This window comes from Trichosurus vulpecula, chromosome 9, assembly GCF_011100635.1.
Source record: "Trichosurus vulpecula isolate mTriVul1 chromosome 9, mTriVul1.pri, whole genome shotgun sequence".
NCBI lineage: Eukaryota > Metazoa > Chordata > Mammalia > Diprotodontia > Phalangeridae > Trichosurus > Trichosurus vulpecula.
The window spans coordinates 63,600,516-63,888,873 of NC_050581.1; the positions used below are offsets into that span (position 1 = coordinate 63,600,516).

General features: G+C 38.8%; 1 protein-coding gene and 1 pseudogene across 1 annotated transcript; one reads left to right on the forward strand and one right to left on the reverse strand.

Annotated features, from left to right (window-relative positions):
• Nucleotides 1-9,396: 9,396 nt before the first annotated feature.
• Nucleotides 9,397-123,849, reverse strand: NTRK2 (neurotrophic receptor tyrosine kinase 2). The gene is made up of 11 exons (XM_036739562.1): nucleotides 123,241-123,849; nucleotides 71,760-71,834; nucleotides 71,591-71,662; nucleotides 64,114-64,182; nucleotides 57,443-57,597; nucleotides 38,800-38,936; nucleotides 38,125-38,257; nucleotides 34,624-34,929; nucleotides 19,123-19,164; nucleotides 16,125-16,225; nucleotides 9,397-9,579 (listed from the first exon to the last, which is right to left on the reverse strand). The coding sequence occupies exons 1-11, from the start codon at nucleotides 123,450-123,452 to the stop codon at nucleotides 9,397-9,399; spliced, it is 1,485 nt and encodes a 494-aa protein (XP_036595457.1). The 5' UTR covers nucleotides 123,453-123,849.
• Nucleotides 38,986-41,216, forward strand: LOC118831057 (annotated as a pseudogene).
• Nucleotides 123,850-288,358: the final 164,509 nt, after the last annotated feature.

A 288,358-nucleotide genomic window follows, 5' to 3' on the forward strand; every position in this document is an offset into this window, starting at 1 on the left:
CTCCAGCTCATTTTAAATGTGAGGAAAATGAGGCAAATAGGGTTAAATGACTTGCCTGGGGTCACACAGTTAGTAAATGTCTGAGGGTGCATTTGAACTCAGGATGAGGAGTCTTCCTGACGCCAGGCCCCATACCCTATCCGTTGTGCCACCCAGCTGTCAATGTGTTTCTCCTTTTATCTGATTTCCTTGAGTGGAAAAGGTATTTTAACTCCACTGCAGATCTAATCTTTGACTTCTTTCACAGACTATACACCTTGTCTGGTTGAGGCTAAGCTAGGGAAGACACCCTACTGCCTGAGGAACAGCTTACAGTATCATTTTCTCTGGAAACCTTCACCTCCTCCCTCATAAGTTATAAACATCCCCTAACAAAGCCCAGTTCTACTAGGAATAAAGGACTTCCACAATTGTAAACTTCAGCATAGAAAGGGAAACACATTAGCATGGGAGACCTGGTGAGCATTACAACAACCTCTAGGCTCAAGCTAATATGGAAACAAGGAACCTCCTTTTTCCTTTAATAAAGCCTTCTTCCAAAGGAAATTAGTAAAGCTCTTGTGTATAGTTGCCAAATAACTAAGTGAATAGAGCAGGTCTTTCAGAAGTCCCAATCTGACCTGAACAGCCTCACTGTTTCATAAATGATAAAACATAACCAAGGCACCAAAATTCAGAATTTGCAAAAAAAAAAAAACCCTAAGACTTAGTGATAGTGTCTCTGCCTAAAAAGCTTAAATTCAGGGTTGTGCATCAAGGTTTTCTTGTATTTTTCAGACCTATCATGAGTTGTATCATGAGTCTAGCCCAAATGCTCCAGTGGTTTGGTGATCTCGTTTTTGCTGGAGTTCCATCCAACTATGCAGACCATAGCTCATCCATTACTGCCCATCCTGCGGGACTCTTGTCTGGGTTCTCCCACAAAGCATCCCCAGGAGGTCCACCCAGCAAGGTGAGGGGCTTCTTTTCTTTCTCCTGACGTTGGGGTAAGACCTGACTAACCCATTGTGAATTTTCATTTTTCATTAGCTAATTTGTACCCAATTGTATCTTAGTTTATAAATCAGAGTACCTTAAAATATTTGTCATATTTAACATTTATGTAGCTACTCTGAGGCTTCTATTTTGAGGCTTACAAAGCAGTCTACACATGATAACTCAGTAGACCCTCACTATCTCATTGAGAAATAGATACTATTTTACTGATAAGGAAACTGAAGCTGAGAGAAAGAGCCTTTAGATACTGCTTCAAGGTTTGCACAGTGCCATCTCTTTTGTTTCTCACAACAACTCTGTGAGGTAGGTGCTAGCATTATCCTCATTTTATGGATGGGAAAACTGAGGCCAAGAGAGGTTAAATGACTTGCCTAGGGTCACACAGCACATAGGTGACTGCACCAGGATGTGAATTCTGGCTTTCCTGACTTCAAGTTAGCATTATATCCACTGAACCACTTAGCTGCCTAAAATTTGGCAGCCATTGAATGTCAGAGGGAGAATTTCAACTCAGGTCTTCCTGACACCAGGTCTAAGACTCTATCGACTAAGCTAAATTTCTTTTATCTATCTATCCGTCTATCTATCTATCTATCTCTCTTTTTAGTTTTCCACATTCATATAGGATTTTGATTTCTAAATTTTCCCCTTCCTTTCCTTCCCCTTCTTCAAGACACATGCAACCTGATACAGGTTATACATGTACAATTATATTAAACATATTTCCACATTAGTCATGCTGTGAAAGAAGAATCAGAATAAAAGGGAAAAAACAAAAGAAAGAAAAAAAGAAGAGAGAGAGAAAACAGCATGGTTCAATCTGCATTTAGACTCCACAGTTATTTCTCTGGATGTGGATGGCATCTTCATGATGAGTCTTTTGGGATTGTCCTAGATCACCGCATTGCAGAGAAGAACGAAGTCTATCAAAGTTGGTCATTGCATAATGGACTAAACTAAATTTCTTGGCAAATATTCCTCATTTCAGACTTTTCAGTGATCCATATATATATATGTATATATAATTTCAGATTAATAATAATAGTAATAGCTAATATTTATAAAGTGCTTACTATGTGCCAAGCTAAGCACTTTAAAATTCTTTTCTTAACTCATTTGCTCCTCACAACAACCCTATCATTCACCCCAATTTATGGATGAGTAAACTGAAGCAAATAGAGGTTAAGTGATTTGCCCAAGGGTTCCACAGCTCATAAGTATCTGAACTCAGGTCTTTCTGACTCCAGACCAGGAGCTCTATCCACTGTACCACCTGGTTTACTGCAGTATACATTTGAGTGATTCAGCAGACAGGGGTTAAGAGCTTATCCATTTTTGAATGATGCAAGTTATTTAAACAGGCCAAAGGATGATATTTCTAATTTACAGTTACAATTATTCCCATATTTGTTGTCCAAAATAAAGTGAGATAAAACCAAGGCATATGTTAGAGTTTAAGCTAACTTCTTATGTTCTCCATTTTCTGCTTTTCAGAACAAAGTACAAAACATTTTAAAAGTTCATCCAAAAAGAAAAAAAAAGACACTAGGGATAAGTGGGAAGGAAAAATGAAGGAAGAGAAAGAAAAGATTATAAAATTAGAGGGCACAAGAAAAGTAGAAAAACAAATCCAGAGAACGAAAATGATGATGAAAAAGAGGTTTGCAAGAGACAAATAAGAATAGGGTGTGGTTTCTTAATTAGAAAATTATTTTAAGAAATGCCCATGGTCTGTGGAGGAAAGTCAGAACAAGTATTCATTGCAAAGGTTACCAAAGAAGAAAAAACACACCTCACTGACATTTTTAAAAATAAAATTCATTCCTTTGTAGGCTCTTCTGTGCCTTGATCAGTTTCTAGAAAAAGCAGCATGGTTTGAGTAAAAGGACTCCTGTAGGTGGAGTTTGAAGACTTTGGTTGGATAGGCTCTCAGACTTCCTATGAGACTTACTCTGTCATACTTATTCCAGATCAGGATCTACCTAGGACAACCTGGACCTTCTCTTCTCCCCACTGCTTACCACCCCACCCCAAATTCCTCCCAGCCTCAGAGCTTTTCAGCTTATCTGATGCTTTGTCTTCTTACATTACAGTATATGCAGGCAGGACACGTTATGCCTTTTTGTTCATATTTATATTCCCAAGGCTTTGCACAGTGCTAGCCACAGAATATGTAAGAACTTGGTAAATGCTCTATCTATCCTCTATCTACCATCTCTATCAAACTATCTACCTATCTACCTAACAGTCTATTTCTATCACCTCTATATGTCAATCTATCTACATATCTGTCATCTCTATTAATTTGCCTACATATCTATCAATCCATCTATCTACATATATTTCATCTCTAACAATCTGTCTACATATCCATCTATTTACCTGTGTCTATCATCTCTAACTTCTCCCTATCTTAATCAATCTACATAGTTATCTACTTATCTACCTCTCATCTCTATAGATCTATCTACACATCTATTATTTCTATCAATCTGTCTACCTCTCTCTCTTTCTCTCTCTCTCCCTCCCTCCCCCTTCTCCCCTGCTCTCTCCCTCTCGTTCTCCTTTTGCCTCTCTCCCTCCCTCTTTCTTTCCCTTTCTGTCTCTCTCTGTGTTTCTGTCTCTCTGTCTCTGACTCTCTCTGTCTATCTCTTTCTCTCTCTCCCTTTCTCTCTGTCTCTCCCTCCCTCTCTCTCTTCCTCCCTTTCTGTCTCTCTCTCCCTCCCTCCTTCTCTCCCCCTTTCTCACTCCCTCTCTCCCAACCATAGGCAAGCTTCCACATGTATAAAATGGAGAATAAGAAGCATCTGATACCCTTCCCAGCTGCAAATGCGATGACTAAGACCTGTGACTGTGACTGAAGCAGCTCAGGTGAACACCATTGAGCTAAAAGCCTGAATCTAAGATCTTATACATAAACACCAAAGCTTTTCACCATTTCTCAACAGGCTTGTGGGGAAATGCAGTGAGGCATTTTCTAAAACATTGATGTTAAAACAGTTTAAAGGCTTAGAAAAAAATCCTGAATATGTTCCTGTCTCTTTGATTTAGGTAATTTAGTTTGTTTTCAAAGGTTAGATACATATTTACAATGTTCTGCAATGAAATAAATCAACCCAAATTATACTCCCATTTCTTCCTAGGACAGCCCAAATACTGTTACCAATGGAAACATGCATTTGCTCTGTAAAGCATACCTGTACGATTCATGAATACAAAAAGAGGAGTTCTTACCATATCTTCAGATATAAGGGAGAAAACTTACTTGATTTTATCCTTACATTTTCCATTTCTACCACCTGCCTGTGTTTAAAATATTCACTGGCCAAACTGTGATTTCTCTCTATCAACTGAATTCTTAACGTTCCACCTTGGTCAAGGCAATTCAAGTCAATGAACATTTATTAAATCCCTACTATGTGCCAGGCACTGTGCTATCACTTTGTCTCATTTGACCCATCATGACTTTCAAGAAATTGATTCAACAAACATTTACTAAGTGCCTACTGTGTGTCAGACATTGTGAAGTTAACTGTTGATCTAATCTATTATACTATGAGAGGATACCAAGATACACTTTAAGCTAAATTTTTGGGTCATTTTACTGTCTAGAGACAGTGGCAGACATCAGGGAAGCTCAAGGCACAAGCCCAGAAGAAAAGAAGGCTCCAAAGCCTTTTTACAGACAAAGCCTCAGAGATTAATATGGCTTGGGCAAAAATTCGACTAGAATTCCCAGAAGAGGTTAGAAAGAGTTTAAAAAGATGTTTTAAATTGTTTTAATAAATGAAATGACAGTGCTTGAAGAAAAATGGGAAAAGAAATGAGAGCAGGGGAAGGAAGAATTGGAAAGACAATCAACAGTTTGGCCTAAGAGGTACAAAGCCTTGTCCAAGCAACAAACTCCTACAAACAAAGGCAGAAAAATAAGTTTTTAATGAGACATCTTCCATGATTGCATAATTGCAAGACTCAAAAACCACACTGTTGCATGATAGTTTGTATCTACATAAAACTTAAATGTAACATGTACTTCCATGGACATTATCTTATTTTTTATTCAATGTTAATCTTCATTTATGTTTTATCACCTGTATCCTCCACTGAAGTTTTGACTACAGTGCCTCACTGTGGAAGAGAAGTGACCCAGAGTTCTAAAAGGCTATCACTCACTCGGCCGGCATTAATAAAGTGCCTACTATGTACCAGGCACTGGCCTAGATGCTGGCTGTCAGCTGAGGTAAAACTCCGGCAATTTCTACCAAGCTACAGAGACTTTAAGTGCAAGCCCAGTCTTCCGTCTGAGGGCCAGCCAAAAGGTTGACCCTAGGTGATTGCTTTTTTTTGGCCCTAGGAACTCATGAAACTGTCTACTCAGGCATGGAAAGATGGTGAACTATGTTGGTAGCAGAGAGCACCCACACTAATTAAATCATGCATCTTTTTAAGTCCTGAAATTGGAAAAAAAACAACTCTATGAGGCAGATAAAGGCAGGTGTAACTACCCACATTTTACTGATGACAAAACGGAGGTTAGAAGAAATGGAAAATCTTACAGCAACACAGCTAAAAAATGCAGACGCAAAAGTCAAACCCAGGTTTTATTCCAAATCTAATGTTTAGGGATTTTTCCCCCATTACTCCATACTTATTCTTTAAGTAAGAGCTACCATGGTTTTGTTTCCACCAACAAAACTCATGAAAAGTTAACAAAATGAACTAATCATCACATCTGTCTGAAAGTTCACTCAATTTTGTTTTTTAACTTTCTGAATAGTAAATCATCTTGTCAGCCTCTCAAAATATGCTATGTTCACATTGCTCCATAAATCATTGTTTCACAGGTCCCTTAAAAAAGATTATAGAAATAATTTCGTTACTTACAGATGTTAAGACAACTGTGTTTTCTGACTTTCTGGCACATACTTCTTCCTTTCCAAAGTTGATCCAAATGTCTTTTCAACCCAGACCCTGAAACTGCTTCCAGCTCACACTTAACCCAATTGGAACTTAAACCTCCTAAGTTTTGTTCCCATTAAGCTTATGACTTTTAGAATAATGAATTCTTTGCTGAAAATTACCTCCAAATATTTATAAAATTATTTTAAAGATACATTTACAAGAGAAATCTTTTCCCCTCTGGGCCTAAACTGTAGAATTAGCCGAATGGGAACATGAACCATAATCAAGTTGTAATTTTTGTCCCTTCTATAATTCATAGTTTTAGAAAAATGCCTGAGGTACAGAAAGTAAGTGCATTGTCCATGATCACACAGCTAACAATGTGACTTGAACTTAGATATTTGTGACTCCAGATCTAGCTATACTTTTCATTACAGTCCCTAATCCAGTATTAACATTTGACAAGGTTTACAAGTTCTGATGGAATGGATAAATATATCAAGACTGGCTTTCGTGTTTAAAAAGTCATAAAGGAAATCTAGTTCTTCCTGAAAATCATCACTGAATTATTCTAAAAAATAAAAAGCAAATTCTAATCTGTTATACTTCTAGCCATTACCAAGCATGATCTATTGACAGCAGCAGTTTTGGACTCTTCTAACAGGTATGCAGCTTTAATGGACCCTTAAGGCACAGTTATAGCGGACCATTCTGAAAATGTGTCTGTTGAGTGAGGCCAGAACCTATGCTAGCACACTGGTTCAACCACAGACACGTGAGATCTGCTGAATGGGAAATACACACACACACACACACACACACACACACACACACACACACCCCACAACTACCACCACCACCACAACCACTACCACCACCACCCACTATGTTGGCTGCCTTCCCATAAGGGTCAGAGCACCAGCAAATCCCAGCCATGGCACACAGAGAGGGGCAGACTGACACCCAGGACCCAAAAGCAACTGCAGTTGTATTGCCTCACTAGAACCAGAATCCTATTCAACTTCCCTCTCTCCATGGGCTTTTAGTCCTCTGGATCAGCAGAACTGCAAGGGTCTAGTTTCACATCCACAGCCAAGGACTGACCATACTGACCCTCCCATTTAATATATTGGGCTGCAGTAGGCTTGGGGTGAGAAGGAGTAGTATAAAAATCCCAGAGCCATCTCCCAGCCTCCAAAGCTATCACCACTTCTTTCCTCTGCATTTCCACTGTGCTGCCTTCCTTGCTGGGCTGACAGCATTCATTCACTAGGAATTTTGTAGGGTCACTTATTCCTTGTGTTCTCCCAACTCTGGGAATTTTCATTGGTTGTCTCCCTGACCCGGACCTCTCTCTCCATCTTCATCACTGCTTCCTGGTCTCGCTCAAGTACCAGCTAAAATACCACTGTCCACAGGAAGAATTAAGATCCTTTTAATGCTAGTACTTCTCCTCGGTTCCAAAGCCCTTGGTTGGTAAACTCAGGGAATAAGACCAACTCATACACAAAGGGGGAACCAGAATAGATACCTAAGATGACCAAGCTGGTCATCTTGGTTCTTCAATCCAGTCTTGTTCTATACCATCAATACCCCTTCAATAGCTGTCACATGACTCTGGATTCTCTAGAATCCACATAACTATCCTTAAGATCACAAATGTCAAAAAGAGGCATTTCGTAAAAACCGGTTTACTGGGAAGCAGGTGGGAACAGTTCCTTTTCCTTCCCCTGATATAATGAGCTATTGTCCTATCTGAGCAGTAACTTCCCTCTTTTGCCATTCTCCATACTACCTCTTCTCACAATAAGGTCACATTCATTCTCACCTCCACTAATTGTCTCATAGTCAATAAAGAGAGAGCTGCATCTCAGATCAACTGAAGCTGGCCAGCTGGAGTTTGGCCCTAAGCACAATCCCTTACGCTTTGGGGTAGCCACTCAGAGCACTACATTTAAGGAAATGAAGTGCTACTACACCGGATCAATGTATAAGAAGCAAAACATATTCTTAGGTTAAAACTGAAAATACCAAAGTGAACATATTACAGAGATCTAATCCTGAAATGTGATCTAACCCTCACGTGACAGGTCCCAAACAGTTTAACCCAAGGGAAAACTGTGTTTCTCCCCCTAGCCTCCCTCCCCATCCCTCACCCCTATATTCCACATTTTAGGAAGGCAAGTGTCTTTTTCCTTATCAAAATTTACTCACTTGAAAGGATGATACCAGTCAAGTAGTGTAAATTATTCCCTCTCTCAAGATTATTAGCACTTTAAGCCTTGGGCCCAATGAAAGAATAAAATCCACCACCACCACCACCAAGGGAGTATCATGCATTGGTAAGCAGGTAGAAGAGATCTGGGGTGGGGTGGGAGGCCTTCCCTAGGCCCTACCTCACACACCACTGGTGAGATTTCAGGAGCTTGGTAAAGAACACAGAACTGTAAAGCCGAGAACATGAAAGATATTTTTTCTGTTTCACAGGCTTTATAAGGTATTTCAATGTTATTTTGAAATTCCCTTCCAAGTTCTCAAAAGACATGAATGATTAAGAAAAATAGTAGTAATTACATTAATACATCATGCCAGTCACTGTAGATACATATAAATAATTGCTCAGGCCTATATTCAAGCACAGGTAAGAGAATAAATAAATCGAACCCTTTTTTAAACCAGTCAGAATAAATTATCCATTTGCCCCTCATAAATGGCTACCTATAAGAATACACAGAATGCAAAAAAATCCCATGTATATGATATATAAATATGAGATTGAAAACCTGAATCACAATTCCCCAAATGGTCAAAATTCTCTGCTATTTACGTGACAGTAGCACTTTGACCCAGCTTTTGCTAAAATATACAATGTCCCAAGAGTCTTAGGATGCCACTTGGAAATCTCTGCACAGGCCAACCATCATTCTCAGATAACAGTGCCTAGCACATAGTTGGTGCTTAATAAATGTTTTTTGAATTGAATTGCAAATAAAACAGTTCTTTTCCTAACCACTCTGGCATCAAAAATTTTTTCTCACTAAAAATATCATTCTTATCCAAGAAGTTCCAAAAGAATTACAAAGGTGTTTTTTTCTTTTTCTTTCCACCTCTACTATCCATAAAGCAAGAACTGGGAACTTGGCTGAAACAACAGGGACAACAGTATCATCATGCAAGGACTGCAGAATCCAATTCAGAGAAAAACACCCTTCTTTGTGCATAAACTCTCCCTCTATGTCTGTCTTCATCCCTCTGACCTATGTTCTGAAACAAAGGAAGACTTAAGTAGCAATCTGCCTACTTGGTCATTTATGACCATATCACGAAAACTAACTATTCAGGTGACAAGATTTCTGTCTTGTAAACCAGTCCTCATTTGAAAAGATGTTGATGCCAAGGAGTCCAGAGGATCTGAGAATGGCTATAGTCTGTTCTATCATGGATGGCCTCTAGATTCCCACTATAGTTTCAGGACCCAGTCATCTTAATTCCAGCACTCTAGCAATCCTGAGCCTTGAATGACAAGTTAGCATCACTCATATTAGCCATACAGAAAGGGAAATACATGCAATTCTTCTTACCTTTCATGCCAAACTTGGAGTGTCTTCCAAACTTAAGAATAATCAGCATTATCACCAAACCAGTGCACACCAATGCTGCAATTCCCACTACGACATACACCTAAAAGAAAAACCCCAGAGAGAGTTAAGAGTTTAGTTGAACAATAAAAATCAGCAACATTAGTACACATTGCTGTAACACTCTATGGTTACAATGACCTTATAAGGTAGGCCAAATAATCTGATTGGTTCTCGAGTAAGCTAAAGCCTGTAAAAAAAAAAGGCCAACTACATGATTTAGGGATAGGGACTGGACCTATGATAACACTGGTATAGGGAACTCCCAGGTGAAGATGCTTCCACTACCAATGCTAATTGGCCCCTTATCTTCAATCTGTGGTCTTACAGATTGTCTAGAGTTGCCTACAACACTGAGAGATTAAATTATCTGTCCTGAAGCCACACAGATATTACGCATCAGAAGTGGGACCTGAACCTAGGCTTTCTTGGCTTTGAGGACAGCATTCTATCCATTACACCAGTATGAACAGACTGAACTCTCAAAGAGGACATACTTAAAGAAGATGGTGGGAGAAAAGCTGGAACCTTAAACATTCCAATCCTATCCCAACCATGGGCTGTTGGAGGCAATCAAACAAGCAAAAGCCATGAATTATCATTAATAAAAGATCAGTTATGTCAGAATCACAAAACCCAGGATTGGAAACGATTTCAAAGACCATGTAGTCCAACACCTACATGAATTAGAATCCCCTCCACTTAGTTAATCACTCAGTCAATAAACATTTATTAAGCACCTATTATGTCCCAGACACTGTTCTGAAAGAAAGGCAAAAAACAAGTCTCTGTTCTCAAGGAGCTGTCTCCAAAAAGTGGTCATCCAATCTCTGTTTTAAAATCTCCAGTGAGTTATCCCTATGCCCCCAAAAGATCAAATAAATAAGAAAAGGAACCAAATGTATAAAAATATTTGTAGCATTTCTTTTTTGTATTGGCAAAGAATTGAAACCTAAGGGATATCCATCAACTGGGAAATAGCTGAACAAATTATGGTGTATGCATGCAATAGAATATTAGTGTGCCATAAGAAATAATGAAAAGGATGGTTGCAGAGTCACCTGAGAACACTTGCATGAGGAGAACAGAACCAGGAGAACAATTTCTACAATAAAAACATCCCAGATACAAAGTAAAGTCAACAGAGCCAAGAAAATAATATATACAAGGACAACAACCTGATTTGAAGGACCAACCACAAAGCAATCAAAAGAGATTGGTGCAAAATTACAAAGACCAAACATGGCCTCAAAGAAGAACTGTGAAAAGACACCTTTACCCCACTCTTTTGCAGAAGTGGGAGGTTCACGGGTGTGGTACGTGGCATATATTTTCAAATTTTTTCAATGTATTAATTGGCTGATTTTTTCTCTTCTTCCTCTTTTTTCTTTATTTTCCTTAAAAAATATTATTTGTAATATGAGATGGCTCTCTGTGAATGGAGGTGGGGAGGGGTTCTGGGAGAAATTCTACTGATGTAAAAAACAAAGTAAATCAATGAAAATTTATTTTTAAATTTTACTTAAAAAAAGCAAACAACTTGGAAATACTTAAGAACTCTGGCAACACAGTGATTAACCATGATTCTGTAGGAAAAAGCATGCTACCCACTTCCTTACAGTGTGGTGATAGATTTAAGGTGCAAAATGAGACATGTATTTTGGGGACATGACCAATGTGGGAATTCCTTTTGCTTGACTCTGCTTATTTGTTAACAAGAGCTTTGTTTTTCTTTTTACAATGAAGGAGGGGAGGTAAGAGGAAGAGAAGATAGATTTTTGTTCATTGAAAAAATATAAATTAATTTTTTTAAATGAAAATGCTTAGCAAGGGGGATCCCACCTTCTTCTGCCAAAGCAGCTCATTCTGTTCTTGGATAGCTCTCATTGTGAGAAAGCTTTTCCTTTCTTTGACTGAAATCTTCACCACCACAGCTCCCCCCACCCAGCCCAGCTCAGCCCAGTGTTCCTAGCTATGACCTCTGAGATGAAGCAGAATAAGTTTAATCTCTTTTCCATGGGACAGCTCTTCAAATGCTAGAATTTTCTTCTCTAGGCTAAATATACCTAAGTCCTTTCAAGTGAATTCCTCCACAGCATGGCCTTAAGGCCCCCATATTAGTACATAATCTTTGTCATTGTGGCCCCAAATTTCAATAACCTGCAGCCACTCCACTGATGAGACTCATCTGAATTAGCTGAATTGGTGGTGGTCCATGGATGTAAATTTCATCACCAGGCCCATTAATTATTAGCATCATTTATTATCACATGGAACTATCTAAGATCCAGTCATAGCTATTACTAGGAATTCCGTTTTGTTTTGGAAACAGAATGCCCTTTGGCAGTGTGTTTCCATTCTAACTGTCCAGATACCTGTACCCCAAGAGGCTCAGTCTGATTATTGCCGGGCAGATGGGAGCATGACAGTCTAAGGACATAAAAACCTCTTTGGGAGCTTCAGTGTGAAGGAGAAAGAGAACCATCTTCCCTGATCATAACTGGAACACTAAAAATGAGTGTCTACGTGCCACAGTGACCAGAAAAGGGTAAAAGAGAAAGTAAGAATGAATAGAATGGACCTGAAATAATGTTCTATGACTGTAGTGAATGGAGAGGAAGTCTATGAAAACCACAGTATGAACACAGATTTATCTGAGCAATGTGGACTGCAAATGACATCCTACAGCTGTACAATGTACCAAAAAATGCACTTGGGAAAAGCTGATTACTAATCATTTATTTAATCAAATAACATTTGCCCATGGTCTTTGTATTTCAATGATTATGTTTTTCAGATTATCTGTGACAGGCTGTCCCCTTCCTGGCCTTAACACTGACCTAGAAGATACCCTTGAAGTCAAACAATCCTGCCTCTTTATTGACTTCTGAGGAAGCTAAGGCCCAGGGACTGGGACCTGCCAGAGGCCAGCTGATTTACCCAAGATTACTGGGGCTCTTGTCAAGCAGTTAATAATCTACACGCCAATGTTTAACTGCCTAAGAGAAATCAGAAACTTAGAGGAAGCTCACAACAGACAACATTTCTAAAGCAAAGCACATTCTCTCAATTAGAACAACTACTCTCTGGTTTAACTGTTTGATTTGGAAATGCAGATTTCTTTATGTCAGGCTCCAATGGAGCATGCTTGTATTTTCTACTAGGCACAGTTTGATCCCAAGACAAGGTTTAAAGTAGCTTACTCCTCCTGTATATTCAACCTACGTGGCACCTTCCTATATATGAGAGGGGACTAGAATTTCCAGCATTCAAAACATTCTAGGTGACTGAGGGACTATACAGAGAACTCAGGAGGAATTTGTAAAGTGCTTTACATACATTACTACACTTTATCTTCACAACAACCCTGTGAGGTGGTGCTCTTGTTATCACCATCTTACAGATGGGGAAACTAAGCTGAGAGAAATTAAGTGGCCTTCCTTCCCATGAACACACAGTTAATAAGTATATAAGGCAGGTTTTGAACTCAGGCTCTGCTGATTCCAAGTCCCACACTTGATGAGAGAGAGAGAGAGAGAGAGAGAGAGAGAGAGAGAGAGAGAGAGAGAGAGAGAGAGAGAGAGAAGAAGAAGAAGAAGAAGAAGAAGAAGAAGAAGAAGAAGAAGAGAAGGAGGAGGAGGAAAGAAACAAAGAAAGGAAGAAAGAAAGAAAGGAAAGAAGGAAGAAAGAAAGAAAGAAAGAAAGAAAGGAAAGAAGGAAGGAAGAAAAGAAGGAAGGAAGAGAGAGAAAGGAAGGAAGGAAGAAAGAAAGAAAGAGAAAGAAAGAAAGGAAGGAAGGAAGGAGGGAGGGTGGGAGAGAGGAAGGAAGAAGAGGGAAAGAAAGAGGAAAGGAAGAATTATATTTGTGTTTCCCACTTTGTTTTGGGCTTTCTAGCTCAGAAACTAACTGTAAACCCAGATAATTTGCACTGTGAGGTATTATTTACACAGCAGTAATGTGGAGTATATCTCATTACTAAAAATTTTGTAAAACATTGGCTTTGCACCTCCCATGTGTATCTCTAATAGTCTCAAGGAGAGTTACAAGTAGCCAGAATTTCCGTAATCAGTGTAGTCTAGATTACAATACTTTCTAGTAGAGAATAGTTCCAGAACAATTGGAGCCAGAAAAGGAGTAGCTCAAAGATAGATATCAAACTGGAGAAACATTTCTAGTAGGAAGCCCTTGAGGACCTTTGGCCCTCGTCCATGATTCTGAAGAAGGCAAAGATGTCTTCCTCCCCTTGTTGGAATGGATATATGATTCCATTGGTGTAGAGAATCTCCAATGATTAAACTCCCTTTCCCCATGCTTATCAGCACTTGCTCTGAAACTTAGAGAGAGCTGCCTTTGAGAACTGAAATGACTCACCCAGGATCATGCAATTAGTGTGCATCCCAAGAGAGTCATGAATCCAGGTTTTCCTGACTCCAAAGCCAGGTCTCTCTCGACTGTGGTTTACTGTCTATGTGACAAACAACATCATTTTACAGTGATAAGTGGGAGTTCTGCCTCTGTCAGACCACATCTGAAGTACTGTGTTCAGTCCTGGCTGGGGGCCACATTTCAGTCAAGTCAAATGAGGTCAAAAAGCATTTATTAAGTGCCAGGTTCTGTGCTAAGTGTTGAAAGGACATGGACAATCCCATCAAGTGGAGGGGACAAGGAGAGTGAAAGAACTCAAGGAACTAAATGTGTTTAGCCTGTAGATGAGAAGTCATATGGAGGGATATAACTTTCTTCAAATATTTCAAAACAGGGCTGGACTTGTTCAGCTTGGCCCAGTAGGAGCAATGAGTGGAAGTTACAGAAAGGCAGGTTTCAAATTTGGAAGCTCCTTAAGGGCAGGAGTCATGACAGATTTTAATCTTGATATACCCAGCCTTGCAAAGAGTAGCTTCCAGTTTTCAGAGAAAGAAAATAAAGCTATCTCTAGTCATATGAAAAAAATGCTCTAAATCACTATTGATTAGAGAAATGCAAATCAAAACAACTCTGAGGTACCACCTAAGATTGGCTAACATGACAAAACAGACAGATCTGATGAAGGCAAAGATGTCTTCTTATCAAACTCTAATCAAGTTGATAGATTACATGAAATTGAGAGGAATTAACAGAATCTGGATCAAAAAGGTCTCAGCAATTATTTTCACATGTAATTGGAAAAAATATTTAAAAAAGAAAAAAAATATCTCAGTAGACTCAGAATGACAGTCCTAATCTAATAAAATGTCTTCCTCCCCTTTTTGGAATGTATCTATGATTCCATTGCTGTAGAGAATCTCCAATGATTAAACTCCCTATCAGATTGGCTAACATGACAGAACAGGAAAATCATTAATGCTGGAGAAGATGTGGGAAAACTGGAACAATAGTGCATTGTGCATGGAGTTGTGAACTGATCGAACCATTCTGGAGAGTAATTTGGAACTATGCCCAAAGGGCTATAAAAATGTGCATAGTCTCTGACCCAGCAATACTTCTCCTAGGGCTGTATCCCAAAGAGATCATAAAAATGGGAAAACCCACATGTACAAAAATATTTATAGCAGCTCTTTTTGTGGTGGCCAAGAACTGAAAATTGAGGGGATGCCCATCAATTGGGGAATGGCTGAACAAGTTGTGGTATATGAATGTAATGGAATACCATTGTGCTATAAGAAATGATGAGCAAGCAGACTTCAGGAAAACCTGGGAAGACTTATATGAACTGATGTTGAGTGAGGTAAGCAGAACCAGGAGAACATTGTACACGGGAATAGCCACATTGTGCAATGACTAACTTTGATGAAATTAGCTCTTCTCACCAATGCAAGGACCTAAAGCAAATCCAAAAGAGTCATGATGGAAAATTCCATCCACATGTAGAGAAAACAAATATGGAGTCTGAGTACAGATTAAAGCATACTCTCTGCTCTCTTTTTTGTTTTTTCTTTCTCATGGTTCCTCCCATTCGTTCTAATTCTTCTATACAATATGACTAATGTGAAAGTATGTTTAATAAGAACACATATGTACAGCCTATATCAGATTGCACACCATCTTGGGGAGGGGAGTGGAGAGGGGCAGAAAAAAAAATGTAAAACTTATGGAAGGGAATGTGGAAAACTAAAAATAAATAAATAAAATTTAAAAAAAGAGTAGCTGCTATTATATGTTTGTTGAGTTTTCATAAGAAGTTGCTTCCTCATTGTCAGAGTGATCCAAAAGGAAATGTGTGCCATAAAAGGAAGAGTGTTCTCTGGGACCAGAGGTCTTGAGGCACAGTCTGATGAACACTTACCAAGGATGTGGTAGAGATGATTCCTATTCAGGTATGAGTTGGCCAAAAGGACACCAGGAATAAGCACATGGAGTCTTTCATTTTATAAATTGGCAAACTTTGAAATCAGTTGTTTCCCCTTCAATCATTACAGGAGTTGAGTATATGTGTCACATGTATCACATGTTCTCACACATGCATCAGAAGAAAAAAAAACCAAACCTTTCCTATCCTGGTAGGGATGCAATAATCAAAAATGCATCACTATCCTATTCAGCCAATAAATCTGCACACTCCCAAATCAGGAAACTTCTATGTATACTCACCGTGATGCTATCTTCATTATCTTTGTTGGAAACATCTGTTGAAGTGATTGGATTACTTTTATTTGTAGTTTCTCCAATATCATTAGGTGTGGTCTCATAATCTTAAAATAGAAAGAAAAGGAGAGTGAGAGGGAGGGAGAAGCAAAAATGATCTTTACTCTACCAATAACTACAAAGCATTAAGCCTTCAGTAAAACAAAAAGCACAGCTAAAATACATGACAGTTTTCTGAGAATATTCTCTTTGTTGCAGAGGCATTGTTAAGCTTACTAAATAAATCCAGTGTAATGTTGGGCTCACACAAAGCCAAAAATTTTATTCATCCCAGGCCTTTTCTTATCAATTTTTTTATGGGTCAAGTTCAAGCTATTTTTTACCTCATGCATAATAAGATAACCTTGGCTATTAACTCATTACACAAAATGAAAGCTAAAGAGGAGACTACACTGAACAACAGAATCACTGAACGTTCCTACTTTCGTAGATCTTAAGGACCATCTAATCTAGTGGCCTCGTTTTATAGATGAGGAAACTTGAGTCTCAGGGAGTGATCTGACTAATGTGCCACAAGAAGTAACTAGGCAGCTTGAACTATAAAACCCATCTCCTGACTCTAAGCTTTAGGAGGAAGAAGCTTGGGAAGGTTAGGGGGAGGGGTAGTGAGGAGGTGAGAATTAGAAAACTCCAAATGAAATCATTAAGTTTTGTTATTAGCTTAAAGATAGATTCCTACTTTTCAAAGTTCTAAATCGTCAATGTTTGGGTTTGTGAATTACTTGAGGGAAAGATAATTGTTCCAATATATTAATACATTTTGAGAAAATATTTGTTGAATACCTCGAATGCATCTATAACTTAAATTTTAAGTCTATTAATTCATTTTCAAGACAAGACATCATCTTGTCCTTGGTCTTCTAGCAGCTGCTTCCTTCTTCAGTAATATAAATAACAAGGAAAATATTTAGGAACTCTGTCATGGTTTTAAAAAAAGGGTTTTTTTTGAGATTTGTTTTGTTTTAGCCAGTATCCTTTTATCAGCACATAGGTCAAGCACCTTTGATCAAGACTGAACAAACTACAAAGGGAGCTGGTCTGGCAAAATCCTAAGGAAAATATTCCTAGATTTTATTGTTTGAATTGTCCCTATAAGATCCAGGACAATGGAATATAATTTGGTCTTAGCATAGTTTTCTCTGGAATTTAAATATAATTCATAAGGGAAAAAGCTTACTGATTTCTAGATGTCAAAATTATATAGAATATTCTAGAACTATCATATGCTGAGACCTTTGAGAAGATCTTATCCAAGCCCCTACCCACCTCTTAATTTTGCAGACAAGAAAACTGAGGCCTTGAGGGGTCAGGCAGTCTGCCTAAAATCACCTAAATGGTGTCAGAGACAGGACAAGAACCCGGTGTTCCTTCTAGGGCTTTCTCCACTGGACTACCCTATCTCTTTGCCTTAGTCCAGTCAGTTCATATTTAATTATTAAAAGAATTTAATCTCATTTAAGGCACCTTTATGGTCTTAAGACTCAATAATTTTCCTCATCAAATCTGAGCCAATATTGTTGTACTCTGCCCCACTATTCCCAACAGCTCACTGGATTCAGAGCATGGGAGGCTAAAGCGTGCCAATAGTGAAACAACAGCTTCCAGAGCATGGCATTCTGACCCAAAGAGTGACTGAAAAAAATACAGTCTGGGGCCAAGATGATGGTTTTTTAAAAAAAAGTTTTAAGTTCCTGGAAAAGAGACAGCAACATGATTCAGAAATATAAAAGACACATATAGGTCACAATTTGCACATTTTTCCCAGTCCCCCAACTCCCTTAATTTTTTTCCCCAGAGATTCCAACTATAAATTATTCCAGGACCTTAAAAAGTATATATACATATATACACACACGTATATATACAAATATATAAATGTACATGTATATGTACAAATATGTACACGCAATTCACATCACAAAGCAATACGTGCAGGAAATTCATCCAAAACACCCCTCTAATAATTTGGATCCCTTTTTAAAAGGAAAAGAGGGAGGGAAAAATGACTGCCTGAATAAATTCAAAACAGGTGAAGGCAACATGATTCCCAAGTGAAAAAAGCTTCAGTTGGGTAACATACACAGAAATGGCACAAAACAGCAATGTTCTGAGCACCTTTGGCCACTGCAAAATCAGGAACCAACTTCCCCCAGCAAGCCATTCCATTCGGCTAGATCCCATCCCAGAATACAGGGGTGGTTTGGAAACCTATTAAAGAGGAGCTTTCACACTCAGGAAAAATACAACCCTTTTCTTCAATTACGCTATCAAAATACAGTCGAGTTCTTCCCTATTTTGTCCTAAACTTATTTTCTGCCATGGATTGTTCTCTGTCTTTTTAAAAAAAAATAACGACATAAAAAATAGGATCTGGAATTTTCTGGAACTTAATTATTAATGTTCTATGGTGGCCCCAAATGGCCAAAAGAGGTCACAGAATTTTGGAGCCGGAAAGAAGCTTAAAGGTCATTTAGCTCAAACCCTTCATTTCACTGATTCTTTGTACTTGCATTCCCAGTGCCTAGCACAGTGCTTGGCACGTAGCGGGGCACTTAATAAATACTTGTTCATTGACTGATTGATAAGGACCCAAGAAGGATAATGACTTATTCAAGATCATACAATTGTAGTTAGGAGTTAGAATGAAGAGCTAGAACACAGGATTTCTAACTCCTCATCTAGTGTTTTTTCTACTATACAACACTAATTTACAATTTCTATGTCAGAGGGGAAAAGCACCATTTGCATGCTTTTAAACTTGAAATAAAATAGCATTAAAAAGGGTCATCAATAGTAAATACTATTAAAGCATTACTTTAAAATCATATTGCAATTGGGATGTGTATTTAACTGAGTGTAATAGTTCATCTTTTAATTTGACAGATTTCATTTTAATCATACATGTTCTGCAAAAAAAAAAAAAAAAATTCAGAAAAGAAAATACCATAGCCACCATAAAGGTCAATATCGTAATTTGGGTCTGTACCTAAACAGCAAAACAAAACAAAAAGAAAAGAAAAGTTTATAAATACACATTTTGGAGTAACAGAGTTGATAGTCTTTACTGGCCCCTAACATTCAAAACAGGCTAATTATGCTTCTAAGCCTATATTCAATGATATTATTTCGCAAGAGATGCCGACATTAGCCATCTTGCTTCACATTAAAGTTCTACCAAAAAGAACAAAGATATCATTTAATACTAGGGAGAAACTGGAGAAAATGGCAAATTAAAGCATAAGCAATAAATAATCTGTTCTTTCTATACCATAATCATTCTAATTGTAATTTTATTGTTATTTTAGCCCTCCTGTTCCAAATACAAGCAGCAATTGTCTTGTTACCTTTACTTATCCCCATGGAGGGGTTTTGTTGCTGTTCTTATTAACCAAATTTTATTTGGTTACATACATAGATACCTGATTAATACCTACTGATGCAGCCTTGAACACTGTAACCATAATAAAAGTATACATTTATTCTATGCTTTAGCTTCATTGTGGTTCCCTAAACTAAATACATTCCATTTCTCAAACCTTGAGACTAAAAGCATTAAAGCACAGGAAATTAACACAGATTTAGTGAAAATATTTACATAGAAAAAGTGATTGTAAATAAGTATTTTCTGGGAAGGAATTCCTCTAAGTGATCCTCTGATGTTCTAGCTTGGCATTAAAGAGACCCTGGGTGTTCCAAGTCTATGCCAAAGATGGCACCTTCTCTGATAGGTCCTACCAAACTTGGACTACAGACCCTGTGATGGATGTGTCCATTGTCTGAGAACTGGGTGAACTTAAGCACAGATAGGTGATCCCCGGGAAATGAATATCTTCAGGCATAACAACTCCTATATACTGCCAACTAAAGGGTAGAAGGGTTGCAAGCTGTATCATGGATGGAGGATCCACACCCCTGAAATCATGAAAACTTAAAGAACTAAAGTAAAAGACAAGGAATTTCAAAATACTAACACAATGGTAAGAGATCATCAGCTTGATTTGTGGTTTTAAAATTCACTTGATTTTGTTTCTCCTTTGCAGATATCACAGGATTTGGAGAATTCCATTTTAAGCTGTTCTCACAGGAAGTTATTAATTTTTTTTTGCAAATTAAGAACAGGTTATTGGAGGATTTGTGATTTATTCTCCAGCTAGATCTATATGGAAACCTTTGTAAAAATGTTTAACATAGGAAAGACTAGAAAAAATGCTTTTGAAGCAAACTGAAAAGGCAAAGCTTATAAATCAATTCTTACAAATCTGAAATTCTCAGAAATCAATTGTACTCTCTTCAAATAGGACAAACAGATACTATAACTATTTTTTTCAATCAAAGTATGACCAAGGTTTCATTCCTATATATTTATTCTCTAGGAGGGGGGAAACCAAATGGAGGAGTTAAAAACCTTAGAATGTTTATCCAATCTTTCAACAACATTATAAGTTCTGTTAGGGAACTACTTGAGGAACTAATTGTGTACCTAAATTCTTAATAAATCTCTGCCTCACACATTCAATTAATCAGTCAACAAAGTCCTTACTATCTACCAACTACTATGCTAAGTGCTGGTGATACAAATATAAAAGTGAGACAGTCCTGACCTTCAAGAAGCTTAGATATCAGAGAATGGTAGCCATAAAGGGGAGTCTTGGCTTTGCATTCACAGATTCAGGAAGCAAAGTTTAAATGTACTTTGGTACCACATGTGATTAAGGAAAATTTTATCATCAATGGAGCTAGGAAAGGGAGTGGTATTTTTGCAATCTTACAAAGAGTATCTGGGCTTTAGTTCACAGGTATTGCTACTGAGAATCAGTCAGCATTGATGGTCATAGGAAATGTTCCAAAATCCTCTCTCCCCACCATCCCCACTTTAGCAGCACGAAGAAACAAGGATCTATGGAATGGACCCATGGAATGTTTCCCCTTGGCCCCACCTCTATTTATGCCAATTTCTGACACTGCCAGTGCTTATAAGACATCCCTCAGAAAAGTCCCTATTTCTCTGTCAATGGTCTAGCATCGTAGGAACTGATCAACTTACTGAGAAAAAAAATCATCCAACCCTGATGTAATCAGTTTTTACTCTAGTCAGAAACCAGTCAATTTCTACTACTTAAATGGTTTCTGACAAACCTTCCATTTTTAGATAATAATACTATGGAGATGCAGGAATAGCTTTATTTCTCATATTTTAATCTATCTTACTAAATACCAGATAGGTTTATTTTAGACTTGTCAAATTAAGACAGAACCCAAAATAAACAGCACCCAGAAGAATCTCAGGAGTGGCAAATCTGCTCTAGCAACGGTCATTTAAGGAAAGTAAGAGGGGATTTTGAGATATAGACTTAAAAACAGACAGATCAGCCTATAGTTTTGCAATATAATTCAGTTTCTGCATTTTTGTTATCAATTTTTCTTTCAAAATGTGTCCTTTCCTAGCGCTATGAATCATCTCTAAATGCAAGTTTTGCCTACCCTGAACAGTCAAGATAACGAAGCCATATCTATACTTTCTGAGAGCCACTCTATTTTCAAACTCAGTTTTTCTAGCTCCATGAAAACTATTGTCACTTCACTTTCTTGGCAATGGCATCTAAATTTAGCATGAAATTATGAAACTAGAAGAAAGTGGCTAGAACATGGTACTTTCCCCCTCTCCCTAGCACACTCACTGTGCTGAGTCTGGCAAAGACAGACTCACCCTTCATAAAGGAAACCCCTGTCACTATTCTCAGGTCCTAGGCTAGGGCATCTGCCACACTGGCGGAAGACCTTCGAGACAGAGCTTATGGGAACAATGTTACCATGACTAGAGCAGGTCATCAGTTTTATCAAACCCAGTAGTCGGCCTCCAGCAAGAGCTAAATCAAATGAAACCTTCAGTTGTGTTTACTCTGTAAGGCTCACCATGTCATCACTATCATTCTCTTTGAGGCTCATATAGATAAAAAGTCTATTAGCGTCTCACAGTAATTCTGTTTGTTTTAAAAATCCAGCTGCAGTGTCCATCCAAATGACATCCAGGACAACTACATGCATCATCACCTCTTTACTTTATTCATATTGACTGATCCTTAACTTAAGGTGCAATAAAATTAATATTTTACTGTCTTAGTCAATTTGACAGTCAGGACAGCAACATCTCAAAGGACTACAAAAACTGAGTTTGCTAAGTTTCTTCAGGAAACCCACAAGGATTCGTAGAAGCCCCATAAATAGTAATGAAGAAGCACTGGGAACATCTAAATGAGTATAGGGATGAGGGAAGAGAATCCTATAAAGAGAGAGGAGAGAAGAGGATTAGGACTGGGGAATAGACTTCTATTATTCTCATCTGAATAAAATATGCTGCTCTGAAAAAGTAGGTTGGCTGCTCACCCCAAGTGTGAAAGTTCAGTTTCTGGCAGCTGAAGGTAACACACAGTAGTTCTGATCAATCCACTTCTAAAGATTTATGTAAGAGTAAGATGGCAGGCTTAGAGCTGGAAAGGACCTCAGAGTTTGTCTAGATCAGCCCTCACATTTGACAGGTAACAGAGCTGAGGCACAGAGATCAAGTGACTTGACTAAGGTCCTACTGCTGGCAAGTGGCAGATTTGAATGATTGTCCTCTGGAAGGAAATATGGAAATTTTGTAGGTCCACTACCCCACTGAAGGGACACCGAAAATCATCCAAAAAATTCAAGAAAGAGGTAACAGGACCAGATTGGTTCCAATGCCCACTTACACTGTAGGTGTAGAAGCTACACCACTATTAAGCAATTATTCTTATTGCCAAAGTATGATTACATAAAATAACATAAAATACTATAAATATTTTTATTTATTTTTATATTTATATAAATTTGTATATATTTATGAAATATTTTTACTTATTATAAATGTATTTTATTTATATATTTATATACTTTTATTTTATGTTTATTAAATATATTTATATATATATACATAATATAAATAGGTAATATTAATATAATATAAAATGTACCTTTTCTGATGGCCAAATTCTATTTTCTGAAAAGAATGATTCAGTTCAGGATGTTACAGGATGTTCCTGACCTTCCAATGGAAGAACCAATATTTCATATTGGCAAAGGGGTGGAAGAGGAAGGTGGGGCTCAGGCATATGTTGCTACCTGAGAACCTCCATGTGAAAGAAGAAATGACTTCCACTAACACCTTTAATTACAGTATTCCCCTCCTCCAAGGGGCCTCTTGGACATTTAGGTCACTGACATGCTTATGACACATAGGCTGCCTGACCCTAGGCAAATCACTTAACACCTCTGTGCTCCAGGCATTTTTCTAATATTATAACTTGTAGAGAAGATGCCAACATGTATTGGCAGAGAATCTTCCTCAACGGGAGCTTCTGACACCCATGAAAACATAGGTGCAAGTCTGATCCCTATCCCTAAAACCAAGGCACCCACAGTTCAGTCCTGAATTCAATTTGATTTAATTTAACAAACCATGAATTAAGCACCACTGTGTGTAAGGTATGAGACAAACCTAGGGTGCTGGGGATGAGGCAAATCCAGCCATCATCATCTTAATTCCAAACTAAATAACTGATATAGGAAAATTTTTAAAAATCCACAGAACTATTTACTTTAGCTCTTTTTATTACCCTAGCCAAGGCCTTTTAATTTCTTCTATATCTTATTTTAAAGAAAACCTTATGCCTGGAAAACTCCTGGATTTAAAAGGAAAACATACTTGTGTGATGAAAAAATAGTATTTTTGGAAGAGATGGCATGACAGAGAGATGTATTTTCCATTCTATTGCCAAGGTATAAATAGCAGCCCAAACAAGAAAGCCAAACAATATATAACTAAAAGAAACATCTGTTTTTGTCTTTATACTTTTAGTCTACTGCAAATGCCCTAAAAAATCTCTTTCATTTCAATTCAAAACTTTTCAAAAATCCATATGATAAAACAACAGAACAATAAAACCACAATGAATTGTTCTTTTCAACTACCCCTTCATTGCTCTATGAAAAATATTCCTTAAAGTATAAATCTGAAGTTTTCTATCTCTGACACAACGGGGAGTTGAACTATATGACCTCTACAAACCTTTCCCATCTCTAAATCCATAATCCTATAATCTAGCTTTTAGCCTTTCCTCTTCCTCCTCCTCTTCCTTCTCCTCCTCCTTCTTCTTCCTCTTTCTCTTCTTCCTCCTCCTCCTCCCCTTCCTCCTCCTCTTCCCCTTCCTTCTCCTCCTCCCCTTCCTCCTCCTCCTCCCCTTCCTCCTCCTCTTCTTCTTCTTCCTCTTTCTCTTCTTCCTCCTCCTCCTCCCTTTCCTCCTCCTCTTCCCCTTCCTTCTCCTCCTCCCCTTCCTCCTCCCCCTCCTCTTCCTCTTCTTCTTCTTCTCTCTCTTTTTATCTCTGTTTCTGTCTCTGTATGCCTCTCTCTCTCTCTCTCTCTCTCTCTCTCTCTCTCTCTCTCTCTCAACACAAATGTGATTTCACTGACACAGGGCATTCTCTCCACCAACCTAAGGACTGCCTAGGATAGTGAGATGCTAAGAGTCTTGCTCAGTGTTCGAAAACCATTATCCCTCCAAGGTAGAACTTCCCGACTTAGAGGCTGGCCCTCACTTTCACTATGCTGCTCTCCTTCCTTCCTCAGTAGAAGCTTCTCTTGGTAGAAGATTAAACACCAGAGCTAGAGGTTCAGGCCACCTGGGTTTCATGCACACCTCTACCACTTGCTTGCTCTGTAGCACTGGGAGAGTCAATTAACTTCCTACATTAAATGATTCTTCCAAAAGACAGATAAAATAATAGCATTCTCTTTGCCAACTTCACAGGAGCTTTCTGAAGCATAATTAATTAACATTAGCGCTCCTGGGACACAAAAAGCTATTTAAGTATAAATCTTAATTATCATAATTATTATAAATGTAAGTCCTAACCATACTCTTTAGGACATACTCAGGTATTTAAAGCAGAGATGCAGACTGAACTGGCTGCTTCTCCTGTGACACACATCTTGCTCTGGTGTCATGAAACAAGAGTTGGCAAAAAGCCTGAGACATTAGGTGAGCTTTACATTTTCCCAATCCCCATAACTGGGGAAACGTTAACATTTGGGAGAACTGAAAAGGAGTACTCCTTTCTGATATCACATACCATTTTCTTCTGTAAATCTTTAAGGCAATCATCATGCTAAATTCTATATCCTACTTGTCCATTTATATCTGATGTGTTAACTGTTAACTCTATGAAGGCAAGGACTGTGTTTAATCTAACTTTGGTATTTCATAGGATCATAGATTTCGATCTAGGAGGGTCCTTAAAGGCAAATGAATCCAGTCCTTCATTTTATGGATGAGGAATTGGCAGCACAGAGAATCTAATACTTGTCCAGGGTCATAGAGCTACTAAGTTTCTGGGTGAACTGGGATCTTCTTGACGCCAAGTCCAGCGCTCTACCCACTACTACCTGTTACACTCAGAAGAGCCTTCAGCACCTCGCACAGTGACTTGATCATGTCTGGAACAGGCTTGTCATTTCTTTTGTCTAAGAAACTGGGAATGAGGCAGCTTCCTCTAGCAATGCACTCTGGATAAATGGCTCAGGACACGGAGAGGTTACCCAGGGTGTGACAGCCAGTAGATATCAGTCTTCTGACTTGAGTCAGGATCATCTGACTCCAAGGCTGCTTCTCTGTCCAGGATGCCATACATTCTTGACAATAACAAGCCCATCACCAATTACAACTAAACTGAACGGAAATAGTGAATCTCTGTGGATAGGAATAACAATCATAACTAATTCTGTATTGTGCTTTGAGGCTTGCAAAGTGCTTTACATATCTTACTGAATCAATTAGCTTCTTTAAAAATGTTTGTTGAATGAATAAACAGCTTCTTGGAACCACATGCACTGATTTTGCTCTTCAGGGTCAAATATAAATGATACGGTTAGCACTGGTCTATCTAAAAGGCTACATTATTACTTTAATAAAATATCTTCTAACATAATCCAATTCAAGAAACATTGATTAAGTACCTGCAAAGTGTTGGGCACCTTACTAGGCTCTAGGGATACAAAGACAAACTGAAAGACAGTCCCTGCCCTCAAGACATCTGTACCCTACATCTTGGGGGTAGAGAAGGGGAAGTACAGAGGTAAATGTTTCCTGACATTTGTAGGGTTTTTTTCTTTTTTGGATTTTTTTTTGAGTGGGGAAAGCAGGGCAATTAGGGTTAAGTGATTTGCCCAAGGTCACACAGCTAGTAAGTGTGTCAAGTGTCTGAGGCCAGATTTGAACTCAGGTCCTCCTGACTCCAGGGCCAGTGCTCTACTCTCTGCACCACTTAGCTGCCCCCGGGTTTTTTTTCTTGATATACCTCTCTTGGCCTTAGTTCCTCATCTGTAAAATGGTGGGGTTGGACTAGATCACTTCTAGGGTCCCTTACAGCTCTGAGCCTACAAGAGGTAAACTATGAAAGGAGATGATAAAGAATGCTACCCACCTCCTGACAGAGAGGCAATGAACTCAACATGTAGAACAAGGCATACATTCTTGTACATCAACAACATGGGAATTTGTTTTGCTTAACTATGCATATTTGCTACAAGGGTTTGGGTTTGAAAGGGGGGATGCAGAGGTAGTCAGGTAAGAAAATAAATACTCATTGATTGAAAAAATTTAATTAAAAAAGAAAGTGGGTATAAAATGCTACAAATAATTCCAGACATGGTTGATATATTGGCTAGTTTAATAAACTGAGGATTTTTTTTTCCTTTTTAAAAGTTCTGTGTTATAAGGAATTGAAAAACTTTGGGAGGGAAAGAAAGGCATACATTGGGAACCATAGGTGCAATCAACAAAAATTAAAGTAAAAAGAAATAAATTAGAAAGTAGGAATGCTTTGCAATGATAATATCTAGAGGGCTCAGACTCAAAAAATTTTAACTACTGTTTTTGTAGTATCAACTGTGCCCCGAGCAAGAGCATGTCTATATGTCTCATCTCTCCTGTTTGTCCTTTGTTTCTGAGAATTGGATTTAGATTAATCAAAACTACTGATGTTATCTTCAGAAAACCAAGGACCTCCTCTTCTACTGTTTAACAGGCCACTATAGCTCCTCCTAACCTGTCAACAGCTGGAATGCTTTGATGTCCTCAAACAGGAGAGAAATCTACCACAGCACCACCCCAGCCACCATTAAACTGGAACCAGGTCTACCTTAAGTAACCACTTATTCTCACCGCTGAAGTGGAATTGCTCATAACTCAGTATCATGATACCAATCAAGGACATTACTACCAGCTTACAGATCCGGGAACAGGGGAAAAAATCAGGCCAGCTTAAAAACAAAGAAACAAAACAGAACAAAACAAAACATACCAAATTTTGAAAATAGGACCCACAGCACTAATGCTGAACTCGTTCAGGCTACAGACTTTATTCATATCGAATACATCCTGGTCAAGATACTGATGTGTAGAAAACGCTGGGTGAAAATTTCTTGACCAGGTAAACATTTGAAAGGGGTGGGGAAGACTGAAATTTTATTAATATATTCATTTGATTTATATTACAGTCCCAAGCTTAAAACATCAACCTACCCGCAACCCACCCACCCCTCACTGCAGAGAAGATTGAATAATAGTAGCTCCCATTTCTATAGCACTTAAAGTTTGCAAAGCGTTTTCCTTGTGAGGTTGGTAGGGTAGGTATGATCATTCCCATTTTATAGATGAGAAAACTGAGGCACATATTGGTTAAAGTGACTTGTGCAGTCATATAAGTAGGATGTGGTAGAGCTGGGATTCAAAACCAGATCCCCAGGGCTCTTTCCACCACACATCTTGAAAGAACATGAAACTTTCTTAACATTTGCTCCTTGCTATACATACTCTAGTGTCTCATTTTATTATTAAGATTAGAACTAATGAGTAATTCTTCGCCTGTTTCTCCAGCTTTTCACCCATTTCTATTTGGCCACTCCCTACAGTTTTTTAGCTTCATTGTTTATTATGGCACAAACTCCAGGATGGGTGATGGGTATGGATAGCAGATCACTCAAGGGAGAGATTTTAACTTGTCTTTCAAAATCCCAGAATGCCAAGAGTTCTCTCCAGCTTTCATTTGAGACAGAAAGTTGTGTTCTATTGTTATAAACAGAACAGAAAGCCCACAAGAGCAGAGTTCAGAATCTAAACTTAGAATCTGCTATGTTCAATTGAGGAGCTAAGAAAAAGCTTTTCTTTCCCATTACTGGTTGATAACCCAGACTTGCAACAAAGGCCAGACAAGGAAGAAAGTGGCTTGATCTCTGGGGTCCTGCTAATGCCACAGAATCTTAAGTTCCTTCAGTAGAGCTCCAAATGGCAGAATTAAGTCCTTCAGAATTAGAACTGTGGTTAAGACATGTGACATGGCCTAAAACACTCAGGACTTTGCATTAAAAAGCTCCAAAATGGGAGTTTTTAATCTGGGGGCCATGCATTTGATTTTTATATTTTCAATGTAATTGGTTTCCTTGATAATCCTGTATATTTTATTTTATGAATTTAAAAACATTATTCTGAGAAGTCTAAGTTTCAACAGACAGCCAAAGGGGTATATGACACCAAAAAAGGGTAAGAACTCTAGCTCTGAAAAGGACCTACCCGAATGCCAAGCCCTTTGTCTTTATTGGTCTTGAACCAAGACATAAATTCTGCCTTTGTTTTATGAACAACATGCTGTAGGCCAACAGGTCATTGGCTAGAATTCTCTTCCTACAATCTGAGATAGAGCATTGGCTATCTTTTCTGGTGATCTTATACTGTAAGTTTATAGAATTATATTTGCCCTAACATCATTAGTTATAAGCTCCATGAGGGTAGGGCTTCTGCCTTTCTTTGTATCCCCAGCACTTCCAGCACATAATAAACATTTGTTGTTTACTAATACAAGAAACTCACTTTCATTTGGTACCAGTTTGGGGTTTGGGGGGCTTTTGTTGTTGTTTCTTCTTTGTTTCTATCTCTGGTGCATGAGCAGAAGGAGGGAGGGAGTTTTGAAGATTCCATTTGAACATGGAGACCCCATCCCAGTGAATGTGAGAGCTGGTGTTTAATTCTACCAACTACGTACAGAAAGAAATATAAGCCTGGATGTGGGCTTAGGTGAAATGTGTCCTCATTCAGTACTTGGGATTTAGAATGATATCCCAGTTTATAAGAACTACTGAATTAAATGCAAGGATAAATATTTGATTTTAATTTTCAAACATCAGGAAAATATTTCATAGGAGAAGAAAAAAAGGAAGGAAGGAAGAGGGAGGGAGGGAGAGAAGGAGGGAGAAAGGGAGAAAAGTATGGAGGGAAAGAGTGGGAGGGAAGGAAGGAAGGAAAGAGTAAAGGAAGGAAGGAGGGAAAAAGGAAGAAAGGAAGTAGAATGAATGAATGAATGGAGAGAAGAGAAATAAGTTAGGGAGATAATATCACTTGTATATATGGGCCTTAAATAACTTGTAGAGAGATTTTATCAATCAGTCAACAACCTCTGCACAAAAGCAGCTTACATCATACCAGGCCATTCTAAGTGGACTGGGTTCAGTCCCTAATTCACCTCTAGGCTATATCTGTAGCATAGTACTAGTTTATGTATTTAAGCAAACAGTAACCTTGGGCTTATTTTTAGTTTCTGTTTTGGTATATCTATTATACTGAGCTCACAGATGGGTGAGGCCCTATAAAACCTCCACAAATTTTCTCTATTTCAAAGACTTGATGTAGTAGAGGTGGCAATTTCTACTGCCTTCAATGAATGCTCTCCCTCACAGCTTCCTTTTGCCCACAGTTCCAACACCGGCAGAGCTGCTGCTTACTGTATAATGCTCTGGAAAGCAAAACCCCTGGACTGCTTAGTAGAGACTGTATAAGACAGGTGATACAGACCTGAAGAGCAACAACATAGCAGATCTATGCAGAGTAAACAGGAGAAACAGCAAATGGGCGGGGGGAGGGTGGAAAAGGACAAAGATAAGCTTAGGGTTCTGGTGGTCTTTTGGACGCTGCGCCTAGAACCCAGTGCCAGAACCCAGAGCTTCCAATTCTACCTCTGTGCTAAAATGTAAATGAGGAAACGAATCTGACACCTGGAAGTAAGTGAATGAACCTGGCCCTACCCTACTATGGAAAGGAGACAGGAGGGTCTCTAGGGAGTCAATTGGAAATGGCAGCCATTTGGGAATGGGTCTTTTATAGTATTTAAAACTCAATCCAATTTGCTATTACCTTGCCACTTTTTTATTAAAAATATTTGCTTTTAATCCATGTGTCATATCTTGGGAATGTGCATGTATAACTACCCAAATAGTACCATGACCTGAGAGTTGGGCTATAGCAACCTTAAGTAAATAAATGCTAGTTGTTATCATCCTCATTCTCATCCTTTCCTCCTCCTCCTCCTCCTCTGCCCATATATACAAGTGATATTATCTCCCCAACTTATTTCTCTTCTCTCCATTCATTCATTCATTCCACTTCCTTTCTTCCTTTTTCCCTCCTTCCTTCCTTTACTCTTTCCTTCCTTCCCTCCCACTCTCTTTCCCTCCATACTTTTCTCCCTTTCTCCCTCCTTCTCTCCCTCCCTCTCCTCCTGCCAATGTAACAAGAAAAAAAAGAACAAAAGAAGAAAAGAATAAAGAGAAGAGGACGAGGCTGATTTAAACCGTTTTTTTTTAAAAGAAAAGTTTGAGAGATTAATAGTCATTTTCTAGAAGTAAGAGCAATTTCTATTATTAGACGGATTGGGATTAGATAGATTACCAATGAACTTTGGATACAAATATGGGAGCATTACAAATATGACAAATTCTGTAAAGAAACTTCAAAAAGTCATACTTGTAAAATTTCTATTTCATTGTATATTGGACGGTGTACTGATGGCTTAAATTATATTCTGAAGAGGACTATAAGATCTTTATCTTAATCATGGGCTCACCCCTTAGAAAATCATACAAAAAAAACCTCACTGGCGTTTTGGGATTTTTAACCCCAATACCATAACCTTCACGTAAGTCTCACTCCCCAAATCTGCAAACAGAATTGGCTATAAATAAAAACTTTGGGATTTAGTTGTAAATGTGTTCCCTCAAACACAGAAGAAAAAACAGTCAGCAGGAGATTTACTATTGTAAAAGCAGTTATCCAGCCAAACTCACTTAAGAAGAAGATTTAATGGAAAAGACAACTGCCTATAGTATCTGAGGAATAAATACAGATATACCTTGCTTTGTGCAAAAAATGTGTTCCTGAGAAGTGATGTAAAAAATAAATGAATGGATGAATCAATAAAGTTATGTGTAAAGAGAATTGCTGCAAATCAAGACATTTTAAATGACTCTACTGAGGCATTCCTCTTACTTGTGATATATGCTCTCAAATAAGATAGGATCTGCAAAGCACTTTGCAAACCTTACAAATGCTAGCCATGAGGAGGAAGAGGAAAATGAGAAGGGGGAGGAGAAGGATCATTCTCATCATCCCAAACCTTTAAACCCCCCATACCTTTAGAATTCCACTATGACCTTATTCCATCAATTACTCCTCCTCTCTTTAGACCTCTGATTTTACCCCTCCACTGGTTCTTTATTCTCTATTCAAAAATATGCTATATCCTCTTAATGGGGGGTGGGGTGGGAACAAACTCTTCTCTCAAGATTTTCCTCAAGTCCTACGATCCACTCAAATTCTCCTTCCCCTTACCACCCTTCTAGTTAGAGAAATCCCCATTTTCCTCTTATAACCCCTTGCAACTCGGTTTTTGCCTCTTCACCATTTTATTGAAACAAGTCTCTCAAAACTCACTAAATTCAATAGAGTTCACCCTGTTCTCATCCTCCTTGACTTCTCTACACTCTGGCAGGCTAAACAGACCTGCCTTCATGAAAATCTCTTCTCCCACAACTCCCACTGTAGATATGCTTCTGCAGTTGCTACAGTCCCACTGAAGACCCAAAAGAGAAAGTTCTTGCCACCAAAGTGCTTGACATTATCAAATGGTTTAACAACAGAAAGAGAAATAGTTTGCATTAGAAATGACAGATGATGCATTAGCATGGTACCTTTCCATCTGATTTGAAACTAAAACTTCCTATACACGTCACCTCCCACATTTAGAATGGGAACTCTCTGTGAGTAGTCTCTGCTTCTCCATCTGAATCCTTAGTGCCTAGCTCTGTGCTCTGTCATACGTTCATTCCATGACTGTGCATTTTCCTGTTTCTCTTCCTACCTCTCTGACAGTTCTCTTCTCGTTCTCCATCTCTAGTTTCCCTTCTTCTTTCCACCCCTTAAATCTAATAAGGTTTTTTTTTCTCTTAGCTTATTCTTTGGCTACACTCTTTCCCCTGAGATCATATCCGCTCCTTTAGTTTCAATTGTAATATCTAGAAGGACCTGTGTCTCCAGCTCTGGCCTCTCTCCTGAACTCCAGATGCACAATTCCAATTTGCAGCTAAATATTTCCATCTCAAGGACATCTCAAATACAACACGTACAAAATCAAATTCATCTTCCCTCAAAAAATGGTTCATCATACTGACATTCCTATAAGCAATTAATGGCACCGACACCTTTCAAAGCACTCAAGCTCAAAACCTCAGAAACACCTTTGACTCCTCCCTCTTCCTACTTCCCAACATATCCATTATGTCTATATCCTATTGATTCCAACTCAGCAGAATCTTTTGCATCTGTGTCCTGATCCAGATTCTCACCATCGTGCCTTAGGTCTGGGTCCCATTATTTCTCCTATGAATGATATATTAGTAACTTCATTCATCTTTGACTCTCTGAGCTCCAATCCATCCTATGCGTGACTGCCAGACTGAACTCCCTAAAGTACGGTTCTGTTCATGTCGCCATTTCCTCTCCTATACCTTCAATGAGAACCCATGGCTTATAGAATAAAATCCCAGCCATAAACTTCATGAAATCAGGAATCATGTCCTCTCTAAACTTTGTATCTATCTAACTTTGGAGCACAGTGTTCTGCATGTCAACAGCAGCTTCATAAATATTTATTGAACTGAATTGAACTGACATTCAAGACCCTCCATGATCTGGCTCCAAATTACCTTTCTCATCTTGTATTCTACCATATACCCATCCACATCTCCCATCCACCAGTTACACTTGAGTACATACTTACCCTGAATGTGGCCCCATGCTTTTCATGCCTTGGTTGCATTCTTCTACAAACCTCCTTCCTCCTATACCATCTCTACCTGTCTAAATCTTGTTTATCCATTGAGTTCCAGTTCAAATGCCCCCTCCTCAAAAAAAACCTTGCCTAATACCTCTGGCCAGAAGGAACCTCTCTTTTCTCTGAACCATCAGAGCATTCTGAATTTCTCTTATTTATGTGTCATAACATTCTGCTCTGTATTATAGTTATTTGTTTTCAGGTATTATTTGTCCTACTGGACTGTGAGCTCCATGAGGGTAATGATCATATCTTATTTGTCTTTGTGTTCACCATGGGACCTAGAACAGTGTCCTGCACATAGCAGGTATTCGTTAAGGGTTTGATGAAAAAATGAATTTGTGTAGAAAAGAAGCTTATGATTTAAAAGAACACTATGTTATATTTTTCAGTGATGCAAAAAATCCTTTTGTAATAAGAATGATAACCCTCTGATTTATCTGTTTTATACTTATATTTTCATATTTACATTTATTAATAGCAAACCACACCTGTACATATAGCATTATGTGCATATACCACCCCATTTGTCTCTGCCTCATATCATCCAAGTTTCCCATTGGCTTCTGCCCTACTTTGCCTAAATAGATACTTCTCAGATGGCTGTTAAATGATCCACTTGGTTGAGCTCCTTACCTACATCCTTATGCTTCTGCATTGTTACAAATGCCTCCATACTTCACTTTGGAGACTTAATTCCCTCTTTCTATGATAGCACACAAAGTAGAAGGGAACGAAGACAATGCATTATTGCTAATAGGAAAACACCACTGCCAAACATAGATTATGCCCTGAAAATTTGCCAGATGTTCCATGATATCATCTGTATCACTCCCTCACAAGCTACTCAATTTCATGTCCTACACCTGATGGTATAATGACCTACCCAGCAAATCCCTCTGGAATAGGGTAGTCAGGCCAGTCCTTATTTGCTAATGAAACAGCTGCAGCCTAGGTATCTGCTCAACCATTTTTTAAGGAATGAACTGCTCCCCCAGAGTACATAAGAGGCTTGATAATGCCCCCATCTATTTTTTAATTCACCTAAAGAAGGTTTATCTGATTGATATATTTCATGAAGTTTCCCCTGGAGTTGCAAAAAACTCACAAATTACTTAATCCAACTATCCTTAAATCCTTGCAACAACCGAATGCACTCACTATTAGGAACCTGAATCTGTCCAGAGTCACCAAGGTGTCTCGTACTCACCATCATCAATTCCAGGACGGCCCATGAAGTGAGCCTGGACCCACTTCTCGTCTTTGCCATACTCATTCCTGGCCATTAAGGTGTAGACACCATTGTTCATGTGAGTAGGATTATCCAGCTGAAGGCAGCCATGGTATTCGGTGTGATTGGTAACATGTATTTTAGTACAGATGTACTTAGACTCATTCAGAATGGCCCCTTGATAGAACCACTGCAGCGTTGGTTTGGGGTTTCCTTTCACAGTGAATGGAATGCACCAGTGGTGGTCTGAGGTTGGAGATTCGAGAAATGTGATAGTTGGTGCAACTAAATTGAAAGAGAGAGAGTTAATAGCACCCAAAGCCCTGGAAATATCCTCCCCCTTTTGTGCTCATGCTGGGGGAGTTTTGTCATTAATTATTAGATTAGAGTGTGTAGTTTACCAACAACTTTGGAAACCACCCCATTTTATTGCATCACCATCAAATTTGGGTTAGGTTTCCTCAAAGAAGTCACAGAAAGAATCCTTTTTACTCCACTTGCAAACCCACACATTGTCTCCATCAGTCTTCTCCCATCCCCCCTCAACGGACTCATATTAAAAGAAAACTAAGCCTGGATAAATCACAAAGGGAATTTAGAACCTGGGAGAGGTTTGACTGACATTTCTTTTTATTTATAACTTATATTCCCCTCAGCATTACCTGGATTTAGTCAAGATAGTGAGCACCAAAATACTGAAAGAAATTATTTCTTGGAAGTTCTGCCATTAACAGAAGTAAGAAGGAAAGCACTGGAAATTATACACAAAGACTAAGAAGACTTACACATATACCCAAACACACACATATATACACAAACACACACACTCTGTAAGCAAGGCATCATGGAATACACACAATGGACTGCAAAGTTCTTGACTTCAGGGACTATTTCTTTTTTGTCTTTGTATATTCAGATTCAAGCTAAGTGCCTGGCACAAAGTAGGTGCTTAATAAGCGTTTACTGAATTGAACTGAACACTAGAAAGGACAATGGTATTCATTTACTTCTTTAACAGATGGTTACTGAGCACCTACTATGCGCAAGGCACTATTCTAGGCATCATGGGAGATAACGTGATAAATGAAACATAGTTCTAGCTCTTAAGAAGTTTTGAGGCGATAAGACTACATTTATGAATAATTATATGGGGGAAGTGGCTGCTAATGCTTACTCTGATTATGAGCTATAATCAATTGATATTTCACACTAGCGAAAATGGTTGATCATTTAAAGCCAGCTTGTCATTTGCATAAGTCGTGGCTTTGTGTTGGACTCCCAGAGCTAAAAGGACAATAATCTTACTTTCTAAATGTCTATATTCATCTCCAGATCCTGGCAAAGTGATCACAGGTTACTTCAAATCTGAGAATAAACTAGTCTATCTATGCTTTAGAAAAAAACCCACAAGCATTCTCAGATGACTCCCACAAATCCAAGTTTCTTGCCCTGATTTAACAGCAAGGCCCATAAAACCTTAATGACTCACCCAAGGTCACACAACTAGTGGCAGAGCCACGGACTGGAACTCAGACCATCTGCCTTCCAGTCCAGTGGTCCTTTCACTCATCATTCTGTCTCCTGTCACTATATCTATATACACATACACACAGATATGCATATGTAGATGCATACAGCTGTCAACACACATACATATTTACACACATATATACATATACTTATACCTACACACATTAAGTTTCAAAAAGAAGTCATAACCAGAAGTCCAAAGTTGGATATACTAACTGACCTCTAAAGTGGAGGTGCTGGGATGGTGGAGGTATTATCTGTAATTAGTCCTCATGTTCCTCTTACTCTACTTAAATCCTAAGCCAGGAGTTCTTAACCTGGAATTTCTTGATCCATGGTGAGATTTCAGGTGGTCCATACACTTGGATGGGAAAACAATTACCTCTTCATTTCAATATAATTAGTTTCCTTGATAATCCTATGTGTTTTATTCATTTAAAAACATTATTTTGAGAAGGGGTCCATAGGCTTCACCAGACTGCCAAAGGGTCCCATGGCTAATAACTGCTTTTATTCCAGGACAAACCACTTCTACCACTATGCCCAGAGAGTGCTGAATAATACAGGCAACCTGATTAACAGAACTGAAGGTGAAGAGTTCTCTTCCCATGGTCATGGGTAAGACTGGCTTCAGATTCAATTCAATTGAACAAATGTTAGTGAATGCTCCCAAAGAGACAAACAATGAATTAATTCATTACTGGCTGAGCATGGTAGCAATACTGGTTGTCAGAGAACCAAAGCTTGGTATTTCTTATTCAGCATGGAAATGCCAACTATGGCTAAAAGTCTACACAAACAGGATAATATCCATACACATCTGTACATATGCATAATTAACGTGTACGTGTATGAATAGACAATATCCAAATGTAGCCAAAAACATTATTATCACCCCTACTAACTCAGAACTTGAAATAATTTGAACAAAGCAGACAATTTTGAACAAAAAAGTAATATTTTCACAAAGGATGCATAACTTGGGACTTTCATCTTTATGATACATCATGTAGGACATAAAAATGTTATTTTTAAATGTCTTACCTTATTTTATCTATTAAGACAAACGATACCCTTATTCACAAAACACATAATACCTTAATAAAGTTGCATTACTTTATTATTAAAAATATTCCATAGGAAAAAAACCTTTCTTCTTATTGGGTAAGAGGGGTGTGCTGGTAAGTGTTTTAACAAAAAGCTTTATGATACATTATGGATACATTTTTAAGCTGAGTCTCCATTATCAACATTTTCTCTATCACTTTCTTAAGTGTAGACAATTAACAAAACAACAAATCAAGCCTTGATATGTAGCATTTGCAAATTTCCAAGGTGCAAATGCTCAAACTGAACATTTAATAATAATAGCCTCTCATGAGCCAATTGTAGGTGGCTCCAGCACACCCCTGGGACTGATACCTTCATTCTAACAAATCCAATTCCAATTTAATGGATGTTTACTGTATCATAAACATATATACACATGCACACACAATTGCCTAAAAATATTCCCAGATATTAGTCCTTTTATTAATGTCATGAAAACCTTGATTTTTTTAAAAGCAATTTGATTATCTGGATTCAAATCATAAATTATATCAACAAAATAAGGCCAACAGACACTAAAATATATACTAAAAGGAAAAGAAAAAAACCAATAGGACAAGTCCAAGAGTGTAAAAGAGTCTGAGAGAAAGAAAAAAAGGAATCAAAAGATGCTTTAAAGAGGATTCAACCAAGTAACCAAAACCAATAAAAGAGAGACATCAAAAAGGAATGGAAATAAAGGAAACTAATAATCTTAGTTATGTACACACTACACATTTTGTAGGTTTTGCTAACATACTGGACAACATCATTGATTAACAACCTGAAAGCCAAAACAGTAAAGCGAGTTTTGGTCAAGATTATCTGTTATTGAAAATATATGCTCATCTATTTACGTACAATGCACCGTGAGGTTGACAGTATCTTGCGCTTCTCCTACTATGTTTTCTGCCACACAAGAGATTTGTTTTCCACTGTCATCAGATGAAATGTTAGTTATCTTTAAGGAGGCCGATGCCTTGCTTGTTTCATTCTACAAATGAATAAACAGAACAATAAGAAAAATCAATTGTTACGAACCCCAGAGTGAAATGATTTTGTGTTTCCTCACGTTTTTGCAAAAGTAAGAAAAAAAAGTCACAAAAGCTTCCCTGCCTGTACCTAGCTCAGAGTCATAAAACAAGGCATAAAAGAGTTACTTTCACCTTTCCAGATGTCACATTCGCAGGTGGTACAGCTAAAACGCTCCTTTTTGCCACTTACCTTTCTCCAAGGAAAAAGACTACAAGGAGTTTGACTCACCTGGCTTATGTTGTCACCGAGACCTCACTGTGGATATATAGACTTTGCCATCTATGGGGTGTACATAAACTAAAATGCAAATTTGCTTGTATCACACAATCTGCACTGGTCTTTCTTGATTAAAAACAGATGGAAAATAAATGTAAGTCAAAACTCACTTTCCATTTCTATTTGTATTCTGGAAAATATTAAATGATGATCACCGGATTTAATACTATCTCAAGTAGAAATATCATGTGTCTGAATTATTACACAGCTGAACATAAACCTTACCATATGTTTGGAAACCAGATTACCGACTTCCCAGGATACATCAGGAGTTGGATGTCCTGATGTGTTACAAAACAACGTGATGGACTTCCCTTCCTCAACTGTGAGATTGGGCGTGATCAGATTTGCTGATGGCATGACTATAGAATAAAAAGGAAAAACAGTCACATACTTAAATAGTGGAATGCTATGGGGAACAAAAAGCAACAGAATAAACACTCCAATGAATTATCCAGCCCTGTGAAACCAATCACTGATATTTATGTTGAAATACAAAAGGGAGTCGAGTCCAAGAGTGTTACAGATTTAATATGGACAAAAATGCTCTGCCATAATTTTGAAATTTCCCGTTTTTGTTATCATGAATTTGACCAAAAAATACTGTTTCCCAAGACAAAGTATAGGAAAAAAAGCACAACTGAAGCCATGAATCTCCATTACAAACAACTTCTTTTGTACATTTCAAATTTAGTATGGTAGTTCCAATACTGCCCTGCCCATCTGTGTTCCTTTCTAAATTTCATTCTCCTCTATTTCTTAAATTGATGCTTTTTTCATTTCTTCCCTTCATTTTTTTAAGAATCACTATCCCTATCCCCTCACTGTCCTTCTAAAACTTTCCGCCTCCAAAAAGAAATAGGTCTCCCCTGTAACAAGTAAGTATAATCAGACAAATACCACCACATGCTGGCCACATTTGAAAATATGTCTTATTCTGCACCTAATCAATCCATTGCCTCTCTACCAGAAGATGAGAAGCATCATTCATCATAAGTCTTCTGAATTCACAATTGGATGTTGTTTTCCTTTTACACTGTTTTCTTTTACAATGTTCTGGTCATTGTATATAAATTGCTTTCTGGGTTCTGCTCATTTCACTGTACATCAGTTCATAAAAGTCCTCCCATGTTTCTCAGAATCTGTCCCTTTCATCACTTCTTAATGTGCAATGATATTTCATTATATCATATACCATAATTCAGTCAGCCATTCCCCAATTGACATCTGCCTCAGTTTCTGAATATACCTTTTGGCCACAACACTTTACAAAGTGATTATAAAGATAGTTACAGAATAATACATTTTGCTTATCTGTGCCTAATACCAACATTCACTCATTAAAAAAAACATGTTGATTAAATTACACATCCCTTCCCTTCTCCTTTCTCCTGTATTTTTTTAAGAACATTAAAATCCTGAGGTTCTTTGGAATAAACCTATGGGGGTTTAATTTCTTTCTCTGAAAAGGGAGGGCATTTGACTACATCTCTTCCAGCTTTGATATTTCATGATTCTATGGTTCTAAAATAAAATATTTAATAACAATTCTCTTCTTTTAAAAAACAACCCTGGGAAAGGTGGGGATAGGATCAGGAAGGAGTTCACTTTTTTTGATTGGTTCATTGTCAGGGATGAAAGGTCAGGGAGGGAGGAAGTGAGGGTGTCATTGGACTTCTGGTAGGAAGAGCTCGATTCCCTGAAATAGGAGAGCCCAGTCCCAGTGACAGTCACATGGGTGTGCTGGTCCCAGGAGGAAGGTGGCCTAGAGAACATTCTCTAGTCACTGGCCATATACATTGTGGACTCGGATCCCAAGTTGGACAGCAAGGCTGGAGTAGAAGTGGCTGGGAATGCCCCAGCAGCTGATGAAAAAGGTGACTTAGTGTCTAAAGCCTGTGGAGATGATGATTTTTCTTGACTTAAGGGACATGAATATAGTTATGAGGAAGATGAAAAAAACTTCAGACAATTGGAAGATGACAATCCAGAGACCGAAAAATCTGAGGCTGATGACCTAAAGGAGTTGTCAGAACTGGAAAAGAGAGATCCCCAGGACCTGGTTGCCTCCTTCTCTTAGAGTCAGGAACATGTCTCCTAATGAGCTTAACCACCCCCACCCCCAGCCTCCTGGCAGATGCTCAAATTATCTCCAGTAAAAGATACAGAAATTGTATGAGCAGAAGATAAAGAAAGAACTGAATGTGAATTACATTATCCAGAGGAAGAAGGAATTTCAGAAGCCCAACATCTATGAGAAGCTTATCCAGTACTGTTCAATTGATGAGCTTGGCACCAATTATCCCAAGGATATGTTTGACCCCCACGGATGGTCTAAGGACTCCTATTATGAGGTACTAGCCAAAGCAAAGAAAATAGGAATGGACAAGTTGGAAAAACCCAAAACAAGAGAGAACAAAAATTGAGTTTGTGACAGGCACCAAGAACGGCACCATAACCAATACCACCACAGAAAGAGTAAGTGGGATTCTGCTAAGCCAGTGATAACAGTAGCCCAGCCTACTAACTTTACCACCATAGCTACCCTGCCAGCCATTGTCACCATGACAATCATTGCTAGTGGCTCCAAGACCATAGTCATCTCAGCTATAGGCATCATTGTGAAGAAAGCCAAGCAATGATAATCCTGGCACAGTGTTAGACATACTACTTGTTTAGGGACAGGAAACGCTACCCCAGGACCATGCCAAGACTATGACTCCAAGATGAGGAATGCCCCCTGGACATGGTATCCCATGTATCCATTGGACTAAAACTTTCCAAAGAGCCTCTCATCAACAAGGGATGGGTTTCTGTCTTGCCATCCCTGACAAAATATTCTCTTTCTAGTCCTAGTAAGAGAATCTGTAGCCTAGTCATCCAGAAGGACCCTTGTTATCAATTGGAGGAACTACAGTCTGCTTACAGCCACGTTAATTTGGCATCCATTGCTCTATTAAAAGTGCTATATCAATATTTAAAAAGTAACCGTTCCACATCTAAAGAGTTTCTGAATCTTGAATTACTGGAGATTACTAATACTGAATAAGCTTTTAGTTCCAAGATATTTTTCAGATATATTAATCATATGCCATCTTTTCTTTTGTATTTCCATATCAGATTCTACTAAAAGAGAAAGATTTGATGTGACACATGTCTAATTCAATCCAACAAGCATTTATTAAACATCTATCATGCACAAGACACCAGGGCCACAATGATAAAATAGCCCCTGGCTTCAAGGGGCTTACATTTTATTGGGTAAACAGGTCATTCTATACATGATAATTTGAAGAGGGAGATTACCCTAACAAACAAGAAAATCACAAATGGATTCCCCTATGAGGTGGCAGGTGAGCTGAGCCTTACAAGAAACTAGAAAATGTTCTGCAGAAGAGATTGGGGAGCAGCAGGGGAGGTGGGGGGGGAAGCTATCTGTGTAAAGGAACAGAGATGGGAAATAGAATACCAAGTTCAAAGAACAGCAAGAAAGCCAGTTTGCTTGGAATGGAGAATGCATGAAAGAGAGTAATTTTTATTTCACTTGAAAGGTACTGGAGTCAGATTATGAAGAGATTCAAAAGCCCATTGAGGGAGTTTGCATTTTACCTTTCGGGTAAAAGGGAGCCACTGGGGTTCTCAAACAGGGAAATGACATGGTCAGGGTTGTGCTTTAGGAAGAGTATTTTGGCAGCTTGAGGAGGATAGTTGGGAAGGGAAATACTGAGGACTAGGAGTCTGATCAGGTGGCTATTAGAGTAGTCCAGGTAAGATGCGATAAGGACCTGAGCTAACGAAGGTAGTAGTTATGTGAGTACTTCGAAGTCATATCTGAGAGATGCAATAGAGGTAAAATAAGATTTAGTAACCTATTTCAGGACATGTTAGGTGAGAGAAAGTGAGGGGTCAAGGACAACACCAAGGTTGTACATCTGGAAGCCTGGAAGAATGGTGCTGCCTTTAATCAGGATGACAGCTGGATCCATGGGAGATGATGAGATCACTAAGAAAGAAGGAACAGAGAGAAAAGAAGAGGGCTCAGGGCAAAACTTTAGGGGAACTCCATGACTGGGAGTGGGGGTGGGGCAGACAGTAATCCAAGAAAAGAAACCGGAGAGTGGTCAGATAAGAAGGAGGATGAAATGTCACGAAAACCCCAGAGAAGAGATTCTTTCAGAAGATCAGGAATGTCAAATACTAGAAAAAGATCAAAAGGGATGAGGACAGATATGACAAGGAAGAGGCCTAATTTTAACTATTAAATATACCCCATCCAGCACCTAGAAGGAGCAGATACACAGGGATCCTTATCTACTCCTCAACATTCCTGCCAATGCCCTTATGTGCCTCTTGGCTGAAATCAGACCTTTCCATTCCCATCCCTATGGAAGGAAACCTAAAGTCTTTGCGCTACTCCTATCCTGGGCCCACTCCACCTTCCTAATAGTAGCAAGCCAGAAAAGGTCATTCACACTCCTTGGATGGGCAGGGAATCACCTGCCCTAAGGCTTCTGGTAGGAAGAACTACCAGGCCTTTCCATTTGCCAGGCCACATAGTCATCTGCCTCTAAGACCTAAGGACCCCTGAGCCTTGTGATCTGCCCTACAGCTATAACCTTTGTACTTCCATCTGCCCTACAATAAGAACCCCATACTGTATTTTCTCCCCCAGTTAGAATGTGAGCATCTTGAGACCAGGGATTATCTCTCATTTTTCTATTTGTATCTCAAGAACTCTGCATGGTTTTGGCATACAGTAAGCACTTAAGGAATGCTTTTTTCATTCAGACTTCATCAGCACCCAAAAGGAAAGTTATTTTTAGGGTGCTTGTACCCCAAGCAAACAAGTTCACTTGTAAAAGAAAGCAAGCTATTTTCTACAACTAGAGAAAATGAAATAAACATTCACTTTTTTACATTTCAAACCTTGTTTTTCCTTGTTAATAGCACTATTCACTCTAGCAAGCTAGCATGAACACATCTTTCTATGAACAGATTGAGTTTCTATATTATTCAAAATTACAAAAGAGTTACAGGTTATTTAAATGAAACTTAAGTCAAAACAAATTTAATGTATAGCAAGTTACAGCAGTCAAGTAAACTACAATTTGAGAACAGAATAGAAACAAATCTGAAGTGGATTCACTCAGGCTGCCCGGTCTCACAAAATGCTTTGATATAACAGTTAAGGAAGGCATGACCCAAAGGCCAGAAAAAAATAATACAGGCCCAAGGACAATTAATTTATTGTCACTAACATTCATTTGACTTTATCGGATCCTTCATCTGCACATTATTTTATACTGAAAGCCTTCTGTAAAGTAGCTCGCAGGGAATAGTTGAGAAGATGTTGGGGGTCAAGCCATCATACTCCAATACTCCAAAGGATTACATCTGGGCATTCCCTCTAAACATACATATTGCCATTCATGCATGCTGACTCATCCTGTGTGCCCTCCCATAATTCCACCTTAGGTGATCCAGCCAAAGTTCTAGGAGCTTTCCCTGCATTCTCTTCTCATTAGATGAATGACAATGTAGCCAGGCAGCTTTGTTGATGATGAGCAGACAGAGTTCAGGGCTTAGAGCTGGGAAGACTGGAGTTCAAATCTAACACTGTTTGACCTTGGACAAGTCATTTCACTTGTCTGCCTTGGTTTCCTCGACTGGGGACAGTAAGAGCACCTAGCTCCCAGGGCTGTTGCGAGGATTAAACGAGGTAATACTTGTAAAGTACTTAGCACAGTAGCTAGCACTTAGTAGGCACTTTAATAAACACTTGTTTCCTTCCTGTCCAGCAGCTATCCCTCACTCTTCCTATGTGACCATCTCGTCTTTATTTTTGCAGTCATTTAATTCTTTAACATCATCCTTTTTACAGCAGCTTTCCTGGATAATTCCTTAACTGTAATATGTTTTAGCTTACTCACTTGCTATGCATCATAACTTAAATAGCCTTCTAAAAGACTCCATGCTATATAATATGACTAATTGGCAACAGTTCTAAACTAGCTAGGCTATGCCTACAGATAACAGTTGCTTCCCATCACATAGGGTGAATTTTGCTGGATTCCTCCATTCTTCCTCCCTCTAGGTAGAAGAAAGGCCCATTTAATAGACTATATAGACTAACACTATACTGGGTTCTGTGCCATAGCAGAACATATTCCAGCAGGGGTGGGTTCTGTCTATTGGCATACGGATTCCAAAGCAAGAAGAAGAAAGGTCCGTACCAGGCTACTGTTCACAAAGTGAACAATTCACTTGTCTGCAAAATGAGATCTACTGAAAACGATATAGCAGTTTAGGAAAACCCAGGGAGAAAAAGGTCATAAACACAACATCCTTATTAAGGAATGCTAAAGCATAAACTTTAGTTTTGTCTTCGATCTTGAGCTTATCCTTTTAAAAGCCTTAGGCAAGATTTGTTTTTTTTCTTTCCAGGCCAAGTCTCAAGCTTGCCATAGCAATGGTATGGCATGCCCACAATCTAGGAATTTGTTTTCTTTTTCTGCAACTTCCTTTGGTGGGAGGAGGGGCTGGGAGAGAGGAAATGGGAAGGGGCCAGGGGAATCTTTGGGCTTGTTTGTTTTATTCTTAATCATGGCAAAATCGTACCATCCTGCCCTTGCAGTTTCTAAAGGAAATTTGATGCAAAGTTGGCAAAGCCTAGATTTTTTAAATGAAAAGTCTTCCACAAATGAGTAAGCATCTGACTCATGCTAAATCTTCAACATTAATGTGCTGGCTTAAGATTCAGTAATGAAAAAAAAATCTGCACTTGAAATATCACTCTAAGTTTAATTAGTTCAATAAAAATGAATTGAGAGGCATTAATAAGAAAAGGCAAGACGAATAATTTGCCAGGCACCACTTCCTTGCCTAATAAGATTTGAAACTGGCGCAAGTACACAGTAAAAGCCCAAGCAATTCTTCCCAAGCTTTCTGCTCTTATCGTAATATGATCCTAACAATAAGCATCATGGATCTCATCCACTGTACTTTATGAAATTTTACTGTGTACTTCTGGAGATAAGGGTGGACTAAGCTCACAAATAGATACTTTGGTGTCTTCCTTCTTGTGCCCTGGATTTTCCTGGCACTTTATACTACTCTTTAAGACCTCATCAAATCCAACAAATATTCACTGAAAGCCTACTATGTGCAAGATACTGTATTCGATACTGGGGATGCAAAGACAGACTGAAAGAGTCCCTACTCTCCAGGAGCTCACTGCTTCAAACAACTGTAACAACCATTTACATTTATACAGCATTCAATAAGTTACAAAGTGATTCCTCACAACTCTCTGAGCTCAGCAGGGCATGTATTACCACCCCCATTTTTACAGATAACTGAGGGTCAAAGGTTTGCCCAATGTCATGGTGCTCCTATGTAGAAGTCAGAACTCAAACCCAGGTATTCTAACTCCAAAGCCAGTTCCCTTCCCATTATACTCCATCTCCAACACAATATAACTTGCATACACAAAATCTATGTCCAAAAATTGTATGCCATTATTTATTATCCCACCATCAAGTTATTATAATAATCTTCATCTGTAAAATGAAGAAAGAGGAAGTAGTTATCTAACATTCCAGGTCTCCCAATGATGAAGTATAATCAGAGACAATATACTGTAGTGGATAGAAAATCAGCTTCAGGACCAGAAGACTTGGATACCAGTCCTGCCTCTGATACATACTAGCTGTGCAACCCTGGGCAAGACACTCAGTTTTGGCCTCAGTTTCCTCATCTGGAAAACAATGCTGTTGAACTCCATGATTACTAAATTCCCTTCCACTCTATTAACTGACAGCTACCATTCCTGATTACTTTTATAAGAATTGGTTTGATGGTACTTCAAGTAAATCTTTGAGAAGTTTTGAACTAGCCCTTCATTGCAAAGAAGAGAAAATATAAAGAAGAAAGGATTCTTTAGAGGAAGAATTCAGATCATGCCTGTGAGAGGCAGCATGGTGTAGGCAGATACAGATTTGTCGAAGTCAAGAAGACTACCACTTAAATCAGGCTTCTGATAATAGGCTACCTAGGTGACCATGAACAAGTCATTTAATCTATTAGTGCTCTAACCAGTGGTATCAAATTCAATTAGAAACAGATGCCCTATAGGCAGCATATTAACTTAGAAAACCACAAATGAACATTATCTATGTTGTATTATATTTTTAGTTATTTTGTTACACATTTACCAATTACATTTTCATCTAGTTAGGGCTGTACCCAGGAGTTTTGTGGCCTATGACCAAGAGTCTGACATCTATCCCCTAAGCAACCGTCTAAGACTAAGTTTCAGAAAAGATACCAACCTGCATTAGTAGGGGGAGTTTCCCCACTATGGAGTCCCCTATTACAGTGAAATAACATGTCTACTCACTGCTTTCTCTGTCCTGGATCATAATCACATAGATAGATAACTGAAGTCAACGGAACATGCATTGCCACATTTTTTACCTGGTGTCTGTTCCTGCATTAAAATTAGGCTACTGGACTAGATATCTATTTGCCACTGCTTGCCATGATATGACAGCAGGCTGCTGTTAAGAAACACAATAGCAGCAGTACTTTGTCCCAAGTCGGGACCATTCCAACATGTGTTGTTAGGATAACACTTAAAAGGATTTTGGAGAACTGAGGGGAAAAAAAGCTTTCCTTACCTAGGGGAAGTTAAGGACTATAGCGTGGGAATAGGAGAGTTCCCAGTGAGCACTAAAAATGGGATGACTCTGCTAGGATAAAAATATTCAGGACATGGACATCTGCAAGGTTGAGGTAAAAAGGAATACCCCAAATTTGTACTCAGCATCCAGAAAAGGTTAAGGGTCCAGTGTTTTTGTCTAATGTCTCAGGGTCGAATGGATCAAATGAGATCACATTTGGAAAGGTGCTTAGCACAGAGAGTCAGCTAGCGCACAGAGAGTTGAAAGGACTTGGCCAGGATCAAGCAGCCACTCTTTATCAGAGGCATGACTTGAACCTGGATGTGACTGGGTTCAAGGCCAGTTCTCTCTCTCTATTGTGCTACGCTACATCATTTTCTATTTATTATGTGGGTTAGTGATTAGTGGCTACTTAGAACACTTACTACTAATTCTTTTGCTAAAAAAAAGGTGGAGGGGAAAAATTCCTGTTTTATATGAAGGGGTTGAGGACAGAGGAGGTCCACAGATATGGAATACTTCATATATTGTCAGATTTTTTTTCAATGTATTCATTGGTTTTGCTGATCATTCCTCTTTTCTTCCTCTTTTTATTATTTCTTTAAAAACAATTCTTTGGTATAAGGGCTGGTCCTCTGGGAGGGGGAGGGAGAATACAGAGGGAAATTGAGGCAATGAGAAAACAAAGGATATCAATTAAAATGTATCTTTTTTAAAAGGGAAGGGCACTTCTGCTTATTCTGGTCTTCTATATCAACCTAAGAAGGAAGTAATTCCCAAAATGTAGTGGAACAGGGTGGGGGTCAGATTGGGGTAGGGTGAATTAAGCAGACTCAAAAATAGGGAGACCAGATGTCTATTCCTTTTGGTTTCTCAGAATGTAGCTTTATTATTTTCTTTGAAGTGAATTGCCAAGTCAGATTATAGAATTGCATTTAAACATTTTACAAAGGCAAATTATTTTATTATAATTATAATATAAAATAATATAATTATTATAAATTATTTTGGACAATTTTTAAATTTTTAAATTATACATCACTCTGTTCTCCTCCACCTCCATTCTTTCAATTATTTGAGAGAAGGTTCTAATTTTCAAATATCTGTAGTTTTTTTAACCAGTAGGAAAGCTGAGGTCTCAATAATCCATATGATTTTAGTTATTCATGTAGCACATTAATTCTCCCCTTAGGATTTAATATCAAGTGAGGCAGTATGGCATGGTAGATACAGATCTGGCCTTGAAACCAGAAAGACCTAGGTTCAAGTACCTACTCTGACCTATACTGCCTGTGTGACCTTGGGCAAACATTTTATCAGTCAGTACTCTCCAGGCAACTCTCTGACCGCACATCTCGAAGAAGGTGCCAACTTGCCTTGGAAGAAGGGGTTTCCTCATCAGGGAGTTCCCTACAGCAATGAAATCACAGGTTCAATGCCTATCTCTATTTACTACCAAATCCAAACTACATTTATTTTTCATTTTGTTGGAACAGTAATGGGACATTGTACTCTTTGTGTTGGCTCCTCATTCCATGTGTGGAAAATTATCAAGAGAAGTTTTGTGTATCTTGGATAATGCCTTTGTTTTTTAATTTCTTAAATAATTTATAAAATGCTATCTACAATATGTCTCATCTCCTGACTCCCTAATGTTGGAGCTGATGTAAAGAACTTAAACACATAAACATTTGGATCTTTTGCTTCATTCTCATTAAGACCCAGCATTAAAAATCCATAACCTCCTTCACCACTCTTCTGACTTCTTGGTATCTCCTCCAGTTTATTTACCTGCAGGAGAGAACTCTATCACTATGGTCCTTCCCACTGCCAGGAATTGAGCCAAAACGTGCTTGATCTATTTTAAATTGGCTGCTGAATACTTGGCTACAGAAAGGATTGGCTAAGTGTTTCCCGGACTAAGTAAAAAAAATAGCAAATTGCCTTTCTGATTCTATTTGTTAACTTTATATAGAGCCTTCTTAGCTTATGTGACTAGTTTGATGACAGAAAAAACAGCCAAGTAACTTCTGAACTGGAAAATTTAGAACGTGAGTGTGCTGATAAAAAGCACTTTATTTGGTATGTGGTCATCAAAAGCAAAATATAGCAGTAATGTCTATGCTCCCGAACTGCTTGCTTTGTCTAATGGGTGGACTGTGGCTTCTGTCTCACATTCGGGATGATCTGCAATAACCTCTGGGAGAGAAAAAACTTTTTTGCCTGCTATGGACATGATCTTTTACTATCAAGTATAAGTGATCCTCAGCCCAAGAATGTAAGAAAGCAGCATTATATACACTGATGAGATTTCCACACAAAGGACTCATCAAAATGATGTTTCTCATTAGTCTACTATAAATACAAGCAGAGTGCCATAGCTCCATTTCCTTGGTACCAGACAAAACAATGACATCTTTTTATGAATGTGCTCAAGAGAAAGAGGCAACATGATACAGGGCAGTGGTTCTCAAAGTGTGATCTGAGTACATCTGAGGTCCCCAAGACCATTTCAGATAGCACACAAGGTCAAAACTATTTTCACAATATTACTAATGTTTTAATTTCTAATATAGTAAATATTGATAATATGACTGATAAAAACAAAAACTCTTTGGCAGAGGTCCTTAACAATTTTGAAGAATATAAAGGAGTTCTGAGACTAAAAATATGGGACCTACTGGTATAGAGGATAGAGGCAGGACAATCATCAGGATGAACTGAGTTCAAGTCCTATCCCTGATATTTATTAGCTGTGTGACCCTGAGGAAGTCACATATAGCATTCAGTGACCCCAGACAAATATCTAAGACCATAAGTTAAAGGTGAGTTAAAGGGCGAACTGAAGGTCCCTTCCATCTCTAAGCCTTATGAACTTATGATGCGATGATCTGCATTAGTGAGGTGAATTTCCATACTGAGAGTTCCTTACAGTGATGAAAATCAGATTGAGAAAGAGATGAGGGGAAGGGAAGATAAAAGAAAACCAGAAAGAGAGAGGGAGAGAGGAATAGAGATGGGGAGAGAGACAGAGAGAGAGAGAGAGAGAGAGAGAAAGAGAGAAAGAGAAAGAAAGAGACAGAGAGAGAGAGAGAGAGAGAGAGAGAGAAGGGGCAGCAAATCAAGTTATCAAGTTGTACTGTCAACCACAGTTTATGGTAAAAGTTAGACTTTAAAACTCAGTTTGAAAAATGCACGTAACCCAAGGGAACCTGTCTCTTCCTTATGCACCTGCAAATAAACTTCTGCTGTCATTAAGGGATGCATGTGTGCATATGGCTTATAGAGGCTCAATCCCTAAACACTATAAAGTTTAAGGAATGTGATGTAAACAATAGGGAGGCTAAATTGAATTTATAGCTCACTTTTCTCGAGAGGTTGTTGGTTGTTTAAAAAATAACTGTTGAAGCTGCACCCACCCACTGAATAACATCCTTATAGTCACTGTGGGGCTATTATAACATAGGGTATAATTCAACTGAGTACAAAATGTATTAGTGATAATGGTTGTTTTGATGCCAAAATGGTTACTCCATGTGGAAGATTAATGGACTTCTTAAAAATATTTGTAAACTTCACTTCAGATAATATCATCTTGTACATTATACTGCCCAATGAAGCCTTCCTCTAGGTGGAAGTTCATGTGGGAATCAGAAAAGAAGGAAGAAAAGAAGGAAGGAAGGAAGGAAGGAAGGAAGGAAGGAAGAAAAGAAGGAAGGAAAGAAGGGAGGAAACAAGCATTTATTAAGTGCCTATCATGTATCAGGCACTGGAGCTAAGCACTTCATAAACATTACCTCATTTGATCCTTACAACAACCCTGGGAAGAGTATGATCCCCATTTTACAATTAAGGAAACTGAGGCAAACAAAAGTTAAGTGACTTGCCCAGGGTCATTCATCTAGTAAGTGTCTGAGGATAGATTTGAACTTAGGTCTTCCTAACTCCAGGCCCAGCACCACCTAGCTGCCCCTCAAAAAGTATAAAGTATAAAGAAAATGAAGTCTTGTTTTTTATATGAAGATTTACTCCTGATACATAATTAAATGAAACCCAGAGTGAACCATTTCACAAATACGCTATCTAATAAACATCTCCATTAAACAAACTGGAAGAAACAGAGAACCACTCTGTTTCAGTATGAATTTGTAATTATTTATTCCCTCATTGTAGCCTTAGGAATAGAAAAAAAAAGCATTTTCATTCTTTAAGGAAAAGAAAAAGAAATCTGTTTGATTCAATGAAAATCCTGGAAACCGGTATTCACAGCTGCCTGTTATTTCAACTGGCGTTGAAATTTTATAGTAATGTGTTTTGTTGCTTTATGATTAATAAAGTTTTTTTAAAGGTTCACCAGTGCCTTGTGGGGAAACATACCACAACATGTTTCTCTGCAGGGATAAATTTACAGCAATTCTCTGTGGGAGACAGATATTTAAAAGTATTCTAGGTGTTTTTGACTGCTACTAATGGGAATGGCACTGCTTAAATCTCCCCTCAGGCTCTAAAGGGCATTTAAAAAAATGAAAGAAGAGACTTGTACTAGACTAACAAAATTCGATGATGACAAATATAGAAAGCTACTTAGCACATAAGGGGAAAACGATAAATTCCTGAACAATCCAGAGGAAAGAATATGTATGTTTGATTCAGAGTCCCTCGTTTCTTTCAAAACTCAACTTAAGTGCCACTTCCCACATAAAGCCTTTCCTGATCCCCTCAACTGCCAACATCTTTTCTCCCCAAGCTACCTTGTACAAGCAGCCAGGAGGCACAGTGAACCGATCATTAAGTGTTGAGTTAGAAAGACTAGAATCCAAATCCAGGCTCAGGTACTTACTAACTATGTGACCCTGGGCAAGTCACTTAACCTCAGTTTGCCTCAGTTTCCTCATCTGTAAAATGGATATAATAGCAGCACCCACCTTTCTAGGGTTCTGTTGTATGAGGATCAACTGAAATAATAATTGTAAAGTGTCTTAACACAGTGCCTGGCACAAAGCACGTGCTACTTAAATGTTAGCTATTATTGTTTTCATATTCCTCTTGTATGGGGATAGAGATAAGGACCTACACTTTCACTGATATTGTGACCTTCCCAATGAGGAAATTCTATCTACCAATGTAAGCCAGCAGCTTCCCCTAACTTTTGGTCATAGAAAGTGGGCTAGAGTGCTGAAAGTTTAAATGACTTGCCCTGGATCAAACAGCCCATCTTCATCAGAAGAGCAAGCTAAAAATTACTTTCCAGATCTCTGGCTAGGAGAAGAGTTTATGATCCAACAAGGGATAGTGAGGATCCCAAAATATAAATGGACAATTCTGATTATACAATGTTTAAAAGTTTTTGAACAAACAAAACCCAAGCAGCAAAAATTAGAAGGGAATCAGGTAATGGAAAAAAATCTTTGCAGTAAGTTTCACTAATAAGGGTCTCATTTCTAAGATGTATAAGGAAATTATTCAATTCTAGAAGAATGAGAGCCATTCCATGACTGATAAATGATCAAATATGAACCAGAAGTTTTCAGAGGAAGAAACCCGAGCTTTCAATAGGCATAAAAATGTTTCAACTCACTAATAATTAGAAAAATGCAAAGTGAAATAACCCTGAATTCTCTCCTTACTCTCATCATTTTGGTAAAGTTCACACACAAAAAGAATGACAAATGAGGGAGGAGCTATGGGAAAACAGGCACATTAATGGACTGTTGGTAGATCTGTGAATTGGTATAGTTGTTCTGTAAAGTAATTTGGAAATATGCACGAAGTGGTTACTAAATTGTGCCTGCCCTTTGAATCAGCAACATCATTACTAAATCTAAACACTAAAGAGATCAAAGGAAGTGGAAAAGGACCAATATGTACAAAAATATTTGTAGCATCTCTTTTTGTGGTAGTAAACAATCGGAAATTAAAGGGGTGTCTATCATTTAGGGAATGACTGAACATCTTGTGGTAGATAAATACTATTGTGCTGTGAGAAATGATAAAGGGGATATTTTCTGAGAAACTTTGGAAGACTTGTATGAATTGATACAGTGAAGTGAGTAGAACCAGTAGAATAATTTATACGATAATAAGAACAGTGTTAAAAAAAAAACAATTACCACTTTGAACTAAGAACTCTGATCAATAAAAGACCACCCGTGATTCCAGATTACTGATGATGAAAGATGTAACCCACCTCCTAATAGAGTAGTGATAGACTTAGGGTGCAGAATGAGAACTATGTTTTTTAGACGAGGCAATTTGTTTTGCTTGACTATGAATATTTGTTACAAAGGATTGTTTTTTTTTCCCTAATGGAGGAAATGAGAGACAAAATTGATTTTTCTTCATTGAAAAATAAAATTAATTTCAACAATAAATATTTAAATTAGAATTTGTTTAAAAATGTACTTGTGGCAAAGAAAGGTGATGGATTCTGGATGTGGAATGAGAGCTATGTTTTTTGGACACTACCAATGAGAAAATCTATTTTGCTTGAATATGTGTATCTGTAACAAGGGCTTCATTTTTCTTTTTCTTTTTTCAACTAGAGGAGTGAGAGAAAATTGATTTTTATTCATCGGAAAATAAAATTAACTTAAAAAATAAATATTTAAATGGGAAATTTTAAAAATATATATCTGTGAAAAACTAGTTGTAAGGACAAACATAAAGAAAGCAAAATGCTTGATTTTGCCATGATGAAAGACTTTAGAGTAAACTTCAGATGAAAGGTTTCCGCTACAAGACAGAAAGAAAGACTAACTGAGAATCTGGGTGACGCACTGTGAAACAGACCCTTGGTGCAGTTTTAAGGGTTTACAATGCACAAAATGCCAAGCTAGACAGAACTGCTCTGGGATCCACCTCTGTAATCTAACTGGAAATTTCCTGCATGTTAGTGTCTGTTTTCCTCAGCATAAAATTTTAGTAAATAAAATTTAAATGCACACACTACAAGTAAGCACTGGCCAATTTGTATGGGTCTCTTTTTATAGTACCAAAGCTGGAACCGATAAAGCTAAATGAAGACTAGAAACACAAAATAAGACCTAGAACACCCAGACACTAGGCAGACAAAAGAGCCTGCCAAATCACACAGTACATTAAGTTTTATAGAGTTTCCCTCTGACAATTGTGAACACTGGCATTACTTCTGTATAAATGTGGATGCTAATAATAAGCTCACATTTCAACAGTTCTTTAAAGCTTGCAAGATGCTTTATCCATTTTGTCTCATTTAAGCCTCACAAAAACTCTTCAAAGTAGGTACTTCAGATGGTAAACAGCCCCTGTTTCACAGGTGAGGAAGTTGAGACTCCATGACTTGCCCCAGGGTCATGTAGTTAATAAGTGTCAGAGGTGGAATTTGAACCCAGGTCTTCCTCCCTTCAAGTCCATCACTCTATCATTCTACCTTTCTATCAAACAGCATCACATTGTCACTGATAACTCAAAATGTATATTTCTACTGAGCCTGGATATGAAGTGGCAAGTGTGCTTATAGGGGATTAAGCATTTCCTTTCCATATACAGAATACCCATGTGGTGTGTGTCATTATTTGCTCATTAATTAAATGGAAATCTTTTCTTTCAAATCTAAGACCCTAAATAAGCAGTTTAGAAACTTTTTAAATCTCAAGATCCCTTTACATTCTTAAAAATTACTAAAGACTCCAAAGAGCTTCTGTTTATCAGCTATATCTATTGTTATTTTCCATTATTTGAAATTGAAATGTCTTCATATTATGATGAAAATAGTTTTGACCTCACAGATCCCCTGAAAGCCTCTTAAGGAGTCCCACATGTCCCCAGATCACATTTTGAGAACAACTACCTCAAATTATTAATTTTTTAGCAGTATCCTGAGATATTCTAGGATTTTACATGCATTCACTGGAATCCTCCCCTGAGCCCATTCTCCTTCCCAAGAGGTTTTTGAAAATAGGAGAGAAAGATTTGTTGGAGGGATTTATCGGTTCCCTTCTCTGTAACAAAATGGCCTCTGAATAATAAACATTAAGGAGAATTACACAAACATTTTCACTAGTTTTGAGGCTAAAATCAAATAGTGTGAACCTGGGGCAAAATGGGCATCACAGTATAGGAGATTTGGGGGGTCAGATAAGGCAGGTGTGAGTATGAACCAGAATTTTTCTCATCTGCCCAACAGGGATACTGCTACTTTTCACTGCCAACCTTGTAAGGTCATTGTGTAGATCAAATGTAAGGACCACATTTGTAAAGTTCTTTGTAACTGTAACTTGCTACATAAATGTAACTCTGTTACCATATAATGTGACATCTCAGGAAACTGAGAAAAGAGTTCAAATTCCCTCCCTCTTTTCCTCTCAGCGGTATGCATAGCAAAAGTGCTCTCCAAATCTGTAGGAATTTGGGCAGCTGATTAAAAAACCAGCTGACACAACACTGAACTTGTCAAACTTTTAGGCAACTTCCCTCCACAGTTCATCATAGTAGAAAGCAACTACCATGGTATGAGTCAGAAAATAAGCTGTTAAAAATTAAGGAAAGCTGAGGCGAATTGCCAGGATAAACAATGCCCACTCTTCCCATTAGGAGGAGGTACCCCTGCCTGTTCGCATGTGTCAACCCTTTGCTTTCAACCTCTGGCAGAAAAGCCTACAGGAAACTCCCAGAGTTCTATTCTCTAAGTCCCTTTAGAGAAAAACCATCCTCTCCTTTGGTTTTGATTACAGCCTCACAGAGTAACTAACCCTGGACATAAACATACAATGCTGGCTTTATTTTAAAATAAAATTTCCCTCCAAACTCTAGGATAGGAGTTCTTAATCTGTGGTCCATGATAGACAGACTTCAGAAGGTCTGAGAACTTAGATGGGAGGGAAAATTATATATTTATTTTCTCTAACTTCTAGCTGAAATTGAACATTTCTTTCAATTATTTAAAAACTCTTATTTTTAGAGGGGTTCACCAGATTTCCAAAGGGGTCCATGACAGAAAGAAGAATGATTAAAAACCCCTGTACTATGACTTGATAAAAACAAAGAATTAAATGTTTGTTATTTACTTCCCCAACATCTTTTATACGCTCCTTATGGGCAAGGCCCACTTCTTAAATTTGTCTCTATTTTCCAAGGCACCTGGTATACTGTCTTGCGCATATTCTACCTTGAACATTTCACAGGAATTTATAAATATACAAGTCCCCTAAGAATATAAAATCCTTGCATGTAAAAATATAACCTATTACACTAAATTGTTGATTTTTTTAAAGTTATGTCTCTAAAATATTCAAAGGTTTTAAATATATTAATGGAATCCTCTCCTGAGATCCTTCTCCTTCCCTAGAGATTTCTGAAGATAGGACAGCATGATTTCTACATAGCATACTATAATGCTCAATAAATATTTGTTCTTCAAGAATGCTCAAATAAAATGACACATATGTGGGTGAGCATGCCTTCTGTATTCAGGTTCTGCATGTTTCATTTAATTAGACCTACTTTAAAGGTTCAAAAACCAGGAGTGGGGAACCTGCAGCCACAAGTGGGTCCTTGGGCATGGCCTTTTGACTAAGTCCAAGTTTTACAGAACAAATCCTTTTATTCATGGGATTTGTTCTGTGAAGTTTGGATTCAGTCAAAGGGCTGCACTTGAGGACCTAGAGGGCCAGATGTGGCCTTGAGGCCGTAAGTTCTTCACCTTGAAAACTACTGGAGTGTGGGGGAAGAGAGACAGCAGGAAGCCATTCTTTTTTGGTTATTTAAATGGAAGCTGAATTCCTGGAATAGAAGATTTAAGGTGAACTAAGTGGAAAAAAACCCAAACAAACCTGGCACTTAGAAGAGGTGATTCATGTAGGCCCAGTATCCTATCTGTCAGACACGAGTCATCAAGCACAACTCTCAAGTCTGAATGCCCAGGCTGGATTGAATTGTCTTTACCCATGCTATTCCTTCTGTCACCCAGTGTTACCTTGGCATGAACTTACAGCAACCTCGGTATTGTCTTTGGTCCATGTTAAATGCCTGATGCCAGATAGTTTCTCTATGATACCAGTAATGCTTAATTTCCTAAAGACATCGACAACACACTCCATGCATTTTTTAATTGCAGTAATCAAATCTGTTTCCCTTCCTTCTCCTATCCAAGGCAGCTAAGCCCAAATGAAAGGCAACTTGAACAAGCATTGGACAGAAAGTTTAGTTACCGCATTTGGGTATCTTCAGGTCTTTTAGAGCAATCTTCTGGTTGTTCTCATTTGTGCAGTATAAATCCTGAGTCTCTGAAATGGATTTCGTCTCTTGGAATGTCTTGATCCAGAGGATGTCACAAGAGCACGTCAGTGGATTGCCCACTAGAGTACTAAATGAAGGAAAAGGAAATGATACCAAGTTTTGTTTTAACTGCACCAGCATTCACAAAACACTGTGAGCTTTATTAAGTTGTATTGCTTTTCCTTGACCGTAATTTTTTGAATAAAAGAAGTCTGGATATCATAGAAAGAATTAAATCTAGATGTTCAGGAAAATCTTAAAAGTACAAATTATTCTACCCAATAATTATCAAACTTCAGTGTGTGTTAAGCATTTCATCTCATTGGAAATTAATATGTAACATATAGTGAAAATATCTATCCCACTTTTGTCTGCTAAAAAGTATAGCAAACAACATAAAAAATTCATGTGAAAACAGAAGTCAAAGAGAAAACTATAAAACTTAAGGAAGGCTCACTAACTTAAATATTACTGTTGCATTTTTGATCATACATGTCTTTTGAATGTTGCTTAATTTACAATGTAACATAATTTGCAGACTGTATTATATTTATATATGTTAATCTAAGTTTCTATCACTCAATTAGCCTGTTTTTCAAAACACATAGTCCTGATATCACCTAATGTCAGGGAGGGAGAGAAAAATGTGACATGGAAAAAACTGAAGGCAATCACTAGAGTTTATTCAATCAATTGATACATACCTACCATAAAAAATGTTCAAGTAGGTATGCTCTTGTCTGTCTTAGAGTATTTTACAAATGTACATTCCTATTAGAATATAATCCCCATGAAGGCAGGTACTGTTTATGCCTCTCTTTGTGTACCTGGTACTAAGCATAACACCTAGCATGTAATAAGTAATTAATAAATGTTGGCTGATTAGTTGATTGGTTGATTACATGAGGAAACAAATGTAAGAGAAAATAGAGACTATGGAAACTAAGTTACAGATAAAATGTTATAATCTATACAGAAGGAAGGGAAACCAAGGTTCTAGTCCTAGCCTGGCCACTACCCCACCTGTGTGAAAGTGGGAAAGTCACTTCCTCCCCATGCTTCAGTTTCTTTATCGATAAAAGAAGAGGTCAAAGTGATCTCTAAATTCTTTCTTACCACAAACAATGACTGTAAGTGCTACAGACCCTAAAAACAGAGGGGGGAGTGTTCAATGTGTGTTACGATTAATCAAGGAAGTTTTCTTGAGACAGATGAGTCTTAAGATGGATCTTTTAAAAAAAATGGGAAGAGCAACAGAAAGAAATTAGAAGGAATGCCAGGAAGAAAGGGCAGCATGACCCAATGAGCAAGATCACTGGGTCACAGATTTAGAGCAGGAAGGGATTTTCAAAGTTAACCAGTTGAACCTCCCCATTTACAGATTGGGAGACTGTGGTACAGACAGGTTGAGTAACTTACCAAAGGTCACACAGGTGGAAAGCAGAAGAGCCAGGATTCAAACCTAGAGGCACTGAAGCCAAATCCAGGTCAGAAGGACTCTAATGGAGATTTGCAGAATATGCAGTTGGGAGAAAGAGCAGGGCCACTTGATGTAGAACTGTATATCTAGAGTTCATTTGTAAATGCAGCATAAAAATAAGTTCCAGAGAACCCTCTCTAAAGGTGTATCCACATTCACAAAAAGAAAAGGAAGGGAATGAACCTTTCTACAGCTCTTACTGTGTGCCAGGCAGTGTGTTAAATGCTTTTATAAATACCACTTAATTTGATCTTCACCCCAACCCTGCAAGGTAGGTGTTATTACTATTCCCTTGTTAGAGGCAGGAAGTTAAGTGAGTTGCCATGGTTCACACAGTTAGTGTCTGAGGCTGGATTTGAACTCAGGTCTTGTTGACTCCAGACCCAACACTCTATCCACTGCACTACCAGCTACCTTCTTCTGTGGCAAAAACAGTCATGATGGTATAGAGGGTGTCGCCAGTAAGGAAGAGAAATAAAGACGACGTATCTAGGGAGTCAGGATAACAATACATTAAGAACTCAGAGGATATTCTTAGAAGAAAGGAGGAAGGATTGGCAATGACTTAAGAAAAGATGAAAAGGGTAAAGGGGGATCAACTGGTGATAAAGTGAACAGACAGAATCATGGGGGACACTTAAGAACAAAAAAAAACTGAACGAGGATAAATAAAAGCTTTGTTAAAGGGCTTGGTTAAAATTTGGGGGAATCCCATTAGGGCGAATACTACCCAAATGATAGTGTTTACAAAGTCTACTGACATTTAACTGTGATAATTCCAAGGGCCCCAAGAAGGGTGGGGTTAACCCTGATGACAAGATGAATTTGTTCTATTCTGTTGTACAAATAACATCTATGTAGTTTATATGGTACTTGTATAGATCTGGACCAAGTGGTCTATGGAGGTTGAGATGACTATAGTTACAGAAAATAGTTTTTGAAATTAAAAGGCAATTTTAATATGAACATTTTAATATGAAAAAATTGGGGGGAATTACTATTTCAAGGGCAGTTCAATAGCAGAACAATTTGGGGGGATGGGAAATTTTTTTTCCACTATATATTTCTTCCACTACTTCATGCAGTGCACACTTCAGGGCATTTTTTATCCTAGTTTATCTTAGCCCCTTTAACTGTGTTCACTATTTTTTCTTTTATTTCTCCAGAATTTTGATTATAATCATAATGCAAAGGAATCCTTTGCATTGCTTTGCCAAGTAGGTGACAATTAAAAACTTGTTGAAGTTATAAGAGGTTTCTCCACTGGCTCCAGTAGGAAGCTCACTCCCTCCGATCAGGGGGTATTTAATTTGAATCTTCGCATCCTCATAGCCCAAAAGCCATGCACATAGCTCCTAGAAGGTATTCCATCAATACTAGCCAAATAGAATTGAATTCATCTTCATACCAGAAACCTGGATCCATAGCCATCTGAATATTGGAGAGACTAGAAGGGGATTTAGCAAATGCAAATGAAATATCACCACCAGGACCACACTTTCTTGAAAAGCAAAACTTTGAAGATGCCTCTAGGGAGCCCTGAGCTTCTTATTACCCAACCTAAAAGCCACTGTTGTGAATGAAGAGTCGCAGGCCAAGCCCTACTCTCTCCCCAAATCTGTAGCCCTGTGGTTAATGTCAGACAGCTCCAAAGTAACTGTTTAAAAATGGCCTCATTTAAAGTCACATTACCATAAATGGGATTCATTTTAAATAGACCACTGAGGATTGTAAACAAGCAGTTAAAGATTTTCTTGTGGTTTTGTGTTGTTATTTTTTTTCCCTTGGCTACTTCTCTTTTCCCCCAATAGCAATGTAAAAGGAGTAAATAAAACACCATTGTGGCCTGAAAGGTTATACACTCCACACAGCCTATCACATAATATTCTAAACAACTAAATATGAGGAATAGTTATTTGATTTGGGGAGATGTCCTGTCCCCTCCCTCCCCAAAACCTTCAAAAGAGGAGCATATCTACACTAAGAGGGGGAGGGGCAGCAGGGCAGGAGTGCTGGCTATGGAGGCAGGATGATCTGGTTTCAAATCCTGTCTTAACCTCTTACTTGCTCTGTGACCAGGGCAAATCACTTAAGCTCTCCAAGCCTGTTTCCTCAACTATAAAAATGGAGCATCTACCTGATAGGGGTGTTACAAGGATCAAATGACAGACTGCATTTGAAAGGTTTTACGAGCTTGAAGGCAATATAAGCCAGCCATTTTTCTTATTATTTGTATGACATTGGACAAGTCAGTTCACCCCTCTGAGTCTCAGTTTTCTAGTCTGTAAAATGAGAAGGCTGGACTAGACGGCCTCTAAAGTCCCTTCCAACTCATTAAAAAATCTATGATCCTATGATCTTTGGGGTACACCACAAGTAATAATGATGATACTTTGTATTTGCTTCCTATCTCTCTTTCAAAGAATTCAGAGTCCTTCAAATTTTATCTCATTAGTCAATACCATATTTCTATCTTTTTACTACCATTTACAGCGGATTCATTTTATATAGAAAAGCCATTCAGGTATTCGATGGCAAAAATGAGGAAACAATCCAGTCTCCCTCAACCCTAGCATGGAATCATCAATAGGCTGAGATTATTATTAGGTAGCTTTAAAAAGCCCGAAGGATTATAGACTGTTCTCTCTTTTTCTTCCTTGATTGGATTCACCATATATTATGGCCTAGATAAAACATTACGTGCTTTTAAGTACACAGTCACCAATTCTTATATGGAAAATAAGTTCGTATAAATAGATAACTCATTATGGAGTCTTCAATTTTTATTTACATGTTGAAATTCTTCACTGGAAAGAGGAAACAAATAATTTTCAGAATAAGAAGACTGACATAGGAATGTCTTTCAAGGACTATTTTTGAATGGATGTCAGAAGAACAACAATTATGAACAACCCAAAGAGCAAAGAAAAAACATACAAGAGGCAGAAGCAGACTGTGTTTTGTCACCATCAATAACTCGCATACAAGATGTGACATAAAAAATAATATTGAGGATATGCAGGACAGGAAAGGAAGGTGAATCAGTTGACTGATGACTACCTGCCAACAAACTAGCCCACTTACTCCACTATATCTTTTGGCTGGCCTTGGACAGCAGATCCCACTTCAACTTCCCAGCCTATCAACCATCCAGCCATCTGACTATCTGTCTGCTGTGCCACCCTGCTCCCTCCAAGCTGGACCAGAACCTTCCACACCAGACTTGAGACTTAGACCTCCATAACCAAGATTTTCCTGGGTCCATGCCCCAGTTCCTGGGGAAGTCAATCTATTGATTTTTGGAGTTCCCACCCCTGGGGCTATTCAAGTTATTTGGTGACTATGTGTGATCAAATTAGCCTGTTTAATCCATTCTATCTACTGGCTGACTCACACAACAGCCCATGACTCAGCTTTTTCCCTATCCATCCAGACATCAAGGACATCTGGCTATCTACGTGCCCCTGGTGTCCTGCTCCTTTTCACATAGATCAACACCCTCTATAATGGGCCTAAGACCCAATCCCCTTTCCACTTCTCCAGAACAAAACTCCTTCCCTTGGTCCTTCCCATATACATTGTCTTCCCCCATCAGAATGGAAGCTCCTTGAGGGCAGGAACCATCTGTTTCATAATCTTTGCATACCCAGCACTAGCCCAATGGCTAGCACTTAGTAAGTGCTTAATAAATGCTTTTTCACTCATTCATATAGTAAGAATGGGGAGCAGGTTACAACCCCAAGTGCACATGAGTATATGCCCCTCAGGATACTAAAAGAGAAAGTTCTCTAGTTCATTCAATATGGACAAAATAGCACTGGATGAGGTCTTGCTATTTGCATCATTGGGGGAGCAGTGAGGGGAAGGGAATATCTCCAATGAAATCATATAATCATGGATCCATCAAGTAGTTTAAAAGGAGCTGTGTACCTCTCCCTCCCCAACCCTGTGCAGGTTCGAATACTGCTGACTATGCCATTTGTTTCAACAATCCGGCTAGCAGCTGCTGTGGGGGTGAAAAACCAACACAAGCCCAACAACAAAAATTCTGCCAGCATAGGTTCTTTTGATCTGCTTTACTAAGGAAAACAACGTTAAGGGGTTGACAAGTTTACTTTAATCCAGCATACAAATATCATTCAGGGGAAAAAACCAGCACCCTGAACTTCAGATCAGATACAAACAAATTACAAACATCAACAGACAGACCTTGTCTGATTCAAACACTAATTCATAGTTACCAGAGTTTAACAAAGTCCCAACATCTGGCTTACAAGCTGGAGGGCTCTTACTCTTGGTGGCGTGCTGATGTGTGAGGCTAGGATCTCAGAACATTGTCATCAGAGACATGAATCTAGATACAGACTTGCCTCCAAGCAAACTTGTATCTCTAGCATTCAATTTATAGGTGGCATTATTTATTTGTGGAAACGGGTCGCAAATCTTTCTGGTCCTTGAAAGCATATATAAGCCAAAAGAGCCTGTGAAGAAACTCAACTTTCATAGTACCCACAACATATAACATCCCTACTCTAGGACAGCAGCAATTACTCCCACCCAACAATAAGACACACAAACAACCAATCAAAACACCAAGAATAACCAGCTGAATCCCCAGATACTATGGAGTGAAAGTTCTTCGGATAAATATGCCCAGAGCTTCAAGCTCTGAAAAAGACATCAGCATCCTTTCATGATCCAGGGTAGATACTCAATACTGAGTGGGGCTCCCCAGCCAGGTCTCATGGTATACACTTGTTTGTACCAAGATCCACATAGGTGAAAATGCCCTTAACCAGTTCTTCACTTTAGTAACCCCCAGGAATAATGGGGGGATGAGGGGTATATGGAAATAAAGTTTGCTTCTGTGCAACAAGCAGGTATTAAAGAGCCTGAGATCCTCCAACCGTCTAAATAGATTGTTCGGTGGCATATTCTATGGTTTGCTTAAGAAGATAAAGTCACTTAGGTTCTCAAGCCCTCAGTGCTCGCATATGTCAAATAGTGGTTTCTTAGTTGCCTTGCAGTTCAAGAATTATATGAAGACACTTGTCCCGCCCCCCCCCAAATATAAGCAGAACTCCCTTTTAAAAAGCCCCTCCAAAACAATAAGTCATCACTTACAGTTCAGTTAAGAAGAGATGACGGAACTGCTTCCTAGACAAACTTGTCAATTTGTTCTTGGTGAAATTGCTGAAAGAAATCAAAATAATTTAATGTGAATTTAAAACGTTAAATGTATTTCAGGATTAAAGTGTCAAACTCTTGATATTTCAGAATATTTTATTTAATTGTTTGAAATGGCTTCCTGGTCTCTTATCTTTATTTTATTTGCAAAGAACATTTATAAAGCCTCCCCCACCTTTTATGCCATCTCACTAGTTTGGAAAAGTTGATATCCCCTGTTAGAATTACCTTTTCTTTTATACCAAAATACTTTTCTACTCCTATGTAGACAAAGAAATCATTTAGTTGTTCTCATAAATATCTGCAATGATCCTCAAGGAACAAGGGGAGAATCTTTCTCAACTCAATTTAAATATATTAACAATTAGGAGCATCACTTATATTTAACACATACATAGTACTTCTGTACATAGAATTTTCCAAATTCTTACTTAAATTTGATACATGCCTCTAAGGAAAAAAGGGGATCATAGAAGTTTAGACTGAGATCTGGAAGGAGCCTCAGAGGTCATCTGATCTAATCCCTTCATTTTATAAATGAGAAATTGATGCTAAAGGAGTCCATGATACACACATGCCAAAAAAAAAAAAAAGATTATGAAGGCCTGGCCTGGATCATCTCTAATAGTTCATGAATCTACGAGTTCTTGGCCACAGGTTTGTTGTTCCTAAACTTTCCGACAATGGACCCTAATAGTATTCATCCATTACCAAACGAAAAATTAGGTTTTTGTGATAAATACTAAGCAACTGAAGTCATGGGGTCATTCCCTTCAAAAGTCTTTTTATTCCATTAGATATTATTTCCTATGATTAGGGCATAGGACCCAGAGGGATGAAATTTGAAACACTAGCCTTGGCTGCTGATTCACTATGTGGAATTGAAGTTTTGATTTATATAAAACATATACAAATTTTAGGGCTCTGGGCACGTATATAAGTATTAACTAAAAATAAGCAAATAATGTTTATAAAAAATCAATAGTTACATTGTACTAAAATAGCTTAGAGCCCTAATTTTTTTTGGTGAAGAAAGAGGATCAGAGCTATTATTCATCAGTATAAGGAACTCTCTATGTAGATATTCCTTCAACCGTTGTAGAGGAATGCCAGCGGTGTGCTGGTAAATATTTTAACAACCAGCTCTCTGTATTAATAGGCATTATTAACACTTTCTCTATCACTTTCTTAAGTCTAGGCAATCAGAAAAACAATAAAGCATTCCTTATTTTTTAGCATTGGCTGATTTTCAAGGTGTAAATGCTCACACTGATAATTTAACAATTCCTGACAAATATTTATACTGTAAATATTTACACCTTTTCATCTCAGAAAGTTGTTTGGGACAGTGACTTGCCCAGAGTCACCTGGACAGTATGGATCAGAGTCAGGACCTAAAGCTAGGTCCTGTGAGAACAGCTCTCTATAGCCATACGTCCAATCCAACTATTCATCTTGCCCCCCTACAATTAGGTAAACCACTTGGCTTCTTAGCCTCTGTCTTCTGATCAAAACTTGGTGAATTATGGAAAAGCTGAATACCTTGTTAGATCCTTGGATTGGGAATATACCTTAGAGGACTAGTCCGACTCAGTACAACTTCTCCATGCACCATATTGCAAGGAACAGTATCTACCCCAAGTGGGCCTGAAAGCCTCCAGGGACAAGTAACTTCCTGACTCTGGGTCTTTCACCACTCTGAATTCCATCACTGGCACTGATACTGGTTAAGTATTTTATGGATAAAATTAGATTGTTCTCTAGACAATGGTGGTCTGAATAATGAATTTCCTACAAAGCAATAAAACATAGATGCTAACAGGTGCTTTATGTCTATGAATAGTAAGATTTTACCTATTCAGGTCACTTCTACAGGTAATGCATAAAGAAAATGGCAGCTTCATTAGACAAGAATTTATTAAAAAGTCCAGATGCTACACAGGTAAAATGTGATGGTGTGTCCATTTTTCACTTAAATCTATAATTACACTATTGAAACCACCACCAAGCACACTGGTGTATATCCTTTCTGATGAGTTTGCATCTATCTTCCCCCTCCAAATTGTTCATAAAATATTCACCCTCGTGAAAAAAAGGGTTTTTTTAATTGCGAAATAGGCCCACTTAAGACCTTTCTTTCTTTTTAAAAAATGAATTAAGAATAGCTTTTCTTTGACCAAATTAACTTGAAAAGTGTATCTGTCTTTTTCTTGATCTGTAGGACAGAGACATTTTTATTTTCATCAAAAATTGTTTTTCCTCTGCCAAAAACAGACCCTCCCCAGGGGGAAAATGGTTAAAATGTAAAAGAATGAGTGAAAGGCTGTTTTTTTTTTCTCCTAAAGTTCTCACTATCTGCTGAGAAGCCACCAGGCAATAGGAACTCTGTAAAGTTGCCAAAAGCACAGTGCAGATTAGTGTTATGGGCCAAAGTATGATATGACTTGTATGAAATATACTTATTTTTATGGCTAAAAGCAAAAGAGAAAGGGGGCAGGGGAGACAGAAAGAGAGGCATGCAAAGGGAGAGACAGAAGGAGAGGGAAATACAAAGACAGAGACAGAGAGAGAAGCCAATAAGCTCCTTACTGTTTAGTTATAGAGCCACACTAAGGAGCTAATTAATTAGCACCTTCTGAAAGGTCTCTCTGAAACAAGATCACTAGCTTTATTCACGGCCCCTAAAGTTATCGTGAGCTTTTGGGTTCTGGCATGGATTTCAGTGACCAGAAGAATGTATCAATCTATCTACATGTAGTGTTCCTATCCTGAAAGCGTGCATGACTACAAATGCCCTGGCCAATTACTGTGATATGCCAAACATAAGAGCAGAAAAGAAGGGGCTAGGGGACAGAAAAGAATCCAATTTGTATTCCTTCAAGATATAATTTGGAATGAAATGTCTTAAGTGCATGTTTTTTAGCTCCGGGCATTTTCTCTGGCTGTCCCCATGCCTAGAATGCTATCCCTTCTCAACTCCACCTACTGGCTTCTATGGTTTCCTTTAAGTCTCAACTAAAATATTTTCCAGGAAGCCTTTCCCAACCCTTCTTAATTCTAGTGCCTTCTCTCTGTTAATTATTTCCTATTTAACCTTTACATAATTTACTTTGTACATATCTGTTCGCATGCTTCTTCTGCCATTAGATGGTAAGCTCCCTGAGGGCAAACCTGCTTTTTTTTTTAGTTCTTTTTGTATCCCCAGCCACGAGCATAGTGCTAAATGTTTATTGATTGATTTTCAAGTTGGTAATAAAATCCTCTACTGTCAAGGAAATCATTCCACTAACATTTTCTGCACAAGTTTCTTAATCATACATATCACCTTACAAAGTTATCCAATGGTAGTAGTACAACTTGTGGCATGAAGACTCCAATTCGATCGAACATTCATTTATTAGGCTCCTACTATGTTCATAACACTGTACTAAACATTGTGCCTCAGACAAATTGAGACCTAGGAAAGATCTTAGCTTGAAAAAACCAAGGTCTCCCACTACAGCTGGGGCCATCTCTAGTCACCCTGACCTATGTCTTTCCACTGGGCTCAGATGACTCTGGAGGAGAAAGTGTGGCAGACGATTTTGCACAGCCCTGCCTCACTTGAATCTAATTCACTTGCAAGTCATTGATGTCATTGGTCCTCTTTGATAATGAAGGATAAACAACAATCTGTAAAGGGTGCTCTACCCAAAGGAATATAAATTTTGATTGCTGAAACCTCACAAGATATCTTGGGGTTTGGGGTCTAAGTATTTCCCCTTTTCCCTACTTACTTATTCTATTATTTTTCAAAAAAAAAAACTGGGACGATAAACTCTTTTGTCCCATGCAGTTTCATTTATGATTTCCTGAATTAGAACTCTACAAAACCAGGCTTTGATAAAGCTCACTGGAATCAAATGGAGCTATATGACCATGCTTTAAACCCAAATCACTCTAGCTCTGACTGGCCAATAACACGTCCCAGCCCAAGCCTGACTTGGTCATTGTTTGGGTTTTGATGGCTCCAAGTGAGTGTAAATAGCAATTGTTTCTGTTATGACAAGAAACCCTGAGAATCTTCCCCTCCCAGTCTGATTTTTTTTTTGAGTAAGCAAACTAGGCTATCTTTTGCCTCATTTCTTACCTAGCCTTAAATCTCTGAATGGGTGTTGCCTCAGACAAAATGAGACCTGGGAAAGACCTTAGCCTTAAAAGGCCAAGCTATCCCACTGCATCTGGGGCCATCTCCAGTCATCCTGACCTATATCTTACCACTGGATTCTGAAGACCCTGGATAAAAGTGAGGCTGATGACTTTGCATAGCTCTGCCTCACTTAAATCCAATTCACTTGCAAGTCAAAACAACACCTTCCTGATGTCACTGGTCCTCTTTGAGAATGAAGGACAAACAACAATGATACTAAACACTGGAGATGTACAAAGTGAGAAATGGTCCCTGCTATTCTGAGGAGGCCAACCCATTTGTCTTTACTCTCCCATCTAAGTCAAAGGTTGCTACTGAGATCTGTGCAGTCATGATTAAAATGGATCTTCCTGCTCTCCCAAACTTACAGGCTTCATTTTTATGAAAAACACTGCTTTCCACCATTTGTTTCTTGTTTTACAATCTTGATTCCTCATGGAATTGAAAATAATTACTATTATCAGTGGAATATCTGTAGTTTATTCTGTGATTTTATGGCATGTTCAATCCTCTAGCTGGCCGTGTTGGTGCATGCCTGTAATCCCTGTTACTGGGAGAGGCTGAAGCTAATGAGTAGCTTGAGTCAGTAAATTCTGAGGTGCAGCAGGACTAAAGCTGATGAGGTATCATCACTAAACCACAAGTATAGTGATCCTCTGGGAACAAGGGGCCACCAGACTGCCTGAGAAGAGGCAAATTGGTCCAAGTCAGAGACACAGATCGCACTAAAGCTTCCTCCCCAATTGATATTAGCATTTGGTCTATGAGTGGCCACTGAGTGAGGTAGGAAGATCAAATCTTTAAAAAGAACAGTAATAATCATGATAATTTTTAAAATATTCCATCTCCCACATATTGGCACCTTGGGAAACTTGATATATGTCTGTCTTATCTAAATTTTCCACTTTAAAATTCAAACTCTTTGAAGGACTGTAAGTCTTTAGATTCATCTCAGTCATGTAAAGACAACTACCTAATATATTTTATTGCTCTAATCATTCAGCTATTTCTAAGAAAATAAATATATGTGTGTATATGCATGTATATATGTATGCATGTGTGTATGTACATATATGTATGTATACATGTATGCATATATGTGTGTGTACATATACATATATATGCATATACAACATTATTTCTGTAGGCCTCATTTTCACATCTGTCAAATAGGCAGTTAAGCGCAAAAACCTCCAAAGTCCCTTGCAACAGTCGTGATACTAAGTGAATTGACTGGTCAGCAGAATGTATAAGCTCACTACTGTTAGCTATAGATCTCAGCTTATGAATCACTACTCTAGAAAAAGGTGATGTGTGTGGCAAAACAGCTAGTTAAATGGCGCTGTTGAGTAATTTGGGTCTAAGGTCAGTTGTAATGAAAATGCCAGAACCCAACTATTGAGGCCATTAATTACACTTAAGTGATTGTATTAGAGCATTCTGACTTTTCCTTCTATCCAGCTAATCTGTTGTTTATGTTATCAGGGCCTACGCAGGCATCAGATGTGTACAGGCAAACTGATGGCAGAACAGCTGCCAAAAAGTATTCAGAGGAAATGTGTTAATAAAGTTCCTTGGTCTTATCTTACTGTTTACTTTCAATTTTATATATTAATGCTATAAACTTCATTTTCAAAGAAGCATCGTTTTCTCTGACTCCTACAAAATATGAATGAAGTGGCGGTGTTTTGCTTTGTAAAAATCAGTGTTGCCGCACAATGAACAAATGTCCATAAAACATTTGGTCAACGTAATCTAAAAGAGATTACTCTGCAAATGACCCAGCCTCCAACCTTCCTTTAAGAACACCATGCTAAGCATCACTCCCTAAAGGCAGAACTTAAAGCTGGACTCTGAATCAGGAAGATCCAGGTTCAAGATCCTCCTCTGACAAATATTAGTTGTGTGACCCTGAGCAAGTGACTTAATCTCTCAGGGCTCCAGGTAACTCTCTAAAACTATAAACTATAAAAACATTCACTGCTCTGTTTTGGTAGAAGGGGTTTCTTCACCTGGTGGTTTCCTACACCAGAGCTACCAAATACACGAGCCCAAATACTCCAGAGTGGTCCCAAACCAGATTAAAATGTAATTGGGAAATAATTAGCAAAATAAATAAAAATACGATAAAATGTAGATAACATTAATATGTGGTTTTCTTACTCAATTTGCAACCCTCAGGGATCTTTACATATGATTTATTGGGTCGCATTTCTATTTGGGCTTGACATCACTACTCTACACCAATAAAATCACAGATCTATTTGAAAAAAATAAAGGTAAGAGGCTGGTATGTTAGTTGTCTGCATGACATAAACTTAATTTAGCCTATATTCATTCGCCTTCCAAAAATAATTTGACAAAGGTACAACAGGGAAAATTGGGAATGAGAGAGTCAATAAGCATCATTAGAAGCAACCTTGTATGATAAATACCCTCTTGCTGCCACTGTGAAAACCCAGGATGTGGTAATAAGAAGTTTTCTATAGGGAAAAGACCTGTTCAATCTGGTCATAGGGGGAGAATCTCTGCATCACTAAGGAAACTTCTTGGGGAAAGCCATAACTTATTGACTCTGGGCCATCATCTCACAGAAACAGGCAGTAAACACTCTGCTAATAGCTTCAATTTTCTATATTTCTATTTCACTACAGTCAGCTACACATCAACTTGACTTGGCCAAAGCACTCCATCTTATTAATGAGCCTCTAAGCCTTCTCCTTGCCTGCTGATTGATTCTCCCCTCCTCTTTTACCAATGCACTACAGGTGGTTCTAGGAGAATAAAGGTAGTTGTGAAAAGCCCTGTGCAGAGGAATGACCATTAGTGCTAGGAAATGCTCCAAGTCCATTTCTCCCCCAATGCAAAAAGTCTGATTTCTTCCAAGGAACACATAAAGATTCCAGAGAAAAAGAATCAAGGAGTCTCTATTGGGAAACAGCTTTCACATGAGACTCTGCCAATTGGCTTCAGCTCAGTACAACATGGAAATGACCCAGAAGTTCAAGAAGGAGAATAAACAGACTGCTTCTAATGCCCTTCTAGTATGTTCCCCAAAATATAATGAAATAAGAGCAGTTGCTTGTAGGTCATTATCACAGTTATGCTAATCTTTTCAAAAAAATGTTTTAAGGTCTTGATTGGGAGAAAAGGGAGGAAAAGAGAGACTAGAAAAGAGCTATATCTGTCATATCCCAGAAAGCAACAGAACTAGCTTTTACTCACATGTATTGCAGATTGGGGTTTTTTAGAAAGGCCTGAGGAGCCACCATTTTTAGTCCTGATTCCACCACCGTTCTACAGAAACAAATTGCATGAGTATTAGTATCCAATGAGCATAAATTATAACAAAAACAAAAAATCTGGGACAGAATGTGGCAATTTGAGCACTCACAGATTTTTCAGCCCCACATATCCTTCCAGGTCATCTTCAGTGATGGACTCTAACCTCGGCTGTTTTGCAATATAACTGTAACAAAATACAGAGATAAATTTCTAGATTAGTAGTATTTTTGTCATTTCAAAAAGTTTTTTCAAATTTGTTTAGCTGCAACACAAAAGAAACAAGAAGAAAAAGAAGCAAACTTTCCACTCAAATACTCCAGACCAGGAAGGCCTTCTGCCCTAACACTACCATCGTGTTGCTAGATTGTAAATTCCCTGAGAGCAGGAGCTTGGTCAGATTCATCTTCATCTATCTACCACTGCCACCCAAGCCCATCACACTTACCCAAAGGAGGCACTTTGTGTTTGGTGAATGTTTTTAATTAATTACGAAGGAAATAGTGTGGATGACTGAATAATCAGAATCTGGACAATCGCATAGAAAATTTCAAGGGGGCCCAATTACCAGGAAGTTATTCTTTCTGAGCTCACCCCTCAGACTTAACAAGAGCAGCTTACATTACATTTTAAGGTACCAAGAAACCATAAATGTATGTGTATATCATAAATATATGTAATATATCACATACATATATATACATACACATGTGTATTAGGTATATATAATACATATTTATGTGTCTGTGCACGGATACACACACATATATTGCATATACACAAACACACAGGCATGCAGACACACACACTATATATATAACCACTAGTCATGTCTGAAAGGCACCAAGGTTACCCATTCATTCTCATCACAGCAGCTAAAAGAACACTTCAAACGAGGTAGTACTTGTAAAAGAGCTTTTAACACAGCACCTGGCACCCAGTAGGTCTATATAAATGTTTCTTCCCTTCCCTATTCCCTAATAAAATATCAATCTCACATCAGCATAAATAAATGAATGCATCATTTTCATTTATTTATTTATTTTCATTTATTTGTTTTCCTTTATTGGGTAGAATGCAAATTCATTGCTGTCATTTTCCCCTTTGTTTTCACTGGCCTGGCATAGTGCTGCATACATAAGTATTTAATAAGTGTTTTGTTAAATTGACCTGAACTGCAACTCTAACTTCTGAATACATAGAATTTTGTTAGGTATGAAGGGAAAACTTATGATGATTCCTTTTAATGTGATTCATATTCTTATAAATCATTATTGTTATCCCACTAAATTATTATTAGCACACTATAAAATATTTTTTGAAATGGCATTAGGATACCCAAATATACATTTGGCTCTAAAAAGTTTTAGAGCCAGTGGTAAACTACTTTAACATGAAAAATAATCTTAAATTATATAGAAAAAGCCTGCTCAAGCAATCTGCTAAGAACTGGGATCTGCCTCTGACATTTACTGCCTATCTAATTTTGACTAAATCATTTACCTACCCTGGGCTTCCATTTCCTCAACTATAAAATGAGAGGGCTAGATGCAACGATGAAATAAGTTTCTTCCAACTGTAGTTCTATGACTTATGATGGCACAGAGATTTGGAATTAGAAGACCTGGGGTAAAATTCAGTCTCTTCTGTTTACAATGATCTATGTGATGTGGGACAGGTCTCAATCTCTGTCTCAGTTTCCTCATTTGTAAAATGAAGCAGTTGGATGTGATTCTCTCTAAGGTTTCTACCAACTGTAAATCCCATGATATCCTGAGTTTCTCCATGAAGCTTACCCTGGCCACTGAAGACAAGGGTGATCTTTCAATTCTGCAAAAATTTATTGAGTTCTTGTTGTATACAAAGAATGTACCAGGAGCTAGGTGGTACAAAGATATAAATGAAACAGTCCCTGTCCTCAAGAGGCTTACATTCTACCGAGGGATACAATAGGTACACAGATCTGTCACAATATTGTCCTCTGAGGGTCTGTAGCACTAATATGACACATCACACAAATGTTTTATGTTATAATTGTTTCTGCATGTACTAAGATTGTAAGATACCATATTTTATACCGCTTAGTGATCCCATAGCATCTGGTACATGGCCTTGAATAGATATCTAATAAATATCACTTGCAGCAATCCTGCTAGGAAAAGAGAATGGTTCATTTTCTCACTGTCTCTTCCCTCTCTTGGTATCTCTTCTTTTTCCTCCCGGAAAGTTCAAGCATTTCTCCTTCCCTCCATATCAAAATCTGCCCTCATATTCTTAATTTCTACTAAGGAATAAACAAATGACTAATGAAACCTTAAGTTTTATCCCTCGAGACTTTTTAATGGAGATCAACATTTTTAGTTAACTAGAAGGATTAAGTTTTGGTAACAGAATCTGAAACATCAAATATTACGTAGCTCTGCCCTACCTCACTATGGTCCTCAGAGAGACCCTAATATTCAGTTGAGAAATATCCTAGTCTATAGACAGAGGGAATGCCCACCTACCTCATTAGTAAGCCAACATTTTACTTGACCTATATGGGAAAACAGGTAAGATAATTTTCAGATTGTACCCGTATGGCATATAAGCATCTGGCACAATACCTACAGGATATATTCCTAAGCAGGAGATCTTACCTGAGGCCTACTTCTAGTTAAATCTTTTAGTTAGTTTTTTTTTTTAAATGTAGTCCTGAGAAAGTCCTATTGAGTCCACAGGCTGGACTTCTGAATTACTGTTTAAAACAGAGGTTCCCAAACTTATTTGTCCTACCATGCCCTTTACAAAAAAAATTACTCAGTTCCCCCCCTGGAAATCTACTTGTCTTAACCCTTTAATTTTTTTTAAAAAAAAATTTGCATCATTTCAAATACATATGTATATATATATATGTATTTGAAATGATGCACCTTAAATTTAATAATTTATTGTAAATTTGTGGCGTTTTCCTGCACTTAAATTTTGATGATGCAATATTGTATGATGTAACCATATAAGATCATATTATAAACAAATCATCACACACACACATATTCCTGCTGATGCATGCTGGACTTCCCAACAATGTGTAACACGCTCACCTGCCAACACTTGCTCCTTAAGACCTGTCAGCAGACTTGACCACTGATTGGTTGCATTTTATGTGTTTATTTGGAAAATAATGCAATCTCTATGACCTTAAGTCTGTTCCACAACAGATGAAAGATGTATGAATAGTTTTTCAACATTTTCTTATCTTCTTTCTTTATGCTTCTACTGCCCTCTTATTTTTATTCAATGTCCCCCAATTTCACCAGAGGCAATATCTTTTACTTTCTTTGTATCCTCAGTACTTAGTACAATGCTTGGCACATAACAGGTGCTTAACAAAAGTTCTTTGACTGACAAAAGCTGCATCCATTGGTCCATTAATTTTGTGAAATATTTTTGTTTGTTTACTTATATTCTTTCTCCCTTTCTTCCTCCTACTTAAGTCTTAAATTCCACTGATATCACTGGAACAGTCTTAATTGTTCTTAACCTTAACCCTACCTCCCCCCAACACCTATGTGTATCACATTAGGCCTTTGGGCCACCCTTAAGTGAGTTAAAAGGTACCGAAATAAAGACCTATCATTTTAACTATTTCTGGCCTGTCTCTTTCTTTTGTGAAACCGCCTATGAGTTCTCAAACTTCTTTTATGGCCAGTTGAGTCAGGATAAAGCATTTGTCCACCCTAAACAAGATTCAAAAATATTCCTGTACTCCTCAATCTAAATACATAACTTGATTCTTCACAAAATAGACCCTGAAGGTCATGGAAAACAAAATTTTCTGGCAAACAAAATATGCATACTTGTAAAAAGTAAAGTTAAAAAGCACTCCTCATTCTACCCCATCACACATCTTACACCTTGAGGAGTTGCCTACCTTCTCCATTCTGCCTTTCAACCCCTGCTAATCAATTAAAAATGTGTGCCATTAGAAATAAGAGGGATTAGTCTTTCAGAGTTGGTTATTTTTACAATATTGTTATGGTATAAATTGTCCTCTGTCTTTGCTCACTTCACTCCTCATCAGTTCATAAAAGTCTCCCCAAGTTTTAATGAAACCATCTCCTGCATCCTTTCTTACAGCGCAGCAGTATTCCATTATATTCAATGAAAGACAACTATGTGTTGAATTGATACAAACTGTCCCAGAGGGCAGAAGTTGGAGGACTGAGTAAAAATAGCAAAGAAGTTCATTTAGGCTTGTGGTATAGAAGAATTTTCTAACAATTAGGGCGATCCAAAAGTAGAATGGGTTGCCTCCAGAGGAAGTGGATTCCTCCTCATGGGAGGTCTTTAAGCAAAAAGATGAATAACCACTTGTCTGGCGTATATGGCCTCTGAGGTCCTTTTTCAACTCCGAGATTCTGTGGTTTTGGGCAAATTCATTCTCTATTTACTGCAGATCAACAGGATAATCTTTGTATATTAAGGAATAGCACATTAATTTTATTTAGTTTATTTGTTAAATGAAAGTGTTTACCTTCTTTGTAAATCGGGATTGGAACTAAGCTAGGCTCTCTCTTAAGACCTGTTTATTATTTTGAAAAAGGAAGAAGTTGCTACTAAAGTACAGGAAAGCAGAGGTCAACTCTTTTAACCCCAAGTCTATCCTCTTGCTTTGTGGGGGGTGGTTCACCCAGGGTGGTACTATAAGTCTGGAAAACTATTAAAAAGTCCTGAGGCTGTAGTACTCACTGGAAAGTGGTTTGCTTGACTCTCTACTAAACCTATCTTCTTTCTCCTTTAGAGGGAGAGGAGAATCCAAAGTATTTCTAAAAAAGTCTAAAGGGCTACATTACTCTCTGGGGAAGATGGAGGTCCCTCCATGCCCCACGAGAGAAGTTGTCTTGGCTTATGGGCTCGGGTGTGACTCATGTATGTGATTTTTTTTTTGTGAAGTTAAATAATTTATGTCCGACTCGGCATGATCCCATGTGAGGTTTTCTTGGCAAAGATACTGGAGTGGTTTGCCATTTCCTTCTCCAGCTCATTTTTACAGATGAGGAAACTGAGGCAAACAGAGTTAAGTAACTTGCCCAGCATCACACATCTAGTAGGTGTCTAAAGGTAGATTTGAACTCATGAAGATGAGTCTTCCTGACTCCAAGCCTGGTACCATTTAGCTACCCCCAAGTTAAATAAAGCCTATTCCACATTCAATGTCTCATTAGCTCCTTCTCAATGACTGGGAAGTGAGGATCCTTTTTACTTTTGATGTGACAATCTAGACAGGAGCCAAATTCTGATGTTCCCAGGAGAAATCCCAAAGATAGATAAGAGGTCCCCAAGAGAGAACCCAGTTATGGTAAGTCCAATGTAAGGCAGAGTTTTGAATCATTGGATGGAGAACACTTCTGCTTCCTACCTCACAGGATTGTTATGAGAAACCATTGTACATTTTATGATGCTATATCAATGTGAGATGAACAATTATAATAATGACGAGGTAGAAGGAAATGGGATAGCGTATGCATTCTAGAGTCATATGCTGAATTGCTAACATTGACCTGCTCAAGATCCTTCAGTGACTCCCTATTACCTGTAGGATAAAATACAGAGCCATCAGCTTGGCATTTAAAGTCCTTCCAAATCAAGACCAGCCTATCTTTCCAGGGTAATTACACATTACTCCCTTTCACCTACTTTCAGGTGCAGCCAAACTGGCTTTGTGTTCCATCTCCCATCTCTATGCTCTCCCCCACTGCTCCTCACTTCTTACTCTTAGAATCCCTTCCTTCAGGGCTCAGCTCATGTGTCACCTCCAACACACAGGCTTTCCTGATCCTGCTAGCTATTAGAGTTCCCCTAGTCCTCGATATATATCTATCAGTCTACATGTGATAATCCACTAATAAAAGACATGATCCTTGATGACAGGGATAGTTTTTCATTTTATCATTTTGTCTCTCAAATCTAACAATGCCTGGCATATAGTAGGCACTTAATAAATGCTTGTTGGATAACATTCAATTTGAAAAATTGAATCCCTCTGTGTATCCTTCTAAGTTCTTGAATTAAAATTCTAAAAATGTTAAATATATTAGAAAGTATGGACACAAGAATAGAAAGCTCCTTGGCATTGTTTCATTCTTTGTATTTATATTCTCAGGGCCTAGCACAATATCTAGTACATAGTAGGTGCTTAATAAAGGCTTAATGGTAGACACTATAAGGTTGAACCTTTGCTGTGGTATAGAAAATGATGAGTTGGTGGACTTAGAAAAATATGGAAAGAATTGGAGTTATGAAGAAAGAGAAAATCCAGCCTCAGAAAGACAGAGGATAAACAAGTAGAGTATGGTCTTACATGGATGCATATGAATGCATATATTTATAAATGAGTACAATTATAGATATCTAAGTATACATATGTGTATATGTATGTATATATTATTGTGTATATATGTAAATGTATAAATGTATGTGTATACACACACATACATGCACACACATATATATTATATATATATATACACATACACACACATATGTTTAATTATAGCCTTCTTGGGGGTGGGGGAAGGAAGAGGGGAAAAAAGAACAAAGTAAAAAGTGGACAGCAAGGAACAAAAGAAAACTCACCAGGAAGCAAAGAAAAGATGGACAGCTCTGAACACAAGGTGTAGTATTTATCATATAGGTGTTCTTGAAATGGAAATTTATTGCTGCATATTTTGAATCCTCTCTTACATTCTGCTGTGCACATGGCAATGCTTTTATTTTCTTTTCTCATTTCCTATTTAATTTTAGTATTTAAGTTTAAAATAAATTAATTTTTAGAAATAGTTATTGGCTGCAATCTGCTAAACTAATATGTTTGCAGAGGCAAACTATTAAAGCCTATTCTTCTGTCTCCCCTCCCCTACATGATACTCCCTTCTATTTTCTTATGGGGGACAGCTTGGGAAACACTGGAACTTCCTGCCTTGTGTTAACATAGCAGGGCAATGAAAGAAGAGCACCAAGGCATGAAGGAATTAGGAAGGTTATTACTACCAAAGCAATGCCCCTTACTGGGGTTCCATTTAAGTAGGAAAGCCAGTTGGATGAACTTATAACTTCAGGAAGCTATGTGCTCAATCAGTGTCACTGGGAACTGCTCCCACCCTTAAAAGAATGCCAGAAGAGGGTTATATGTAACAGTTCTACCAGCAATGTTCCCCTTGCTTCTCCTACACAAATAAGCTAAGTGCAGTGGCCCTATAGCGGGCAAGACCACCAGGTTCTCTACTGCTGCAAATATGGCTCTTCCTCCACGTTTCACTGAGTTACCTTTCCTTCTGTGCTAATACCCTGTACTCCAGAACAATCAGCCAGATTTCTGATCCAATTTCCCTCCACTTCTTAGTTCATTAAAGCTTACTATATAGGCCTTCAATTTTCTCGCAGTGCCAAGCTAGATTTAGCTTCTCAGTTTAAGAAACAACGTGGAGAAATAGTAATATCTTCCATGTAGGCTGAACAAAACAATTGTGGGATCCTGCAGTTACCAGCCACTTGTGGAACAATTATGGCATCTGTGACTCCTCATCCAGTCCTCTGATTTTGTGATAAGAGTAAGTAATGTTGGGCAGGAACAGCTCCAAGGGTGTATGGTCAGAACATTTTGGCACTTCTTTGGGGAAAAAAAAAATAATAAACAGAGGAAAGTGATACAGGAAGAAATAAATAACCACAAAGATATCCACATAAACATTGTGGTCTCTAATGAATGAAAATAATACCACCAATACCACCAAGAGGAATAGGCAGTATAGGATTCCAGATCTCTAGGCCTGGTAACAAAGAGAGATACTGAGACATCCTTGGGGCTAGAAACAGGATCACCAGTATGGAACAACAAATTCTAATGATATTACTAAATTGTTATATGTTATACAAGCACAGTAAAAAATTTTCATTGCTTGAGTATGGTCAATATGGACTACCCACATTACTTATAACTGGCATTGATACAATACTTTATGATTGCAAAGCTATATATATATATATATATATATATATATATATATATATGTAATTTCATGTGAACTTCATTAGAATTCTGAATAGTAAATGGGACAGGTATTTTTTTTTTCTTCCCATTTTACAGATATGGAAACAGACTCAGACAAGTGAAGGGATTTGCCTAGGATTACACGGATGATAAAGGCAGGACCCAAACTCATGCCTGTGAGTACAAGACCAGTGTTCTTTGCACTCTAACACATTGCTTCTAAAGTGATTAAAGTAGGGCTGAGCCAATATGGCAGAGTACAGGCTGGGACCCAGCTGAACTCTCCCAACATTCCCCTCCTACAACTTTAAAATAAGATCTTAAATCAAATTTTGGAGCAGTAGAGACAAGAGAAAGTCAGAGAGAGAGAGAGAGAGAGAGAGAGAGAGAGAGAGAGAGAGAGAGAGAAAGAGAGAGAGAGAGAGAGATTTATTCATCTTAAGACAATTTAAGAGGTCCATAGAAGATGCCTGCAACACTAGGGTTGGTGCAAGCCAGGATACCAGCAAGAGCATCAAACACAGACTTTGGAGGCAGCTGAAATAGCAGCAGTAGCTTTGGAATCTCTCAGCCCAGTGACAGTAAGGGGGTCAGATAACTGGTCAGAAAGAGATTAAAGGGGACCTTTTGCTGGCACTGAGTACAGCTGACACTGACTGGCAACTCTGTTGCCCATAAATAGTTCTGGGTCCCAGCTCAAGGGCAGAGAGAGGAGCACCTGTGATGGGGTATAAGGGAGCAGGGGCCCTAGTCATAGTTCCAGGGCCAAGGAGAACACTAGTATTTGTGGCTACAGAACTGGTCACAGTTCCAAGGCCAAGAGGGGCATTAGTAATTGTGGCTGCAGGACAGCAGGGGCCCTTCCTGGGTAAAGACCAGAACACAGACCAGGAGAGCAGGGACCACAGTTCTCCCAGAATAACACCAACCTGGAAGCACTGAAAACTTGAAGACCCTCAGAACTAGCTCTGAAAACAGCAGCACAAAAAAATTTTGACTCTTGGGACAGTGCCTCCCCAACCCCAGATGAGCAGAGCCCAACTGTAACATAAAGTTCAAAGTCAAGAAATAAGCTAGGCAAGTGAGTATGCAACAGAAAAAGAACTTGATCATAAAAAGCTACTACCATGGCAGGAAAGACCAAGATATAAACTTAGAAGAAGACGTTAATGTGAAAACAGCTACAAACAAAACCTCAAAGAAAAATACTGATTGTACCCAAGCCCAACAAGAGTTTTTGGAAGACCTAAAGGAAAAGATAAGAGGGGTAGAGGAAAAATTGGGGAAAAAGATGAGAGCGATGGGAGAAAATTATGAAAAACAAAGAATTTACAGCTTGGTTTAAAAAATACTGAAAAATAATAATACCTTAAAAAACAGAATTGGCCTAATGGTAAAAGAGGCACAAAAATTCACTTATAAGCAGAATAGGTCAAATGGAAAAAGAAAGACACAAAAGCTCATTGAAAAAAATAATTCCTTAAAAATTAGAACAGGGCAAGTGGAAGCTAATGACTCCATGAGACATCAAGAAACAAAAAAGTAAAGTTGAAAGAATGAAAAATTGAAGAAAATGTGGAATATCTTATCAGAAAAACAGCTGACTTGAAAAATAGATCAAGGAGAGATAATTTAAGAATTACTGGACTACATGAAAGCCATGGTCAAAAAAAGAGACTAGATATCATTTTTTCAAGAAATTATCAAGGAAAATTGCCCCCAATATCTTTGATCCAAAAAGTAAAACAGAAATTAAAAGAATCCACTAAACACTTCCTGGAAGAGATCCCAAAATGAAAACTCCCAAGATTATTCCAAATTCCAGAGCTCTTAGGTCAAGGAGAAATATGGCAAGCAGCCAGAAAGAAACAATTCAAATATTGTGGGAGTACAGTCAGAATCACACAAAATTTAGAGCCTTCACATTAAAGGAGTGGAGGGCTTGGAATATGATATTCCAGAAGGCAAAGAAGCTAACATTACAACCAAAAACAATTCAGCAAAACTGAGTATAATCATTCAGGAGAAAGAATGGACATTTAATTAAATAGAGGATTTCCAAGCATTCATGTGAAGAGGCCAGTGGTGAATAGAAAACCTGACATTCAAACAGAAGACACAAAAGAAGCATAAAAAACTGATCATAAAAGAGTAATCATAAGGGACTCAATAAAGTGTACTGTTTACATTCCTATATGGGAAGATGATACACGTAATTCTGAAGAATTTTATCATTATTAGGGAAGTTAGAAGGAATCTACACAGAGAGAGGGCATGAGTGCTTGTCAATTATGGTGGGGTGGGATTATCTGTATTTTAATGTAGGGGTTAAAAAGAGGGATGCACTGGGAGAAGGGGGGAGGGAAAGGTAGAATCTGGATAGTTTTCTCACATAAAAGAGGTATTCAAGGAAGAGCTTTTATAGTAAAGGGAGAAATGGTGGTGGGTGGGCAATGCTTAAACCTCACTCTCATCAAAATTGGTTCAAAAAGGGTTCAAATACACACACACACACACGCACACACTCAGGGATAGAAATCTATCTCATTCAATAAGGAAATAGGGGAAGGAGATAAGAGATATGGGGGTGTTAAAAAGGAGGTTGGATTAAGGGAGGCAGTGGTCAGAAGGAAAATTGACTTTTGAGGAGAGACAAGATAAAAAAAGAGAAAAGGATTAACAGAAGAAAATACAATGGAGGCAAATACACAGTTAGTAATAACTGAATGTGAATGGGATGAGCCTAGCTCATAAAATGGAAGCAGATAGAAGAATAGATTAGAAGCCTCATTCTAACAATATGTTATATACCAGAGACCAACTTGAAACAGAGAGACACACACAGAGTTGAAAATAAAGGGCTGGAACAGAATCTATTATGCTTCAGCTGAAGTAAAAGAAAAGGTAGTGGTAACAATCATGATTTCAGATAAAGCAAAAGCCAAAACAGACATAATTTTAAAAAAGATAATCAGAGAAACCACATTTTGCTAAAAGATGCCATAGACAGTGAAATAATGTAAAAAAAATTTGCAGCAAATTTCTCTGATAAATGTCTCATTTTTTCAAATATTTTGAAAACTAAGTCAAATTTGTAAAAGTAAAAGCCATTCCTCAATTGACAAATGGTCAAGGAACACAAACAGGCCATTTTCCAAAGAAGAAATCAAAGCCATCTATAGTGTCATGAAAAATGTTCTAAATCACTATTGATTAAAGAAAGACAAATTAAATTACCCCCTCACACCTATCCAAAATGACAAATGCTGGTAGGGATGAGGGAAAACAGGTACATAAATGAACGTTATTGATGTTATAAACTTGTCCAACCAAATCTGGAACTATGCCCAAAGGGCTGCAAAATTGTGCATACCCTTTGATCCAGCAATACCACTACTAAATCTGCATCCCAAAGAGATCAAAGAAAAAGGAGAAGAACCTATATGTACAAAAATATTTATAGCAACACTTTTTGCAGCAGCAAAGAATTAGAAATTGTGGGGATGTTCATCAGTTCAGGAATGGCTGGACAGGTTGTGACATATGATTGTGATGGAGAACTATTCTGCCATAAGCAATGCTGGGGGGTGGCCTCAGAAAAAAAATACATGGTGAGACATATATTAAATAATGCAAAAATGAAGTGTGAAGACCTAGGAGATCATTGTACCCAGTAACAGCAATGATGTAATTAATGACTATCAACTACTAACAACTTGGCTATTCTCATCAATACAATGATCCAAGACAACTCCAAAGGACTCATGATGAAAAAATGCTATCTACCTCCAGAGAGAAAACTGAACTCTAAGTGCCAACTGAAGTATAATTTTCCTGCTTTCTTTATTTTTTCTTTGCTTTGTGATATACCTAATATGGAAATATGTTTTGCATGATTTCACGTGCATAATTGATATTATCTTGTTTGCCTTCACAATGAGTGGGAGGTGGTGGGATAGAGGGAAAGACTCTGGAACTCAAAAAAAGGATGTTAAAATAAATAAATGATATTTTTAAAAAATAAAGTAATTATTAGTGAGTTATAAAGTGACTTACTCCTCTTAATATTTTCATTTAAATTACTCTTGTAACAAAATTGAGATTCTAGAACAAAGCACTCCACCCCCACATCACCACTGATTCTCTATAGAAATAGATATCTTCATGCAATCAGCAACATTGGATACAGACAATACTATAGACTAGATTTCCTCTGATTACATGATCAGCATAGTAGCCTTCCCATATCTATCCTATGGCTGAGTCAACAAAGGTGATTCTGAGTGGGTGGCAAATGGCTATGTAGTGGGGAAGTGGGGAGAGAACTCATCAGGACCCCTTTCCCAAAGATTAGCCATGACATAGGTGGCCTTTAAAAAACAATCATGTAGAGTTCCAGTAAAAATGGCTGCATGAGTGGTGTCAAAGGAGAATAGCGCTGACACATGTACTTTAGAAAAAGATACCAAAAAAAAGCACCAAAGATCACAAAATTTAAAGAGAAACTATATTAAGTTCCTTTATCCACTTCAGAACATCATAAAAAGAAAGCCTGAGGATCTCTGCAAAATGGGTCCTGCAAGGAAAGTCAACATAAGCACTTACAAATAAACCGGGGGCTTGTTGGGGTAGACTAGAGATGGTCTACTAAATCAGTCAGTCAGTAAATAAACATTTATTAAGAACTACTATGTATTAAATATGTACTGGTATTAAACACTCTAAGTGCCAGGCACTGTGCTGGAAATATAAAGAAGGGTAAATGATAGTCCTTGCTCTCAAAAAACTCACAATCTAATGGGAAAGGCGATACGCAAACAGCTATGTACAACCAAACTATATATGGGAGAAATGGCAATTAATCAACAAAGGCAGTGCACTAGGATTAAGAGGGATTGGGAAAAACTTCCAATTAAAGATAGGATGGTCCAATTTTGTAGAGTTAGAAGGAACTTTATAAGTCATCCAATCCAATTTCCTCATTTTACGGATGAGGAGACTGAGTCATAGAAAGTGGCTTGCCCACAGTCCCACAAGTAGTAATTGGCAAAGTTGGGATATGAGCCCAGGTCATCTAACTCCAAATCCAGTGTTCTTTGTACTACATCATCCTGCCTCTCCTGAAGCTGACAGCATTCTGTACTTAGAGGCAGCAAGATCACAGTTCTCACGCAAGGAAGTTCCAAGGTGGGCCAAAACCCACAATAATATGACCACAAATCTACAGATACAGGGTGAGATGCCAACAGCACTGAGCCTGGAAAGCCCCAAGGATACTAGAAGGAGGTTCACACCATTCAACCTCAGACACTACAAAAGATACTAGAAAACTCGGGGTACTGAACCCAAAAAATGGTGAGAGGGGAGAAACCGGCCAGAACTCAGAGCAGAGACACAACAAAGAAATGAAAGCCAGCAACAAGGACCCAGGAAACCAAGGTCAGGACATTGAAGTCCAGTGACTCTATCCAAGAGTACAGGACTTGTGGTCTTAACACAAAGTTCCAAATCAGGTACTAGAGAAACGAATAAAGAGAAGACATCAAATAATATAAAGAAATATTATGGATTGTGGATCCAAAGATACCCAAAAGAGGAACTTAGAAGAAAATAGTAACTACCTAACAACTACAAACAAAGCCTCAGAGAAAACTGTGGCTTGGCTACAAGATTATCTGGAAAAAATGAAGAGATTAAACATGTATTTATAAGTGAAAAAAGGACTCTGAAGGGAAGAACTAGAAAGACAATAAATAGCTTAGAACTTAAGGTGTAAAAATTTGTTGGAATAACAGGCTCCCTGAAAATTAGAATGGAACAAATAGAAATATTAGAACAAAATCCAAAAATTGAAAAAGTAGAAGAAAATATAAAATATATACTATTAAAAAGAACTGAGCTGGGAAACAGCCTAAGGAAAGAAAACTTAATCATCAGACACTGAAAGCCATAACCAAAAATAAATAAGTAAATGACTTCTTGAAACCTCCAAAACAAACCAAAAGCTTGTTATTTCAAGAAATAAGAAATGGATATTCCCTAGATCTACTGTAGCAGAAAGTAAAATTGGAGGGGGGGACAGGAGGAAATAATCCATTGGTCAATTTCTTTTTAAAAAAAATTGATGGAAACTCCCATTAAATATTATTGCCAAAATTCAGAACTTCCAGATCAAAGAAAAAATTGCAAGTAACCAGAAAAAAGAGTCTAAGTAGCAAAGAGGCACAGTCAGAATCACATAAGATTTGATAGCTACTACTATAATGATGAGAAGATGCTAGAATACAAAATTTCAAAAAAAGATAAAAGTTTACAACCAAGAATAATTTACCCTACAAGGGTAAGTACAATAATACAGGATAAAAAAGGACCTTTAATGTCATGGAAGACTTTCAAAAATTCAAAACAATGAAAAGAGAAAAGGTGAGTAAAAACTTTAAAATTCAAACATAGGCATCAAGAAAAGCTGCAACAGTAAATACATGTGAGCAATAAGAAGGAATTGTATGCTGATTACGCACTTACATTCAAACTGGATGTGAAGAAACAATTGTCTATGAAGAACCCTAATGTCTTCAAGAACTGGAGAGAGAATTAAGATAGAGGACCTTGTTTTGTTTTGAGGGTCTTAAAAGGGGAAAATTCATAGGGAAAGAGAAATATATGAGAGAAGAAGGAAGGTGATGAAAATTTCTAATTCCCTTAGGGTACTTGAGAAGAATATTATACATAGAGGAACGGTGGAGGAATCAGATATTAAACAAATTTCATTCTTATTTGAACTAGGCAAATGAAGGTTGAACACATATGTTTTCTTTAAGATTTTGGTGTAGAACTACACTAAATTCAATAGGAAGGGGGGAGGAGGATAGAGTTAGGGAGAGAATAGTCACAAGAAAAACAGACTTCAACTTTGGAAAATGAATTGTGAATGAGGATTACAAGGGAAAAGAGAAAGGGTATGAACAAGTAATCAGGGTATGGGCAAGAAGAAGAGGGAAGAAGCAGCAGAGTGGAAGTACATCTCTTCAATTACAGATCACTAGTTATGACACACTACTCTTTCGTCTTTTCCTTTGTAAAGAGTTAGGCATGCAATTCTTTGTAAAAGGGATATGAACAAAAAAAGGGAAAAATATGAGAGAATAAGATGGAGGGCAATACACAATTAAGAATAACTATGAACATGAATAAGATTAACTTATTTGTAAAATGTAAAGGATAAGCAGAATAGAATAGAAAGCAGAATCCAACAACATATTGGTTATAAGAAACACAACTAAAAGAAAAAGGACTGATCCAGAGCTCAACAAAGGAGCTTGATGCATTAGTATAAAGAAGTTATAGACCTGAATTGAATTTTAGAAAAAAATAGAAATGATACATCCTTCGTGATTTTCAAATGGGAATAGAAAGTTTTATATATATATTTCTCAGATGCATGTGGCACATTTGCAAAAATTGACCATGTACTAGGACAAAGAAAGTCAGAAATATCAAACATCTCACACTAATACAAAGCAATCAAATTATAATTATTTTGAAGAAAGTATGAAAATATAAACAAAAATCAAATAGTCCTTAAGAATTGGTAGATCAAAGAACAAATCATAAAAACAAGAGATAATTTCTTCAAAGAAAAGGAACAACAATTAGAAAACAAACCAAAAAATCTGGGACTAGTCACAGTGGTCCTTAGGGGACTATGCAGATAAACACACATATGTGTATGTATACATATATGTATACATAAACATATATGTGTATACTTTTATCAACAAAAGAACAAATCAATGACTTGCCATACGACTAAAAAAAGGAAAAACAAAAAACCAAAAACCCACATTAAAAAATAAATTATGAAAATCAGAGAAAAGATTAACAGAAGCAAAAGCATGGAAACCACTGAATTTACCAAACTAGTGCCTATTTTGAAAAAAATTATACAAACCTATTGCCCAATTATTTGCCAACAAAATGATAACTTAAATGGAATGATTGCAAATTTATAAAAATATTAAATGCTCAGATTAATAAAACCCAGATATTTAAGTAATACAACACCAGAAAAGAAACCAAACAATCCAAAATATGAACTCCCAAAAGAATAAAATCCCAGGGCCAGATGAATTTGCAAGCAAATTCTAACAAACATTCAAAGGATAACTGACTCCAATATTACACAAACTGTTAACAAAATTAAGAAAAGAAGGAACTCTAACAAACACCTATGGTATAAATGTGGTCTTGAGTTCTTGGTGTTAGTGACCTTTCAAAAAGCAAAACAAAGAAGAAAACAAAGAAATTCTGAAGGAAACAGATAACTTTGCAACAAATATGTTGAATATGATTACCTGTTTTGAAAAAAATAAGTGTATATAATAGATTTATTCTTTCATAGACGATATTTTTTCTGTTTTCTTTATATATGGAAATGTTCATGTTTGTTGGTGTTTGTCAAGTTCAGAATAATAATTTTTAAATAAGTTTTTCAGCTCTGGAAACAGTCAAGGCAGGAGAGCTCAGGGTGATGTCTGGTAGTCTAGAGGACAGCCAGTTTATGAGGAAAGACTTCAGCTCTTGAGAGAGGATTACTCTTTGCCTTTTTTCTTGTGCTCTGCCAAAGGGCATCAGGAGGAAAATCATATTTCTCTCTTTCCCCCACTCAATATTAGCCATGGGATTTTGCATCAGAGCTATTTGTCTAATGTAAATACCACATCTAGAAAAAAGCACAGAGAATCAATGAAGCAACTATGAGGAAAGTAGTTTTTGGTAACAAGTCAGCTACGTATTAAAGAGGAGAATTAAGCCCAGCAAGTTAGGAGTCAAAGGTAGTAAATGAATTTGGTGAAGAAATCAAGGCATCTTTCAGTGGAAGCATCTCCAAGGAGAATGGCCCTTGGCAGCAAAGAAGAGAACCAACTATGTATTCAAAAGAGAATGAACCCTGGAAGTTAGAAGTCAAGCTTCATAAAGAAGCAGGACCAGAGAGCCCAGGTGAAAGACCTGCCCAGGAACCTCACTTGAGGTGAGATGGGGAAGCACAAGGAGACAACAAAAAAGGAAAGGACAACAGGACTCTGGAGGTGTCGATTTCATTGACTACCTGTGTTCCTTACAAATATACCCAATTACCAGCATATTCTATGTATGTGCCTACTTTTCCTACCAATGCCAAGTGTATTTGTAGGAGAGTATGCCCCAGGTTAGGGGAAGAGAGGGTTATAGCAACTTATCTTACCATGCCATTTAAGTAAATGCCTTTGTTGTTGTTCCATCGTTTCAGTTACGTCTGACTGTTACCCCATTTGGGGTTTTCTTGGCAAAGATACTGGAGTAGTTTACCAGCTCATTTAACAGATGAGGAAACTGAGGCAAACAGGATTAAATGATTTGACTACAGTCACACAGCTAGTAAGTGTCTAAGGACAAATTTGAACTCAGGTCTTCATGACTCCAAACCCAGTGCTCTAACCACTGCATCACCTAACTGCTCCAATCTTTGCTATAAAGGTAATGTACCAGTGTGACTCATAGGGTATGATCTTAGGGGTTAGGCTCCACATAGCACTTGGAACCCTGGGTAATAGTTACTCCCCTTGGGACCCAACTTGCAACCCACGATTGTAAGTTGTCTAGTAGCACTAGACTGGGTGGCACGTTTCATCTGCAAAATGACAGGGTTGGACTAAATGATCTGAGAGATGATGGAAGTAACTATTTCATTTCTGTATTTTTGTCCCCAATTAGTAGAATGGCACCTTGCAATAAGTAGAGATTATGGAACCACAAAACCAGAGCTGGAAGAGATTTCATGTATCAGCTAATCTAGTTCTCTAGTTTTACAGTCAAGGGAACCAAACTTAAGTAACTCGCCCAAGGTCATAAAAGCAGTGTCAAAGGCAAGTTTGGCACCAAAGTCTTCTGACTCTAGAGCCACTGCTCTTTCTATTGTATGAAGCTACTTAATAAATGTTTATTGGATTAATTAGGGTGCCTGCCTGCCTTCTAGTTCTAAAATCTTATGATTTTAGGTTGTACAGGTATTTTATTGGCCCAGTTGAGCAGAGGGATGTCCCTTAGATCAGACCACTGGTCCACCCCAAAGTGTGGAATTCAAAGGATTAAAAAAGAAGCTTGGGGCAGCTAGAGGGTACAGTAGACAGAGCTAACTTACTAGTTGTGTGGTCCTCTACAAATCACTTAACCCCGTTTGCCTCAATTTCTTCTTTTGTAAAATGAGTTGGAGAAGGAAATGGCAAACCACTTCAGTATCTTTGCCAAGAAAACCTCAAATGGGGTCATGAAGATTTGGACACAGCTGAAATAACTGAACACCAAAAGAAGCCTAGTGAAAATACTGAACCCCTTGGTAAAAGGTGAGGAAGTGAGGCGAGCACAGATCTTGGTACCTAGTTTCCTAGACCACATAAATTCAAACTGTCTGGCTATCCAGTCACCATTGTTTGACCTTGGCTCCACTGCCCCCAGGCCCTGAGAGGAAACAAGAGGACTAAGACAGATGTTGGGCTGCCACCTAATGGTGACTCCCATGTTCCTTGACACATATTGATTTGAAACTGTTGTACCATTACCAACTGCACCTGACTAAAGTCACAACGACTTCAGAGCACTGCCCACTCTTTCCTCCATCAGTCATCTTATAAAAGAAAACACATAGCACCACCACCAACAGTAAAAACACAAAAAAATAAAGAAAGTGGAAAATAGTATGCTTTGATCTGCATTCACTCCCCATCAATTTTTTTCTCTGGAGATGGATTACATTTTTCATCATGAGTACTTTGAATTGTCTTGGATCACTGTCTTGCTGAGAATAGCTATGTCATTCACTGGTGATCATCATACAATATTGCTGTCAGTACGTACAATATTCTCCTGGTTCTGCTCATTTCATTTTGCATCAGTTCATGTAAGTCTTTCCAGGTTTTTCTGAAGTCAGCCTGCTCATCATTTCTTATAGCACAATAGTATTCCATTACAATCATATACCATTGTTCAGCTTTTCCTCAATTACCGGGCATCTCCTCAATTTCTAATTCTTTGATACAACAAAAAGAATTGCTACAAATATTTGTGCACACATATGCCTTTTCCCTATTTTTTTAACTCTTTGGGATACAGACCTGGTAGGAGCATTGCCAGATCAAAGGGTATACACACATTGCCCACTTAAAGAAGATTTTTAAAAGTCTGAGTCAAGCAGTTCATTCTTAAAGCCTCTCCCTCTAGGTTTTCTTATGCAATTCTTTCTGAAAAATACTCCCCACCCCTCACACGCAGTTCTAAAATCACATAACTCTTGAGACTGGACCCCATGTCAAATCATGCTTTCTTGACAAAGCTTGTCTCCAAAAGGGCTTTCCTTCTCTAAGAAAGCAAAAAAAAGAATGGAATTTTCTGTGACAAGCAAGGAAATGTACAGCCTCCCCATAGCTGACTGCCACTAATTCTCTTAACTTTCCAAAGGGATTAGATTGAATGGATGGCAAAATCCCAGACAGAATTTAGTCACTGGGTCCCTGTTACCTCAAAGCTCAACTGTACAACATGTAACTAGAATTATATCCTCCATCTTCCTCTGTTATAGTCTAGGAAGTTAATTTTTGAAAACCTTCCCTCCCTCCATTTCCAGTTCCAGCCAAACTAGACTAGTAGCTATGTCCCAAAGTCAATATTTCATCTCCTGCATATGGGCATAAATATAGTCTTTCTCTCATGCCTGGGATGTACTCCCTCCATCTATTAAAGTCTTATTCTCTCAAGGTTTGTGGATTGATTTAATTCATTTATTTAATTCTAACATTCGAGTACCTACAGTCTACAGCTAGGTGTTAGAGTGGGGGAGGTTTAAAACAAGACTCTTGACCTCAAGGAGCTTATAATTTAGTCAGGGAAACAGGATCAATTCATAAAAATAGTATAATTCAAGTTAGATTATAAGTAGAGAGAAGAGGTTAAAAAAAGGCTATGGAAAAAGACTTTTAATTGAGAAATTCAGAAAAGCCTCCATGAAAAGATGCCTGAGCTGGACCAAAGAGGATAGGCAGGATTTTAATGGCCCAAAGTTCAAGATCATATGGGGACAGCATGAGTAAAATTAGAATAGAGAGAAAGGTACTGGGAAAGAAATCAATATCATTAAAGCAAAGATTCTCCACCTTTTTATGTCATGGAATGTTTTGGCAGTCTGGTTAAGTCTATAGATTGCTTTTCAGAATAATGTTTTAAATGAATAAAATACGAGAGAAAGCAATTATATTAGAATATAGCTACCAAAATATTTTTTAAAAACAAGTTCGCAAACCCCAGGTTGAGAATCTCTGCTTTAAAAAGTAATAAAAATCTTTGCTAAGAGAAATAAGGAAAAAGCAATTTATTTGGAATCAGAGGACCTGGGTGTGAACCCTGGCTCCATTATTAACTGTGTGACTTTGGACAAGTCATTCAACTCTCTGGGTCTCCATTTCTTCGTCTATAAGAGGTTGAACTAAATGTCTAAGGTCACTTCTAATTCCAAATTTATGATTCTATGAGAAAAGTGAAAAGTTGGCACTCCCTACTGGTTCTTATTACCTAGGTCTCTGTTCTCATTTTCCTAACTGGGCTTCCCTTTTGATCTTCATTTACACTTAAGGTCATTCTTAACCCTGTGTCATCCTGTTTTCCTTACAATATATCCCCTATAGCTCAAGAGGACAAAAGGAGTACTGTTTGCCAGATTCCCACGCTGCTATCACACATTTTTCTCACAGTTCAAAGCTTCTATTCTGTCCTGGGAAGTTTGTGGTAATATGTATTCTGAATCTAAGGTCACTCAAATAAATTTGGACAAAAATATTTAATCATCCACCCTGGTTTCTGCAACACTGAAGAAATGCACAGCACAAATGACTTACAGTAAAAAAAAAAAAAAGAAAAAGAATTAGGACTTTCCCTCTTCATCTTTCAGAGAGTAAAACAGGCATTTACCAAGCATTTGTTATGTACAGTGTCTCATGCTGTATTCAGCCTTATTATGTGGGGTGGGGACACAAAGCTACGGTAAGAAATGCAGGACAAAGAAAAAAATATCACTCCTCTATTCAAGGTGTTTACAATCTGGAAAGAACAAATAACACGTCCCATCCTCCCCCCACCAAAAAGCATTTGGTTCATCAAAGTTCCTCAATAAATGTTTGATGATGACTATGATGTGAAATAACAAAACTTCGCAATAACATAGCAAGTAAAAAATATTACAGGATAGGTGCTGATCACTACCAGGAAGGGACACAACGTACGGAAACACAGAAAAAGCAAAGTCCATTTCTAAAACTAGCAAAAGTAATAACCTGATATCTAGAACTGGCTTAAGTAAAAGCCCACAGCATATTCAAACTCCCTATTAACTTCAAGCTGATTAAAAGCAAAATACTATGTTTCTTAATATTTAGTACTTTCTTTTCCCCCATCACATATTAAAATGATTTTTAAAAATTTCTAAAAAAGTTTTCAGTTCCAAATTCTATCCCCCCCCTCCCTCATCCCTGAGAAAGTAAGTAGATATAGGTTATACACATGCAATCACATGAAACATTTCCATACTAGTCATTGCAAAGAACTGCCGAATGAGTATTCATATGCTGGCTCTGTCACCAACGAGCTGAGTGACTTTGGACAAGGCACTGAACAGCCAGGTGGCATGGTGGCTAAAAAGATGGTCTGCAATCAGGAAGTTGTTGTTGCGCCATCATTTCAGTCATGTCCAACTCTTTGGGACCCCATTTGGGGTCTTCTTGGCAGAGATACTGGATTGGTTTGCCATTTCTTTCTCTGGTTCATTTTACAGATGAGGAAACTGAGGCAAAGAGGGTCAAGTGATTTACCCTGGACCACACAGCTTGTAAGTGTCTGAGGCTAGAACTGAACTCAGGAAGGTGAGTCTTCCTGAATCCAAGCCCAGGGCTCTATCCACTACACCACCAGCTGGAGTCAGGAAGACCTGAGTGTAAATGTGGCCTCTCACACTTAACTAGCTGTGTGACCCTGGACAAGCCACTTAACTGCTATCCACCTCACTTTCCTGAACTGTAAAACAAGGATAATAATAACACCTATTTCATAGGGTTGTTGCCAAGATCAAATAAGATGATATTTGCAAAATGCCTGGCACGTTGAGGTGCTGGATAAATACTTATTATTCCCGTCTTTCATTTCCCTCATCTATAATGTGAGGGGATTGGACTAGCTAGCCTGTTTGGACCCTTTCAACTCAAAATGGATAATTCACAGTCCTAATCCTGGGAGGATGCTGAACTTCCTCTGAATCTTCGGTCACAGAAATGTAAGGATAGAAGTGGCCTCCAATGTTCATCTCATCTATTCTGCTCCCACGGGACAAATTTTGTCTAGGTCTGTCTTAGGCTGAATTTCTCATCTGTTCTTTGAAATATCTCTGGAAAGAATTGCCATAAGCTTCTGCTTTCATCTGCTTAGATAATTTCTGCACCAGCTAATCCAAGAGTGCCATATGGGCCAACACCTGCTCCTAGGACGCATGGCTGTGGCCCCATGCTTTGCATCTTTCTAGGTATGCCCATTATACACAGCCCTATGCACAGAGCTAGTGCATAAATATGAAAAAAAAATTCTTACAATCATGGAATATTGGAGCAGGAAGAGACTTTAAAAGGGATCTAGAACAAACCCTTCCCTTTAAATGTGGGGAAACAAGTTTAGCATGGGGAAATGTCACAGAGCTAGACAGAGGCAGAGTCAGGTCTAGGAAGCAAGCCTCCTGACACCCAGGGCAAAGCACTTTCCCCTCCATGCCAGAGGTACCATTTGTTGGACAAATACAATATAATAATGATTGACCTCTGAAATCTCTTCTTTCTCTAAGCCTATGAGCCCATGGTTCTAATGGACTCACTCAGAACCCATTACAGAACTGAGGCAGTATGGTAATGCATATCAAATATATCACAACACTCCCCAAGATTATTATTTTAAAGTACCACTAATGCTTTTCTATTGCAAACTCTCCATGTTAGTACTTTACAAAGAAATTCACACAGGTCAGAACAGAAACTTGCAGGATCATTGGTTTTCTTTTTTGTTTGTTTTGTTTGGGGGGAAAATGAAAATTTAAACAAACCGAAACATTCTAAGATTAGCACATTCATTTAAAAATCAATCAAATAATTCTACAATTCCAAGCCACGTCTGTTTTCCAATGCATCTTTGTCCCATGGGTAACTTAGTTCCTTATATAAACAGCACGAAGCTTTTCTTATAATTTGATTTTATTATCTAAAAAATACTTTGGGAACATCATCAGGGAAAAAGTAACAGTAAAATGAACTCACCTTTACATAACACTTTCCTGTATGAGTGCTTCCCTCATACAAAAAAAAAGTGAGATCTTTAATTAAGGTCTCCCTTTTACAGACAGGGCAGGGAAGTGGCATAGTAGATAGAGCACCTGACCTGAAGTTAGGAACACTTATCTTCCTGAGTTCAAATCTGGCCTCAGACACTCACTAGCTGTGTGACCCTGAGCAAGTCACTTAACCTGTTTGCCTCTCAATAACTCATCTGTAAAAGGAGCTGGAGAAGGAAACAGGAAATCACTCCAATATCTTTGCCAAGAAAACCCCCAAATTAGGGCATGAAGAGTTGTACATGACTGAAACAACTGAAGAACAACATTTTACAGATAAAGAATGGAACTTGAGGAAGCATAAATGATTTGTCATACATCCAGTAAATGTCAGAGCCAGGATTTAAATCCGGGGCTTCTAATCCAGGGCTTTTTCCACCAACAACATTAAAAGTGGGTAATGTGCCCCAAAATGATACCAACACTTTATATTCCTTCTATTAAGTTTGGTTAAGATACTTAGAATGTAATCCCCATGAGAGCAGGAAATATTTTGGTTCTGTCTTTGTTTTCCCTGAGTCGAGCACTGTGCGTAGCATGTAATAGGTACTTAAGTGCACAGTGAATTGAAATGAATTTCAATATAAGGACTCCAAGTTAAGAAAATTGAGTGGGAAGACAAATGTTCCAGGCAATTTCATGTGCCCCTTTCCTAAAAACTTGATTGTAAATAGTTTTGTTTTAAAAAGTCAAGCTGCTGTACCTAACTCTTTACTACAACAGAAATAGGAGCTGCTTTATTCCTTTAATTGATGTCTGTGCTTGTCAGGCAAATGTGCTTCAGACTATATGAACAGATTGAATGCTGGAGGGACATTGTCAACACCCTCAAGGTATCAATATCAGCCACTAGAGAGAAAGAAAACTGTGGAACGAGGCACTTCATCTAGAATAGTGATTGCCACTGCCAAAGCATTCCTATTATGGGGGAGATGGTTTCTATTCCCCCTACAAATGGCAATTTGGTACTCAGGCACATAGCTGCACAGCTTCAGTTTGAGATGCTGGGAAATGTTTTGAAAATTAATAAATGAGTATTCTCTAGTTATATTATTAGCAAAGGCAGTGCTTCAAGTCATTTTCCTACCAAGCTAGATCCAAGTCTATTGTTCAGAAAAAGTATGAATGCTACGAGAATTGAAATTGGATGGCTGACTCTAAGTGCCACAAAATATGTTCAAGAATTGAATATTGGCTCATGTTATTCAGTGTATAGCTATTACGTGTGTATTTTTTCCAACATCTTTTTGTTGCTGTGTTCTATTTACTGAATTACTTTCAATAAATGAATTTTTTTAAATCTCTACATAACCATCTCAGAAAAATCATAAGATCTTTAAAATGGGATGCAGCAAAACAAGAGGGTTAAGTTAATATAATACTCTTATGTATGGATATAGGTGTGAGTGAATTCTTGTTAAATATGGTGGTAGAGCTGCCCTATGTCTTCTCAGAAATATTAAGAAATTTGTTTTTTATTCATAGCATCAGTTCTGTGGTAGTAAAGAACTAGAAACAAAATAGATGCCCGTTGAGTAGGGAATTGCTAAACAAGTTATGGTATATTAATGTATATTGTAATGCAATTAATGTTGTAATGTAATTAATGAATATTATTATAACTCAAGAAATTAAGGGTATAAAGAATTCTGTGAAGCATGGGGAGACATATATGAATATAATATAGAGTAGAGAAAGTAGAGACAGGAAAAGTATATATACAATGACAAAAGATAGGAACAACAACAAAGAAAGTGAACAATTATTTAATTATAATGATCATGTTTGGTCCCAGAAAAGAGTTGATAAGATATACTTCCCTTCTCCAGATTCCCACCCCCTCCCCTCAAAATTAGGAGACTATGGGTATGGAATACTGAATAAATTATCACACAATTGATGTAGTGGTTGGTTTGAATGAACTGTTTTTTACTCTTTATTTTTTAATCTTTGTTATAAAGGATTGCTCTTTGGGTAACAGAAGGAAGAGGGGTATATTCAGAAACGAGAGTGAAACTTTTTAAAGACATGAATAAAAGTAAGTTTTTAAAAAGATTTTGTAAGCTTTGTATATGATAGTATGTACCAAGAATTACATGTTGTAAGAACTGTCCAAATTTCAGCAGACTTCTGTAAATACAAGTGTGTTATATTAGAAAGGATGCTGATAAAGAGTCAAGCGCACGTCTCTAATTAACTATGTTAGCGATCTTTATCCATTCATAAATTTCTCTGGAGCTCAATTTCTTCATCCAGAAAGTGGAAAGAGTGGGGTTAGATGATCCCTTCTGCTATGAAATTCTACAGTAAGTTATTTGGAAGGGGAAAAAATAGTGAGCTCTCCAGAGAGTGTTAGACAATAATTGTCCCATGTTTCTTTGGTATGAATATTCTATTAGAAACACCACAGAAGAAGACAGGCAAGGTGAAACAATCAGTACAAGAGTACTAAGGCTTAGAATTAAGTGGACTTGGGAACGAATCTCAACTCTCACGCTTACTACTGGTCTGATCATACTTTTCACTTAGTAAACATTTATCAAATTATTTCTCTTTCATTCATTCATGCCTACTTTACTTAACCTCTTTGGGTCCCAGTTTCTTTCTCATCAGCAAAAAAGTTATCTATAGTCATATGAAAAAATGCTCTAAATCACTGTTGGTTAAAGAAATGCAAATTAAAACAACTCAGAGATATTACTTCACACCTTTCAGATTAATATAACAGAAAAGGAAAATGATAGATGTTGGAGAAAATGTGGGAAAATTGGGACACTAATGCATTGCTGGTGGAGTTGTGAACTGATCCAACCATTATGGAGAACGATTTGGAGCTATGTCCAAAAGACAATCAAACTGTGCAGACCCTTTGATCCAGCAATACTGCTACTAAGTCTGTATCCCAAAGAGATCACAAAAAAGAGATAAGGACCTACATGTACAAAAATATTTATAGCAGCTCTTTTTGTGGTGGTAAAGAATTTTAAATTGAGGGAATGCCCATCAACTGGGGAATGGCTGAACAAGTTGTGGTATATGAATATAATGGTATACTATTGCACTATAAGAAACGGTGAATAGGAAGATTTCAGAAAAAAGGGGAAAGACTTATCTGAATTGATGCGGAGTGAAGTGAGCAGAACCAGAACATTGTACACAGTAACAGCAACATTGTGTGATTATCAACTTTGATAGATTTAGCTCTTCTCAGCAATATCATAATGATCCAAGACAATTCCAAAAGACCCATGATAGATAATGCTATCCACATCTAGAGAAAGAACTATGGAGTCTGAATGCAGATCAAAGCATACTATTTTCACTTTTTTTGGTTTTGTTTTTTGTGGCTTTTCCTTTTTGTTCTGTTTCTTCTTTCACAAAATGACTAATGTGGAAATATGTTTAATATGATGGAACATTTATTAAAAACTTGGGTATAATCATGTCTATCCCACTGAGTCATTTTGAGGCACATATGAGATATGCAAAGCACTTTACAAACATTAAAGTGATAAATGTCTGCCATTGTTATAACTAGGAAGATCAACCTTGTGTATGTCAGGGAGGAGGGTAGAAAGAAGGAGAAACAATGGAAACTTGCTTTCCAAATAAAGTACACAGTCTCCTTGAGTAAAAATGTCCATGTATTTCCACTCATTAAGATGATCTAGACAGATGAAGCTATTCTCTAGGCTGCTATTAAGAAGTGATATGACTTGAGATGTAAATGAGAAGCACTTTCAACATTTAAATCTTGGTTTTTCTACCCTATGCAGCAATGTAATAACCGTTTCTCCACTTTAGCAGATTATTAGTGATTTTATTAACTTCTGACAAATTCTCCTTGAGTAGAACATTTTAATATAAATAAAGATCAAAGCAGTATTTAAGGCCATCCACAATCTGGTTCCAACTTACCATGCCATCCTTATTTCACATCACTCCTTTTCATGTACTTCCAGGATGTTCCACTCAACTAGCTTATTCCCCCATCTCATCCTTCCCTCTTCTGCCTCAGGGCATATGTACAGGTGGTCCCCTATGCGCAAAACTCCCTCCCCATCTCTGCCAAATGAAAGTCATGTCTTCTTTTGAGGCCTAACTCAGGTACCACCTCTCCCATTTAGCAATTAATTGATGGTGGCCTTAGCTTAAAGGATTCTCCCCTTCCTCCTATTTTCCTACAGCACTCTGACTTGATCTCTCTTTTGCCCTGATCCCATTTTACCTTGACTCATTCTTGATTGTAAGTGTGTTGTTGTATCCTACAAGCTCCTTGTGGGTTAAGGATTGTGAATCCATAGCACCTAACATAGTCATTTCATTTCAATGCATGAATATAGCAAGGGTCTACTATATGTAAGACTCTTCACTAAGCACTGGGGATACAACAAAAAATGAAAAACAGTGCCTGCTTCCACAGAGCTTACAGTCTATTCTGGGATATAACATATAAAAAGGTGAGTGAATACCAGATAATTTGAGGAAAGAAAGAACAGCAATCTTCCTATAGGAGGTAGCACAAGAGCTGAGTCTGGAAGGAAATTAAGGATTGTAAGAGACATGGGTGAGGAAAGAGAATACTCCAGGAAAAAGGAGTAACCTGGGTAAAGGAGTAAAGTCAGGAGGACACAGAATGATGAATTCAGGGAACAAGTTGGTCAATCTGGCTAGAAAGCACAGTATATAAAGAGGAGAAGGAGAAAGGTAGACTATAGACAGTTTGTGAAGGGCTTTAAATGCCGAACTTAGACGTTTATAGTGTGCTGTATACTAGAGGAAATAATCATCTATAGATGATTCTTGAACAGGCAGTGGTAGGATTCAAATGAATTAACAACCGGCTCTCCACAGAGCCGAGCCGAGGTGCCACTTCCCACCACTGACATGGCAGGCACAGGCCTCGCCCCCACTAACAACCAGTTCGCCAAACTCAACCTAAAATTAGATACCAGTTCTACCAAAAGGTGTGAACCAGCTGAATTACACCACTGTGAACAGGGGAACAAAAAGTTCAATTATAATTCAGGAAGATTATTTTGGAAGTTGGAAAAAGGATGAGTTGGAAAATGGAGAATCTGCAAACAGAATGAATACTTATGAGATTACTGTAGTAATCCAAAGAAGAAATAAAGAGTTCAATTATAAGGGGTGGCTGAAGAGAAGGGGATAGACGCCAGCAATGTTATGACAACAGAATCAACAAGACTTGTCAACTGAGCAGATGTAGGATATGATGGAAAGGGGAAAATGAAAGATGACTCTGAGAGTGTGAACTCAAATAATTTGGAAAGATGATGCCATCTTTGATAGAAATAGGGAAATTTGGAGAAGGTACAGGTTTGTGGGTAAAAAAAAAACCATGTTCTACTTTGGACACGTGTTTTGAATTTATTAACAATTGCCTAAGGATCTTTAAAGAAATAACATATCTCTGAGAGACAGACTGGCAAAGCAAAAGAGCACAGTTTGAAGACGAAAGACTTGGGTTCAAACCTTCTTCTGCTAACTACTATCTTTATCATACTGAGGAAGTCACCTTAGCTTTCTGGGCCTGAGTTTCTTCATCTATAAAATGAAGAGGTTGGATTAGGTCACTATAAAGTGCCTTCCATCTCTAATTCTATAATCTTGTGAGTTAGCTATTATTTCTATCTTTAGTATGATGATAAAGTATCTTGCTTACACCAAAAAAAATTTCCCTTAGACCTTTTAAAGAAATTAGAAACAATAGTTTCGTAAAAGGTTAGCTCTTAAAGAAACCTTTGGAATCTAGTTCAATAAACTCATTTTACAGAAGAGGGCAATGAGTGAAGTGAAATTAATTGGCCAAGGTCACACAGCTACTTAACGGCAGACATTAAAGATACAAAGGGCTCACAAAATGAAAGGGATTGATCCAAATTAAAATCTCTTGATATGTTTTCACTTCCTCATCTTCTCAGTCTTTTCAAGGACATCTGAGAGCAATGTCACCCATAGAAAGATTTTGACACTCCAAATGTGATCCTGCTGCTGTGTATCAAAACTTATTTAGCAAATTAATTTCATCGTCTCTGATTTTTTTCCTTTTTAGAGAGAATATTCAAAGAATGACTAGCAAGAGGTTAAGTTCTCAAAAACTCTGATATCCACCATGCAAATTCTCCTTAGAAAATACCTTCTCCTTTCCTTCAGTCCAATTAACTTTTCCATTTATAACTATTGCTTAAGAATTTCCAGTGTTTGAAACCAGATCTGCCTCAGAAAAGTATCTGAAAGAATTCTAATCACCATGGAGGTCAACAGAAATTACTTACAAATAACCTTTTCATTGCCTTTGGCCTCTAGTCGAACAAAATAATTTCACAGGAGATAATGTTATTCATGTTTTAGCATTTCTGCTTCAGGGCTCAGGATACATACAAAGGCACAAAGAAAATGATCGGCAACAACAACCTTCAAACAGACAGCTTTTGGGGAAAGTTTTTTTTTTTAATTTTGATACTAGTTTGGGGTCATCATTTACAGATTGTGGGGCTAAGGAGACAAAGAAGAAAACCATGGGGCTAAAGACTATCTTTAGCCAAACTTATTTGGCCTCATAAATTAACCTTTAATAATTTGCATTTCAGATTACAGGTTTGTTTTCCTCTAGAGTGACAGCTATCAGGGAGGTGCATAACTATAAGCAAAAGACTCAGTCACTAAAGAGAAGCAATTCTGCAGAAAGAGAAAGTCAGAAAATCGTAAAAAAAAAAAAACCCTACACATTGCAAAATCTTTAACATCCAGGGTTACCTCACCATGTTTAAAATAGATATAGATATAGATACAGACAAATATATATATATGTATATATACATGTATATAGTGTACATGTGCATATATGTATAAATATGTGTATGTGTGTATGTGCATATATGTATAAATGTATGTTTGTTCACTAAGGATAAAGCCAAGAAAATGTGTATGCTAATGGTGAGGAGTTTAATTGCAGGGCCAGTTTCTCTATTAAAACATTCAACTTTTTATTAGTGAAAAGGCCCATGGGAATAAAGTATGACATTGCCCATTGTTCTCTGAGTCCAAAGAGAGAAAATCGGAAAAGGTGAACTGACTCTGCAGAAAACAGAAAAAAATTTTAGAAGAGTGTAATTTTATATAAGAAGTTTTTAAGATAAAAGAGAAATGTGGAGTGCCTCCAAGGTTAAAAGGTGGTATTTAGCAACCCATTCCCAAACTAAGTCTCTCTGGTACATTTGCTTACTTTTTCTTGCATTTTCCCAACTCTTGTGAAAAAATTAATGTGGCAATGAGCATACTGGATATATGCTACTGGTGTTGAAACCATGGATTTCCATTATGTGAAAGGCCAGTATAAGCCCCACTTAACCCAGTGAGAGGATCCTTGAGGTTCTGATAGTAGCACAGAAAATGTCATTATAACTCTTTAACTGGTGAATTACTACTATCTTGTATTTCAGGCACTCCTGGGAAGAACAGCTTTTAGGATGCAACTAGTACATCCAGGTTTACAGAGAAAGTTTCCAGGTTGGAAAATCTTCACACAAATAAACTTCTGGGTTTGAAATATATACATATACACACACACATATACACACAATACATACATATACACCTACACACATATATATACATATATAATACACATACATATTTATATGTACATATGTATACACATACATACATATTTATATGTATATATACATATATTTATATATATGTTTATACGTATACCACAGTAATATTATATCTCACTTCATTATAGTCCAAAGTAAGTAAAATATTAATTAAGTTCTTTGAAGTAATATGGTTCCATTGTATTAAGCTTCAAATGGGATATTTACTAAATGGATCAGTGTTACCTTGAAAAAAGAAATAAAAGAGAAACACTATAATCTTTCCCGATAAATACAGAAATAATGCAAGTAAGCTTTGTTCCCAGCTATTCTTTAACATAGTTCTTCAAATGCTAGTAATTTCAATCAGAGAAGAGAAGGAATTTAAAAGTATAAACACTAACAAAGTGGACCCAAAATTAGCCCTGTGTGCAAATGAACTGAGAGTTTACTTGGAAAAATCTCAAAAATCAGTAAGGAAATTGAGATAATTAACATCTACAATAAATTATCAGGATGCAAAATAAATTCAAAAAGTCATATAACAATAACACAGATCGAGAGGAAATGTAAAAATCCTATTCAGAATAACCATAAAACATGGTAATATACTCAAGACTCTTAAAAATGCAATTACAAAACACTTTAAGGAAATAAAGAATGTTTTGAAAATTGTGGGGATATTCATGAACATGGTTAGACTGTGCCAATATAACATAAATGGTGATACTACCTAAGCTGGTATACAGATTGAATGCTATACCAATCAAATTGCCAAGGAGGTGTTTTATAGACTAAACAAAGATTAATTTAAAGGAGCAAAAAAATACAGAATCTCAAGGAAATAATGAAAAAATAGGAACGAACAGAAAACAGCACTTTCAAATTTCCAAATACATTATAAACATCAATCATCACAATTATTTGATGTTGGTTAAAAAATAGGAAAGTAGATCAGAGAAACAAATTAGAAAAAGCAAGAAATCAGAATCTTCAAACAAACTACTTGGGGAAAAACTCTATATTTTACAAGAACTGCTTAAAAAACTAGAAAACAATTTGGCAAAAATTAGATTAGACCAGGTGTTCTAAACCTAGGGTCCATGAACTTAAAATTTTTTTTGAAAACTATACTTCATTATAATTGATATCCTTGGTAATCTTATATATTTTATGCACTTAACAGCATTGTTCTGAGAATGGGTCCATAGGCTTCACCACATTGACAAAGGGGTGCATCATACACACACACACACACACACACACACACACACACACACAAGGTTAAGAACACCTATTTTAGACCAGCATCTTATACAACATATCACAATAACTCAAAATGGTTATACAACCTGCACGTTTTTTTAAATCACATTACAAAAAAATCAGAAGAGACTAATATGGAGTACATTTCAAAACAATGGCAAGTGAAAGAACTCATAACCAGTCAATGGATAGAGGTGATCACAAAAGATAAAATAATTTCATTTACATGAAATTGAAAAGCTTTTGAATGAATAAAAACAACATAGCTAGGATAAGAAAGGAAATTGTAATTTTGGGAAAATGTTTGTATCAAATATATCTGAAAAGACTCTGACTGCCAAAATATAGAGAGAACTAACACAAACACAGAAGACTAAAAGTTATTCACCAGTTGATAAGTGTTAAAGAATATAAACAAGCAGTTCTCAAAAAAATACACATTACCAGCAATCATAGGAGAGATAACTCCAAGTCACAAATAATAAGAGAAATGAAAATCACAACACATCTGAAGTTTTACTTCACATCAAGAAAACTGGCAAAAACAAGAGTTGGAAATAATCATTGATGGAGGGACTGTAGGAGAATAGGCTCACTAATGTTTTTGGGTAGAGCAGTGGAGTGGTCTAATCATTCAGAAGAGATATTCAAAATTTTACTAAAAGAGTTAATAACACATCCATATCCTTTGACACACTGATCCTAAGGCAGAAAGATCTTAGAGATGCTAAGATACTCATAGCACTTCTTGTGGCAGCAAAGAACTAGGGTGGAAAAAGTAGGAGTCAATCAACTGGAGAATGGTTAAACAGACTAAACATTAATACAATTACATTAATATAATAGATATCACTTTACTATAAGAAATGGCAAAATGCTCCAAGGATGAATAGAAAGACTTATTATGAGCTGATACAGAATTGAATAAATTAAGCCAGAAGAAAAGTATACACAATAACTACAAAAACATAAATGAAGAGTATAAAACAAAACTGAGTGTTCTCTAATGTTAATTACCAAGCTTAGACCCAAAGAAGAGCTGAGAAAATGGACCTTTCTCCTTATACTGTGGAGATAGGAGACTTCAGGTATGGAATATAAATAGCATATATAACTGAACACAGTCAATGTGCTGGTTGGCTTTGATTAACTGCTGTTTTATCTCTTTTTTAATCTATTGCAAGGGACATCTGTATGGGTAAAGGGGGAGAGGAATATATTTGGAAATGAATATGACAATAATAAAAACATTAAAATTTTTTAAAACTAAGGCTAAGTGAAATTCTATGGGTCTGTTTAAAAATAAGTAAATTTCAGTTTATTCTAAATGTGTGGTCTGATACAATGGAACTAAAATAACAGAATCTGGGTTCAAATACTGGGTCTGCCACTTACTATCTATACAATCTCAGACGAATCAACTAACCTCTCTGGGCCCAAATTTTCTCATCTGTAAAATGAAAATGATTTCTGAAGTCTCTTCTAGTTAGATTATCTTAATTACCTTGGTTTACCATACAATCAAGCAAAACAACACTTTCCCAGGCAGAGCTCTAGATAATGTGAATTCTTCCTATAGCTTTCATGTGAAATATCACCTGAGATTATGCACAGACAAAATTAATGCACCTAGAATAAGAACGGAAGTGATCAAATAGGAAAAAAACACAACATTGCATCAAATTTCTCTAAGGATTTGGTATCCATGATATATAAATAATAAATATATGCAAGTCTAATAGCCATTCCCCAATAGATAAGTGGTCAAAGGATATGAACAAATGATTTTCAAAAGAAGAATTGCCAATTATTCACAACCACATAAAAGAATACTCCAAATCACTAAAAATAAGAGAAATGAAGTACATGGCTGTAATAGAACATTACTATGCTGTCAGTGAACATGATGAATACAGAGAGGCATGAAAAAACTTAGAACTATTACAAACTAAAGTAAGTAGAGCCAGGAAAACAATACATACAATAACTATAACAATGTTGTAGCTATTATAATAATGTAAATGGAAAGGATAACAATCACAAAATAATCTAAGATCAAACATGGCCCCAAATAAAACACCTGAGAAAGTGTCTTTGTCCCTCGCCCCTTTGCAGATTTGGGCGTCCATGGGTGTGGAACATTGCGTATAACATTAACCTTTTTTCAATGTGTTGTTTTTGCTGATTTTTGCTCTTCTTTTAAAAAAATGTTTAAAAATTCTTTACTATAAGAGATAGCTCTTTAATAACTATAAGGAGGGGAATGTAAAAAAAATATAGGAGAAATACAGGCAATGTAATTAAGAAAAGATACCAATAAAATCTTTTAAAAAGAAAAATTAACACTATGTAGCTACAGAACTAAAAAGATAAATCACAAGTGAAAATCTCATATCAGAATCTGTTAAGTAAGGCAATATAAATTCAATCACAGGGAAAATTGAAATCAATCCAAAGGGACATACGTTATTGGCTGTTAACATGGAAGAAAAGACACAAATCTTTCTCATTAGACCTATTTGTTTGCTGAAGATCATGTGTCCCAGTAATTTCTATTTCTATTTCTCCTTGAGCTCATCTTTCTCTGCTCCTTTTGCCTGTTTAGACTGGCTCTTTTCTTGTTTTTCTATTCTGTCCTTCATTTTTCAGCTAAGTGCACTCTCTGCCTCATCAAGGCTGGAGCTCTGTCATGCTTAGCACCTCTTAAGACTCCACTATATCCCTCAAATCAACCAATTTCTACAACCAACTAGCAAATCTTTGTCTAGATTTACACTGTGATCTGAACAGTACTAGGTGCTTCAGCAAATACAAAACAGGATATTCTATTCAATTCAACAAGCCTTTATTAAGCGTAAAAGCACCAGTATGGAGTAAAGGATAGGATAGCAGGTTTTTAACTTTTTGTGTGTCAAAAACCACTTAGGCAATTTGGGGAAGTTTATGGACCCTTTCTCAGAATAATATTTGCTGCTTGCATTCCTAATTAAAGGAAACATTAAGTTTAAGTTAATGAAAATCAAGACATATTTTTCCACTCAAGTTCACTAACCCCTTGAGTCCATGGACCCCAGGTAAAGAATACCTGGGATATAGGGTCAGCACTGGAGTTGGGATGAACTGGATTTAAATCTTGCATTGACATCTATGAACTATTTGATTCTAAGCAAGTTAATCTCTCATCACACAGGTCCTCTCCGCCCAGAGCTCATTTAAGCCTCTCAAGTTGCACCCATTTACTGATCTGCATTAATAGAGATTCCCTACACACTTTCTCTCCAAAAATGAGTAAGGCACTATGTTAGGTACAGGAAATACAGTAACAAAAACGACACAGTCCTTGCCCTCAATGACCTTATATTCTACTATGGAGATGCAATGTGTTCACAGACAAGTAAATGCAATGCCTATGCAATGTAATTACAAAATATTGGGGGGAAAGAGACAGAGAGAGCACCAACAACTGGGAGGATCAGGACTGGTTACTGGGCTGTTTCTCTTTTAATTAAATTTATTTTATTTTAATTTATGGAATAAAACAAGCATTTCCATAACACAGTATAATAAAAATAAAAGATGATTGCAAATGAAACTGCAAATCAATTTTGTACAACTTGTTATTCCTTCTAAACATATCATAAAGTTATCACGTAAACTTTTTCCAACCTTTTTTTTCTTCCCCTCCCACCGAAGAGATGGTTACCATTAGACACAAATGTGTGTATGTAAATTCATTCTATGCACACTTCTATTTTTGAATTCTCTAAGCTATTTCAATGACAACTAAGGAGGGATAGCTCTGGTGGAGAAGAGACATTACATCTCAAAGAAACATGTCTCTTTCTCTCAAACGATCAACATCCTTGGAGTTAGGAGGAGTTCACAAAGTATCTGAGAGAAGAATCTGATCCCCTTGCATATTCTTTGTTAAAAGACCTGAGCTATATTAAGGATGTTTTGTTTTTCTTCCAGCTTTTTCGAGAAAACAGTTAAGATTGAATTATAGGACTATCTGTAATGATTTCTTTGAAATGTTCCTCAACAATCCCCTTGAGATGAGAGTAGGGAACAATCACATAGGTTTAAGTGGGGAAAGAGAGGAAAGTTAATTGAAAGAACAGATGATTAAGTGGTTTGTCTCAAAACTATTTATTATTGTTAGCAACAATTGGTAAAGCTACGCAGTTCAGTGAATAGTGCACAAGACTTGGAGTCAGAAAGACTTGAGGCTGAATTATGACTCAGACACATACTCACTTATGTGGCCTTCAACAAATCACAGCCTCTCTGTGCCTTAGTTTCCCATTTGTAAAAACAAGGATAATAATAGCACCTACATCACACAGATGAAGATCCAATGAGTTAAAGTTTCACAAACCTTTAAGAGCTATATAAATGCTAGCTATTATTAGAGCACTTTATACTTACCAGGCATTTTGCAAGTATTATTTCACTTGATCTCGACAGCCACAATGAGAAATTATTAGCATCAATATTTTTTATCCCTCAGCTTAGATAAGTTTAGAAATTGATATATCCAGGATCGCTTATGCCCATGGTCTTGAAGAATCTGAGTCTCCAAGAGGGGGCTAAATTGTGCACAATATACCTTTCTTAAGAAGATGAAGAAATACATAATATACATTAGTAAGATTTACATCCAAAGAGAAATAAATTTGTAAGGTTTTTTAAAGGATAAACCCACAAGTTACCTGGAAAACAAGGACAGAGTTAACATTCAAACTCAGTTTTTATTACTCTGAATCCAGGGTTTTTTCCACTATTTAACATCTTTGGAAACCAATCATTCTCCATTTAGTGTTCATTTCTATTCAAGAAATAATTCAACTTAAGCTAGAAATCTCCTGTCGTAAACCTGAGTCTTGTGTGTGTGTGTATATGTGTGTATGTGTGCGTGCATGCACGCATATATATATATATATATATAGTTAAAGGGAAGTAGTAATTCAGAAAAAAAGCCAACTTTCCTTTGGTTTTATTTACTTTCCCATTAGGTCCAGAATAAGCCAAAGCACATTTTTCCTTTATTAAATTTATATATATATATATATATATATATATATGTATATATATATGTATATATATATATATATAGTGTCACAGAGCTAAGAACTGCTCTATCAACATCTAACTCAAGGTTTTGCTTCTCTCAAAAGAAGTATTTCATATGTGGGCACTTTGAAATTGTCCATCAACTGGAAAATGACTTTCCAAAATTGAGTACATGAATAAAATGGAATACTACTATTCCATAATAAGCAATGAAGAATTCAGAAAAGGATCAGAAGGCATATGAACTGATGCAGAGTGAATTAAGTAGACCAAGAAAAACAGGAAAACAGCCTACACAATGACTACAATAATATAAATAATAAAATACCCAAGCTTAATGCTATAGAACTATGATGACCAAGTTTGGCCCTATATGAGAGTTAAGGTAGTATCTTGGTTAGTTTTATAGAACTGATTTTTATTTTCTGTTTTCAAAAAGTATTTGTTACAAAGGGATGGCTTGGTGACTAGGAGAAGGGGAGGAACATATCTGGAAACTGGGGTGACATAAACACAAAAGGTATAAATAAAAGCTTAAAAGTAAGACGATAGGAAGAAAACCTTAAGAGCACAATATCTCAAAAAATATAAAAAAGATAAGAAAAATAAAATAAGATAAAAAAGTAAGAAAGACTATCAAGAAGGAAGGAGTAGACTAGTGTGTCAGTGCAGAGAGTTCGAAATGTTGAGGAAAAGGGAAAAAGTCATTGGATTTAGTCATAAGAAATTGAATGAAAGGGAAGAGATATAACTTTTTATTTAACATGGTGTGGAAAATAGTTGGAACAAGCAATGATTTCGATGTGGTTTTATATGGTGACAGCAATTATCATATGTGTTTGTGTGCTTTTTCTGACATTAGGATGACTGAAATCTGATCTTCATCAAGTAAAATGAGATGGAACTAGTTTCCTACCTTTAGTTAGTTCTCTTTCAGATGAAGGAGGAATTCTATACCATACATACATGTTATGTTGCTCTCTTTGTTGTGTTATGAATTTGGTAGTTTTGAAGAATATTATTCTAAGGAACTGTTCAAAAATTGTAGCACAGAAAGAACAAACTTCAATGATTGTTAGAGATAGCACACTTTGTGTGTAGATAGGCTTAGTATTTCAAGCATCATTCAAGCCAATGAAGAAACAAGATCAGTCACAGTGAAGCATAAATAAAAGTATGGTTAAAAATCAAAAATAACACCAAGAATTAACAAGCTGTTGCTCTAAAATGGCTTAATTAATTTTTAGGAAACAAACAAAAACCTTCAGAGAGACCTAGCAACTGGAGGAGTTATTAATGACTCCTCTTCAGTATGGTGTAGATGTCTTGAGTTGAGAATAATGAGAAGACCAGTAAAAAAAAATAGCAACTAATCATTGTTATGAAGAAAGGGCAAAAAAAAACTTGTCAAGAGCAAGACGATAGAAAGACAAGCACTAAAGTTTAGGGGAAAGTACGTGCTTAGTTATGAAATTCAGTTTTTCAGTCGAGGATCTGTATACCAAAATTGATCTTAGCCTACAAGATCTGAGCATCTGTATCAGGTGACTAGGTGGTGCAGTGGATACAGTACCAGACCTGGAGTTAGGAAGATTCCAGACACTTATTAACTGGATAATGCTGGGCAAATCACTTAACCTCTTGTATCCTCATCTGTAAAATCGGGATAATAATGCCTCCCAGGATTACTGGGAGATTAAAATGACAGAATAATTATAAAGTGCTTAGTACAGTCCCTGGCACACAGTAAGGACTATAGACATGTTTATGACTACTAATCCTCCCTTTAAATGTCTTAGGGATTTTTTTTACTTTCACTTTTACTTTACTTTTTTACTCAGTAGGGAGGAGTCATTTCCCCATTGAGGAAATGATGAGCTGTGATAAACATATTGACAAACTGGGAAGCAGAACTGTTCCAGAATTACAGAAATTCCCAAATTTAGATGGGATAGCACAACAAGACATCATACCAATGTTACAAAAGGCTAAGAAGCTTCCCAAGAGATGAAGATAACCTTCTTCAGTGGCATAGAAACTCACCAGATTTAAACCCCTGAAAGCCTATGGGCTATAACTAAGAGCTAGGCTATTTTCAAAAGGTATGGTTAATATCCAATGTTACAAAAATGTGGTTTCACAATAAAGAATAGAAGAATGTGTCAAAGTCTTATGAACTCGATGCTAAGCCAAGACAAGTAATTACCACGAAAGAAGCATGTATCTCATATTTAAAGTTTTAAGATTTAAAAGTATAGGTTTTATAGTATTATTCAATAAATTTAATCATTTGACTATGTGTCACTCAATTTGCACACCACTGGATAGTCAACAACCATAGAGATTAGCTCTAAAGTATGAATAATAACATTTGAGATAACCAAAAGTTTACAAAAGAAAATCTATAAAAAATGCCAGGTCTGAAACCCAAGGTCTTATATACCAATACAAATATATATCAATATACACATATATATATACACACATATATATATATAATATATATACACAAATATATATTATATATATATATATGTAGTTAACATGTGAGATGAACTAAAAAGCCTAACAATAAGTCAAATATGATTTCCTAAGTATCTCTGAATTTTGATTGGTTGATACTCCTGACCAGAATAGGATACCAGGAGGGTATGCTTTATTTAAAAAAATTTGTTTTCAAACCAAAACCGGCAAAAGAAGTGAGGTGGGGTGGCGTGAAGTGGGCAACATGTTGCTGTATATCAATAAATTAAATTTATGCAAGGAAAATACAAGAATCAGGGAATGAGGAAGCATGACAGAGAGAATTTGGGTGAAAGTCAATGGGGTAGAATCAGCAATGAGTCACTAGCAGGACAGCTGGGTGGTACAGTAGATATATCACTGGCCTTTGAGTCCGAACGGACCTTAGTTCAAATCTGACCTCAGACACTTACTAGCTGTGTGACCTTGGGCAAGTCACTTAACCTAAATTTCCAGTTTTTTAAAAAAAGTCATTGGCATATGCTACCGACCACCTGGATAGGAAGATGAAATTCAGGAAATACGATGTATCACTGAAGTCTGGTGAAATCTATCAACCCTCTCTCAGAATAATATTTTAAATGCATAAAATAAAATACATAGGATTACAAAAGAAATAATTTTATAGAAATAGTTATCAAAATATGTGTTTAAAACAAGTTGATGGACCCCCACATTAAGAACTTCTATCCTAAGTAATTGAATAGGTCCTTAGAGCACCACTAAACACAATAGAATAGCCAGAAGGAACCTCAGAGAGCACAAAAAAGAAAGTTAACATGCATCACAAGCTCAGTATCTTTCATAAATTAATGGATGATAAATCCCTGTACTATAAATAGAAATCTCAAAATATCCTTAAGGATTCAATATATAAACTGTACTAGAACAGAGCACTTTCACAGACAAAACTGGTGCCTATAGTCACCTGGATATAATATTTATTCATTAAAGGTTAAGAACAACATTTTATAGATATCATTTGTACTCATAATCTCCAAGTCACATGGAATGAAAAACTTTGAAAACATAAAGACATAGCAGAAGAAATCAAACCATGTGGGAACCAGATGAGGTATGTGTCGTCCCTGTCATCCTATCTGTTACTGGAGTGGTTCCAAGGATTCTCTCAGTGAGCCTACAGAAGATAAGCTTACATCCTAATACTTTTATTTTGTCCATCTGTACAAGTATCCACAAATCCATAAACAGAACAGGAGCAATATAACAACTTATCCTGAGACCATTTCTATATGAATGATATCGAATGCAAAATCGGGATGATGGTAATAATGATAACTGACAGTAATATAGTATTTGAAGGTTTGCGAAGCATTTGACATGCATAATCTCATTGGGTTTATACAATAGCCCCGTGAACTAACTTGTGCAGGTGTCATTGTTCCAATTCCTTATTTCAGAGATCAGCAAGGGGCTATGGAAAAAAGGCTGGATTTGGAAATCAAGGGCCCTCAGAATCTGGACTCTCACCTTTATGACGCTTTTGACTTTGAGTAAATAATTTAACCCCTCAGGACTTCAAGTGTCGTCTGTAAAATTAAGACGGACTAGATGATGGGTAAATACTTAGCACAGTGCCTGGCCCACAGTAGGTGCTTAATAAATGCTTGTTAATTTGTTAACTGTAAGGTTGCTCTCTCCTATAAATTGGCGAATCTATGATTCTATGACCTACTTGGGGTCAAATAGCTTAGTAAGTGTTACAAGCAAGATTAAACTCAAGTCTCCCAGACTCCAGCTTCAGAATTCAACCTTTTCCAACTTGGGTCTCAATAAAAGTCCACTCTACATCCCCAGTATCTACTTGAAAATCTCAAATGGCAAAGAATCCATAACTTCCCAAGCAGCTGATTCCACTTGTTGGAAAATTTTCTTTATATCTAGCCCAAATCTGTTTCTTTGCAACTACCACTCACTGGGACTAGCTATACCCTCTAAAGTCAAGCAGAATAGTATCCCACTAGTATTCTCCTCTCTAAGCTAAACCTTCCTAATCACTTTCTTCAACCAGTCTTCATATGGCACGGTCTCAAAGATCCTTTCCATCCTAGTCATTGCCTAGCTTATCGCCATCTTTCCTAAAATGTGGTGTTCAGAAGTAAACACTATATTCCAAAGGCAGAGTGAGCAAGGCAGAGTACAATGGAACAATCATCTCTCTTATTTTAGACACAATGCCTTTGTAGCCCACTGCTACAAACCACTATCACCAATATGTATGTATGTATATGTACATATGTATAAGTAAGCACACCCTCATATACATGTATGTGTGTTGTTGTTTAGTAATTTTTCAGTCACGTCCAACTCTTTGTGACCCCTTTTGGGGTTTTCTTGGCAAAGATACTGGAATGGTTTGCATTTCCTTCTCTAGATCATTTTATAGAAGAGGAAACTGAAGCCAACAGGGTTAAGTGACTTGACCAAGGTCACACAGCTAATAAGTGTCTGAGGCCAGATTTGAACTCAGGAAGAAAAGCCTGACTCTAGACCCAGTGCTCTATCTCACTGCTATCTATCTATCTATCTATCTACCTATCTATCTACCTACCTACCTATCTATCTAAACTATCTATCTATTAACCATCATCTATCTTTTTTTTTAGCAAGAACTGCTTCTTAACTATGCCTCATTTACCATTGTTATTGTGAAATTTATTCCCTGAACCAAAGCAGAAGTCTTTCTATTCATCCTCATTAAAATTTCTTATTATATTTGGCCTCCATTTTAACAAGGATCTTTTTTGGATCCCATCTTCTAACATCCTATCTAACCCTGTCACCTTTGTGTCATCAGCAGATTTTCTGAGCATGCCATCATGCCTTCCTCCAACTTACTGATAAAAATATGAAATAGCCTAGGGTTATGGTCAAATCTTTGGGACACTCCACTAATAACAACAACAGAAACACAGCATTTATCAGAATTTAAGCAATCTATATACTTAAATTTTAATCAAACTGCTTCAATTAATTTTAATTTAAATGCTTAAATAGTCATTTATAACACTTTAAGATTTTCTCAGCTCTTTACTTTTTAGTTTATCTCATTCCTTCCAAGCTGACATTTACTTCTTAACTAATTTTTGGTGGAATCACTCAAATAGACATGAACCTGTCTTGCTATATTGTCATCTAGTCTACATTTCTCCATCTTATCCATAGGGACACTATGAAAGACTTTATCAAGTGTTTTATTGAAATCTGGGTATGCTAAACCCATAGTTTTATCATGATTTCCCTAATTATTTATCATGGGGGGGGGAATGTTAGTCTGGAATGAACTTTTGGTGTACAATAATTGACTTCATAGTGATGACTAAGTCATCCAGAAGAGAATAAATGGTATTTACTCTATTTAAAGGCAGGCAAACATATAGTGCATTTCATAAAAAAGTGCCTAAAGGAAGAGGGCAAAATTTCAGGTTCCTGGAATATCCATAATGAAGCAATGAAATAATAGGCCTTAAAGTGCTATGTAACTATTGGGTATTAATATTATTGATAGATATTGCCTGAAAGCTCTACTGGTTTTACTCTGCCTAAGGGAGCAGGGCCCAAGTGGGAAAAGTCCACTTCAACTAATTTATAAAGCTCACCACTAAGTGATTATTTTGGTTAGCTGGGCAGCACAGTGGATTGAGTGCTGGGTCTGAAGTCAGGAAGACTCATCTTCCTGAGTTCAAATCTGGCCTCAGACACTAAGCTGTGTGACCCTGGGCAAGTCACTTAACCCTGGAAAATGAGCTGGAGAAGGAAATGTCAAACTACTCCAGCATCTTTGCCAAGGAAACCCCACATGGGGTCACAAAGAGTTGGACATGGCTGAACATCATCAACAAATGGTTACTTGGTTCTTGAAAACTCTCTTAATGACTCCTCTAAGAAAGGTGTCCCCAGTTTAGTAAATACTGTTCTACTGGAGAGAACATTGTGTGGAGAATCAGGTTTAGATTCTATTCTTAGTTAAACCTTGAGATTCCCCATGATTCCGGGCAAGTTTAACCTCCTAGCTCTCCACAAGTAAATTAAGGATTATCTATTATTCTATTATAACTTAATATTATATCTATTATTCTAATCTATTTGTCTATATTCCCTAACTACTACAAAGTTCTCTGGTAAGCATAAATTAGAAGATGTTGGTAAAGCACCTGGAGCTCCCTAAAAGAGAAGCCATGTATGAATACAGAGTGTTAACATCATCATACTATTACTAGCTAAGTCCCAGGGACACATCATAGGGACCATGTAAAATATAATTATGGATTAAAAAATTTCTTAATCCTCAAGTTGTTCTCTTGATTCCAATGCTGGCCTAAGTCATCCATCTTATTTGAGTACTGGGAAGTCAATAAGTAAGAGGTCAAATACATACATACATAAATACATATATACATACATACATACATACATGCCTGCATGCATAGAGCTACTTTTTTCTAGTCATCTGTCTTTCTGTATTAACCAGAAAATTAAAAATTAATGTCAAGTGCTTTGAGTTCCTCCAATCCACAGCATGAAGAGCATGAAGGCATTATTACATAATCACTACTGGCTGTGGCACTGGCTGTCTCCTAGGCAAACCAGAAATATTAACATTACTCTTTTCAGGCTGGTCTCAGTCCATCAGAAGAAACTGAGGTTCATTCACATTCCACTTAACTCTAGTGGAATTTTCCTGAAAGTTTCTTGCCATAGCTCTTACCACTCAAACATTTGAAAGTAGCCATAGAAATGGGTGCATGAGAGAAATGATTCTGTGTAACTTACCAAATGAAAGATCAGAGTTATCAGTTCTTACAAATACCATATTATTTTAATTTTTCCTTTGCCCTAGTCTATTTCTTTCCTTTCTGTTTAAATCGACTTGCCAAAAGAATGCCATTTATTTTATGTAACAATGACAATGTCCACAAAACAGTGTCTATTCTTTCAAAAGAAACATAAAGCTATTGATAGCTTATATGTTAAGGTTTGCAAAGCCTTTTGTAGATAGTGTCTTATTAGATCTTCACAATAACTCCATAAGGGAGGTGCTATTTATTACTCCCATTTTACAGGTGAGTAAAATGATGAAAGATAACTGACTTGCCTAGGGTCCCACAATCAGGAAGTACAGGAGGTAACATCTGAATCCAGATCTTGAAACCAAGTCACATGCCTTATCAATAATTTATATTTGCATGGTAATTTGTAATTTATTTAAAAAATTCACATACATTAACCAAATGGATCCTCAGCTACCCCATGTTGTACATGGGACAAATATAGTCTCTACTTTACAGGTGAGGAAACTGAGGTTTGGAGAGGTTGACGACCAGATTGAAGTCAGATCTTGACAGAGGCAGCTCCATCTAACCTTTCCATTACAGTTTACTGTCTCCCAGCAGAACATGCCCTTTTGAATTATTTTGCTATTAGCATTATAAAGACTGCACAAGCTCCTCTAGATTCTCTTACTTTTAACCTGTGACACTTGCACGTTGCACTTTCCAAATGGTAGGCTGAGATGGAACATTCAGTCTATAAGTATGGAAGTGAGGAATGCTAACCAACAACATTGGATTCATTATTACAGGGCCAAGCAGCCTTAGGCAAAATATTAGCAGAATACAAATTTAAAACGTGAGCTGGCACCCTGTCCTCTGTGAAGAGGAACCAATAAAATAGCAGGAATCACACTTAGGATTCCTAATATATTTAAATTCAAAGAATTATAAAATGATAAAACTAGGAAGGACTTTAGAGACCCAGTGGTTTCTATAATGAGGACAACAAAGTCCGGGGGGTACAGAAAGGAGGGAGAACAGGAATACATCCACATGATTCCAAATAGTATCATTTTGATCTTCATTTAGCTTTAACAAACTATCATGTGGAGGTCTATGGAATGTTGACGTTAAAAATCAGTTTTCATACTAGCAAATGTTAGGAACCAGCAATCTAGACTAAGCCTCTCATTTTACAGATGAAGATTCTGAGGCCCAAGAAGGTAAAGTGATTTGCCCTGGGTTTTAGAGCCAGATGATCTGGGTTCAAATCCCACCTCTGCCTCTTAGTTATGTGTGTGACTATGGATAAGCCACTTAACCTCTCTGGACGTCAGTTTCCTCATTTGTAAAATGAGAAGTTTGGACTAGATAACTTCGGAGGTTCCTTTCAACTTCAAATCTATAAGCCTCTTGTATTCTAGTTTCTAATCCAATACATATATGTATGTATCCAATACATACACATGTATGTATCTGTATGTGTGAAGAACTCTTCTGTCTCTTACCTCCTAAAGGATTTCAAACTATTTCACAGACATTCCTTCATTGTTATTGCTGTTCAGTAGTTCTGTTTCGTCTAATTTTTGTGACCCTGTGGACCATGGCATGCTAATGTTGTCCATCTGGTTTTCTTGGCAAAGATATTGGAGTGGTTTGCCATTTAAGGCAAACAGAGATTAAGTGACTTGCCCAGGGTCACACGCATAGTGAGCATCTAAGGTTGGATTTGAACTCAGAACTTCCTGATTCCAGAGCTCTGTCCACTGAGCCACCTAGCTACCTCATTCCTTCATTACTCTTAAAATATTTCACAGGCCTTACAACATCCCAATGAGTAAATAAGTAACAAGTAAGACATATTGTGTGGGGTCTTTGCCTCTTCTCATGAAGGACTGACAGTGAGATGTAAAGCTAAAGAAAGCCATCTTCCTTACTAGGTCCCTGAAATTTTAGGTTTCAGGATTCTTGGACTTTCGACCTTTACCAAAAAAAGCACCAAGTGAAGTGATGAATACATAATCTTCAGGAACTCACCCCTTGGACTTGTAAGAATGACTGGGAATCTATGTCGCTCCGAGGTACAATAAAGTAAATACCTGATCCTATCCTGGGGATGCTATACTATAAAAGGACGAAAGTGATGGAAGGCAGAGAGTGTAGCCTGGGGAGGAAAGAAAGGTCCATAAAGTGATTGGAATCACTCCATATGGTCAATAATGGAGCCTCCTTTGGCTAGAAAGATAAGCTATAAAATAGGAGGCACTTGAAAGCAAGGAGGATATGGAAGAGTCTAAAATCCTCTAAACTCCTTCTCCAAAAAAACACTCTAAGTTTTAATACTCCTCTCTAACTTAAATGTAGTCAAAGAGAGCCTGCAGAATGCTCCTGGGCAGAAAGGGATGGCAACTTTTAGTGGAGAATACATTTTTACTATTGGATATTGAAACAGCTACAAACAGAAGTTTAAAAGATGGAAATAGTGACAGACCTTGAACTGTGGTAGTTCTAGGGAGTTGTCCCTTACATTGTCTCAACATTCCATTACTTGCTTGTAACATTATATATGTAACACAGGGCCTTCTATTACTCTATAGCACCAACTCCCATGAGAAAGTATCGCTTTCAGCAAAAGACTTCAACATTTTCCTGTGTAGCCAATGATGGAAATTTGGGAGGTGGGGGGAAGAGAGAAAGGGTCACGGGGTCTTTTCAATTGTTTCACAAAAAGTAATAAAATCTCCGTATTACAAAGATCAGCCATATGTAATCTCTCTCTCTCTCTCTCTCTCTCTCTCTTTCTCTCTCTCTCTCTCACACACACACAACCTGTTATACAGTCTGCTTAATACTGTCAATATCTTTACTGATGAGACAAGATGTTTTTCAACAGGCTTATAAGTCATCTTAAATCAGTTATGACGGAAATTAGACTTGCCTTATTTATTAACAAGTCTAGAGTGGTTTATGCAACTACACTAGAAATTTACTTTGCGGTTTTGAAATGTATGTCATACACAATCCAGGCTCTTCAGTAGAAGATCTGAAAATCACGATTGAGCAGTAAAATCTTATACCCTATTGCAAGTCCCCGTTTATTTTTACGTTCCTATAAAACAATTTGTCGCACTTGCCAATCTATTAGTGACACAACTTTAGAACTTCTAAACCAGGCCAAGAATAAATTACAAATACAAGTTTTGAAAGCAGAGACCATGGGCCTTTTGTCTCAAGAGAAAACTTTAGACTGATCTAGTATGATAAGGAGCAGATGATTTAGTGGAAAGGGTATAGCCTTGGAGTCAAGAAAAACCTAGTTGTGAATCCTGCTTCCAACACAAACTAGCTGAGTAACTATGGGCAAGTCACAACTTTTCTAAGTCTCAGTTTTTTCATCTGCAAAATGAAAACAAGAATACCTATGCCACCCTACCCCATGAGGTGGTTGTGAGAACCAAAAGAAATAAGATACATAAAGCACGTTGTACATCTTAAGCTGCTATAAACTGTCTGCTATCACTAGCCCACAAAGTTGAGCAAAGAAGGAGTTCTCTCCAAAGAAATCCTGGAATCGATAACTGTTATTCTGTGAACCATTTCGCCCAAATCTTTAAAGTTTTGGTCAGATAGAACTTGTCTGTTTCAAAGCTCTTAGTTTTAAAAAGTCTTAAGTAGCTGATTTAAAAGTTCAAACAAAATCTTTTCTTTATTTCTACACATTACAATGACATTCTAGAAATGGATTTAGCACTGCTATGATAAAACTATCTAAGGCAGATTTTGGTGTCTAGCTATGTCTTATTTTGTGTGGTAGTGTATGTTCCTGTAAATCAAAATGTTGTATTTAAAAATCAAAGTCAAAAGGTTGAAATTAAAATGTCTGAATAAATCAACTAGGAGAGCTTGATCTTCTCTTGTGTATGTTAAATTTTCATATATTGGAATTTCTTAAATTGAGATATGCCTGTGGTTTCTGTCCACGTTTGGATTATTAAAAAAAGAAAGAATGAAAATCCAATTGAATTATAATCTTTTTTTGAAAAAGAACTTTATTCCCTAAAGTGTTATAAGTTGTTAACATAGAGTCAATGGAAAATTGTATGAAAGTTGATATGGTAATAGGAAAGATGTTTGCATAAGAGGTTCATAAAGGGAGTCATCGAATGGAAAAGAAATAACTGGTTGCAAACTGTACACCAGAACCAAAATAAAATCCTATGTCCTGAACATATCTGTAGATGTACAAGTATATGTTCTTCATTTTCTTGTGTTAAACAACTTGGGGGCTTTAGGATGTATTGGCTACATACTTGGTCTCTTACTTTTCACTAAAATAGTTACTACTTTAAAACAATGTTGTTTTTTGGTGGGGAAGGTTTTACTTACATTTTGTTGACTGCTATTTCTGCCATAAACAACAAAAAAGTCACATGTGAGACTTGGGCACCGTGCTAAAAAAAAGGAGACTTTTTTTTTCAAAATGATTTTGTGTATGCTACAGTGACTTTCAATAACATATTCAATGAAATGTCACTCAATTGATAACGAGACCTGGTACCCACAGAAAGATAAAAATGAAAAATTGCCCAATGAAGAGCCCAGAGGTAGAAGGAAAAAACAGGTAACATGGCACAAGTTTTGAAGGTCAGACAAACTCCTTCAGTTCTGTTTTGTTTTCTGTGTTTTTTTTAACTTTCAAAGAGTAGCACATTTCAAATGATTCTGTATTGCACTTTACAAAGAAGCATTATTAACTGTTATACAGATGAAGAAACTAAGGCAGCAAGAGGTTAACTGATTGAGGCAAGGTCATACAAAATCAGGAAGCAGATCAAAGAATGGAACTCTCAATTTTCAAAACTTCCAGGCCTCAGACCTGACCAATAGAACCAAAAGAATTCCTTTCCTATGTCTTTATCCCTGTGCTGTCCTCACTATCCCACCCCCACTTCCCTGCATTTCAAAGGCTTTTACAAATCCAAAGGGAAATAAATCATAGAAAGCAATCAGCAATATGCTTCTGTGGAATGATAATAGTGATAATAGCTTTGTTTAAAAGGAGCCTTTAATTTTTTTTAAAAAAACTACTATTGTGGATAAAAGAGGTGGAATGTTTTAAATATTAACTCATTTCAGGAGCTTCTATGCCAATAAAAATCAAGCATATAGAATACTGCTCAGCTTTCTTGTCTTTTTTTTTAATTAAGAGTTGAAAAAACTAACTAAAGGTCAAGATCCTTCAAGATGCTTTCTTTTCCCCTTGGTCACATATTTATTCCCCAATATGGGGTATTTCTATGAACTTTATAACACTCCAGAATCAATATTCAAATTGTATATACTTTTTGTCCTCTTCCTGAGGAGGAAATACTCAAATTTAACTCTGTTTTGATAAGGGCACATGTACCTTGAATGTTATACTAACACCAAGAAACTCCACTGCATCTGCAATAGAGATAGCTAGATCACTTATCCTTCCTTTCTAGCTATGTTTGGTCCACTATACCTGTCAAAGAGATGGAGATCTTACTTACGAAGTAACCTTTCCCATTTGGCCCTCATTAACAGAACACTCCAACTAAATTAGGCCTGAAAATTCCCTTTCTTTCTGATGGAGTCTTAGAATAAGGGTACCATGGAATAAGTGAATAAGCAGGAGCCAAGCTAGGAAAAATAAAACTAGGAGAACTCCATACTGATATTCAAAGACTATTCCCCCCACCACATGAAATATTCATATATACTACCAGCCAGAAGGCCTCTGCCCAAACCCTACTTTCAGGAGATCCTACTTTTCATCTAAAAATCAATAGAAAGATAGGGGTAAAGATCCTATTACAGATTCTGAAAGGAATCTAACAGAGGTGATCAAAGACCGAGTAGTAGAAGAGATTGATCAGTTACAGCTTAGCAGCGACTTGTGACAGGACAACATGGAATGGGATGTGGGGATAAATAATCTGGCTTCCCAACAGAATCCGAAAAGCTAGCAAATTTCTAATGTCACTGTTCTTATACCAACACTCATCTATGCACTAACACAGTTTTATCATCCAACTTATTCCCAGGAAATTGTTCAATGGGCAATTAAGATTTATAATCTAAATGGTCTCAAAATTATATCTCTGGGAAGTCAAGTCTAAATTAAATCAGACCAGGCTTTTAGGCTTCCAGCTATCACATTTTCCCTTTTGAGCAAGTGCATTTCAATACATATAACTTCTCCTCTTACAGATCATTTTCAAAATTGTCCCTAGGCACAATCTCCCAGGCAAAATTTGATCTGTGGAAATGAAATATGAAAACTGGTTAACTCCAAAACTCAAAGAAGGGCTACTAACCTCCTTTAACAGATTTCAGAAAGTTAATTCTTTTTTCCAGGAGCCTCCTTTCTATATAGAATTGTTCTAACTTCTTTTTGCACAGTACACATGCTAGCTTATAAGGGCTAATAGGACAGCCTGAAAAAAGTAATTCAAACCCAAGTCATGCATAGGTATATATTGTATATGAAATGAATATACAAGTCCTTGAAGAGGAAAATATATATTACATATATAGTAAGGTAGATTAAAAAGGTATAGAGATGTAGATTAAAAAAACACAACCTCCTTTAAAAAGGAAAACATTGCTCTCCTGGTATGTCCTTGATTTAAAAAAAATGGATATGTTATTGATAGATGGACCTAATAATCAGTTGCTTCAGATGCAGGTTCGGGATGCAGTTCACCAATAGAGGGTTACCTGCCAGGCCATGGTTTGGGGGAGATGGTGGTGGATAATGCAGGGAAGGTGTATTTTGGCTAAGGAAGGAATAGTAAGTAGCAGATACTTACATTTCTGTGATGTTCTCTGGGTCGGGGCTGTTTGGTTCCAGCCTTGGAAAGGCCGTGATACCAGAGGAAGGATTGCTGCACCAGATCCGAGTAGTACTGCATGTGCAGGACGTGGGGCAAGCCTGGGAGCCCCTCCAGAAAATCAGAACCAACCAGCAGAAACCCAAAAGCCGCGCCATGCCCGGTCCATGACACTTCTTCCAGGACAACATCCCTAGCCACTGAAGCCAGCCAGAGCTCAAATGTTTTCTACCCCCCCAAACACACCCCCCACCCCGCCCCCCGCCCCCCTTTCCAAGCGCCTCCTGCTGCCCCCGACCGGCCTGTTCCCACGGGGTCGTTCTTAATTCTACTCCCGGCACTCTGTGCGTCTGTCGGGTCCCGGTGTGCACTGCTCAAAGCGGCGGGAGCAGCTGGGGCATCTTGAGCCTCTTCACAGGGGGCACTACTGGAGATGCTGCCGCTGTTGCATATCCACGCGCCTCCTGTGGGTGGGGACTCAGTTGCCCTCCTGGGGGCTCACGCCTGTGCCAAATCCAGGATGAAGACAGCCGGACTGAGTCTTGAGCAGAAGGAGGATGTGAGGTGGAAGATATGGCCGCAGCACCTTGAGGCTGTGAGGCAAACAGATACACGATGAGATGGAGAAGGGGACCAACGTTGTTTGTGACGGACATTCTCCCTCCCACCACTCCATCCAACCCATGGTGCCACCCCTAGGGGTGGGTCATGGCCCCGACCCCTGGGGGAAAGGAGACCCGATGCCACTCGCAGTGGGGATGCTCCAGCACCGCCCCCCCTCCCGGTTGCGGGCCATGGGGAGGCGACTGAATCCCCAGGAGCCCTCAGACCCAGTTACATTAAAGAACATGGGACACCCCTGAGCGACTTCATGCCGGGGTAGAGAGGACGCGGTTGTGAGGCAGAGCTGAGCTCCGGCCTCGGGAGGCGGCAGCAGCGCCTCCGCGACGGATCTCCCCCAGATGATGCTGCAAAATCCGCAGCGGCCGCGGTGCCAGCTCAGGGAGCGGGGAGCCAGGGCAGCGGAGCCCCACGCAGCGCAGCCCCGGCGGCCCGGGCAGGTGGCTGCGCCTAGCAGTCCTACCTGGGGGAGCCGCCGGGGCTGCTCCCGCTCCTCTGCCCCTCCTGCTGTCACCCTTCGGGCAGGCAAGGAGCCGAGCGGCGGGCAGCGGCCCCAGAAGCGCCAGCTAGCTCCTCACCCAGACAGACGGAGTCCGGCGGCAGCGGCGGCGGCGCCTCTCGCCCGGCTCAGTGCTCCCGGCGGGAGGCTCTGTCCTCCTCCTCGCACAGCCGAGGATGAAGCAGCCCCAGCTCCCGCTCCAGCCCAATTCCAGGAGCCCCCGCCGCTGCCGCCACTGCTACTGCTGGCAAAGTGACGTGGGGGCTGACGCAGAGCAGGGGCAGAAACTCCAGAAAATTAGTCTGAAATCCAAAAAAATAGACCAAAAAACAAAAAAAAAAACACACACACCCAACCACACACACCCACAACCCCCGCAAGACAAAAGCAACGGGGGGGAGGAGGGGGAGGAGAAATGGGGGGACGAGAAGAGTAGGGGAGGTACTGCTGCTACTGCCCAGATCCAGATAGCACTAAGCATGTGGGAGTCCACACACACACACACACACACACACGAGCGGCCGTGTCCACGCGTCCGTACACACACACACTCACCAGTATATACGTATGTCGCTGTATATAAATTAGGTACGGATGATAGACTATAGACTGCTGCTATATCTCTTTCCCAATTCCTTATTCACCCTATTTTTTCCTTAGTAGCATCATCTATGTCTCTCTCTTCATGCGTGAAATCCACCCTTTGCCCTCTCTCTGTCCTTTCCTTCCCCCTTCTGCCTAAGACACACTGAGGGAACGGTCCTAAGGGAGAAAAAAAACATGTATATATTTTTAATCTGTGAACTGCGCTGGAAATCCAGCCTACCACCCCAATGGAAGGCTGCCTGTGTATTGAACTGCCCCTTCCCCCTTGATCCTGGGGCAGTACTAAAATCAACTCAGGGCTTTAGATAAAATAGAGCTTTTCCTATCATCTCCATTGCTCGAGAGAGGGAACGCTAGGCTCGAGGAGCAGCCCGTGGGGGAAACGCAGCTGGCTTGGTATCTTTTGGTCTCCCTGTGAGCTCTGCAGCAACTTTGGCCTATAGCCTTGGTTATTTTATATTATTTTGAACTGGCAGGCTGAAATGACTCCTGCTTGGGAAACAAATCCCCGTTCCTAGGCAATGCCATTAGTAAGCGCCACGCCAATCCTTCCAAAGGAGATCTCTCCTGTGCCTACCTCCTCCCCACCCCCGCCGCGAATGTGTGCACCTTCTGTGTGCGTACGCGTTTGTGCAAGTGTCCGTGCGTGCGCTCCCAAATCTAAGCCTTATCTGCCTATAGATAAAGAAAACTGCCCTGGGAAAACGGACTGTGAAAAATAATCCTATCCTCTTTCTGATCGTGTAGTGAAACGTAATCATTTTAAGGACTCGGGTACATGATGAATAAATAGGTGGCATCAGCATGCCATGTCTAAGAATGTCTCCCTATCCGTGGCTCTTAGAGGGGGGATTTTTTTCCGCAGTAATTTGAAAGGAAGCAAGGGAAAGCCACCGCAGTGCCTGAGACGTCTGAAGGCCCGAGCGCCCCCGTGCGGGAGAGAATCCTTGCACACTGCCTTGTAAAAGCCGCCGGTGCTACCAAGAGAGGTTGCGGTCTGTTTGCTCCTGCGCCAGATGCGTGCCCAGCGGTGCCTTACGCTGCCGCGAGCATCACTGAGCGACTCTCCGGCTGTTCGGCTCAATTGTCTCCTCTCCAGCCCCCAGCCCCAAACTTCGTGCAGGCCATAGCAGAACCCAAAGCAGAGGGTTGTGATTGGGGCCCGGAAGTGGGAGACTGGATTGAGAGATGTGAACTAAATCCTGACCCATCCTTTGCACCTTGGTTATCCATCAAAAGGCCAGTGCACTTAAAACTGGTCAGTAACTCAACCTCGAGGTGAGAAAAATATAAGGAAAAGCCTAGAAGTAAGAGTGGATCCCACGGATGGCCAGTTACTTCTTAAAACAGGAAAAAGAAAACACAAGTACATTCAATAAAACGACATGACCCTCCCCCCCTTCTGTTTTACATTTGCACTGAAATGCCTGCTAGGATATTGAACAGTGACAGTGACCTCAGGCTCTATTAAAAAAAAAAAAGTTTGGCATATCTCCCCTTATTCAATGTTACTCAGCTGGATAGGTTTTGGGTGGTTTCAAGTAGTCTATGTTAGTTCATTTACTCTACTAAAAATGCTCTTCTGGGAGCAAGGGAAAACACGGGTTGAATAGAATCTCACCTCAGACACTAGCTTTGTGACCCTAGGCAAGTCACTGAAATCTCCCTCGATCTCACATTACTCCGTTATTAAATGGGGGTAATAACACCTGTCCTATAGTCCTTGTCTCAGAGAGTTGTTGCTGGGGTCAAATGAGGTCGTGTATGCAAAACAATTCTCAGACTAAAGTATTATTTAAATGTCAATTATTGTTATTACACATAGCCCTATATTTAGGGGTAGAAGAGCAGAAAGGATTCACTCAAACATTTTCATTTAACAGATGAGAAAACTGAACACCCAGGGGAAAAGTGGCCCACCCATAGGTAGCTGAAATTCAAATGCATGTCATAGCACTCCCAATCTAGCTCCCTTTTCCAGTGCACCACATTTTTGTGATGCCGCTTTGCCGTGTTTCTCCTATATAATTAATCCTTCTTAGTCTCTTTTTCATGTCCTATCACATATGTATGGGTGTACACTAAGACTTTGTCTTGTGACCTCTTCTCTCTACATTTTTTCCCTTGGCTATCTCATCATCTGCCATAAGTTCATTCCCACATCCCTCCTCAAAACTAACCTGTATTTCTTCTATATATATTGAACTTGCCGGCTCCCTCCAGTGAAATGCATTTTTCCTGAGGACAAAGACTATCATGCTTTTGTATTTTTCCCACAGTGCCCAGTACAATGCTTGTTGCATGGTAGGCATTTAATAAATGCTTGCTGACTTTTTGTGGTAGCAGAGAATTGTAAACAAAGTAGATCTGCTCATTCATTTCAGAAGAGCTAAACAAATATGGCTGTGAATACATATATATATGTATATACATATATATATACACATATATATCCAATGATTACAAAAATGTCGATAGAAAGAACAAAACAAAGGTAATTGAATGCTGTGAAACTATAATGACCAAGCTTGGCCCCAAAGAAGAGACATGAGAAGATACCTTTCCCACTTCTTTACAGAGATGGGTGACTATGGATATGGAACACTGAATATAGCATCAAACTTTTTAAATATGTTGTATAATTTTGGTGAATGTCCCTGCTTTTTTATTCTTTATCATAAAGGATGACTCTCTAGGAGGGTGAGTAGAGAGATGGTGTGAAATGTAAGTGATATAAAAACAAAAGATGTCTATAAAAATTATTTTAAAAAGAGAAAAATGTTTTGTTTGACTGATTGGTGGGCCCAAGCCCACCTCTAAATGTAATACGGAGGCAGGTGGATTTGACTCCCCCCCTCCACTCCCCAATTCAAACTCAGAAATGTTGCATTTCTTCTATGTTCTTCTCTAATCTGTGGAAAGGATATATTCCATTTCCAAGTAGCCAAATATTTTTGAAGTAGTTGCGACTATGAGTGATAATAATATCATAGCAATAACACAAATTTATGGAGCTCTTTAAGGTTTAAAAAGCACTCCCCTCCCCCCCCAAAGTCCTATGAGACAAGTAGTTTGAGTATTATTATCCCCATTGTATGCAATAAAAGGATTTTTAAAAGTAGTAGCTTTCATTTTAATATTTATCACAGAAGCACTTATTTAGCGAGATGATACCAGAGGAGTTTGGCCCATTAAGCTGACACACCATGTCCTCTAAGTTCCCATCAAACATATCAATCATCTGAGGCTCACGAAGAGTAAAACCTGACAAATTGGGGTGCAGCTATTAACCCACTACAATGAGGTCATAACAAGAGTGCCATGTTGCCTAGATGGATATGCAGGGCTTAAATTGGGAATGAGGTCGTGGGGACAGATAGGAGGCAGACTACATCTGGATCTTAGTGTGCTGGTCTCTGATCAGAGACTGGCCCCAACTAGATTGAAAGAAGCTGCACTGACAACATGTTGATGAGGCCTCACTACCCCAAGGCAGTAATTTTGGATCTCCTTTTCTCTCTTTGATCTCCATCATAAAACATAAACAATGTTGACCACAGGCATTTGCAAATGGGGGAACTTATTGGGAATTGTTGAATATCATCCTGTTGATTGACTTAGTTTTTGACATTCAACAGCTTCTCAACTCCTCAATGGACTCTCCTCTCTGACTGGCTGGATGATGGAGCACTGCATTCATCCCAAAGCCTTCCTTTATAGAGAGCTCTGAACTTTCAGAAATTTCCAGGCAACTTCACTTTTCATCAGCAGCTCTGCTTGGGTTGGCCTCCATGGAACATCATTTTCCCTGACTTACCCTCTTCAGCTTCCTTTTATGTGTGGTCTTCCCCCATTATATTATAAGCTTCTTGAGAGCAGGTTCTGTCTTTTTCTCATTTCTACCCCCGAGGCTTAGTACAGTGTCTGGAATATAGTAGGTGCTTAATAAATGTGAATTGAATTAAATTAAAAGTTAGGAAGAAGCAAATTAGAGGAGGGGAAAGGATCCCCTAGAAAGAATGATAGATTCTATATAGTGTGTTATGCCAGGGGACTATGTCTGGCTGGGGACTGGAGACTCCAAAAAAAGTAGGGAGAATTATGAATCTTTTTATACCACTTTCAAGAGCAAAGAAAGGGAGTTTATTTCAGGAAACACATCTCAGCCATGAGCCTGTGGTGCCATGGCAGAGATGGGGAGGAGTGAATAGAATTGGCAGAACAATCTGGTTCACCATACCACTCTTCCACTGCAACATAAAGTTTCATGAAAGGACAGGTGACATAGGAGAGAGCAAGTCAGCTTTGGGGTTAGGAAGATCTGGGTTCAAGTTTTACCTCTGACACATATAATCATGGTGACCCTGGGAAAGTCACTTAACCTCTCAGTGTCCCCAAACAACTCTTTGACTGTTATAGAGCAGGCAAGGATGTCTATCAGTTCCCTCATGAGAAGTCACCAATATCAATGAAATCCCAGATTCATGAGCTTGATAGGCACATCCAAAGGTTGTACTCTGTTGATAAAATCTTCAGAAAACCAGGGTTACCACCTTTTTAGGATAAAGTATGGACATAGGATTTTAGTGGAGGGAAACATATACATATATATACATATAAATATATATATATGTATATATATGCATATACAGACAGAGACATAGACAAATAGACAAAGAGATAGACAGAGACAGACAGAGAATGTGTGTGTATGTATACTTATGAATATTTTAAGGGATCTGTGATTTCTGTAGTAAACCCTGCATAAGAAACTCCCTTGACCAACACAGATAGGTATAAGTACTACAACATTTGATCATAGAAAGTTTCTTGGAGCACTCAATGTTTAAGTGGATTTGCTACGTTCTATTTGTGCTACATTGTTCTCTAATCTGATCATGCAGCCAGCAGTGTTAGTAGTGCTTAAGGACTCAATACCACATAGAATTGTAGAAAGGAAATTGCCTTATGGAAGGCAGGACTTGAACCCAGATCTTCCTGACTCTAAGGCAGGCTTGTTACCTACTATGTCACACTGCCTCTCATGGATATGTATGTAATTATAATTACATCATCATAATATAATAATACAATATAATAATATAATAACTCATTTTTAAACACCACAAAATGTCTCAAGAATTTCATTTTGTTTATATTCAGAATATCCCTCAAAGGGAAGGAATTGAATCCACTCCTAACTATACAGATGAGGAAACAACTGCAGTGATATAAATCCCTTCACCCTCTTTGTGACGGTTTCTTCATCTCTAAAATGAGGCCTCAATGGTTCAGGTTCCTTCCAGCTCTAAACCTACACTCTCATGACATTTTACCAGTGAGAAACTGAAGAAAGGATAAAGGATAGTTTTGTTTTTTTCAGTGACTTGCCCAAGATCCCCTGGGTATTTGAGAAGGCTGGGCCCAAAAGAAAGGTTTCTAGTCTCTTAAACATGTGCACTAGATGTTACATTTCCTCTATCTTTTAAAAAGTGTCTCCCTACCACCAATATCTTTTTTTCCAAAAAGCAAGTGAGTTGTATTGTATCAGTCTATGAACAAAATTGGAGAGAATGAATTTATTTGTAAACATTCTTTTAGATCATTTAGTATCAGAGATGTTAACTAAGCCCAGGATTTCACAACTGCAAACTGAAGGTGGGTAGATCCTTATTAAAGCAGCCCTGCAGCTCTCATGCCAACTTTTAGATTGAGATTTCCTATCATGTCTACTTTAAATGCCTTTGTTCATTTGATTGATTGATGAACAGGCCTCTTTCACACTAGTTCACACCTCTGATGAGATGATTCCATTCAGATATGTTCTGCTCTGATAAAAGACGCAGGGTGTAGCATCTTGTGAGTTAATTTATATGGAATGATTGATTTTTCGCTATCCCCTTATTTATCTAGGGCATCAACTCCTCTTAGTCAATTTTTTTTATCCTTTCCAACCTAGAGATCATCCTCCTTGACAAAGAAAACAGATTGCTAACTAGAACATAAGCAGTTCCCACCTCTGTCTATTGTTAATTCTCATCATCCCATCTCCCCCACCCCTTGCAATAGTCTTATCCTTCTTTTGATCCATGTCCCTTAGTCTAGCTAAAAATTCCCTTCGTGTTGACTTTGGTTTTCTTTGCCAGTTTCAGCTCATACTGAGTTCTAATACATGGATACTATGCTAGACACACAACTGGCTTTTGCATTCATTCTCTTTTGCCTGGTTCTTTTGTATATTCCTTTAAAATATTCAAGTAGGATGATGAATTCCATGCACATCCCCATTAATCTCATTGCGCAGCCTCCCATTTTCCTCCTCATTAGAACTATTTCTCTTTGTGTCTCCAGAATTTCATTTCTGAGATCTTTCAGTCTCACCTGGGATGACTTCTCCTATAGAATTGTATGCTAACTACCCCCAGGGACTCTCTGGGGCTGGGGCCATGTTCTTTTGGCAGGACTGCATCTGTTGTTGGACTGTCTTCTGGGTCACTCTTTCCCTCTTTGGACTGTCTTCTATGCCACAATTGACTAAATGAGTTTTTACCAAATGAATACGGGAAAGCACAAAAAGATTCAGAGAACAGTGACTATAATAATAGAAGTAGAAACAAACACTAAAATGCAGTTAGACTAAGAAGCTGCCCCACTTGTCCAGGATCATACAACCAAAAATCAAGGAAGGATTTAAGCCCAGGTGTCTCCTACCCTAAGCCCAATACTCTCTCCATTGCACCACATTGCTTCTCCTCTTCCTTCCTGGGAATTACTGAGGATTTCATCTTCTATTTTTAATTTTTTTGTAAATAAGGAATTTGTGGTCCTCCCTAATAATAGGTTTCACAGTTTTAGCAGTACGTTTTTCTTTTCCCCCTCAAACTCCAAGCTAAAGCCCACTCAATCAGGTTGCCAAATTTCTTGCCAAACAAGTTCTTCCTGGCTTTCACTGCATCCCTTCCTGAGACCTCATTGATCTATTTGCCATAAGTTCTGAAAACCAAATTCTGTTCCCGTTATCACCATCTGTAGAGAGATTTGTTGACTTCCCTCATCTTATTTCCTCTTCAAATCACCACATTCTTTTTAAAAAGGAGTGAAAAGAATATCTGTGGGCCCCATTTAGAGATCTTCAGTTTCCTATGTACAAGCTTTTGCTTCTAATCCACAAGCTTTGTTTGAACTCAGAATTCAGATGAAAAAGAGGTGGTCTAATATAGTAGAGAGAGTAAAGGAGGAAATTGAACTCAGGGAATCAATTTAATCCTCTTGTACCTTAGCTAAAGAAGGAGTGCTCAACTGGAATTCAGGATGCCTGGGTTTTTGAGTCTTAGTTCTGACATATACCAGCTAAGAGATCTTGAACAAATAACTTAATTTCTCTCAATTTTTGTTTCTTTTGCCATAAAATTGGCATAATAATATTTTTACCCCCGCTCCACAAGGATATTGTGAAAAAAGCAAGTGATAATCTCCATCTCCGAGGCTTTATTATTATTTATCTACAAATTTGCAAGACATTGGAGATACCAATACAATGAATGAAACACTCATGATGAGCTAACACTCAAAGGGGGAAATTCATAAAGCGCTACAGAAATTCAAGTTATTATCGATTAATAAGTCAGTAGGTATTTATTAAATACCTACTGTGTTCCAGCTACCACTATATTATCTACTAGGGACACAAACACAACTCTGACTACAAAGAGCTTACTTTTTATGAGGGAACAATATGTACAGCCTTTACAGTATATGTGTATATATATATCTATATATATATATCTATATATATATATATATCTATATATATATATATGCATGCATATGTATACACACACACACACACACACACACACACACACACACACATATATATATATATATATATATATATATATATAGAGAGAGAGAGAGAGAGAGAGAGTCATTCAGTCATTTTTCATTTGTGTGCAACTCACTGTGACCCCATTTGAGGTTTTCTTGGCAAGATACTGCAGTGGTTTGCCATTTCCTTCTCCAGCTCATTTTACAGATGAGGAACTGAAGCAAACAGCGTCTAGTGACTTGCTCAGGGTCATAGAACTAATAAGTGTCTGAGGCCAGATTTGAACTCAGGAAGATGAGACTTCCTGCCCCCAGGCTTGCATAGATATAGTGAGCTACTTAGGTGAGAGAGAGAGAGAGATACAGAGAGAGAGAGAGAGATAGAGAGAGAGAGAGAGAGAGAGAGAGAGAGAGAGAGAGAGAGAGAGAGAGATTGAGACAGACACAAAAAGACAAAGAGAAAGAGATATAGACAAAGAGATAGAGACAGACAGACAGATAGACAGTGGGGAATTGGGAACTAGCAGTTGAGATAGGGTGAGGAAAGTTCTCCTGTAGTAGGTGACACATTATAAATGTGAACTGTTTCCACATTTAAAAGAGGCCATAAAATGTCATCATTGGAAGGGACCTTGGAGACCATCTAGTATCTCTATCCTGCCTGTGCACACACACCTCTCCATTTTTGGTAAGGAAACTGAGAGCCAGAGGTATCATGACTTGCTGTGAGTCACATCGTTTTCAGTTGGCAGAGTCAGAATTTGAACCCTGGTCTTCTGACTTTAAGCATGATGTTTGCTCCATTTTTAAGGGGAGAAACTCATCTAGTGAGAGTTTAAGTGATTTCTTCCAGTGTTTCCAGTGACTCGATGACACAAGCCATTCATTCTTTTTCTATTTTGCATACACCTAATTATTTACACTCTGTCTTCCCCATACAAATCTGAGTTCCTTGAGGGCAGGAGCTGTTTCTACCTTTCTGAATTTCTTGAGCTGTCCTCATGGTTAGTTCATAGTAAGTGCTTCATTAATGACTTTTGATGGATTGATTATTAGATAATGGATTTCTAGAGTCTGAAAGCTGGAAATGAACTTAGAGAAGATCTAGTCCACCTCCTTGTCAGATGAATAAACAAGTCTTACAATGTCCAGTCAACATCAGTGGACATCAGAGAGCTTACAGCCCTTTGTCCAGTGATTTGAAATTTAGCCCCACTTTAAAAAAAGTGCTAGAATGATGAGCTCCACCCCTCTTCTTTCTCTGACTCTGCCGGCCTGGTGGCTTGCCATGGAGCATTCACAATGTGCAAAAGTCTTTAACTTCTTACAAGGTGGCACAGGGATAGAATGCTGGGCATGGAGTCAGGTAGACCTGAGTTCAAATCTGACTTACTAACTGTGTGACCCTGAGTAAGTCACTTAGCTGCCATCTGACTCAGCTTCCTCAACTAGAAAACAGAGCTCATAATAGAACCTATAACCCAGGGCTGTTGTGAGAATCAAATGACATGATATTTGTAAAACACTTAACACATAGTAGGTACTTAAGAAATGCTTGCTTCCTTTCTTGCTAAAAGGCTTCCCCAGTCACCTGGAATCATGAGAATTTGTCCAGTCACCCAACAAGGAGCACTCAAAATCTTAACACATTCCTAGCATCTCTCACCAGATTGCTGCCTGTGCACTTTGTTTTGTTTGGTTGTGGTTTAAATGAGCACATTTAAGACTGTAGTTACAAGAAGTGCATTACTTTTACACAGCTTGGGCTGCATTTGATCATTCACCTTGTTAGAAACTGTGACAAAGCTGCTTATCAGGACAGCCCTTTCCCCAGCATCTTTCTTCCCATCGCCCATTAGGATGAGGCTGGTTTTACGGAAAGCTGTGTGACCTGCATGGTCAGGTCTCTCCTTCATCTTTGTCTCCTGTTTGCCGTCTGAAATACAAAGAGCACGATCAGGTTGAGTAGTCTGGGATTGGAGCTGAGAAACAGCAGCCGTGCTAGCACCTAGTTAGCAATGTCTGGTATAGGAAGGCTCTGTTGCAGAAATTGAATGGGGGTCTCTATAGAATTTCATTTTACTTAGTTCTTAATGCTCGCTCTTTCCTCAAATCACCATGGATGAGGGGAGTTTGAAAGTTGTTAGTGCCGATCATAGCCCATGTCCTGCATGAATTACCATGATTGTTTATGAAAAGTATCTTTAACAAAGCTGGATACAGTTTGGCTTGGAAAAAGTCATCATGGATGCCCTTCTATGTTTCCATACTATACCTGCCCAATCAAAATAAAAATTCATTGGGGGGGGGCAGGCATCATTTTTCTTTTGTCTCTATGTCCCTGGTACCTAGTACAGTGACTTATTCAAGGTCACCCAGCTAGTAAGCCAAATTTGAACTCAGGTCTACCTAATCCCATGCCCAGCATTCTTCTAGGAAGTTAAAGACTTTTGCATGTTATGAAGGGTCCATGGCAAGCCAACAGAGTTAGGGAAAGAAGGGGGATGAAGGTCATCATTCTAGCACTTTGAACCATCCTTTCCTGTCCCGATTGGCTAGGCAGCTGGGTGCCACTGGAAAGAGTGCCAGATCTCAGGTCAGGAAGCTGTGTGTTAAAATCTTGTCTCAGATAATTACTAGCTGTGTGACCCTGGGCAAGTCACTTAACCACATTTGCCTCAGTTCCCTCATATTTAAAAGAGACATAATAATAGCACTTACCTCTCAGGGTTGTTGTAAGGATCAAATCAGCTAATATTTTTTGAAGAGCTTCGTAAATCTTCAAGTGTGGTATAAATGCCAACTATGGTTCTTCTTATCTTTATTGCTAAGAAAGGCCATTTGGGTTGGGTCAGATTGAAAAGAACTGCTAAAAAGAGGCCTTCCCAGTCAAGCACTCAGACTATGCCAGTGCATAAGCTCGGATGCACTTGGCCCCTTAGCACACATGAGATCTACCTCCTTTTCCATGCACCGTTTTACTATGGCCTCATATCTGGATCGGAGCCTAAATACTGGTGTGAGACTTAAACTCACAAGGCTCTGGCACACATGCAAAAGAACTGCTAATGGAACCAGACATCTAAAAAAATCCTTGTTTATCAAATCCCTCGCATTTATTTTTAATCTTTTCCTTTCTCTCCTTTTTCTCTCTACTTGATTACAGTTTATTTGTCAATATTGCTGAGTGACAGAAGCCATTTGGCTTCTGGTCTGTTTCACATCATTTTCTCGATTCGGTACTGGAGCAGAAGTAAGACTGCCATCTTGTGATCAAGAAAGTTATCATTGTTCTGCTTTGGATTGCAGCTGATGAGGGCAGAGGACATGGGAGGGGTATGAGGGATGAAGGTCTTGGGGTCCAGATAGGCTCCTGGGATTGTAGATTTAGTTCAGGAAGAGACTGCTGGGGGTGTCTAATCCAACTTTCTCAGTTTACAGATGAGGAAACAAGCTGAGAGAGGGTGAGTTACCCAAGGCTCTAAGGGGCAGAGATCCCAGATCCCCTGGCTTAAAATTCAGGACTCTTTCAATTATTACCACGTTACTTCATTCCTACCTAGGTTTCATTGGTACAATTGAAAATTCTTTATCTTTCCCTTGAGTTTTCTTAACTTCCTCTTTCCTACATATACTAGATCACTGCTTAATATGAAGCCAATTTTTTTTCAAAGTACTCCAAGAGTGCCTTGGAAGCAGGTCCACAAAGAAATAGTTACAATCCAGGCTCCCACTTCAATTTCAGTGCCCTTGATCCCTGTCTCACCAATAGAAATTGAAGTATAATTTGCAGCTCAGAAAATCACATAGAATCATTGAGTCAGAGCTGGAGGGATCTTGAAAGCCATTAAGTCCAACTCCTCATTTGGCAGATAAAGAAACTGAGGCACAGAGAGGTTAAGTGGCTTTATGAAAGTCAGACACTTAGTATCCGAAATGGGGTTTGAATTCCAGATTACAAGTCTCGTACCCCAAACACTATATTCCTCTCCCTCTTATAAAGGACACCCAAGCACCCCTTGAGGCATACTTAGCATATAGAACAGAGAATTTGTCAAGATGGAGTAATGATCTTCAAGTACCTGAGGGCTATTCTGTAAAAGAGTGAATGGATTTATGTTTTTTTGGCTCTAAGAGGCAGAACTGGGAGCAATGGGAGGAAGCTGCTGAGATTCAGATTTCAGCTTGACATAAAGAATAACTTCCTAACCACTGGGACTTCCTAAGTAAAAATGGAAGGGGCTGGGGTGGAAAGCAGAGTACATTCCCCCTTGCTTGAGGTCTTTAAGCAAAGTCTGGATGACCACTCAGCAGGCACATTACAGAAGGAATCCTTTTTCTGGTATAAATACTTCTAAGCTCCCTTCCAACTTTGAAATACTTCTGATTCCGTGGGTACATAGTTCAGGAAGGACACATCTACAGCTTGTTTTACAGAGAGCACTCCTGCTGTGCAGATGGGATTCCACTGAGACCCAGAACATTTCCATGTCACAGTTTACTGACAAAAGTAAAGGGGTTGGTTTTATCAAATAGAGGGGAAAGGATAAAAGAGAGGGAGGGAGGGAGAAAGAGAGAGGGAAAAAGAAAGAGAGGAAGAGAGGGGGAAAGGAGAGGGAAGGAAAGAGAGGTGGGGGGGAGAGAGAGAAACAGAAAGAGAGAAGAAGAAGAAGAAGGAGGAGGAGGAGGAGGAGGAGGAAGAGGAGGAGGAGGAAGGGAAGGAGGGAGGGAGATGATGGAAGGAATGAAGGAATCATGTGATCCACCCTTCGATCTTCTGAAACTATTAACTAATCAAACAATCAACAAGCATTTTAAAGCTCCTACTATGGTCCAGGCATTATGATAGACACTGGGGGTAGCAACAGGAATTGGAGCTAAGGTTTCATTGACATATGGAATTCCCAAGTGAGGATATTTTCTCTACCAATACAAGTCAGCACCTTCTCTTCAACTTAGAAAGTTGCTTAGAAAGTTGTCTGAGCACTGAGGTTAAGTGACTTGCCCAAGGCCCCACAGCTAGTTTGTCAGAGATGAGACTTAAACTCTGGTCTTCCTGGCTTCAAGGTTGGCTCTCATCTACTTCGATAAAGCAAAAATGAAGCCATCTTTCTTCTCACGGAATTTACATTCTATCTAAATATAGCATCTAAATCGTTTTACTCTATGATTTTCATGATGATTATCTTAATCTAATGGAGTCCCAGGGAATATCCTAAAAAACATAAGGACATTCCTGATTCCAAATTACCTCTCAAAGTTTTAATTTAATTAATGTTAATTTCTTATGTTAGCTGAACTAGACACAACATAGTACATTGGAAATAGCAGTGGCTTTCAAAACAGAGGGCCCAGGTTCAAACCCTAGTCCTGTCACTTGCCACCTGTATGAACTTGGGAAAATCATAGTTTCCTGGGCCTTAGTTTCCTGATTCATAAAATGAAAGGGTTGTACTAATCACCTGTGAGGTATGATACTATGACTCAATGAATAAAGTGTATTAAAGGAATAATGGATAGCCACAAGCATAAAGCAGATAGTAAAAAAAGTTCATTCACAGTATAAATAGACCTAGACTTCACTCCTTGGAAGAAGATCTTGGAATTATTTGATCTCAGCATCTTAGAATGATGTCATTGGCTCAGACTGTCATGGATGAGAGCAGCTTCTTTGTACTGAGCTCTATATAAGATCGTTCTTTGAGCTATGCAGAGAGAGCTAAGGAAAATAAAGGGGGAACCAAAACAGAGCAAATGTCAGTCCTGGGACATGGGGAAAAGCTGGGAATGGTAGCTTTGGAGAGTGAGAGGACAAGATACATTGAAGTAATATATGCTCCTACTCATGAAGCCTAAGAATTGACAGTAATGGCCAGTGGTCTCACATGGACTCAAGAGAAGATGGAACCATGAAGCAGCCAGATAGCACAATGGATAGAATATTAGACTTGGAGCCAGGGAGACCTGAGTTCAAATCTAGCCTCAGACACTTACTAGATACATGACCCTTGGAAAATCACTTAACTTCTGTCTGCCTCAGTTTCTTGAACTGTAAAATGGAAATAATTATGGCACCTACCTCATACAGTTGTTGTAAGGATCAAATGAGATAATATCTGTAAAGTGCTTGGCACAGTGCCTAGCACATAGTAGGCACTTGATAAATGCTTATTACCTTCCTTTTCCCATAGGACCCATGAGATTGCTTCAATAGATGGCAGTGACAGAAGTATATTGCGATTACATTTGAAGTCAACCATGGAGCCTGAGAGGTGACAGAAGCTGGAGGCAATGGAGGAACCATAAAGAGAGCCTGCAGCCTTCTGGAGGAATGTTTGAGAATTATAGAACCCAGCAAATCTCCATGTTTTGTAGGGAGATAGAATTAAATTCCCAAAGGCTCTTTGTAAACTCATTGAGTTACTCAGGCTTGCTCCTGGTCTGCCCTCTACTCATATATCTCTACATGGGCCTGGCTATTCCTCAGTACTCATAGAGGAAATAGCACAAGATGTCTTTGTGATTATTGTCATTAAAGTAATAGTTGAGAAAGCGGCCAGTGGGAACTATTGGAGTATCTCACTGTTCTGTTCTTTATTGTCTATGAGACTTCCACCAAAGGCAACTCATTAACAACACAAGTAATGTCACCCTCCTGGAACCTCAACTTGGTGAACACAGCACAGTACTGTAGACATCATCACTGAGATTCATTTCATGTAGAAAAAGTAAAAGGAACAGTGTCAAGTCCTCTCCACCATCTTGAAAGCAAACAAGCCTTTAGTTTGCATTTTAGCTAAAGTCTGTCCAATCCACTTTTATTAATTTACACACCATTTCAGGGAGAGAGATATTGACTGATAGCTCCTTGCTAGCCAGAGAATTGTCTGTTCAAATCCATTTCCAATTCATATTTATAGAAATCATGAAACAATATGTAAAAAATTCCACAGAAATTAAAAGGACAAAAGTTTTTGGTGATGGTTTTAGTCACATTCACTTAGAATCCTTAGAGCTTAGCCAGACATTGAAGATGCCAAGGTCATCCACTCTATCCCTGGCCATCACCAGTCATCATGACTTTCCTCTTGCTACTGGACATCAATAACTCTGGAAGAGAGAGAGAAGCTGACAACTCTGTATGACTCTGCCTCACTTAAACCCAATTCACATGTGAGTCAAGGCATCACTCATGATGTTATTCGTCCTTTTCTAAAAGGAAGGATGAACAAAAGTAATGTTCATCACAGAGGTAACAGTGGTACTGTAGACATCACTCATGATGTCATTGGTCCTCTTCAAAAGCAAAGGCTAAAGAACAATAGCTCATCACAAAGGTGCCAATGGTGGTCAAGTCTTGGAAAGACTTGGTCAGTGGTTCACTAATCCTATCACTCTTAAAGACACTAATCCTTAACTCTCAAAACATAAACTAGGCCCTAGTTACTATAGTCTTTACAACCTATAGTTCTGAAAATGTTTTTAATGTGAGGTACCTTTTTAAATGCTAGAAAAATTGTGAACACCTCCACATAATACTCGTTGTACTATTAGTATCCATTAGGAAAATATTCAAGTGGATGCCCTCAATTCAGGCAGTCCTTCAAAGGAAGCATATCATATCTCATATGTTGCCGCCCATTCTCTATGACATTTACTCATGTTCTCCCATAAATTTATCACAGGGGATCTATCCAACCTGTTCAGGCCATTCTTTGAGTTCTAACCTTGCAAGGATGCCTGTGAAACAGAGTCTGTCCACCAGTTATCCTTTGGTCTCATCCCATGACCCAACCATCCTCTTTTTTACTCATATATTTCTTGAATGACATATACTGTTCCCCTTTCATAGTTCTTTGTAATATTTTTAGCCCGTTCACACCTACTAGGTAGTTATCTCTCCTCTATGGATGATCCTCAATTTCAGTCCTTCAGAAATTGTAGTATTTCATGAGTCACAATCATATAGTAACAATGGAACTATATTGGCAGTAAAAAAAAAATGGGCCTTTGTTTTGGAGAGAAGCCTGCAGATTCCTAAGGCAATCTAGTCTACTCTCCTCCACCTGCTCCATCCTGGGCTCAACTCATTGTCTATTTGTAGTGTCAGTCCAAAATGTACATGCCAATGGATAATATTATCCATTGCTATATATTAGTTATCTATAGGTTTTCCGTCAAGCTATATATTATAGTCTGGGTAATAGACACTCTTCATCTTCTTGGTTTTTCCTACCTGGATAATTAGACTAAACATGTTAGAATGATTATTTATTTTGGAGGCTATTCAGTGTTCCATGGCTTGATGAAAATCATCATTATGTCACACATCTTGGAGTATCAAGAGGACCTCCATAAGGAATCCCTCCTTCAAGCTGAACTCTAAGCTGAATCTCCTCCCTGGCAGTGGTGAATACCTTAAGAAGGTTTATATCTTCCTGCTTTGTACTCCAACTGATAGTAACCATCAGAGGATTGATGAACAAGATTGTCTCTGTTGTTATATCTTACAAGAAGTCTTTAGTTTGGACGTATGCATGAGGGACACCTTGTTGAAGAGTCTTTAAATACAATGCTCTTCTATACCAAATAAAATGCTTTTGCATAGTCAACAAACAATAAATACGGTGGGATTTCATATTTTCATATTTCATGTTTTCATCAATTGTGTGATTGTAAAGATGCGTTCTACTGTGGATTATCACTTGCAAAGGCCTGCCTCTTCTCTAATGCTCACAACAAAACTGCCTCCAGAGTGTATTGATTATTTCCATAGAAATTTTAAATGGCTGAGAAAATAGACACATGGGCCAGTAGTTATAGATGTTCCCTTAGTTACATTTTTTGGTAATAATATGCTCTATGATTTTTCTCATGCCTTTATTATTTTGCCTTCTTTCGAATACTTTGAGAATCAATCTCTCATTTCCCTCACAATTGTATTGTCTCCAAAAATCTCCTTTGTGTACACTTGGTCTAGGAAAAAAATACATGGTGATTAAAAGCTAAATTCAGAAACATTCATTTGAAATGAATTTATATTTTATTAATCACCAAAACAGCTACATGTATTTGAAAATTTCTGTATCTGGATAACATTCATTTTATTTATTCTGTCTTTCAAATGTTTATTTTATAGTGCTGAATCATGCTGTATATGTTGTTACAACTAAGTAAAGATTGAGAAAACAATGTTTGGTGCACATCTGGTTTTAAGGTCCTTTTACAGTAATTCCACAGTCTTCCAGGGACCTAAGTCCCACAGATTTGGAATCACTTATCTACATTATATATAAAGTGACCTTATTTAAAAAATTGGTACATTAGTAGACCTGGTGTCTCACAGAAATCAAGCAAGTTTGGATGCTCGAAGAAGGTCATTCTGATCCTAAGGCTACAGCATGATGATATGGCTCATCAAGTCAGAATTGTTAGTCATCTGAACAATCTCTTGCCCGTCACCAATGGAGAAAAAAGCAAGACAGTGATAAAGCCAATCTTTTTCAATCTATGTTGTGTATTCAATGCTTGAGGAAGCAACAAGAGATGTGAAAGCAAGCATGAGCATACTCTAGAGAAAAAGCTTATACACTAATTGGCTACAATCATCATTAAAAACCAGAATATTCAAAGCAGCATTTTTTTGTGGTAGCAAAAGACTGAAAACAAGGTAAGTGTCCATCAGTTGCATAATAACCAACCTAATTGTGGCGTATGAACGTAATGGGCTGTTATTACAGTGTAAGATATGACGAATGTGAATAATTCAGAGAAGTGTGGGAAGATTAGTGTGAACTGATGCAGAGCGAAGTAAGTAGAACTAAAAAAGCAATAGAGACAATGACTATGGTAAATAGCCAGTCAGATTTAGTCTAATTTCTATGACTAATCTCGTTCCAAGAGAAGAGATACTGAAATGTATTTCCCTCCTTTTTGTAGAGAGGTGGAGAACTACCAGTACGCAATATTGCATATAGTGTCAAACATAGTCATTTTTATCAGTTTTGCTGGATTTTTTCTTTGTTACAAGGAAGGATTAAATTGAAGGAGTAGAGGAAAGGTAGTAATATTAGGAAATGATTATAGTATGAAAAAATGTCAACAATATTTTTTTCAATCTGTAGCTGAACTTATTGGGGCCAAAGAGACCTTTGAGATCATTGAGACTTGGCAATTTATTTTACAGATGAAGAAACTGAGGCCCAGAGAGATGAGATCATACAACTCATTAATTATAAGAATTGGAACTAGAACCCAGACCTTTTGACCTCTAGCTTAGTCTTCTTTCCACTGCCCTATCATATAACTGAATTATTTTTTATGTATTCCACTTTTAGAAGAAAAAGACAAATGCCAAGAAAACAAGCTCTACTAGGAATCAATTCACCCAGTCAATGTCTAGGGTATATCCTGAGGTCAGCCCAATCTTCTATAGCTATAGCACCAAACAGAAAGAAATGATGCTGCAATTTATGACCCTGAGTTATTACAAGAGCCTCACTTATCAAAGAAAGAATCAATTATGTTGAGTAGATTGACCTTACTAAGGCCAGAAAGTGTTCTACATTCAGACAGATGATCAATGACAGACTGCAGGAACAACATTTACATTTCACAACAAAGTTCAGTTTCCCCTAATATCCCCATCTTTTAAACTTTCTAAATGAATTGGGTTTTACAGTATACACTTGGGAAGTAAACAGTGCAAGGTTCACAGACCAAAAATTTAGGGCTAGAAAGTACCTCACAGATCATCTAATATAGCACTTCTCAAACTGCTGGTCATGACCTCATTGGGGTTGCAAAAAATTTGGCAACAGCAAAAGGTTTCTGAACACACAATGACAAAAAATTAAGTCAAAAGCAAACATGTAATGAATCTGAGGTGTTTCTGGCAGCACTTGCCCGTGTTATATGATGCAGCTTCACTGGAGCCTTGGTTCTGAATACGAAGCATGTGCGCTTTACACCGCGCGTGCCAATGAAGGCTGCCAAAATGAGAAAAGGGGTCATGAGTGGAAGCAGTTTAAGGAGCCCTGATTCTGGTCCATCAGCCCTATTTAGCAGGTAAAGAAATTGAAGGCCAGAGAAATTAATTGGCTTAATATCACACATACCATAAAAGTGTTACAGCCAAGATTCAAACCAAGCTGCTCTGATTGGGCACTCTTTCCACCAAACTCTGCTATATTCTCCAATACAATACAGATAAGTATAACCGAAAGGTAAATAAAAACAAGACCAAATTGCCACCAAATATGGCAGCATATTCAAAATTGAACAGTGTTGTTCCCAGAAAAGAGATGACGGAACGCACTTCTTTCCTTTCTGCAGAGAGGTGAAGAGGCCACTGAGGTAGAAGACAGCATATAATGTTGGAAAGTCATCTCGCCAATTTTGCTTAATAAATGGACATTAAGGAAGTGTATTCATTCATTTCTAAGTGAAGCGAAACTACGGCATTGAACTTTTGTTGCATGAGAATATGCCAAAGAGGGAACCAAGATGGTGGAGTAAAAGCAGGGACTTGCTTGAGCTCTCCCCCAAACCCCTCCAAATACCTATAAAAATGACTCTAAACAAATTCTAGAGCAGCAGAACCCACAAAGTGACAGAGTAAAACAAATTTCCAGCCCAAGACAACCTGGAGGGTTGACAGACTGTTGCACCAGTCTGAGAGAAGAATGCAGTGCAATGGGGGTCATGCTGGCACAGACTGGGCTGGAGCAAGCCTCAGAGCACTGAATCACTGGAAGCTGTGGCAGTGTCCAGACTTCTCAACTCACAGATGGCAAAGACAACTTAGCAGGTAAGTAGCAAAGGTCTGTCGGACCTGGGTGATAGAGGAGCACAGTCTGGCCACAGCCCTAGGGTGGTGGTGGCAGCAGCAGTGGTGACAGCAGCTGATTCTGGAGCTCTCTGCCCACAGATGGTGGAGGGGATCAAGTGGCTGATAAGAGGGGGATTGCAAGGATCTCTCTGCTGGAGCTCAGGCAGGATTCTCTTGCTTTGTGTTTGGAACTGGGTCACAGTTCTGGGTGGCAGTCCTGGGATGAGGAGGAGCAATGGTGTGGTGGAGCTTGTCATGGTGGTGGAGAGGGATGCTCCTCACAGTTCCAAGGCAGAAAAGAATGCTTGTGGTCACTCACAGACCAGAGCACAGACCAGGAAAGGAGTAAACACCTCTCCTTTGATCATACTACCTTGGAAGAACTGAAAATTTACAGGTCCTGTTTCAACAATCTGGCTAGCAGCTTCTGTGGGGGTGTAAGATCCACCCACAGCCAGCACCCAGAAAGCTGCCAACAGCACAGGTTCTTTTGATCTGGTTAACTAAGGAAAGCAAGGTGAAGGGGTTGACAAGCTTACTTTAATTCAGCATACAAATATCATTCACTTAGTTCAGGGGAAAAAGACAGCACCCTGAACTTCAGAGCAAATTACAAAGTACAAACATCAACAGACAGACCCAATACAGATTCATAGTTACCAACATCTAGGTTCAGCCTGGGAGCTCAGAACAAGGGCTGGCCCAGAGTCACTTGTGCCACCACTGCTGCGGGAATGAGCTCCAGGGAAGAGGAGGCCAACCCCTGGTTTTATATCTTTTTCAGCGTCAGGGGTGAGTCACACCTGCGACTCACCCACATGACCTAGAATTGTCACAAAGAGGCGACTTAAACCCACGTGATCTAAAAGCCTCTGCTGTCCCAGATATGTAAACTATGCCCTCCCTGGAGTTAACTCCACCTTGGGCCCCACCTTAGCTGCCAATCCACACCCACATAGCTTTTACACCTAATAGGGGTTTGGGCCTGGGGCTTAGCACTTAGTAAGACTCAATGAAATACACTGAATTACTCAAAGCAAACAAAAGCCAAACTCTTCAAGGGCACTTGTTGAACTAAGTGCTAAGGAGCCCATTTTGCTTACCAACACAGGTCCTTAGAAATATCTCTGAAAATAGATGCATAAAATCCCTGAAGCTTGGAACAGTAAACCCTCCACCCTGGAAGCATAATCCTACTTTAACAAACAGTTAAAAGTCAAGTAATAGGCTAGGGGAATGAGCAAACAATGGGGAAAAAATCCTGGCTAAAGAAAGTTATTATGGTGACAAGGAAGATGATAGCAAGTCAAAGCTCGTACATCCAAAGCCTCCGAGAAAAATGGGAATTGGTCTCAGGCCATGGAAGAGCTCAAAAAGGATTTTGAAAATCAAGTAAGAGACATAGAGGAAAAAGTGGAAAGAGAAATAAGAGTGATGCAAGAAAATCATGAAAAAAGTCAATGGCTTGGTAAAGGAGACACAAAAAATACTGAAGAAAATAAGACCTTAAAAAACAGACTAGACCAAATGGCAAAATAGGTCCAATAAGCCAATGAAGAGAAGAGTGCCTTAAAAAGCAGAACTGGCCAAATGGAAAAGGAGGTCCAAAAGCTCATTGAAGAAAATAATTGCTTAAAAATTAGAATGGAGCAAATGGAAGCTAATTACTTTATGAGAAGCCAAGAAGCAATGAAACAAAACCAAAAGAATGAAAAAATAGACAACAATGTGAAATATCTCTTTGGAAAAACAACTGGATTAGTGGCCCCCTATCCGAGTTTGACACCATAGATGTAAGGAACTTCTTGGTAAGAAAATCCCTTCCCTTTTCTTTATGTCTTAGAGATCTGCTTAAGGCCTTCAGAACTTAACTGACTTTTGCATGGTTATGTAGCTATTGTGTCAGAGGCAATACTTATACTAAAGTCTTCCTAACTCATAGACTAGCCATCCATTCACTACTGTAGATCCATGGGCTAGCTGAAAGCCATGACCAAAAAAGAGACTAGACATCATCTTTCAAGAAATTATCAAGGAAAATTGTGCTGATATTCTAGAACCAGAGGGGAAAATAGATACTGAAAGAAAGAATTCACTGAGAATATGCCAAAGGGACATAGAGTTAGAAGATCATTTGATGGAGGCCAGACTGGTATTTTCACTGGTACAGGACAGAGGTGTCAAACTTATGGCAATAGTACTGGTTGGAACCAAATAAAAATATAATTGGGAAATATTTAGCAAAATAAATAAAAGTATAATAGAATATAGATAACATCACATTTTACAAGTAAATCAATAGGCAGCCCACTGGGATCCTTGTGTATGGATTAGTGGCCCCCTATGTGAGTTTGACACCATAGATGTGAGGAACTTCCTGGTAAGAAAATTCCTTCCCTTTTCTTTATGTCTTAGAGATCTGCTTAAGGCCTTCAGAACTTAACTGACTTTTGCATGGTTATATAGCTAATGTGTCAGAGGCAGTACTTATACCCAACTCTTCTCAACTCATAGACTAGCCATCCATTCACTACACAATGCTGCCTCTCCAACTTAGCTGCAGGCCTCTGATGTTAAAAACAGCTTGACCATCAAGAGTGTTGTCCTTCTGTTCCCCAATCCACTTATATAATGTAGGCAGAGGTTCCTCAGACTTCGCCCTATATTCTTTTTTTTTAGAATACCCTTAAGACTAGTTTCCCAATTCTTTTGTTCTAGTAGTACATTTTAAAAAAATCTCATTTACACATAAATCTCATAGAAAGACTTTTTGGAGCTGGAAACATATGAAGGAAAGGAAACTTAGCACATTGTAAACACGTAATAAATGTTTGTTGAATTGAAAACAGTGCTGTGTCTTGTCAGAATTGTTTATTGAATTGCATCATGCACCCAACTGACAATTAATAAATATTTAATGAGACAGGCAAGGCCAAATCATGTGTATGGAAATACACCACCACCACCACCCCCACCCTCAACACACAAATCATAATATAATATTAATATTATTATTATCATTGTTTTTATTATGGCTTTGGATATGGGTCCAATAAGAGATAGTTTGTCTCTTGTCTGCAATTCATTCTAGCTAAGTCCAGAGAGGTTTATCAACATATTTACGTAGGGTAATTGATTGTTGACCACATCAACTCACAAAGACCATCTGCTAAGTTAGAGAGTAGCTGTAATCTGCATTTGATGGAAGAAATCCACCAAAAAAGGCATCCACAAAATGACAGATCCTTGAAGTATTTGCAATAAGACCTTATTCTTAAAATGTAACAAAATATACATTTTACATACATATCCTTGACCCTTTAAAAAAATCTCTAATCAATTTCCCACTGCCTATAGGATAAAATCCAGACTCCTTAGTTTTGCATTCAGCACCCTCTATCATCTGATTCCAATAGACCCATTCAGCCTTCATACCCACCATTCCTTTTGACAAACCCTGTGTTCCAGGTACACTGGTCACCTCTCTGACCACTGAGCATACTATGTATTGCCAGCTCCATATTCCCAGATGTAATTATTAAAAACACTTAATGTATTGTTCCTCAACTTGGATTGTCCTTTCTCTCTACTCATTAAATTCTTTACAATTATTTATTCAGGCCCAGTTCAAACTCCACTCCATCTTACAGAGTTTCCTTTATTATTCCACTCTTGAATGGTGATGACTCTTTCCTTTGAAATCCTGGAGCGTTTATAGTCTGAATCACCTATTTGTTGTTGGTGGTGAGTTGTTTCAGTAATAACCTACTCCTTGTGATCTCATTTGGAGTTTTCTTGGCAAAGATACTAGAGTTGCTTGCCATTTCCTTCTCTTGCTCATTTCATAGATGAGGAAATTGAGGCAAACAGAGTTAAGGGACTTACCCAGGGTCACACAGCTAGTAATTGTCTGAAGTTGGATTTAAACTCATGAAGATGGAGTCTTCCTGACTCCAGGCCTGGCACTTTATCTCCTGCACCACCTAGCTGCCGCATTACCTATTTAGCATTTGGTGTGTTCTTTACTATCAATTAATCGATTTGTCTATCTATCTATCCTTCTATCTATCTATTTTTGTTGATGGTAGTGATTTATGGTGATGATGTGTATGAGGACCTTTCCGTTGAATCATATATGGAAAAACATGCAAATGACAAAAAGAGTTGATCTAATGTAATGAACAAGTTATAAGCCTAAACCAGAGAAGATATACACAAATCCAAGCATGTTTATTCATGCTATGATGCTACAAACCAAAACTCAGTTCTGTTACCCAAGAAGCTCATTTTCCAAAGCTCAATTGAGAAGCCAAAGCTGCAATCAGGTCCTGTAGGAGGCTAACAGTGTGGCACCAACATGACAGAAAGTTCCACACCCAACTGAAGGTTTAGCCTCCCATTGTGGTGTGACTTCAAGAATTGGACCTGTTATAGAAGTCACATCTGGCTTCTTGGACAGATGAAGCCTCATTATCTGTGAGCTATGGCAGAAACAGGAATGGCCCTCTAGCTCAGAAGCATGAGGATTGGAATATAACTCATATAGTGGAATGTGTGGGGAGAGTGGATGACAGTGGGATGGATAGATGAGCAATGGCCCTGATAAAATGAACTGGGGATGAGAGTGAGCCAAGTGGAACAGGAAAGAGTGATTCCAAGAAGGGCTTCCAGCCACATCAGAAGAAGCCACTTAAATATGGGACATTGGGAAACAGCAACAAGACAGACAATCCTGACATGAAACAAACAGGAAAAAGATGGCTATTAGTGATGAGAGACATCAGTGGTCTTCCACTAACTAGCACAATAACCTTGAGTAGATTACTTTACCTTTCTGGGCCTCAGTTTCCTCAACTGTAGAATGAGAAGGTTGGATAAGATAGACTCTGAGGCTCCTGCCAATCCTAAATATGTGTGTGTGTCCTCTTGTAGCCCAAATATTCTCACATTCATAAGATCATTAATCTAGAGCTGGAACAGACTTCCAACAGTTTAGACCAACCTTCTCATTTTACAGATGAAGAAATTAAGGCTCACTGAAGGTAAGTGACTTGCCCAAAGTCACACATAAGTAGGAAGTCATGAGAGGTGAGATCTGAACCCCTGGTTCTCTGACACCACAGGCAGTGCTCTTTCCACCGAACTACCCTTTCTCCCTTCTCTGATTCAAGGAAATTGCCGTAACTGTTCTCCTTGGTCTCCAATGGCATGTTTCTTCTTGCTCCCTTTTCTCCTAAAAGATCATCATTTTATTTATGTATTATAGTTTATAGATCTTTTCGTTCAGTCATTTTTCAGTTGAGTCTGACTCTTTGTGACCCCATTTGGAGTTTTCTTGGCAAAGATACTGAAGTGGTTTGCCATTCCCTTCTCTAGTTCATTTTACAAATGAGGAAACCGAGACAAACAGGGTTAAGTGACTTGCCTGGGGTCACACAGTCAGTAAGTGTCTGAGGCTGGATTTGATCTCAGGAAGATGAGTTTTTCTGACTTCAGGCCTGGCATTTTATCCACCATCCCACTTGGCTGCCCAGAAATTTCACTTCTAAAATATTTTGAACATTTTGATGTTCTCTCAAGGCTTTGGTTTCCCTGTCTGTAAATGGGGGACATTATATTAGATAATCTAAAGATACTCTTCAAGCTCTAACATTCTGTGGTCCAATTCTATTTGGAAAGAATGAAAGACTAAGGATAAAGTTAAGAGTTGGAAACAGATCCAGTCACTGCAAATAGCAGCCAAAGGCAAATCTACAAACTAAAATGTGTCTGTGTGTGTGTGTGTGTGCGCGCACGCGCGTGTGCACATTTGTGTGCACAAAGTGGAAAAGAATGTTGGTTGCTTGTTTCCCTGGTTAGCCACACTTGTACATACAGAAAGGGCTCCAACTCAGGAGCATTATATTCAAATATGAAGGATAGTTATATACGATACATTTATGTGGGACAAGTGAGGCAGAGAGTTATACTTTGAATACTGTTAAATTTTTATGACTCAAGATGGTCATAAAAAATTAGACAAACAAATGACTCATTCTTAAAACAGCATGCAAACTCTTTTTCTAAAGTCAGCATTACGATTTGGATGATGATTTTGCAACAATATTCACCTGATTCTGTGTTGTCCTCTTTAAGATCTTAGTATGAGGCATGTTGCCAGGAGTCAGAGACCCTTTTGCCTATTCATGATAACCCAAAAAATATGGGTTGCTGACCTTCAATTACTTTAGAATCTTCTTTTTTTCCAATATGTTACTAATTACCCTTATTAAACAGAAAAATTGAAATCTGGTTTCAAAATAAATACTTCTTTTCCTAATTTCCCAACTTGACTCCTAACAGTTGAGAAAGTGGAAGCTGCTTTTTAAAAGTGATTCTGGTGCCTCAGTGTCTGTGCCCTGGCACAATGACCTCATCACTGGGCTAGATACAAAAATAACCCACTGACCTTGCTTTGCAGAACCACTGACCAATCCAAGTAAATTCCCATGGACTGGCCGCAGACTTCTAAGCAGAGATAAGACAGGGTAGTAGATGGAGCCCCCACATAATGTTATAGATCTCTGGCTCTGCTCTCATATTCCCTTAGATGTAAGTCATTTTCATAGCCAAGAGGCTAATGATGAAACCTCAATGAAACACTCTTGTTTAAGATAGAGACGGCATAATTTTGAGATTCCTTTATGAACTATCTGTTATCTAGGGTTCTTTACCAGACAAGGCCAGGCTAGGAATAGTAAATAAAATATGTTGTTAGTGAAAAGGGGGAACAGAGTAGGGAAAGGATAAGGAAAACTCACAGGCTCATTAAATAAACAAACTATTTATAGGTCAGTTTTAACAGATTTCCAAGATTTAAGATGACAGGAAAAATCTGAACAATGTATTTTGGTAATACAGGGTGCCCCTAAAGCTTTAGGGTAGCGTCAAGTGATTATAGCTATTGAAGCTTGAAACTGCCCTAAGACTTTTGGGACATCCTGTAAACCGAGCATAAATGCCTTTTGCAGAAGGACAATAGAAAGCATGACTGAGGAATTAAGAAGTCTCGAGTAAAGAACTGAAGATCTTCAAGGCACAAGTAGTATTTCCCTCACTTCTACCAAACGAAGCCAAGGGGGACTTCAGAAGAGAAAGGCAGATATCTGCAAAATGAAAAACTAGTTACAAAGATGGTGCTTGAGAATGGCTCTGAATTTGTGGAGCAGAACTTAAAGGAGAGAAATGAAAGGTTCTTTCAGTCAGTCTTGGAGTAGATGTAAGAAAATCTGATAAAACGCATCTTTCTGGACTCTTTCAAATCTAATAATCCATTAGACTATGAGCTCCTTGAGGGCAGGCACTTTTTGCCTTTCTTCACATCCCCAGAGCTTGGCTAAGTGCCTGGCACATAGTAGGTGCTTAATAAATGCTAGTTTACTGACTAGTCAAAATGGCTTTAAACTGAAAAGGAAGAAGCAAACTGCCTCCATCCACCAACAAGTGGGAGGAACTTTGAGTGAAGAGGATACAGAGCCATTGCACGATCATGACTCCAAGTTCCAAATTTCAGTTACTACTACACACTGTAGCATACTGAGAGTACGAGTCTCAGAATCTAAGGCAAATATTCCTTCTGTTTCTATCCCGACTAAATGATCTTCTCCTTAATTGTCTCCTGCATGTTTCCCATCCCTCCAACCCTAGTTCATGAATTTCCTCACATGCATATACTTCCCCAATAGATATTATTCCCCCCTCTTTTACTTATGCTATTCATTTTGAGTAAGGTATGCCTATCTAGGATCATATTCCAGTTGTGAGTCCCAGCCCACTCAATTTTGGTGATATCTATGCAGTCAAATCTTCCTCCTTGCATTAGAATTTCTGATTCACTTTGTTAACCATGTTGTGGGATTTTTTTTTTTAATTTGCTGATTTCTTGCTTATAATTTGTGTCCTGTGAACATAAACAGGAAACAGATCAGAAGCCCAGCATGGAAGCATGGGATTCTAGGTATCTGCTAAAGTTCTCTCTCCTCCAAGAGCAAAGAGGTTCATACTTTCTTGGCTGGACATAGAACTTGAATGCCCAAAAGCTGGAGGTAGCAATGAAAACAAAAGAAATTCTGGACCTAATTCTCATCAACAAGTGAAATTGTTTTCTGAAATAGAACTCCTAGGAACATTGGGGGGAAAGCGACTACTTAATTTGTAGGGTGGCTCAACACCTAGGAAGCTTATTGCTGCTCATGCATGCTAGGTGGCAGAATGGATAGAATGCCAGACCTAGAGTCAGAAAGAACTGAGTTCAAATGTGGCCAAACTTACTAGCCTACGAACCCAGAAAATTCACTCTATCTGCCTCAGATTCTTCAACTATAAAATGGGGATAATAATAACTACCTCTCCAAATTGTTATGAGGATAAAATGAAATATTTATAAAGTGCTTTACAAACCTTAAGCCATAATATAAATGCTAGTTGTTGTTGTGGTAGTGGTAAGGATGTAGAACAAAGGAAATAAAAGATTGAAATAAACGGTGGTCTCCCCACAGTTCCACCTCTTTTTTTAGTTGTTCTTTCTTTCTCTTTCTCTCCCTCTTTCATTTGCAGCGGAAACCAAAACCAAAGATTGCATCAGTATTTTTGACTTTCATATCACCTTCTTAACTTTTTTTTTTTATTAAACGGGCCATCCCTTGACTAACTTCTTAAAGAGGCCTATTCACTGAATAGGTGTTACCTCACTTGAAGTGAGAACCTGAATAGGCCTTAGCCTAAAGGGGCCAGAGTCTCCCATTGCATCCTGGGCTATCTCCAGTCATCCAGATGAATATCTGACCACTGGACCCAGATGGCTCTGGAGGAGAAAGTGAGGCTGGTGATTTTGCACAGCCCTCCCTCACTCAAATCAAAGTCAACTGCAAGTCATGTCATCATTTCCCTGAGGTCATGGTCCTCTTCATAAATGAAGGACAAACACATTGGCAGCTTGAAGCCTACTAAAAATTCCCAGATCTTTTTTCAAACTGCTGTCTAACCACGTCTCCCTATATCATACTTGCTATGTTGATTTTTTTGAACATATAAATACGAGGCTTAGCATTCAAATATTACTGACACTGATAGTTCCACTCTAGCCTGGACCTAATAAGTTGTACTGGTAATACTGTGTTCAGTTCTGGCCACTACATTACAAGAAGGACATTGATAGGCTGAAAAAGGCACAGAGGATGGATAGCGAAGAGCCTCAAGATGATGCCATGAGGAACCTGGCAACATTAATCCAGATAAGAGATGATTTAGGATGTAACATGACAGCTGTATCTGATGAACTGTTTTATGGAAGAGGGGTAAGACATTCTTCCCCTAGAAGGCAAAACTAGGAGTAACTAAAGATGTCTCAGAGAGGTGGACTTAAGTCTGAATCAAAGAAATACTTTCTAGTAACTAAAGCCACCTAAAAGCAGAGCTATGTAAAAGTTGGACAGCCTAGATGGTGGAATGGATAGAGCTGCTGGGCCTGGAGTTAGGAAAATTCATTTTCCTGAGTTCAAATCTGGCCTTATATATTTATTATCTGGGTTACCCTGAATAAGTCACTTAACCCTGTTTGCCTCAGTTTCCTCATATGTAAAATGAGCTGAAGAAGAAAATGGCAAATCACTCTAGTATCTTTGCTGAGAAAACCCTAAATGGGGTCATGAAGAATCCAAAATGACTGAACAGTGAAAATATAAAGTAGAGTAGGCTGCTTTGGGATGTAGTGGGCTTTGCCTCACCAAAAGTCTTTAATTAAAGATTTTTCACTGATATTAGAGAGAGGGGATTTTTATTCAGCTATGACTTCCAAGGACCCTCTCAACATAAAAATCCTGTGATTCTGTGAAGAAAACTGTAATTCTACATTGCCAAGATTATGTGTTGTTGATTTAAGTCTATTTTGGAAGTTGGCAGGGAATAAATCATAAACAAATGAAGCAAAATTTTTAGAAATGTCTATACTTTTATAAATCTGCAGGGACAAGAGCGTCAGAGGCAAAACATCAGAAAATCGACTGACCCATTCCTGGGATTTTACCCCTTTATACTGTAGTCTTATCATACCCTCAGAGTACATACTGATTTAGTAACAAATCAGTCCATGAACTAGGAGATTTCTAGATGTTGCTATAAGTGGAACTGACCCTTTTAGCTCTTTTTCCTTTAATATTACTTATTTTTAATTTATGAAATAAACATTTCCATAACAGTAGAATAAAAAAATGATCGCTCATGAAACTGCAAATCTATTATGTACAACTTGCTATTACTTTTAAATATAGAATAAAGTTATCATGTAAATTTCTTCTTTTCCTCTTTTTCTTCCTTCCCCCCAGAGATAGTTACCATTAGACACAAATATGTGTGTATACACATATATGTGCATACACACATATACACATATATGTAAAATCAATTCCATCCAAATTTCTATTTATCAGTTCTTTTTTGGATGCTGATAGTGTCTTCCTTCATAGGTCTTTTTTCATTAATTTTGGTATATATAACAGTCAAAAAGACTTAGTCACTCAAGGTTGTTCTTAAAACAATATTGCTGTTACTGTATATGATGTTCTCTTGGATAAGAATTCATTATTTGGTAAAAATTATTGGGAAAACTCAAAGCAGTCTGGCAGAAATTGGGTGCAGAACAATGTCTTACACCATTTACCAAGGTAAGGTCAAATGTATATATGATCTAGATATAAAGAGAGATATTACAAGAAAATTTGAAGAACATGGAAGATGTTACCTATCGGACTTACGGATGTGGATAGGTGAACAATTTATGAATAAACAAGGGAAAGAGAGCACTGTGAGGTGTAAAATGGATAATTTGGATTACATTTTTTAAGCTAAAAAGTTTTTGTTCAAATAAAACAAATGTAGCCAAGATCAGAAGGAAGGCATGAAATTGGGGAGAGGGAAGAGTAAATTTATAGACAGTTTCTCATATAAAGGTCTCATATCTCAAATATATAAAGAACTTTATTAAATCTAGAATATGAGTCATTTCCCAAATTGATAGATGGCCAAAGGATATGAACAGGCAGTCTTCCAATGAAGAAATCAAAATCAAAACAATTTATAGTCATATGAAAAAATGTTCTTAATCATTACTGATTAGAGAAATGCAAATTAAAACAACTTTGAGACCCTCTTAGCTCTTGCCTAGTCCTCCAATAAGACTTTAGAATTTACTGAGATATAATAAACCATAAAACTTATTGAGCTATAATAAAAAATAAAAAATTTACCTGTAAAAATTAGTAATATGTAATATAAAATATACTTTTTGCTATAATTATTTATTTTATATTGAGTTCACAAGATTTTGACACGTTTTGTCATCATGAGACCATGATAGCTCTTGTATACACCCCTTTCTGTCCTCGGACACTGCTTCCATCCTGGTACAGGGCCTCATCACCTCACAGTTGGACTATTGCACTGACTTAAACTGGTCAGCTTCCCTGACAAAAGTCTTTCCTTACTGCATTCCGTGCTTTACTCAGTTGTTATATTGATCATCTTAAAACAAGACTGTCATCCCTCCTCCCCATTCAATAAACTCCTTTAGCTCCCTATAACCTGCAGGATCAGATATAGAATCCTCTGTTAGGTTTTTAAAGCCATCATAACCTGGTCACTTACTCCCTTTTCAGTCTTTCTACATTTTATTCAACCCTGAGTACTCTGTGATCCAGTGACACCACCCTCCTTGTTGTTCTTCCCTCCAAACAGTCTATCTCCTAACTCTTGGAATTTTCCAATGCCTAGAAAGCTATTCTTCCTCATCTCAGCCTCCTTACTTCTCTGGCCTCCTTACTTTTCTGGCCTCCTTCAAGTCTCAGCTAACTCTGACCTTCTACAAAATGCTTTTCCCAATTCCACTTAAAGCTAGTACCTTTTCTCAATGGATTGTCTCCAATTCATCCACGGGATCCTGTACATAGTTGTTTTCATGTTTCTCCCCCATTAGACTTTGAGCTCTTTGAGAGCAGGGACTGTCTTTTGCCTTTCCTTGAGTCCCTAGTGCTTAGCACAGTGTCTGACATGCAGTAGGTGTTTAATAAATGCTTTTTGACTTGACCTATTGCTTGGCTATTAAACTTATCTTTGATGAACAGTCCATTTTTCTAGGCATACCTTTGATAATAGCTCACAGGTTTTCAATAAGGTTTAAATCAAGTGAGTCCCCAGGCCATTGAAACAGGTTCATCTCCATCTCTTAGATATATTTCTTAACCTTTGCTGATGTGTGGCTCTATGTTAGGTTATATTTCAGTATCCGTCTTCATTTGGGAATTTTTATAATTCTGGAACATTCCTGCTTCTCAGTATATCAACTATATTTAATCAGGCTCACTGAAAGTAGAAAAGAATCCCCAATACATCTTTGGATGGACATATTATAGTGTGATGAAGTTGTCCAGATCTTGCGTGCTCACCTGGATGTCTTCTGACAGTGGTTTTAATATATCCTTGAATTAAAAAGTTAGTTTCATCAGTAAAAATTACCTTTTTTGCTAAACTTCGGTAACCTAGTCTTTGTATTAATAATGACAAGCATTTTTTTCTTCACAGAAATGGTTAGTAGCTTTTTGAAAATGGCCTTCCCACTGTTCTTCCAACTTCAAGAAACCTATACCATATTGTATAAGGGAAGGGGGAAAACAAGGGTAGGAACAGGTATTTATTAAGTTCCCACTATATGACACTGTGCTAAGTAAACACTTTACAGAATTTGATATTCACAATTTTGTGTGGTTAAATTTGTTTTTCAATTGTGTCAAACTCTCCATGACTCTATTTGGGGTTTTCTATTCAGAGATACTGGAGTAGTTTGTTATTTCCTTTGTCAGCTCATTTTACTAAAGAGGAAACTGAGGCAAGCTGGAATAAGTGACTTGCCTATAGTCACACAATTAGTAAGTGTCTGAGGCTGGATTTGAACTCATGAAGATGAGTCTTCCTGATTCCAAACCCAGTGCTCTCTCCACTGAGCTAACTAGCTGCCCAACAACTTTGTGAGGTAGTTGCTATTATGATCCCCATTTTATAGTTGAAGGAATTGAGGCCAACAGGCTGTAACTTGCCCAGGTTTACATAGCTAATGACTCTAAGACCAATACTCTATCCACTACTAGAGAGGAATCAGTAACACCCTCTCCAGCTGCCAGATGCCTCTGAACATGACTTTGCTTATTTTCAGATGATTAATTAGGCTGTTTTATAACAATGTGTTGTCAGTTCTTGGCATTTATTTAACTACACATTCCTTAAGCTTCGATCTAACTGTTGCTTTTTCATTATGGACTTGAATCTTTCTTGAAATATCTTATTTCACCACACTAAAAATCACACAGAATATCTAACAGTCATTGAAGTGTGCTCTTTAAAACAGACAATTTTCTCACATTTATATGGAGTAATGATCACTGTTCAAAAAAATCCCAGAATTAAAAACACAACAAAGAACAATGAAACAGCTGTATGTGGAACAAAATCCAGGATTCAACTGATAAAGAACTAACTAAGGGTCAGGGAAACCAAATTAATTGGTTTCATCTGTTCAAAATCAGACATTCTGAGAGAGTTTTCATAGAAGCACATAGGCATGACCATTGCTGTCACAAATGAAACCATACAAAAATCATTGCTCATCTTAAGTAATTTGCACACCACCATAACCAGTAGTGACAACCTTCTTATCAGTAAACGGAAGGTGGTGTCATCTGATCTATAGAGCCCTGGATCAGAAGTGAATTTGGATTCTAATAGACTTTTAAAACGTACCTGCTTTAGTTCCAAATCTGTGAAATGAGGATAATTATTAGTACTCCACCTTCTGAGAAATGTGAGGATGCTGGGATCTTAGACTTGAAGACAGAAAGTTCTTTTGAGGTCATTGAGTACAAACGCTCCATTTTACAGTGAAACTGAGGGTCAAAGTGACTTGCCCAGGGTCACATAAGTATTTGGGGAAATGGGAATTTGAACTTATATCTTCTAACCAAACCTAGCACTCTTTCCACTGGGCCACGCTAGATATATGAGGTTAGAATCTGTTTTATTTTGATTTTTTAGTCCAAAAGAGGTACTACTGATACTCTATTTTCACCACCTCCTCAATACTGTATTTCCCCCATCGCCCACATTCTTCCTCTCAGTCAAGAGGAGAATCAGCCTTAGTCCAGTTTTTTACGGCTGCTAGGAGAGAACAGAGATGGAGGGAGCAGAGAGTCCGACTCAAATCGAAATAGAGGCCACTGAACCATAAATAAGGATCCTTGTAGACTGCAGATTGACTTAATTTTAAAATGTAATATTAGCTAGGTTTTGTTGTAATTTTTATTTATTTTGTTAAATATTTCCCAATTGCATTTTAACCTGGTTTGGGCCATGCTCAGGAGTGTTATATTCCACATGTATGTTCAACACCTTTGCTCTAAATCACAGAAAAAAATGACTGAAGTAACCTGGTGTAGTGGACAAAGTACTGGACTTGGAGTTAGAGAGTCACAGGTTCAAATCTTGCCTCAGATACTTGTGATCTTGGACAAGTCACTTAACCTCTCTGTGCCTCAGTTTCCATATCTGTTGAATAAGGAGTTGGACTTGATGACTTATAAAGCTCCTTCTAGTTCAATCTTGTGACTACAAGATAAGAGAAATACCGTTCAAAGGGATTTGTGGTCTCTTTTTTACTCAAGCCTTCCAGGAAACTGGGGCCCAGAGAGTTCTAAGAATTTATCCAAGGCCGCATAGATCTTTACTGCCTCTTTTCTATTCAAGCCCTACTTTCTTATAATCTTTCAATTTCTAAACTAAACCAAGTTACTACTGAACTACTCTGTTTTTGTTTGTTTATCATACAGTTAGCCAATAAATATTTATTTTTGATTACTATGTGCCAGGGACTGTGCTAAGCAGATGAATTTGGGGGGATAAGAAAGTAATGTCTGCATATTCCTTTTCTTTACATTTGCAAAATTCTTTTGCATTTTTAAATATTTACATTTAGGGTTGAATGAAATGGAATTGTTAGCCCTCTAGGATGTGCAAGTGATTATTAAAAGATGGAAAACTTGTGCCAAATGACACCCATTATTCATATCATTTCTATCTGCATGAGAAACTATTAAAAATATTTTCACATTAGCCATTTTGGTAGCCCAACTGAGCAGCAGCATGCTGGTGGGTGTGCATTCTGACCTACTATTAAAAGAAACAACAGTTTTCCCCTCTTTTGACCCAAATGAATTCTGTATTACTTGTGAATTCAATGAGTGATTCTTTAAAAAACATGGCGTTATAAAAATGAACGGGCAGTTGTGAATTTCTAACAATGCTTGTCTCTACTAACACCTCCCCACACAAAGCATATTCCACAATACATCACAAACCACAGTTGAAGAATGGGATCCTGGGCTGAAACTGTGGTTCAATTATTAATAGAATGCCACTATCAATAAGTGAATATGTAAATCTCCTTTGTTTACGATAAAATGCATCCATTAGGCCCTTCTTTACCAAGCCCACATATTTAGAACACACATTATATATTTATGGAGTTGAAAAAAACTGGTGTAATAGTTTTCTCTAAGGAGGTAATGCTTGTTCATTTTTTAATTGTCTAAAATGAAGCATATGACTGCTAGACTTATTCAAGGCGGTCCAGTGCCAGATAAGGAAAAAAGTAAAATAAAAACATACCCAATATGTAAAGACAATAAAGCTCAAGTATCTACAACTGCCATGACATCCCTGAAGGATATTTTGGATGTTTTTGTCTTAACTCTGGGGTTGGTACTACTGCCTAGATTTTTAAAATTGTTGGAGGCACAGCGCAAAAGGTACTGGACCTGAAGCTAGAGAACCTGGTTCCTAGTTCCGAGGCTTCTAGTCTCCAGTGCCAAAATTGCTAGTTAGAACTCTTACACTTGTTACCTCTATGTCCCTGACAAGTCACTTGACCTCTTTGGAATTCAGTTCCTCATTTGTAAAATGAAGGAGTTGGATTAGTGGACCTTTAAGGTCTCTTCTACTTCTAATCTACAATAAGATGAGATAGAATGAATGAGATGAGGTGGGATAGGATAGGACAGGACAGGATAGGATAGGATAGGATAGGATAGGATAGGATAGGATAGGATAGGACAAGATAGGATAGGATAGGATAGGATAGGATAGGCTAGGCTAGGCTAGGACAGGACAGGATAGGATAGGATAGGATAGGATAGGATAGGACAGGACAGGACAGAACAGGACAGGACAGGATAGGATAGGATAGAACAGGACAGCATAGGATAGGATAGGATAGGATAAGATAGGATAGGATAGGACAGGACAGCATAGGATAGGATAGGATAGGATAAGATAGGATAGGATAGGATAGGAAATGATAGGATAGGATAGGATACGATAGGATAGGATAGGATAGGACAGGACAGAACAGGACAGGACAGGATAGGATAGGATAGGATAGGACAGGACAGGACAGGACAGGATAGGATAGGATAGGATAGGATAGGATAGGATAGGATAGGATAGGATAGGATAGGAAATGATAGGATAGGATAGGATAGGACAGGACAGGACAGGATAGGAAGATATGGGATAGGATAGGATAGGATAGGACAGGACAGGACAGGATAGGATAGGATAGGATAGGATAGGATAGGATAGACTACGACAGGATAGGATAGGATAGAACAGGACAGGATAGGATAGGTTAGGATAGGATAGGAAAGGATAGGATAGGATAGGATAGGATAGGATAGGATAGGATAGGATAGGCTAGGACAGGATAGGATAGGATAGGACAGGACAGGATAGGATAGGATAAGACAGGATAGGATAGGATAGGAAAGGCCAGGATAGGATAGGATAGGAAAGGACAGGATAGGATAGGAAAGGATAGGATAGGATAGGACAGGAAAGGATAGGAAAAGACAGGATAGGATAAGAAAGGAAAGGACAGGACAGGATAGGGTAAGACAGGATAGGATAGGATAGAACAGGATAGGACAGGATAGGACAGGATAGGACAGGACAGGACAGGATAGGACAGGACAGCATAGGACAGGATAGGGTAGGACAAGATACAATAGGACAGGACAGGATAGGATAGGAAAGCATAGGACAGGATAGGGTAGGACAAGATACGATAGGACAGGACAGGATAGGATAGGAAAGCATAGGATAAGATAGGACAGGAAAGGATAGGAAAAGACAGGATAGGATAGGACAGGATAGGGTAGGACAGGATATGATAGAATAGGACAGGATAGGATAGGACAGGACAGGATAGGACAGGATAGGACAGGACAGGACAGGACAGGACAGGACAGGATAGGATAGGGTAGGACAGGACAGGACAGGACAGGATAGGATAGGACAGGACAGGATAGGACAGGATAGGACAGGATAGGACAGGATAGGACAGGACAGTATAGGACAGGACAGGACAGGATAGGACAGGACAGCATAGGACAGGATAGGGTAGGACAAGATACGATAGGACAGGACAGGATAGGATAGGAAAGCATAGGACAGGATAGGGTAGGACAAGATACGATAGGACAGGACAGGATAGGATAGGAAAGCATAGGATAGGATAGGACAGGAAAGGATAGGAAAAGACAGGATAGGATAGGACAGGATAGGGTAGGACAAGATATGATAGAATAGGACAGGATAGGATAGGACAGGACAGGATAGGACAGGATAGGACAGGACAGGACAGGACAGGATAGGATAGGGTAGGACAGGACAGGACAGGACAGGATAGGATAGGACAGGACAGGATAGGACAGGATAGGACAGGATAGGACAGGACAGTATAGGACAGGACAGGACAGGATAGGACAGGACAGCATAGGACAGGATAGGGTAGGACAAGATACGATAGGACAGGACAGGATAGGATAGGAAAGCATAGGACAGGATAGGGTAGGACAAGATACGATAGGACAGGACAGGATAGGATAGGAAAGCATAGGATAGGATAGGACAGGAAAGGATAGGAAAAGACAGGATAGGATAGGACAGGATAGGGTAGGACAAGATATGATAGAATAGGACAGGATAGGATAGGACAGGACAGGATAGGACAGGATAGGACAGGACAGGACAGGACAGGACAGGACAGGATAGGATAGGGTAGGACAGGACAGGACAGGACAGGATAGGATAGGACAGGACAGGATAGGACAGGATAGGACAGGATAGGACAGGACAGTATAGGACAGGACAGGACAGGATAGGACAGGACAGGATAAGACAGGATAGGACAGGATAGGAAATGATAGGATAGGATAGGACAGGACAGGATAGGATATGATATGATAGGAAAGGATAGGATAGGATAGGATAGGATAGGATAGGATAGGATAGGATAGGATAGGATAGGATAGGACAGTACAGGACAGGGTAGGGTAGGGTAGGATAGGACACAATAGCATCAGAAGGATAGAATAGGATGTGATAAGATGGAATGGAACGAGATAGAAGGGGATAGGATGAGCTAGTATAGGACAGGATAGCATGAGATAGGATGGGATGGGATGGGATGGGATGGGATGGGATGGGATGGAATGGGATGGGATGGAATGGGATGGGATGGTGTAATGGTAATTTAAATGTGAAGATCTGTCCCACTCCTTAATAGGCCATGTGACCTGCTTATGTCCCAGAAAGCCTAAGTCACATGTGGTAGGAGGAGCTTGCTGAGAGGAGAAGGAAAGTGTGCCACAGGAAATGTGGAGAGAGCAAGCGTTTTAATAATCTGCTAGCAGTTCCTGTAGGGGTGTAAGACCCACCAGCAACCAGCACACAGAAAGCTGCCAACACAGGTTCTTTTGATCTGCTTTACTAAGGAAAGCAACTTTAAGGGGTTAACAATCTTACTTTAATCCAACATACAAATATCATTCACTCAGCTCAGGGGAAAAAGCCAGCATCCTGAACTTCAGAGCAAACAGAAACAAATTACAAACATCAACAGACAGATCTTGTCTGATTCAAACCTCAATGCATAGTTAGGAGAGTTTAACAAAGTCCCAACATCTGGGTTTACAAGCTGGAGGGCTCTTAACTACAGCTGCGCAGAGTCTCCACATCAGCACTTCACCAAGGGTGACAGCCTTAAGCAAATAGCTCTGTTCTCTCTTTTTATGCACTCTTTAGCCATCATCAAACATCATCTGAGCAACCAGAACTTAGGCTCCTAGGCTCTGGTCTTATCAGCTCCCCTGAGGACCCTGAGGGATTCATGTCCACATAGGCTTAGCACCTAGTAGATAGGGTTTCGGGCCTGGGGCTTAGCACCTAATAAGACTCAACCAAAGACACTCAACTTAATTGCTATTACAGCAAGTTAGAACTGAGGGAGAGAGCAGAGGTAGGCAGGCTAGCTGTGCTGTGAGTGTGTTTGTGGGAAGGCCCCAGCAGGGGGGCGGATGGCTCTGGGATGGACTGGTTCTCTGCTGTGATATTGTGTATTGAGTTCTTCCCCACTGTGATGGATTGGGCTTATTGGTTTTGGGATCTGGTTCTCTGGTGTCTGAATAAATGGTTTATTTCTTCTCCCTTCTATATGGAGAGTCTCATATTTGGTGATACAGAACTCCATGGGCATATTGACAATTATCATTTATATTGTGTTTATTGCCTTGCTAATCCACTGAAAAATTTAATATATTAGGATCACAGATTTAGAGGTAATCTAGTCTAGTCCTCTCATTTTACAGATAAGGAAACTGAGGCCCAAAGAGATTAAGTCACTTGTCCAAGGTCAGTTGTTGTTTCAGTCACTTTTCAGTCATGTCCTGCTCTTTATGACCCCATTGAGGTTTTTTGGGGCAGAAATACTGGAGTGGTTTGCCATGTCCTTTTCCAGCTGTCCAAGGTCATAGCAAGGTAAAAAGTGGAATAGCTAGAAGTTTTGGCACTAGGAACCAGCAGCACAAAACACATGAGACAAATAATACAAGCAATTCATCCAAGTGGAATTTGTAATCCATGATATGAAAATAATATGAGTAAACATTACACACTCTGTCCTGTTGAATGGGAAGAAAACTACCTAACAATTGTGGCATCGATACTGCTAAAAGAGAGTACCTACTAAATTTCCGCACCCCTTTCATTTCAGTGACCTGTGGCAAAACCTGCGTTGTGATTGTGGACCTGGAGGTTGAACACGTGTCCTTTGATTCCAGATGCAATGCTCTTTCCAATATATCATGAAGTCCTCAGAAAGTAAAGTAAGAGAAACTAGCAATTATCTATTAAATGCAATCAGCTAGGAGTATTTCCAGAGTCCACACACACCCATTTTATAAATGAGAAAGCTGAGGCTCAGAGACCACTTCAAAGAAGCTACAATAATTGTTTTATACTTTTTTGGGATGCAGTGACTTTTTTTTCTTGCCCTTTCATCACTTACCATTTAAATTCAGGGTGAGAAAATCAGGCTGAAATGCAAAGTATTGAACATCTCAAATAGTTCTAGGAAGAATGTTAAACAAGCAATCCTGTTGGCTAAGCGCTTTCAAAAATAATCTACAATCTCATTTAATCTATCTTTTTTTTATTCATTCATTCATTTATTCTCCTATGGGATCATCACAGTTTCAGGGGGTTACATTTGTGTATAATGATGCTTTTTTCCAACAACTATTTTAAAGACTGAGTTCATTAATCTTAGACATAATATTTAGATATGTGAAACAAACCTAGTACTAGAACATTACTACCAAATAATATCAACAATAAATTTTGACTTGACCTACTTTTAGAAAAGTGGATTCTTTCATTCCTAATTTAATACATACTTGAAGTTTTAAAATAACAGTCAAAATCTCTATAAAACAAGGCCTCATGCCCCAATTTTTAAACCACTCAGTTCCTTAATCTGTCTATTTTGATGTTCTTTTTTTTTGGAGGGGGGAAGGCAGGGCAATTGGGGTTGAGTGACTTGCCCAAAGTCACGCAGCTAGTAAATGTGTCCAGTGTCTGAGGCCGAATTTGAACTCAGGTCCTCCTGACTCCAGGGCCAGTGCTCTACTCACTGTGCCATGTAGCTGCCCCGATGTTCTTTGTTTTACATAGAATTGGTAAATCCTAAGATAGCCCAGAGGAAACATTTCAAGCTCCAGTCCCATGTTTCCAGCTATGTGTTGGTTATCTCCAATCAGATGACCCCAGATTTCTCCTCCCCATGCTCAGACTTGAGCAGGGCAATTGGAACTTTATCCCAGGGTGCTGAAAGTCAAAGAGTTCACTTCCTACTCAGGTGGCATTCTAGTCCACCATTCTCTGCTGACCTGTGCCATGTAACATGACCAGTCCATTCTCTCACCTGGTCTGGAATGCCACCCTTGGGTCTCATCACCATGACATCTGTTTTGAAATTGTATCTTGTTCTGGCCCGCCTGACCACCCTTTCCCCTTCTAATTATTAGAGTAAGTTTACAAGTTGCCAGTATAAAGTAATAGTGGCAGGAAGTAAGATTGCAAAGGGGAACCTGGGAAGTCACTTACAGACTATCCCATAGATTAGAGGAACACAACAGTTACTTGAAAACTGTATTATAAATTAACTAAAAATCACATCCTGAGACTATGTGCGAACTTAAGAGATGCCAGCTAGCCCTCGCTGTAAGGTCCCACTTACTGCCCATGCACTGAAAGCCTCAGAGAAGTGCTAGACATCCACAGCAAGACCAGCAGAACACCAAAAAAGTTGCTGATAGCTTTGAGATCATGTGGACACATTAGTGAACTAACCCCAAGGGGGCACAGATAAAACCCTGCAAAAATGATACTCCTTCTCTCCTGCTCTCCTAAGCACTCCTCCATCTCCATCTGAATCTATACTGTTCCCAACTCTAATCTGTGGTTATGTAAGAGACTCTGCCCCCCCTCCTCATTCTCTTCCCCATGATGCCTGCCTTCCTCCACCACCCCATCCCTGTCCCCACACCACCTGTCTTGTACTCTCCCTGCTCCATTTATGTCTGTACTTTCTGAGCCATTTAGCCCTGTCACTCTCTGTGCCTTATAAAAGTGTGATTGAAACCTTACTCCCTGTTGCCATTGTGGTCTTTCCTGGCAAACATCCAAAGGACTGGGTGTGCCTGCCCCCATTTAAAAATTCCGTAAGTTAATTAGCAAATTCAGCCTCTCCCTCCAACTGTCTACCTTTTCCTACCACTCCTCCATCCTTTACCTCCTCCCAGGGGTTAGAGGTCACTGACCATGCCTTGGAGGACAAGGCTGGATTCTCCAGGGGTTAAGTGACTGCTTCTTCCAGCTTGACTGTACTCGAGCAGACTATCCTTGCCTCTGCCCACCCCCAACTAGATTTTCTCTAGGTTCAATAATTCTTTGCTACAGTTCTGCATGTCCCACTAGCATTCACAACTCAAAAGCTCTGAAACTGAGTTCATCATTTCTTTTCCCAAACCAACTCTTCCCCTTTATTTCCCTACTTCTCTTTCTAGTGATTCTCTCAAGCTCAGAGCATGGGAGTCACCTGGGATTCCCTCATATACCACCTTGAGCCAGACTGGGTTGTAGATTTTGGCATTACTTGAGATGAGAACAAGTCATTTTGTCAAAGTAATTAATGTTTGTTAGATAGGGCATTGCTCTTCATATAATAAAGTCTTTTGGTCATGAGAGTTATAGTCCTAGTGTGGCCTATTAAATGGAATTCATGCCCTGTTATTTAGAACTAAACCTCTTCTTTTTCAAACTTTAGTATAAAATTTTCTCTTGTCCTTTTCCTGTATTTTGAGTTGTTCTGTGTGCTACCAAAGGCCTGATTACTCTTTGTCTCTTTATACTCAATACAAAATTCACCAAAATGTCTCCATACAGACTCCACAGCCTCTACCTAATTTTTGTATCTGCTTCATTCAAACTTTGCATTTTCTTAAGACTCTGCTCTGCCTCAGTCTTCCCTAGGCTTCATTCCTGATTTCCTCTGCCATGCCCTTTCCTCCATCATGCCCCAACTCTTTATCCTGAAGCTCATTCCAGACCTGGATTCACACATTGGAGGTATCCTTTGGCTTCTCCCTCTGATTGAATGGCTCCTCCCAGAACCTCCATTTAAGGAGGCCCCAGGCCAGTCATGCATCATTCCTCTACTTGTATACTCCAGACATTCTTTACCATGCCCCTTCACCTGATACCTTTGCCCCAACCCCACCCTTTCACCTTCTTTTTATGCATTGTCTCCTTCTATTACTTATTACTTAAGCTCCTTGAGGTGGGGAATTGTCTTTCTTTCTCCTTGTATGTATATTTCCAGCACTTAGCACAATGCCTGGCACATAGTAAACACTAAATAGATGCTTGTTGACTGATTGGCTGTCTGGAAGAATTGTTGGCATTAAGAAGTGTCAGCCCACAGTTGGAAGGGGCTCAAGCATGACACCCATACTTGAATAGGAATCACCTACAGTAGCAAATCTTGACTGTTCATCTTCATTCCCAAGGGGTCTCACCATTACTTCTGCTAACAGATCAATTCATCCATCAGGGGGTCCACGACCTCATCAAGGGCTGAGCTGGGATGAACTTCATGCACTATTATCTAACTGCATACAAAGACAACGCTAGAGAATCACTGTCAGTAGGGTCAATGTTTATTTTTATCCCAATGGTTTCCCCTCATAATAGAATTTGTAATGGATTTGCATTGACTCAGCCACGCTTTCAAACCACATAATGCTTGTCATACATTTTCAAGATGGCGGGCTGTTACTCATTATGGCCATGGAATATAGCCAGGATCCTTAGACAATTTAGGGATCAAGTTCCCTGTCTTGACTTCATAACAAAAGGCTCTCACCAGCTAGATCTTGTTTATACTCTTCATTTACCCATCCCCCATGTAGTCCTTTGTGATATTATTCTCAGATAAAATAAAGTAGCATAAAATTAATATTCATTCTTTTTAGTTAAATTGTATTTTTATTTAATAGAACTTTCTCTCCCTGCCACTCATCACCCCAGTGGATGAGAAAGAAAAATAAAAAATATGCCTCATGAAGTAGAACAGATTCTTTCATTGGCCATGTCAAGAAAATATATGTGCCATATTCTGCAACCTGAGTCCACCACCTCTTTGGCAGAAATTAAACAGCATATATCCTCTGGAATCATTAATAGTCATTGTGTTGGTCAGAGTTCCTAGAGCTTTCATACTTAAAATGTATATTTCTATAAGCAATATTTATTTAGCACTTACTGTGTGATAAAAGCATGGTGGAAGATGTAGATAGGGACATTTTAGTCTCACTTTGGGCCTCTTTCTCACCCTGATAAAGAGTTGTTTCACTGAGGCAGTATTTTTTTGTAAAAATCACATTTCTTCAATCTCCCCCTGCCCTCCTCCCCGCAAAAAAAAGACAGGTTGAAAACATTAAATTCCTAAGTGCGGTCAATACCTGCATCACATTCAAGTCCAGCTTGTTTTGCCTCTAGATCAAACAGTGTAGTCAAGGTGCTCTAGCCTGTCAAACATTTCACTGGTCTTGGAGACAGCTTAAGAGCTCCAGTGTATCTCCTGCCAGGGCTGCTGCTACAGAAAGGGCTTTGGTTTGCAATTTTAGTTTGCAAGTATTTGGGAATATCCTAGTTGGAAGAAAGGGGAAAAGTCAAAAGATTTTTTTAAATTTTATCAGTAAATGAAGATCAGGAAGCTTCTAGGCAAGACTCTTCAGTGATTCATCATTTCTTGCTTTTATTTAAAGCAACTCTTTGAGTATAATGAAAAGATTCCCCTAAAATGTCCCTAGGATTTTAAGCGATTGTTTTTCCTTTGAGTTTTGTTGCCTTTTTTCAGCCTGGAAATCTTGCTCCCTCTGTTCCTGAGAAGCTTAAGGGATATGCAATACAATAGAAAGAGCACAGGATTTGGAGTTGGAGGACCTGACCTTGAGTCGTAAGGAGAAGGGTCTGCTATTTGCTACCAGTGGGACTTTGGGTGCTGGGCATACAAGAAGAATGAAAAAAATATCCTTACTTTTTAGGAGCTCATTCTCTCAAGAGAGACAATGGACTAGTTACTGCCTCCCTCATCTATAAAATGAAGAGACTGGACTAAGAGACCTCTAGCTGGGGTCTTTAAAGTCTAAGTCTATAGGCTAGCCTTGACATCCATAAGATGGGTTCAATTCAATTCAAAAAAGACATTTAATATGCAAAGCTGGGAACACAAAGATGAAAACAAAACAGCCCCTCCCCTAAAGGAGGGGGAACCACATGTATGTGAAACATCATTATGCCCTAGACCAGAGAACTTTTAATCACCAGGACAATATTGAGCTCTCAAGAATTCAGACCTCTTGGCCTGAGGACGAGTCTACAAGGCAGTGAGACCTGTTTGCTATTCCTAGCTCTGACAGTGACTTTCTATGTAGCCCAGGGCCAAGTCACACTCACAGTGTCCCAATTTCTTTCTCTATAAAATGGGGTTGTTCATACTTGCCACCTACCTCACAGTCATCACACTGTGGATTCATGAGATAATGCTTGCGAAAGGTTTTAAAATCCTCAGTAGAAAAAGTGCTATGTCTCAAGCATTACTGAATATCACAATGAAGCTTAGGGGTTGTGTCTTTTCAAAAAAAGACACAATTGTTATTGTGAAAATGTGCTAATAAGGTCACTGAATGATCAGCAGTACCTTACTGTATGCTCTGGCAATATGAAATAATGCTTGATGGGGATTTATTCTTGGTTGTGGTCCAAAGACCAATAGGTCATGACAAAGTAGTTGCCTCCACTTTGATTTTCACATCAGCCCAAACTTGTCACCTAGATTGGGTAAGGATTTATGTAGGACAAGAAGACAAGAACTTTCTTTTATTTTATTACCTATGTATTCATGGCATGGTAGATTTATTGGAGGCAATGAGATCTTTGAGTTCAACCTCCACATTTTTCAGATGAGAAAATTAAGTCACAGAGAGCTTAAATGATCTACTTGTGGTTACAGAACTAGTAAGTATCTAGGGTGAGATTTGAACCCGGGCCTTCTGACTCCAAATTTACTCTGCTCAAAGAAGGCTCATAGTAACATAATTCTAGACCTAGAAGTGGTAGATACTGTTAGGACTTGGAGCAAAAGATTGTTGTTTCCAACTCTTGATATTCATGAGCCTCCTCAGGACAGGAAATATTTTCCCTGCCCAGCACAATGCCTGGCACATAGTAGGTGCTTGCTAAAAGTTTATTAAATTAGATGGAAGTGGGGAGTTGGTGGATAGCGATTGTATTTCTTGATAGTCTTGAGAAGGAAGCAACAACATTTTAGTCCAGCTCATAACAGCATCTCCCAATTTCAGTGCAAAGAGCAACATCAGATAATAGGGTCATAGACTTAGAGATAAAGGGGACCTCAGAATCTATGTAGTCCAACCTCATCATTTTACATATGAGTAAACTGAGGCTCAGAAAGGTTAAGTGACTTTCCCAGCTCATACAACTAATATGTCAGATAAGGGATTTGAACTTTGGTCTTCCTTACTCTGTCCAAGATTATGACCATTACAACATGACACCTTTCAATGTAATCACCTTCTTCTAGGACTTCATAGATTTACTCTTTTTTCCTCTAGTCTCTTGGTTTTCATTTCATTCACAGTTATAAGACCCTCTGGTTACAGCCAGGAACATGTTTAGCCATGCAATAACTTCTAGAAGGACCTTTCTTTCCTCAGAAAGCAAATCAGGCTTCTAATTACAAAATCGTTTTTTGTCATTGTGATCCTCATTTACCATTACTTTGGACCAAACTGTCCCTTTTCTGGGAAAAACAATTGAGAAATCTGTGAGACAGAATTACCAGCATCATCGGCAATCCTCCAAACCCTTCTTTTGTCTCTAGTTTAGGGACATGCTGCATTTTCAACATTTGATGAAGAAATCAAAAGTTTGGTATTATGTCATGAAGCTAACAATAGCAAAAGCTGACTATAGGAAGGAAGAGAAGATTGAAGAGAGAGGGAAAGAGACAGAGAGAGACAGAGGAGAGAGAGAGACAGAAAGAGAGAGGAGAGAGACAGACAGAGGAGAGAGATAGAAAGAGAGAGGAAAGAGAGAGACAGAGAGACAGAGAGAAGACAAGACAAGAGAGGAAAGGATGGAGGAGATGGGGGGAAGAGAAGAGAGAGAGAGAGGGAGAGAGAGAGAGAGAGAAAGAGAGAGAGAGAGAGAGAGAGAAAGAGTTCTTTCATCCTTTTTCCCCGGTAAGAAGTGATTACCTAAGTTTTGAAGACCAGCCATCCTTCTAGAAAATTCTGTCCTTTGCTCAGAATTGCTAGTTTGCCCTGTCTGACAGAACTTGTCTCAACACTCGTTTCATATTATTCACATTGCTGCATATTTCTGTCATATTTCTCCGTAGCCTGAGCTCCTGCCTCATATCTATTAATCAGATCCTTACCTTGGAGTACCAGAGCCAGTTTCAATTATTCTTTTAGCATATTATTATGTGAAGAGTATTCAGTATCTTGGCAACAGGCACACCCTAAATCATTTTCCAGATAATATGGTAAATGGAAAGCTAAGGAAGGACAGAGAAGAAAAACAGCAGGGGACAGAATGTCAGCGTTCTAACACAAACATCTAACGGGATACTTAAGCAAGTGTCTTGTAGGCACTAACATCAAAGCTCTGATCCTATCTAGAGAGGTGAGACAAGTTGCTGCTAATAGAAGGTATGATGCCTGAAAATGACTGCTAGCATTTTTGAAATCCTTCATAACAAGTCCAGGAAATCCAATGGCTTCTGAACTACATATGTGAATTTAAAAGGAAAGAGATATTTCATCTTCTGAAAACAAGTAGTTCAATAAGGTAACACAACTCCACCTGCTTTCTCCGAGGTCAGGGACTGGCATGGTTTTGTGTTTGAAACCCTAGCAAGCACCTAACGTAGTGCCTGGCCCATAGTAAGTGCTTGATAAGCCTTGTTGAATGAATGATCATATTTTCTATCATTCTGATTCTAACACCGGTTGGACAATTTCAAAACCCAATTCAATTCAATTCAAATCAACAGTCTTTTATTAAGTTAATATAATGTGAAAGACACTAAGCCAGGCAAGGGGAATATAAAGATCAAATGAGTAAAAGTCTTGTCCTTGAAGAGTTTGCGATCTTTAAAGAAAAGGGGGGGTAAAATTTGTAGAAAAGTGTTCAGAAGTGAGTGAAGGACCTAAAAAAAAAGTCAGTCCAATGAAGGTAGTGCCATGGAGGACCACATGATCAGCCTGCAGACCAGCAGTCCACAGCTTGGGGATATCATCAAACCTGTCACCAGGGGGAGCAGCAATCAGAAGCAGAGAAGGGGTTCACTAGGGACTCCACCCTAGGACTGTAGGAATCTGTGCATATGGAGGGAATTTTACTTGAAATTCATTTTGTTAGGCAGTTTAAATTCTTTTTTCTCTGAATTAATATGTCTCCTTGTTGGCTGGCAAAAGGAACATCTATGGGAGTCTATGAGCAAAGGTTTTGAGTAATGACTGACTTGAAATGACCTGGGGCATTTTTAGGGAGAACTTCTGACTTCACAGATAACTGTTATGAGTCAGAATATTCCCAATGCAAATTCAGTAAAAAATAAATAAATGAATAAAAAGTATTTATTAAATGTCTGCAATGCTCCAGGAACTGTTAGGTGCAAAGGATAAAAATGTAAAGGCAGCTGTCCCTACACTTTAGCAGGGACAGACAGAACATATAAGGGAGTGGTACCTAAAGAAAGGAGAGTCAATCTGGGATGGCTACATGCAGAGATGGTGAGTAGAGCCATAGGGCATTCAGTTGTCATACCCTTTCCAGAAGCAATGGCAAAAAAGATTTGATTACTATTCCCAGAGCGAGAAGTAGAAGCAGATGGCAAGATGTCCAGGGTGGTATGCTGGATGGGATGTGAGTGCTATTAGAGATTTTAAGAGAGAATAATTTCACGTGAAATAAAGTACTTCCACTGAGGAAGGCTTCATGGAGAAGGTTGCGACAGAAATGGACCTTGGAAGGAAGTTACTGTGCCATTTGGAAATAGACGAGTGGGCATAGAAGTATGCTGATAAGTATTAGACAACTGACTCTCAGGGGAAAAAATGTTCACGTGACACATTTTAAAGTTTTATTTGCATTAATTAATATTTTCCCCATCACTTTCTTAAGTCTAAACAATCAACATACAACAAAAATAAATCAAGCCCCGATTCATGACGTTTGCTGAGTTCTGAGGTGTGAATAGTCAGAATGAAATTTCAATAATCAGAGTCAGTATGTGTTGGCTCCAGCACACTCCCGGGTAGGGAGAGAGATATGGGGGAATTAGGAAGGAATTAATCCCAACCTTGGGGCATAGAGTGAATAAAAGCAAGAAGAAAGGATGAGGATTGGAGATGAGTAGTCCAGTTCAAATGAACTGGCCATTAAGCAGAAGAAGGGGAGTTGTGTAAGCAACACATGGAACATTGAATACCTCTTAACTGAGTGACAGAGGGTGAGTCACTGAACTGCTCTGAGTCTTCTTTTCCTCATCTGTAAGATGGGAATAATATTTGCATTGTAAACTTCAAAATGGTTATAATCTTTGTCCTGTGGACTCCAGCAAATTGGTGTGAAGGAAATTCTTTGTAAAATTCTTTTAATGTGAGCAATAATTACAACCTATGGGCTCTCCCCTAGTAGAATGTAAGTTCCCTGAGAGTGGAAAATATTTTCACTTTTGTCTTTGTACCCTCAGTTTTAAGAATAGTGCTTGCCCAGGTCGTTAATAAAAGTTTATTAAACTGAATCGAAGGGGAGAGTTACAGAATAGTCTATAACAACATATTGCTTTTAAAATATGTATTATTGAATATGAATTAGAATATCTGAATTTCTGGATCTGCCCTGTCTGATCAGGCTGGAATCTAGGTGATGGTAACCCTTCTAATCCATACTTATACACACAGGAACCCATCGGCCACATGGATATGGCGGAAGAGTAAGTGCGGACCAAGGCTGTCCAAATTGTTATCCAAGCCCTCATGACCTTAGACGTAAAGAGAACTACTACACACTGCTCCATTCAAAGAATTAATTTTGAGACTTTTTAGTTTACAAAAGTCATTTTATCTTAGTCCCTTTCGCAGAGACTTTGGAGATTGTTCCCCTATCTTTAGGATAATGATCTGCAAAGTCTCAGAGAGAAGGACTATTTTGACTGCGGTTCCAAATGTCTGAGGCACTTACCTGAGTCAAACACCAGCACCTAAAATAAAGGGGGGAAAGGAATGAGGAAGAGAGCAGCAGGTGTAGCAGGTGGGCTACCCCTGAGAAAGAAAGCCACCAGAATGGATTGCAGCCTTCCCTGTTGGAGCAGCCAAGCCCCTCCCAGTGTATTTATACATTTCCTATCCCTCTGGGAGGCTGCACTGTAGCTAATGGATGGGGTGTGTGCATTCAGGCAGGGAGCAGGTGCTAATCCACCCAGACTAGTTAATAGCAAGCTGTTAATAGCACTTACAAAAAAGACTGAAAAATACGTGTTGACTCCAACCCTGCCTGAACAGGGATCTTGTCTGGAATGCCATCCCGAAACAATAACCCACTTTATTTATTGATTAATATATCAGAAGCATTGAAAATCCAGAGGAAAGCAGTCCAAAACCGTATTAAACTATATTTTTCTAGTAATGGCTCGCATTTGTACAGTGCTTTGAAGTATACAAAGAGTTTTACAAATATCATCACATCGGATCCTCAAAAGAACCTTCAGAGGTAGGTGCTGTTACTAGCCCCATTTTACAGATGAGAAAACTGAGACAGGCCGAAGTTAAGTGACTTGCCCAAGGTTTATAGCTATCCAGCTTTGAATTTAAATATTCGTGATTCCAAGGGGTGTACCCTACCATTTGCTGCCTGAAGAGAATGTCCTGCTCAGGTTCATTCACAACCACAGCGTGAAGTGACTGCAAAGTCAAAGGGTTTCCTCAAAAAATCCAATACTGACTAAGGAGTAAATATGCCCTGTAGAATCTCTCTGTATCTAAAAAATGAGATTAAATGCAGCCTTATATGTAGGCAGATCAGTTAATCACATTACATAAGAGAGTTGAAGGTCTCTGGGAAAAAAAAAAACCCTAATAACATTGTTGTTGTTCAGTTGTGTCTGACTCTCTGTGACTCCATTTGGGGTTTTCTTGGCCAAAGATATCACAGTGGTTTGCCATTCCTTCTCCAGCTCATTTTACAGATGAAGAGCTGAGGGTTACATGACTTGTCCAGGGTCACACTGCTAGTAAGTGTCTGAGGACAGATTTGAACTCAGGAAGATGAGTTTTCCTGATTACAAGCCCAGTGCTCTATCCACTGGGCCATCTAGCTGCCCTAACTATTAACATTAAACTCTATTAACATTCCACCATTAGTGATTCATTCTTTTATGTTAGACTTTGCCCTCTATCTTAAGTTCTCTTTTATGATCATAAGGCAGCTTAGAATTTCAGAGAGAGTATTGAACTTGTGTTCAGAAGCTTGGCGGGTGGATTCTGGCTCAAAATTTACTAGCTATGAGAATGAGCCTGGGCAAATACCTAGGCAGAACAGGTACTAGTACCCAGCTCAACCTTTTTTTATATTTTATTTGTATTTATATTTTGTATTATTTGGTATATGTGTACACACACACCAAACAGTATTTTAAAAGGTTGAGTTGGGTAATACACGTGTGTGTATTTGTATAGCAGTGTTCCTGAATGATGCTGGCCTTAGCATCTAAAAGACTTGGGCTTTAGTCCTATCTCTGACACAATGGCAGCATAACCATGGACAGGTAACTAAAACTTGCAGAGACCCAAAGAATTAGTTAAGTCTGTAAGTTGCAAAGCAGGTGGTATTTGAATTGGGAGGAGGAGTTTTCTTATAGGTCAAATCCAGAAGATGAATGAAATCTCAGGTCTGATACCAAAAACAAAACAAAAAACCCACTTTCATATTTTCACAAAAATCATCTCATTTGATCCTCACGGAAACCCAGTGACATAGGACAGGCATTAATTTCCCTCTTTTATATTTTCAAAGACAGATATAGGCAGGTTAAGGCCCAATTTAAGTTTCAACTCCTATGTGAAGCTTGCTCTGACCTCTGCAGCCCTTAATAATCTACTCCTTCTCTGAACTCTTACAACCATGCAATATACCATTTCATTATATCTTGTTTTGGATGGATCCCTAATATTTACAGGTGTTAGTTTTGTTTCTCTATCTAGGTTTCTCCATCTAGCTCTTTAGATTTGACTTACTATATGTCATGTGCTTTGCAAACCTTGAAGCACTATATAAGTGCTGTTCTTATTGCTAATAGTCAGCAATGTCTTACGCTTCTTTGGTATTGCTCTCAGGATCTATCACCATGTCAAGCAAATAGTAGCTGGTCTATAAATATCTATGGATTAAGAAACTTGTTCTGTTTTCTTCTTTCTGGAAATCTCTCAGTTGTCGAAGTCCAATCCGGAATCTGCAAGCATTTGCCCTGTTGATGCTTAAATGCTGGAGTTTGTTTATTGATAAAGATGACACCGATGATGACAATGACACATCATGATGATGATGGTGATGATGATGGGTAGTTGGGGCAGCCTGTCAGAGTGGTTAAAGATCACGTTGTATCCATGCTTCATTCTCTAAGTTTTGCTGTAAGTGTCAAAATTAAGGCCTGATCTATAAAAACTGAAGCCATTCTTAACAATTTATTCAGAATTTAGTTAAGAACCTGAAGGACGGTGCCTGTGTTATACAGAAGTGTTGCTGTGGTCACAGCCTCAGTTTCTTCATCTATGAAAAGAAAGTGTGGGACAAAGTGACCTTTAACTTCCCTTCTAGCTCTAAAAAATCTGTGATTCTGTTCCTATTTCACATATGGAAAGACTTGAGCCAGAAAAATGAGTAACTTCTCAAAGGTCACTGACTCAGTGGGCGAGTCCTCAATAGAATCCAGGTTTCTTTCAAAGTCACAGAATAACCCAGTGAAACAGTGGTTTCAACTTGTCTGTTTCCTAAGGAGCCCATCTAGGTCAATTAAATAAGTGTGGACCAAAAGTACTTTTTCCCATGACTTTACATGCACATACAAATTATGTCATTGATTCTCAAGCAATTGGCAGGCTAACATTTTCTCATTACTCCCCTAACAACTGTCATATCTTGATACTTTTCAAAAAATTCTGTTCCTTCTTACCTACCTACTAACTTGGATCCAGATTCTAAGATCATAGATTTGGAATCAGAAGGAAACCTGGAGGCCGTCAAGTTCAATTCTCTCATTTTACAGATGAGGAAACTGAGGTACAGAAAAGTTAAGTGACTTGCCGAGGGCCACATAGTGAGAAAGGTTTCTGAGAAGGGATTTGAACCCAAGTCTTCCTCATTTCAAACCCAATGCCCTTTCCACTGACGAGAGTAGATAAACAATTTGGGACCAATTCGCCTTGACCCCATTGGTCTCTGTGTCCATTGTATTTATATTGTTCCTCTACCTATATGGATTTCAGCTTGCTGTTTTTTAACAAGCAACAGCTCTTTCTTCTTTCCTCCACTTGGAAAAGAAGAGGGCAGGATGGTGAGTCTCTCACCTTTGTTCTTACAATGTCTTGTATTCACAGCCCAAAGTGTGGCATCAGGAAAGAAAGAATGAGTTACTTAAATTTACTGCAGACAGTGACTAAGTCCGGTATTTTTGCAAGAATCTAAAGCATTTGTGACTAGATTGAATCAATGAACTGACATGAAATGGTACCCATTTCTATTTTGACATACAGTCAGTACTGTCCAAGAAAACTTACCCTGTCTCTCAACTCTTTCTCTAGTTAAAGATTTAAGAGAGGGACTGCTTGGAATCCCTTCAGCATTAACTTAAGTCAGGGCACCTCTGAAAAATCACTGAGATGCTATTAAAAGCATATGAATAATAAAACAGATGCTTTAAAGAAAGCTTTACAATCAGTTTCAGAATGGTAAAGCCCAAACCAAGGCTAAAGCCCTTATACAGTATAGTAAAGACCTATTCAATTCTGACCCCACTCATTTAGAATTTGTGATAAATCAGAAAGGTTGTTCATAAGTTTAAAAAAATCCTTCCCCAATTTATAAGTGGTCGAAGGATATGAATAGGCAGTTTATGAAAACATGCTCTAAATCACTATTGACTAGAGAAATGAAATTAAAACAACTTTGAGGTACTACGCCACACCTATCAGATTGGCTAATATAACAGAAAAGGAAGATGACAAATTTTAGAGAGGATGTGGGAATGTTGGGACACTAATGCATTATTGGTGGAGTTGTGAACTGATCCAACCATTCTGGAGAGCAATTTGAACTCTGACCAAAGGGCTATAAAACTGTGCATACCCTTTGATCCAGCAATATTGCTACTTGGTCTGTAAACCAAAGAGATAAAAAAAGGAAAAGGACATATAGGTACAAAATTTTTGTAGCAGCCCTTTCTGTGGTGGCAAAGAATTATAAATTGAGGGGATAGCCATCAATTGGGGAAAGGGTGAACAAGTTGTGGTATATGATTCTAATACAATACTATTGTCCTATGAGAAGTGATGAGCAGGACACTTTCAGAAAAACCTGGACTTACATGAACTGATGCAAAGTAAGCAGAACCAGCAGAACATTGTACAAAGTAAGAGCAATATCGTACCATGATCAACTGGGAATGGACAGCTATTCTCAGCAATACGATGATCTAAGGCAATGCCAAAAAACTTGTGATGAAAAATGCTATCCACCTCCAAAGAAAGAACTGAAGGAATCTGAATGCAGATCGAAACATACTTTTTTTTAAACTTTCTTTGCTTTTCTTGTGTTTTTTTGTCTATGTTTTCTTTCAAAACATGACTAATATGGAAGTATGTTTTGCATGACTGCATATGTATAACCTATACCAAATTACTTGCCTTTTCAATGAGGGGGAAAGGGGAAGAAGGAAAAGAACCTGGAATTCAAAAGTTTTAAAAATGAATATTAAAATTGTTTTTATGTATAAATGGAAAAAATAAAATATATTTTTAAAAAATTCTAGAGGGTTATAGATTTGAAATGATAAGGGACCTTAGAGTTCATCTAGCTGATCTGAGTTATTGTACAAATGCAGAAACCGAAAGCCAGAGAGATTGTGATATGCCTAAAATCATGTAGGTAGTAAGTGAATTTTTTCCTCTATGAATTTTTAGGGCTATACTTCTGAATTAAGAAAATGTGGTCTAAAATCAGTAGCCCTCATCAAAGATAGAAAGAAATTGAGAATTTCTCCCAGAAGCCTTCACCTTCTCATCCTGATAAGTGTTATATAATTTAAGACCTCAGGGTTCACAAACCCTTATTATGTAATGCAAACATAGTGATTTGTAATATTTTATTGACTTTCTCATTTCACTTATTTGACCCCATTTGATGATTACTTTGTAATGTTATATATGATTGACATGAAAGTAATAAAACTTTCTTTTTTAATTTTCTGATTTATATTTTTACCAAGTAATATTGGCTTTCCCCTTTTACTTCAAAATAGGTTTTGCTATACAATAGTCACTTCTCTGAGAAGGGGTGAGGAAAGAGAAAGACTGATAAACTGAAGAATTAGAAGCATAACATAATAGGGTGATAAACAACTAACTTTACAACAAGTGTAAATAGTGAGCAACCTCTTTTATTAAGGAAAATAGGTCAGTGAGCCTGTCAAAGATGACAAGTCGCCCATGACCCTGCTAAGGTCTGTCTTTCTTAGAGATTGTCATTGGTGTCCATCCTTCATTCTCAGAGAGGACCAGTGACATCAGGAGTCTTGACCTGCAAGTGAATCAGATTCGAGTGAGGCAGAGCTGTGCAAAGTCATCAGCCTCACTCTCTCCTCCAGTCATTGGAGTCCAGTGGCAAGACCGAGCAAAGAAAGTAACAAGTCAAAACCATCCACCTTGGCCTCAGTCACAGGCCCTTGGACTTTCTACTTCCTAGAAATTGTCTTTTTCCTTCCTGACTCCCTAATGTTTTCCTTCTGAACTGGTGAAGCAACTTGTGAAAAAAGTTCTGGGAGGAAAGACCTAGGTTCAAAAATCCCTTTTGATGTTTATTAGCTAATTGACCAAGAGGCAGTGACTTCATCTCTCCGAGACTCAAGGTTTATCTACATAACAGGAAGAATAATAAAATAGTCCCAACCTCATGAGATTGAGGCCATGTATATAAAGTGCTCTGCCAACTCTAAATTGTGATGTAAATGTTAGCTGTTCTATTCACATCCGTATTTCCTTCAAGGATGTGTGATTTTATCACTGTGAACGTCCCTGTAAATTGCAGCCCTGTCATGACTCAGTACAGGTTTTTATGCCTGGAAAAAGTCCTTAGACTCTGGTCCTTACCCTTGTAACCTGGTTGTGAGCCTCTCTAAAGTTAGCTAGGCTAGTATTTGAATGACATGCTTTTAATAATAGTAATTGCCATTTTTTTGTTGTACATTCAGTCATGTCTGACTCTTCATAACTCCATGGACCATACTGTCCATGGAGTTTTCTTGGCAATGATACTGGCATTGTTTGCTATTTCTTTCTCCAGGGGATCCACTGTATCTCTTTGTTGAGCAATCAGAGGTTAAGTGACTTGCTGAGGGTCACATAGCTAAGAGATGTGTGAGGCTGGATTTGAACTCAGGTCTTTCTAACTCCAGGCCCAATGCTCCATCCACTGAACCACCAGCCACCTCGTAATTGTAATTAGTGTTATCATAAGAAGTAACATTTATACAAGGCAGCTGGGTGGCACAGTAGATAGAACACTGGGCTTAGAAGCAGGAAGATCTGAGTTCAAATTCAGCCTCAGACACTTTCTAATTTGTGTGAACCTCAACAAATCACTTGACCCTGTTTGCCTCAGTTTCTCACCAGTAAAATGAGCTGGAGAAAGAAACGGCAAACCATTCCAGTATCTCTTCCAAGAAAACCTCTAATGGGACATGAAGAGTTGGACATAACTAGAAAATGGCTAAAACAGCAACAAATACTATAACAGCATTTGTGTAGGATTTTAAGGTTTACAGAGTGCCAAACAAAGTTGTTTTATTTGATCTTTACAATGACCCTGTGAAGTAGGATCTGTTATTATCCATGTTTGTCAGATGAGGAAACTGAGGCAAATGGGGTTAAGTGACTTGCCCAGGGTCACACAGCTAGTAAGTATCTGAGGTAGGATTCAAATTCTGGTCTTCCTGACTGTAGGCCTGACACTCTACCCACTGTGCCACCTAGCTGCCACTCCTGATTGGTCTGCCTATTAGATCTTGCACTTGGTCATGCCTTCTGGAACTGAGGATTGTCTCCACATCATCAGATTAGAATGTTCATAGAGGGATGATGGGGGCAGCACTGGGCCTGGATACAAGAAGACTCACTTTCCTGAGTTCAAATCTGGCCTCAGACGCTTACTAGCTGTGTGACGCTGGGCAAGTCACTTAATGCCATTTGCCTCAGTTTCCTCATCTGTAAAATGACCTTGGACCACCCCAGTATCTTTGCCAAGAAAACCCCAAATGGGGGTCACGAAGGGTCAAAAATGACTGAACAGAAACACAAAGAGGTTATAGATGCCTATTATTATAGGCATCTATTATTATTATAAATTATAACATTACAAAGTAATTAATATTGTAGATGCCTATGACTGAGACAAAAACCTCAAAAATTGTGACATGTATCTATGTTTCGCTGTTGGTTTTATCCTTATGTCAAAGCCAAGTGAGATTCTAATCAAGGCAGGTATTTCATTGATCTCATCTGCCTCCAAATGACCCAAAGCCTCCATGCTGGTCTCCCTGCTTCCAATCTCTCCCTACTCCAATCCACTCTCCCCACAGCTGCCAAAGTGATTTGCCTCAAGTGAAGGTCCAACCACATCACTCTCCTACTCAATATACTGCAGGGCTCCCTCCTATCTCTAGGATCAAATATAAATGCATCTGCTTCAAGCCCTACGCAGCCTTGTCCTAACCTGCCTTTCCCATCTTATTACACATCATTCTCGTTCATGAACAATGCGGTCTAGCCAAATTAATCTTTTTCCTCTTCCTCGTCCATGATGCTGGATCTATGTCTGGGATGCACTATGTCCTCAGTTCAACCTCTGGAATCCCTGGTTTCCCCCAAGTCCCAAACTCAGCCCCTTCCTACATGAGCCTTTCCTGATTGACCCCCTCAGCTCTTAGTACATTCCCTCCCAAGTTATCTTTTTATAGTTTGTATATATTCTCCGTGTGTCTGGATTGCACAGTCTATCTTCCTTGGATGATCTGAGTTTATTCAAAAGCAGGAAAAGCATCACTTTTGTGCCTTCAACCCTGAGCCTTGAGTAACGCCCAGTACTGTCGATTGATCAGTTGACTCTCAGCTTTGCACTATGCTCATAGAATCACAGATTTGGAGCTAGAAAGGACTTGTGAAGTCATCTCTTCCTCATCCCTCATTTAAAAGATGAAGAAACAGAATCAAAAAAGTAAAGTTACCTGTCAAGGTCCCATTGGTAGGAAATGTCACATTGGCAGACCTAGAACCCAGGTCCTTGGACTCCAAATTCAAATATAGCATTCATTTCACTGCCTCATACTTCCTTTTGACCTTTTTGCGTCTGGATTCCCAGCACCTACCATAGAGCCCAGCACACAGTAGGAGCTTAATAAATGTTTGTGGAATGAAAATTAATAAATTAAACTTGAAAGTAAAAGGAATAGCTCTGGACTCCTCCCATCTAGATTGGTCAGTCTTTTTCAGCATCCCTCCTCAGTTAGCACTGGTGACCTTCTTAGGTTAAAGGTCAGACTTTCACCAAATAGTTATCAGAAACTATCTTAGTACACAGCCTACCCATCTTGACATCTTTCTGAGTCATCGGCCTACTCCTCATTACAGCAGCCTCTGGAACACTAGCCTTTAGCTAAGACAATCTTTCCGCTATCATACTTCATTCCCTAAATTTTATAAGTTAGAAAACAAAAGCTCAAAGAGTTTAAGTCACTTTCTTGAGGTCAGACAAGTAATAAATCATAGAGCCAGATTTTGAATGAAGGCCCATGATGCCTCATCTCTTCAGAGAAGCCGTCAGATGTTATGGAAAGCTCGTTGAATTTGGCACTAGCAGATTAGAATTCAAATTCTGGCTCTTACATTATACTGATTGTATGACCTTGGGCTAGTCACTTAACCTCTATCAGCCTCAGTTTCTTCATCTCTTAAATGGGGATGATGATATTTGTAGTTGTGAAGAAAAGTCTCTGGTAAAACTCAAAGCCTGACGAAAATATGAGTTTTTATTATTAGTGGGCTGGTACTGACAAGTTCTGTATTTTATTAGCAATTTCCTTTTCACTGGAAGAGAATAATCACAGCCAAGAAAATCTCCTGCTCTTTACCAGCCCAGGCTGTGACCACTCTATGGCAGCTTGGTTCACAATGTGACAGAAACTTTACAAAATGAGAGCAGACGGGAACAAGACAGCTCCTGAAGGTGTCAGGAAGGGAAACTCACAAGTGCCAGTTTATCCAAGTTCTGTGCTAGAGTGATAACTCCAAAAGCAGAAGAAAGGTCCTCCTCTGAAATGCAAGGGACCATATTACTTTTCTTGGCCATAATATTCATGGAAATGAAATAAGTTTATGGATCAGAACTGGAAGGGGCCTTAGAAAAACTTCCAATCATTAGAAAGAATCATAGGCTCCTTCAAGGAGGCTAATGGTATGGTGAATAGAGATCTGGGCCTGGCATCAGGAAGACCTGAGCTTGGATTTGGCCTCAGACACTTTCTAGTTATGTGTCCCTGGTCAAGTCACTTAACTTCTACATGCCTCAGTTTCCTTAATGCTGTGCTGTTCAGTCATTTCCCACTCTTCATGACTCTATTTGGGGTTTTCTTGGCAAAGATACTGGAGTGGTTTGCCATTTCCTTCTCCAGATCATTTTACACATGAGGAAGCTGAGGCAAACAGGGTTAAGTGACTTGTCCCAGGTCACATAGTTCTTAAGTGTCTGGGGTCATATTTGAACTCAGGTCTAGCTGCCCTTAGTTTCCAGCTGTAAAAAAGGGATAACAACAGAACCTACTTAGCACAGTTGTTGTGAGGAACAAATAAGATAATGTTTGTGAAAAGTGGTTAGCACAATGCCTGTCGCATAGTAGGGCTACATAAATGCTTATTCACTTCCTTACTTTTCCCCCTAAGATCATAGATTTAGAGCACTAAAGCTTTAGTTAAGCCACCATTGCTACTTCTGCAGTCACTCACTTGCTTGTCATGGCATCACCTCCCTGATGTCATGGTCCTCTTTGAGAATGAAGAACAAACAACACCAATAACAGGCACCTTCTCCCACTGGTGAGTTTCTCCTAGGGCCTTTTGAGGAGGGACCAAAATAATTATGCTTTTTTCCTCTCCTGGCACTGGCTCCAACTCACCAGACTCTACCAACATGCCTCCTCAAGAATATTGTCTCCCTACCCTTTTTAGCTCCCTTTTATGTCATCTTCCCCTATTAGAATGGAAACTCCTTGAGGGCAGAGCTGTCTTTCTTTTCACTTTTATTTGTATCCCTAGCTCTTAGGTAGTTGTGGTTCAGTTGTGTCTGACTCTTCATAACCCAGTGGACCATAGTACACCAATGCTGTTCATGGGGTTTTCTTGGCAAAGGTGCTGGAGTGGTTTGCCATTTCCTTCTCTGGTGGATTAATCCAGTGAATTGAAGCCAGCAGAGGTTAAGTGACTTGCCTAGGATCACACCATTAGTAAGTATCTGAGGCTGGATTTGAGCTCAGGACTGCTTGACTCCAGGCCCAGCACTCAATCCACTGAACCACCTACCTGCCTCTAAGCTCAGTACTTGGCACATAGAAAATGCTTATTGCCTGACTGTTGTCTGACACGCTCACCATATCCGCAATCCTTCCAACTCTGTCTCTCTATCTCCCTTTTCTCTTCTCTCTTTTCCTCCCCTCTCTCCTGTTCTCTCTCTTCTCTCTCTCTCTCTCTCTCTCTCTCTCTCTCTCTCTCTCTCTCTCTCTCACACACACACACACACACACACACACAAACAAACATGTACACCAGGCAGTATTATAAATTTAGAACTGGAAGAGATCTTAATGCCAATCCTCTCATTTCATAGAAAAGACAATTGAGGCCCAGAGGGGTAAAGCAACTCCCCACCTGATGTCAGACAGGTAGAAAAAGACAAATCTAGCCTTCTAAGCCAAGCCTTCTGACTCCAAATCTAGTATCCTTTCCATTCTATCAGACTGCCTCTCATCTGTGGAGGAACAAAAATAAATGGGGAGGAGAAAAATATGACTTTGCAATAGAATAGTTCTGCCTAAGCATGGCTTCCACATTCCCATGACAGCAGGAATCTGGACAGAATTAGAAGAATTTCCATAATCACAAAGAAAGCAATGATACTCAGGTCTGTGTATCAAGTGGCCCTTTTTTTCATTTTAAATGCCTTCTTTCCACTTTTGTTGCTTTCATCAGAAAAAAAAGTGGGCCACAAATAGAAATGGGCTGAAAATTTGAGAGCCAAAGATAACCAAATAAAGTTTAACAACCTGGGAGGGGGAGAAGGGGAGAGGAAGAGAGAAATGCTTCTCCCTCGGCAACGTATTGGAATTTCTAACGGAATTTCTTTGCAACAGCTGTGTATTTGCAAATCCTTGTCATCTATTTTTTCTTTTTTATTTCTGCAAAAAATGCATTAAAATGACATCGTGAAGCTTCCTTTGTACTTTTCTTGAGTATTCTTTTTTAATCTAAAAAAAGACTGTATCTGCGGATGACAGCATCCTTAAATTTGCCTTCCTGAAATTCTGGCTTTCAGTTGGCTTTCAGTTCTGCCTCCACCCCCCCATCCCAACACCTTCTTAGGTCAGGTACGAGGCTGGTGCAAAGTGAGGTATTTATCAGACATTGAACCAAAGAGGTTTACTTTGCCCAAATACAGCAAGGATATACAACAAGGACACAGCGGTATTTAGCTTCTCTGAATGAGTCTCCATCTGATCGGGTAAGTCATCAGGTGATGGCCACTCCTGTGGTCTTAGGCTCTTACCAAGGCAGCTGGGTGGCACAGTGAATAGAGCATTAGGCCAGGAGTCAGGAAGACCTGCGTTCAAATCTGGCCTCAGACACTCACTATCTGTGCGACCCTGAACAAGTCACTTAACCTCTATTTGCCTCAGTTTCTTCAACTGTAAATGGGGGAAGTAAGAGCTATATAAATACTTATTCCCTTGTCTTTCCCTTATAAACCTTCCTGGTTTTAGATGTACTTGTGGACAAATCTCTTTGTAGTAAGCAAAGCAGTTTAATTAGAAAAAGCAAAGTGCTATGAAGCTAGGACAATCTCAGGTAGCAAAAACTGCCGCAGAAAAAATTCCCTCCCGAAAATCCATCTTGCCTAGAGAGAGGAAGGAGAAAGAATCGGTTCAATTTACTTCTTTCTCACAAACTATCTCCACTCACTTCCACATTAGCTTTTCTGTCTTTGACGTCCAGATGGAACATAGAGGAGGCTTCAAGTGTTCAGCGGACTGTCATAATGCTGTTTTCCATGAGCTCTAATTGGGCTCTAAAGTGCCTTTGTCATTCTGGTGGCTCCCCTCCTTAAACAGGTAAGCTTGTTAAGCGTTAGAAGCTTTTCTTCTCATAGCTACCTGCAATCACTTTAGAAAGTGAAACAAAACTTCCCTAGGAAGAGAAGGGGAAGGGAGAGAAGAGACAGAGGAGAAGGAGAGAGTTAACATATGGGAGAAGAGATAATGGAATAAAAACCCTGCATGTGGAAGAAATACAAACAATGGCCCAGGTCTCTCTGCCTTGGCCTTGGAGAGAAGGAGAAATAGATCTTCCTCAGAAATAGTAACATCTCTAATCCCTCAACCAAGTCTCAACCAGAGGAAGAGCTGGCGAGGCAATAGTTGTTCAGTTGTGTCTGAATCTCCATGACCCCATGGACCATAGAGCACCAGGCCTCTCTATCCTCAACTTTCTCTCAAAGCGTGTCCAAGTTCGTGTTCATTGTTTCCATGATACTATCCATCTGTCTCATTCTCAGCCCTCCCCTTTACTCAGATATGCTGATGACAGCACTCTGATGGCAGAAAAGAAAGAGGAATGAAGAAGCCTCTTGATGATGGTGAAAGAAGAGAGTGTAAAAGCTGGCTTGAAGCTTAACATAAAAAAACTAAGGTCTTGGCAACTGGTCCCATCACTTCCTGGCAAATAGAGGGAGAAGAGAAGGAAGCAGCGTCAGATCTTATATCCTTGGGCTCAAAGATCACTGCAGATGGTGAAATTCAAAGACGCTTGCTCCTTGGAAGGAAAGCTTGTGTGTTTGTCCTGCATTTTCAAAGAGAACCATGACACCAGGGAAATGATGACATGACTTGCAGTTGACTTGGATTTGAGTGAGGGAGGGCTGTGTAAGGTCACCAGCCTCACTTTCTCCTCCAGAGCCATCTGGGTCCAGTGGCCTGATCCTCACCAGGAGGACTGGAGATGGCCCAGGATGCATTGGGAGACCCTGGCCCTTTTAGGCTAAGGACTTTTCATGTACTCACTTAGAGTGAAGTAATGCTCATTCAGTGAATAGGTCTCTTTAAGAAGTGAGTCAAGGGATGACCCCTTTAATTAGAAAAAAAAGAAGAAAAAATCAAGCTGGCAGGGGAAGACCCTCAGGGTTGCTATTTCGAAGAGAAACAGTTACCACTAACATTCACTCTAAGCCAGGAGGGCACAAAATACAGCCATTAAGTAGAGCTTGGGCAGGGAACTATTGTGGTCCAATCTATGAGCTTCATAGTGAACTGGGTTTAAAGTTTTGTGAAGGAAGGAAGGAAGGAAGGAAGGAAGGAAGGAAGGAAGGAAGGAAGGAAGGAAGGAAGGAAGAAAGGAAGGAAGGAAGGAAGGAAGGAAGGAAGAAGAAGAGAAGGAAGGAAGGAAGGAAGGGAAGGAAGGAAGGAAAGAAAAAGAAAGAAAGAAAGAAAGAAAGAAAGAAAGAAAGAAAGAAAGAAAGAAAGAAAGAAAGAAAGAAAGAAAGAAAGAAATAGAAAGAAAGAAAGTCTAGTCAGTAAACCCCAAGTTAAGTGGCCAGTTTCTGGCCATCAAAATTTACCTTCCTTTGGAGAGGAGAAGGAGGAGAGGGTGAAAGAGAGAGAGAAGATGAGTTGAGTTACCCAACTATTTGGGTCCCCTTTCAGGCAGCTCGGTCTACTCACAGGTTGTGTTTGTCCATTTTCGAAGAGGATAATGGCATCAGGGAAATGATGACATGACCTGCAGTTGACTTTGATTTGAATGAGGGAGGGCTGTGCAAGGTCACCAGCCTCACTTTCTCCTCCAGAGCCATCTCAGAAAGAAAGCTTTGGGAAATCTGAACAGCATACTAAAAAACAAAGACATCGCCCTGCTGATAAAGGTCCATATAGTCAAAGCTATGGTTTTTCCAGTTGGATTGTAAGGAAATTAGAATTGATATTGTAAATAGAATTGATGCTTGTGAATTATGGTGCTGGAGAAGACGTTTTTAAGAGTCCCTTGGACAGCAAGGAGATCCGATCATCAATACGTAAAGAAATTAATTCAGGTTATTCATTGGAAGGTCAAGTACTGAAGCTGAAGCTTAAATATTTTGGCCACATAATAAGAAGACAGGACTCACTGGAAAAGACCTGATGTTGGAAAAGTTTGAAGGAAAGGCAGACAGACACCTAAGATGCAATACAAAGAGGGATACCACTTAGGAATGGTTTTCTAATTAATGCCTACATTTTAAAAGTTAGGAAATTCTTCTCTGTGGCATATAATTATTTTGTAATGTGTCAAATGTGTTACAGAAAAGGCTTAAAAGCTCTGATGGACACTAGAGGCCCAGTTTTTCAAATAGGAAGGGTGGAAGAGTAAAGTTTTCAAATCTTGCCTGTGGTGCGCAAATATCCTATCTCATCTCTGCCATAAGGTTACTGTTACAATGCACATTTTGCCTGAAAGGAAAAGAAAGACCCTATGGCTCTCTTTTGACCCTCTCCCGTTGTAGGCAGTTTTGTTTATTCAATTGTCTCATTGTCACTTTAGGAGACACATGTATGGATGAATGAATAAACCATGGAATTTGAACTGTATTCAAATCCCAGGTATTCAAATACTTCCTTCTTGGATGACCCTTGGGTGGGCCACTGTACGTGTCTGGGCCTCAGGATCTTCACCTACCAAATGAGGGAGAATGGACTAGCTAATCCCTGATCTGGGTGTCCTCGAAGGAATGAATGATCTGGGTATCCCTGAAGGAATGAACAATAGAAAATGTAAGATTAAGTGGGAAGATCGTGGTTTTGACAAACCCTTGGTGACTGGGGAAGGTGGAAGAGAAGGGGAAATATACAATGCCGGTCTAGAAAACAGGACATTCAGGGTCATAGATGTAGATCTGGATGATACATTAGAGACCATCCAGTCCAACCCAGTGGACTCATTTTATAGATGATAAAATCAAGGCCCAGAAAGATGAAAAGACTGTCCAACATCATATAGGTAGTTAGGGAGAGAACTAGGACTCAAACCCATTCCCTCCTATTCCGAAATGATGGTCTCTCCACCGAACCATGCTGCAACAGGCAGTGAAGGGCATGAGAGGCTTCACAGTTAGAAAGATAAGTCCCTGAGTTAGGGACTCAAGATGGGCGCAGAAAAGAATATCAGTCATACAGAGGGTGGCATAGACCAGAGAGAGTGTGAAAGGAGAATTCTGAAAGCGGAAGGACAGAGATGATTCTTCATCAAGTCAGCCTCCAGCTAATCCCATTTATAACCAAAGCCAAAATTCAGAAGATGTAAAGTATGAGAACAAGGCTTGAAACTAAGCATGTACTCTAAGGTCACTACATTTTCCTATTACTTCATGAACTAAAATTTAAAAATAGGTTAAAGAACAGTTTATTATTAACTCAGCCAAAACATCTGTAGTTGAAGCTGAGATCTCCAGAAAACAGACTTTCTTGGAGCCTCCATGTACCTTGTCTGAAAACGTAGGAAACAAATTTAAAAAGCAGTTATAAAAAGGTGTAATCTCTAGAACAGATTTTCTCCAGTCTAAACCCCTGAATGGGGGTTATTGTCCTTACAGAAATTGTATTCATGTTTTCTATTCATCTAAGGCTCACTGGCTTGATTGGAGACTTAGAGCCAGAAGAGACCACCCAATGAATCTTGTGTTTAATTGTTATGAACCAAATGTGTTTGAAATTAAACAACAATAGAATTTCAAATGGAAAGACCAAGAGATAATGGATCAAGGTTCTTGATCCCATGCCCAGTCTTACACCGGCCTCTTCCAGCAAAGGAGGCAATAGAATTCCAAAGTGAAAACAGACTTATGACTGATATTTACTCTGGAACTAAGAGTGGTGGTGCCCAAACAAGGAATACTTCACCACATTTTCTTAATAACTTACTGATGGGAAGATTGTTTTTTCCTAAATAAGAACAATAAACAAATATGTAAGCTTGGGAGTTGTCTAAAAAAAGTGTTAGATAAAGATTTATGAACTCATTTTTTGCCCCCATGACTAATATTTAGGGATCATTGAGCCAAGTTTGATTTCATCCTTCCCAAGACACTGGCATCCAAGTGAGAAAGGCTTCCTTATGGCATATCTGAATTGTTTGTCACTTATTTTGACACTTACATCATTAAGGCACAAGAAGGTTCCAGTTCTAAACCACACTACTTTATGACTTTGGGAAGGGAGGTAGGAAAGGAGGAAATAAGCATTTATATAGTGCCTACTGTGTGCCAGGCACTTACAATTATTATCTCATTTGATCCCTATGACAATCGTAGGAGGTAGGTGCTATTATTATCCCTATTTTAGAGCTGAGGAAACTGAGGCAAATAGAGGCAGAGTGACCTTACCCAGGGTCACAGAGGTAATAAGTGGCTGAGATCAAATCTAAACTCAAATCTTTCTGTCTCTTGGCCAAGAGCTCTACTATTACACCAGCTGCCTAGCTACATGACTTCCTCGCTTCAAATTCATTTGTTAAAGGAGGGTTTGGGCTAGATGGCTTTATAGCTGAATAGCCTCTAAAGTACCTTGTAACTTTTACTCTTTGATCCTATGATGAGACCTTAGCCTAACTGAGGATAACCATGGGGAAATTTAATTCAACATCCCCTTATTAAGTACCTACCTACTATATATAAGGCCTTGTAAGCACCAGTAATATATAGATCCAAGAAAAATGAAAATTAGGCTTGCTGTCAAGGAACTTATTATATTCTTTTTGAAGATACTTCCAATGAACGGGTAAGTAAACTCAAGGTAATCCAAGGAGGACGAAAACTCTAGTAACTAGCAGGACTAGGAAACGCTTAGAGCAGGAGGGAGCCCTGAGCTGAGCCCTAAAGAAAGGTAAGAATTTTAAAAATGCAGATGAAGAGGGAGTACATGCCAAGTATGGGGAACAGCAACCAGGCTGTGCAACTGTGCAAAGGCAAGAATGCTGGAAAGGGGAGGCTGAGTTTACTGAAAGTCAAATAGCCCAGTTTGGCTGGAACATTGGGTGAGAGACGGGAATGATAGCAAATAAACCTGGAGAGGCTGGCTGAACCTGATCAAGAAGCTAATGTGTAATTTTGCTTAAGAACTGTTCTGTTTAAGTACATTTTTTTAAAAAAAATTAAGGAAAACAAAAACGATCTCACTTCTTTAAAAAAAAAGAGAAACAAGTCTGTGTCAGGGATTTTTTTTAATGTAAATGGCATTCTTTTCCAATGACATGTAAAGATAGTTTTCAATATTCTTCCCTCCCTTCCCCTTCCCCAAGATGGCAAGCAATCTGATATACATTATACATGTGCGATCATGTTAAACGTATTTCCACGTTAGTCATGCTGTGAAAGAAGAAACAAAAGAAAAGGAAAAAAACACAAAGAAAACACAGAAAGTGAAAATGGTATGCTTTGATGGTATGTATCAGTTCTTTCTCTGGATTTGGGCAGCATTTTCTGTCATAAGTCTTTTGGGATTGTCTTGGATCATTGTGTTGCTGAAAAGAGCTAAGTCAGTCATAGTTGATCATCACACAATGTTGCTGTTCCTGTGTACAGTGTTCTCCTGGTTTTGCTCACTTCATTCAGCATCAGTTCGCATAGGTCTTTCCTGATTTTTCTGAAATCCACCTGCTCATCATTTCTTATAGCACAATAGTATTCCATTACATTCATATACCACAACTTATTCAGCCATTCCCAATTGATGAGCATCCCCTCAATTTCCATTTCTTTGCCACCACAAAAAGAGCTGCTATAAATATTTTTGTCATGTCAGGGATTCTGACTATTATTTTGCCAGATACCCTTGCCCCTTTCCTTTCCTTGCCCCAGGCACTTTCCTACCAGAAGTGGAAAAGGAGGAATATTCATTTGTGGCATGAGTCAGATAAACTGTACCGGATAGAATCTGATCTAATACCTCGCAGCATTGCGTGTTCTGTATCAGTATGTGCTGAGTATGGGTGAGTACAAGCAAGCAGGACATAAACTCCCACCTACATAAACACCTGGAAACAGAGCCCATGATGATAATATCAGGAAAGGAGGTACAATACAAAAAACTGAAATCATTTCTTCCAGCTTTTCCTGCTCCTTCCTATGACACCAAAGAGAAATGAATCAATCAGAAAGAAGTCAGGCAGAGAGAGATGAGAAATTTGAAGAGAGAAGGATATATCAATTTTACCTTGGGGAATCAGGAAATTCAGCTCAATAAACATTTGTTAAGGGCTTTATACATGCAGGGAACTCTATTAGGTGCTAGGAATCATTTATTTATTATTAAAGGAAAGCAATTCCTGCCCTCAAGGAGCTTAAGATTCTATTGGGGTGGGGGATTCCAACATGTATATATAAATAATAAAAGATAATCTGAGGAGGGAGAGAATAACTAATAATTAGGCATCTAGTTTAAATTGGCTATTACCTCTTTCCCGTTAAAGAGAAAGTGAAATTATAAAGAAAAATTAATATACTCTAAAACTTCCCACAGGGATTTATGAAAATCCAAATTAGGTTCCGTGGATTTCAATCTCCATCGAAGGTTTGGCAAAAACAACTCTCAGACCAAACACAAGGGAAGGAAAGAATGGACCTCATACTTTTAGCCTGATCCCTCCTTGCAACATTCAGAGGATATAACCAGAGGGTAGAGAACCTGCTGTTTTTTTCATTTTCACAAAATCTGGAGAATTTGTGTTTGCTGGGTTGTTTTTAGAAAGTGTTAGTTCTCCTTTACAAATCCAATGTCTCTTAACTGGGAAGGATTTTATGCATGTGGCACTAGCAGGACGTTTGTTTGGGGGTTGGTTTGGGATGCTGTTTTCTCTTTCGGTAAACTAAAGTTTTAAGCTCCCTTAAACTTTGCCAAGTTTTGCAAAATGTTTTCTTTTCCATTTAAACCCTTGTTTTTCAAAGGTAATTTAATGTAAATACCATGTTTTTCTAATTAAAGCATGTGCAATGCAAACATTATAACATTTTGTCTTTTTTTTTTTCAGAATAGGTTTTCCTATCTCTCCCATGCTGGAAGTGCAGTGATTAACCACTGAGTCCGATTTCACCGCTAATCATCTGGAAACTTTGACCCATTTCATTTTCAGCCTTGCTTACTTTGCTCTTCCTTAGGCAGGCTGGTGCACCTCCCTGCTCTCCAGGGTTCGCCTCATCAGTGCTGGACTTTGTGAGTTAGCCTTTATCATTGTTCTTCAGTCATATCCATCTCTTTATGACCCTGTGGACCATAGCATGCCTGACCTGAAGGGCTCATCATCTTCCCATGTTGTACCCTTTAGTATTTTAATACTGCCCATGGGGTTTTCTTGGCAAAGATACTGGAGAGGTTTGCATTTCCTTCTCCAGTGTATCACCTTTTGTCAGAATTCTCCACTATGACCTGTCCATCTTGGATAACCATGGATGGCATAGTTCATAGTTTCGTTGAGCTATTCAAGCCCCTCTGCCATGACAAGGTGGTGACTCAAAAGAGGGAGCTAGCTCAAAACTCCAGAACTCAAGGCATCTACTAGCATCAGCCTTGCCAGTAACTGAGATTACAGGTCTATACCACCATGGATAGCACATTTCTGCCTTAAATTTTTTTTCCTATTTCTAGAACTGCCTGGGAATGTTTTTTAATCCCTTCCTACTCCCACCCCACAAAAAAAAAAACTTTAGCGGCTCAGAATTGAAGCTTTTCCCAGAGCCACACTGAATTTGTAACTCTAGAATGGGAAATAAAACTATGAATTTTCAACACTGAGTGGAATCTCAAGTTGATAAAACTAATTTTCCCTATTCCTATAAATTATAAATAAATGTATATATTAAGCAATGACATTTTTAGTGACTACAGAATCCTCCATAATTCTCCATGCACAGTGGGGTGCACAGCACAGTATGTGCTATTTACAAAGGAACAAATACTGTACTGTACTGTAAATCCTGAGAATACATTAAATGTCACAGGGAGAGGAATTTTCTGAGAGATTTAATCATCCTGGTTTATCACCAATGCAGCTTCATCCTAGCTACTGAAAAAGAAAATGATTATTGGAAGGATATTCCTCTCTTCTTAAAAATAGAAGCATCAGACAAACACAGGCTGGAGAGAAAATTTCAAAGGTTTCTTTGATAGTAACAAGTATCATGACCAGCATGAGTTGGACAGACTATATAAGGGACTGGAAAACTAGTTAACAGTAGACCAAGGCTATGATAGTGTTAAGATCCAAAAAGATTTTTATTACCCTAGGACATTGGCCTTAAACTAATAAGAAAAAATTTAATTAGAAAATTAGTAAAAAAAAATCAATAACTTCACAATATAATGTAGAAGACTGTAAGTATAAGACGGGTCATCTGAAAAAGATCTGGGTGTCTCAGGGGACTGTAACTCAAGATGAGTCAACAGTGTGAGGTGGCATCTGAGAAAGTTGGTGTGAACCTTACATTATATTAAGAGAAGTGTAGTGAGCAGGACTAGGGAGGTGACAGTCCTCTTGTATTCTGTCCTTGTCATACCACATTTCAGGAAGGACACTGAGCTGAAGAACATCAGGAGCAGCAATGATGATGAAAGACCTGAAGATCATGTCGTATGAGGTAGCTAGGTAGCTACCTGGAGTCAGGAGCCTAGAGTCAGGAAGAGCTGAATTCACATCCAGCCTCAGACATTTAGTAACTGTGTCACCTTGGGCAAATTCCTTAAATCTCTGCCCACCTCAACTGTAAAGTGGGGATAACAATAGCACCTACCCCCACCCTGGGTAGTTGTGAGAATCAAATGAGATAATACTTGTAAAGAACTTCACACAGTGCCTTCCTGGTACACAGTAGGCACTTAATAAATGCTTGTCCATCTTCCCACACACATACCTTCCTACCCCCTTCCATAAAAAAGCTCAATTGAAGGAGCTGGATTTGTTTAGCCTAGAGAAAATAAGAAAAGGCTAAAGCGGAGGAACATGATAGCTATCTTCAAGCTAACTTGAAGGGCTAACTTGAGGGAACGGAAATTAGATTTGTTATGTTTGATCCCAAAGGGAAGAACCAGGAGTGCTAACTAGAAAATATAGAAAGAGAAAACTTTAGATTTGAATGTATGGAAAATGTAATGTAATATATTGTTGCAGCAATGTAAATTAATTGTCACAAAGGGGTAGCTAAAAGAACCCAGAAAACACCTCAGGGATCAAACAGTTGACTTACTTTCCATACACAGAGAGATGACTGCCAAAGACAATATCAGGTGAGGATGTAAACTGTTCTGTAAAATCCAATGAAGGATGATAGACGATGATGACCAATATCATCTCATAAAGCACAGAGAAGCAGTGGAGGGTAAAACCTGTCAAAAGAAAATTTGGCAAAATATCTAACTAAGCAAAGTCATCCCAGGGGCATCCAAGGATGAAAACTGAAAAAGAACTGCAAGCCAAAGAAAAATGGAAAAGATTTGCAAAAACTATTAGTACAGACTATTAGTACAGACAGTTTTCTCCATCAAGGATAGTGGAACCATCACACTTGGACCATAACATCAAAATCCCTGAGGGCTTACAGAGGAAGCAGAAGAGGAAGCATTAAAGAGAACAGAGATGAAAATAGCAGTCAAACTAGATCAAATATGGAGAGGAAATCCATTCTGGAGGTGATATAATTGTGAGGCCATCGAGGGAGCAATTTACAAGGTATCTAAAAGATGAGGGTAAGATACCCAAGGTGGAAGAAGGACAGGGAGAAGGTAATCATAGATCTTTGAATCCTAAAAAAAAAAGTTGCTTAAGAACCTATATGCCTACACTCCCACCTATAAAAATCTTTATGAGAGTCATCTATACATGAATTGAAATGGAATGGAAAAATACTTATTAAAAACTATGTGCCAATAGGAAATTGAAGTAGTGCTTGTTTCAATTTCCTCTCAAAGTGATCACATTTAGATTGGGAGAGGCAACACATAAAGGAGGGTTTATGTCTAGTTTATGGCAGATGGAAAGGTTCAATGGTATTTAGGGAAAGTAGGAGGGCAAATGGCAGGGCCCAGAGGGTGTTGGGAAGTAATGGCAGGTCAGGCTGTCACCGAGCTGCCAGAGAGATAGGGTTAGAGTGGAATAGATTGGAGACCTGGAATATGTCCAGCAATGGTAGGGATCTAGGGCTCAGTGTTAAGCTGGCAATGGGTATCATTCACCTTGTGAGAACATGGTGGCAGGGTATGGAGGGGTGAGGAACATGGCGGTAGGGTCAGATGAGGGGTTTGGGGAGAGACAAAAATCCATGGCTCCCCTCAGTGACAACAGTTGTTGCTGGTCTCTCTTCCTAATGTCCATTGGTCAATTTAGGAAGGAGAATATGAAGGTCAGAGCTTCCTCCCTTCTCTGTTGATGGACATGTTTGGTCCCTAGTCATCAGTTTAGGGGCCATCTCACAAATAACTCAAAGATTTGAGGAATGTAAGATCCCATTGTGCTTAGTGTTCCTTGATTACAAAAAGGCATTTGACTCAATAGAAGGAAGTGCTGCCTTACTGGTCTTTTTTACAAGGTAGATCCCATCCATATATCAAGATCATTCCGGATTCCTTAGAAGATATAATAAAAATAATGCTGATGAATGACCCTTTGATAATAAACTACAGGCAAGTCATAAAGCATAGAGATGTATGCTGACCAAAAATATTCACCACTGTGCCAGAGGAGATCCAACATAGAATCCAGGTAAGAGGGATTCTCTGTGGTTGATGAAGTCCTCCAAATGATCCTGTTTGCAAATTACATCTGGTACTTGCATGTTGCTGCTCTAAAAGGCTGCTTTTTCCAGAAAAATCTCTTTCTTTATCTCATGATAGATTATCCCAGTGTGCTCTGATGCTCTGTGAGATCAACAGAGCATGACCTCATATCATGAGCTCACCTCCAGGGTGCTACTCCTGTTGCTGACTTTTATAATTTCCATCTTCTTGTGGGTGAGTGTGGTTCCATTTCAGAGGAAGTTTGTCTCTCTATACAAACCGCACATTTTACAAAGACTTCAGTTTGGGAGAGGTCTCAGAAGGTTAGCCAAACTGCAGCAAACTGGAAGTAGCATTTGAGGGACTTCATCCATAGAAATGAGTGAATGCCAGGAATATTTGCTGTGTAACTTACACAGATGTGTGACTTGACATAAAAAGAGAGAGGTACAGTGAGGGGTAAAGAAGAGAACATGATATGGCTTGGAGAAAATAAGAATTAGGACCTTTAGTAGTCAATTGAGGCCAGTAATATAACTTATGTCTATCACTTACTTCACTATAGAGAGAGAGAGATCTGGGACTTGCGTGTGAAGATGAAATTTCCATCTTCCTACTCCCCAAATAAAGTATGACCCTGACCCAAAGATTAGATATCATCTGTGATTATGTATAGATTACATTGTATGTGTCTATCATGATAAGAAGGTCATATACATATTTGGATTATTGTGTTATGCATTCTTGGGACAGATATGTATTTTATAAAAAATGAGAAACAGGACATTTGTTTTGAGTTATCAGAGAATTTTACATCTTGGCAGCTCCCACCACTGCTCTTTGTAGAACTGGATTCTCTCAGAACAGAGATTCCTCCCTGGGACATTTTAAGAAGCTGCATTAACTATTTCAGGTAAATTAAGGGAAGAAATTTCAAAAGCAAACTGAATGAATATCAGAAAGGAAAATCATGGGATGGTTGGACACCTGGGAGGGCTTTATACCCAAAGTCAAGAATGGAAAGAATTCCACAGAGTAGAAAGTGCTCTGTGTCAGGATACATAATAGGTCACTCACATCAGCAAAGAGTTCATACAACCCAGGGCTGCATAAATAGGAAAATGGAATGTTATTGTCCAGTCATGAGTCTGGCACCTACCAACCTCATGAGTACAACAGTCATATCCTGTAAAGTATGAATGAAAGCTAGTTGGTTGGGGCCCAAGCCAATACTTAAGTAATTTCACTAAACTTGCTATAGTAGTGACAAAAGAGTTAATGCTACTTTCACCAGTGACATCCTCCTAGGGAATAGAGCTTATGGGATAACATGGCCCAAAATGAAATTTGATGCTGATTCCAACACCAGATGGTTTTTCAAGCCTCTGGTGGGAAGAAGAAGCCCTCACTGAGACTCTCTATTCTCAAGGTGCTGATATAATTTCCTTCAGGATTGAATGCAAGAAGAATCTTAGAATCAGAGCTTGAAAAGACCACAGATTCCATCTAGTTTAAAGTTCTCATTTTACAGATGAGGTACTGAGGCCCAAAGAGGTGAAGTCACACAGCTGGTAAGTAGAGTCAGGTTATAAATCCAAGTCCTTTGACTCCAAGTCCAACGTTCTCTCTCTGCTGCACTATGCTACCCCCTCCTGATGTGTGTCATGAAAGAAGCTGGCCCTTTACCATTGGTTCGTTCTGTGAATTTGGTTTGTCATTTTCTCACTAAGTTCATTTTTTCTTGGAACCAAAGTCATGGTCCACTGCTTGCTGGGTCTCATCAACAAGTGTGGCAAACTGTACAGATGTTGGCAAGCATAAGAATGTGGGCAAAAGGATGACCACTGAAGACAAAAGCCTAGATTTGCAAATTAGACACTTGTCATTTCATTTTGAACCCTATTGTAGCCACCCCCCCAAAATTGATTTTTCTATTTCTGGCCTTTGTTTTCCTGCTTCTTGAATGTCCCTGATCATATAAATAGTCATCCCTCAGATTCCTGGACTTTCTTGGACCCAGTTGCTGACTCATTTCTCCCATCTTTTCCTCTTTTGAGTCTGACACAGCAGCTGCTCTGTCAGACCACTCCCTCTACAACCTTGCCCTCACTTGATCCACAAAGGCAGCAAAGCTCCACCCATGTGAGTCTAAAACAATCATTCATTCCTTCATTCAACAAGTATTTGCTAATCATGTGCTACATGTAATGCGTCATGCTAGGCACTGGGGATACACAGAAAAAACCAGAAGATGGCTCCTGCCCTACCGGAGATATGCAACATTCTCACAGATAAGAGAAATAATAAAGATAATCTGAAGAGGGAGAAGGCAGTAACAATTAGGGGAAATGAAAAATCTTCCTGGAGTAGGTGGCACTTGAATTAATCTCTAAAGGAAGCAAAGAATTCCAAGAATCAAAGGTGAAGAGAGAATACATTACAGTTGTGCAGGAAACCTATGTAAAAAAGGAATGAGGGGGAGAGGGCTTCCAATTTGGTATTCCAGAAGGCAAAGGAGCTAGGATTACAACCAAGAATAACCTATCCAGCAAGACTGAGTATAATACTAGAGTGAAAAAAATGGATATTTGATGAAATAGAGGCATTTTAAGTATTCCTGTTGAAAAGACCAGTTCTGAGTAGAAAATCTGATATTCAAACACAAGATTCATGAGAAGCACAAGAAGAAAAACATGAATGAGAAAGCATATGGGACTTAATAAGGTTAAATTGGTTACTGTCCTATTTCAGAAGATGATACATGTAACTCTTGAGAATTTTATTATTATTAGGGCAGTTGAAAGGAATCGACATAGACAGAGGATATGGGTGTGAGTCAGTTATATTTGAATGACCTAAAAAGAAGAATTTAAAGATGAGAAAGAGGAATGCACTAGGAGAAGAGGAAACAAAGAGGAAGAATGGGGAAAATTATCTCACATAAAAGAGTTGTGCAAGGGAGGAGAACATCCACATAGTCGGCTTCACAGTTCTCTACTAGAATAATCCTATTAATTCAATAAATTAAAAAATACTAAAAAAACAAGATGGGTGGGCAAAAAATTGAATTACCAAGACTAGGAGGGTATAGGTCAGCTTATCTGAAACACAGAATACATACAAGGCAGTGACCGGAAAATAATTCTGGCAGATAGGGTAGAGCCAGCCTAAGAAGGGCTTTAAATTCTAAATTAAGGAGTTTGTGGTGTATCTGAGAGGTAATAGGGAGCCATCAAAGATTGTTATGCAGAGTGCTATAGACAGTCATCATCAGCAAGATTAATCAACCACCTTTTTGTTTGCTTGGCATTCCAGTAGGTGTCTAATACAAATATCTAATTTCTTTAGTGATGTCCTACAAGCATTCTATAATCAGTGGGGTAACTTTGAGTGCTGCATTTTCTAGGTTTTCTGGCTAGGCGATGCAGTGGATAAAAGTGCCTGGCCTAGATTTGAGAAGACTCATCTTGCTGAGTTCAAATCTAGCCCTAGACACTTACTAGCTGTGTGACCCTGGGCAAGTCACTTAAGTCTGTTTACCTCAGTTTCCTCATCTATAAAATGATCTAGAGAAGGAAAAAGCAAGCCACTTCAGTATCTTTGCCAAGAAAACCCCAAATCGGGTCACGAAGAGCTGGACATGACTTGAAAATGACTGACCAACAACATTTTCTAGGTTCAGTCTAACCTATAGCCATTTACTTTAATTAGGCCTTCTTAATTCTTAGTTTTACATGCAAATGGTAGTGGTACAAACATTTAGTTCAAATTTGCCAAAAAATGGAGGGATTTTTATCTCAGCATAAAGTAACATGATTTCTACTCAGAAAAAAAACCATTCTTTACGGTCTCAATGGAAGTTGAGATGAGAAAGACTTTTATGAAATGAAGCAGGACCCCAAAAAGACATGAGTATTCCAAGCATAAAATGAGTCAAAGAAGGATGTGGGAAGACTAGGGAGGAGAATATTATCACCAGTCTAACTTTTCTTGTCTCCCAACTTAGACACATTTCTCACGTGTATCATTTAGACATGTTCTGAGGCAGAGAGTAGAAGAAGACCTCTGGAATGAAGGGGAAGGGACCCCTAACTAAAGCTAGGAAGGATGGAGAGAGAAGGCAGGCGATGCATGAGATATTTGGGTTGGAGATAGTAATTTTCAGCGGCTAAAAATGTATTTTCATGTAGAATTTAATTCGCATGGCAGGAAAAGTAGACATATGGGAAATGGAAAGAAAGTTAAATTTAAGACACACACACACACACACACACACACACACACACACACACACACACACACACATTTTAGGCCAACATAGCAATGCTACATGGTTATCATCTTTATCACCACAGCCAAGATCCTCTAGCACTTGCCCTAAACCTGGGACATTGATTCTGGCCCAGTTCCAACACAGGTAATTGGATTCTGTTTACCTAAATTCCTCCTGCAACTTCAAATTAAATATCTTTTTTTCACTCTCTTCCTGCCTGTTATCATTCCTTATTCTATACTGCTCTTATTCTCCAGGGAATGGTGCGCCTTAATTAGTTAATATTCATCATGTCATTGGAGATCTCTGCATGAAAAGCATAGCAGAAGTACAAAATGTGATTCTTACAAGTAGTGGGCCAGCATTCCTCAGAACTTAGGTAATCCTCTCCAAATTCCCTTTCTTGGTATAATTTCTCCACATTTCCATTTCCATTAGAATATACTTGTCCCATCAAACCCTTCAGAGCAAGACCCATATTTGTTTCCTTGGTAAATTCCCACATTACAGAGCCCTAGCTGTCATCAAAGTTATCCTCCTCATTAGGTAAACATAACAGATTACCACATTAATCAATCAATCAGCATTTATTAAATACCCATTATTCGCCAGGCACTGAGATTACCAAGACAAAAATGGAATGTTTCCTGCCCTCAAGGAGCTAATATTCTATCTATAAATGTTGACTGCCCGTTAGTTTGTAAATTTGAACTGCTGACTTTCCAACATTTTCATCCCTGTTACTCCCATTCTCATTAACCTTTTCCCACTACCACCCCCCCACTCACAAAAAAACCCTCATCCTTTCATAATTTACACTTATCTTTGCTATGCTTGCAGGTAGATGGAAAGCAGGAGAGGGAATAATAGGTAGAAAAAAATGATAGCATGGAGAGAGGACAAGTCCAAGTACAACACATACTTAAAAATTTGCCCCTAGACTTCCTAGTTGTCATCCTGCCTAAGATGATTTGGCAGGGGGGTGGGGGTTAAGGGTGGAAGGTAAGAAAGTGAATAGGTGAAGGCAAGAGAAAAACACAAATTGGCTTGGGTATTTTGGCACCTAAGGCAGCCCAAATCAGGTTCACGGATAGCAGTGTGGAAGTGGATGTGGATACAAACAGTGCCCTATAGGTTAAAAGTAAAGACTACTTTCCCAGGCCCCCTGAGGAGGTTTGAGGCTCATTCTGCAGCCCATCCTATAACTTGAGGGTGTCTTAATGCCCTTTCCTTCTCATCTTGAAATACCATACAACTTGTACCAAAAGAATTGCTTTTGTCCCCTTATTCTGTGTTCCCTATCCTGCCATTCACCTTCCTCATCTTGTTTCATGACAACTTTTCCTTATCTTGTAAGCAACCACCTTCCTCATCTTGTTTGTACTTATCCTGTCCCTAAATCTCCAACCCCCATAAGAAACTCTAAAAATTACATCATCATCCTGAATGTCTCTATATAAGCATAACTCCCCCAAATATGAGGGTCTCATTTAGCTTTCTTGCTAAGGAGGCCCGTGATGCTTTTTCACATAAAAGAAAAAGCTCTCTTTGGCTAAAAGAGAAGGTCTAAGTGAATTCTTTCACATCTGAATCTACTCTCTTAACTCTGACCTCAACAGAAGTAGGTAGGAATGAGGATCTGGAAGGAATTGGTCCAGGTAGCAAGCAGCTCACCTAGGATGCAGTTGGACAGGAAGCTTGCTAAGCTCTGTTCTTTCTATACCACTAGAGGCTTAAAAGTGGGTTTGGCATCCTGAGACAAAGCCCTGATCACTGCACCTTAGTTTTATATCTGGAATACTTGAGAATAGTCCAGAAAGGAACAGGAAGAAGGAAGACAGCAGTAATAGAGAATGGGGAGAAGACAAGAATGTCTATACAGCTTGAAATCTGAGGCAGTAATACAATGGCTAGATTAGAAAAAAGAGAAAGATAGGTTGGTGGCAGAGTCAAGCAAGAGTTAAGGCCCTCATCTTAGATGAAGCTAGGTGGTCTTGGCTCTGGAGTCAGGAAGACCTGAGTTCAAATCTAGCCTCAGACCTTTTACCAGATATGTGACCCTGGATAAGCCACTAACCTCTGTGTCATCAGTTCCTTAACTGTAAAATGGGGATAATCAGAGTACCTACCTCCAAGGGTTGTTTGGAAGATCAAATGACATAATTTTGTAACATACTAAGCATACTTCCTGGCACATAGTAGGTTGTTAATAAATGCTCATTTCCTTCCTTTCTTAAAAGACTTTTGATAGCCCTTTGAAACCTCCATGTATGTCTCCCTGAAGGCTTCGGCTCTCCTTGGAGGAATATGACACAGTGCCCTAGAAGCCTAACTTGGTAAGATTCTGGAAAGCTCAGACCCCTTTTGAGACAAAGGTTGAGGATGTTTCAGGCTGTAAGCAATAGAGTAGAAGTGGCATTGCTCCCTCGGTGATTAACCAGAGTTTTATAGGCAGGGCTATGCTGTAAGTGTATTGTTACTGTAGTTAGGATTTCATTAGTCTTTCTGATAAATAATGCAATATCTTTAATGATGCATTTCCTCTTTTTAAAAAAAAACCACATTAGAAACAGTGTTTCATAATGTAAGGAAGAACAATGACCTCTGTTTTGTCTTTATTACTTTTAAATTAATTTATTGTGTTTTAAGAAGTGAAAAGCACTTTCTCAGGAAAAAAAAGGAAAAGGTGAACTTGTTTAAAAGGCAGAATGGATGTAGGTCAGAAAACAGCAGGAAGACCCCACCTTCCTAAATCCAGTACAAGCCAGATCACGAAAGGAAAGTGGTGGCACCAAATTAAAACACTACATAATAAGAAAATCTGATTTAATGTCATCATTATTTTTCCATTAAATCTGAATACCATCTAATGCATGGCTGTTATTTTAAACCTTCCACACTAATGCAGATTCGACATCACTTGTAAATCAAGCCTAGAAATCCTATCAGTTGTCATTACGGATATTGACAATCAAGCCAGCTGGTCCCACACGGGGCAGCTCAACCCTCAACCCTGACTCTAGCTAGCACTTGAAAAAGAAAGAATCATGTTGAGTTCTAGGATAGGAAGTAGCTCTCTTAAACATAAACCTCAAATCAGTGACAATATGGTTCAGGGGAAAGAAAGGTTAGGGTCTGAGGATCTGGGTTGGGGTCTTGCATTGGCTGTGTACTAGCTGTGTGACTTTGGACACTAGTCCACTTAAATTCTCTGGGTCTCGTTTTTCTAATCTACAAGACGACAGAGTTAGACTAAGGTTCTTTTCAAATCTAAAAGCTATTTTCCTAAGTGAGTGTATGAGTATGTGTGTGTGTGTGTGTGTATGTGTGTGTGTGTGTGTGTGTGTGTGTGTGTGTGTGTATGTGTGTTGGGAGGGATGAGGGTATGGCAAAAAGATCAAAAAGGCCTCTAGTTCATGCTTCCTAATTGTAATAGGTGGCATCCTTCTATAAATAAGCCAATGACTAATCAATCAACAAAGATTTTATGAGTATGTCTTATATGTCCAGCATTATGGTAGACATTCTGGAAATTTTATGTTATCTTATTTTAGTGTAATTTGCAGCTCCTGCCCACAGGGAACTTACGATCTCTCATATAATTAATTGGTTCTTCTAGAGGCATCTTTTGGTTACCATCATAAACTTGGCTTTTTTTAAGGTTCCTTTGTGCCTTAGGTAAATCTGATACCTGTTAGTGTGGGTTTAATAGACATGTTTCAATTAAATAATCCATCTGCTGAGTTATTTCTATTGCCATCTGCTTATCCAAATGCTATCCATTCTTCCAGCTCAATATGAGCCTCCTCCAAGAAAACGTCTGCAACTATGGCAGATCTCACTCATCTCTCCTTTCTCTGAACCTCTCCTAGAGTTGATGACACAATTTAGTAAAACAACAAATAATCATTTTGCAGTTATTTCACCTGCTTTTGTTTGGTCTCCCAAACAAGAAGATAAACTCTTCAAGGACATTTCACTGTACCCACAGTCGTTTCTTATACATTCCCATACCACTGAGAACATAGCAGGATTCCAATAAAAATCAATTGAATTTTTTTTTGTCCAATGATAGCTTGAAAAGATTGAAGTCAGACTTAGCTATGGGTGTGTGGCTTATTGGTAACTTTTAGTTTTAAAGAGTTTCCTAGGTTATTGAAAGATTAAACGACTTAATCAGACTCACACAGCTTTTATGTTTCAGAGGCAGAATTTGAACTCAGGTCTTCCTGACTCCAAGGTCAGACATTGTAACAACAATACTACTTGCCACTACTGTGGCTGTGTAAGACCAATAACACCAGCACATAGGAGAGCTGCTAGTGCAGGTTCTTTGATCTGCTTATCTAAGGAAAGCAACTTTAAAGAGTTTACAATCTCACTTTAATTAAACATACATATATCATCCACTTAGTTCAGGGAAAAAAGTCAACACCCTGAACTTTAGAGAAAACATAAATAGAAATTACAAGCAGAAATGACACAAACAGAGCAAAATAACACGAATCAGCAGACAGGCTTCCAGCTGTCTGTCTAAGACATTACATACATAGTTACCAGAGAGAGAAGCATCAACATCTGGGTTTTTCATAACTGGGGGGCTCCAACAGCTATCCAGAGTCTCATCTGGTCAAATCACATGACACTCTTCCAGTGAGTGAGCCCCAAGCAAAATGCTGACCTTAGAGTATATATATACATTTCTTCAGGGTCAGAGGGCATCACAACCATGCAACTCAAGCCCATGTGACCTAGGCCTTCTCATGACTGAAGCAGGTCATCAAAGATTCTCAACTCAATCAAAAACTCTTGATTGAAACAAAGGCAAGACTCAAAGGCACTTGATTGCCTTAGTGCTGAGAAACACTCCAAAACAAAAAATGGTGAAAAGTCCCACCCTGATTGCCATTACAGACATCTACCCACTTAACCAGGTTGCCTTTCAGCAAGGACATATATGAAATGAGGATAACAGATGGACGGCCTGAATGCTGTAATGGCACCCAAAAAATAATAATAACCAAAATAAGAACTTCAGCACATCGTGTAGATCTCCTTTGAGGGCCTAATGAGAAAGGCCTGGAAAAGGCTCAAATATGAAGCAAAGGTAGAGACATGGGCTGCAAGTTGCCCTGGTGAAGTGATCATGGATCTGCCAGCGTCTCAGAGTATAAATCTGATTATATCCACCTGGTAATTTAATGGAATCAAATAATATTTTTCAAAGCCCATACATAATTTGCTATTTGTTCAGTGCCAGAGTTTCTTCATAAATGCCTCTAGCAAGTTATAGTAGAAAAGAAGTACAACTTCTACCATCTACTCAAGATAAGGGAGAAGCAGTCCAGTGCTTAAGTGAAGAAGACAGTATTCCTTAAAACGCCTATCACTGAGCAAACTTCTATTTTTATTTGGGATGTGGGTGATTAGATGACCCTCTTTCCCACATAGAAGATACTCCTCTTCTAGCCCACAACAGCTTTCCTTCTCAAAGGAGAATGTGCTAACTAGCCTACATGTATACCTGGTCTGCATCACAGTTGGATTTCTCATTGCATATTAAATATTTTGGCATCCTGGTTACCAGACATTCTTGTGAGATTGTCTAGCATCAACCAGTTCCACAGAGTCTTATCACCTTTTTGGGTAAATCACTAAACTCATATTCCTGAGTCTACAAAATACTGAATCTCTCTCTCTCTCTCTCTCTCTCTCTCTCTCTCTCTCTCTCTCTCCATCCATCTATGCCCCTCCCTCTCTCTCTCTTTCTTCCTCTCGCTCTCCCTCTCTCTGTCTCTCTCGATCTCTGTCTCTCTTTCTCTCGGTTTCTCTATCTTTGTCTGTCTCTGTCTCTCTGTCTCTCTCTCTGTATCTCTGTCTCTCTGTCTCTCTCTCTGTATCTCTGTCTCTGTCTCTCTCTCTGTCTTGTCTCTCTGTCTCTCTCACTTTAACATTCTTCCTTTTATGACAATATCGTTCCTCTTGGGGGCTTGCAAAAAAGTGCTGAAAAGACCTACAGAATCATAGAGTTTTAGGACACTCGAAGACATCATCTGATCTAATATAATATATTCTTTATGTAGAGGAATGTTTAAAATACCGAGAACATATCTAAAATCTATAGGTTCTCCAGGAATCAAGACTTCAGACCTCTCTAAATAGTTTCATTATTTAATTGTACTCTCTCATTAGCTGACCCAAATAAACCCTACTCTGTCTTTATTTATGTTGCTTATAGGCAGCACACAAAAAGCAAGAAGTACACCTCGAAGATCTCAGAGGGGTTGTCTATCAACAAAGAGCTTATGTTTTAGGTGACAGGTGCTGAGTAAGGCATATATTCTCAGATATGGAGAATATGTTGATTTGATTTGCTTGACTGTGTTTTGCTGTAACAGAGAATTTGGGGAGAAGTCACTGGGAAGTGAGAATGATGCTTAAAAACATTAATACATCATTTTAAAAAAGGAAATTAGATTGGATGACATACTACCAAAAATGGGTGATTATGTCAAAATCAAGAATGTGAACTGTATTTTACAAATTAAAAATATATTTTAGGAGAAATCTGAATAATTTTTGTGGACGTAAAACATATTAGAGGCAGACTTGGCCAAAGACATTTATATAAACACCTTGTTATTCCGGGTGACCTTTGCAATGTCAATGAAATGTACTTTGTTTATTTCAGTAGCGTAACTAGTCAATGAAAATAACGTCAACGTCTCTTCAGTTTCTAATCCCTTCTTAAAGTTTAAATTCCTACAGAATCCGAATCTAACCTTCCCCCAGATGATATCTGATCACAGATAATTCTGTTTATAACCATATCCGTTCTGAGAACTACCAGTCAAATCAGTCAAGAAGCATTTATCAAGGATCAACTATGTGCTAAAAGCTGGGGATACAAAGAAAGGCAAAAATGGTCCCTGCTCTCAAGGAGTTTATATTCTCCAGGGGGAGATATTGTGTAAATAACTAGGTACATGTAAGATGTATAGAGAACAGACAGCAGGTAACCTAGGAAGGGAAGGAACTAGCAACTGAGTGGGTCTGGGAAAACCTCACCAAAGAAGGTGGAACTTGCTCTCATCCTTGAAGGAAGCAAGGGAAACCAAGAGCCAGAGACGATGAAGCACAGTGAATGCAAAGGGGGCAAAAGGGGAAATGGAGTGTCTTTTTTGAGGAACTACAAGTGGAGTACAAATCTATATCTCATCTGTCACTTGGACAGATGACTTGTCCAAGGTCACACATCCAATATATTGTTAGAGACAAGACTTGAACCTGAGTCTCCCCGACTCTGAGGCCAAGTGCTCTAACTAAAGCACCAGTTTGCCTCTTAAGATAGTATCTATGGAGTTTAAATCAATGATTTATTAATAAAAGGACATTCTTTTTATCTCTTTCTACCTACTAAAAGAACTTAATAAATTGTTACATATACCAAGGCTGCTTACATAGAAGGCAAATTATTTACCAAGGACAATGTGAAATATGCAGCTCAAGCATTTTCAAGGGTCAAGTCTTGGCCATCCAACTACAACAACCTCAGCCATCATATTGTAAAAGGTATGATTAAGAAAAAGCCGTCCAATGCCCTTTTCCCATATGCCATATTGGAGTGGGGGGGAGGGTAGAAATGGGGAGAAAATTTGTAACTCAAAATCTTGTGGAAATCAATGTTGAAAACTAAAATATTAAATAATAAAATATGAAAAAAGCCATGAATCCAAATAGGAGCAAACCGTGGCGGAGCCATTCTGTGACACTGTGTGCCTCCACCTCTCACCCCCCATATGTTCATAAACTTTTAATAGAGGAGAAATCTGACTTTTAAAAAAATTCAGGGGCAAAGAGGAAAGGAGTCGGATTAATTGTCCCAAACGGGCAACAAGGATACAGAACAGAAGAATGGGGTGGGAAGAAATGTTGACCTGATTATACATATACAAGACTTAGATTTTTTTTTAAGTATGATTTGGTCCTTCTCCCCACTTTTTCACTCAGCTGTCTGCTAAACAGCTCTAAGTATCCAGGCTGGACGAAAGAAAGAAAATATTTGCTGGGATTATATTTAAGGAAGCAGGCCGCCTGGCATAGTGCCTTGAGATGAAAAGCTCTTCCTCTGCCTCTTTATAACATTAAACTATTCCCACATAAGAGAGCCATCATTCTATATAATTCACAAAGAGATCTGATGCTTTTTTCTCTCCAAAATTGTCCAAATCCCATTGGAAAGTTGTGTTTCTTTATACACATAATATAAGCAGTATATATGAAAAAACAAGGTTCTTTTTTTACTCCTATTAGGTGTCAAAATGTTCATCTATAATAGAAGCAATATCTGACATCCTTGGACAATTGATATAAATCTCCTTCTTTACACACACACACATACAAAAACCATGTTTTCTGTCCTTTTTTAATCATGAAAAATTATTCTTATAAAAAGGTTTTTAAAGAGAGAGTGAACTTTACATTAAATTTAAGAGACAGCCTTGCTTCTCTAATGGCTAGAAAGAAAGCCCTAAGTTGGTATCACCTGGATTCAGGGCCCACTTCAAACACATATTGACTGCGTAACCATGGGAATATCATGTGACCTTTCAGTGCTACAGACAACTAAGACTGTAAGTAGCAACATCTCGTACCAGTGAGGTCACAGGTCCAGTTTAAAAAAAAAAGTAGTTTAAGGAAACACAAGTTTTTACTTATTGAAATTACACTGGAAAACATTAGAGGAAAACTAAATGAAATTTCCAGATTTCATTTGTATACATGGATGGAATGTCCAGGGATAGACACATGGAAGATTTCAATCCTATTCTGAAATGCACAACTCAGCCACAAGTAGTTTGACCCAAGCTCTCTTTGCCTTGAACTCTTCAAAGAAAACTCAGCTATGTAAGTCCAATAGGAAGATGAATGAACTAATGTTTACAGCACTAGGCTGTGGCAGAAGTCCTGGACACCTCTCCCAACAATGACATTGATTTGTGGGGTGATATCGTAAAGGTCACAGCCTCTCAAAGCTTCAGTTCCCCAAGCTAAAATTTTAAAAAATAACTCAGGAAGCAAAAGATAACCATATTTCTTTAGAAGATGTACAGAGCTTACCTGATGAAAGGAAGGTTAGGGTATAAGGATCAGAGACAATAGCTCAAGGCAGTACCCTCTGAACTCCATTTCTCACTGGGGAAAGTCACACACACACTTACCAAGATTTGTGAATTTTCAGACTCAGCATTGTCAGAGCCCACATTCCTAAGCCACTTGAGTTACTATTGGCCACTTCTCTGAAAGGTGTCAACCTCACGCTCATATGATGACTGTTCAGATGGAAACGTTTAAAAACTCATGAAGGTAGAAATTAATGATAAAACAGTCTCTGAAGTCAGGATTGTAAATTTACTTGATTTTTTTTAAAGTAACATTTGACCAAAGTTTATGGTGTGCAGAAATGACACAAAATTAGCAACTCTTTTTACCAAAATGACCTGTCTGTAGCACATAAAAAAAAGAAAACAATCCATAATATGGGAGAGTGGAAAGATCACTGGATAGGAAGGTCAGAGGACCTGGGTTTAAATCCAAACTGTAGCTTTCTACCTGTGTGATCTTAGCCAAGTTATTTAACTTCCCTGGCCCTCATCTATAAAATAAAGGGATTACATAACTTCAAAGGGGCCTTTCAACTGTAAATCTATGATCCTATAAACTATAGACTGTTTAAGTTAAACAAGAAAAGAACTAAAAAAAAAATAAAACGGATTGGAGATCTAAAGCCAAAAGGAGCCTCAGAGACTCTACATCTATGAGGAAAACCACCTCATATTATAGAGGTCCATGGTGCTTGAGTGTCTTACTCAGGTTACACAGTGGCAAAGTCAAAGTTCGAACCCAGAGGCCATGCTCTTTCCACTGAACTGCCTTTCTAAAGAATCCCGGATGAGGAGGCACGTTGGATTTCATCTTGCTCAAGTCCCTCAATCTATAGGTAAGGAAACTGAAATCTAGAAAAGGACTGTTTGCCCCATAAGGTTATATAAAGAACAAATAGTGAATTTGAACCCAAGCCTGCTCTATTTACTAAACTAAGCTACCAATGCCAACATATGATATATGGCACTGAACCCAATTTTTGTAATAAATTTCCTTTTTTTTCATAGCTAAATTGCATTTCATGTCTTTTCTTGTATACCCTCTGGAGGAGATGCTTATGAATAATAAGATGCCTAAAATGCAATTAGCAAGAGGGAGGAGCTTCAGAAACTGGGAATTGGATACTCTCCTACCTGAATTATTGTTGTGTATATTGCTTAGTTGATTAGTCACGTCTGACTCTTCTGATCCTATTTGAGGTTTTCTTGGCAGAGATACTGGAGTGGTTTGCCATTTCCTTCTCCAGCTCATTTTATAGATGAGGTAACTGAGGCAAACAGGGTTGAGTGATTTGCCCAGGGTCACACAGCTAGTAAGGTCTGAGGCTGGATTTCAACTTAGGTACTCCTGACTCTAGGCCCCATGCCACCTAGCTGCCCTATCTAAATCATTAGCTTTTGAATAATTGAGAATCAATCTACAAACTGGAATATTAGGTGGAAAACATGGATTTCTTACCTTTGAGACAAGATTTGAAAATTGTTAATGTCTGCTAAAGATTGTCAGTCAAACAGTCAACAAGTATTTATTAAGTGGCAGGTAGTGTGTTAAAACTTGGGGATATGAAGAAAGGCAAAAATCAATTTCTGTCCTCAAGGAGCTCATAGACCAAAGGAAGAGACATGATTAAAATAACTGTACAAATATGAGATGTGCATTTGCATGCTATGGACAGTAGATTTTCCCATTATTTAAAATACATGCATACCACCTCCCTCCCTCTCTCCCTTCTTTGCAGAGGTGGGGGACTATGGATCTGGTAAACACTATACAATTTCAGACTTGGTTAATGTGTTTGTTAGTGCTGCTGAACTGTTTCTGTTTCTGTCTCCTCTCCTCCCCTCCCTTCCCTTTTCCCTTCCCTTCCCTTCCCTTTTCCCTTCCCTTCCCTTCCCTTTTCCCTTCCCTTTTCCCTTCCCTTCCCTTCCCTTCCCTTCCCTTCCCTTCCCTTCCCTTCCCTTCCCTTCCCTTCCCTTCCCATCTTTTTCCCTTCCCTTCTCTCTCCTCTCCTCTCCTCTCCTCTCCTCTCCTCTCCTCTCCTCTCCTCTCCTCTCTCTCTCTCTTTCTCTCTCCTCTCTAAAATTATTGAAACTATTTAATTATTTGTTATAAGGGATGACTCACTTGGTTGTGGGAGGTGAGGAGGGATATATTGAGAAATTTTGATGTTAACACAAAAGTTATCAATAAAATGAAAAATACATATTCGTGGATGGTAATGTTTTAAAGTAACCCTTTGCTTTGCTTGTCCCACTGCCACTATTGCCAACTCTTATTCCATGTCACCCGCTACCTTTCTGCTCCTAGTCCCAGCTCTGATCATTATCCCCTGAATAACAGTTAATCAGATGTAGTCATATAATCTCTGAAGTTAAGGGAAGTTCTACTCATAACTTTAATAGTCTGTTCACTCTTGGCAGTAAAGCTAGCCCATAAATTTCTTCTCCAGTAATGGGCCCTCCTCCCAAGCTACCACAATGAAGTTAGTGGCTAAAAATTGGCCTGGAATGGTTCATCAGAGAAACATTTGGGTAGAGTTCAAAAGGACAGATAAACCTTTCCCAGTACTGGGATAGTAGCACGCCTTCAATTGCAGAGAATTAATGAGTACAAACATCTGCTGTTTGAAGCTAGGTGGTGCAATGGATACAGTGCCAGGCCTGGAGTCAGGAAGACCTGAGTTCAAATCCAGCCTCAGACGCTTACTAGCTGCATGACCTTAGGCAAGTCACTTAACCCTGTTTGCCTCAGTTTCCTCATCTGTAGAGTGAGTGGGAGAAGGACATAGCAAACCACTCCAGTATCTTTGCCAAGAAAACCCCAAATGGGGTCACAAAGAGTTGGTCACAACTGAAACTACTGAACAATATCTAAACTACTTGAATATTGTGGGAACTATTGTGGATTGCGGTAAAGCTGTGTTATATGTAGCATCACCTATGAACTCTTAGCATGGGTGGGTAAAAAGGAAAGCATCATTCAGGATGTCAGGAAAAGATGGTACCAACATAAGGGGAAAAGTTTTAGCAATGGCACTGGCCTGGAAGATGGTTAGAGTAAGCTAATGAGATCATGATGTGGTATAGTGATAGAATCATGGTGAATTTGTCACTTGTAAAATAACTTTTACTGGATCCATAGATCAAAGAAACCAATGAGTAAATGCTGTCTTTACAGTGTTGGCCCAGATCTGTGATCTGATGACTTAAAGACTTCCCTGAGTGGAAATGCCTTCCACCAAAGCAGATCAGCAATTTGTCTATAATTTATTGTCTGAGAGAACTCCCTGTGCCATTGAGAGATGAAAGAATTTGCCCTGTGTGCATCAGAGGCATGACTTAAACCTAGTTCTCTCTGACTCCCAGGCTGGATCTCTACCCACTACATCACACCATCTCTCATTAGCTTTATATAGGATGTCCCCAATGTCTTTAGTGGAGTTTCAAGTGTTAATAACTTCAGAGGTAGAAATGCCACAGACTTACCTAAAAAACAAACAAAAAACCCATAACATTTGAAAGGTTGTTTAAAGTTGACAGTGATATGCTTCTTATTAAAATTTAACAAAACCACTCTCTTGGGCCATCCATTGCTATGCTCAATTTAAAAATTTTGTAAAACCTTTTCAGCAGGTGCTACTCAGCGACTGAAAGGATTGCATTTGTCATCTTAGCCTAAAGGTAAACCAAAGAACAAGATTTCAATGCATATCTGATGATTTTGACTTGACCCCACAAGAAAAAGTTTAATGGAGAGAAATCAGGTGACCAAGATAGCCAAACAAGAGGACCTCCTCTCCTGATGCAATGACCTCAGAAAGCATTATCCAGAACCTGTCTTACACAATTCCCTGTCCTGTTAAAATTAAAATTTTATTATTTGAAATTCACAAACCAAATAAGTATAAAATAAATTTAAATAATTAGATTTTTAAATTATCTTTTTGGTAAGATTGTAGCATGTATATCTCTAAAGTTATTAATCATTAAAACCACAGTAAGACTTTTGGGACAACTTGTATAGGGTTGTTGTTGTGTTTGTCCTTCATAAGAGGACCATGACATCAGGGAAATGATGACATGACTTGCACTTGACTTTGATTTGAGTGAGGGAGGGCTGTATAGGGACAGGGATAGGGACTAGTCTCACTACCAGTGAAGATCAACATATTCTTTGCAACTTGAAGTCTTAGACAATTGTCTAGAGCACTGAAAATTTAAATGACTTGCCCAGGATCACACAGTTGGTTTGTTATCAGTGGTAGAACTGGGTCTTCTCCACTTAGAAGCTGACTCTATCTACTATAGCATGCCTCCCCTCCTCTTTATATAACAGATTACATTATCCAATGAGGAGAGACCTAAGGATCTAGAGTAACAGCAATGTAACAGTAAATACTCTTGCCCACCAAAAATCAAGTAATGAGTTCTGTGAAGCCCTCTCAGTCTGACTCCTAAAGATCAGTGGCCCTGAGCAAGCAGAACAGACTGGGTTTCTTATCACATCATCAACAGGATGAGAAAAAATAAAAGCTATTTACCTACCCGTCCTATTGTAGGGTTTACTGAAGGCCATGATCTCTAAATTGGGGGTGGGGAAGGGGAGAGCAACAAATAACTTTTAGGAATGAGAGATGGAGCTTGATAATTTAACATGAATCTCTGTGTCCACTCATGCTAATAGCTAATAACAATACACCATCAATACCAACAACAACAAGAACTCACATTTGGATAGCTCTGAAAGGTTTGCAAAGTGCTTTACATATGTTAATTTCTTTGATCCTACCAACTCCATGAGCTGGGGGTTATTATTATCCCCTTTGACAGATGAGAAAATTGAGGCACAGAGAGGTTAAGTGACTGACCAGGGCCATGTAGCTAGTTAAGAGTCTGAGGCAGGATTTAATCTCAGATCTTCTGACTCCCAAGAACCAAGCTTTCTCCACTGTGCCAACTAGCTGTCTGGTTGAGAACAATAAGGTGAATTTCTATACCTTTAGTCTAGAAGTTCAAACTGCTATTTGGATATTAACAAGTTAGCAGACTACAGGAGAGTCAGATTCAGAGCTATTTAGATATTAACAAGTTAGCAGACTACAGGAGAGGGGCAACTTAGTGTAATGAATGGGCCTCGGATTCAGAGCTATTTGGATATTAACAAGTTAGCAGACTACAGGAGAGTCGGATTCAGAGCTATTTGGATATTAACAAGTTAGCAGACTACAGGAGAGGGGCAACTTAGTGTAATGAATGGGCCTCGGATTCAGAGCTATTTGGATATTAACAAGTTAGCAGACTACAGGAGAGTCAGATTCAGAGCTATTTAGATATTAACAAGTTAGCAGACTACAGGAGAGTCAGATTCAGAGCTATTTAGATATTAACAAGTTAGCAGACTACAGGAGAGGGGCAACTTAGTGTAATGAATGGGCCTCGGATTCAGAGCTATTTGGATATTAACAAGTTAGCAGACTACAGGAGAGTCGGATTCAGAGCTATTTGGATATTAACAAGTTAGCAGACTACAGGAGAGGGGCAACTTAGTGTAATGAATGGGCCTCGGATTCAGAGCTATTTGGATATTAACAAGTTAGCAGACTACAGGAGAGTCGGATTCAGAGCTATTTGGATATTAACAAGTTAGCAGACTACAGGAGAGTCAGATTCAGAGCTATTTAGATATTAACAAGTTAGCAGACTACAGGAGAGGGGCAACTTAGTGTAATGAATGGGCCTCGGATTCAGAGCTATTTGGATATTAACAAGTTAGCAGACTACAGGAGAGTCGGATTCAGAGCTATTTGGATATTAACAAGTTAGCAGACTACAGGAAAGTCAGATTCAGAGCTATTTGGATATTAACAAGTTAGCAGACTACAGGAGAGTCAGATTCAGAGCTATTTGGATATTACCAAGTTAGCAGACTACAGGAGAGTCAGATTCAGAGCTATTTGGATATTAACAAGTTAGCAGACTACAGGAGAGGGGCAACTTAGTGTAATGAATGGGCCTCGGATTCAGAGCTATTTGGATATTAACAAGTTAGCAGACTACAGGAGAGTCAGATTCAGAGCTATTTAGATATTAACAAGTTAGCAGACTACAGGAGAGGGGCAACTTAGTGTAATGAATGGGCGTTGGATTCAGAGCTATTTGGATATTAACAAGTTAGCAGACTACAGGAGAGTCAGATTCAGAGCTATTTAGATATTAACAAGTTAGCAGACTACAGGAGAGGGGCAACTTAGTGTAATGAATGGGCGTTGGATTCAGAGCTATTTGGATATTAACAAGTTAGCAGACTACAGGAAAGTCAGATTCAGAGCTATTTGGATATTAACAAGTTAGCAGACTACAGGAGAGTCAGATTCAGAGCTATTTAGATATTAACAAGTTAGCAGACTACAGGAGAGGGGCAACTTAGTGTAATGAATGGGCCTCGGATTCAGAGCTATTTGGATATTAACAAGTTAGCAGACTACAGGAGAGTCGGATTCAGAGCTATTTGGATATTAACAAGTTAGCAGACTACAGGAGAGTCGGATTCAGAGCTATTTGGATATTAACAAGTTAGCAGACTATAGGAGAGAGGCAACTTAGTGTAACGAATGGGTGTCATATTCAGAGTCAGGATGACTGGGTTCAAATTCTGCTGTGTAATCTTGGGCTTAGTCATTTAACATCTCAGCACTCACCAAGCAACTAAGATGTATGGTGCTGGTAAATTGTGCATCTGCTTTAGTGGAGGTAGTTTCCACACCAGGAGTTCCCCATTCTGATGAAATCACAAGTCTAGATTCCCAACTCCTGCCCCCCCAAAAGAATATTGGAATAATAATGGTCATGACTTACATTCGAATAGCACTTTACGATTTACAATGTTTTCATACTGCATACATTATTTCATTTGATTTATATTTAAAATTTTAACATTCTGTTTTTATTTTGAGTTCCAAATTCTCTCCTTTCCTCCACTCTCTCCTCCTCCCCATTGAGAAAGTAAACAGTTTGATACCTATTATTCATATTTCATTTAATATACACACCAACTGGTGGAGTAGGCAAGGCAGTGTTATTAGCTTCATTTTACAGATGAAGAAACCAAGACTCAGTGGGGATCCACCAAACAAAAATCACACAGCTCCTGGGGGATGAGATTCATAGTCAGTCTTCTGCCTTCAAATACAATGCTCTTTTCCTTTATAACACCATTTCTTAGATAAGAAAAAAAAAGACGCCAGATGCAGGTATCATTTCAATCTTTCAGTCATGTCCAATTCTTCATGACCCTATCTGAGGTTTTCTTGGCAAAGATACTGCTGTGGTTTGCCATTTCCTTCTCCAGCTCATTTTACAGATGAGGAAACTGAGGCAAACAAGGTGAAGTGACTTGCCCAGGGTCAAACAACTAGTAAGTGTCTGAGGTCACATTTGAACTCGGGAAGGTGAGTCTTCCTGACTCCAGCCCTGGCACTCTGTGCATTATGGCGCCACCTAGTTGGCCCATGCATACCATAATCCCTGCTTCATAGTAAAGGAAATTGAGGGGTAAGAGAGTTAATTTAGTCAAGTTCCTTCCTCCAAAATTCCTGATTTGTATTGATGGTACCATTGTCTTTCACCCAAAGTCCTAAGCGTGGAGGCATTCTCCACTCTTCCAGCTCCCATTTGGTCAGTCCTATCTCCATAGCACCTCCAGCATCTCTTGACAACTCGCCACTCAGTTCGAGCCCTGATCACCTCTCCCTTGGACTATTGTAACTGCCTCCCAATTGGTCTTCCTATCCAATCCATTTTCTATAGAGATGTCTAATCAATGTTCCTAAAACACGGATCTCACTATGTTTCTCTCTCTCTGTCTCTGTCTGTCTGTCTCTGTCTCTCTGTCTCTTTCTGTCTCTCTCTCTCTCTCTCTCTCTCTCTCTCTCTGTCTCTCTCTCTCTCTCTGCCTCTTTCCTCTCTCTTCTTGTCTCTTTCTCTGTCTCTCTCTGTCTCTGTTTCTCTGTCTCTCTCTCTCTCTGTCTCTCTCTCATACACACACACACACACACACACACACACGCACACACACACACAAATTTTCCGTGGCTCCCTATTACTGCTAGAATAAAAGGCAAACCCATCCCCCTAGCACTCATAATCTGGTTCCCATCTACCTTTATAGTCTTTCCATGTTACTTCTCTTCACACACTCTCTCTTGCAATTAAACTTGCTTGTTAGCTGTTCACCGTATTTGATGTTACATCTATGCCTTCTGGGTCTTTTGAAGCAACGGACCTCTTGCCTAAAACGATCTCCTTCCTGTCTTTGCCTCCCAGAATCTCAGAATCCCTTCAAAGTATAGACAGGTGCCAGCTCCTGCAAGAGGCATTTCCTGGCTACTCCCCCTTCCAATCCCATCCCAGCCAGGAATTAGCACTCTCTCCCCCCTGAAACTACTTTGCACAGATTTTGTGCTTATTTTGTTGTTGTAAGTAAAGCAGAGCAGTAAATAACATGCTGGGATGACCCAAGTTCAAATCCAGTCTCAGACACTTAAGAAGCTGTGAGACCCTGGGCATTCATTTTACCTCTGTCTTATCTCACTTACCTCATCTATAAAATGGGGATAATAATCTCAGGGTTGTAGGGGCAGCTAGGTGGCACAGTGGATAAAATGCCAGGCCTGGCATCAAGAAGACTCATCTTCCAGGTTCAAATCTGGCTTCAGACACTCAGGAGCTGTGTGACTCTGGGCAAGTCACTTCACCTGGCTTGCCTCAGTTTCCTTATCTGTAAAATGAGCCAGAGAAGGAATGGCAAACCACTCTAGTATCTTTGCCAAGAAAACCCCAAATAGGGTCATGAATGAAGAATAACCATAACCCAGGGCTGTGGTGAGAAGATGAGGTGATATTTATAACGTAATTTGCAAACCTTAAAGCACTATGTAAATGTTAGAATTGTTATATACAACTATATACAAGCTCCTTGGTTGTATTCCTAGTATACAAAGTCCTTGAGGGAAGAATCCATTTCACCCTTTTGAAACTGCCTGCATTGTAGCAAAAGAAGTCTGTGCATCACCAGTTCCTACCATCACACCAGGGCACTTAATAAATGCTCATTGACTTAGGTTGAACTACATTCCAAAACACATCTCCAATACATATGGAAACTGAGGCAGGGGGATTTGGAGTCAGAGGACCCGGGCCTGAATTCTAGCTCTCCTATGTATTTTATTTTCTGTGTGATTTTCAAGCAATTCATTTCACCTTCTAGGCCACAATTAGGTCATCTACAAAGTGAAATAGCTGGGCTAGCATCTCTGAGGATCATGGATTTAGAGCCAGAAAGGGCTTGAAAGGCCATGTTGCTATCTCAATCCTGCTCATTTTACAGATGGGACACTAAGTGACTTCCCCAGTGTGGCATAGCTAGTAAATGTCTGAGTGAGGCAAGATTAGAATTCAGGTCTTCCTGAATCCACATTCAGCGCTCTATCCCCTATGCCACCTAGCTACCAGGATGGCCTCTGAGGTCCTCTCTAGAGGACTTCTATGTTCCTAGAATTTCAGCTCTCCAGAGCTACAGATAATCTGTGGTTCCTTTTTAAGGAACTATATTAAGGAGCCACATTATTCTGTATTCCCTTTTAAGGAATACGTATGAAGCAGCATCCTAAAATTCTGGGGTCAGGCATTGAGAAACACCCTACATTTCTTTCTGAAGCTATGAACTATTATCCGAATGCAGGCCAAACAACTGATGTCACTTATAAACCAAGACAAGCAAATCGGTGCTATCATCCACAGAGTAGGAAAGAATATGGGTGGCTTAGTCCAAACTCATTCCCAATGGCGAAAGGCTGCCCAAAATGCTCATACTCCCACTGGTGGGCCAGGAATATAAGATAGGATCAATAAGGCACACAGGACAACACAGTTAATGATATTATAGAAAATAGCCGTGTGGCTAAATGCTAATTCAAGCAATTCCATCAATATGGCTTTGTCTTTTTTCTGTCATCACATGTAAATTTTGATTTAATTAATCTTGCAATCATTTGATTTAGCTCCTTAATCTTTTTCCAGAGATGCATTTTCTGCTGGCCTGGGAGAACATAAATGCCAGCCGTTGTCTAAATAGTCTTGAACTTTTAGTCGAGTCAAAGCAGAGCACATTTTAGTGGCTTATGTATTTTTTAAAGACAATCACTTAGTTTTTAAACACTAGCACTGAAATGGTGTCTCCAAATTATGCTGGGTCACTTCTACTAATGAAATCTGAATTAGCTGCACTATTACAATTCTAGCCGGTGCTATGGAGTAGGTTCACTCCTTTAGAGTTGGCCATAAAGTAAATGTCTGTGAAGGAAATCTCATTTTCCTGTTAACTTCCATTCTGTGCTCCCACAGCTCTTGCTGTTCTTGCCTCTTACCTGAAATAGTATAAGGTAAAGAGAAGGGAGAAGGAAGGGAGCCCCTCTGAGAGCTGGGGCTGCCTGGCATAGGTACCTGATGAAGCCAGTTCCCAGTTCCTATGGTACCTAGCCTATATTTGAGGACAATGCAAAATGGAGTGGGTGGGAGTTAGAGAGAGGGAGGAGGGAGGAAAAGAGAGAGACAGACAGACAGACAGAGACGGACGGAGACACAGAGAAAGACAGAGACACAGACACAAAGAGAGACACAGACACAAAGAGAAACACAGAGACAGCGAGACAGAAAGATAGAGGAGACAAAGAGAGAAACAGGGAGACAGAGAGAGACAGGAAAAGATAGAGAAAGAGATAGAGACAGACAGACACACAGAGAGATACAGAGACACAAAGACAGAAGGAGACAGACAAAGAGAGAAACAGAGGGAGACAGAGAGAGACAGAGAAACAGAAAGAGAGAGACAGAGAAAGAGACAGAGAAAAACAGAGAGACACAGGGAGACAGAGACAAAGAGAAAGAGAGGGGGATAGAGAGATACAGGTAGAGAGACAGACAGAGAGACAGACAGACATATAGAGACATAGACACAGAGAGGAACAGAGACAGACAAAGAGAGAAACAGAGGGAGAGAGAGAGAGAGAGAGAGAGAGAGAGAGAGAGAGAGAGGGAGAGAGAGAGAGTGAGAGAGAGAGAGAGAGAGAGAGAGAGAGAGAGAGAGAGAGAGAGAGAGAGAAACACAGAGAGAGAAACACAGAGAGAGAGAGAGAGACACCAAATCCTCAATGTTTACCGCTCTCACTCTGATCAGGGTCTTCATCTTTTTCTCCAAATTAGCAGCTGTTGGTACACATAGTTAGGAGGTGCTATATGGCTCTAGCCATGGCTCCATTATTTAGAGTAAAATCTTTGGCTTTATTGAATGGATGAACACCTTGCTTTTGTTGTTTGTATACCAAGGGCTAAAAATCTCTCTCACTTTTTCTCCCTCTTCCCTGCCACCCCTGCCCCTCCATTATTCAGGAAGCAATGTCGCTACCCTTCTTCCCTTGTTTAGATGTTTCAAAAACAGCCCTGAGTAATTTGAATGACCTGAGGGAAAGGTAGAGGAAGAAAGAAGGGAAAGGGACAGGGACAGAGGGAGAGGAAGAGGGAGGGGGGAGAAACAGAGTGATAAAGGGGAGGAGGAGGGGGAGGGAGAGAGAGGAAAGCGGGGAGAACAAACAGGATTCTCTCCCAGAAGCCCCTAGATCAGGGGATATTTTGATGACAGCATTGCAATTTAACTGGTTTCCTTTGTAAGTTATATATTTTATTTCATGCATTTAAAAACATTCTGAGAAGGGATCCACGGACTTCAGCAAACAAAGGAGTCCATTACACAAAAAAGGTTAAGAAGCCCTCCTGTAGGCCCTGTGGGAAGCTCTGATATGAAGAGCCATACCATCTAGATACTGGGGGGGCGGTGTGGTGTGGGGGTGAGAAAAGGCAAATGGTAACAAACTGCCATGACCCTACAGGGAGTTGGAAACCAAGTTGAGTCATTTGTGAGGCGCCAAGAGTAAACGTTCATTTAGCCTCCGAAGGACCTCTTATATGTGAGGATTAGAGTTGGGGGAACTGGCTGCAAAAGAAATAAGAATAATGGGGTGTAAGGTTGATCTGTACGAGTCACTTGTTAGACTAACTCTAGGACAAGGGATAAGCAGCAACTGGTTGGGATGGAAGAAAATGGCAGAACTGGGGAAAATACCAAGCAGGGCTTCAAATGTAAAAGGTGAAGAGAATTGCAGGAACTACAGGAACTACCCAGGGAGCAGTGATGGGGACCTGGGAGCAGCTGGAGGTGAAGATTACCCAGAAATGAGTAACACCGGGGAGACAAAGGAGCTAGACAGGACAGCTGCAATGTGAAGAAGTGAACCAACACTGGCTAGAAATTTCTACAAAGCAAGTTAAGGAACTGGGAGGCCAGTAGGCTGTTTGAATGGAGGCAGTGGTTGGGATTAGAAAAGAACTGTGAACCAGGCATTGAACTTAGTGGGGAGGAAGGGGGGTGATTTGGCGGTCCAGAGATGGAAGCAACAGGGACTTGGATAGAGTGGAGCTAGAGATGGTTGCTCAGTGATGATGATAGAGGCAGGGTCTGATATTGCCAGCAGGGAGCTGGGGGTATGCCAACTCTTCTTCAACACCTCCTTCTCCTCACTCTGTGTGTCAGGGGGTGTGAGAGGTGGCCCAGTCAGACTTGGAGAAAATGACAAGAGATACAGAAGATGGAAGGAATGTGAGAAACAGAGATTTGGGAGGAGGGGAGTCTATTAACAATAGTGAAGGGTTCCAAAAAGGAGGGGATGAAGAAGATAGGGGCTGGGAGCAAGGGGATATCCTATCTGGCACATGCCACCTTCATTACTTATTTCCTCACGGATTACATTTACCCCCACATCAAGGATCCCCAGGCCAGGACAATTCTGCCCTCGTGATCCCTGAGATATGAACACGATGACTACAAAATATGGAGAGGTGATAAGCTAAGCCCAGGTGAGGGCATTTGTAGGTGAGGTGGTTATACAGGACGTATGCCCCATCCTGTCTTGGCACCTGTGGGGAAAACCCTAGTGGCTCCATGCTCGTTACAGCTTTGATAGCATGTTTTGGGCTTCTCCTACTTCCTCTTTTGATGTGGTTTTCTGGTAGTTCTGAATATGTTTGCTGTTGACAGATTTTGGTATTGTCCTGTCTTATTAATATGGGCAGCAAGAAGAGAAGTTGGGTGCGCCCTGGAGTGAAAAAATAAACATGAATATAGCCACTGCAAACTTTGTGGGCCAAGTGGAATTTCTGTCGGTCTAAAAACTTGGTTAAGGGCAGGAGAACTGTTCACAAACATATGTTCAAGAAACCTGAGATGAAAATGATCTCCTGGTCTGTGTGATTGGTGTAGCCCTCTGAAAAATCTACTCAGCAAAGATATTTCCCAAGATGTCGAAAACCCTATTTCTGCCACTGCTGTGAGCTGTTGATGCAAATCTGTGTTCCCGAACCTGCTGGCAGCATTTATTTTTATGTGTTAGCAGCAGGGCACCAGCAGTATTAGAGCCCAGAATTAGAGAAGATGCACCAGCTTCCATGCCACATTAGCTTTTAAATATTAAATGTTTCGCTCAGGGCTCAGTGGCTTCCCCCTAATGTAACTGACAACCTCCAGTTGCTGTTTACATGCTTCACAGGCATTCCCCGATCCCAGTGCCGGGAGCCTGCTGCTCTAGCAACCGTGGGCTTTGAAACTGTCCTTGGCCTCTGAAGTGAAAGACCCTATGAAACTAGAACATAATGAGCAAAGCTAATCTGAAAAGGGTGTGCAATTGAATTAGGGAGAGGAGGGATGGGGCACTAGAATGTAAGTTCCAGAAAGGCAGGAACAATTGCATTTTTGTACGTGTTTCACCTGTGCCTAGCATAGTGCCAAGAAAATAATAGGTGCTTAATAAATGCTTGTGGATCAGCGGATGCTGGCTTGTAAACAGGCTTCAATTAGAATTTTTTATGGGGATTTTCTCTTTCAATGACATTTCCAATTTGTTCCCATAAGCTATCATTAAAGATAAATCCCTATATACTGAGGGCGATTTCATTTCTAACCACCACCAACTATCTCATCAGTAGCATTGTGTGTTAAATACTACTGTCTCTTTCCTGTCTCACCTTCTCTCCTCCAGATTATCTTCTTGGTTGGTCTTAAATTTGCTCTCTGTAGAGTAGAGCTAGGGGTAGCAACTGGACCTTTGAGATCAATGACATAGAGAACTCCCTGAGTGAGAAATTCCCTCTACTTGTGCTGCTCAACACCTTCTCTGTAATGGAGAGTCAGGGAGCTGCCTAGAGCACTAAGAGGTTGAGAGACTTATTCAGGGGTCATCCAGACAGCACCCTGTCATCCAGACAGCATATTGTCTGAGGTCTGATTTTAATAGAGAGCTGTCTGCCATTGAGGCCAACTCTCTGTCTCCTCAGCCATGCTGCTTCTCACAGACATGAAATGACCTCAATTCTTCCTCTTCTGATTCTTTCTTTTTGCTTTCTCTTCTCTTCAATTACATACTGGTTGAAAACTTTGAAGATTTGTCTGAATTACAATCAAGCCAATTCTTATAGAGACAGTCAGGAATGACAGCTGTCCAGTTATAGATTACATTCACCGTATTTTCTACCTTTTAACAGTTTTTCAATCTAAGATGTCAGGTTCCATTTCTCCTGCCCCAAGATGATGGCACAGATTAGATAAAGGTCAGCACTTAATAATACACTTCCAGAAACCTTTAGAACCTAATGATTTCTACAACTATTGGCTTATTTTTCTAGTAAATCCTTTTTAAAAATTCCAGTAAATTAGATGAGTTCCTTTCTTAAAAGAAGATGTCAATGTCCTTAATTGTACTCTGATCTTACTAGTGGTAATCTGGCAAAATATTTATCAAATTTTCATCAAAGCTAACTTTAAACCAATGTTTCTTTCAATCTCCAAATATACTCTCTTCCTTGTGAGACCTTTAAAAACAGTGTCAGCAGACTTGAACTCCCTGAAAAGACTTTGATAAATCAAAGCTCTATTTTAGCTTCATACCTTTTGCAATGGTTTATATATGTAGATATTGATATAGATTAGAGATATAGATATAGATGTGGGTGTGGGTGTGGGTGTGGATGTGGGTGTGGATATAGGTAGATATAGATATAGATGTATAGATAGAGACAGATATATTTTCCTGTTGAGTCGATTCGGTCCTATCTGATTCACTGTGACACTATTTGGGGTTTTCTTGGTAAAGATACTGGAGTAGTTTACCATTTCCTTCTCCAGCTCATTTTACAGATGACAACTGAGGCAAACAGGGTTAAGTGAGTTGCCTAGGGTCACACAGCTAGTAAGTGTCTGAGGCCACATTTGAACTCAAGTCCTCTTGACTCTAGGGCTGGCACTCTATCCACTGGGCCACCTAGCTGCCCTGGTTATATTCTAGAAGTTCATTTTTAAGTTAGTCATAAGGAATTGCTGAATCCATTTTCCCCTAGAATCAATTAATCAACAATTATTTATTAAGCACCGTATATCAGGCATTGTGCTAAGTAGTACAGTTACAAAGACAGAAATTAAATAATCCCTCCCCTCGAGGAGCTTAAAGCCTAAGAAATGGAGGAAGGGAGGGGGTCCAATGTGTGTATATGTATATGTGTATATATATATGTGCATATATATGCATATGTATATAAAAAGTAAATGCAAGATAATATTGGGAGAGAGGCACTCACTGCTAGGGGAATCTAGGAAGGCTTCTTGTAAAAGGTGGTGTTTGATTTGAGTCTTATAAGAAAGCAGGGATTCTTAGAGGCAGTGGTGAGCAGGAAATGCACTCATTCCAGGTCTCTGGAGACAGGCAATGCAAAGGAACAGAGATCATATATGAGAGTATCATATATGAGATATGAGAGTATCATATATGAGAAAGCATCAGAAGGTTTGTTTGATTGAACCAGAGAGTGTGAACAGGAATGGCATATAAGACTAGAAAAACCTGGACCTGGTTGGGCCACATTGTGAAGGAATTTAAATGCCAAACAGGAATTTGTTTTCGATCCTAGGAATAATAGGGAGCCACAGGAATTTATTGACTAGGGAGTGATATTATAATATCTGTGTTTCAGGAAAACTGCTTTGTCTGCTAAAGGGAAGCTAGTCTGGAGTGAGGAGAAACTTGAAAAAAGCAGTGTTATCTGCAGTATCTTCATTTGGAAAATTGGAGATAATATTTCTATTGGCTATCTCACAGGGCTATTGTGAAGAAAACACTTGGTAAAGCTGAAACGATCATCTATTAGAGAATTATCACTATTATTATTAAAATGAGGGGTCCATGATATTTTATGTTCCTGTGACAAAGCGAACATTTACCATTTACTCTGTCTTATATAGCCATCAAGAGTGGTGGCAGACAGGCCCACTGCAAATTGAGGACTTTTTTATAATCTCAAACTGAGATGTTTTGTTCTTACTGGTACATCCTTCATGAGATCATAAACTCAAAGCTAGAAAGGACCTTGAAGATCATTAGGTTGTACATGCCTCTTCATTTTAAAGATGAGGAAAGTGAAGCCCAGAAAGGTTGAGTGACTTTCTCAGGGTCACAAAGCTAATTCTGTGAGACAAGAGTTTAAACTCAGATCCTCCTGAGTCCAAGTCCTATTCACTATTTCATGCTGTCTTATTTTGCTGCTACTAATTGTGGACAAATGAGGCAGCTAGGCGATGCCATAGTGCATAAAGTACTGGGCCTGGAGTCAAGAGGACTCATCTTTCTGAGTTCAAATCTGGCCTCAGATACTTACTAGCTGTATGACCCTGGGCAAGTCACTTGACCCTGTTTGCCTCAATTTTCTAAGCTGTCAAATGGTGATAATAAAAATACCTCTCCTCCAGGGTTGTTGTGCAGATCAAGTGAGATAACTGATAAGTGCTTAGCAATAAGATGCACTATAAATGTAACTATTATTACTATACAGGTTCTCTTGCTCAGAGACAGGTGCTTTTCCCCTTATACTACATTCCTTAAGGTCAGGATTTCCACAGCTGGGATTTTGACTGGGACCCAGAAAAAGAATCAGCATCCCTCTGGATCTTTGGCTTTGCCCCTGTCTACCCAAATGATCTAGAGCACAACCTTCAGAAGGAATTGTCCAGAGACTGTAAAGTTTTTTATAAACCTTAAAGTGCCATATAAATTGAGATGCTGCTCCTGTGTTGTTCTTATAATTTTCATTATAAATGGAGGAAGCTGTAAAATGTCACCTTGGAGGGAACATGACATCATTTTGGGCTGGCCCTTTAAGATCTGACACCCTCACTCCAGTCAAAAGGGTGGTGCTGACATTGGTACAAGAAGACCTCCCTCAGAGGCTGCTTCTGAGGTTCCCATGAGTCTCTGTGATCTGACCCTAATTCCAATCAGGTCCTCTGACCTCTTCAACTCTGTTCCTTGCCCATGATTTCACTTCAGCCTGTCTGTGCCTGTGGTAAAGCATCCTTCAGTACTCTAGCCCGGAGCCCCAGCCCACTTGTGATCACTTGTCTCCGACACCTATTAGTTAAATACCCAGGATCCAGCTACACTGGTAAATCCCTCAGGTTACTCACCTAACCATTCTGACCAGCCCTGGCATAGGACCTGCCTGAGGCTGGCTGATCTCAGCCCCTCCACGGGCCAGGCTTCTGCCTCAAATCTGGACACCTCAGGAACTAAACAGGGCACTCATCCTTTTTAGGAATGAATGGTTTGAGCCTAAATCTGGATATTCTCTCCAATGTCCCAGTGTCTATAGAGATAGTCTAGGGCACAGTTTCTCCTTTCGTTTGAAAAGAAAGAGAGGAAATGGAAGACAAGAGGACAGAGAAAAAGAAGGGGAAAGAATAAAAGGGAGAGAAGGAGAGAGAAGGGAGGGAAGGAGAGAGAGGAGGGAGGGAAGGAGGGAGAGAAGAAAGGAGGAAGAGTGGGAGAGAAAGAGAGACAGACAGAAATAGAAACAGACAGAGAGAGGCAGAGATAAATAGGAGAGAGAGGGAGAGGCAGAGAGAAAGAGAAAGGCTAAGGGAGGAAGAGAAAAGAGTCAGAGAGAAGGGGGCAGAGAGACAAGTAGGGTGGACAAAGAGACAAAGAAAGACAGAGAAACAGAGACAGAGATGCAAAGGGTCAGGGACAGAGAGACAATCTGTTCTTTAAAGGTTTACTGATCAGGGATTTCAAATAGATAGCCCAAAAGTCACCTTGAAATCCTTTCAATCCCCTTCACCCCAAATTATATTTTGTAGCCCTTTGCTCATTCAGATGACCGTGTAACAGGATTGACAAGTCTTTGTAAAGGGGCACAAAGACTTAGGTAGTGTGATGAAAATAGGCTACTAATATAATATGTGATGTGAGTGAGACCATTGACCTAGAATAACCCAATAGACTGTAAACTGTTGTGTTAAAATTGTATCTTGATCTAGTCCCCCTGACCACCACCCCCATCTTCTAGTTAGCAGCTCTATATAGTTCTTATAACTTCTAGTTATAAGTAGCAAATTTGGAAGTAGCCAGTATAAAGTAACAATAGCCAGAAGATTGCAAAGGGAAACCTAGAAGTCACTTAAAGGCTGTCCTATAGATTAAAAGAGCATACCCATTACTTGCAAATTGTCTCATAAATTAACTAAAAGCCATACCCTGAGACCATGTGCTAAATCAGGAGAAGCCAACTAGACCTTACTGTAAGGACTCTTTGGTCCTGCTAACTGCCCATGGTCTGTAAGCCTTAGATAAGCTCCAAACATCCACAAGACCAGCAGCATACCAGCTGTTGTGGATAACTTTGAGATGAAGTAGATATGTTAATGAACCAACCCTTAGGTCACACAGATAAGAGTCTGTGTCCCACCAAAACCCCACAAAAATAAGACCCCAGACTCCTCCCCCCTAAGCATTCTTCTGGGTCCATGCTACTCACGCACTCCCAACTCCAATCCATGGTTATATGCCTCTCTTTGCCTCTCCCCTCTCCATTCTCTTTCCCACACTGCCTGCCTCCCTCCACCACCCCATCCCCATTTCTACAGGATCTGTTGAACCCTGCTGCCTTAGAGCATGATTAAAACATTACTCTCCGCTAACTGCCATTGTGGTCTTTCTCAGCAAGTATACAGAGAACCAGCCATACCTGCCCTACCCGCTCATCCCAGAGGAGTCATCTTAATTAGCAATTCCACTGTGCTCAGTTTTAAAGAGTGTACAGTAAATTTTCCCCTCTGGATCATAAGCTCTTAAGTTTTAGAGCCTGAACAAAACTTGGAGAAGATATAGTCCACCTCTAACTCTATAGGACCAGAGGGAGAAAATCGCCTAAGGTTATACAACTATTAACTGTCAAAGAGAACCTAACATAGGTCTCTTGGCATGTGTTGCTGTTCATATGCTGTTTTGCCCATGGGATGACATTCAGTAAGTTTCCACAGGGTATTAAATGGATGCTGTCAGAAGTGGAGTTTGGGTAGAGACAAAACAGACTGAACCAGGAAAGGCTAGGACTCAGTAATCTCACAGGACTGTTATAAGGATCAAATGAAATAACATACATAAATTACTATATTAAATAGTTGCTAATATGATCAAATTTGTGGTAAACCCACAAGGTGTTGGAACATGGGATCAAGACTGGGATTATATTTGGAAGGATAAGCATATGAGGATATGACTGTGAAGCTATGTCCCAATTTGGAGATCAGTCAACAAGAAAGAAGACAGACATAATGCCAGTACCATTAGTCAAAGTCTTATAGTCTGAGATGCAGGGTTTCTAAATGAGCAGGAACAGGGCAGGTGATTAGCCATGGTCCAGTAGGGCAGCCAATCAGCCGAAGGGAAGTGTGGAAGCAGATAATGGTAAACCTACCCCAGAACTAGTTAATAAAATTAGGGTATGAAGTTAGAACATATCCAGCAGTAAGATTGCCAGTAAGCTACTGACCCATGGCTCTTATGTTCCGCCTATCACTCCCTATCCTTAAGGAGAGAATTTGTCCCTGAGCCACGGTTTAAAAGGTTTAAAAGTTAGAGCAAAGTTTCCTGACATCTAGCCTGCAGACAGGTCTGTATCAAATTTTCACTGGTCCTCAAAACTTCATCTGCCAAAAATACTTAGTTACTAAAATCTATAAACTTTTTAAAAAATTTAGTTGTTGATAAGTACGATGAATCACACCCCAAATGGATATGGCCAATGAAAATAAGTCTTGTGTACTTCTTGCCATCATAAATATCTAGTCTATTGGCAATACGAGTTGTCATTCCTGATTTCCTTGGTTGGTATTCATCCCTTCACTCCACTCTGGTAAATTGCTGTTTCATTCATTTTGGATGAAATTATATGGGTTTTAAGCTACTAAAGTTTAAAACTGCACTAAGACTTTTGGCACATGCTGTATGTTTATGTACATACACATATACTTATACACATATATAAAGTGTTTAGCCTTAAAGAGCTGTATAAATGTTTGTTGTTGTGGTTCGGTTGTGTCTGACTCTTTGTGACCCCATGTATCGCTATACTGATGATAACCTACCAGGTCCTTCTATCCTGCACTATCTCTCAAAGCCTGTCCTGGCTCAGGTTTGTTGCTTCCATGACACTGTCTATCCATCTCATCCTCTGCCATACCCTTCTCCGTTTTGCCTCCAATCTTCAGGTTCTTTTCCAGTGAATGTTGTCTTCTCATTATGTGGCCAAAGTATTTAAGCTTCAGCTTCACTTTTTGACCTTCCAGTGAATAGTTTGAATTAATTTCTTTAAGTATCGATGATGTGGTCTCCTTGTTGTCCAAGGGACTCTCAAAAGTCTTCTCTAGCACCACAATTTCAAAGCACTGACTCTGCAGTGCTCAGCTTCCCTGATAGTCCAACTCTCATAGCCGTATATTCGTACTGGGAAAACCATAGCTTTGACTATATGGACCTTTATCAGCAAGGTGATGTCTCTGTTTTTTAATAAGCTTTCCATATTTCCCATAGCTTCCTTTCCAAGGAGTGTCTTTTAATTTCATGGCTACAGTCGCTGTATGCAGTGAACTTGGAGTCCAAGAATATAGGATCTGACACTGCTTCCATTTCTTCTCCCTCTGTTTGTCAGGAAGTGATGGGACAAGTTGCCAAGACCTTAGTTTTTTTGACGGTAAGTTTCAAGCCAGCTTTTACACTCTCTTCTTTCACTCTCATCAAGAGGTTTCTTAATTCATCATCACTTTTCTGCCATCAGAGTAGTATCATCTGCCTAGCTAAGACCGTTGACATTCCTCCCAGCAACCTTAATTCTGGCTTTTGATTCTTCTAGCCTGGTATTTTGCATCATGTACTCTGCATATTAGTTAAATAAGGTGACAATGTGCAACCTTGTTGTGCTCCTTTCCGCATCTTAGGCCCATCAGTTTTGTTCTAGGTTCATTTCTAACTGTTGCTTTTTGATCCGCTCACAGGTTCCTCAGGAGACAAGTAAGATGATGACAATGATGGTGATGACATAAATGTCAGCTTTTATTATTACCACCCTCATTGTGATGTATTTTGTATTATTTATCTGAATGCATATTGTTACCCACCTTCTTTTAATAGGCAATAACTTCCTCAAAAGTAGGAACTGCTTCTTTTTCGCTTGTAAGCTCAGTTCCTGGCATATAGTAAGTACTTTGTTTCTTGTGTCTAAAAAAAACCAATGAGGTAGAAAAGGGCAGAGGAGGATGTGAACCCAGGTTCTCCGGCCCTAAATCCAACATTCTTTCTAGTACACTACAATGTCATTTGTACATGCTTAATACATGCTAGTCACAGTGGGACTTGTTTACCAATTTGTAATCAATGACCAATCAACAAGCTGATTCCTAGATTGAGTACATTTACATGGGGTAGTATTCAACCTAACCTCATTATACTATGTGAATCCCATCAGAAGTAGGGTTTGAGCAGAGTCAGTCAAAAAGCATTTATTAAGCACCTACTATGTGCCAGAAACTGGGCTAAACACTGAAGACGCAAAAGGAAGGCAAAAGTCCCTGCTCTCAAAGTAGAAATCTACCCAAATAAACCTGAGATCTTATCAAGCCCAGCTTGATATTCCAGCAAAAAATGGATGATGTTCATTTTGTGTGTTATCTGGGAATCATAGATTGTAGAGTACTGACTTGTAACCTTCTAGATCATCTGGTTCAACGCTCTTGATTTTCAAGAGAAGAAAACAGAGGCCTTATTCAAGGTCAATGACTTACTCAAAGTCTTTGTAGAAGAGCTGAGATTTAAACCCAAGGAAGTTCTCTGACTCTAGTCTCCTGTTTTAAAATGTATTTGGAGGGAGGGGCAGTCAGTGTTTAATGCAGTGGATAGAGCACCAGCCCTGGAGGCAGGAGGACCTGAGTTCAAATTTGGCCTCAGCCACTTACTAGCTGTGTGACTCTGGGAAAGTCACTTAACTCTGGTTGCCATAAAATTAAATGTATTTTAGGTTTTCTTCTGATCAACAGTAAATTCCCACAAAATATAAGTTTTTTTTAAATGAAAAGGAAAAAAAGGGACGTTACTAGATTTTCTTCTGAAAAGAACAGTGAAATAAATGCTTCAGGTTTGCCACCACAATGAAAATGAAAATGAAGTGAAGTTCAATTGTTGGCCTGAAGAGAAAGGATTAGGTTTCAACTATATGTGTAACCCTGATGTTCCTAAAATCCTACACCTGGCCTTAACGAGAGGAAAAACTCGCAGAGATGGTAGCGCACCCTTTGAAGAGATGCTTACAAGCATGAATCTTGTAGTACTTTCTCAGCATTTGAAGATGAAAGGTGGAATATGAAAATTAATTGATTTTAAAGTATTAAATGTTTTTTATTAAAAACAATGCTAACCATCATTACAACCAAGCTTGTTTAATTTATTATACAAGCTTATTTATTATTTATTAATTTATTGTTCGTTTCAACACATAAAATATTTTAACTTCCCATTATTTCCTTTATTATCCCTTCTAAGTTACCATCATCCTTCTTCATCCATTCATCTCATTCATTGTCCCTCTTACGTAGTACTAGTTAACTTGTGCTACATTCTCCTTGTTCTGGAGTGAATTTCTTTTTTCAGTTTGTATTACTTCATAAAAATCTATCAGATTTTTAAAAATGCCTCATAATTGTCCATTATAACAATATTAGGTTATTCTATTATATTAATACACCATAATTTTTAACCTTTTCTCTACTGTTAGAAAAAGATTTTGTCTAATTTTTGCAGTTGCGTATAATGTTGCTATGATGTACTACCTCTCTCTCTCTCTCTCTCTCTCTCTCTCTCTCTCTCTCTCTCATTAACACTTTCAAGGTAGATTATAGACAACTGAATTATTGGGCCAAAAAGTATGATTATTTTTATTGCATATTGAAAATTTGTTTCTACAAGTTTCTACTGAATTAGCAATGAAAATATCTATTTCTCCACAACTCTGCCAGCACTGTTTTCTTGTTTGATGATATATTTGTTCAAATCTGATGCTATAAGTCAATAGCTCATAAGTGTTTTATTTTATAGCTCTTTTTCACTTTCATTCCTCTTTTTTTGAGTCTCCTTGTACAAAATGACTAATATAGAAATGTTTTACATGATTGCACATACATAACCTATATGCCATTGCTTACCATCTGGGAGGGAAGGAAGAGAGGGAGAGATAGAATTTGGAACTCAAACTTTAAAAAAAATGTTAAAAATTGTTTTAACATGTAATGGGGGAGGGAATTTCACATATGTGTGTGTGTCACACACACATATGCTATTGACCAAAATTTACCCATTGTGCACTATGAGTTACCACTTTGTATTTTTAAGAGTTTCTTATACCATGTCAATGGCAACTTTTTTATCTGTCGTGTTTTCCATAAATAGTCTCCTCCAAACTATTACTTTTCTTTGAATTTTTTTCACAGAAATTTATTTTGTTAATGAGCATATATATCTTATCCCTAATGAGTGCTTCAATTTGTTGAATGGGGGAGGAGGGCAGAATATCTCCCCTCCATGGGTGAGATAAACTAATTGGGCTTTTTTCCCCAGATGAAAATCTTCTCATTTTCAATTTTATTTTTTGCAAATTACATGTAAACAAAAATTCTTAAAATTTAAATTTTAAATTTCAAGCTCCAAATTTTTTCCCTCCCTCCCCACTTCCCTCCTTGAAAAGGCAAGCAATTTTATTTAGATTATATATATATATATATATATATATATATATATATATATGTAGTCAGGCAAAATATTTCCATATTAGCCATTGTTGCAAAAGAAAATGCAGACCAAAAAAGCCCAAGAATAATAAAGAAAGTTTTAAAAAAAAGTGTGCTTCAATATTCATTCAGACTCCATCAGCTCTCTCTCTAGAGATGGACAGTGAAATTACAAAAAAATGCCAAAGTTCTTTAAAAAAAATCTTTATTAGTGAAAAAAATTAGTGACAAAAAGTCTTTCTGTTTAATGACTTTTCCAATCTCTATCAGTAAGAAACCAATCTGATAATATTAAAATCAAAGCAAAGAAATTGGTTGGAATCTGGTCCTGTTCAAAACCTTATAGTTATAGCTTTTCTTCCAAAGATAATAAAACTACTAAATGAAAAAGGAGCTGCTGTATTGATCATCTTCTATTTCTATCATGTATATATATAATACATACGTATTTATGTATATACATAAGTAATATATACACACAGACATATACACGTATATGTGTAGGTATACATACACACATACATATGATATAACATGTATTTATCTTTAAATATAATTAATGTGAATTTCTATTTTGCTTCAGTGGCAAAAAGAAATTTTAATTTTAAAAAATGTTAGCATTTACTGAATAATTTAATGAATATATTCTAGTTTTCCATAATGTTATTGGCCTATAGTAAGGAATCTAAGCTATTTTACCACTATGGCTAGGAAAACACTGGACTAGGGGAAAACAATGACCAGATATAAAAGGACTATGTTTTTACCCTAAGATTAAGTAATTATTTCCTTACAAGTGTTACCACAAATATTGATAAGAGAAAACAGTATTTCATGAGGCTTGTAATTATCAATTGATACAACTTACCCTAATCAAAACATTCTTGAATAAGGTCTTTTTTAGTTTTATTGAAGTTAGGACTCTTAGACAAAAACATTTTTTCTGGCTGAAACTTGTCAAAAACCCCAGCATGTACAATAAATAATATTTGGAAGCTGAGGAATCCTTCTATACAGAATTGCGTTAACTCCTTATAAAGCAATTTTTAAAAATTTTTTCTTTCTTTTCTCTCCCTTCCTTTTCTTGATTAAGTGCTTGGCTAAAGATCTAAGTAAACTACATCCATAGCATTCTCTGAACTGCCAGTTTAGTATGTTGTTTAGTTGTCTTTCCATTCATGTCTGACTCTTTGTGACCCCATTTGGGCTTTTCTTGGCAAAGATATTGGAGTGGTTTGCCATTTCTTTCTCCAGCTCATTTTACAGATGAAGGAACTGAGGTTAACAGGGTTAAGTGACTTGCCCAGCTAGTAAGTGTCTAAGGCTGGATTTGAACTCAGGTCTTCCTGACTCCAGGCCTGGCCTTCTATCTACCACCTGTTTAATAACCTTGTCAATAAATGAAATGGGGTTAACAAGCACGACCTGTTCTCAATGAAGCTGTCTGATTTTTTTTTTTTTTGCAATCTCTGCCTCATTTTCAAGATGTCGTTAACCATCTCATTAATATTACATTCTAGAATCTGGATAGAAAATTATCACTAGATCGTCACTAGATACAGCACAAGCTTTTTCTTTTTTTAACACTTAACATCTTTCCTTTCTCTCTAGATCTCTCCTCTTCCACCTTTTCTGTCAGCTTTGAGAGTCCTACCACCAACCTCCACATGGCTCAAAAGATGGAGCTTATTATTTCCAATTACTCTTTCCCTCATCATACAGCTAGGGAGTGACAAGGTTCCACCATTTTCCCTTTTATGATATCATAGTCCCTTCTATTCAAAACTACCACTGACATTTAGCACCATTCTCTTCTCAGTTCTTTCCAGTAGCATGATCAAATGATACTGCTTAAGTAATCTTTCTGTTACAGCAGTGGTAGATCACTTTGTCTCCCCAAGTCCACAGCTGTATTGCCTTCAGCAGAAGGAACAGGATAAAGAACATGGCTAGCATGCAGCTGTCATACAATGAGGTGCCTCAGGCTGATTCCTTTCATGAAGCAAGCCACCAGAATTTGGACTCCTCCTTCCATGTGGTTCCCCTGACCCCATTCTGTATGGGAATACCTCCCCATCCCCTGCCACCCTTAACTTTGGAGCTGTTGTTCCAGAATACATTTACCTGTGGACCCCGGTAGATCTAGTATCTAATGGATTCCTGGCTTCGCCCACCATCTCTGGAGGATTTATTGACTCTGCCTCACCTGGTAATTGCTTGCTAATCCCCAGCACACCTGGTTTCCTCCTCCCTACCCCACAGGGGTGTGTGAAATGCAATTCCCCTTCTTGCTTTTTTTTTTCTATGTAACACTCAAATGTCCTACGCATTGATTTTAAAGCAAATGCCACTTTACACCAATATCATTTTCCTCTCTGTCTCTGTCTCTGTCTCTCTGTCTGTCTCTGTGTCTCTGTCTCTCTCTCTGTCTGTCTGTCTCTGTCTCTTTCTGTGTTTCTCTCTGTCTCTGTCTCTCTCTGTCTCTGTCTCTCTGTCTCTCTCTGTCTCTGTCTCTCTCTTTCTCTCTCTCTCTCTCTCTTCCTCTCTCCATCTTCCCTGGACTTCATGAGATTGAAGAATCACAGAACATCAACATGGAAGGGAACTCAGAGGCCGTCTAGTACAACTCATACCTGACCAAGGTCTGATCACTCTACAATAGCCCCAACAGAGGCTCAGTCATCCAGTCTTCATTTGAAGACATCAAGAGAAGGACATCCCTCTGTACCCATGGCAGTGAGAACATTCTACTTCTTTGAGGTAATTCTAATTGTCAGAATCGAGCCAAAGATCTGTCTCTTTGCAATTTCCGACCGTTGCAGAATTCTACTTCCCATCGTCAATCAAAACAAGTCTAATATTACTTCCCCTGTAGCATCCTTTCAAATACTTGAAAACAGCTATCATCTTTCTCTGCACCAAGCTAAATATACCTAGTTGTTTTTTGTCCCATCCAATCCTTATATGGCATGGCTTCTTGGTCACTTTCCTCTGGATTTTCTATAGCTAGGTGGCACAGTGGATAGAGCACCAGGCCTGGAGTCAGGAAGATGAGTTCAAATCTAGCCTCAGACATTTACTAGTTCTATGACCCTGGGCAAGTCACTTAACCCTGTTTGCCTCAGTTTCCTCATCTGTAAAATGAGCTGGAGAAGGAAATGGTGAACCACTCCAATATCTCTACCCAAATGGGATCATGGAGAGTCAGACACAACTGAATAACAACAGTTAATACCCTTCCCGGAATGTGGTACCTAAAACTTACAGCACTATTCCGGTTGTGTTCTGACGAGGCTAACACCTTCCACTTCCTTGGTACTATATACCTTTTTTAATGTAATCTAAGTTGTGTTTACTGATATTGAGCCTGTAGTCCAGCAAAGCCTCCAGATCATTTCCTAACAAACTGCTGTCATCCAGCCATGCCTCCACTGCCTTGCCCTTATGAACTGAATTTCTTAAACCCAAGTGTAGACTGCTCTATTTATTGCTAGTAAATTACTTTAGCCAACTGTTCTAGCCTGTTGAAATCTCTTTGGATGCAGACTGTGTCACCGAATGTGTTAGCTATGACTTCCAGCTTTGTGTCATCTGAAAAATGCCTTCATTCAAGTACAGAGGAGAGAGCACCAGGCCTGGCATCAGGAAGACCTGAGTTCAGATCCAGCCTCAGACGCTTCCTATTTTTCTGACCCTTGGCAAGTCATTTGGCCTCTGTTTACCTCAGTTTCTTCAACTAGAAAATCGAGATGATAATAGCACCTACCTCACAGAGTTGTTATAAGGATCAGATGAGATATTTGTAAAAAGTGCTTAATATAGTAAGTACCCATCACATAGTAGGCACTATATGAAGATTTATTCCCTCCATCCCTCTCCCAAGTTATTAAATGGTACAGACCTATATCCCTCCAGAAGAGATCTATATCTGAATTGACAAGAACTCATTCAATACTACCTTTTGGGTCTGGCCATTCAAACAGTATTGTCTAGTCCTGTGCTTCTTAAATTGTGGGTCTCAACCCCATATAGGGTCACAAAAAATTTGGCAACAGTAAAAGGTCTCTGAATGGGCAACAACCAAAAATTGATTAAAACTCAAATGCATAATGCATTTTGTATCACGCAACTTTGCTGCAGCCTCGGTTCTGAACACAAAGCATGTGCGCTTTGCACTGCCTGTGCCCTCAGGCCACACAATGCCAATGAATGCTGCTGAAACATTAAAAGGGGTCACGAGTGGAAAAAGCATAAGAAGCCCTGGCCTAGTCTACATCTCCTCATCTTATCCATGAGGACAGCTTGAAGTACTTTCTCAAATGCTTTGCTAAAATATTCCCGGCAATCCCTACTCATATGTCTGTACAGCATGAAATGATTCCTCTACTACATAGATATCATTATCTCAAGTGTCTGGAATTCCAAAAAGGAAATATCCATCTTTCAGATTTCACTTTAGCACCCTCTGCTTTTTCAAAAGCCCTGTTATAAAAACACATCTCCTGGACCTAAAAAGAAAGGCAAAATGGAATAGGAAATAGGGAGAAATAAGCCATAAGTCTTTGTTATCTAATGTTGCAAGGGACTTTCTTTCACTCTACTTTTCTGGAGATCTTTATTTCTAAAAGCTATTTCATTCTCCTTCTTCTATGAGTGAGGTCATTTATGAATACCCTTATTTAAAAGCAAACTGTCTTTAAAGGGGATGCTTCGTTCATTCAACAGACAGTTGTTCTTCAATTGTGTCTGACCTTTGTGACTCCATTTGGGGTTTTCTTGGCAGAGATACTGGAGTGGTTTGCCATTTCCTTCTCCAGCTCATTTTACAGATGAGGAAACTGAGACAAACAAGGTTACATGACTTACCCAGGGTCACACAGCTAGTAAGAGTCTGAGGCCAGATTTTAGCTCAGGAAGATGAGTCTTCCTGATTTCAGACTTGGCACTGTATCCGCTGCACCCCCTAGCCACCTTAAAAAACACTCAGCCTTCAAATGGAGCTTACAGTTCACTGAAGGAGACAATATGCAATACATAGAAGTTCATATGAGAATGTCGCTCAGTCATTTTAGTCATGTCTGACTCTTTGTGACCCCATTTGGGGTTTTCTTAGCAAAGATACTAGTGTGGTTTGCCATTTCTTTCTCCAGCTCATTTTACACATGAGGAAACTGAGGCAACCAGGGTTAAGTGACTTGCCTAGGGTCACATAGATAGTTTGACCTCAGGAAGATGAGTCTTCCTAAATTCAGGCCCAGCAATCTATCCACTGTGCCACCTGATGCTACACACATCTTTATTAAGCCCCTACCCTAGACAGAGTCTTGAGCTGGGGTCAAGTCGGGCAGGTAGGTGGGGTGAATAGCACACAAAGTTTAGAAAAAACATAGGGTCATTGGGCTGGAAAAGATCTCAGAGATGGTCTGGCCTAACTCATTTTACAGAAGAGGAGATTGAAACCCAAGATTGTTAAGTGACTTGCTTAGAATCACACAGGTAGTAATCTTCAAAGGATGGGGTTTTACCCAGATTCTCAGATTCCAAATTGCATGCTGTTTCCAACATACCAGGCTGCCTCACCAAAATGGGATGACCTCATCTAGCTTACATACCAGTAAAGGAATCAGACACAAATACAAGTAACTATATTATGTAATATTGTGTGTGTTCATTAGAGAGTTGCAAAACAAAGTGCTATGTGAAGCCGGGGGGGAAGGTCATCACCCATCAGGATATTCAGACAGGCTCCCCTTGAAGTTTCAGAGACATTTCAGCTAGACTTGGAGAGGAGGTAAGGAAGTCCCAGAGGGGCAGCCCCTCCAAGGATGATGATGACCATGGTGGTGATGATGGTGAAAGCTCTGAGATTTGCAAAGATATTTATATACCGTCTCCTTTGATCCTTACAATTATCCTGTGAGGAATTATCATGCTGAATTTACAGATAAGGAAGCCGAGGTTTAGAAAGGTCAATTGGATAAGGAGAAGTTCAGTGAGCAAAGGTGGGAAGAAGTCAAGCACAAGAGGATTAAGCACCTACTATGTGTCAGGCACTGTGCTAAGCACTTTATAAATTTAATTCAATTGCCATTTTTCTTCTCCAGCTCATTTCACAAATGAGGAAACTGAGGCAAAGAAAATTAAGTGACTGGCCCAGGGTCACACAGCTAGTAAGTATCTGAGGCCAGGTTTGAATTCAGGTCTTCCTGACTCCAAGCCCAGCACTCTATCCACCATGCCATTTAATCCTTATCACAACTCTGTGAAGTAGGTGGTATTACCATCCATGTTTTGCAGTTGAGGAAACTCAGGTGGACAGAAGTTAAGTGACTTGCCCAGGGTCACTCACCTAGCAAGTGTCTGAGGTCACATTTGGACTCAGATCTTCCTGATTGCAGGGCCAACTCAAAGTCACGAATATAGTATGTTTGAGTGTCTTGAGTAACTTAATAAAAATGGACATTTAAGTCTGCCCTAAAAATACAGAATCTTCATCATTATTATATGGGGCGGGGGGGGGGGGAGAAGAAAGAAAATGCCTAACAATCACTCCCATCTGCCATCCACTCTCGTGTTCCCATAAAAGTTGCTATACTCCCCTAGAACTGTGCAGTGTTTTCTCAGGCAGTCTGCCACTCCCACACCTCACATGAGCCGCCGTATCAGCAGAATAACTGTGGAAACAATGAAGAGATTGTTAAGGGAACAGACTGCACGGGCCACATGCTGTCTGGTAAAAGAAAGAGAATGTACTCTCTCACTTGCTTCCTGGCCTACCCTGGAATCCTACACACATTATTCTGAGGGTCAGGCCTGCCTTATCCGGGCTAATGGAGAGAGATGCTCCAGCCCCTCCCAGGTGAAGACGATGCACAGAGAAACCCCAAGCAAGAGCTGTAGTCAGGATGCCTTAACCCTGTCTGCACGTCTTGGAATATGTAGCTCAAGCAAGACAAAGAATATAAATGGCTTATAGCAAATCATCTGCCCTGCTGGGGAAAAAACAAAAACTCAGGGAGGCCTTCTAGTGACAATGGCATATCTCAGAGCCCTTTGGGGCTCGCTCCCCCAACTTGCATGAAGTCCCCAAAGGGTAGCTGATGACATTTCCTTCTCAAGATTCTGGGGGTAGGTAAGCCTGTGAGTAACCATTTACAGTATTGTCACTTATAAGCCCTCACCATTGTACTCTCCTCAGTTTCCTAATATGTAAAATGAGCTGGAGAAGAAAAATGGCAATTAAATTAATTTTTATAAAGCGCTTAGCACAGTGCCTGACACATAGTAGGTGCTTAATAAATGCTTGTCTTCTTCCCCACCCCCCTTTGCTTACTGAACTCCTCCTTCTCCTGGGCAAATCACTTGGCCTCTCTAAACCTCAGCTTCCTCATCTGTAAAATAAGCTAGAGAAGAAAAATGGCAATTAAATTAATTTTATAAAGTGCTTAGCACAGTGCCTGACACATAGTAGGTGCTTAATAAATGTTTGTCTTCTTCCCCTCCCCCCTTTGCTTACTGAACTGCTCCTTCTCCTGGGCAAATCACTTGGCCTTCCTAAACCTCAGCTTCCTCATCTGTAAAATGGGCTTAATAATTCCTCACAGGGTAGTTGAGAGGATCAAAGGAGAGTGTATATATTAACGATCAGCTATTAACCTCAATTAGGCAGCTAGGTGGTGCCATAGTGCTGGGCCTGGAGTCAGGAAGATTCCTCTTTCTGAGTTCAAATCCGGCCTCAGACACTTACAAGCTGTGAGATCCCGGGCAAGTCACTTAACCCTGTTTGCCTCAGTTTCCTCATCTGTAAAATGAGCCGGAGAAGGAAATGGCAAACTACTTCAGTATCTTTGCCAAGGAAACCCTGAACAGGGTCATAAAGAGTCAGATACGACTGAAAACAACTGAACAAGAATGACAAAATTAACCTCAATTATGTTTTAGAAAAGATATTTGCTTAGGTGGTATAGTATATTTTCCTCCCAAACCTGGATGGACTCTCCCACAAATATACACAGTATTCATGGGGAGGGTGGGCAAAAAATTAAAGTAGAATGATAGTGGGGCATACATGCAAAGAATCGATGTGGCAAAGGGATACCTTGCAACTCCTGGCCCTGGAGTCCTTTGCTGCTTCCATGGAATCCTCCTGAAATTCTACTTGGATATAATTCTCTTCTATATGGACCATTCATCCAGGCTCCCAGAATCCATCTCTTTCTAGAGTCCATAGCTAGTACTTCTCTGTACCATATGAGTCACATTCCCTGAAGCTAGAATCAGGAAGGAAATATCTGTGCATGCTCTGCGTGAGCATCTTCCATCAAGAGAGCAAATCTTAGCTTAATCTATACCTCATTTAGATCACCACAACAAATTCTCACATGGAGGTACATCAGTGCCACATTTATCTTTTCAACATGTGCCCATGGCAGTCACTATCCAAAGGGTCATATGACATATTTCATGTAACATTGAATATAAAATATAGAAATAATTCAGATCATATACAAAGTCTGATTTCCTATGGTTGACATTGCTTGTCAGAAAGGCATTTCCAGAGCAACTCCTGTGGTCAGGCCAGGAATGTATTGCTGTATCACTATGTGATATAACATAGTCGTATAGTAAATAGAAAGCTAAAATGGGACTAAGAGAAACCTGGCGTCAAAATCTACCTCTACCAGTCTGTTTGATCCTGAGTAATTTAAACTCATAGTATTCCTAGACAACTTTCTAAGGTTGAAAGCTACATTGATAAAGGTAATTTCCTCACCAGGATTTCACTATACCAACAAATCACAGGTCCAGACAAAAAACAAATTCTCTCAGTAGCAAGAAAGCTGGGAAACTGGACCAAAGAAATACCTACACCATTCCCTAGTTCTTACATTCAGTAGCAACCCCTCCAGACAGAGACGAAACTGTCTCTCTTTCCACTCTCATCTTCCGTTTCCTTGACTCTCTGTGCAATTGGTTTTTTTTTTTCCTTTGTGGAGGGTGGGAGAAGGGGCTGTCGATGTGTTGGCTTTATAGGGATCCATTGGGCTTACCTGTGTTTTCATTGTAACCACCTCTGGGACTTCTACTGTAAATGGCCATTCTAGCTGCCTGATTAGTTTGTTATGTGAGGAGAAAGCTACACAATGGATTCTCTCACCTAAAATATTGAGAATCTCCTGGAGACTTTATTTCAGGTCCAGCTTTGACCTGAACCTGCCCCTTCCTCCCGCCAACCCCAGGGCTATTATATTTATTTCTAAACCCAGGCTCCACTCTGAGCAAAAAGGCATTGGTAATTAAAACAAAGCCCACTTCATACCACACAGTGACGTAATGTTATTGCCTTGTTATGGAGATATCACGACAAGCGGCAACAGCGTGTGAAACGAAGGTAAAATGAAAGATTAAATGAAAATACATGTTTGAGTTGGTTATTAGGAACAATAATGTTCCCAGAAACGGGTCACCTGGGAGAACAATTGATTTGGCTGGGGATAAACAGGGCCTCTTAGGTGTGCCCTGAGAAGACTATCAGAAAGTAATTTTAAATCTGAGAATTGCAATAAGAACATGGTTATTTAAAGTCATTGCCAAAGAAAAAGGAGCAAACACAAGCCAGACCTCAGAGGATATATTAAGAGATATGTCATGTTACTCTTGGGGTCAGAGGGAGAGGCAGAGTCTGCTCAGATGTGCTAAACGTAATTTCTATTTGCCTTTTGAAATGCTCTCTAGCAACATGAGGCTTTTGGTTACATTTATCCTTCCATGAAGGGTACAATAACAAATTCCTGAGATCAGCACCGATGTAAGGGGGACAGGGGCGGGAGAGGACTGGGTAGGTAATCAGCACTGGACAACCAGGAATTGTCTCTTTCCATTTGGAACTCTGACTGAATAACAGTTTTTGATAAGTTGTTTTGGGATCTGATGCTTCTGGTCTTCTGCACATCTGGACTCTGATTTGATGTTTCTAGACACTTTGCAATGATGCTTAGTGATGGTGCATGGAGTGATCATTTGTATCATCTATTTGCAGAAGCAAAATCACAAGGAAGGCATCTTGCCAATTCTCCTTCTGAGCCAAACCTGGAAACCCACAGTGAAATTCACGCTTTTGAGAAGCAGCGTAGTTATTTGATGATTGGTCGCCTTTGAGAGAAAGATGCAGATAGATTTTGAAGTGATGGTAAATGTTAAAAAAAAAAGGCATAGATTTTAAGTAAAAAATCTTTAAAGATAGATGCTGATGCAACCTTTCTATTACCACCACTACCACTGCTACTGCTAATATAATAATAGTAAATAACATTTATAAAGCTCTTGAAGGTTTGAAAAGCACTTTACAAATATTTTCTCATTTGATCCTTATGTCAATGCTGGAAGGAAAGTACTATTATTAGAGGAAACTGAGGCAAATAGCAGTTAATTGACTTGCCCAGACTTATAGAACTGATAAGTGTCTAAGGTTAGAGTTGAACAAAGGTCTTCCAGACTCCAGATCCCCCACTCTCTCCACCTAGCAGCCATAATAATAATGATGATAATGCTAAGAACTGTGGTCAGAATTTCTGTACTTAAGTTAATGTCCCACCAATAGTTTTTCTCTTCAAGAGGATATTTTGGGAATTTGGTTGAAAAGAATGGGGAACAAGGGCAGGGATACATAACGGAACAGGTTGATAGCATATATATTGCAGAGTATATCATCTGGTACATGTACAACGGCAAAGACTCACCAGTCACAGACCATCTAGAAGACCACACAGGAGCTCCTATGACTCGAGAGGTAGAAGGAATCTTGGAGTGTGGACTAGAGAGAAGACTGTGACATTTGGAGCCAGAGAACCTGGGTTCTGGCACTTCCTACATGTGGACCTTGGATACAATCCTTTATCTCTCTTGACCTCTGTTCCATTCATTATCTGTAGAATGAGGATTGGATGATCTCCAAGGTCCCTTCCAATTCAAAATCCCATGACTAGGATTATCTAACTCAACCATCTAATTAAAGAGAGATAGGATTGGAGTCAGGATAGCTGTGTTCCAGTCCTAGTTCCAACAGCCCAACAAACATGAGTTATTACCATCATTGACTTGAGACCATGTGGTGGAAAGGAAAGAAGGCAAATGATCGAATTGCTTAGTGTCAAGTCATTTAACCACTTCATACCTCGGTCACCTCATCCGTAAAGTAGGGATGCTAAAGTAGATACTTGCTACTTCATAGGTTTTTAACGAGGGAAGTCTTTCATAAGCCTTAAAGTACCATAAATGTGAGTTACTGTTGCTGTTAGAGATAAGGAAGCCGAGGTCCAAGGGGCATAAATGATTCATGCAATGTGTCACAGAAGAGGCTAGAGCCTAGCAGGTGTACTGACTCCCACTACACAGTGGGTTCCCCTTCATCCTGCAGCCTCCCTTCATCTAAGGTAAAAACCTGAAAAACAGAATAATAGCTCACAAGTAGTAGGACCAGGAGATCTGGGTTCAACTCTTGCCTTGGCCACTTACTAGTTGTATGAAGATGGACAAGTAACTTAACCTTTCACAGCCTCGGTCTCCTCATTTACAGAACGGGGATGATAATATTGGTTCCAACAACCTTGTAGGGTCATTTTGATCCAAAGGATTTCTAAAGTACAAGACGAATATGAGTTATTACCATTATTAACTTGAGACCATATGGTGGAAAGGAAAGAAGGCAAATGATTAAATTGCTTAGGAGTTCAGCCCCTCCAGATTAGACTCATTGCAAGAGGTTAACTTTTACCTACTCCATAAACAGGGCTTTATAGTTTCATCGCCATTATGCAGTTATATTTTCCTGGAAGAGAGGGTCACAGAATCCTAGAACTAGGAGATGATTTGACACTGAACCATTTGGACCTTCCCAGATGCTAAGTAAAATGTCTGTTATTGTGAATGATTTTTCCTATCTTTCTCCTGCTGCCTGACTACAACTCGATGACCTTCAAATGCAATATCTCCTGTCATGGTTACTTTCATCTTTACCTGAGTGGAGCTGAATCAATGTTCTTGTCCAGCAATTCCAATTAAGCCAATCCAGACAACCTTGCTGAATCTGCAAGTACTGGATTTATATTGAATTAATGAAAGCTGAAAAGGATTCCCATATTGCCTCCATACTTAATGCATCCTTGTCAAAAGGAACATAATTACAACATTAACATGTGCATAGCAGCTTGGTAAGGAAGGTGACAACGATGAATCTGTCACTGGGTTATAATAATGTCAATAAAAATCATAGGTGACTATTGTAAAATAACTACTTTTAGATTACTTAATTCCACAGGGCCCGAATGGTTGAGGCAACCAATGATGGGATATATATTATAGCTCTAGTTCCCCAGTTCAGACACAGTTCTCAGTAGTGCCCCAAAGCTGCTGCCTTTGAGGGATTAGTCTCTGTTCATCACATAGAAGTCGGCTCTTTGTCCAATGGTTTATTGACAGATGGCGAACTCCAAAAGTTTCCACTCCTGTGGGGGATCTTTGTAGAGAGTCAAAAATACTCCCTTGACCATGAATAGTGGCCTATTCCAGCAAAGAACAGTAATGACTGATGAGTTGGAGTAAATGGGCACATCTGCATTTGTGTCAGATGTCTGGTAAAGGTTGTCATGGCAAACAGGACCACATCTTGCTATTTTTGAGCCAGGCCAGTACAAAATCTAATTTGTAACACAGAAGACATAGAAGACACAGAGAGGGCCACAGGACCATTGCTTCAAGAAGGTTCTCTTTCTACCCACTGGGCTTGAAGGAGTCTTGCAGACCCTCAATAACAGTAGTAAGTTTTTATTAGCATTAGCCTTGCAGGTGGCTTAATCTGCATTTCAGCGTTGATGCAGAAGTTTATAATTATCAGCCAGAAATAGATTGGTCTATTTTATTAGTCTAGAAGCAAGAAAAGAAGGAAAAAGAGCTTAAGGGAATAAAGGCAAAAGGAAAACATGACTCCTTGCTTTAATGGGAATGGAGGCTAGTCTCTAAGATGGAGTTACACCTGTCATAAAGGGAAGCTAGAGGGTCCTTCTCTCTTTAGTTATCTAAATTTTTTGAATCTGGAATTTCAAACTCTGGACCAGGAGCAAATAGTTCAAAGCATGCTTGGGACAAGTAGTAAAAATCTCAAGTGTTGTCATTGTCTTCTACAGTTCAGCAACTCAGGGGCAAAGTCCTCATTGTCCTGCGCTAAATACAGCCCTGAGTCGATTATAATACTGCTTTTACACTACTGGATTTGGTTTTAAAAAACCCAAACTTCAAGTCTGAAAGCATAAGTGAACTTGAAACAGTATTATGGTGCTATCAAAAGAATCCCTGAATCTATGTTTAAATAATGGTGATGGTGACGGTGATGGTGATGCAGTTATCTTTCCTCTTCATGGTTTCAATATATCATGAGTCAGCATAAGAAATTAAATGAGAATTCTGGGGGAGTTTTGTGGAAACTGCACACATCAGGCAAAGGCCAACAGATGACACAGAAAAAGTTCAGAAGCTCGGAAATGCATAAAATATATGTATGGTCTTGTGTGATATCAACATATTTTATTTTTTAATACCATAATAACTCAGATTTTTTCTCTGGTAAAAAGGGAGGGCCAAAAAATTTTATCAAATTTTCCAGATCCTAGAGGGCACTGTGCCCCTAACTCATGGCATGTGGAAGGTATAACTATAATATTAATATTATATAAATATAATAATAGCTAGCACTTATATAACTCTTAAAAATATTATTCCACCTTATCCTCACAACAACCCCAAGAGGTACATGCTGTTATTATCCCCATTTTACAGATAATAAAACTGAAAAAGAGAAAGGTTAAGTTACTTTCCCAAGATCAAACACAGCTCGTAAGTGTTTGAGGCCAGATTTTCACTCAGGCCCTTCCTAACTTGTGGTCCAGCCCTCATACCACCTGGTTGCCTCTAAATGACATTTCTCTGCAGGCTTTATTGTCATTTGCAGCAAGATAGAATAAATGGAAAATTAAGTGTGGTTCTTTCTTGATCTGCTGACATATGGGCATTCATACATTTAGTATTGCCCAAGGAGATTGCAAGCCCCTCAAGGTCAGAAGTATTTCAATTTATCATTGTATTCCTGGTGCCTAATATAATGCTTTGCACATAATTAATTGCTTGATTAATTAATGATTACTGAATTGAACTTGATAAAACATTGCCTCTTAGGTTATACATGCCAGTCCTCAAAAACTGCAGCATCAATATTAAATATGTGGCCCATGGGCTCCAAATGGAGCTTGAACCAGATTAAAGTATAACTGGAAAATACTTAACAAAATAAATTACAATACAATAAAATACAGATATTATATTTTAAAACTAAGTCAATATGTGATCCATGGGGATCTTTATAACACAGATTAGTGGCCCTTATTTCTATTCGAGCATGAAACAACTGATGTACAGAATGCTCAAAGAGTAAGAGAAATGGGGTGGGCAGAACCAGGAGAATGTTGTACACAGCAACATGGCACAATGATCAACTGGGCATGGCTTAATTATTCTCAGCAATACAAAGATCCAAGACAATTCCAAAGGATTCATGATGGAAAATGCTATTCACCTCCAAAGAAAGAATGGAGGGGGTCTGAAAACAGAGGGAAGCATATTATTTTTTCACTTTATCTTTTTCATGGTTTTTTTTCCTTTGGTCTGTTTCTTCTTTCACGTGACTATTATGGAAATATGTTTTACATGATTGCACATATATATCCTATGTCAAATTGCTTACCACCTTAGGGAGGGGAGAGGTGAGAGAGAGGGGGAAAATCTGAACCTGGACCAGATTAAAGTATAATTGGGAAATATTTGATAAAATAAATAAAAATACAATAAAACACAGATATTATCTGAATCTGAATTTTTTAAAATGTATGTTAAAATTTGTCTTTACATGTAATTGGAAAAAATACTATTAAATAAAAGAAAGAATAAGAGAAAAAATCACATGGGAGACAATCCAAGAAGATATATATCAAACCCAGGAAATTGTAGCTCCTGACTTTTCAGCTTGTCCTGGTACCATGCACTCTCCTTTTATTATTTGTCTTAATGAAGATTACATAATTAAAATATTAACATTATAGTCATAGGCAAAGCCTTTGCTGATATCGATACAAAGATGGTTAATCTTAATATTACTTCTTCAAGTTCACTGCAGAGAGTAACAAAAAAAAATCTCAGAATTGGAATGACCCTTAGAGATCCTCTAGCCTAATTGGCATCTAAACAGAAATCTTACCCATGGCATCCTTGACAGCCTCTATCTCAAGCCTTCCAGAAAGGGCAGGAGGCCCACTATCTCCTAAGGCAGCTCATTCTATGTTTTGGCATTGTTAGAAATGCTATTTCTATACGTTGTATATATTACACATATGTTAGGTGTGTGGTATGTTTTATATTATATGTGTGTTATATATGTTATGTGTTATGTTATAATTGTTAGAAAGTGTTTCCTGGCATCAATCTTTTTTTTTTAATGCAATTTATTTATTTAACATATTTGGTTTTCAACATTGATTTTCACAACAGTTTGAATTACAAATTTTCTCCCCATTTCTGCCCTCCCCCCCCACTCCAAGATGGCTTATATTCTGGTGGCCCTGTTCCCCAGTCAGCCCTCCCCTCTATCACCCCCCTTCCCTCTCATCCCCTTTTCCCTTCCTTTCTTGTAGGGCAAGATAAGTGAATGTGTATGTATGTATGTATCTATGTGTATATGTATGTATGTGTATGTATGTGCATATATATATGTAAAAGAGAGAGAGCAGACACAGGGTGAGTTGAGGATGAAGGGAAGATAGCTAAAAGAAATAAAATGAAATTAAGGGATGAGAGAGTAACATACTGAGAGAGGGAGATAGGGAGAGATAGAATGGGGTGGATTATCTCGCATAAAGGTGGCAAGAGGAAGCAGTTCTATGGGAGGAGGGGAGAGGGCAGGTGAGGGGGGAATGAGTGAACCTTGCTCTCATCAGATTTGGCCTGAGGGGGAATACCATACATACTCCTGGCATCAATCTTAACGACATCTTTCTGAGTCTTTCACCTTTCTTTCGTAGTTCTGTTCTCTGGGGCCAACCCCAGAGTCTAATAATCCCTCTCCCATATGATAGTCCTTCACATGCTTAAAACAACTAGTGTGCTCTGCTCCCATATTAAAACTTAGAAGAATAAATAGAAAATTGGATTATCATTAGTATCCCTGAGAACCAAACATTCTTAGCTATGAACTGATAGGGAGAGCACCTGTTAATGAGCAAACCGGTTGCTCTTGGAAAGATCTAATAGTAATGAAAACATTCTGTTTAATATTGAGATTAAATTGATGCTGACGTCAGTCAGTTTGGACTTCACCTGTAACATTTACATTGTTACTCATTTTGTGCCTTTCACAAATGCCCTCAGAACTAACTTACTGACAAGAGGAGAAGAAAGAGTTGTTTTTTCCTATAACCACTCCCTGACACACCTTACCAGTCAAAGAAGGTCCTGTGGCAACTTGTTGGCCCACAGTAGGAGGTGTGGTTTATTTATTTTATTGTTTTTTTGGTGTTGGGGGATGAGTGGGAAGCCCCTGGGGCCACCCCCACCTGGAGAGACCATGAACAGAGGACTGATAATTTGTATATTCCGATATTTCTTCTCTTGGAATATTGTCCCCTGCCACTGAGGGACCTGGGAGAGGGGCTAGAGTCTTCGAGGCTAGAGTCTTGGTCTTGGGTGGGTGGCAGGGAGACATGAGCTGGCGAGAAAGGTCAATGAAAGTATACAGGCAGGCTAGAGCTAAGGATTGCCACAGTCTAAGGTTAGAAAGTGAAACAAGAAGAGAAAGGAATGACTGAGTCACAGCCTGGAAAGGACCTTACAGATCATCTAATCCAAGAGTTATTAACCATGCTTTTTGTGTCCTACTGAAGCCTAGGGCAGATAGGTGGCACGATGGACAGAACGCTGGGCCTGGAATCAGGAAGGGATGGGGTAAAATTCACTGCTGGACACCTACTAGCTGTGCAACCCCGGGCAAGACCTTTAACGGCTGCCTGCCTCAGTTTCCTCATATGTAAAATAAGGATAAAAATAGCACCTAGCTTCCACATTGTTGTGAAGATCAAATGAAATACTATTTGTAAAGCACTTAGTATAGTACCTGGCACACAGTAGGAGCTTAATAAATGCTTGTTTCCTTCTTTCTTAGGGACCTCTTCTTAGAAGGTTTCTAAATGCATAAAATAAAATATGTAGGATCACAAAGGAAACCAAATATGCCCAAATACAGTTATCAAAAAAATTTTTTTAAAACAAGGTCACTGACCCCAGATGAAGAGCCTCTAATCTTCTCGTTTTTCACATGAAGAAATGGAGACCTAGAGAATCTTGCCTAAAATGATATTGCTAGTAAGTAGCAAAATTTCAAATGGAGCCTACATCTCTGATGCTCATGCTCTTTCCACCTTTATGGAACCTTTCCACCCCCACCACCCCAAGAATTGTCAACAGCAGAAGTGGCAGTCTGAAGGCCATCGGAGAATTGTCTCATTTCTCCTGTGCCCACCAATTCAGAGAGAAAATACAATAATGACGATTGTAACAATAAAAACCGGGAAAGTGCTTTACAAATATCTTCCTTACAACAAGCCTGGGAGGTATATGCTCTTTTATTTGCATTTTACAGATAAGGAAACTGAGATAGGCAGAGGTTAAGCAACTGTGCCCATGATCACCCAGTGACCAAACATCTGAAGTCAGATTTAGCCTCCAGATTGGGGGGGGGGGGGGGTGCAGAGTCTACAAGTAAGTAGCATTCATTGCCAATCCGTGAATTCTCAAAGTATTTCCTTCCGTTTCTTCCTCCTATTGACTTTCTCCTGGGAATTTCACTGTGCATTAGCCCTTTACCAGAGGGTAAAAAGGAGAAAAGAAGTTGAAATTTGATACCATGCTGCTCCTTATTAGTGGCTCTCCTAGATTGCTGAGGGAGAAAGTTAAAATTAAGACTAAAATTATTTGCTTTGGTTATATATTGATTTACCCATAATTATCCATCTGCTCTCATGTTTGTTTTCTCCAAATTGGTACACCGTGAAGCAGATAGCTGAATTAAACTTAGGATTTCCTGATCTTGTCTAATAAGAGAAGTTATTCAGTGACACCTAAGTGGTGTTTTCTATTGTATGTAAATATATGTTCAATTAAGAGATACTGGCATGCTCTCAAAAGACTAGAATAGGGCTCATGTCTAGAATATAAACATAGAAGAGTATGTTTTATTCAAAATTAATGTAACTGATAAAATAGAGATTAGAGATAGCAATCCATTTTGAGAACAACAAAGGAAACTTTTGAGCTTTGAAAGGGAGACGGGGGAAAGAAGAAAGTGAAAGAAGAGAATGGACATGTAAATATGTTAAATAACTAAATTTTAAAAAATAAAAAATATTGAAAAAAGTCTTTGTAGAACAAAAAAATAAAAATAGCTGAGAAAAATCAGCAAATGGCAAAAAAAGAGAGAAGAGAATGGACTGTACATCAGATTGAATGGGATGATGTTGAACTAAGATGGAGAAAAGACAGATTTATTTAACTCTTGTTTTGATTTTGTTTTTCCCCACTCTGATTTTTTTTAAATCTTATTTAATATTTCATTTTTCCAAATTACACATAAAAATAATTTTAGCATTCTTTTTTTTCTAATTTTGAGTTCCACATTCTCTCCCTCTTCCCATGCCCCATTGAGAAAGCAGCAATTTGATGTAGGTTATGTGTATGTAATCATACCAAACATATTTCCAAGCAAGTCATTCTGTGAAAGAAAACACAGACAAGAAAAACACAAGAAAAATAAAGAAAGTAAAGAAAAAGTATCTTTGATCTGCATTCAGGCTTTACCAGTTCTTTCTGGACCCTGCCTTTCATCATGCATCCTAGAGAATTGTCTTGGATCATTGTATTGCTGAGAATAGCTAAGTCATTCATAGTAGATCATCATACAATATTGCTGTTACCTGGTTTTCCTCCTTTCGCTTTGCATCAGTTCATGAAGGTCTTTCCATGTTTTTTCTGAAGCCATCCTGCTCATCATTTCTTAAAACACAATAGAATTCCATCACAATCACATACAACAACTTGTTCAGCCATTCCCCAATTCAAATTCTTTGCTACCACTGAAAGAGCTGCTATAAATATTTTTGTACACATAGGTCCTTTCCATTTTCTTTTTTATCTCTTTGGGATACAGACCTAGTTCCCACTATGATTTTCAGACAGGTAAGTATAAGACAAAACAGCTAATAGCATACTGACATCAAAGATAGGAAGGGATGATGGTAGGAGAGCATCTAGCGGGTTTCTATGAATTCACATCACCAGACTGGGATTTAATGGAAGCTGGAATTACCAGGCAGCTAGGTGGCAAAGTGGATGGAGCACTAGCCCTGGAGTCAGGAGGACCTGAGTTCAAATCCAGTCTCAGACACTTACTAGCTGTGTGACCCTGGGCAAGTCACTTAATTCTGTTTGCCTCAGTTTCCTCATCGGTAAAATGAGCTGAAGAAAGAAATGGCAAACCACTCCAATATTTTTTGCCAAGAAAACCCCAGATGGGGTCACAGAGAGTCACACATGACTGAAATGACTCAACAACTGAATGGTTATGAATGATCCTTGAAGGATTATGGAGAACTGGTAAAGTGAAAATGTTATACCAATTTCCAAAACAGAAAAGAGGGTAGAATGCTTCAGCTCTAGCCTGGTTAACTTGACCTTTATTTTGGGCAAAATTCTAGAAGGTATTTTTAAAGAAATTGTTTGGGAACACTTAGAAAGGAGGCTTTGATCACTAAGTGTCAACATGCCTTCATCAAGAACGTGAAATTCCATACTAACCTCATTCCCTTTTAGACAAGGTTATTAGACCCACAAAATGGGGAAATGTTAAAATATGACAAAATCTCCCAAGTAATCTTTATAGGTAAGAGGGAGGGAAGTGAGCTAAATGACAATAGCTGGGTGTATTTATACCTGATTTAATGACTAGACCCAAAGAATAATCCTTAATGAAGTGATATTGACCTAGATAGAGGTGTGTAGGAGAGGACCTCAGGGATCTGTCCAGCAAAGGCTGGGTAGCCAATTTGGGGGGATGTTGTAGAGGGAATTCCTGCTCAATAATGGCCTATACATCCTGTTACATCTGGGTCTATGACTTGGCAAATGTCTATTCAATAGTATCACATTTGAAAGTGGAAAAAGGCAAAATCTGTCTTTTGTCAATCGCTGAGATGCCCCAACATTGAAATAATCAAACTAGTTTGACCGATTTTGTTTAGTTTGCTATGTTGTATGTGTATTTTGGGGGGTGGGGATTAATAATTAGTCTAGGTTTTAGCCTACTTACTGTAATTGGCTAAAAGGAAAAATTGGTTAATACCTAAAGCAAACCCACCAAGGCAATTCTTTGCAGAAGGAAGGAACAGCTTGGTAAAGATTTTCTTACACTTGAGATTTATTTTCTTGTCAGTATGTTGATGGTCCCCTCAAAAGACCATTGATGTGAGGATGTGAGTTCTGTCATCTGACAATCTCTATTCTTCATGATATCTGTTTCATCACTTTCCCTCTAATCACAGAAAAAGAGGATCCCTACTCTTCACTAAGGTTAATCCTACTCTACAAGGGATCCCCTACCTCTTCCAGGACCTTGCTTCAACAGTCATCTCTCTTTCTCTCTCTCTCTCTCTCTCTCTCTCTCTCTCTCTCTCTCTCTCTCTCTCTCTGTTTTTCTCTCATTCATTCGTTCTTTCCCACTTCTCAGGCTCCTTTACAAGCCTATGGGGAAAAAAATTTCCCTTGATCTGTTTATTCCATCTATCTCTATGCTACCCTTTGTTGCTAAACTTCTTAGGAAAAGTTCTCTAGTTGAATAGACTAGATAAGAAAGACCTAAAAGCAATCAAGTCCATTTTAAAAATAAACTTAGGAACACAAACTCCTAGGGAAGGATCCCCTATTCAATAAGAATAGCTGGGAAAATTTGGAATGAGGTTTGTCAGAAATTAGATCTACAGCAGCATCTTACACAATATACATACAAATAAGCTCCAAATAAATGTCCTAAATGTAACATAATAAATATAAAATAAATATTTAAATTCCCATATCATTTGAAAACAAAGAAGAGAAGGGGTGCTTTTTACATCTATAGCTAGAAGGAAAGTGGTTCCATAAAGTAGGGATGGAAGTGACCATAAAAGATAAAAGAGACAAAGAAAAAGATTGAGTTTGTTTTTTCACCACTTACTCTTAATTTCTTCATGGATATGTATGTGAACGTGGACATATATTGACTTCACTAGTAATAGAATCTGATAAACTATTTTCTGCAGGCAAGTTCCCATGCAGTTGTCAAAGGGGAAATTAAAGCTCATGCATTTATCTGTTCAGAAATCCTTTCCATTTGGGGCTGTTCGTCAGCTGAGAATTCTGTTAGTTATGGTGTTAGCTATCAGCAATCAGGGATGTTGCAAATACTGAAAAAAGAAATCTGTGTATGTTATATGGTGATTTGGAGCTAGCTCAATAGCTGTAGTATAGACAATGCCGAAGGAAGGAGTTAGCATTTTAGCAAAGAGCTACCACTTCCATGAGAACTAAAAATCCCCTTCTAGGATATCGGCTGGCACAAAAAAAAAAAGCAGATCAGGAGATTACAGCTGACAAGATAACAAATGCTAGAACAAATTCTCCTCAAATTAATTAGTTCTTAAAAGCAAAAATTAGAGTCACATTTTAATGTTGATAGTGGGAACCAAATAAATGTACTAAGGAGCACCAGGACAAATTTTAAAATCAAAATACAATACTATTAGAAATTCAAAACATTCAAAAAGACCAGTGAGCCAGCAGATTTTTTTTCAATGGAAGGGGAATTTGGTTTCTAAAATATTTAGAGTTAAATTCCTTTGTTCTGCTTAGCTATTCAAAATGAACTTCAGACTATGGCTCTTTTGTTTCTGATTTATAACTTTAATATCCCACTTTTGGAGTATTAACCCATCTGCCCATAATTTCCCTGTTTTTCATGGGAGTCCAGGATAAAATCTCTTTTGTGTGTCCCAGTCATCATCTTATAAACACCCCACAGCCCAGATGCTGTGATGTCTTGATCTTCCTCGCTCTCCATGGGATTTGTGGCCTGGGAATGTTACGGTGATATTTCAGGATGATATTTTTGTGCTTTAACACTTTTTCCAAGACCATATTAAGACTATTCATTGGGTGGTAAGTTTCTGAATCCCACATTACCTTCTATTAAGTGTAAACTAATCTCTTCCTTACTTTTGAGTCTGATAGTCTACATGTTTCTAGACATGGTTATGTTTCCTGTCTATATAGCTAACAACTTTATGTCAGCCTTTTTTTAACCCCTCATATCCAATAAAACCTCAAATCCTGAATTTAGGCTTTATCTACATAAGGCCAATGATGAAATGTTTGATTTAACCAAATGACAAACATTTATTACATGCCTAGTGGGTACAAAGCACCATGTTACAATCTGAGTAAAATACAAACATTGGATAAGACATTTTCTTCAAGACCCTTTCAGAATAGGAGGTTAGTTGGGCCATTCCTTGATCAATGTAATTATTTCCTCCAATCAGCTTGATGACATTACAAAGATCTTTGTCTGGAGGTATCAAAGGGGTATTTCCCCCATCCCCACAGATGTAGGCAGGCACATTTGTGCCTCCTTCTCAAAAGTTACAGGGAACTTCTCTGATTGGTTGGATGATAACTTATTAAGTATGTTATGGTAGGGACTCCTTTTGGTTATTGATTAGACTTGATGACCACTTCGGTTCCTCAGACTCTAACTTTGGGGTTTCTTTCTATGAGATTAGCTGAACATTAGTAGTTCCATGATATTTTTGATATCTTTGTTCCATGAAATCCAGGGTGGCAATCTGTGTGTATATGCTCTACACTGAACAATATTGCCACTGGATACTTGGTTTACCTTTGCTCTTTAAGGAAAAAATTTCTAACACAAAGCATGCTGGGACATTGCAACATAGGCAGAAAACTACCCTAAGGCAGATTCCATGGAGACCTGTTAAAGAAGGGGAAGGAGGGAGTCAGTAGGGTATTAAAGATAAAATTATGATAGTAAACAACATCCACCCATATATTTGGTGGCTTGAATAGGTGGAGGTGGGAGAGGGTGGAGGACAGAGGTGGCAAAAGGTTTAACAGTTTCCAAACACTTACAGGTCAAAAGCAAAAGTACAGTAGGGGAAAGTATTGCCTTTGCGGTTTAGAACAGCAGCAGGGTATGGAGACTGGACAGTTATATTTCTTGAGTTCTTACTGGCAGTGTGAATCACAAGTCACTGAACTCTGCATCCTCTGAACTATTATCACTTGATTAAATGATACAGGGCATCATGAGGAGAGTTCATTTCACATCAAAGAAATATTCTGAAATCCTCACAATCAAAAGGATACCAAAGGAGCAACATTTATGAGGCAACAGTAGGCTTGGAGATAAAGAAACCACAATAAAATCCTGGTTCATCTCATTCCTACCTGTGTGGCCTTCAGCAAACCCCTGAACCACTCACCTTCTGTTTCCTCATCTCTAAGAGGAGGGAATTAGGCCAGTTCTTCTCTGAGGTCCTTTCCATCTCTAAATCTATGGGTTGTTTTGTTTTCCATCACAACTGCCACAAATACACTTGGCAGCACCATAACTGCAGCTGTGAGATGAAAGCTGTTGCCTAAGATAAGGGATCATGGGATATGAATAAGGCACAGAATACAGAAAATGCAAAACCGGTTATCTTCGTAGCATCCTCTAAAGGCAAATGCATACCAGGTGGAGAGGGAAAAAGTAACCAAACCTCAAATGAATGAGAAACAATGCACAATGGAAAGATAGATAACAGAAGTAAGGCCACACAATCTCCAGAAAACCGTACCTCACGCAACAGGCTTTCTCTAGTTGGTAGTGAGCTCCCATGTGAAAAAGAAGAGGGAGCTCCATTCCAAAATAAGATTCCCAACAAGGGGACTGAGTACCCTGCACAGAGAGCATGCTCCATGACAAGTTTCATAGCTCCATGATTCTAGTGTCCTCCAGCCCTTGGATCTACTGTAGATCTTGAATCTGTGGAACCCGTAGAGAACAAACATGTGACCGGATCTGAAACCTTCTTACATTTACTGGATGCTCTTTGGCCCATAGGACACTGTTCTTATGCACTACTTCAAACTAAAGCCTTAGCTTCCTCCTCTGTACAATGAGGAGGGTGGAATAGGCAATATCTAAGACCCCACAGTGGAAAGAACACTGGCTCTGGAGTTAGAAGCCTCAGTTACATCCCACCTCAGCTACATTCCATCTGGGTAATGTTGGGCAATTCACTTACTCTCCCAGGCCTCAGTTTCATGAACTATAAAATGGCTAGACTTATTTGGACTAGATGTCCCCTGAGGACCCTTTAGCTCTATCTATCTTCCTAAATAACACAGGAGCCAGATGTAATGCTACATATTTAATTAGGGCTAAATCCACTTTACCCTTAGACTAACTCAGGCTTGAAATTGTATCTAACAGATAATGCTGAGGTATTGATTTCTTATTTTATGGAAGTCATACATATGTAAAATTCAAAACATCTCTTATGTCTCTTTTAATATTCCATAGTATTGGCTCTTAGTACTGTCATCCATTAAAATACTGGGATTACTCCAAGCTCATGGGATGACATAATAAAGGGCTGAAAGTTGTTTGAAAACAACTCAAGGGGCAGGCAGGAGCAGCTACTACCTCAGAACCACTTCTGAATGGCATAGTAAGTGGGGATCAATATAGACAATCCTGCATACTGAATTTTGAAAAGGTTGGAATTAATGAACAATGTCATATTTTAAACATCTGCTTAAGAAGAAGGACACTGTATTTCCATTGACCCTCTTGTTTTGAAAGGGAAAAGAAGGATGGGGAAGGGAAACAAAAAAAATATGGTCTTAATTGACCTTCTCATGATGATTTTGGTATTTGGTTGAGTATTGTAGGTCTCCAAAAACAAAATATGAGAAAAAAAGAAGAGAAGGCTGAAAGGAAATTAAACTGCCTTCTAGAATATGAGATTGAAGATGTGTAGGACAGAGAGCGACTACTTTCTATGTGCAGGGAAAACAGAATAAAATGATATGAACACAGGATATTTAGTCTTGGTATAAGATCTTCCTGACTTTGAGAGTAGATACCACATCATGTTACTGGGAAAAATTTCCAGAAATTCTACCTGAAAGTAAAGAAGTCACTCACTGCACCAAACAAAAGAGAAAAAACATTCTATGTCACACAAATACATGCCAGTTGGTGACAAGGCATAACAGGAGAAGAGTGTACTATCTCAACATAATCCATTATGGAAAAGCACATATCCTTCCAACATTATACATCAATGAATGAGCATTTTTAAGCACCTACTATGGGCCAGGTACTGTAATAAGTACTAGGGATACAAAACAAAGTAAGATTAATTGTGCATTTTCATTGGCTGTCGGCCATGCCTAGAATATTCTCCCCCCTCAGCTTCACTTCCTGGCTTCCCTGGCTTCCTTCAGCTATCAGCTAAAAATCTTTCTTTAAGAATCCTTTCCTGAGTTTCCTTAAGGCTAGTGTCTCTAATTTATCTTATGTGTGTCATATTTGTACATAGTCATTTACATGTTTTCTCCCCTCATGGACAGTAAGGTCTTTGAGAGCAGAGACAGGCAAACTCATTAATTTGGAATCTTGGAGGCTCCATTGGATCTTTCTGCATTTCTACCATCTGAAGAACTCTTTGCTCAGCTCCAGAGTTGAAAGCCACTCCTTGCTGAGACGGCGTGTTCTAGATGTGCTGAGCTGAAGCTCGTTGATGTGGTTTTGCCTTTCTTTGTTTCTTCAGTGCTTACCACAGTGCCTGGTACACGGTAGGTGCTTAATCAGTGCTTGTTGACTTGGTGACTTGAGGTACTCCCAGACCTCAAGGAGTTTATCAAGGGAAATATTGTGTCCATGTGTAAGTATATTCAAAATATATAATTGTAATAAAATACAAGGTCAATAACATAATATAAATTTATACTTATTAAGCACATCATTATTATAATTTATAATTTAATATAACATACTGATATAATACAATTAATATAATATGTAATTTTATGTTTATAAAGCATATTTTGGTTACAAAACATTTTTACAGTATACTCTATCATTTCATTTGGTTCCTTAATCAGGTAAGGTAGATAGTGCAAATCCTTACTATCCCAATTTTACAGATGAGAAATCTTTAATATGAAAACTGAGTGTGGTACATTGACTTTAGTAGAAAAAACACTGGACTTGGACTCAAGAGGCCTGAGTTTGTGCCCTAGCTCTGCCACTTATAAGTCCTTAGTCTTTGAATGGGCATTGTCTCAGACAAACTGAGATCCGGAAAAACCTTTGATTTAAAAAGGCCAAGGTCACCCACTGCATCCCAGGCCATTACCACTTTTCTTGACTTTCATCTTGCCACTGGCCTTCGATGACTCCAGAAGAGAGAGTGAGGCTGAAGACCTTGCACAGCGCCACCTCATTTAAATCCAATCCACTCGTAAGTCAAGACATCACCCACATGATGCCACTGGCCCTCTTCGAGAACAAAAGATAAACAACAACGACAGCACGGTGACCTTATGTAGTAAGTCTATACTTCTCCCCAAGCTTTGATTTCCCCATCTATAGAGTGAAAGAGCTGGACTGGATACCTTCCCAAGTCCCTTCCAACCTGGACATTCCATGATCCTGACCTCACAGTTTGGAAGTGACCCTGGCTTAAGGTTGTGTTAGTGGAACATGAGCAGGTCCTCCAGAACCAGAAGGGGCCAGGGGTAGGTACAGGCCCAGGGGCTAACTGTAGATCATTGGGGAAGCAGAGATTCCCATCCCAAGAAGGCCGCACACTAGGGGATGAATTTTTCAACCAGAGCAGTTCACAAAATCACTAATATTTGAGCATGGAGGGATTGTAATGTGTATCAAAGATCCAGCAGCAGAAGCACTCACACTGATAAAAATCACGGGTCTTTTAAAAGACTAAAGTCAGAAGTACAGATGATTGTGCAGCAGGACTCAGTGGAAAGATCATTGAACTGGGAGGCCCAAGATCTGAGAGCGAATCCTGGCCCTGCCACTTACTGCCTATAGCATCTTAGCCAAGTCACTTCTCCTTTCCAGGCCCCCCACTCTCCTCATCTGTAAAATGAGGGAATTGGACTGGTCGCCCCAGTACTAGAACACTGCCTAGAACTCACAAAGTGGTGACTGAGTGCATCTGGACTTGACTTGCCTTCACTCAAAGGTCTCCTCCAGCTCTAAATCTATGCACCTATAAGAAGCTAAATAACTTGTAGAAGTTTGCTCATGGTTTAAGTAGCAGAGCCAGGACTCAAACCCAGTTAGTCTAACTCCAAAATGCTGCATGCTTTCTGCTACATAAATGCTTTTTTTTTTTTTAAATTGACCCTTCACAAAACATCTGAAAGAGATGGCTTATAGAGATCAAAGCGTTTATCAGTCTCTCGGTTCATGCTACTGGTTTGATCTAACCCATATGTGTGTGGTTTTTCTTTATATCTTATCATATCTCTTTGTAGTCGGTGAACACCTTCTCTCTTGTTTCAAGTCGGCTTTCGCTTACCTCCATGCAAGCCTTTCTCTGAAATGCCACAAATAGGTTCACTTTGTAATTTGTTCTCAAACTGTCATGATTCCCATGGAGGAAAAACTGTAAGAGCTTCCCAACTCTCCTCCCCCACCCCTGAACACTTGGGTTTTGGGCACGTCTTTCTTTAAGTGCCTGGCTATACAGTGAGAAGTAAAAATGTATTGATGTTTCTCTACTTACAAGATCAATTAGGATTACAATGAAGTTCTAAAGGGAACAAAGGAATAGGTCCAATAGCTCCCAGCTCTCATCTGGGTCTAAGGGACCAGGTTTCGTTCATCACTTACTCAGAGTCCTTTATCTTTCATGAGACACACCTGTGAAATGGTGAGACAAAGATCTTTGTAGTGGGGAGTGACAAAGAAGTGAATCTATACAAAGAGCCAAATATTCTTTAAAAAATAAATACAACACATACACACACACAGAACAGATCACACCACAAAGCCTGCCCACGGTGATGTCAACATGTACTCACTTGTGTACAGAGAAGGACTGTTCAGACAGCTGCTTTCTTTTACATACACCACTGCCCACTTATATTGATGTGGAAATATTTTCCCGGAATAGTTTCAGGAGGCTACTTAGGTGAAAACTCTGACCCTGAACCTTTGGGTATTGTCGCTTACACTTTAAAATATATTTTGTTTATGGTTTGTGCTTAGATATTTTTTCAAGTCATGTACGGCTAGCCAATTTCTGCTAAAAATGGTTGCAATGCCCCTCATTCACTTTGCCTCTTGGATTAACATATCTAATGTCTTTGTGTGGTTTTGGAATCAGGAAGTCATAGGATGTCAGTGCAGGAAGAGACCATCAAGACCTATCTGAACCTGAAAAAAGAATCCTCTTGATCAGACTCTTCAAAAGTCGTCCAGTCTTTGCCCGGAAACCTCTAGTGAGAAGGGAAGTACTACCTGTTTCCACCCAAGTCAGTCCATTCTACTTTCAGATAGCTCTAATTCTCACAAGTTTCTCCTTACATTGAGCTGAAATCTGACCCTCTGCCATTTTCACCTGTTACTCCTAGTTGCTGCCTTATGGTACCAAGTGGAACATGGCAGTCCTTCAAACTCTTGAGTGCTGTGTTCTATCATGTCCCTCCCAAGTCTTCTCTTCTACAGGCTAAACATCCTTAGTTCTTTCAACTGTTCCTCATTTGGCACTGTCTGGAAGCCCTTCACCATCCCAGATGGCTTCCTATTGAGAGTCTCTGGTTCATTAATGTCTAGCACCCAGAACTAACCTCCAGACTTAGGAGACTCCAGACTCCAGATATAGGAGGCCCAGGGCAGAGTACAGACTACTCTGTCATTCTAGACTCTATTCCTTTCTTAATAAGGTCTAGGATCAAATTATACATCTAATATCCATCTATAAACAAATCTATAACAACTAGATAAAGCCATAATGGAGAGAGGGTGAGCCAGAGAGTAGGATAACCTGAGTTCAAGTCCCATATTATGTGTATTGATGATGTGAGCCTATTCACCCTGTTAACTCATACTGAGCTTGAAAACCACTAAAATTCCCAGATCTTTTTCAGAGGACCTTCTACCAAGCCAGATTTCATTCATTTCATACTAATGAAATTGACTTTTGAACTCATTTGTAAAACTAGCCAAATACATCTATTCATTTCAGATTTGTAGTCATATCCATTTAGACTTTTTTTTGGATCTTCATTCTATAATCCAACATGTTAACTTTTTTTCCCTAGCTTTGAGGCAACTGTCAATCAGATAAGCATATCATTGATGCCTTGGTTCAAGACATCAATACAAATGTCAAATGGAAGCGAATTAGATATATCCCTCAAAAGGGATAGAACCTTCTAAAGACCTCCCTTGAGGTTGACTCAGTTCATTAGTGAATACTCTTTGGGTTTAGTCATTCAACAGGCTCTTAATCTACCTAACTTTCCTATTATACAGTCCACAGGGTTATCGGGAGAGATTGAGTCAAATGTTTTGTGGGAATTAGGCATAATGTGCCTGCAGCATTCCCCTGATTTAGATCCAATAACCCTGTGAAAAGGGGAAATGAGATTAGTCTGGCAAAACCTGTTCTTGATGGAAAAAATCATAGTTAGCTCTGCTTTCTTTTCTAGGTGTTCACTAGCTATCCCTTTGATAACACTTTCTAAAATTTTGTCAAGAAATGAAGTCGAGCTCAGTTTCCTATAGTTTTTAGCCTCCATTATCTTCCATTTTTAGAAAATTGAGACATGAGGAAAGGTGTTGCCTTTCTTGAGATCTCTTCAGTTCTCCACAGCCTCCCAAAAATCAATAGCAGTGGCTTGGCAAACACATCCTCCAGTTGCTTAAGTATCTGAAGATAAAATTCACCTGAGATAAATGGCTCGAACTTACCAAGGACAGTTAGGTACTCACTGAAATGCCCCAGTTAAAATGCCTCCACCATCTAATAACCATCCATTAATTAACCTATAACAACTTAATAATGACATAATGGAGAGTTGTTCTGTCTTGTCTGACTCTTCGTGACCCCATGAACTATGGCATGCCAGGCCCTTCTATCCTACATTATCTCTTTAAGCCTGTTCAAGCTTATGTTCATTGTTTCCACGACACTATCTATTTATATCATCTTCTGACTTCCCCTTTTCCTTTTGCCTTCAATCTTTCCCAACATAAAGATCTTTTCCAATGAGTCCTACCTTATTATGTAGCCAAAATATTTAAGTTTCAGCTTCAGTATTTGCCTTTCCAGTGAATAGCCTGAATTAATTTATTTAAGTATTGACCAATTTGACCTCCTTGCAGTCCAAAGGACTTTAAAAAGTCTTCTCAGCACCACAATTTGAAAGCATTAATTCTGTGGTGTTCAGCTTTCCTTATAGCCCAACTCTCACAGCCATTCATTGCTACTGGAAAAATCATAGCTTTGACTATATGGACCATTGTCGGCAAGGTGATGTCTCTGCTTTGCTTGTTAGCATGTTGATAACGGAGAGACGATGAGTTAAAAAGTCAGGATGACCTGAGTTCAAGTCCCATCTTATATATATGTTGACCATGTGATCCTAGTCAAGTGACTTAAGCTTTTGGTGCCCTAGGCAACTCTCTAAGACCATAATCAACAGGATAGTTGGTGACCTGCATGGGTGAAGTGAACTTCTTCACTGAGAGTTCCCTACACAACTAGCCCAAAAATACACAGACACCAAAAATAAAGCTTATTAAGAAACAGAAAATTAGTTCCACCTATGTCAACATATCTATTTCTAAGGGCCTATTTAACTTTAACCACTTTTACAAGAGACTCTGAGTCTAACAGAATGACAAATTATCTTTAGATTTGTTTTCCTTTTGTTTCTTGATTTTTTCAAATCCAAAAATATGTTTAAGAGTTTGGGGTTTTTTTTTTTGCTTGGTAATTTCAATTTTGTATAAGTTTTTCTTAACTCTTCATGGTACATAACTATATATCTATATATATATAGATATATATATAATATATATGTATATGTATATATGTGTGTATGTGTATATGTACGTATATGCTATTGACTGTTGATGTCATCATCATTCTCTGATTAAATAAATAGGCAAGTAAAAATTCTACTTCCTAAGCTTGGCAGTTTGACCTAGGATCATTGTTGAACATCCTTAAATCCTCCCCAAAGTCATCTGACAAATGTCGAGATAGGATACTAACTCAATTACTTTGCTCCAGATTTGTCACCACCTAGTCTGCCCGTCCTAGTTAAAATGTCTCTCATCGGTGTGTTTCTACAGTGTTGACTGTGAGCTCTCCTCTTACTCAAAAAAATAATCATGATAACCTGAGCTGACAGCTCATCAGAAGAAGTGAGCATGTGCAATGATTAGAGAGGGTGACTGACTTCAGAAACAGCTGCCGTGGTACTTGATAGTCCAGGAGGTAATACCCGAGAAAGAGGGCCATCTGGGTCCAAATAAACCCAATAATTTGGTGCTGAAAGCTAAAGTATAATAATAGCTAATATTGGTGTAGTACTTTTGCAAAGTGATTTGCAAATATTATCTCATTTTATCCTTACAACAGCACTGGGAGGTAGGGGTTACTGTTATCCCCCAATTTACAGATGAGGAAACTGATGCAAATAGAGGTTGTTGACTTGCCCAGCGTCACACAGCTAATAAATGCATAAGGCTGGATTTGAACTTAGGTCTTCTTGATTCCCCTGTCCAGTGCTCTATCTACTGTGCCACATAACTGCCTAGAATGAAAATGGAATAAAATCAATCAACAAGCATTTATTAAGTGCCTACTATGTGCTAGGTACTGTGCTAAATGCTGAAGATACAAAGGAAAAGATAAGACTGTCCCTGCTTTCAAGGAAACAACAGAGAGAGAGAGGGAGGAAGAGAGACAGACAGACAGATAGACAGACAGAGAGAGACAGAAAGAGAGAGACAGAGAGACAGAGACAGAAAGAGAGACAGAGAAACAGAAACAGAGAGATAAAGACAGAGACAGAAAGACAGAGAGACAGAGAGACAGAGAAAGAGATACAGAGAGAGAGAGACAGAAAGAGAGAGAGAGAGACAGACAGAGATAGACACAGAGAGAAAGACAGAGACAGAGACAAAGAGACAGAGAAACAGAAACAGAGACAAAGACAGAGATAGAGAAACAGAAAGACAGAGACAGACAGAGACAGAGAGCAGAGAAAGAGAGACAGAGAGAGAGACATACAGAGAGAGACAGAGAGAGAGAGAAAGAGAGAGAGAGAGAGAGAAAGAGAGAGAGAGAGAGAGAGAGAGAGAGAGAGAGAGAGAGAGAGAGAATATTAAAAAAAGAAAGCCAGATACTTTTTGGAGGGAGTAAACTAGTATCTGAGGGAATCACAAAAGACTCCATGCGGCACTCAAGGGGAGTCTTGAAGAAAGCCAGAAATTCTAGAGGTGGAGGTGAGGAAGAAGCACATTCAAACACAGGGGACTCAGCCAGAACAAAAGCAGAGACAAGATATGGAGAGGTGGGTGCACAGAGCAGCAAGTAGGGCATTATGGCTGGATCATAGAGTCCATGGAAAGGATAATGCCAAAGAAGACTGGAAAGAGGATGGGGCTAAGTTGTAAAGGGTTTTAAGTGGTGAATAGAGTTCTTATTTGACCCTAGAGGTAACAAGGGGTCATTGAAGTTTATTGAGTAGAGGTATAACATTGTCACATCTATACTTTAGAAAGTTAACTCTGGTGGCTATGTAGAGGATGGCTTGTGGTGTGTAGACACTAAGGGTAGGGAGATCAGATAAGAGGATATTGTGAAGTTTCAAGGGAGAGGTGATGAGGTCCCATGGTGGCACTGTGGAGGTGGGGAGGAGGGCAAGTATACAAGAGAAACTACTTAGACAGAAAGGACACAATTTGACAACTGACTGGATGTGTACAGTGAGTGAGAGCGGATGAGGATGACACCATGGCTGCCAATCTGAGTGACTGAAATAACAGTGGTTGTCTTAGAGCATCAGAGAAAAGTTTAGTAAAGTGGTGTGTTTGAGAGAAAATATAAATATTACAGAGCCAAAACTTCAGCTGATTCCCAAACCCACCAAGAGAACAGAAATTTTAAGACCTAACAAGTTCTGACCAATTATTCTCCTTAAAATAGCTTTGGAATCATAATCTAATATCTATTTCTGCTATAAAAGAAAAAGCACAAAGACCAATTCTTTGCCATAAATGCCAGAACCAGGGTCCACATACCCTACCCTGACACAGTGAAAAGGTCTCATTATCAGTCTTCTCTCAGGAGCTCCTGGAAAGGTATTGTCCATTTGACCATTACAATTCTAGTTTGAATATGTTGTGTTCTAGGCTCCAAGTATGAAAACACAATTTTTCCCCTGACCAACTCAGCTTATTTCCGAAATTGTCCTCTCCATTAAACTACTTCGACATGCCTGATCTTACAGGTTGGAATTCATGGCAGGTACATTAATTATACATAGCACGTAGGTTGTTAACAGCTAGGTAAGCAATGGATTGAAGTGAGATTGTGTACTGAATTTATAAACAAAACATTCTCTTTATTTTTTTTCTACTTAATTGGCACCAATTAACTAGAACCTAGTTCTGAAAATAAATTTGAACTTGAAAGAGAACTCATTAGCTCATATCCATAATACTATTCTTCAAAAATCATGACTTGGTACGTATCAGTACTGTCTTCACCAACTCAGATGCTCACCCATCCACACTTCAGGCATGAGTTGAAAATGCCAAAATCATCCATTATCTGGTGGTTAATTTTCTGTTGATAAGCCTTTCATAATTTGTCCTCTAAACGATAGTCTATCACCAGGCCTGTGCCTGAAGCCTTTACATCTTAGTAGGATCTGCCCAAGCTTGTGTTCCATTGACAGAGACTTTAAGACCCCCATCATCCTCCTTAGATCACAAGGAGGGATTACAAGGAATAGGTCTTTAGGAGAAGACTACAACAGTTAACTATTTTATTATTAAAATTAAGTCTTTTGCTATGTTTGAAAAAAATCACCTTTTCCTTCTTAGTGAAGAAGAAATCGCTCTACAGTTAATACACACAAAAACACCTACACTTGCCTCCTTATGCCTCTAGTATAAAATATGAAATCCTCAGCCTGGCATCAATGGCCCCTCACAATTTACCTCTCATTTACCTTTCTAGTCTTATGTCCCAGTACTCCCCTCCACGTACTTTGCATTCAAACTAAGATGCTGGCTGCTGCTCACATTCACCATTCCGTCCTCCTTCACCTCTGCGCCCACGATCCATGTCTGTGATGGATTCCCTCCTTCCTCATTTCTACCTCCTGGAATCCCTAATTACCTTCCAGACATAACTTGGGCATCCATTCATAGACAGGGCCTGTCTCAATCCCTCCCCTGACAGTACTTAAGGTCTTTTGCCCCTTGAACTTGCTCTGTAATATTTTGTATTTATATTTCTGTATACATATAATGTGATACACATGCTTCTGCTCCAAAGTAAAAGGTAAAATCCTTGAAGGCAGGAACCATTTGCTTTTTCTTTGTATCCATAGCACTTAGCACATGCCTCACTCATAACAGAAATTCATAAATTCTTTATTGAATTGAAAAGATGCACGGACAATATTTAATAGAAAACTCCTCCTAGGATAGTGAGATTTCCTTTTCTCCTGATTTTCTCAGAAAACAAATAAATGAATGGACAAAAAATATTTCTTATTAGCCTATAGGCAAAGGCAGGTCAGGTAGGAATAGCTTATTTCAGCAACTAATTCTGAGTTTTTATTTGTTCAGATTCTCAAAACAATTCTTGATCTCCCAAGAGACAGTGCAAAGAATTAAATTGCACACAGAAATTTTTTTTTTCAGAATCTCTCACATAGAGATATTTTTTTCCCCTGACACCTTTGACAACAGAGTTTGGGGTGGGGGAGGAAATTCTGTCACTTTTTTTCTGAAATATAATTTTTTTAAACTTTCTTCTTATCATTAAACTTTTATTTGAAGAGGCTTTTCTATGCATTTTCATAGAATCAAAGTAAGATTCTTGAAAAGTGTTCTAATTCATTCTCTCTCCCTTCAGGTTAAACTAAACCAAGCCCTGCATCCCTTTCATGTCATTTAAATGTTTTTCAACTCTAATTCCATTGTAAAAGATCTCTTTAAGCATGCATTACTCCTTTCCACATTTAGGGATCCCAGCATGAAGGAATTTAAATTTAATCTAAAATTAAAATTTCATATTTGCCTGACATACTAGAAGTATCTGATAGCTTAGCTTCATTTAACTGATTCTTGGTTTTGCTATAAACTAGGCTAGTTTCTTTTAAGAAACCACCTTGTAAATTGCTGACTTAAATTCTACCTTTTACACACAGAGAGTACTCCTGAAAAGGAATTAGGAACAGACAGAGTATAGTACAGCAAAACAACTGAATTCTCCCAATATTTTCCTCCAAATAACTTTTTTAAAACTTCTCAAATCAAAATTTGGAGCTCCAGAGGCAACGAAAGGTCAGATTAAGACATATTTCCAGCCAAACACAATTTAGGAGGGTTGCAGGAGAGCTCTGTAACACTGAAGAGGGGGCCAGCCAGGGACATGGCTGCAGAACAAGTCACAGAGGCACAAGCAGTAAGACTTGGAGGTAGCCATGACATAGGAATTTCAGAAACTCTCTGTCCAGAGACTAGCAAGGGGGTTGGAAAACTGGTCAGAAAGAGATTATGGGGGACTCTTTGCTGGTCCTGGGTGCAGCAGTTGCTAACTGGCAACTCTATTGCCCATAAGCAGTTCTGGATCACAGTTCCAAGGTGAAGAGAACACTTCTGGTCCATCAAAAGGGAGCAGGGGCCCTGATTGCAGTTTCAAGGCAGAGAGGAGGACTAGTGCTTGTGACTGCAAGAGAGGAGGGGACCTGCTCACAGTTCCAAGGGCAAGAGGAGCACTAATACTTGTGGCTGCAGGGAAGCAGGGGCTCATCCTGGGTAAAGACCACAGTGCAAACTAAGAGAGCAGTGACCACACTTCTTCCCTGGATTGCTCCATGTTGGAAGCACCAGAAATCTGTGGACCCCTAGGACCAGCTCTGAAAATATCATCATAAAAAAAGCCTGAAGCTTGGGACAGTGCCTCCCCATCCCCAGGTAAGTAGAGCCCAACATTAGCATAAAGTTCAAAGTCAAGAAATAGGCTGAAATAATGAGCAACCCCCAAAACACAGAATTTGACCATAAAAATTACTATCTTGGGCAGAGAAGACAAAGACATAAATGCAAAAGACAATACAAAAAATAGGCGCAAGCAAAGCCTCAAAGAAAAATGCTAATTGGACCCAAGCCCAATGAGAATTCCTGGAAGAGTTACAGAAAGAGTAATAGAGGAAACATTGGGGAAAGAAATGAGAGCAATGCAAGAAAATCATGAAAAGAGAATTAACAGCTTGGTAAAAGAGGCACATATAATACCTTAAAAAAAAACAGAATTGGACAATTGGTTAAAGGGGATACTGAAAAAAGTAATTCCTTAAAAATTAGAACTGGGAAAGTAGTAACTAATGATTCCATTGGACATCAAGAAATAATGAAACCTAAGTCAAAAGAATGAAAAAAATAGCAGAAAATGTGAAATAACTTATTTTATGACAAGACCTATATGAACTGATGCCAAGTAGAGTGAGAAGAATTGGAAGATAATTGTGCACAGTAACAAAAATGTTGTAATGACCAGATCAACTGAGAAAGATTTGGCTACTCCAATGAATATGATGATCCAAGACAATTCCAGAGGACTCATGATGAAAAAATGCTATCCACCTCCAGAGAGAGAACTGATGAACTCTGAATGCAAATTAAAGTATTATTTCCTTTCTTTCTTTCTTTCTTTCTTTCTTTCTTTCTTTCTTTCTTTCTTTCTTTCTTTCTTTCTTTCTTTCTTTCTCTTTCTTCCTTCCTTCCTTCCTTCCTTCCTTCCTTCCTTCCTTCCTTCCTTCCTTCCTTCCTTCCTTCCTTCCTTCCTTCCTTTCTTTCATCTTTCTTTCTTTCTTTCTTTCTTTCTTTCTTCCTTCCTTCCTTCCTTCCTTCCTTTCTTTCTTCTTTCTTTTTCTTCCTTTCTTCCTTTCTTTCTTTTTGGCAAAAATATCACTAATATGAAAATATATTTTGTATGATTTCACATGAATAATTAATATCATTTTGCTTGCTTTCTTAGTGAATAGGAGAGGGGGAAGGGAGAATTTGGAGAATTTAGAACTCAATTTTAAAAGAAAAGAATGCAAAAAATAATTTTTAAAAAATTTTAATAATCAGTAATCACTAGGGACAGAGGGACATCACATTTCCCTACCATAAAAAGCAGCTTAGAGAGTCAAATAAAAGAAAGAAACAGAGAACCAAGAAGAAATTGAGTTGCTTCGAAAGAAAGACTAATTTAGACAGAGAAAATTTTTAAAGAATAAGTTGAGGTGCTCTTCATAGTAAGTAACAAGGAACAGTTAATACAGTTTTTAGGGAGGGTTGGGGCAGATGGAGGGGGAAATCAGAACTATGCTTTCATTAGTATAGGGAACTTCCAGTACAGGAACTCCCTCTACTTATGCAGACTGATAGTTGGTCTGCAATTGATAGTCTGAGAGAATCTCACTAAGAGATTAAGTAACTTGCTCAGGATGACACAATCAGTACGTGTCAGGGAGGCCTTTGTTTCAATCAAGAGTCTTTGATTGAATCAAGAGTCTTTGATGACCTGTTTAAGTCATGGGAAGACCTAGATCACATGGGTTTGAGTCACATGGTTGTGACTCCTTCTGACCCTGAAAAAGGGTATATATACTCTGAGGGTAGCTGTTAAACTAGAATTCTCAGAACTTTGGGGGCTCACTCACTGGAAGAGTGTTCATGTGTTTTGGCCAGATGAGACTCTGAGTAGCTGTTAAGGAGCCCCCAGCCTTTGAAAATCCAGATGCTGGTGCTTCTCTCTCTGGTAACTATGTATGTATTGCTATGGACAGACAGTTAGAAACCCTGTCTGCTGATTTGTGTTATTTGCTCTGTTTATTTAATTTCTGCATGTAATTTCTGTTTATGTTTTCTCTGAAGTTCAGGGTGCTGCCATTTTCCCCTGAACTAAGTGAATGATATATGTATGTTTAATTAAAGTTAGATTGTAAACCCATTAAAGTTGCCTTCCTTAGAAAAGCAGATCAAAGAACCTGTGCCAGCAGCCCTCCTGTGTGCTGATGTTATTGGCCTTACACCTCCACAGCAGCTTCAAGCAGCATTGTTGTTACAGGGCTGTGCAAAGTCACCAGCCTCACTGTCTCCTCCAGAGTCATCTGGGTCCAGTGGCCAAATATTGATTAGAATGAGATGGCCCAGGTTGTAGTGGGAGGACTTGGCCCTTTTAAGCTAAGGTCTTTCCAGGTTCTCACTTTGAGTGAGGCAATATCCATTCAGTGAATGGTCTTTTCCATCTAGGTAACATCCTGTGCCTGAAGTCAGGAAAACTCAAATCCAGCTTCAGATACTTACTGACTCTGTGACCCTGGGCAAGTCATTTCACCTCTGTCTGCCTCTCTTTCTTCATCTGTAAAATCTGGATAATAATAGCCCCTACTTCACAGGGTTGTTGTGAGAATGAGATGAGATGATGTTTATTGGTGGTGGTGGCCCTTTGTTGTTGAAGAGGACCAATGTCATTGAGAGGGTGATATCATAACTTGCAAGTGATTTGGATTTAAGTGAGGCAGAGTTATGCAAAGTCATCAACCTCATTCTCTCCTTGAGAATCACTGGAGTCCAGTGAAAAGACATAGGTCAAGACCACTAGATGATATTTGCTAAGCACTTAGCGCAGTGTCTGGCGCAGAGTAGGCCCTTCAGAAATTCTTGTTCCTTCTTCCCTTTCCTTGCTTCCTCTTGATGACTAGAGGCCCTCATATTTGGAGGGATCATTGAATAAATGAAATAATGACAAAGCATTTATCAAACACTTACAGGATGCTGAGCACCGGAGAATACAAAAGCTGAGACAATTCTTACCCTTAATGAACTTACATTCTAATAAGGGAGGCAAGTGTTATGCAGGGTATAGTGTCCAGGGAGGGCTATTTTGCTATGAAAAGTTACATGGATGGTGAATGGAGCCATAGAGGAGTAGTATGACACCTCCTTTCCAGTAGCAAAGGCAGTATTGATTTGGTTATATTTCTAGAACTGAAAAGAGAAAGGAAAGGATATATACCTAATAACAGGGTAGCTGTTGTGAGAAACCTGCTCTGTCTATTCTCATTGTTGAAGCCAGGAAAACTCTCATTTTATTTTACGTTTATTTTACATCCCTTTTGAATGGGTAACTCCCTAAAGGAGCACACCTGTTCAGACAAATGCAAAGCTATTTATTTTCTATTCCTGATTCGAGTTTCCCTCTTTGTTCCCTCTGAACCATCTATTTCTTGCACTGCATGTGCATTTAAATTGGCTTGCTCCACCCGGGGGTGGAGGGTGGAGTTGGATAATATTAAATAGCTCATTAAGCATGTGTACAAGCTTCTGACCTTTTACTTGATCAGAAGCCTGGTTCTGCTAGGTCACAGCTCCGATTAGAACCAGTCACCTCCAACTTACATCCTGTTATCACTTCTGCTATCACTCACCCCTGCTGTCACCCCTGCAAAACTGGGAATAGTATTAATCCTGTGGAAACAGAATTCCTTCTTTTGTTTCTCACACTGTCAAGATGTGAGGGAGTAAAATAAAGGGTAGCCAAGCCAACAAGGCATAGTGGGTCATGTGAGGCACTGACCGATCAAAGGGGCAGGATGAAGGGACATCTAGAGCCAAGGGTTAAGTCCTCTAGGTCAGTGATGTCAAACTCAAGTAGAAACACATCCCTGCAGGCTGCATATTGACGTAGAAAATCACAAATGAACATTATCTATGTCATATTTTTATTTATTTTGTCAAACATTTCTCAATTACACTTTAATCTGGTTCAGCACCCATAAGTGTTGTGAGCTACATTCCTTCTGTTCTGATGCCTCTGCTCTAGGTAATGGTCTCTGATCTAAGAAGTTAGGGACAAGACAGCTGGTGAGAAGACAGCCTTGCACAGCTCTTTCTGGTAAACAGTAGGCTAGTAAGGAATGCCCCTCCTCCTCCTGGGCCTCAGCCACTTGCACCAAAGTCCCAGGAACCTTTACTTTTTAATTGCTGAATCTTTGACATCCTGCCCAGCAGGATGAACTAACCTGAACTAACAAAATCTGCCTTCAACTTTTCTGAACCTCCAAAGATTTCTGCTGCTATCTTTGCTATTTCACCTAGTACACACAACTCTAAACTTAGGCAAAGTCCAGAATTTGACCATTTGACTTCTTGCCTCTGTCCTGTTTTCTCCTTTTAGGTGTTAACCTGATACTCTCAGGCAGGAGCTCCAAACTTTACGTTCAAACTACATATGTGATGGATTCTTTTCCTTTCTTTCGTTTTTTAAAAATCTTATTTATCTTATTTTAATTAATTAAATAAAACAAGCATTTTTCTTTCAGATCACTTATTACAAAGGTACACTAGAAGATACCCTCCACTCCACCCAAAGCAGTACCTTGCCTAGCATATTTCTTCCTTTGGAAGCGCCTTTGGCGCTTTGGATGGGTAGCATAGGCCTAACACGTATCAACAACTCACATTTCTGTATCTCTCTAAGATTAACAGAGTCCTTCCCCTACAATAACCCTTTGAGGTAAGTTGCTAGAGTATTATTCAGCTATTATTTGACAGATCAGGAAATTGAAATGCAAATAAAATTAAGTGACTTTCCCAAGGTCATTCATTTTGCAGTTGTGCAACAAGCATCTTCCCTTGAACTATAATTCATTCCATTCAGTGATTTAACAAGGCATTTACTCATTTAAGTCCCTTCCCAACTCTGGTATCTCACCAGGAAAAGGGATTTTTCCCTCTTTTTAAAGTGAACAATTACTTAATCTTTTGGAATTCTCTTTTAATTCAAAGGCTCAAGGCTCCTGTGGAGGCAAGAACAATTCACTTCATTTGTAATCATGACTTACAAAAGGAGAAAAGAAACTTAGTCCAGGGATTCAATTTGAGAAGAACTTCCAGCCCTTCCACCGGCACTTGTTAGAGCTTGCTGAGGCAGAGACGGAAGGAAGATAATCCTACAAACAGGTTTAGTACATTTCCTTTTTTCAAAAAAAGAAAAAATGAAGAAATTAATTTGGAACTCTCTGGAAACTAAGTAAACATTTATTCTATAGAGCCCTGCACAATAGGCACTATGTAAAAACACAAACTAATTAGTAGGAAAATACCTCTATTTCTGTGACTATTTAAGAAAAACTAACATTTACAAAGGACTTTGAGGCTCATAAAGCACTTTCTTTACAATAACTCTGTGAGTTGGCTAATAGAAAGGTCAGTATCCCCAATATACAGAGAAGGAAACTGAGGTTCAGAGTGGTAAAAGAATCTGCTCTTTGGTCTGACAGTAAGTTCAGGAGCCAGGATTTGCATCCTGGTCTCCTAACTCTTAAGTTCAGCACTCATTTTCACAGTACCCCTCCCTGTGTCTCAGTGACACTAACAGTATCCAGCTTGAATTTGAAGAAGGGAGGCAGCCTAAGCTGAACCACCCAAAAATGTATTTCTTCTAATTACATCCAGCCCTACTCAAGCTATCCCATGGGGCAACCAGGCAACTTTCCAGTAGCCTGTGTGGTCACCCAACACTTTCTGCTCTCTTCCTCTTGGAGGAAAGGGGACAACAGTGTTCTTTCAGTCCTAGATGAGCTGGCATTTTGAAAATTCTCCCATTCCAGCTGAGGGAAGACATTCCAGTCCTGGACACAGCTGTTAAAAGCTCTGCTATCCACACCACATAAATGAATCCTGTTGTGGTTCTCTTCCCCAGACCAGATGGGTCTCTTTACTACTAGTAACCTACTCGAAAGTGTTCTTTCTCCCCACTACTCCTGTGCAGCATGCAGCAGTAATTATTCAGTGGGAAAGGGACAGAGAGAGAGAGAGAGAGAGAGAGAGAGAGAGAGAGAGAGAGAGAGAGAGAGAAATAGAGGGAGGGGGGAGAGGGGAGAGAGGGGAGAGAGGGCAGAGGGAGAGAGAGGGAAGAGTCAGAGAGAGAGAGAGCTGACCCTTTTTCTTTTAATGGACACTCTTAGTTCAGTAAATTGGTTGAGTTCTGTTCGGTGATATTCCCCAAGAGCATGGTTTATATAGCTAACTATAGTATCAGTTACCTTTAACACACAAATCAGTCTTGAAAATAGCTACTTCTTTGCTTACCTGCCCTGGGCAAATAACAATTAATGCTGGCAGGTAAGAAAGACCTCTAATCCCATTCAGTTTACTAACAGTGCACCCTCCACTTCCAAAGGGGAATTGGAGGAAGGGGTAGCAAGGAAGTGTAATTGAGGAGAAAGTCAATTCTAAGGACTTAATTTAGTACTGCAGTAACTATTTCGGTAGTATACATTTGGTAGAAATGAAAAGAGTTTCTCCACCTTAAGTAATAAGCTCTTGAAGTTATAAAAATAGCCCATGGAAGCATAAAGACATTATTCAGTGTGGTCCATTCCAGATGTTCAGGAATAGTGATCTCTCCAAGGCTTTGATGCCGCTACACACACACACACCCCATTCTGATCACTACTTTACACTCCCTCTGTGACTTGTGTTGACAATATGGTCTTTAGTCTTAGGCACTTGTTCATATGGTGATATGTAAATGCTTTATTGTTTCAAATGTATATGATTTGTCTCTGAGTCCATATAGGTGCTCATTTAAGGGAGAAACCGGACCTTCTGTTACTTTCATATAGATCTGTCCATGCCTTACTTTCTGACCACTTCATTGCACTCTGTCTACTATAGAAGCTTGGTGCTGGCTTGTCAAATACATAGGATATGATTTTTCCTAGTGCTGCTCTATTTGAAATTGAAATAAATTATTTCCACTACAGTAAGCTTGGAGTGAGGGTCTGATTTCCTATGGATTTGGAAACTGGTCATAATGCAGAGCTAATGGACTTGAGATTTCTTTCAGTAACAATTTTCAGCCACGGTTTCCCACAAAAAGAAAAGCCAGGGTTCACAAGTGTCCTCATTCTCCACTTCTATTATTGGAAATGTGTGGGTGAATTTGAAAACACAGTGAAAAGCTCATGGAAACAAAATGTTATATGTGTGCAGAAGAGAAGAGAGATGGGAAGGGGCTGCATAGCAGTGATGGCTATTATTTTGTTAAACTTCTTAAATGTAAGTATCTCTGATCATTTTCTCCTTAAGTGCTGCTACTCTGATGCCCCACAATAGTGTGGGGAACCCCGAGTTCTCAAAGGCTATGTTATTGAAGTACCAACTCCAGTAGGTCATAGCTTCAAGTATAGACCTAGTGATAGACTATGTTTGCAATTTGTTGACCAGCCTAATTAAGTTTGTCCAGAGCAACTCATGAAGGCCATCCACTAAGGCATAGAGGGGCTGTAATCCCAGTTGGTGAAAGGATTGTCTACACCAATGAAATCATAGGCCCTGAAATATTGATGTTCATATTATACCATTGTAAGAAGCCCAGCAAGTTTTTGTGGCCAGTCAATATGTCTTAATAAAAGTAGATATGCAGAAGGGAAAGTTAAAAGATGATGGCCTTCCTTCCTTCACTAAGTTTTGGTTTTTAGATTTATTGGTTTTGTTTTGTTTTGGGGGTTTTTTGGGGGAGTGGTTGGTGTTTTTTGGCAATTCCTACATCAATTTGCATACAAATTTAAAAAGATCTTGGGATGAAGGTTCAATTTAAAACCCTAGCCTCTCCATAGAGCTCCTGTGGGTTTAGGAAGACAGAGTCCCTGAAATAGATTTTAGAATCATAGGCTCATAATCAAGGATTAATCGATAGTTACAATGTATTTTCTTTCTTTTGCTCTCTAATATTTTATTTTTCCAATTACATGTAAAAAACAATTTTTAACATTCATTTTGTAAAATTTTGAGTTCGAATTCTCTCCTTCCCTACCTAAGATAGCAAGCAATTTGATATAGGTTATGCACATATAGTCATGCAAAACATAATTCCATATTAGTCATGTTGTGAAAGAAAACAAAGACAAAAAAATGGGGAAAAAAGGAAGTAAAAAATAGTATGCTTCAATCTGCATTCAAACTCCATTAGTTCTTTCTCTGCCGGTGGATAGCAATTTTTCATCGTAAGTCCTTTGAAATTGTCTTGGATCTTTGTACTGTTGAAAATAGCTAAATCATTCACAGTTGATCATCACAAAATATTGTTGTTACTATGTAACAATACTCCCCTGGTTCTGCTCACTTCACTTTGCATCAATTCATGTGAGTCTTTCCAGGTTTTTCTGAAAGCATCTTTGTTCATTTCTTATTGCACAATGGCATTCCATCACAATCATATCCAATAACTCATTCTGCCATTGCCCAATTAATGGGTATCCCTCAATTTCCAATTCTTTGCCATTGCAAAAAGAGCTGCTATAAATATATTTGTACATATAGGTCCTTTTCCTTTAAAAAAAATTCTTTGGGTTATAGACCTAGCAGTGGTATTGTTGGATCAAATGGTATGCACAGTTTTACAGCTCTTTAAGCAGAGTTCCAAATTGCTCTCCGGAATAGTTGGATCTTCACAATTCCACCAACAGTGCATTAGTGTCCCAATATTCCCACATCCCTCCAACATTTGTCATTTTCCTTTTCAGTCGTATTAGCCAATCTAATAGGTAAGATGTGATACCTCAAAGTTATTTTAATTTGTATTTCTCTAATCAATAGTGATTTAGAGCATTTTATATGACTATAGATAGCTTTGATTTCTTCATCTGAAAACTGTTCATATCCTTCATACATTTATCAATTGGAGAATGACTAATATTTTTATAAATTTGATTCAGGTATCTATATGTTTGAGAAATAAGGCCTTGATTAGAAAAACTTTCTATAAAAATTTCCCCCAGTTTTCTGCTTTCCTTTTTATCTTCACTGCATTGAATTTGTTTGCGCAAAAAAAAAAAATCTTTTCATTTAATGTTTCACACTTATTTTACTCCCATAATTTTCTCAATTTCTTATTTGATCACAAATTCTTCACTTATCCATAGATCAGACAAGTAACTATTCCATGCTCCCCTAATTTACTTATGGCATCACCCTTTATGTATAAATCATGTATGTCAAAACCTTTTCTCAGTATATGGTGTGAGATGTCATCCTATACCTACTTTCTGCCAAACTGCTTTCCAGTTTTCCCAGCAATTTTTGTCACATAGTGAGTTCTTGTGCTAAAAGGTGGGATCTTTGTGTTTATAAAACACTAAACTACTGCGGTCATTTACTACTGTGTACTATGTACCTAATCTATTCCACTGATCCACTGCTCTATCTCATAGCCAGTACTAGATTGTTTTGATGACAACTGCTTTATAATACAGTTTGAGATATGATATAGCTAGACTGCCTTACTTCACTTTTTTTCATTAATTGCCTTGATATTTTTAACCTTTTGTTCTTCTAGATGAATTTTGTTATTTTTTTCTAGCACTATGAAATAATGTTTTGCTAGTTTGATTGGTATGGCATTAAATAAGTAAGTTAACTTAGGTTAAATTGTTATTTTTCTTATACTGGTTCAGCCTACTTATGAGCAATTAATATTTTTCTGATTGTCCAGATCTAGTTTTCTCAGTGTGAAAAGTGCTTTGTAATTGTGTTCGTATAATTGCTGAGCTTGTCTTGGCAGGTAGACTCCCAAGTGTTTTATGTTGCCTACAGTTATTTTCAATGGGATTTCTCTTTCTATCTCTTACTGCTAGACTTTGCTGATGATTTTGTATTCTACAACTTTTCTTAACTTGCTAATTATTTCAACTATTTTTAAATTTGATTCTCTGGGATTCTCCAAGTATATTATCATATCATTTGCAAAGAGTGTTATTTTTGTTGCTTCATTGCCTTTTCCAATTCCTTTGATTTCTTTTTCTTGTCATTGCTATAGGTACCATTTCTAATATAATATTGAGTAATAGAGGTGACAATGAGCATCTTTGCTTTACCTCTGATCTTATTGGGAAGGCTTCTAACTTATTCCCATTATAGATAATGCTTGCTGGTGGTTTTAGATAAATATTACTTATCTACATAGTATTTTCTAATTGACTAAGACTGTTGTTTAGGACCATAGACCTCAATTCAGACAACGGAAGTCGTAGAGACTGGCAGTTGGGAAGAACTCATCTATAAGATGAGATTCATAGAATTATAGACTTAGTGCCAGAAGAAAAAACTTTCAAGGCCATCAAATCCAACCCTTTTATTTTATAGACAAGCTGACAGATCCAGAGAGATTAAGTGATTTGCTCAAGGTCATATAGATATAAGTGGCAGAGCTGTGAATTAAATATATCCTTATATTCTAACATATGGCAGAAGGCTTGACAATTGCTTTACAAATGATACGTCTTTTGAATCTCACAAAAAAAAAAACCACTGAAGTAGGTGCAATAATTATTCTCACATTACAAAGAAGGAAACTACGGCAGACAGTAACTTAGTGACTTGCCCAGGGTCACAGAGCTAATAAGCATCTGAGGCAGGATTTGAAGTCAGGTTTTCCTGTCTATCCACTCTATCCACTACTCCGTAACACTATTTATATGAAAAAGTAAATTCTGTTTTCAAAATAACTAACTTACAAATGAACTTTTAACAACAGTGCAATCATAAATTGAGGGTTGCCTGTATAAGCACTGTATACCCACATTCCACACAGAGTGGAGGATAGAATGTCCAAGTAAGTATCCCACATGCCTAAGTATAAAGGACAGAGAATCCATGTGGAAAGAAGAGCCTCATCTCTAAGATCTGGTTAGGAAATATAAAAACTTAGCCCTTGATATCAGTTAATCTTTGCTGTAGCTATTTTCTTTTTCAAGAGTCAGTCAGCAAATATGCCAGGCACCACACTAAATGGTCGATATATGCAATAGCTCAGTGACCTGGAAGTTTCATCAGATTCTTCATAGCTATCAGTTCAATAATTGTAGGTACCACTCCCATACCTAACTGTGGTTTTGTCTCATTTTTTAAAATTCAGAATTTTTATGTCTCTAATAATTGACGTTTCTATAGTGTTGTGGTAACAACAACAGCTAACATTGATTTACTACTTTAAAGTTTCCAGTGTTTTTTTCTACCATACCACTTTGGCTCCCAGAATCTTAGGCTCAAACATTCTTCTAGCTTTTGTTGACTGCTGTTTGATTGTAGGGTAATAGCATATACAGCTTAGTGCTAAAAAAAATTGTCATCCCATCTTTATCAGGTTGTGGCTTCCAGGGCATTGCAGCCTATTAACAGAAACTAGCATGGAGACCTGAAGAATTGAAGCACAATAAATCGTAGTGGAGAACAGCTTCCTAACCATAAAACTAATAAACATAAACAACAGTGACCACATGAAACAGAGAAGAAGAAGAAACAACACAATACCTAGAAGAGATGACACTTAGTGGAGAACAAAGACCTAACACTCAGAAGGGAAGAGCATGATGATATTGCCAGAGGTCATTCACAATTCTAGAAGTTTAAGTTGCCTCAGTCACAAGTGGGCTCTGACCCCGTATGTCCTCAAATATGTGAGTCTTCCATGTATACCCTAGCTACATAGGATCTTGACAAGTGCTCTCCATGTGAGCATTTCTGGTATAGGCCTCTTCATACATGTTCCTTAGCCATATATATTCCCAACATGTGTGTCTACTCTGTATGAACCCAGATCACACATATTCTCCAAATGTGTGTCCTTAACCTACTGGTGGTGTGGTAACCTGTGAGAGAATGTATGCCATTTGTGCATAGAAAGATTTTTTTTTCTTCTCTCTATATTTATGAAGCAGTTTGATTTCTGTGTTTTGAGCTAATGCGTCTTCTAGGTAGCTGGCAAAAGAAAATACATCACTGTATATTTATGAGCTCTGGTTTTATAAGTGTGCTAGCCCAGAGATTGCCTCAAACTTGCAGTTGATTTTCTGGGAGCCAACAAATGAGGAGGTGCTACAGTTTATTTGACTATTCCTCTCTCCTTATTTTATTTCTTTGTATTTATTAAAATTATTAAGTACATCATAAAAAATTTCTTCTTTCAAAAGAAAAAAACTCACAGATGATGAGAACATAACTTGGTCAAACAAACACTGGCCCAAACTTGCATCATTTACTTAAGCTGGACTCAAAACCAAATACTCTTTTTTGCTAAAAATGAGCCTCTGTCATCACTGTTGATGTCCTTCCAAAAGGAGCAAAAGGGGAGGAAGGGGGCAGGAATCTTCTATCTCCTTTGTCTTAGGGATGTGCACCAACAATCTTTGGCAAAGTCTGCAGATGACATTTATATGGTACTAGTTCAGAAATAATTTGTATTAAATTAGGTCAAGGGCTCAAGTTATATTTTCTGAAGCTAAAGGTCTTGACTCTTATTATCTTCCTAATAGCAGAAAATGCCTAGAAAGTAAAAGTAAAAGCAATTATCAGGGTTTCTTCCAGCTGTGGCACTGTGCTTTAGGCAAATGCATGAGGCCTTTTGTTGTGGTTGTTAGGTCATTTCAGTCATGTCTGGTTCTTTGTGATTTCATTTGGGCTTATTCTTGACAAAGATACTGAAATGGTTTGCCATTTCCTTCTTCATTTTACTGATGAAGAAACTGAGGCAAACAGGGTTAAGAGACTTGTACAGGGTCACATAGCTATGAAGTACCTAAGGCCAGATTTGAACTCAGGAAGATGAGTCTTCCTGACTCTAGGCCCAGTACTCTAACCGCTCTACCACCTAGCTGCCCATAAAGGGAGATCTCCCATTAGCTTCTTTCTTATGTATACATCAGGAAATGTATTTGATGAAAAGAATACACTGATCAAATATTACATATTATACATATATATACATATATATATGTATAATATATATACCAGGCCACACCCTGGTATGTATATATGTGTGTATATATGTACATATACATACACATTATCATAGACCTAGCCATACACCCAACAAGTCATTTCCACAGGATGGAAATTACAAAAGTGCAGAGACATAACTTTTAAAAAATAACTCAATATGGACTAGGCACCAAAAAAAAGACTATATTAGTTAAGTACGGAGTGATGAGTCAGAAAGCATGCGGCTTCAGTACACAAGCAGCTGCCTTCACATAATAAAGTAAAGCAAAAATCAAGCCACATTTAGAAGTTTCTCAGCCTCCTTTAGAAGTCAGTCCCATTTCCCTAATGCTGAATCAAGTGAAAAAGAAGAATAGGTCTAAGATTGTTTGGGGTTATGAGTATAAATTCAGAACATTTTCCAGCTGATACTACAGCACCAACTTAAGGAAACCAGGCAGATAACTCCAGGGGGGAAATAACTGTTATTAGAAGGGATGCTTCTTGGGGGTCTGACCTGACCTAAACCATCCAGATCAGCTGTCTGCATAGATGGAATTCTCTGCAAAAACACTCCCATATCCTCTTCCCTTTCCCTGTAGGCAAATTCTCTGCAGTCTTGGAATCATTTTTGCAGGCAGCCAACAGTGACTTCATTACCCAGTGCACTTAGAGAAATAAAGTGTTTCCAGACATACAAATTCTAGAATTCATGGCAAATACAGGGTCAATATCAAAGCTGGTTCTCTAAAACCAGACTCCAAACTGGATTATGATTTATAACCCACAAGCCCATAGTTTAAAATTTTTTGAAATAGTAACAATTCTCACCACATTTTTGACCACTTAAAAATATGTCAATAAATACCTGTGATTTCGTCTATATGGGAAAACTCGAATGTGAAAATGTCTTCTATCAATACAGATCAGCAACTCTTCCATAACCTAGGGACTGAGAAAGTTGCCTGGATTGTTGAGAGGTTAAGAAATTTGCCCATAGTCACACAGCCAAGATGTGTCCGAGGCAAGACCAAGTCTTCCCAACTCTAGGCAAGGCCTTCTATTTGCTATGACACGATGCCTCTTTGACAATAAGGATATAGGCAACAAATGTGTATAGTACAGGCATAACATTTACTAAATGGCTGCCATGTAAAGAGCACCATCGTAGGTGCTGGAGGAGATAATATAGTTTAGATGAGACAAAATTCTGCCCTCGTGGACCTGGCATCCGGTGAAGGAACAGCAACACAGAGATTGAAATCTATGATTCTCTGACCTATAATATACACTCTTACATGATAAGTACATTTAAAAAAGGTCTATTTCATGAGTAATAATTACAAAAAAAAGTACTGCATAAGGTGTGAGGCGGCTGAAGAGTGGTCATGAAAGGTTTCATGGAAGAAGTGGTATCTGACTTGTGGTTAAAGAACAGACCAGAATTCAACAGCAGGGAATGGCAAATCACTTCACCTCCTTCAGCCTGTTTCCTCATCTGTAAAATATAAATAATAATCAATATCTGGGGTCATGAGGATAAAATAAAATTTTACTTAAAATACCATTTAAAAACATTTTTCAAACATTAAAGTGCTATATAAATATCATTGTCACCATCATCGTTATCATTATTATTATTATTCAGAATTCATCATTGGTTCTATGTTGCAGCCTGTTCACATTCACCGTCCAGCTCGCCCCTGTGTGATGCTCATCTTTAATTCTTTGGAGGTAGTGGTGTCGTACATCTCACTGCCATGTAGCAACAGTAGTGCATGAATATTGAAAAGATGGGCCTTTGCTTTCATGGGAATTGGAAGTCAGTAAAAGAGCTTCGCAGTTTCCCAAAAGCAATCCAACTGACTCTCCTTTTTCAACTCAGGGCCCAGCTCATTGTCCATTTGTACTGTCTGCCCCAGATAGGTAACCCTACAGGGCAATAGAGTATATGTGGCATTTGGGGAGGACTGGTATCTCTGGTGTGAGAACTCATAGAGCCCTTTTCAGGCCCACTCATCCATCTTTGGTGTTTACCTGTCACTCAACTCTCATCTCTGGCTCCAAAAAGCTGTAGCATGCCCAGTGGCCACACCCTGGTAAAACTGTCTGGGCAGACAGGCTAAACTAGTTTGAAGGTAACCAGGAGGCCTCAAACGTATTGGTGAGTTAGGGGTATATCTGCCCCAAACATGTGAAGACTTCCCCTGAAAGAATGGGCAGATAAGAACAATTTGTTCCAGTGGCCATGAAGGCAGTTGAAGCAGGTTCTATGGAGTGCTTAGAGCATGGCCAGACATTGAAGACATCAAGGTCATTTACTGCATCCCAGGACAACACCAGTTGTCTCAACTTTTGTCTTGCCAGTGGACTTCGAAGACTCTGGAAGAGAGAGTGAAGCTAATGACTTCATGCAACTCTGTCTTGAGTACAATTCATAAGCAAGTCAAGACAATACCCATCATCCACAATTTTACCCCAGGATTATGACATCATTGGTCGTCTTTGAAAACAAAGGACCAACAACAATAACAGGGTATCCATCCAAACGCATGTGGGATTCAAGGCAATCGATATTTTTCATCTGCTTGGTCTTTCCTCTATGCATGGACGCCAAAGTCTCTCAAGTGTTAATAGATCTCTTCTAGGAGGTTCTGCTATGTCTTAGGACTTGATGCAATCAGGACAAAGTCATCTACAAACAGGAGCATCTAGATGACCTCATCATTCCAGTGTTTAGCACAGTGCCAGCCATCACAGAGGAGGCACTTGTTATTATTCAATCATTTCAATAGTGTCCAGCTCTTCATGACCTTATTTGGGGGTTTTCTTGGCAAAGATACTGGAGTGGTTTGTTATTTCCTTCTCCATGTCATTTTACAGAGAAGGAAACTGAGGCAAACAGGGTTAAGTGACTAGCCCAAGGTCACACAGTTTGTAAGTGTTTGAGGCCAGATTTGAACTCAGCAAGAGGAGTCTTCCTGATTTCAGATCTGGCTCTGTATTCACTGTGTCACCTAGCCGGCATACTTAATAAATGTTTTTTGAATTGAATTGAATCCATAGGGAATCCCTTTTAAACCTGGACTGTGAGGTGAATCGCTGCCATCAAAGTGATAAAATAGGGGAGAGTGTGCTCACCAAAGGTAATAAAGACCTTTATTTGTTATTATGTTTATCATCAGAGGGTCATTGAATAGGATTGTTTATTATGTGTTCCAAGGAATACTGAAAAATGTATGAATGGGAGACAACTTGTTAGAAAAAAATCTATAAGG

Coding starts and splice junctions, on each gene's coding strand:
- NTRK2 (XM_036739562.1), bottom strand. CDS start 123,452: ATGTTGTCCTGGAAGAAGTGTCATGGACCGGGCATGGCGCGGCTTTTG. Junction 38,258..38,799: donor ATCTGGTTTCCAAACATATG/GTAAGGTTTATG, acceptor ATTCATTTGTAG/AATGAAACAAGCAAGGCATC. Junction 9,580..16,124: donor ATAATGAAGATAGCATCACG/GTGAGTATACAT, acceptor TTTTTCTTTTAG/GTGTATGTCGTAGTGGGAAT.